This window comes from Ornithorhynchus anatinus, chromosome X1 (assembly GCF_004115215.2).
Source record: "Ornithorhynchus anatinus isolate Pmale09 chromosome X1, mOrnAna1.pri.v4, whole genome shotgun sequence".
Taxonomy (NCBI): domain Eukaryota; kingdom Metazoa; phylum Chordata; class Mammalia; order Monotremata; family Ornithorhynchidae; genus Ornithorhynchus; species Ornithorhynchus anatinus.
In genome coordinates this window covers 113,263,079-113,523,854 of record NC_041749.1, presented here as the reverse complement: position 1 = coordinate 113,523,854, position 260,776 = coordinate 113,263,079, and the positions used below count along the sequence as shown (strand labels likewise).

General features: G+C 53.1%; 7 protein-coding genes across 20 annotated transcripts; 3 read left to right on the top strand and 4 right to left on the bottom strand.

Annotated features, from left to right (window-relative positions):
• The first annotated feature begins 5,085 nt into the window (after positions 1-5,085).
• Positions 5,086-13,847, top strand: LOC114806571 (platelet glycoprotein Ib alpha chain-like). 2 transcript variants are annotated; one of them, XM_029051691.2, is made up of 4 exons: positions 5,086-5,291; positions 11,231-11,659; positions 13,104-13,246; positions 13,526-13,847. In XM_029051691.2, the coding sequence occupies exons 1-4, from the start codon at positions 5,240-5,242 to the stop codon at positions 13,571-13,573; spliced, it is 672 nt and encodes a 223-aa protein (XP_028907524.1). In that variant the 5' UTR covers positions 5,086-5,239; the 3' UTR covers positions 13,574-13,847. The 2 variants fall into 2 exon arrangements, with proteins under 2 accessions (XP_028907524.1, XP_028907525.1); XM_029051692.2 differs by having other exon boundaries at positions 5,088-5,291; positions 11,489-11,659.
• A 21,167-nt stretch (positions 13,848-35,014) lies between these two features.
• PDE4C (phosphodiesterase 4C) lies at positions 35,015-61,514 on the top strand. 6 transcript variants are annotated; one of them, XM_029050294.2, is made up of 17 exons: positions 35,015-35,436; positions 48,299-48,490; positions 48,716-48,752; positions 49,086-49,156; positions 49,347-49,396; positions 50,341-50,453; positions 54,420-54,513; positions 55,437-55,547; positions 55,944-56,116; positions 56,540-56,638; positions 56,801-56,965; positions 57,201-57,300; positions 57,689-57,843; positions 58,418-58,540; positions 58,906-59,088; positions 59,525-59,854; positions 60,473-61,514. In XM_029050294.2, the coding sequence occupies exons 1-17, from the start codon at positions 35,180-35,182 to the stop codon at positions 60,608-60,610; spliced, it is 2,391 nt and encodes a 796-aa protein (XP_028906127.1). In that variant the 5' UTR covers positions 35,015-35,179; the 3' UTR covers positions 60,611-61,514. The 6 variants fall into 6 exon arrangements, with proteins under 6 accessions (XP_028906127.1, XP_028906125.1, XP_028906126.1 ...); XM_029050292.2 differs by lacking the exon at positions 60,473-61,514 and having other exon boundaries at positions 59,525-60,362; XM_029050295.2 differs by lacking the exons at positions 35,015-35,436; positions 60,473-61,514 and adding an exon at positions 44,080-44,576 and having other exon boundaries at positions 59,525-60,361.
• A 17,948-nt stretch (positions 61,515-79,462) lies between these two features.
• Positions 79,463-85,352, top strand: RAB3A (RAB3A, member RAS oncogene family). Its single transcript, XM_001511098.5, has 5 exons — positions 79,463-79,572; positions 82,149-82,376; positions 82,651-82,769; positions 83,161-83,285; positions 83,750-85,352. The coding sequence occupies exons 2-5, from the start codon at positions 82,149-82,151 to the stop codon at positions 83,938-83,940; spliced, it is 663 nt and encodes a 220-aa protein (XP_001511148.2). The 5' UTR covers positions 79,463-79,572; the 3' UTR covers positions 83,941-85,352.
• Positions 85,353-85,519: 167 nt separating this feature from the next.
• On the bottom strand, positions 85,520-90,833 carry MPV17L2 (MPV17 mitochondrial inner membrane protein like 2). Its single transcript, XM_001511076.5, has 5 exons — positions 90,530-90,833; positions 88,344-88,514; positions 87,237-87,313; positions 87,022-87,150; positions 85,520-86,183 (listed from the first exon to the last, which is right to left on the bottom strand). Exons 1-5 carry the CDS (start codon positions 90,714-90,716, stop codon positions 86,112-86,114), a joined length of 636 nt encoding a protein of 211 aa, XP_001511126.2. The 5' UTR covers positions 90,717-90,833; the 3' UTR covers positions 85,520-86,111.
• Positions 90,834-98,381: 7,548 nt separating this feature from the next.
• On the bottom strand, positions 98,382-103,823 carry IFI30 (IFI30 lysosomal thiol reductase). Its single transcript, XM_001511054.5, has 7 exons — positions 103,653-103,823; positions 101,789-101,977; positions 101,620-101,694; positions 101,404-101,499; positions 100,505-100,657; positions 99,462-99,530; positions 98,382-98,722 (listed from the first exon to the last, which is right to left on the bottom strand). The coding sequence occupies exons 1-7, from the start codon at positions 103,785-103,787 to the stop codon at positions 98,654-98,656; spliced, it is 786 nt and encodes a 261-aa protein (XP_001511104.1). The 5' UTR covers positions 103,788-103,823; the 3' UTR covers positions 98,382-98,653.
• Positions 103,824-115,575: 11,752 nt separating this feature from the next.
• PIK3R2 (phosphoinositide-3-kinase regulatory subunit 2) lies at positions 115,576-141,093 on the bottom strand. 5 transcript variants are annotated; one of them, XM_029051528.2, is made up of 15 exons: positions 140,736-141,091; positions 123,208-123,303; positions 122,026-122,076; positions 121,461-121,592; positions 121,045-121,246; positions 120,366-120,451; positions 119,856-119,961; positions 119,324-119,422; positions 118,895-119,075; positions 118,630-118,755; positions 117,780-117,922; positions 117,314-117,490; positions 116,928-116,999; positions 116,531-116,701; positions 115,576-115,914 (listed from the first exon to the last, which is right to left on the bottom strand). In XM_029051528.2, exons 3-15 carry the CDS (start codon positions 122,060-122,062, stop codon positions 115,722-115,724), a joined length of 1,725 nt encoding a protein of 574 aa, XP_028907361.1. In that variant the 5' UTR covers positions 122,063-122,076; positions 123,208-123,303; positions 140,736-141,091; the 3' UTR covers positions 115,576-115,721. The 5 variants fall into 5 exon arrangements, with proteins under 5 accessions (XP_028907361.1, XP_028907362.1, XP_039766178.1 ...); XM_029051529.2 differs by lacking the exon at positions 140,736-141,091 and adding an exon at positions 139,835-139,868; XM_039910244.1 differs by lacking the exon at positions 140,736-141,091 and adding an exon at positions 130,103-130,438.
• A 7,050-nt stretch (positions 141,094-148,143) lies between these two features.
• On the bottom strand, positions 148,144-244,726 carry MAST3 (microtubule associated serine/threonine kinase 3). Of its 4 annotated transcripts, none has more exons than XM_029050400.2 (27): positions 244,531-244,726; positions 226,795-226,826; positions 176,104-176,192; positions 175,372-175,444; positions 173,840-173,918; positions 172,970-173,127; positions 172,178-172,253; positions 171,012-171,221; positions 169,792-169,893; positions 168,648-168,780; positions 165,483-165,550; positions 163,707-163,792; positions 162,969-163,177; positions 162,438-162,576; positions 161,744-161,876; positions 161,186-161,351; positions 159,841-159,942; positions 158,648-158,770; positions 155,551-155,660; positions 154,847-154,992; positions 153,603-153,841; positions 152,946-153,143; positions 152,275-152,501; positions 151,950-152,072; positions 151,548-151,684; positions 149,938-150,119; positions 148,144-149,590 (listed from the first exon to the last, which is right to left on the bottom strand). In XM_029050400.2, exons 1-27 carry the CDS (start codon positions 244,567-244,569, stop codon positions 148,323-148,325), a joined length of 4,647 nt encoding a protein of 1,548 aa, XP_028906233.1. In that variant the 5' UTR covers positions 244,570-244,726; the 3' UTR covers positions 148,144-148,322. The 4 variants fall into 4 exon arrangements, with proteins under 4 accessions (XP_028906233.1, XP_028906231.1, XP_028906234.1 ...); XM_029050398.2 differs by lacking the exons at positions 226,795-226,826; positions 244,531-244,726 and adding exons at positions 221,072-221,161; positions 222,614-222,693; XM_029050401.2 differs by lacking the exons at positions 226,795-226,826; positions 244,531-244,726 and adding exons at positions 221,072-221,161; positions 222,614-222,693 and having other exon boundaries at positions 150,025-150,119.
• Positions 244,727-260,776: the final 16,050 nt, after the last annotated feature.

Below are 260,776 nucleotides of genomic sequence, written 5' to 3'. Positions count from 1 at the left end.
TAAGCACTTACAGCCTGATTATTCGGCATCTACCCCAATACTCAGTACAGTGCTTGGCATATTATTCATTCAAACATATTTATTGAGCACTTACTGTGTGTAGACCACTGTACTAAGAGCTTGGAATATACAATTCGGCAACAGATAGAGACAATCCCTGCCCAACAATGGGCTCACAGTCTGAAAGGGGGATACAGACAGCAAAACAAAACAAGTAGTCAGGCATCAATACCATCAAAATAAATAAAATCATAGGAATATACACATAATTAGTAAGATAGAGTAATAAATAATATATACAAATATACACAAGGTCTGTGGGAAAGGGAAGAGGGTAGAGCAGAGTGAGGAAGTAGGGGGAATGAGGAGGGGAGGAGGGGCAGAGGGAAAGGGACGGCTCAGTCTGGGAAGGTCCCCTGGAGGAGGTGAACTCTCAATATGGCTTTGAAGAGGGGAAGAGAGTTAGTTTGGAGGATGTGAGGAGGGAGGGCATTCCAGGTCAGTGGTAGGACGTGGGCCAGGGGTCGATGGCAGGACAGGCAAGAATGAGACACAGTGAGGAGGCTAGGGGCAGAGGAGCAGAGTGTACGGGGTGGGCTATAAAAGGAGAGAAGGGAGGTGAGGTAGGAGGGGTCAAGGTGACAGAGAGCTTTGAAGCCAAGAGTGAGGGGTTTTTGCTTCACGCGCAGGTTGATAGGCAACCACTGGAGGTTTTTGAGGAGGGGAGTGATACGCCCAGAGCGGAAAGATAATCCGGGCAGCAGAGTGAAGTATAGACCGAAACGGGGAGAGACAGAACCTTTTCCCTCTGCTCCCTCCCCACCCTCTGCTCTTCCCCCTTACCCTCCCCGCAGCACTATGCTCATTTGTATATATTATTTATTACCCTATTTATTTTGTAAATGAGGTGTATATCGCCTTGATTCTATTTATCTTGATGATTTCTTGTTTTCGTTTTATTCTGTTTTGCTTTGCTGTCTGTCTCCCTGGTTTAGACTGTGAGCCTGTCACTGGGCAGGGATTGTCTCTAACTGTTGCCGAATTGTACATTCCAAGCACTTAGTACAGTGCTCTGCACATAGTAAGCGTTCAATAAATATTATTGAATGAATGAATGAATGAATGAATGAATGAATGAATGAATGAATGAGATCAGAGAGGAGGCTGATGCAATAATCCAGTTGGGATATTATGAGCAATTGTACCAGAAAGGTAGCAGTTTGGATGGAGAGGAAAAGGAGGATCTTGGTGATGTTGTGAAGGTGAGACCAGCAGATTTTGGTGATGGATTGGATGTGTGGGGTGAATGAGAGAGCAGAGTCAAGGGTGACACCAAGGTTGCCGGCCCGTGAGACGGGAAGGATGGTAGTGTCGTCCACAATGATGGGAAAGTCAGGGAGAGGACAGGGTTTGGGGGGGAAGATAAGAAGCTCAGTCTTGGACATGTTGAGTTTTAGGTGGTGGGCGGACAACCAGGTGGAGATGTCCTGAAGGCAGGAGGAGATACGAGCCTGGAGAGAAGGGGAGAGAACAGGGGAGGAGATGTAGATGTGGGTGTCATCTGCGTAGAGATGATAGTTGAAGCCGTGGGAGCAAATGAGTTCACCAAGGAAGTGAGTATAGATGGAGAACAGAAGGGAGCCAAGAACTGACCCTTGAGGAACCCCTACAGTTAGGGGATGGGAGGGGGAGGAGGAACCCGTGAAGGAGACCAAGAATGAGCGGCCAGAGAGATAAGAGGAGAACCAGGAGAGGACGGAGTCCATGAAGCCAAGGTGAGATAAGGTGTGGAGGGGAAGGGGATGGTCGACAGTGTCAAAGGCAGCTGAGAGGTCGAGGAGGATTAGGATAGAGTAGGAGCCATTGGATTTGGCGAGAAGGAGGTCATGGGTGACCTTTGAGAGGGCAGTTTTGATGGAGTGGAGGGGATGGAAGCCAGATTGGAGGGGGTCCAGGAGAGAGTTGGAGTTGAGTAATTCAAGGCAGCATTCTAGGAGTTTGGAGAGGAAGGGGAAGAGAGAGATAGAGCGATAACTGGAAGGGGCAATGGGGTCAAGAGAGGGTTTTTTTAGAATGGGGGAGACACGGGTACGTTTGAAGGCAGAAGGGAAGAAGCCGTTGGAGAGTGAGTGGTTAAAGATGGAAGTTAAGGAGGGTAGGCAGGAGCTCACATCAGTGAGCACTTAACGAATTCCACAATTATTATCATTATTATTAGATCACGACTTCAGTTGTCTCTAAGTGGAAACTTGCAAATCTACCTCTGCAGCTCCTTCTCTAACTTCTTATTTAATCTACAGTACCACATCGCCTCTTGCTTCCGGGATTTTGCCACCTGCATGTCCTGCAGGCACCAACCAGTCTAAAATGGAACTACTCATCTTTCCACCACCACCACCACCACAAACTTACTTTTCTTAATGTTTCCATCGCCATCAATAACACCACCATCCTCCCTGTCTCAGATGCTGGCAAACCTGGTGTTTTCCTTGATTCCTCACTCTCTTCCAGTGCTCAGTCAATCAATCAATGGTATTTACTGAACGCTTACTGTGTGCAGAGCATGGTACTAAGCACTTGGGTGAGTACAATGCAACAGAGTTGATAGACCTGTTCTCTACCCACAAGGAGCTTGCAGTCCAGAGGAAAAGACAGACATCAAAATAAATTATGAATATTTGTGTACCTCCTGTAGGACTGAGGGTGGGGTAAATATCAAGTGCTTTGAGGGTACAGATCCAAGTGCACAGGTGTTGGAGAAGGAAGAGAGAGTAGGGGAAATAAAGGCTTAGTTGGGGAAGGCCGCTTGCAGCCTTACTAAAACCACGGCTTTGAAGGTGGGAAGAGTGGCAGTCTGTCAAATATGAAGGGGGAGAGAGTTCCAGGCCAGAGGCAGGACGTGGGCAAGGGTCAGCTGCAAGGAAGACGAGATCAAGGTGTGATGAGTTACGTTGGTGCTGGAGGAGCAAAGGATGGAGTAGACGCCATTGGATTTTTCAAGAAGGAGGTCACTGGTGGCCTTTGAGAGGGCAGTTTCAGTGGAGTGGAGGGGACGGAAGCCAGATTGGAGGGGGTTCAGGAGAGAATCGGAGGAGAGGAATTCGAGGCAGTGAGTGTAGAAGACACGCTCCAGGATTTTGGAAAGAAAGAGTAGGAGGGAGATAGGGTGATAACTGGAGGGGGCTGTGGGGTGAAGGGAGGGCTTTTTTAGGAAGGGGGAGACGTGGGCATGTTTGAAGGCAAAGGGGAAGAAGCCACTGGGGAGTGAGTGGTTGAAGATGGTAGTTAAGGAGGGGAGGAGGGACGGGGTGAGTGTTTTGATAAGGTGTGAGGGAATGAGATCTGATGCACATGTGGAGAGGATGGCACTTGAGAGGAGGCAGGAGATCTCCTCTGAAGATACTGTTGGGAAGGATGGGAAAGTTGAAAAGGGGGCCGAGGGGGGGTGATTTTGGGGAGCTCAGGCCTGATGGTGTTAATTTCCTAATAAAGTAGGTGGCCAGATCGTTGGGGGTGAGGGATAGGGGAAGGGGAGGGACAGGGGGCCTGAGGAGGGAGTTAAATGCCCAGAACAACTGACGAGGGTGATGGGCATGGGTGTCAATAAGGGAAGAGAAATTGTTTTGCCAGGCAGAGGGAAGGGCAGAGTTAAGGCAAGAAAGGACAAACTTGAAGTGGACAAGTTCAGCCTGATGTTTAGATTTCCGCCAGCAGCATTCAGCGGCTCGAGCATAAGAGAGAAGGAGGCGGATGGTGGAGGTGATCCAGGACTGTGGGTTAGTGGTGCGAGAGTGACGAAGGGATAGACGAACGAGTGAGTTGAGTTGAGTAAAGAGGGTGGAGTTGAGAGCATCTATTTGGTTGTCACGAGTGGGTAGAATGGGTATGGAGGCTTGGTGAGGTGTGATAATAATAATAATGGTATTTGTTAAGCACTTACTATGTGCAAAGCACTGTTCTAAATGCTGGTGAAGATACAAGGTGATCAGGTTGTCCCACGTGGGGTTCACAGTCTTCATCCCCATTTTACAGATGAGGTAACTGAGGCCCAGAGAAGTTAAGTGACCTGCCCAAAGTCACACAGCTGACAAGTGGTGGAGTCGGGATTAGAACCCATGACCTCTGACTCCCAAGTCGGGGCTCTTTCCACTGAGCCACGCTGCTTCTCTGAGAGAGATGGATGGGGTCGAGAGAGCGGAGGTCTCTGGGCTAATAGTACAGATTTAGAGGGAGGAGGAGTGTGGGAGAAGAGGCAAGTGCCTCCCTGCCTCCATCCTCTCCCCCTTACAACATAGGACTTGGGTATTTATTTACACCTATCCTGAACACTTTTGTATATATGTTATCTACTTCGATTACTCTATTTGTCAATATTTTTATGCCCGTTTCTTCAGGTAGAGCATAAGCTTCGTGTGGGTAGGCAATGTGCTACTTCTCTGTTTTGAACTACCCAAGCACTGCCCTGAGATCACTTAATAAATACTATTATTATTGTGTAATGGGGCCTGGCTAAGTAGAGTTTGGGAAGCCAGAGACGAACAGCATTGTTCATTTAAAAAAAAAAAATCACCTTCACTATACCATCATCTACTGTGGGCAGAGACGCTTTGGGGCGTACAAGAAAAGAAGACTTGGTCCCCCTAGAGGAGGAGGTTTCAGCCTACTAGAGGTCTATTTCCTAATCTACAGGGAGGTCCGCTGTGCTTTGCACTTTCCGCGCTCCACTTAACTCTCCTCAGCTTCTTCACTCTGACCATGCCGCCTTGTGCATCCAGAGTTTTATGGGTGAGAGAAAAAAAATTAAAATTTCTGTATATAAATACAGAAGTCGGCTCCCATTCACTCTTTCCACCCCACCCTGGGTGGGGGAGTAGGGGGTAGGGGGACCTTGAACAATCGTCTCTAGACTGTCCCTCAGGCAGCCTGAAACCTAACATCACATCCCCCCATCCCCTAATCTAAACCCAGAGACCGCCCCCCCCCCCCCCCCCCCCCCCGGCACGACTCTCCTCATCTCCTCACTCTAAATGGGACCCCGCCCCCAGTTTTCCATCCAATCCATAAGTTCCCAAGAACTGGCACTGACGCCCTCGCTTCAGGCAGCAGGGGGCGCTGGAGAGGGAGAGCAGGTGGAAGACGTTGGGGACAGTCATTCGCCTCAGAGGAGCTCCGGAAGCAGGGGAGAAGCGTTTCCTAGACTTCAAATTGCAGGCCACTCCCGGCTACCCCATCTTGCAGCATGGCGCCACTCCCCATCCTCTTTGGTATGCTGTTTGGCATCTGGGCAGCAAGTAAGTAGGGGAATTGGGAAGGGGGTAGTTGGGGGAGGGGCGGGGAATGTCTGGAAGTGGCCCGGGGGCAGGCCTGAAATTGACTAGGCGGGAGGAGGAGGTGGAGTGTTTGATCCATCAATCGTATTTATTGAGCGCTTACTATGTGCAGAGCACTGGACTAAACGCTTGGGCGAGTCAGTCAGTCGTATTTATTTATTGCTTACTGTTTGCAGAGCACTATAGGAAGCGCTTGGGAGAGTACACTGTAACAGTAAACAGACACATCCCCTGCCCACATCGAGCTTACTGACTAGAGGGGAAGACAGACATTAATAGAAATAAATACATTACGGATATGGACATAAGTGTGGTGGGGCTGGGAGTGGGTGAATAAAGGGAGTGAGTCAGGGCGACGCAGAAGGGAGTGGGAGAAGAGGAAAGGAGGGCTTAGTCAAGGAAGGCCTCTTGGAGGAGATGTACTTAACAACAGAATTAACAGACACATTGCCTGCCCATAATGAGTTTACAAGTAGTAAGAGTAGTTATTAAGCGCTTACTGTGTGCAGAGCACTGTACTAAGCACTGGCCCCCTAGTCAGTAAGCCCCTTTTAGTCTGTAAACTCACTGTGGGCAGGGAATATGTCCATTTATTCTTATATTGTACTCTCCCAAATGCTTAATACAGTGCTCAATAAATACAATTGAAAGAACGAATGAATGAATGAAAGACTACATGGGTGGGAATTAGACACAGTCCCTACCCTTCAGGGGGCTCATAATCTAAAAGAAGGGGTCAGTCTCCTTCTTCCTCATGACCCCGTCTGCTCTCCCCAGAGCTGGCGTCTGGCCCCTCCCCCCCACACACACCAGAGTTGGTGTCCCCCAGCCTATCTTTTGAGGTAACTACCATCTTGACTGTGGGGTGGGAAGGGGTGGGCAGGAAAGGGAAGGGGAGAGGAGGGGAAGAGAGGAGAGGAGAGGGGAAAAGAAAAGGGAGTACAGCCATAGCAAGGGAAGCCCACTGTCCTGGCCTTATACTAGTCCTCTACAAAGAACAGCTCCACTCAATCAATCAATTAATGTATTTATTAAACACTTACCATGTGCAGAGCACTGTGTGGGGGGAGACAGACTTTAAAATAACTTACAGATAGCAAAGCAGCAGAGTATAAAGATATGGTTGTAAGTGCTGGGGGCTCAGGATGGGATGAGTATCAAAGTACCTGAGGAGTACAGACCCAAGTGCATAGAGGACGCAGAAGGAAAGGCAGGTAGGGTGGAAAAATGAGAGTTTAGTCAGGGAAGGCTTCTTGGAGGAGGTGTGATTTTAACAAAGTTTTGAAGATGGGGAGGCTGGGTGGTCTGTTGGATATGATGGCAGAGGAAGTTCCAGGCCAGAAGGAGGACGTGAGCTTGGGATCGACAGTGAGAGAGTTAAGATTGAGGTATTGATGCTGTTGATGCCAGTTTACTTGTTTTGATGTCTGTCTCCCCCCCGCTTCTAGACTGTAAGCCCGTTGTGGGCAGGGATTGTCTTTTTTTATTTCTGAATTGTACTTTCCAAGTGCTTAGAATAGTGCTCTGCACACAGAAATTGCCCAATAAGTACAAGTGAATGAATGAATGATGGAATGAATGAAGTAGGTTGGGAATAGAGGAATGAAATGTGCAAGTTGGGTTGTAGTTGGAGAGGAACGAAGCTAGGAAGAGGAGAGCTCTGGGCTCTGGAGAGGAGAGAGATTTCTGCCATGCCCCTGGCTTGGCCCAGGTTCTGGGGCAGGTCCACTTTAGGGATCTCGGTTCTCTCCCTAACCCCCCCCCCCCCCGCTCCTTCCCCCCTACCCCCGGTCTCAATCCTGACAGCAGCACTCTGGATGGCCTTGGCAGCTCCAGAGAACTCCATGTGCCTAAAACAAAGGGAGAGAGAAGCATGCGCCCAATAATTGTAACATCTGTGGTGGGAATGCCCAGTTGTAAGCTTTATTGACCAAGATCGCATAGATTTATCAAAAAATAGAAACATGGGTACATTCTAGGTTCATCTAGTCCCCCCTCCACTCTCCTTGTTTCCAGGCAGGCTGACATTCTGGTATTTAGAATTTATTTTAAAATAATCATCCAATAAATAGTATTTATTGAGCTCCTTATGTTGTGCAGAAAGCATTGTACTAAGCTTTGGTAGAGTACAATAGAATTAGTACACACGATCCCTGCCTCCAAGGAACTCACAATCTAGTGGGGGAGACAAACACTAAATAAATTATAGGTAGGGGGTTGAAACGTATAGAAGTGCTATGAGGGAGTGGGTGAGTAAAGAAGCAGCATGGCGTAATGGATAGAGCAAGGGCCTGGGAGTGAGAAGGTCATGGGTTCTAATACTGGATCTGTCACACATCCACTGTGTGACCTTGGGCAGGTCACTTCACTTCTCTGTGCCTCAGTTACCTCCTTGATAAAATGGTGATTGGGACTGTGAGCCCCATGTGGGACAGAGACTGTGTCCAATGCTATTTGCTTGTATCCACCCCAGCGCCTAGTACAGTGCTTGGCACATAGTAAGTGTTTAACAAATACCATTATTATTATCATTATTATTATTATCTAAATCTTTAGTGACATGGGAGTGCTGAAGTGGCATTAGGGAGGGAAATAGGAAAGGGAGATGAGAGATTAATCAGGAAAGGCCTCCGGAAGGACATGTGATTTCAGAAGGGCCTTGAAGTTGGGGAGAATAGCAGTCTGCTGGATGAGAAGAGGAATGGAGTTCCAGGCAGAAGGGAAGGCATGAGCAAAATGTCAGACTGTAGACAGCACCACCTTCCTCCCTGTCCTACAAGCCTGTAACCTTGGCATTATTCTTGACTCATCTCTCTCATTCAACCCACACATTCAATCTGTCACCAAATCCTGTGGTTCAACCTTCACAACATTGCTAAAATCCTCCCCTTCCTCTCCAGTTAAATCCACTCCTTCTTCTCCATCCAAATTGCTACCATGCTGATCTAAGCACTTATCCTATCTTGCCTTGATTACTGCATCAGCCGTCTCACTGAGCTCCCTGCCTCCTGTCTCTTCTCGCTCCAGCCCATACTTCACTCTACTGCCTGGATCATTTTTCTTAAAAAAAGTTTAACCAAAAAGGTTTAACCAACAACCTGATCACCTTGTATCTTCACCAGCATTTAGAACAGTGCTTTGCACATAGTAAGTGCTTAACAAATACCATTATTATTATTATCACACCTCACCAAGCCTCCATACCCATTCTACCCACTCGTGACAACCAAATAGATGCTCTCAACTCCACCCTCTTTACTCAACTCAACTCACTCGTTCGTCTATCCCTTCGTCACTCTCGCACCACTAACCCACAGTCCTGGATCACCTCCACCATCCGCCTCCTTCTCTCTTATGCTCAAGCCGCTGAATGCTGCTGGCGGAAATCTAAACATCAGGCCGAACTTGTCCACTTCAAGTTTGTCCTTTCTTGCCTTAACTCTGCCCTTCCCTCTGCCCGGCAAAACAATTTCTCTTCCCTTATTGACACCGATGCCCATCACCCTCGTCAGTTGTTCTGACTGGCATTTAACTCCCTCCTCAAGCCCCCTGTCCCTCCCCTTCCCCATCCCTCACCCCCAACGATCTGGCCACCTACTTTATTAGGAAGTTAACACCATCAGGCCTGAGCTCCCCAAAATCACCCCCCCTCGGCCCCCTTTTCAACTTTCCCATCCTTCCCAGCAGTATCTTCAGAGGAGATCTGCCTCCTCTCAAGTGCCATCCCCTCCACATGTGCATCAGATCTCATTACGCCCTGCCTGCCTTAAAAAAAAGCACCCTCCCTCCTCTTATCCCACAGACAATTACTCTCCCCTTATTCAAAGCCTTATTGAAGGCACATCTCCAGTAGGTCTTCCCTGACTAAGCCCACCTTTCCTCTTCTCCCACTCCCTTCTGCCTTGCCCTGACTTGCTCCCTTTATTCAACTCCCCTCCCAGCTCTACAGCACTTAGGTACATATCTGTCATTTATTTATTTATATTAATGTCTGTCTCCCCTTCTAAGCTGTATGCTCATTGTGGGCAGGGAATGTGTCTGTTTATTGTTACCCTCCCAAGTACTTAGTACAGTGCTTTGCACACACTAAGCACTCAATAAATATGATTGAATGAATGAATGAGTTTTTGCAGAGAAGTGATCTGGGCAGCAGAGTGAATAATGGACTGGAATGGGGAGAGATAAGAGGCTGGGAGGTCAGCAAGGAGGCTGAAAAAGTAATCAAGGCAGGATAGGATAAGTGACTGGATTAACGTGGTAGCAGTTTGGATGGAGAAGAAAGGGCAGATTTTAACGAGTTTGTGAAGGTCAAACCGACAGGATTTAGTGATGGATTGAATATGTGGGTTGAATGAGAGAGAGGAGTCAAGGATAGCGCCAAGGTTACGGGCTTGTGAAACAGGTGGTGCCGCCTGCAGTGATGAACCCCTGCTGTTTCCAGCACTCTTGTCCAGTGAGGCCATCCTTTGCTACGGCCTGGGAAGAGCAGAGGGGCCAGGGCCCCGAGAAATGGGGTCCAAGGGCAGAGTCTTCTTGCTAGAGCTTAAGCCTCTCCCTCCTCCCCAACCCTCGTCAAGGAAGTAGCTGAGTAGTTGCAGCTGGTATCAGAGTGTTTCTCTTCTGCCCTGTGGGGGCTAGGACAGAGCGGGAGCAGCCTTGGAAGTGTTGCATAAAAAGTAAACAGAGAACCTCGTGTCTCCAAGCAAGGCAAGGTAAAGGGAGCAACTTCGTGGAAGAGCATGGGGAGGGGAAACAGGGGTCAAGTACAGGATTTCTTTTGTAGGCAAACTCTAGGAGATTCTCCTCTCGATCAGACATAGATATCCCAGGGCCTAACAGAGGCTTGAAGAGCGAGGAACCTCGTGAGAGGGGTGATACCTAAGCAGAATCTTCTTGATCTCAATCCCCTCCCACCTCCCTCACCATTTTTTTATGGTATTTGTTATGTGCTTATTAGGTACCAGGCACTGTTCTAAGCACCGGGGTAAATACAAGGTAATCTGTTCGGACACAGTCCCTGTCCCACCTAGGGCTCACAGTCTTAATCCCCATTTTACAGATGAGGCAACTGAGGCCCAGAGAAGTGAAGTGACTTGCCCAAGGTCACACAGCAGACAAGTGGTGGAGCCGGGATTAGAACCCAGATCCTTCTGACTCCCAGGCCCGTGCCTCTATCCACTAGGCCACACTACTTCTCACAATTCACTACACTTGGTTTCTGGTTCCTCCTATATCCCCATTAGAGAAGCAGCGTGGCTCAGTGGAAAGAGCACGGGCTTTGGAGTCAGAGGTCATGGGTTCAAATCCCTGCTCGGCCACATGTCAGCTGTGTGACTTTGGGCAAGTCACTTAACTTCTCGGTGCCTCAGTTCCCTCATCTGTAAAATGGGGATTAAGACTGTGAGCCCCACGTGGGACGACCTGATTCCCCTGTGTCTACCCCAGCGCTTAGAACAGTGCTCGGCACATAGTAAGCGCTTAACAAATACCAACATTATTAACATTATTATTATTCCTCCCTCCCCAGCTACCGTCAATAATTCAACCAACCTGGCCTGGGACATTCTCTCGAGTTATCAACCACGGCCAGTGTAGGCTTCAGGCAAGCAGGGAAAAATTTCCTCTCCTCTCCCGTTCCATATGATGTCATTACTTTATACTCTGTGTGCACTGTGCCAGATATGCGGCGTAAAGTAATGATATTATTCGGGGACCCTCTTGCTCCAGAACTATTGCCTTCCGCTCCCAGGTCCTGTTAGCACAGGTTCTGCTTCGACTTGGGACGAGGGAGTCTGGGGGCTTTCAAATTTTCAACCACTGCTTCTACTCCCACTGAGGTGGCTGCTTCCTGCTTCACTCACTGAAGGAGGCCCTGACTGTGATTCCTACCTACCCCACAGCAGCCAGCTCCAAAGAGATGAACTCCAGCACCCAGTTCATCTCCACCCCTGAGATGATCACCCATGCCGAAGCCAGAACAGACATTCCCAAGACTGCCTCCCTTTCCACCACGGCCCCCAAGGAGACCCCTGAGAACGGGATCACCCCTCTTTCCACCGCGGCCCCCACAGAGACCCCTGAGGATGGGACCGCCTCTCCTTCCACTACGGCCCCCATGGAGACTTCTGAGAGCGGGACCACCTCTCTTTCCACCCCAGCTCCCACGGAGACCCCAGAGATCGGGACCGCCACGCTTTCCACCATGGCCTCCACGGAGACCCCCAAGACCGTGACTACGGCTCTTTCCACCTCTACCCATGGCACCCGGCTTGCCATCAGCACGGTGGAAACCCAGACTGTGACTTCCCTGCAACCGGGGACCACCTCAGGTGAGTGACCGATCTAGGGTTGATGGCAGGAGGACAAGCAGGAGCTCTAGGTCAGTGAGGGACCGCGCTAGGTCAAGGGAAAGCAGCTTTGGTTGGGGCAGACTCCCGAGCCTAGTAGGTTGTGGGACTACAGAAGCAGCGCGTGGCTTAGTGGAAAGAGCCTGGGCTTCGGAGTCAGAGGTCATGGGTTCGACTCCCGGCTCTGCCACTTGTCAGCTGTGTGACTGTGGGCAAGTCACTTCACTTCTCTGTGCCTCAGTTACCTCATCTGTAAAATGGGGATTAACTGTGAGCCTCACGTAGGACAACCTGATTACCCTGTATCTACCCCAGCGCTTAGAACAGTGCTCTGCACATAGTAAGCGCTTAACAAATACCAACATTATTATTATTATTATTATTATTACAGAAAAGGTGCGGCGGCGAGAGGAAGCAAGCTGCAGGGTGTCTGTGTAAACGCCAGGGGGCGCTGTTGCCCCACGAGAATCCACCGGCGGGCGCCGAGGTGTGGGAGGGATGGCCGACATTAGTGAGGGCGCCTGAAGAACTGCATAGATCCGGCAGAAGGGCGACGTTGATGGCGATAGGATCCCACTTTTGGGGGAAAAGTCACCCCTGTTTCGGTGGAGGATGCGGGAAGGGAAGCCCAAAATGACAGTGATGGCATTTATTAAGCATTTACCGTGTTCCGAACATTGTTCTAAAAGCCGTAGTAAATACAGGATCATCAGATGGGATACAGTCCCTGCCCCATACAGGGCGTCTAAAAGGGACGGGGAACGGATATTTCATTGTCAGTTTACAGGTGAGGAAACTGAGGCCCAGAGAGGTGAAGTGATTTGCCCAAGGTCACACAGCATGCACACGGCAAAACCTGGCCTAAGACCCAGGTCCCCTGACTCACAGTAGGTCAAGTTTGAGCATGTTTCCCCACCAAACCCATGACTGACTCTGCCACTGCCAGAGCGCTGAGGGGTGTAATAATAATAATAATGATGATGATGGTGGTGGTGGTATTTGTTAAGCACTTACTATGTGCCAAGCACTGTACTAAACCCTGGAGTAGATACAAGGTAATCAGGTTGTCCCATATGGGCCAGTCTTAATCCCCATTTTACAGAGGAGGTAACTGAGGCACAGAGAAGTTAAATGACTTGGCCAAAGTCACACAGCTGCTAAGTGGTGGAGCCGGGATTAGTGTAGGTGTGTGTTGGGTGAGGAGGGAGTCCGATTTGGAGGACCAGTAGGGGAAAGAGCACAAAGGGAAGAAGGTCTCAAGAGTCGGTCAGGGAGTGCTGACCTCCAGGGTCCTCACCTCTGCCCTTCCCAGCTGAAAGGAGTTTTGCCCTTAACCAGGAACGGTGTATGTATTTGAGGCGCTCAAAGGGAGACCAGAAGGCCCTAACTCTGTGTTTCTCCCTCTCCCCACACCCCGGCACCCCAGCCCCCAAGTCGCCGCAGAATTCCGGGCAGGTGGTAGTGTTTTGCCTCTTTTCATCCGTCCTGCTCATCGCATTGCTGGTAATCTCTGTGAAATACTGCCACAAGAGGGAGCCCGTGTTCAGAAAGCTGGACGAGGTGCCGATGGTGAGTAACTCCAGGGAGCTGTTTATCCACAGACTGACACCCCGAGGGCCCCAGTCTCCACTGCCCTGGTACCGTTCATCCGGATTGCAAGAAGCAGGAAGGAGGCCACCGGCAGGCACCCCGCAGACCCTCACCTTACGCTTCCCCCTCTGAGAAAAGCCCCTCTCTCCTTTCTCTCCCCCCGTACCTCTCCATCCTCTCCTCTCCCAAGCACCAGGCCAGCAGACACAAAAGGTCCCAGGGGGATTGCTGGACCCAGACCGCTCTCCTGTTTTTCAGGAAAACCTGACCGAGGAGTTACCCTTCGCTCGCTATTCCCCAGACTAATCCGGACTAGACTCCAGCAGCAGAGGGCCTAGGATCAGCAAGATCCAGCACCCACCTCTTCCTCCTCCACCTCCTCCCTGCCCCCTCCTCCTCTTCTTCCTCCTCCTCCTCCTCCTCCTCCTCCTCATCCTCCTCCTCCTTCTCCTCCTCCTCCTCCTCCTCCTCCCGGATATGTGAGAGCTTCGTAGAGCGACAGAATGGAGTGGGGCCAGACCAAGCCGGGAGCTGGGGGATGGGGGAGGGGAAGAAGAACAGGCACAAGCACGGATGTGTGTGTGTATATATTTATGTGTGCTGGGTTGGGGGGTGGGGTGGGGTTTCTCAATCAGCACTGGCCCTGGCACGGAATAAAGCAGCAGCCAACTCCTACAGACCAGTGCTCTACCTCTGTGCTGGCCGAAACCCCAGCCCAACCCTCTTCTCCCTCTCTTCCTTGCCACCCTGCACGTAGTTTGCCCCCTTCTTCCACACTGTGCCCCTTCTCTGCACCTCTACTTCCCACCGCCTCTCTGTTTAGAACTCACCGTCAAGCAGCCACTCCTAGAGCCATCCCCCCCTCCAGTCTCCTCCCACCCGCAAGGGAAAGGGGGAGTGGGTGAAGGGCGGAGCCAGGTCATGTGTCACCTCGCCCGTGACCGTGACCGGAGCCGGTCAACGACGACGACGACGACGACGAAGACGTCAGTTTCCTCAGCAGAGGCACTCTCTGGATTGGGGGGGGAAGGGCAGTGTCGAGGGTCAAAGTTCAATTCAGTTAGTGCTAACTCGACTCTGTGCTACCCTTTCCCACGCCGGGGCTGCTTCCTCCCTGTCCTGGCTCCAGGGCTGTGCCCTCCCTGCCTGGGGTGTGTGCTAGGGGTGGAGGCAGGGAAAACACTGAGTTACAGGGGTGCTCCCTTCCCCACCTCCTTCTCAGATGCGACTTTGGCAACAGCCCTGGGACAGAGGGAATAATCATAATGACAGTAATGACAATAGTAATAGCGTTTGTTGAGCGCTTGTTATGTGCCAAGTACTGTACTAAACGCTGGGGGCAAGTACAAGATAATCAGGTCGAACTCGGACCCAGCCTCAAACAGGGCTGACAGTCTGAGGAGGAGGGAGAACAGAAGTAGCATGGCCTAGTGGGAAACGCCTGGGCCTGGGAGTAGGAGGACCTGGGTTCTAATCCTGACTCTGCTGTTTACGTGCGGTATGACCTTGGGTAAGTCACTTAACTGTTCTGAGCCTCAGTTTCCTCATCTGCAAAATGGGGATTCAATACATGGTCTCCTTCCTATTTAGACTGTGAGCCCCATGTGGAATCAGATTGTCTTGTTGCCACCCCAGTACTTAGAACAGTGTATGGCACATATTAAGCGCTTAACAAATACCACAATTACTATTACAGACTTTGAATCCCCATTTCACAGATGAGGAAACTGAGGCTCAGAACAGTTAAGTGACTTACCCAGAGTCACACAGCGGGCAAGTGGCAGAGCTGGGATGAGAACCCAGGTCTTTTGACTCTCAGGCCTGGGCTCTTTCCACTAGGCTCACACTGTTTCCGGGAGTACATTTAGGTTCCGGCTAGACAGGGGCACTGAACCTGAACCTAAATTTTAATGTGTCGAGGCCCTCAACCCCAATGTCCTCTTCTCCTGGACCTCTAGCCCCACCCCCTTCCTCACCAGGGCTGCCTCTTCTTGGGCACCGTGTCCCCGGCTCTGGCCTTAAGGAGGCCTGGCTCCTTGGGGCTGAAGGCCAAGCACCCACTTGGCAGAGGAGGAGAAGAAGCGCCTTTATCAACGTTGTCAGTTAGAGGGGAGGGGGAACAGGAGAGTAGGGTTCCCAAGTTCCCCTGGTTCCCTTCTCCCTAGGCCTGGGAAGGAAACCGGAGAGTCCAAGCCAGACCTGGGTGAAACATTAACCCAGGTGTGAGACATGGGAGGTAAACAGGGGAAGGAACCGCCTTGGCACCCTAGGAACAGTCCCCCCCCCCCCGCCCCCCCCCTTGTCCCCTTTCTCCTTGGCTCTCAGTCACACACACCCATGAGGGCTTTTCTCCTCCCTCCAGTTCAGCTTCTGAAGGAAGGGGACGAACTGGGGCCAGCTAGGAAAGAGGAAACTTTTCTCCTTAGATAATCCAGGACGAACCCAGGCTACTGTTCCGTATCCTCCTTCCCTAAGGACCCAGCCTCAGGGTCCAGGGGAGACTGTCCTGCTGTCGGCTCGTGTTGGTTTGGGCTGTTAGCCCCACAGTGGGCTCAGGCCTCCACAGGAAATTGCCAAGGCAAGTGAAGTTGGGTCTCTTCTAATCCCAGGAGTTCAACTGGCTTTGCTGGAAAAACCATTTCGGAAAACCAACAGGCTCCTCGGCTGGGTGTTGGGGCTGGGGCAAGTTGGAAGCTGAATTAAAGGAGAGAGAATGAGAGGAGACAGCGGGACCGACAGAGACACACTCAGAGGGACAAACATACCCCCAGAGTCTCTCTCACACACACGCACACCCCATGACACACTCTTTCATAAACATACACACACTCTCTGATCTCTGCCAACCCCACGTCCCAAAAGAGACCAAAGCAGGGTTGGTGGCTCGACTCTGGGGATGCAGCAGACAGGAGAGGCAGTGCAGGCTCTCTGCCAGGCACACAGAGGGTTAAGGGGGAGCGGTGGGGGGGAGCCGGGTGCCTAAGCTCTCCTGCCACCGAGCCCCAAGCAGAGCATTGCAGCGTGTCCTGGACAGAGCAGCTCTCAGTACTGACCCCCTCGCCGCTGGGGCCACGCCATTCACAGCAGATTTGTAAGTAGAGCCCCGGGGATGGAAGGGGAGGAAATCTGGGGGTGGGGGTGCTCTGAGAATCAGCCTCCCTTCTCCAGGGCCCCTAGTAGCCTGAATGGAGGCGGACAGGGGGCCAGGGCAGGGAGCAGCTTTAGTGAACTGAATGGGAGAGGACTAAACGTACTTAGGGGGGTGCTGAGTAGCAGAACTGAGTCCCTCCCTCCACCCTTGCCCCTGAATTCTCCGTCTCTAATTCTCCGTCTCTCCAGGGACAGGAGCCTACTTCCTCCCACCCCTTCCTGTGCCCCCTGGCTGGAGACCCTTGGTCAACTGAGCAAGATCCGGGCATCCCTCCCTACTCCCAACTTCCCTCTCCGCTTCATATTTCACATTGGATTGTATATCGCTTCCAATCTAAACTCTGCTGGATTATTTACACAAAGGACATTCCTGGAGCCTAGGAAGGAGCAGGGTACACTAGGGTCCCAATGAGAGGCTGCTGAGGGAACAGACTCAGAGAGGCAGAGCTGTGCCCTTCTCCCTGCTTTCCCCCGCCCCCCAGTAATGGGGGTGATCGTGTCCTGAGTGGGAAGAAGCCTGGGGAGGAGGTGATGGGCTAGGGTTTGGGGGCCTGAAGGGACCACCCAACCCTACTTGGGGCTGACCACTCCTGTCCTGACCCAGCAGGTCCTGGCTTTGGAAAGACAGACCCCTCTGTTCTTGCAACCTGGGGCCAGAGTTCAGGGATCTCTCGAGTTGTCTGTCTGGAGAGATCCCTGAACCATGGGGCAGGGGAGGAGGCATGGCAGCTCACTCACTGCGTTTGAGGGGTCAGGAGTGGGGCATGAGGGACAGATCCCCCAGTGCCAGCAGTGCTTCCTGCCTAAGGTGGGGGGCATTAGAGAGAGCTTCTTGTAACACAGTCCTCCCTCTGCCTGATATCTCCCTCCCAGGTTGGGGTTGAGATGGTGGTGGTGGTGGTGTATCTTGAAAGCCGGGCTGGGCCAGGCTGGGCTGGACTTGGCCAGGCAGAAGGTGGATGGAAACCATCTGTTTCTATATGCTCAGTGGGATGGGGGTGCTACTGGAGAGAGCCAGGCAAGGCTGGAGGGGGAGGAGAGGAGGTGGGCTATGCGGGCAGGGGCTGAGCCAAGGGAGGCCCTACCACTTCCTGAGAAATTGGTCTGGCTCCGTGGAGAGGGAGGAAGGGGTCTCCGGCTCCGAAAGGTGGGTGAGCGAGGGTCGCTGCGACTCGCTCTGCCTCGTCTGCCTCACCCGTCCCTGCGTCTCGCCCTGCAGAACCGGCCCGAAGCCGGACAGTCGTGCATTATGAGGAGGAGTAGGACTGCTGTGTCTTTCCTCAGTTCAGAGGTGAGAACTGGGTGACCCCTGTTTCCCCTTTCTCCTGTCCCCTTCCTCACCCTGGGGGCCGGAGAGACCCTGGACCCCAGGAACCAGAGGACCTCATGATGGGTGGGAGGGGTGTGCGTAAGTGGAGAGGGTGGTCCTTTAAATGAAGAAACACGAGGCCCATGAGAGGCCGAACCCAGCGCCCTTGGGGGACAGGGAGGGGGCAGAAAAAGATGGTGGGGGGGGGGGAAGAGGAAGGGGGCGGGTGACCCTTGCGGGTGTTTGGCGGCTCTGTTAGTAGCAACAAGTTTTCCGTCAATACTGGGGAGCTCTGGGTCCGGGGATGGGGAGGGAGGGGGGCGGGGTCGGCCCCGAAGTACCGCACCATGTGACCGCCCGGGAGGCGGATGCTGGAGGCGCGGGATCCTGGAGCCGCGCAGCAGGGGCCCTGAGCGGTGGCGGCGGGGGGGAAGGCGCTCAGTTTTCTCCAGGTGCCCTGATCCCCCAGCTGGTCCCAGCCCCCCTCCGGAAAAGTGGTTAGTTAGTGAAATTCTGAAACCAAACAAGGAATGGAGGTGGGGTTGGGGTCAGAGCTGCTAAAAACAGGAGAAAAATAGGAGTCTGAGCGGTCCCTCCTTCCTGCCCCCCACATCTCCTCCTCCTCCTTCTCTTTCTCCTCTTCCTCCTCCTCTTTCTCCTCTTCTTTCTCCTCTTCCACCTCCTCCTCCTTCCCCCAGAGGGACTCCCGTACGTGCGCGAGCTCCGGGCCACGAAGCGCGCACCGAGAGGAAGGGACGCGCCAGTTGGCCGCGAGGGGCTGGAAATTAACTCTTTATTTACCGGGGACAGTGAGCCCACCGGGGGGCCAGAGCCAAGTCCCAGGCGAAACCGAACCAGGGGAGCCGACCGAGCCGCGGTCATGGGCGGAGGGTGCTGGGTGTTGCGGGGCGGATCGACCTGACCCTGCCGCCCCCCCGAGCCGGACAAGGCTTGGCGGCGGGGGGGAACGGCATGGCAGCTGCAGCCACTATCCGCCTGGGGAGTCGACGGGCCGAGGGCTCCACCCGGCCGGGCCCCGCTTCGCCCCAGACGGTGGGATGCCAGGGAGAGAAAGGAAAGCAGCCCCCGTCGGGGGAAGAGGGAGAGGGAGCAGGAGCTGTGCCGAGCCGGGCCGGACCGGGCCGGAGCGGGACAGGCCGAGAAGGGGCCGGACGCGCCCAGTAAACAGCTGGTCACCGCAGCCCTACCGGTCCGGGGGCCGGCGCCGCCGCCGATGTCGGGAAGGAAGGAGGCGGGGGGCTTGGGGGGGGGGGGGGAGAAGGTCTGATCCGGGCCCCGATCCGGTGTCTGCTCCGCCCCGCAGCTCTTGCTGCTCTCGAGATGAATCGCAGATCACGCCGCAGGAGAGAGGGGGGATGGGAAGGGCCGGCCCAAACCGGGACCCACACACTCGGGCCAGAGGCGGGAGCCGTCCGTCCCACCTGTACGGCCCAGGCCCTTAGGGCCCCCTCCGATCTCCGTCGTCCCCGCCTCAGAGACCCCCACCATTCTGCACGGGCCCAAAGAGTCACTTCTGGAGCCCCTCGGCTGCCGCACGGACACTAGCACGGAAAGCATTGGGCTGATCTGGGCTACCGGGGGCCCACCAGGACTGGGGGTGTGGGGGGAATCAAACCCCTTCCGGGGCCCGGAGAGGGACCCGACCGCAGCTCCTGCTGTCGCTTTCCGCGGGGACCTTCCAGGTCCGAGCCGCTGAAGCAGCTGCCTGGCATTCAGCCTTCACCCTGCTCTCCGCCCCCGCCGCCCCGGAAAGGAGCAGCCATCCCAGAGGGAGCAGAACGGTGGCGGAGCTCGGGCGTTGGTCCTGAAATAAACGCCCCGGAGGCCGGGGGAAGAGAGGTGGATTTAGCTCTCCCCTTCTCTCCTCCCAGGCCCAGCCACTGGGGAGCGTGGGGGGACCACCCTGGGCCTCCGAGACCCCTGCGGCCGGGTCCTGGGCCGCAGGCCCTCCCCCCCGCCCCCGCCTCGTCCGTTGGCCCAGCGGCATCAGGGTTCCCCCCTTTGCCCGCGGGGGAGGCTGTTTTCTCGGCTCGGGATGGATTCCCGCCCCCCGCGGTCACATTAAGGCCTCTAATGTGTGTGCTTTCCGCCCGGCCGCGTCCGGCAGTGCCGGGCAGCCTCGCCAGCTCATTAGCCGAGAGCCGCCGCTGTGCAGGGAGTTAGAGGGAGATCCCCCTCCCCCTCCCCCCAACCACCAAAATCCATTAATCTGACAGCAGCCGCGGCCCCAGCCAGGCCCCCTCCCCGCGGCCGCAATTAGAGAAGCGCTAATTAGTGTCAGGTTCTCGTCGGGCCCTGCAGCCGGGGCGAAGGCGGCTCAGGCGAAGGGAGGGGGATCCCCAAACCGAGAGGGAGCCCGGCTCGGATTGACCCGGGCGTTGAGCTCCCGGCCGGCAGCCGCGCTCTGGAAGAGCCGCGGCCCCACGAACCGATCCGTATACTTCACCTCACCCCACGGAAGGGCTGACGGACAGGGGGGCCCCGTGGGCGGCGACCCCCGCCCCCGACTCACCCGCTCGGTCACAGCAGACTGTGGCCAGCAGATGGCGCTTTGAGGATTCAAGCCGGTCCCAGGGAGAGCGGGAGAGAAGCTGGACTCCATCTGTCCATTATGTGCTCTTGGGACGCCCGGAGCACCCCTACTACGCCGGCCGAGTGGCTCTGGATGGGAGAGCGGGGCTAGGGGAGTCGGTAAATGGTAATGAGCCCCACCAGTCCTGCTCCCGAAGAGCCCAACTCAGGCCTCCCCCCCCCAAAAAAAAGGTCCCAGCCCTTAACCGGGAGTTCCCAGTCTGTCCAGCATCGTCCTGGGGAAGAGTGTGAAAAGGGGGTGGGCACGGGAATGGGTCAGGGTCGACCCCTGATCAATGTCCTTGTTTGGAAAATCTAAGGAACCCTGAGCTCTTATCTCACCGCCCAGCTAGGCCCCCTCTCCCGGGGCCCAAGGCTGGAATCGGACTGTTCGGATCCCCCTTGAGGCTCCGGGCTCATGTCCCTTAGGCTTCTGGAGCCCTGTTTCCCTTCCCCAAGGCCTTGTTCCTTTCCTGCCCGCGGCTTTTTCCCCTCACATTCCTCTTTCTCCTTCGCAGTCTCTCTGCTCCCAAGGTGGCAGACTCTTCTCTTCCCTCTCTAGACTAGGATTCAGGATGAGAGGACCTCAGACGAACCTCCCGGGGCTCTTTGGGTGTAGGGTGGGGGGAGGGGGGTTGAGGGAAAGGGATGTGTTCTGATCCGAAATCAACGTTCTAGAGAGGCTCCTAGCCGCTGCGCAGACCCTTTCCTTCATCCCTGCAGGCCCTCTACTCCGCTCTCCAGGCGAAGTCCCCGCAGCCCTCGGGCCACACTCCACCCCCGAATCTTCTCCCCCTCCCTTCCCGCCCGCTCTTCGGCCTCCCCGGGCTTCTGTCTTCACGATGTGGAATGCAATTTATTTCGAGAGGCGAGTTAATTAGCGCGGGTGATGAGAGACCCAGGAAACAGATTCCTAATCATCGGCAGCCCCGGCTCCGCCGCGGCAGCACGCCGCTCTCCCTTTCTCCCTCCCTCCTCGCCGCCCCCCCCCCCCCGCCCCCGGCCGGGGCCTCTCGAGACAGAGTAGGGCCCACGGGAGCTGCGGAGACGCCGCCCCGCTCCTACTCCCTGCCCCCAGATGCGGGGAGAGAAGGGCCCGGGCCAGGCCGAAGGATTCGGAGGCCTCTCCGCCCCCGCGTCCCCTCTCCTTAAGTCCAGATCCCGCGACTTCTTGCCTCCTTCCTTCCCTCCCCGACCCCTTTTTTTCGGGTGGCTACGGCGGGGCAATTAGTGGTGTCGGGGCGAGGTCCAGAACCTCGGACAGCTCCCCCGGAAGCTTCTGCCTTTCGGAGCCCCAGACGGGAGCCTTTACGCACGGGTCCTCGCCGGCCTAGCTGCCACAGTTCCCTACTGCTGCAGCCGAGGCTTGCTCTCTCCTTTCTCCTGGGAGCCGCAGTACCCCGACCATGTCGCAGTCAAGGGTGCCAACTCTTCGTCCAATTTGGCGTCTTCCTTTCAGTCCTACTCAAAAACTCATCCTTCTTTTCAGTCTCCGACCGAAACGCCCGGGTCTTGTCTAAAGCTTGCAGTGAGCGAGGCTGGGAGTCCAGCCCAGATCTCCCCCACAGTGTTGTCCCCACCCAGGACCAATCCTCAGGGCCCCGGGCGGCCAAGAACCTGACCGAATTTCCACCTCCAGACCCGTTTAGCGGCACAGGCCTCTTTAGTGCCCGGGCTCTGATACCTCCCGAAGTGTGTGTGTATGTGTGTGTGTGTGTGTGTGTGTGTGTGTGTGTTTGTTGGGGGTCTCGGGGACAGAGGTCTCCCACCGGGCCCTTCCCTCATTGCCCTCTCTCTGGTCTTTCTATAGAGGTCCCGGGAGTCCGGCGAGCTGGGCCCCGTGGGAATGGCACTTCCGGGCAGCAGCGCGGTCAAGAGGCGCTTCTCGGGGACCCCACAGTTGCCACCGCTAATGTGCCGTCAGGGCGAAGCCTGCCGGGCCGAGCCCGAGCCATTCCCCCGGGTCGTGTTCACCATCGAGGAGAGTGGGCCCGCCAGGGGGTACCCACCTTCCTCTGGCAGCAGGTAAGGAGAAGCCGGGGCTGAAGTGCAGCTGAGGGCTCAGACTGCTCCAGGATCTCACTGGATTTCCGATCTGCGGCCCAGAGAGTGGGTACGAGAGGCCTGCTCCCTTGAGGCCAAGGGGGCTGGAAATGGGAGGAGAGAGATCCATCTGGGCAACAAACTCTGTTGGCGCCGTTGCTTCTGGTTCACAGTAGGCCCCAGGGACGCGCCCACGAGGCGAAAAACCTCTCGGGGCGCGCCTTATCCAACAGGTCGAAGCTGGAGACCTCAGTCTCCACTCCCGGTTGTCTTAGACCAGAAGATTTGTCATTAGGAAACACAAAGGTCTGAGCCGATAAACGATCCTCAGCTGCTCCTCTCCGGGACTCGAGGGCAGGGGGGCGGGGGGCGGGGGGAGAGAGGGTCCAGGATCGGTCTCTATGGGGATGGGGCCCGGACGGGGTTGAGCTGGTGAAAGCGGATACTTGGTCTTTTTGTGTAAGAACCGGAGCAGTAGAAAGAGGAAGACGCTTTCCCTGTCTCCCTCCACCTGCCTAACCCCTGTCACATTGACGTTTCTGAAAACGAGCTGAGCTTCCTCTCCCTTCTGCTTCGGGCCCGCCTTCTCGAACCCTGAATGTCCCGACCCGAGTGCCCTTCCTCCCCTCGCATCTCCGCATCTCCCCCTCACCCGCCCCGCCACTCTCTGCCTCTCTGGGGGGTCCCCGACTTTCAAGCTCTTCTCTCTCCAAACGCCCCCTCCGGGTTCAGCCGCCTCCGTGTCCGACAGGCGAAACCCACTGACCCCCTATCGCTTTGGACGCCTGGTCCCAGAACCCCCTCTCGGTTCCTTCCCTCCCTTTCCTCGGGCTCGGGTAGGGCACCGGGTCATAACTGGGGCTGGAAAGCGGGAGTCGGGACTCCTGGAGCCCTTCCGTTCGGTGAGGATGGGGGGGGGGGGGGGTACACCGCGCTGTTCATTTTTCCGCCCTCAGTAATGAAGCGGACCGTCCACGTTGACCCAGAGCCGGGTTGGGGGTCGGGGCCAAGAGGCGTGTCTCTCTGCCGGCTGTGAGAGGCGAGGGGCGGGGGCCGAGACGGCTGCAGTTCCCGAGAGTCGGCACAGGCGAATGAGATCCGTACTCCCTTAAGTGGCCGCAGGGACTCTGTGGGCGCTATATAAGGTGGGGGACACAGGAGTCGCACGGACTCATAGGGCTGGCACCGTCCCCGGGCTCGCAGCTCTGCTCCTCTGAGTCTCCTCCACCCGCTGGCCCCTCCAGCCTCTGAGGCTACTCCGGGTCCCGGAGCTGAGCGGGAGGTAGGGAATCTGCAGCCGGCGGATTCGCTCCCTCCCCTCCCCAGCTCCGCTGGTCCCTGCCTCTCCGAGCCAAAATCCGGCTTCCCGAGCGCCACCGCCTCACCCCGCCTCACCCCACCGCCCTCCCCGCTGCGCTCCTCGGCGTAGCCTCTGCCCCTCTCGGGGGTTGCCCTCGGAGAGGACCCGGCAAAGTTTATTGGGGAAAGGAGTCTCCCGCCCCGCGCCTCCCCCAGCCGGGCGCCGCGGCGGCCCCGTGGAGCCGGAGCCAGGGGTGCCCCTCCAGGGGTGGTCAGGAGCCGGCCTTGGGACTCCCTCGAGTGTCCCCCGCCCCTGCCCCCCGATTTCGTGCTCCCTCTCGCTTCTGGTAGCCGCCAGAGCCCAAGTCCTTGTTCCGTCCCTTCCCGCCCGCCTTACGGGAGCCCCGGTCTGGGGAGGGGGCGGGTTGGGCGGGAGCGGGGGGGGGGGGGGGGGGAAGCGGCCGCCCCGTGGTTCCCGCAGACTGCTCAGCCTCCGATAAGGAGCTGAAGGGGGTTTCTCCCCCGACAGTCACCTCTCACCGAAGCCGCCTCGGCCCCCGGAACTGGGGCGGAGCCGGGACCCGCGGCGGCACGAGCGGCGGCGGCGGCGCGGCGCGGCGGCGGCTTCTTCAGCACTGTCCGGCGAATAGCTCCCCCCTTCCCCGCCCCCACCGGCCCCGCCGGAAGTCTTCCCCAGGGGTCGCGGCCCCAACTGCGCGGCTTGGTGTCTACCGACCCGGGTCGGAGCCGGAGCATGGAGGTGGTGGGCAACGGAGAGGAGGCGGCAGCGGAGGCTGCCGGGGGGGAGGCTGCCGCGGGGGAGGCGGCGGGGGCGGCCGAGGGGTGTAGAACCCTGAGCCGGGAGGGGGCCGGCGTCGCCAAGCCGCCCAAGCACCTGTGGAGGCAGCCGCGGACCCACATCCGCATCCAGCAGCGTTACCACTCCGATACCGACAAGTACATGTACCACCGCGCCCTGGAACGCAACTGCCGGCCCGGCCTCAAGAAGTCCCGCCGCTCTTGGCCCTCGTCCTTCCAGAAACGGTGAGCACAGTCTAAAGGAGCTTGCGCTCCTACAGCCCCTTCACCTGGTCATCCCACTTAGAGTCACCCCCTCGCCCCTCGCGGCCGGCCCGCACCCACCCTTCCCTCCCGCTCTCGGGCGGGGGCAGCTTTCTCGGGGATCGAGGCCAGTGGGGGAGCCTCTGTGAGAGGAAGGAGGGAAAGGGTTAAAATCCTCGCTTGCAGCCCTAGTCCACGGCTATCCGGGCCGGGGCTTCCCGGTCTGTAGGGCTGGGCCGGCCCTTCTGGGTTCGGATCTCTAACTGATGGGTTTGGGGGGCGACGGTGGAGTCCTTTGTCCTCGTCGGGGTCAGAGGGGAAAAGGGAGGAGGGTAAGGAGCGAGGGGAGGGGAGAGGAGGACGGAGAGGAGGGGAAGAGAGGGGAGGGGAGTGCGCGCTCTGAGGCTGCCGCCTGCATTTCCGAGCCAGGGACACGGCGGACTGAACAGTACTTAACGTCTGCGGGCTCGGGAGAGACAGACAGAGAGAGTGCGTGTGTGAGCATGTGTACGTGAGAGAGCGGGTGGAGGTGTAGAGGGTTGTGGGTTCCTGTGTATGTGAGTCCTCGTGTGAGAGTGTGTGGCGTCCAAGTGAGTGTATGTGTGCTTCTCCGAGGGACGGGGAGCAGTGAGAAATGGGCCTGAGTACCTCTGGGTCAATATCCGGGAATCATCTGTGTGTATCTGTGTGTCGGTATTCGGAGTGTGTGCGTATATGCATTTGTGTGTCTGTGTGTGTTTCTGTGTGTCCGCCGGTCTGAATGAGTGTGTCAGTGTATGCGTGTGTGTGTGTGTGTGTGCGCGCGCGTGTGTGTGTGTGCACGCGCGCGGGCGCGTTTCAGTGAGAGTGTGCCTGTGTCAGTGAATCTGTGTGTATCAGCGTTTGTGTGGGTGGGTACGTGCCTCGTGCTCTCGGGATATGCCACACCTGACCCTGTGGGACCTAGTCCAGACGTACTGTTCTCATCGTTAGGCTCGACTCTGGGAAGAAGCCCCTGTCCCGGGGTTCGGAAATGGGGAGGGCCAGAGAGCACGGCGGTCCTGGCCTCAGCCGGATCTCCCTTTCCTTTCCTTTCCTTCCCCCCTCCTTCTTTTCCTCCCTCTTTTCCTTCCTCCTTCCCTCCCTCCCTCTCCTTAACACCCGCCCTCCGGCCCACGAAGCTGGTGGAAAAATCCGACCTCGGGAGCGTCCACAGGCCCCTAGGCTGATAAAGCACAGTCTGTTTCCTCGGGAAGCCTAGGGCTCCCGCGTGTGCTTGGGAAAGTTCATAGAGTGAGAAGGTTGTTATGGTGGTTTCCTACAAAGCAGAAACCTGGCGGGCGGAGGCGGGGGGGGGGGGGGGGCAGAGCAAGAGACAGGGAGCCAGAGCCAGACACAGTGAGAGATCTAGAGAAGCAGTGAGTCGAAGACACACACATTCACGCGCACACACACACACACACACACACACACACACACACGGGTGTAGAGGAAGGAAGGAAGGAAGGAAGGAAGGAAGGAAGGAAGGAAGGAAGGAAGGAAGGAAGGAAGGAAGGAAGGAAGGAAGGAAGGAAGGAAGGAAGGAAGGAAGGAAGGAAGGAAGGAAGGAAGGAAGGAAATAACGTTTGTTGATTTCTCACCTGGGAGTGCCCCTCTGACTCACATTAGGAAAAACCCCACCCCTGCTTGTTTTCTAATGTTTCTGGAATGTGCCCCCACACACACACACATACACACACCGGACACCTCTCCTTCCCTTTTCGTCCCTTCTCCCTTCCTCTTCCCTTTTCCTCTCCAGGGCAGCCCAAGGCACAGAGGCTCTCTGGCTTGAGAAGGGGAAAGGAAGCGGGAGGCAGGAGGTAGCAGCGGCCCCATCTAGCATAAAGGGAGGACAGAAAGGGGCGGAGGAAGCCGAGGCCGATGCAGCCCAGGGACTTGGAGCCCGGGGCCTCCCTGAGTCGGGGGAGCGATGCGCTGTGCATCCTAAGCAGGAACGCTGCCGCTTGGAAGCCGAGACGCCGCCGCCCTCCCTTTCCCCGCCCCCAATGCGCTTGGAGAGAACCCGAGGGAGCGCCCCCCCCCCCCTCCTCCGCCTTCCCTCCAGCCCTTCTTCTCAGCAGGGGCGAGGCCGAGGGGCGACGGGGGGCGTTGGGGGGGGGGGCGCCCGGCCAGGGGCTTGCCTGTCCCCGAACCATGCCCGAGGCTGGGCCCAGGACGGGAGCCGGGCTGCAGCCGGAGGCGGGACGGCGGTGGGGCCCCTCGGCTCCCCTCCCCAGCTGTGGAGCTGCTGTTGGTGTCACGGCCGCGGGGGCGCCGGAGGGCGGGGGGCGGGGGCGAGGGCGGAGGACAGGCAGATGGTACAGCCGCGGCCGCTGCCAAAGCAACCCGGCAAGAGTGCGGCGGCGGCCAAATGTGCAGCGGAGGCGCCAAGGCCACGAGGTGGAGGGGGAGGGGGTGTCCAGAGCGGGAGGGATGGGACCCAAGCCCCCCTGCAGCTGCCCTAGGGCTGCCCTGGTGGCAGGGGACACAGCAGTCAGGGGGGTTGTGGACGAAGGCGAGGGGCCGGAGCAGACCCCTTCCTCCTAGGAGTCAGACCTTCGATTCGCTCCCCCACGTCACCTTCCCTCCTCTTCCTCCTCCTCCTCCCCGCCTCTCTCGTTCTCTCCCCCGACCCAGTCCCTTGTCGGACGACGGGTCCGATCGGGTGAGGGAGAGTAGAGTGTAGGGCTGGGCCTGGAGGGGCGGTCTTCGTGGCGAGGACCTTGTCCTTGCTGCAGTCCCAAACTCCAGCCTGTGCCCACTCCCTGGACAGAGGGGCGAGCAGCAGGGCCGGTTGAGCCAGTATCTCCCTTCTCGCTCCAGTTCGAGGGAAGGTGGAGTCAGATGCCAGAGTTTCCCCGCAATGCCGAGGGAAAGTTAGACTACCCTTGCGGGGAGAGGTGTGAACTAAGGCTTTGCAGGGAGCTGAAGCCTTCCCGGGAGCATATCTCCATCCCAATGACCCTCTTCCTTTGTTTTCCCCCTTTGCAACACTTCCTCCAGGCTCTACTGTGAAGCTAAACTTACTTTCACTTAGCGATTCCTTGTCCATAAGTGCATTTTAGCAAGGGCCTTGCCCGGGTGGCGGGATTCAGGAATTATCAGTAACTAAGGGTCCATCACATGGACCAGGTGCTGTATTTCCCTGAAGTTCAAGAAACAGATAGCTAGTCGAGGCTAGGGAATTCCTCTCCCCAGTCCCCAGCCTTCCTCTCTCTCTCATAGTCTCATCTTCATTCGGGGGCATAAAGTTACAAGGGTATGGGACAGGAAGGTCCTGGCCATAGAGAGAAAACAGCCTATACAGGCGTTAGGCCTGACCTGGAGGACAGAAAGTAAAACGGGGATAGCTGCAGGGGTTGGGGACAAAAGAGCCAGAGATAAGGGTCGAATTTCAAGGTCTTTGGAGTATGGGGGAGGGAAAACACTTGGGGAGAATCAGAGAATTAAAGACTACGTGAAAAGATGAGCGTGGGTTTCATATGCATAATAATGTTGGTATTTGTTAAGCGCTTACTATGTGTAGAACACTGTTCTAAGCGCTGGGGTAGATACAGGTCATCAGGTTGTCCCACGTGAGGATTACAGTTAATCCCCATTTTACAGATGAGGTAACTGAGGCACAGAGAAGTTAAGTGACTTGCCCACAGTCACACAGCTGAGACGTGGCAGAGCCGGGATTCGAACCCATGGCCTCTGACTCCCAAGCCCGGGCTCTTTCCACTGAGCCATGCTGCTTCCCTAATAATAATAATAATAATGTTGGTATTTGTTAAGCGCTTACTATGTGCAGAGCACTGTTCTAAGCGCTGGGGTAGACACAGGGGAAGCAGGTTGTCCCATGTGGGGCTCAGAGTCTTAATCCCCATTTTACAGTTGAGGTAACTGAGCTGACAAGTGGCAGAGCTGGGATTCGAACTCATGACCTCTGACTCCAAAGCCCATGCTCTTTCCACTGAGCCACGCTGCTTCTCTTGTTAAACACTTACTACATGCTAAGCACTGTACAAAGCACTCGGGCAGATACAAGATGATCACGTGGGACCCAGCCCCTGTCCTACATGGGGCTCATAGTCTAAGGAGGAGGAGAACAGGCATTTCATCCTTATTCTCCACATGAAGAAGCTGAGACCTAGAGAAGTTGGGTGACGTGCCCAAAGCCTCACAGCAGGCAAGTGGCAGTGTCAGGATTAGAACCCAGGCCCTCTGACTCTCCCAGGCCTGTGCTCTTTCCACTGGGCCGTGTTATTTCCCCAGGTGTGTGCCAGGGTTTCTTGGGACGTTTCTTTTACGGGAGGCAAGGTGAGGTGTCTAGGGGTTCATTTAGACTCTGAGATCGTTGCTTATTAGCAAATAAAAATGTGTGAAGATGGCATCTTAGTCAGAGATCTTTCCAGGCCCTGACAGGAGGGAAGTGGGGACCACCTCCAGCTCACTGAAGAGGTGAAGAGCAATAATCCACCTTGATATAAAAGAGCTACCTGCAGAGCCTCCAAGAGCTGGGGTTTGGAGGGTAAGAGTCTCCTGGGACTTTAGGGCCAGCAACTATCTCACGGCGAAAGTGGAGAGAGAGGATTGAGAATAGGAAAATTAGTTCTTGGCCAGCATGGGGGCAGGAGCAGAGAGATGGACACTTAAAAAAACAAAGCATTACCGTCTGGTCAGCAGCATCACTTTCCCTCATCTCCCAGCTGCTCTTTGTGCTGTCTTCTCCCCGGGTGACTAATCTTTTTTCCATTTTCCATTTTCATTAAGCAACATGGTGGTTCACTCTAGCCGAACCACCTGTGTGTGAGCGGCCAGGAGTATGTGCTTATGTGTGTGTGCGTGTGTGTGCATATGTGTGTGCGTGTGTGTGTGTGTGTGCGCACACAAGTAAAGGCTGGAGCTGAACAAAAGCAGTTGTGTTGTCACTTTCCCAGTCGTCAAGATTTATCCCTGGAGATTAATGAGTTGGGGGCGAGCACAGCTGTCTCCAGCAGAGATTGGGTCTCTAGCCTCTCCCCACCTTTATGGACAGAGCCTAGCCTGGACCTAGCTTTGCCATTCTCCACCATAGTCTAGGTTCTCGGGGGCTGCTGCGTGCTGGGGTGTAGAACCAAGGCGGAGAATTGGATCAATGATAGCCTGCATTTCCCCTTTGCTTTTCCTCATGGGATCTCTGAGAGGCGGCAGCTGGCTGCATGCAGCGGGGAGGGCACTGGACCTCAGGGCCAGGACCGACTAGGAAAACAGGGACAATTCATACGGGAGCCCTGCTTGCCTCCTGCTGTTTTCTGGCCTCCCTCTGCCTTCCCCCGCTTCCTGGCCTCTGTTTCCAGAATGAGCTGTGGCACCTAAGGGCTCAGGGCCTGGTCTCTTGAGGGAACAGGATGCCCTATCTCGAAGTCCGTCTCTCCCATTCTGACCTGCTCGGATTGAGCCTCTTCAGACCATCAGGAGCCTAAGGACTCCCACTTTGCTATTTATCTTTCCTTTTATTTTGTTTTAATTAGTGCACATTAGCGTGTCTGGCATCTGTCTCTTCAAAGATGATGCCACTTGTGGAAAACATCAGCCGGCACTCTCCTGGAACAGAGTTCAGCATATGTGGTGGTGTGTGCTGGGGGATGTGTGGACCCATGTTGTCTATGTGAGTGGATGTCTGGGCATGCAGATGCATGACACAGGTGAGGGCACATGTGTTTGTGTCTACAGGAGTGCATATGTATGTGTGCGAGTCTTTTTGCACACCGGCATGCCAGATGGTGTGGGCCTGTCGGTCTGTGAGCCGACGCGCGTGTGCACCAGGGCTGAGGCTCCCAGGTGCAAGAACTCGGACCCGCCGGATAAAGGAGTTCTCCCCCTCTAGAGCGTAAGCTCGCGGTGGGAAGGGAATGTGTGTGCTTATTGCTGTAGTGTACTCTCCCAAGCGCTTAGTACAGTGCTCTGCACACGGTAAGCGCTCAATAAATACGATTGAATGAATGAATGAGTTCCAGCAAGGGAGAAGCGGGAGTGCTCATTTTGCTGCCCAGGCCCCCCTTCCCTCCTTCCTCCTGTGCAGTTGCGGTGCATGGCTTCTCTGCCCCTCTAAAGCCATCCACTTCTGGGCTCAGCTTGGGTCCCCTAGCCAAAAAGATTTGTGGACAGAGCCTCGCCTGGACTCAGCCTCGCCATTCCCCGCCACGGTCCGGGTTCTCCGGGGCTGCTGCGTGCCGGGGAGCCAGGGCGGGAGGTTAGATGAGTGATGGCCTGCATTTCTCCTCTGTTTTTCCGCATGGGATCTCTGAGAGGCGGTGGCTGGGGTGACTGATGAGTCCCGATCCTGTTTGGATCCCGTAGGTGACGAGGGAGAGGGGACTCAGGAGTGACAGAGGGAAAGGAGGAGATGGGGGAAGGGAGGCGACAAGGGGAAGAGGAAATAAAGGGATAGAGGGGGACAGGGGAAGGGGAGAATAGAGGGGGAGGGACAGGAGAAGTGGGGCAGGAAAAGGGAAGAGAGGGGTGGGGTGAGGAGTGACCACTGAATGCTATTCTGCTTCCTCCTCTCGGTTCTGGATCCGGAGACGTTAGATGCCAACTCCTAACGTGCAGAGAAGGTTAGGTGCAGAGAAGCAGCGTGGCTTAGTGGGAAGAGCACGGGCTTGGGAGTCAGAGGTCGTGGATTCTAATCCCGCCTCGGCCACTTGTCTGCTGTCTGACTTTGGGCAAGTCACTTCCCTTCTCTGTGCCTCAGTTACCTCATCTGTAAAATGGGGATGAAGACTGTGAGCCCCATGAGGGACAACCTGATAACCTTGTATCTACCCCAGCGCTTAGAACAGTGTTTGGCACCTAGTAAGCGCTTAACAAATACCAACATTATCATTATCATTATTATTATTATTATTAACTCCTTGGGAGTGATGAGGACCATTGGACTGATGAGTTTCTAGCTATGTGCGTGAAGTCAGTGTCTCCCTGGTTGTCTGGGACTCGCTCATCGCGGGTCTCTGCAAGACCCGAGCCTCCGAAGAGGGCTAAAAAGACACCAGATTGTGTCTTTCTGATCCATTAACTCTTCCTGACAGTACCAAGCCTCTTCGCACTTGCTTTCCCCTTCACCCCGCACTCAAATGCAAAGTTGGCATCTTTAGCTGGAGGGGAACTGAGGCTGGTGCCCAGCTTTGGGCTCACGGTCACGATGTCCTTCCCATTCCCTTCCTTCCCTCTTCAAGCAGGTGTGCGTCGCCAGATGCGCAGGTGCTTCTCGGGGATCTTTGGAGACGCCTCCACATTTGGAGTGGAAACCCCAGATCCCACCAGTAGCCCTCCCCACCTCTGGCCCCGCTGCCTGGAGCCCAGCAACTCTCGGGGATTTGGGAGGAGGGTGGGGTTGCTTATCTCCGTGGTTTTGTCCCAGACCCCAGCGGTTTAAGTCTGGAGCCCGGGCAGCTTCCTCGCCGAAGAGCCGGGCGAACCGAGAGAGCCGGCCGGTCGGCCGGCCGGGGCTGCCCACGCATGGTTCTCCGCTGCCACCTAGCGGCCAGAGCGGAACGGCCGCGCCGTTCCTCGGACCACCGTTCCCCCTCACTCACCTCGATAACCGGCAAGACTTGTTCTGCCCACCCTGGGGGCTGCCGGAGGACCGGCGACCTCATCTCTCCCCAACCCTCTTGAGGCCGGAAGCTGGCTCTGCTGCGGGCCTCTTCCCCTACCTGTGAGGAGTGAGGGGGTTGTGTCTTTCTGAGGCTTTTTTTTAAAAAAAACAACACACCAAAACCCAAAAAACACCGATGTTTCCGTTTATCGCGCGGGTTTTTGTTTTTTCTTCTTCTTCAGCCGGCACGGCCAAAAATCGGAAGCCAGTTATCGTTCTTTGGATCAGGCCAATCGCGGTTTCTGGTTTGCGGTTTTAAAACCAGCTTTAGGGGTTCCGACCTGGGAGTTTTCTCTTTGGAAAAGTGACCGCAGCGGTCCCCTTCTCTTGAATCCCTGGCGACTTTGGGCTCCGTTCCCCCCGCCCCGCTTTCCGGAGCTGAGAACGAGGAGGGGGAGGAAGGAACAGCGCCGAGAGGGTCTGGGGGAAAGGGGGCAAGAGAATTGGGAGTCTCCGCCGCCGCCGCCGTCGCCACCACCCTCCCCCCTCCCTCCTCCATCCCTCTCCAGGGGCTCGGGACCGGGCCGGGCCGGGTGCTACGGGCTTGTCTCCCGGGATCGGCTCATGCTAAAATTATGCTGGGCCCTGGCCAGCGGCGGTTATTTTTACCTCCCCGCGGCGGGACCTCGACGCTTTCCCACCAGGTATCCAGTTGCAACTCTGGGGCTCCGGGGGCTGATCTCGCTGCGGTACCGCTGCGCCCCCCCCCCTTCCCTCTGGTGGACCCGGGGACCCGAGCTTGCTCGCCCTCCAGCCTCTGCTCTTTATCTCAGGGCCATATGGCTAGGAGAGAAGGTGGCGGGCGACTATTCACCCGGTCAGGGCTTACTGGGGTACGCTTTTTCCGCTTAGTTGGGCGGGTAACGTCGGTGCCTCCTGTCGGGTGTGCGAACACACTTGCGGACACACACACAGACTCACAGAAGCATCGGCAAAAACACACGGACCCTCCCTTCCCACACCCACATACACCCCTGGACATACAGACACAAAACCAAACCAACACCCAGAGGCACACTGCACACACAAACACACACACACACGCACATTCACACGCTCTCTCTCTCGAGCGCACACACACACACACACACACACACACTCACATACTCCCCTCCGGTTCTGCGCCCTGTAATTGTGGGAGCCCCGAGGTTTTCGGGGTGACTGGAAGGAGCTGCTGCCCGGCTCCGGCCCGGAGGCCCCAGCAGCCGGGATCAGTCCAGGGCCAGGAGGTCGGAGGTGGGGGGATTGGGGAAGGGGGAGGGGAGAGAGCGGGTATCGCTGAGGAAGCCCAGAGCCCGGAAACATCAGTGATGTGTGTGACAGCGAGGGGCCTGCACTGTGTCCAGGTCCCCGACTCGCTCGCGGCCCCCTGCTCTCTCGCGTCCCTGCCCCCAAACATACACACACAACACACACACACACCTCGGGGGAGCAGGGACTCGGCGCTCCGGGCTACTGCCGGCTGGACTCCAGAGTCTTTGCCGAAAACTAAGGCCGGGGGCGCGGGAGCCCGGCCGGATGTTTAGCGGATCCGGGCCCGGGGCGGGAGGGAAAGATGATCTCTCCGAGCAGAGAGCTAGCGAGGCCCGGGGCCTGGCCAATGTCACTGCGCTGCTCCGCTTGGCGGGGGATGGGAGGGGGAGGGGGAGCGGGGCCCGGTTCGGTCTGGCTCTGCTCGGGCCAGAGGCCCGGGGCTTGCCCGTGGCCTGGAGTGAATGGGAGGGGACCACTCGCTAAACTCCGGCTCTTTCCTTCGCCCTCATCCGGGGCGGGAGTCGATGAGCGGGGCTCAGGAGAGAGATACACCTGGCAGTACCCGGCGGGTACATTCCGTGCGGGTGGTCCGTCCCCCTCCTCCATCCTGCTCCCCCTCCCCTCCCCCATCTGCTCTTCTCTCCCGTCTCCCGCCCCCACGCCCGGCCCCGGCTCCGATTTCAGCTCCGCGTTAAGCCCCGTCAGCTAGGCGGGAGACGGTGGGAGGCGGGGAGGGCGAGGGGGGCATGGGTGAAGGGGCTGCAAGCCGGGGGGGGGGGGTTAAGAGACCCTCGCCCAACTCCCGCTCTCAGGCCCAAACTTTCTCAGAGAAGTTGGTGTGAAGGGGAAAGGGGATTGGGGAGGTAAGCGGCTCGGCCCGTTCGGCGGCTAATGTTGGTATTTGTTAAGCGCCTACTATGTGCCAAGCACTGTTCTAAGCGCTGGGGTAGACACCAGCTGGGGGGTTTCTCGGAGCGGGCTGGGGGAGGGGAGGGAGAGGGGAGGAGGACTGGAAGGAGGGAGGGAATGAAAGAGCGAGAGGGAGAGAAAGAGAGGGAGGGAGGAAGAAAGGGAGGGAGAGAGGGAAGGAGGAAGAAAGGGAGGGAGAGAGGGAGGAGAATAGCACTGTCTTGGAGAAGGAGAGAGTGGGAGAGAGGAGAGAAAGATGGGGGGGGGGTAGACAGGAGGAGGGAAGATGGGAGAGAGAGAGCTCGGTCCGGCCCCGTCTATAGTTTAGCAGGAGGTTAGTAAGCCCCTCAGAAAACAAGGCGGAGGCAGAGCGACCCCGCCCCAAGCACCTCCCTCTCCCCGCCCTCCTTCCCCCTTCCCACTCCCATCTCCCCTCCCCTCACCCGCCTTCCGCGCCCGCAAAGAAAAAGCCGGGCAAGCCCGTGGGGCAGCGCGGAGTGGACAGAGCGAGCGGAGTGAGAGTCTTCCTCTCCTCCACCGCCGCCTCCGCCACCGCCACCCGCCGCCCCGCAGCCACCAGCCGCCCAGCCGGAGCAGCCTCCGCTCCGGGGCCGGCCGAAGGGAGTCCCGCACCCGCCTGAGACGACGCCCCGAGATGTTGGCTGGAAAGCCCAGCCCCTCGGCTGCTTCGCCGGGCGCCTCGCCCGGCAGCTCGCCCCCTAACTCACCCCAAAATTCGCCCCACAATTCGCCCCACAATTCGCCCCGCAATTCACCCCTCAACTCGCCCCTCAACTCGCCCCTCAACTCGCCCCTCAACTCGCCCCTCAACTCGCCGGTGCTCTTCAGGAAACTGCTGGTGAACCGGAGTATCCGCTTGCAGCGCCGCTTCACCGTGGCGTACCCGCTTTGGTGAGAGGTCCCGAGAAGTGGGAAGGTGGAGGGGGACGGGGACCACGGCACCGAGAGGGGCCGAGTGGGGGTTCCAGGGCTCGGGATCTCGGGGGCGCTGTCCACTGGGGCCCAAAGGTGGGGAGCGGGGGAGTGCTCCTGGGTGTACTGAATCCCACTCCTTCCCGGCGTTGCCCTCGTCCCGTCCCGGCTGCTCAGCGGCCCCGGCCGATCCAGGGAGAGCCCAGAGCGGAACTGGGGTAGGAGGACCCGGGTGGGGTCGATGCCCTTGTAAAGTCCCCTGGGGCCCAGCCGCTGCGCCGCCCAGGCGGAGAGGGAGGGCGGAGCGGGGCAGAGAGCTCCTCGCAGCCCAGGAAAGTGTCCAGCCGGAGCGAGGCAGCCCGGGATTGCGGGGTGGGGTGGGGGACGGGGGGACGGTCCCGTGGCTCAAGCAGAAAACTGCGCTTCGTAGGAGCGGCCCCAGGGGTTCCATTCCCCCGGGGCGGGGAGAGAACGTGGGGGTCTGGGTAGCGGGACCCCGTTGGCAGCATCTCCGGGCCGGCGGGCGCGACGGGGAAACCCCGCGAAAAGATCCCGCCCGGGATCTCGGTGGCGTCGCTTACTCCGGGCTGGGCGCCTCTCCCGCCAAGCCTCTCTCGGGGCTCGCAGGCCATGCTTGTGGCGTAAACTGTCTGGAAAGCCCAGGAGCCTCGCGGCCAGAGGGGCAGGTAGGAAAACGCTGACCGCGGGGACGGAGCTTCGCCGGGGCTTTCCGTCTGGAGCCGCGTGGCTCTGCGGAGTCTCGCCTCCGACGGGATAGGGAGAACGTCATCCAGGTAGGTAGTTGCCTTCCCAGGTGAGAGACCGGCCCGGGTCTCGCAGGTGACCCGGTGCCAGGTCCCCCTCCGGCTCCTGTCCCGCAGCCCTCCCCTGGGGCGCGTGGAGAGAGGTGACTGATGACCGGCTGGCTTTCTGGTCGCTTTGATCTCCCATCCCTCCCCCCGGGGGTCCCCAGAGGGAGTTGGAATCGTTCAAATTCACTGGCAGAGCGGGGTCTTCCCAGACCCGCATCTCGCTCACTTAGGTGCAATTTACTACGGACCGCAACGGGAATTGCTCCCCGGCGGGCGGAGCGCCAGAGAGTCAGCCCCTATCCCTCGGTTTGTAGCGCCGTTCCTTAGTTGCTTGTTCACAGGTGCATCCGGCGGCCGAGGAAGCCGTACCCAAGGGTGGTTCAACTCATTGGCTTGCATAGGTTGCGGGGGGCGCGGGGGGGGGGGGGGGTTCCGTCTCAGCCCCTTTGCCGCGGGGAAAGGGCTGGGACCTGTGTTCTGAGTTAGCTGGGGGAAGGAGAAGAAGGGAGTGGTCGGCCCAGATCTGCCCTCCTTTGGGGACCTCGGGCATTGGACAGTAAATTCAGTCCCGCCAGATAAATCCCCCCTCACATCCTTCTTGAGATACCCCCGTGCCCGGGAATTTACTAGCCACTCAAAACACACCCGAAGGCATATTTCACGTTTTTTAGTAGCCTCTTCTCTTCCCTTTCCCCTACCCCCAACCCCTCCGAATTTCTCCCTAGAATGCAAGGCTCTGGGCTGACCGTTTTATTTCATCCCTGTCCCCTCAAAACTAAACCTACCCTCTCCCCGCTCCCCCCATCCCACACACACCATGGGGCTCATGAAAAGTCGGAGGGGGGGGGGGGCACAGAACATAGTGTCCGGTTCTGCCAGCTGGGGGCCGGAGGCTGTAGATGCTGGGCCGCAGCTTTGGACGAGATCCGTCTTCTCAGCTGGCAGAAATGCAGGACTTCGGCCAAGTCTAAGGTAGGGCAGTGGGGTTCTTGCCATAGGTGCACATACAGGGGGATACGGAACGTAGTCATGATGCCCAGTCTCGCTGCTGGGTGTGGTACGTCCATGCGAGTCGGGGACAATTTGAAGTGGTGGAGGACACATCCCTTCCACTGTCAGAGCCCCACTCTGGCTACCGCTGCTAGACTGGGGAGGAAGCATGTAGCCACTTTCTTCGGCACCTCCCCACCTGGGAGCTAGGGGAGGGAGTTTGTGTGGGGCGAGGGACGGAGGTGGATGCTGTGATCGGGGGGCGGGGGGGCCTTATCGGGCATATTTGCAGGTGCCCCAGGGTTAGCTCTACCCTGAAACCCGGCAGCCCCATCACCAGTGCCGTGCTTTTCCGTGCTACCCTGTGGTTGCCACATAAAGTAGCATCCGCGAACCAGAAGCCGGGGACGAGCGACTAGGAGGACCGGCCTGGGGAGGGAACTAGGTGGGGGAGTGGCAGGTAAGGTTCAAAGAGCTAAAGGATCAGAGCGATCCTATTAGGGTTCTTTTCAGCCCTTTCCGAAGCTTGCGGTCTTGACTTCACCGCCCCAAATGGAAATCCGTGGGACATTGACTCCCATCGCCCCCAGAGGGTTAATAATAATGTTGGTATTTGTTAAGCGCTTACTATGTGCCGAGCACTGTTCTAAGCGCTGGGGTAGACATAGGGGAATCAGGTTGTGCCACCTGGGGCTCACAGTCTTAATCCCCATTTTACAGATGAGGGAACTGAGGCACAGAGAAGTTAAGTGACTCGCCCACAGTCACACAGCCAAGTGGCAGAGCTGGGATTCGAACTCAGGAGCCCTGACTCCAAAGCCCATGCTCTTTCCACTGAGCCACGCTGCTTCTCCCCCTGAGAGGCCCTTCCTGTGCCTACCCCTGCCCTGGATTCCTGGATTCTCTTTCCCCCCAGGTTAGGGTCAGTTAGAAAGGAGGGGTCTTCTCTTTAAGGACCATGGGGCTGGGTGAGAGACAGCCACTCCCCTATCCTCAAGAGTGAGAGGAGACAACCTGGCTCTGGGTGAAAACAAAAGGGCTGAAACCCTGTCCGCCCGGGTTGCACTACCACCCGGGATCCGGAACGAGCCGGGCCGGGCAGGGGGCCAGGCGGCAGGGAGACCGAAAACTCCAGCTGCCACTCTCACACAGGCCCCTTTGTGTCCAAATCCCGAGGGGCAATGCCCATCAGTCGTTTCCCGGAGGCTCCTACAGTGGCTCAGGACACCTGGGGGCTGGGGACTGCCTGAGGAAGGGTCTGGGCACGAGTTCCCCACGGGTGGGCATGTGTGCTGGGGTTCCATGCCTGCAAGTGGCCTTGATTCTGTGCGAATATGCATGGATTCGCTGTGGGTGCCTCAATTCTATGGGTACACGTGCGTAGATCCCGTGGATGTCTGCATCAATTCGTGTGTGCGCGCGTGGGTGCGTGCGTGTGCAGCGTACATGGATCCAAGGACATATACTTGGATTCAGTGCATTTGGGCGGATGTGTGTGTGCAAATGGATTTGGTGTAGCACATGATTTCTGGGTGTGTATGTTTGTGTACAGACTCAATATGCGTGTGCAAAAGCTCCGCGTGAGGGTAATGGACTCTATGCGTGTCTGTGAACTCCATGGGATATACATGGCTTCAATGCGTACACGTGTACTTGTGTGTGCGTGCACGTACTCTGGACACGCACGTGTGAGACAGAGGATGGTGACTCAGGCGGACCTACAGGTCTTGACCTAAGCTTCTGTATGTCCCTGAGTCCCTCTCCCGGGGCCTCACCCGCCTCCTGGGGCCCTGGCTCTGGGTTGCTGAGTCCCCACTGGTCCCAGCCCTCCCTCCTTCCCTTCTCTCCCACCCCCGCCCTGTGTTCCCTTCTGTCCCTCTCCCGGGGACCCGGCCATCTGCTTTGGAGCTTTCGAGTGTTTGTTGTTGGAAGAAGACGCTCGGGGCAGCGAGGAGGCCACTCCCGGGATGAGGCTAGGGACCGAGCTCCCTGGGAAGCGGGACTAGGACTGCGTGGGGCGGGGGGGGGCGCGGGGACGGGGACCCCTTCCCTTTTCCCACACACCGCCCAGGGGATCCGCAGAGAGAGACCCCACAGAGAGCTCTCCTTCCTCCCTCACGTCCGTCCGCCCCCCCCCCCCCGCCCCCGCCTCCCCGATCTCCAGTTTCCCTGGGTCTGGCTGGCTTTCCCGGGCCAGTTCTCCCCTCCCTTTCAAATACAAAATAAAAATGGTGGTATTTGTTAAGCGCTTACTATGTGCAAAGCACTGTTCTAAGCGCTGGGGGATACAAGGTGATCAGGTTGTCCCACGTGGGGCTCACAGTTTTAATCCGAATCCCGGCTCTGCCGCTTGTCAGCCGTGTGACTTTGGGCAAATCACTTAAATTCTCTGTGCCTCAGTTGCCTCATCTGTAAAATGGGGATTAAGACTGTGAACCTCATGTGGGACAACCCGATTACCCTGTATACCCCAGCGCTTAGAACAGTGCTCTGCACATAGTAAGCGCTTAACAAATACCAACATTATTATTATTATTATTATTATTAATCCTCATTTTACAGATGAAGTAACTGAGGCAAGCTGGCAAGCGGTAGATCTGGGATTAGAATCCACAACCTCTGCCTCCCAAATCCAGGCTCTTTCCACTGAGCCACTTTCAGTTCGTCCACCAGCTCTCCCCGCTGAGACCCCCCCCCCCCCGCTCCGGCTCCGTGGCTTTGCTCAGCCGCCCCCCCCCCCCCGTCGCCACCCTTCTCTCCCACTCTTCCAGTGGCCGTGGTCCCTGCCCGGCCAGTTCTTCCCTCCCCTCCCCTCAGCGGGCCGGGGGCTGGCATCTCTCTCTTCCCTGTGCCGTCGAGGGAGGTATCTCCTCGCGAGCCAGCGGGACGGCCGCAGGAGTGGGGAGCGGGCGGCGCAGGCGAGCAGGCGGGGGTGGCGGGAAGAGCCAGCTCCGGGGGACAGGAAGCACCCTTCTCTTTGGACCCGCCAGCGGTCAAAACCGGCTGCGGCCTCCCCTCTCCCACAGCGGGGAACGGGAGCGGGAGCCCCGCGGGTACCGGGCCCCGCCCCTCTCCGCCCGTGCGCCCCGTCGGCCCAGCGGAAGGAGCCGCCCGGCTCGGAGACGGACAATCGGCTGATTCTCCAACTCTGGGGCCCGGTGTGACGCGGCCGTCGCTGACGTGAGCGGGGACAAGGGCCGCGCTTGTTCCTCAGAGGGCTTGGGCTGAGCGGCCCCGGGGACAGCGGGAACGAGAACAACGGGAATAGGGACGGTGCGGACGGGGAGAGCGCCGGCCGACGGATCATGCTGGCCCTCAGGCCCGGGGGCGGGCAGAGGCTGGGAGGAGGTCCCCGCCGGAGACACTCCTGCGGCTGGTAGCTCTCGTCCCGGGAGCGACCCTCTTCCTCTCCTGGGCGGGATAATAATAATAATAATAATGTTGGTATTTGTTAAGCGCTTACTATGTGCAGAGCACTGTTCTAAGCGCTGGGGGAGACACGGGGGAATCAGGTTGTCCCACATGGGGCTCACAGTCTTAATCCCCATTTTACAGATGGGGTAACTGAGGCCCAGAGAAGTGAAGTGACTTGCCCACAGTCACACAGCTGACAAGTGGCAGAGCTGGGATTCGAACTCATGATCTCTGACTCCAAAGCCCATGCTCTTTCCACTGAGCCACGAGCCAGGCCCGGCGGGTCAAGGGAGCCCTTTCCAACCGGGCTCGCCCTTAGGAAAACCGCGAACCAGGCCTGGCTCGGGGGCAGCGTGAAGGTCCGTCCAGAGCCAGAGTCAACCCCTGCGGGGCCGTCAGTCGGGTGGGGACGAGGGGACTTGACCCCGGGGCGGAGCTGGCCGGGCCGAGGGCGGGGACGGAAGCCCCTGGGTGGTCCCCAGCCGGACTCCCGGCCGCCCCGTCCGTCCTGCTCTTCATCATTTTTATTGCCGCGACGCGGACCCGGGAGCTCTGGCGCCTGTGGCCTCGGTGTTTACACTCATCTCCGCGGCCGCTGCCAAGCCAGAATGAGCAGGGGCAAGCGGGGAGAGAGGGAGCTGGGGACGGGGCGGTGGGCACTGCCCATCTGGGGCTCCTGCCCCCGAGCTTGGCAGATCTGGCTTTTCCGGCCAGAGCGCTTGGCGCTCCCGGGGTCATGCGCTTCCCCGGGAGGTCTGTGCCGCCGCGATAGGGGTCAACCCCCGTCGGGCGCCTCTCCAGGGTCGGTGTTGCACAGCGACCGCCAGGAGGCGCACGGACACTGTGCGTCCCCTCGCTCCTTCCCGCGGCCGGTGCTTTGCCGCTCTTCGAAGCCTCGGGCACACGGAGGAGCGCTCGCTCCGCCAGGCAGGGGAAACCGGGAGTCCGAGCGGGAAGGAGCGGCCCCGCGGCTTCGGCCCCGAAGTCGGGCCGGCTCCTGGGTCCCGGGGGGGGATCTTATTTCGGACCCCCCGGCCTTAGCGTAAAGGGAGGCAGTTGGGGAGTTAGAATGAGGGCAGAGCCGGGCGGAGGACTTTCCCCGACTTAGTGGGGAACAGGGGCCTTGCGGCGTGGAGTCTCAGTGACCTCCGGGAGCCGAGGTACCGGGCTTGAGAATCAAAAACTCATTTATTCATTCATTCAATAGTATTTATTGAGCCCTTACTATGTGCAGAGCACTGTACTAAGCGCTTGGAATGTACAATTCGGCGACAGACGGAGACAATCCCTGCCCAGTAACGGACTCACAGTCTAAACGGGGGAAGCCGCGACACCCAATGGAATACGGAGAGAGTCGGGAGTCTGGGAGGGGCTCCGGGGCCCGAGAGGATCTCTCCTCTTGCTGGTGATCCAGGGCCCGGGGCATCGCGGGGTTTCTGCGTAATGGAAATGGCCGGACCCTGACCCCGTGGTCCCCCGGCGGGGCGGGCAGCGGCGGAGCCGGACTCAGCCACATGCAGCTGCTCGGGGGCCTCAAACGTCCCGGAGCTAAGTTTAGAGAGAAAAGAAAATCAGCTCCCTTCTACCCCCCCCCCCCCGCCCCCCGCAACATCCCCCCTATCCCCCCCACCCTTGGCCAGTTTAATTCTCCCCTTCCCGGTTGCCTTCTTCTTTGGGTCCAGCTAACGACGCAACCCCCTCCCATCTCGTGGATGGGTGGCAGAGAGGGAGTGCGGAGGCTGTTGCCTAGGCTCGCTCAAGTGAGTGGGTCAGGGTCGGGGGGACGGACAGGCGGGGACGGGGACGGATCGTTAAGCCACAGGTGGAAAGTGACCTTGGAGTCAGGGCCGAACTCAGGCAATCTGGCTCCCCGATCCGGGAACGGGGTCGAGACTTCCCGATCCAGTGACCTTTCGGTCTCAGCTCCTGTCCCCGAGGGCTCGGAGCGACGTGGGAAGCGTGTTCCCGTGTGTGTCTCTGCCGAGACTTCCTCCCGCCGCTCTATTTGCGCTCGGACGCGGCCCGTTTGCTTTGGCTCAAATCCGGGCTTCGCCCCGAGGTCGGACAACTGACCGCTCCACCCCGCCGGACTCCCCACCGAGGAGCCAAAGGTCAGATTAGGCAGGTGCGTGTATACAGAGAACGGGGTCCCTGGGGCCCCAGGAAGGGGGACTAACTCTGCTTCCCTCCCCTCCAGGGGCCCCGTCGGGGAGAAGAGACCCTGAACTTCAGTCCCGGGTTCTCGGCGCCTCAGCGACCAATGAGAAGCCCCGCCGGCCCCGCCCCCGGGAGAAAAATTAGGTCTTTCTCGCAGGGGCTTGGGGGTGGAGAAAGGAGCAGGGGCCGAAGCCCCCAGGCCCGGCCGAGGCTCTCACCCAGACGGTCCTGGCCTCCTCACGCTCTGCCTTAGACCTCCCTCTTTTCTCTCCCCCGCCTCCCAGAGTCGGTCACTCCCGCAAAGATCGGACATCAAAGGGCATCGGTCACGCCGAGCTCTGGCCAGCCCCTCCCAGCCGGGGCGCGGTATCTAGAGAGCCGGGGGGCCCGAGGGGCAAGAGAAGCGGTGGGGTGGGGGGCGGGAGAAAGGGCGAACGGGGGAGGGAAACTAAACGAACGTCGATGCTGCTACCCGCCCCCCGTCCCCCCAAACTTCCTCAACCTTGCCGTCGGCCGCCAGACAGCGCTCCTTCCCCCTCTGTGGGCTCGGTGTACGTTTGTGTATTTATCTCTGGTACAGTATGTCTGAGTGCGGTTGTGTGTGCTCGGGTCTGCCTACGTACGTGCCGTATTCTTGAATAAGGGAGGAAAGGAAAGTCTGTGTCTGTCTATAGGTAGTGTGAGTATCTGAGTGTCTCTTTCTACAGGGTACACGCGTCTATCCCTGGGTCGTATTTGTCTACGCGGGTCTGTCGCTACGGGGTGCCCGTGAGTGTGCGTACACATCCCCGGGTGGTTTTCCACAGGGAAACCTCCGTGGAGAACCAGCAAGGGAGAGCCCCCCGATTCCTGAGCGCCAGACCCTTCCCCACTTGCACCTCTCTGCCTAGGCAAGGACAACCGGGGGTCTCCGGACTCGTCCCTCCCGGGCCCCATACTTTAACCCTTCATGATCGGGTTCAGCCTCTGCCTTTCAGATCAAGGGGACCTCCCTGGCCTACCTTCCAGTCCCTCCCCTCCCCCCGCCCCACATGGTGGGTTGGCTTCGGCCTAGAGTCGCCCCCCGTCGCCCGCCCCCCCCCATCCCGCGCCGCCACCGCCTCGGGGCTGGAAAGAGTTAAGAAGAGCCGCCCCCCCCCCCCCCCCCGTTCGCCCCCCTTTCCCGCCCGGCGCTGACATCACGGCGGGGCTGGCCGGAGGCGACAGGGGAGAGGGTGGGGGGTGGGGGGGGCGCGCGGCGAGTGTCCTGCGGCGCGCGGCTTGCGCTCCAACTTGGGCGCTGCAGCTGTTGGGGCGCCGAGCGCAGCAGCCGGAGCCTGGGTCACTGAACAGAGAGGGGCACGGGAAGGTAGAGCAGAGCTGGGGGCCGAGGGCAGAGTGGGCAGTGGGGGGAGGCGCCGGGCATGCCGCCCCCTCCCCGCGGGGCCCACGCCTTAGCCCCACTGCCCGGACCCGGCTCCGAGAGCGCAGCACGGCAGGCAGCTCCAGCCCGAGCCCCGAGCCATGTCCCCACCATACTCGGGGTCTCAGAGGAGCTGCTGCTGCTGCTGCTGCTGCTGCTGCTGCTATCGCCGCTGCTCCTGCTGCCGCCCAGGGAGGAGAAAGAGGAAGAGGAGTGAGCGGCGCGGGGGCCACCATGAGCCTGCCGGGCAGCGGCGCTCCGGCCGTGCGGCTCTGCAATGGCCACCTGCTCGGTTCGCCTTGCGCCGTCAACCGGCCCATCGACATCGTAGGGAAGCGCAGACGGTAATGACCCCCCCTCTCAGGCCCCTTCCCCCAACCCCGAGCTGGGAGGGGGGAGAGGGCGGCTCAGCCTCCTTCCCCCATTCGGCTGATAGCACTGTCAGCAAGTGGTGGGCTTCGGGAGCAGAGCGCCCCCTCCCCCGAAGGCGGTCCCAGCCCAGACTGGGACTCAGACAACTGGTGGCATGGGGGAGAGGCCTGGGGCTAATCGAGTGTGGGGGTCCAAGACCAGAGGAGCCCCCGACTAGGCCCCCCAACCCTTGCCAGGCATTGATCTCCCCCCCCCCTTACTTACTAGGGGCCCCTTTCTTTGGGCAGTGTTTCAGGTAGAAGCCTGGGAGCCCTGGGAGAAGGTTTCTCCCCGCTTGGAAAAAAGTACTCTCCCTCTTGACTGACCTGAAGTGTGAGAGCTTCTACCACTTGTTACCCCCTTGCCATATTCCCCAGCCTGGGGTTCTATATTTCCCCTAAAGGGTCAAGACTATGTGCTGCGTAGGGTGGGAGGGGGGCTGCTGTATGGCCAGGGAGCAGAGCCTTAGGGTGGGGGAGGTCCTGAGCCCAGACCTGCCCCACCCGGCTCGGACCAGCTTGCAGCTGTCTCCTGGGCTAAGATTAGCCCACATGGAGATGGTGAAGAGGGAGTCTGAGCCCTAGAGACTCTGGGAAGGGTGGGTGGGACTGGTGCAGAGAGATTTCCCCAGAGGGCTCTTTCTGAGGAGGTCAAGGTCTCCCTAAAGAGAGAGGGCCCCTCTAACAGGATTCCTGCCAGAACCATTCCTCTATCTCCCAGTTATGGTGACATGAGCCCCTTGCTTAGGGAGGGGGTGTGGTCATGCCCTTGAGTTTCAGTGGCAGAGAGGAGGGCTGAGAGCCTGAGCACTGTGTCGGCTCTCCTAGGCCTTCACCATGGTCGAGGGTCTAGGACAGTGATCATGGAGCTGGGATCTGGGTTTTCTTAGTCATACAACCCTCACACCTGCAGGAGTGGGGCCGCAAGGTTCCTGGGCTCACTCAGGGCAGTCTCGACTTGAGCAGTGGGAGTGAGTTCTAGGAGGGGCAGAAGAGGCACAGAGCCAGGTGTGGAGGCGAGGAGGTTTGGAGAGCTAACAGGAGGCCACCAGGGAGAACCAGGCCAGAGGTCCCAAGGTAGGATGCAGGGACCAGGTCTCAGAGTGATTGGAGCTGAGCTGAACCAGGCCAGGATGGGCACAGAGTTGGCAAGGCAGCTGGTTGCCGGACGTGTGCCCTGGCCATCAGCAAGGGAGGAATGGGGTGAGGTCAGTGCTGGAGACAGTCATCCAGCCAGCAAGGAAGGCACATGGAAAAACTCTGAGTATCAGAGTGGGCAGAGAAAGCCACAGGGAACCAAGCAAAAACCAAATGGGCTTGTCCATCCAACCAACTCCACTCGCCTCCCCAGTGGAGATGTCAGAGAACCAGGGACCTGGGCACCTGCTTCACACCCACTGGCCTCAAAAGAGGTGCCAGATCCCTAGAAGACTTAAGAGAGGGGTGGTATGGGCACTAAGGCCCCCTGTTTGGGGGAGAGCATGACCCAGTGACCTGCGGGGACTCTCCCAGAACCACACTCCGTGTGTTCTGGATGCCACTGGTGACTACATTTCTGCCCACCTCCACTTTCTCCCAGCTCACTTCAGCTGCTCCCCACTTCCTGCCACACACACAGAGTGTGTGTACCCAGGGATGTGGAGACACATACACACACACACACACACACACACACACACACACACACTCACACACTTTCACCTGGACACACATTCCCGCACACAGTGATCCCCATAGATTCACCAGGGATTGGTTGTGTGTGCATACACAAACACATACACACACACACACGCACACACGTCATAGCCCAGTCTCTCAGAAAACCGTTTAGCCGCAGGCCTGGCTGTGGTTTCCGGAAGGAGCAGTAACACCCCCCTTCTAGGGCCAGCACTGGAAGAGGGTGAGCGGGCATGTTGCTTCCAACCCTTGGGGAGGGGGAGACCAGGGGAGGGTGTGGGTCCTCTGCTTGGCCAGTGGCTTTTGACTGCCCAGGTCATTCAGTCGGTCTCCCACCCCTGTCTTTCTCTAGGAGAGGCGTGCCCAGCAGGATGGTGGGGTGATGGTGGGGCGGGGGGGGGAAGCCACAGGGATGTGAGCTTCCCCCCCTCCCAGGAACCTCCCCTCATTTAAATAAACCCTGAGCTGGAGTCACAGCAACCCTGCTGTTTCCTAAGAGCAAAAAGGGAGTTCCGGGGATGAATCCAGTGTTTTTTTCCAGTGGGAAAACCTCTGGAGAACCTGGAGGGATGGGGGACCAGGGAACAGAGGAAGCAGGAGGCGACCTTCGTGCCGTCCCTGCCGTGTTCTCCTACCCAGTGCCCCAACCCTGGTGAGAAAATCAACCAAAAAAAGCACCTGAGCTGTTGACTCAAGGGTACACTGTCCGTCTGTCCTAACGGGAGAGCGCTCCCAGGGAATTCTCGTGTGCCGGAGCCGCCTGCGTCTGGGCTGCGGAGATTCGCTTCATTAACCACTACAACCCTCTGGTCAAAGTAAACGCTTTGCCTCCAGGGCCCCACCCTCTGCCCCTTGCTGTATTCCCTGCACTCCCCGGGACGTGGGCGATGATGCCGGAGAAGCCGACAACTGGGCGGCCCTGCCTGGGGGCACAGAAATCCAGGGGGAGCTGGGGAGAGGGCCAAGCGGGCCAGGCTTGGGGACGGGGGAATCATTCTTCATGCACTGTACTCCTCCATCTTGTTACCCTCCTGAGCAGGATGGATGTCAGGGGCCTCTAGTGGGACTATGGGGTCTAGCGAGAATGGGCAGGGGTGGGGAAAGGAACAGGTGAGAGAGGGGTGAGACTGGGAGAGCTGGGATCCCCGATTGGTTTAGAATAGAGGGAGGGAGAGTGGGAAGAGAGGGAGGGAAGGGGACAGTGGGGCCATAGCTCTTCCAAACTGAGAGAAAAATAGTGGCACAGGGAAGGAGAGGGGGGTGAGACTCACCCCCAGGGAGTCTGCGACCAAAGTGGCAGGAGACCCCAGGCATCCTCGTTCCCGGGGGTCCCTGACGCCACCCAGCTCCTCTATGACCTGCATTTCCTCTCGACTTGTTGGGAAATTTGGAACAAAGAGTCTCCTGTGCCGCTGGCCCGTCTGCAGAGTCTCTCTCCCCAGTGAGGTCCAGCAGCCGGTGTGATGACTCACTCATTCCCACTGAGCAGGCTGGGGAGGGATGGCGGGGTGGGGAGGGTTGTGTGTGTGTATCTGTGTGTGTGCGTGCGTGTGTGTGTGTGTGTGTGTGTGTTGGGGGGAGCTGGGGGAGGAGAGGGGAGAAGAGGGGAGGATTGGGGATGGCTGGGAAGTTACGAATTTACGCAGTTCAAGACAGCCAGTTTACCATCTGTCTGGGGCAGGCCGAGAAAGATTGACGGCGTCGGGGATGTTTAGAGGAGGTTGAACGATCTTCGGAGAGGGGGAGGAAAACTCCCTGTAAGAAGAGAACAGTGGTGAATCCCTGGCAACCCTGATAAAACTCTCCTGCATCCCCCTTGCTTTTTCCACCTCTGGATGAGACAGATGAGATGAAAGAGCGAAAGAGAAGGGAGAGGGGGCTAAGAGCTGGCTTAGGTGATCGGGAGGGGAGGACACGACAGACTCAAGCCAGGGGGAAGGTCCACTCCACTCTGACTCTCTCTCTTTTCCCTTTTGCAGCTTTGACCTTGAGAATGGCCTGTCTTCAGGAAGAAGCCCCCTGGACCCCCAAGCCAGCCCAGGCTCAGGCCTCATCATCCAGGGGAACTTTCCACACAGTCAGCGGCGTGAATCCTTCTTGTACCGCTCTGACAGCGACTACGACCTGTCGCCCCAAGCCATGTCCCGGAATTCTTCAATCGCCAGTGACCTGTAAGTAACCAGGGCTCCCCAACCTATCCGGGGCTCTTTCGAGAGACAGAAAGAGAAAGGGAGAGGAAAAAAAAAATTCTCTCCCTACTTCTCTTCCTTCTTTTCCCCTCTGCCCTCTTCTTTTTTCCTTCCACCTCTCCTACCTCCTATCTCTGCTCTGCTGCCCGAGTCCTCTCGGCTACCCTCCCTCTTTGGAAAATCCCTGACAGTCTGTTTCTCTCACAGACATGGAGAAGACATGATCGTGACCCCATTTGCACAGGTGAGTGCTTTTCCCCCCGTCCTCTTCTCCCCCAGTCTTGGAGCAGGGTCCCCCCCAACCCATTGCTTCCTGGCTGCTGGGACCGGTTCTCTGGGAAGGAGCCGCTTGGCCCTGCACTCCTGCTGGCCCTAAGCCCCCACCGTCATCTCTGGCTCCCATGTCCTGACCCACGGCCAGAGCCATTGGACTCTCCAGCAGGGAGGTGAGGGTGGTCGGTTGCTAGGAAGGGAGCAGAGTGGAGTCAAAGGATTGAGGAGGGGGAATTCTGGAGCCTGAGAGGGGGAAGGTTCGACCCTGTCACCAAGGCTTAGGGAACTGCGCCTCTTCACCCAGGTGCTGGCCAGTCTGCGTACAGTGAGGAGTAACTTCGCGATGCTCACCCACCTGCAAGATCGAGTGGCCAAGTGAGTGGGGAGGGGGACGGGAGACGGGAGGGGCCGGGGGTGGGGGGTCGGGGGGGAGGAGACGAGGAAGGATAATGGCATCTGGGCAAAATGACCCTCTGGCAGCCCTGAGCTAGGAGTGCCTGACTTGGGTCCTGAATCCCGCCATCACTGCCCCCGTGGCCCTGAGCCGCCCCGTTGTATTCCTTAGGAGACCGTCCGGCAGTAACTCCCCCTCCGGCAGCAAAACACCTCTCCCAGGTAAGAGCAGGGCGAGGACTCATCTTCCCGATCCTCGGGCCGGACTCCAGGCCGGGATTCCGCACGCTCCCTTTGGCCTCCCGGCTCTCCCCACCACTGCGGGGACGGAAAGTCTCCCGCTGACGTCATCCCTTCCATTAATAAAGCTCCCGGCGCGCGGCCCCGCCCCCCGTTCGGGGCCCCTGGGACCGCCTGCACGCCAGCTGCTCTGCGCCTCGTGCGCCTCTCCCTCCTATCCCTAAACCCCACCCCCACCCCAAACGCGAGTGCACCCATGTGGGCACGGGGAAACACGGAGAGCGGTCAACTCCAGCCGGCTATGTCAGTCTTCGGAGCTGGCTCCTTGCGATGGAGCTCAGGAAGGGGAGAGGCTGACCTCTGGGAAATAAGCCTGGTGGGAATGCAACTTTTTCTGGGAGCTACCCCAACGGGAGGCACGGCCCCTTAGAGCCCAGAAGTTGTTTCCCGCTGTGCCCCTCCCCGTGTGAGGGGCTGGGGAACCGGGGGCGGGCTGGGGGGGGGGGGAACGGACGGACCGGGGTGTCTCCTCGTAACGTGTGGACCTCAGAGCCAACCTCCCCGCCCCTCCCCGCCCCCGTCCCTGGGCTCCCTCTTGCTGAGTCCTTGCAGCAGTCCTTGTTAAAGAAATTCCTACACGGTTGATTCAAGTGATGAATGCTAAATTGAATATTATGTTGTGTGTAATTTGCAATACAGATGCCCACAAAGCTCCCTCTTACCCTCTCTCTGGCCTGTCTGTGGGGCTCGAAGGTAAGGAAACAATGTGTCAGGAAGTCCCCGAGCCCCCTGTAGAAGAGGCCTGTGTGGAATTAAGGTCTGTAGGTGGAGACTCAACCACCAGTGACCTATAGGAGATTTGCTGGTGGGATTCAGATCTTACCCCCCCCCCCGCCCCCCACCCCACTACCACACTCTCCTCACAGAGGAAGCCTGCCAGAAGCTGGCGATGGAAACACTGGAGGAACTGGACTGGTGCCTGGACCAGCTGGAGACCTTGCAGACCCGGCACTCGGTCAGCGAGATGGCGTCCAACAAGGTGAGCCTGCCAGCCCCAGCTCTTCCTGGCCCCAGGGGGCCCGGGAGAGAGGAAGGAGAAGTGGTGCGGTGCTGGTCAGGGCCGTCCTGAATCGCTGGACCTGTGGGAATTCATTCATTCGTTCATTCAATCGTATTTATTGAGCGCTTTCTGTGTGCAGAGCACTGTACTAAGCGCTTGGGAGAGTACAATACAACAATAAACATATTCCCTGCCCACAAGAGCTTTGAGGCAGGAGAGGGATTTAACTCTCCAGTGCCCTGATCCGCACCACCTCCTGAGGCTGCTTTACCTGAGGAGCTCTGTAGAGAGGGAGGGCTCCTCGGGAATATGGCAAAACACCACCTCATCTAGTGCCCGGGGGTGCAGCTACTGGTTCCCCAACTTGGGTTGGACTTCTCCAATCCTATCCGAAGGCATCTGTGCTTCTCTGTGGCTTGGTGTCTGCACGCCCCCACACCCCCGGCTCCTCCCTCTCCCTCCCTCCCTCCCTCCCTCTCCACTACAATGCCACTTTCTGCAAGCTGGGGTTGGGGGACTTTACACACTTGTGCAGACCTTGCCACCAGGGCCCCGGCCACCTTTTCCTCCCTCCCCCCTTTCCTGTTTGCTCTGCAGATGTGGTCGCGGTCAGCCCGGCACAGCTGGATCTGTGCGTCATCTCCTTTTCTCTCTGTGTCTCTAAAGTAGACTTAAAACCAAAAGGAAAAAAAAAGCTCAAAGACGCCCCAAGCCTGACCTCACGGGTAACTGCTCTGGTTCCTGGTGGTGACAGCACCCTGCGTCCCACAGACCTGCAGGAGAGGAGGGGCCCAGGGAATGTTTGGGTGTGAATATGTATATTTGTGTGCGTATGTGTGTGTGTACGTATGTATATATGTACGTATGTATGTTTGTGTGCGTGCATGTGCCTAACTGATTCTGTCCAGTAGGTCTCCCCGAAATGTGTGTATTCCCGTCTCTGTCTTTGTACGTGTGGATATGCCTGACCAGGACCTCTGTCAACTGTGAAAATAACCGGGTTTGGAAAGGCTCAGGGTGGCCTTAGGGGAAAACCGCTCTGGGCTGAGGGTGTTTTGTGGGGGTGGGAGGGTCTGGGAGGGGGGCACGGCCTGGGTCGGATGACTTTTCTAAAGGACTCCTGTGGAGCCGGTGGCCATAGTTCCAGCCTCCAGGGCACCTGTTGGTCACCCTCTAGGGTAGGGCACCCTCTGCAGTACTTGGCAGAAGCCAAAAATAAAACAGTAAGAACAGCTGGGCTCAGAGCAAGGGGCTTTCCAGCTCTCTCCCAGAGCTGCCCTGGAGGATTTGGTTGCAGAGGGTGGTCAGCTTGGGAGAAAAGGAGCTGATTTTCCAGGAGGGCCAAGGGAGGGGTATGGCAATGTCATGCCTTTGCTGTGACAGGCAGCCCTTTGGAGCTGCAATGTTCTATTACCAGACCCCCCCCCACCCCCCGCCCAAACCGTGTCAGTTTCAGTTCCCTAGGACTTCACTGGGGGCTCAGGAGGCTCAGGCAGGATGACCTTAGGAGGGGCCCACCCAAGGCTACGGGTGTCTTGTGGATATGGGGGGGGGGAGGAGGAAAGGGGGGCCAGCATCTGTTGAGGGACCCACACGGAGCTGGGGGCCAAAACTCCAACCCGATCTGAGAAGGACCAGTCCCTACAGAGCAGGGGAAGGGAGGGATCCCTGAATGGGGAGCCACGCCCGACCTAGAGTCTGCCCCTTCCCAGGGCACTTACGATTTGGAGCCGGTTCCTTCCTCGAGCCCTGGGGTGGTCTTGAGGTTGGAGAGTTGCCTACGTGGAGCAGTTGAGTAGAGTGGGGTGGTCTATACGGTGTAAGGGACTTGCCATCTAGATGGGGAGGCTCGGGGCTTGGGGATCGGTGCTCAACGCTGCACTCTTTGAGGCTCGGCAGAGTGACTCCAGAGCAGGGTCTCGCCCACTGGCTCTGTGAGACCCTCCCTCGGGGCGCTTCCCTGGTCCTTGCCTCCGTTTCCCTCTCCGTGAGATGGGTAAAATAGTTTCCCTTTCCCTGACTCCGTGCCGGCCCGGGGGGCTGTGAGGCCGAGCGGACTGGTGGAAAGAGACAAGGCTCCCCGTCGGTCCTTTCCCTCCTCCCGGCCAAACGGCCACAGCCCTTCGAAGGGCCCCGTCTGCAGTGGGCTGTCCTCCGGCAGCAGTGGGTGTCAGCCCGTCCCCATTAGCGTCCAGCTCCGCATGCCAGCCGCCGGGGCTCCCTGTCTGGCCAAGCTCCACTGCAGAGAGGAGGGAACCCTCCCGCCCTCTCTCTTCGGGAAGGAGACAAAGGGATGGGGAGCGCGGAGGGCGGCCAGTCACGGCCGAGGAAGGGTTAATCGGATCGCCGCTCTTCCCCGGGGTCTTGCGGCGAGGCCGGCGCCAACCAATGACCGCTCTCGCTGCTCTCCTGCCCCTGTTGCCGAGTGCTTTCATTGGCCGGGGGGGCGCTCCCACGCGAGTCGGGAGGAGAAGGGAGGGGCGAGAAGAGGGGGGGGAGGGGTGAAGGACGTCCCCGTGTCGCACGCGGGGAGCCCCAGCTGGGTTGGCGCAGACATGCAGCAGGGACGGAGCCCCCCGGCCCGGAGCCGGCTTCGCAAGCTCCGTCCCCGAGGCGCCCTCCGGCCAATTCCTGCTTCCCGGGGGTACGGGCAGCTGCTGCCGCAGGTTCATCCCTGGATCCCTGGGAGCCCGTGAGGCTGCGGCCCGGGGGGCCGAGCTGGGCTTCCGCTCCTGCCGCGATGCCCGAAGCTCGGGCGCTGCTCTCCGGGGCCCGGGGCGGCAGCGAGGTAAGCGGCTAGCCCGGCCGGCGGGCGGCGGGCTGGGGAAGGGCTGGGTTCCCGGTGACGCAGGGGAGCGGAGAAGTGACGCGAGGAGGGTGCCGCGCCGCAGCAGGGGCGTCCGCCTTATCCTCGGGGTCGGGGGAGAGCCCTCGGGGGGCGGAGGGGATTTCCTACGGAGCTGGAGCCCGACCGACTCCTGTCCTCTTTCACCCTCGCTCTCCCCCGACTGGAGGGAGGCGTGGGGAGATGGGACGAGGAGGGATGAGAGAGAAGTCTGGGGTGGGTCGGGAGGAGAGGAGCCCCGAACTGCGCAGGGAGTCCCAGCTTAGACCCGTAGTCCCCGCTTTTCCATGCTGCCGCTCCGGCTGCTCCCCACTCTCCAGGCAGAGGAAGGGTTAAGCAAAACTCAGCTCCTCTACCCCGTGCAGCGAGGGGGACAGGCCGGAGGAGCGCCCTTCTTTGGTGAGGTCTGGAAGGGGCAAGGGAGACTCCTGGCGATCCTGCGGCTGAGCATGGGTGAGGCTTGGTGAGACCCGACTTGTCCACCCAAACGGCACTGCCCACGTGAGTGCGCCCTTCGGAGCACACTCCCGTCTATGTGCACACACCCACCTGCTCGCCAGGGGTACTTGCTTCTCCAGTACCCGGGAGAACAGGACACCAGTTTCACAGATCTCAGACCTAGGAAACGCCCTTGAAGTAGGGGCTGAGAGGAGAGTCGGGACCATTAGGGGCTTTGACAGAACTTCTTCAGGTCTCCGGGATGGCAACAGTAGCTGCTAAAGTAAAACTCGGCTGAAGTCCTACTACTTGGCCCCACGCTACGGGCACCCGGGACTCATCACTACTTTGGGAGTGGAAACAGGCTCCGAAAGAGGCGTGTGGACAGCACACTGCCGGCGGAGCTGGGAACAGAACCCAGGAGTTCTGGCACCTCAGGCTAGGAGTGCGTCCATTAGACACAGGCAGCCTGAAGAGTCCCAGGCAGTGGACGCCCTCCTCTTCTTCCCCCCACCCTCAGTTCAGGGCTGTTCCGAGCGAGCGACTTTCCCTCCCCAGTTTGGCTCCGTCAAGCCCCCTGGGGTCTCCCTGTAAGGTCCAGCAGGTGAGAGAGACCCGAGTCCCCAGTGCGGCTTTCTGAGCCTTTCACTTTTTCTGTACAGTTCAAAAGGATGCTGAACCGAGAGCTGACCCACCTGTCGGAAACCAGCCGCTCTGGAAACCAGGTGTCTGAGTACATCTCTCGTACCTTTCTAGGTGAGAGGGGGGGCCCAGGGGCCGAGACAGGGGAGAGTAGAAGAGAGGGGCGGAGGGGACAGCTGCTAGAAGAATGTCCCGTGGGTTCCCTTTGCCCCTAGAAAGCTTGGAGCAATGAGAGAGTGAGAGGGGATAGGGCTGCAGAGAGGTGGCACTCCCAATCTGCGCCCCCGCCCCCCTCCCCCCCCGCCCCGCAACCTTTTCTCTGGGACTGTGCTTCTCTGGAACTTGTCCAGCGGAGTAAGGGCTCTAAAATCTGAGCGACAGCTGCTCCAGCCTGATTCCTACTCTCGTGGAGTAGCCGGCCAACAGAGGGAGCCGGTGCCCTCAAAACTCCCCCAAATGACTAGGAGCTGCTCCTCTCCCCGAGATGATGGGTTCGTTCTCTGAAGGTCCCAACCCCTGTCCCTGGGTGCCCTCGGCTGTAGATTGAGTAGAGCAAATGGACTCCTGAGGAGGCGGCTGGGTGCTTTCCCGACCCCGTGCTCGAGGCTAGGCCCAGACAGTCTGACTGGGATGGGGGAGGAAGGGGGGCAAGGATGGGGTGGCAGGGGAGGGAGGGAGCGGGGAAGGCGGGGGGGGGGGGGTCCTCTGGTCTTTGGTTTCCCACTGCTGTCTTTTCCACCAGCTACTGGAACTGAGGGACTGGAGGAAAGGGGCAGTGGGTGGGGGGTGGGGGGAAGAATTTGGTCTTTGAAACCTCAGTTTAAGGGAAGCACCAGCATTCCTCCACACATTGTCTCTCGTCGCTATGGCAGCGGTAATATTATTAGACCCAACTTACGTCAGTTCTTGGTGTCTAAATAATATTAGAGGGGAGGTCAGTGTGGCGCGGGGCGGCAGTCCCGAGAAGGGAAAGTAGACCAGAGTTTTTCCAGCAATTTAACTCCATCGGAAACTGACAACTGAAGATACTTCTCCAGGCTGGGCAGCTCTGCAACCCATTCCTAAGTGGGTGGTGTGGAACCAGAAGGGGCAGCAGCAGGCCCAGAGTGAACCCCAAGTGACTCACAGTCCTGGGAAAAGACTCCTGGGTTGGTTTTTAGGGTTTGTGTGTTGTTTTATCCAGACACCTCCTCTCCTTCCCTCCTCCCTCTTTCCCTTAGGTCCTCCTGGTCCGCAGTGCAGGGGAGGGGCTGGGGAGTGGAGAGCCAACAGCTTGGGGGGTGGAGGGATGACTGGTGGGGGCCCCCTCAGTTCTGTGCCTGTGGGTTGTGAGGTTTAGCCCCACCCCTGGTTCTCTAGTTCACAGTCACTTGTCCCTGGCTGGGGGTGTGGGGAGCTGTGAGCCCTAGGCCTCCAATTAACTGGAAAACATGTGCCCCTCCCGCCACCCCCAGATCTGAGGGTGAGGGGCGTAGGGTGGGAGGATCCCATGAGACTGCCCACTTTCTCACCCCACCTTTCTCTCTCTGGCTGCTTCCTTGCAGACAAGCAGCATGAAGTGGAGATTCCCGCCGTGCCTAAGAAAGAGAAAGAGGAGAAGAAGAGACCCATGTCCCAGATCAGTGGGGTGCGGAAGCTGACCCACAGCTTGAGCTTCTCGGGCACCAGCATCCCCCGCTTCGGCGTCAAGACCGACCAGGAGGGGCCTCTGGCCAAGGTAAGCGTGCCACCGCCCAGCCTGCTGGGGCCCCCTCTGGGCTGGGGCGCCGGGCTTCCCAGCATCCTCGGCAGACCGCTTGCTTCCCCCCGCAGGTGGTCTTGGCCTCGAACCTTTGCCCAAGCGGTCTGCCAGACCACCTCCCAACCCTCCTTCCCAGTGCCGCTCCGCTGGGCTCCAGGAAGCTTTCCCCGATCCACCCCTCCTGCCCTGCTATTCGGAGCCCACTTCTCTCCCTCAGCTTGTTTGTGTCGTTGCTAGGTCTCTGTGCACCCTTGGGCGTGGATTGTCTGCTTGTCTGGCTTCTTCGATTAGATCGGAGGCTCACTCTCCACCCCGGACCCCATTTGCCCAGGACAGGCTCATTACGCTGGCTGACAGGATGTGGGGCTAACTCTTCCCCTGCTTTCACATCTCTCCTAGGAGTTGGCGGACACCAACAAATGGGGCCTGGATGTGTTCAGGGTGGCAGAGTTGTCTGGGAACCGGCCCCTCACAGCCATCATGTATAGCATCTTCCAGGTACGGCGGCAGGAGCGGGTGTGGCGGGGGGGGGGGGGGGGGGGGAAGAGGCGCTGCCCTGCTCTAGAAATATTCCCCGATCTGAGCCTCAGGGCAAGGATAGTGGGCAGGAGCCAAGCCCATGGTTTAGCGTGACCCTGCCCCTCTCACTCCATTCCTCAGGAACGGGAGCTGCTGAAGACCTTCCGGATCCCCGCCGACACGCTGATCACCTACCTGCTGACCCTGGAGGATCATTATCACTCAGACGTGGCTTATCACAACAATATCCATGCAGCTGACGTGGCACAGTCCACCCACGTGCTGCTGTCCACGCCGGCGCTCGAGGTGAGGGCAGGAGGTGGGAGGGAGGCCCAGGGCAGGGCAGGGGCCGCTGAGCCCCTCTCTCTGTCAGGGAGTCCTGAGGCCCCCTGACCCCTCCTGACCCCAGCTCGGGGCAGGCCTGGCCCCCACTCAGCCTTGGGCCCAGAGCAGCCGCTCCAGGACTGTCTGGCCCTCCGACTTCTTGGAGGGTGTTGCCTCCATCTGCTCCTCCCCACAAGCCTGTCACCCCTGCCCGCAGGCAGTGTTTACCGACCTGGAGATCCTGGCTGCTATCTTCGCCAGCGCTATCCACGACGTCGACCACCCCGGAGTGTCCAACCAATTTCTGATCAACACCAGTGAGTTGGGTAGTGGGGTGGGTGGGCGTCTCCCCTTGCCCCCTGGTCCTCAGGGAACCGGCCCTGCACTTTTTCTCTCAGGGGCCCGGACGGCAGTGGGTCAGAGGCAGGAATCCGGGGGCCACTGGACTGTTTCTGGGAGCAGCTCCAAGACCCCCTTGGTCCCCACTGGGGCCTCTGGGTGAATCAGGAAACGCCCGACTTCCCCAAAGGGAAAAGGTCAGCTTGTTTAGACACATTACATAGCAAGAGCTGAGCAAATAGTGTCTCTAGGAGGCGAGAAACAGGGGGACCCCTGTACCCTGCTTTATTTTCAAAAGCTTCAGGAGCTGGTTGTGCTTTCTGACACAAACTGGGCTCTCCCCCTTCTGCCCACCCCCTCTCCCAGACTCAGAGCTGGCTCTCATGTACAATGACGCCTCTGTCCTGGAAAACCACCACCTGGCCGTGGGCTTCAAACTGCTCCAGGAGGAGAACTGTGACATATTCCAGAACCTGAGCCCTAAGCAGCGGCAGTCCCTCCGGAAGATGGTCATTGACATGGTGAGGCCCCAGGAAACGGGCGGTCTTCTGTCTAGATTAGACCCCGCCCTGGGAGTCTCCGCATTCGGTCCTGGAATCTACTTCACAGGGGAGACCTTGGAGCAGCCCCCTCCTCCTACACGTCGCTCCCTCTCCGGCTCACCCTTATAGCTGGGAGCCCTGCTCAGACGGGGTCAGAGCCCGGAGGTGCCCTGGTGGCAATCTAGCAGTCCGATTCCAGGGCGACCCACCTATCCATCTCTGGTTCTTTAACTTTCCTCCCAGGGGCAGTTGCGGGGAGGGGGGAGACTGCAGATGGGCTGCAGTTCTCACACTCTGAGAACTCCTGGATCCAGGAGCTCCTGAATCTGCCGTTTTCGGGTTTCCCTTGGGGCCTTGAGTCTGGAGTTTAAGGGCGTGAAGATCTCAGCATTAATGTGCGTGGAGCGCTGTGGAAGGGAAATGATCACTCCGTCCCTAGAACTGTTTCCAGTAGAGAAAGGCAACTAGACGCAGGGCAGTCGGCAAAGTTGAGTGGCCCGTGGGCCCTCTCCTCTTCTCTCTCATCCTCCTCCTTTTTTCTCGGCCCTGGCAGGTGCTCGCCACAGACATGTCAAAGCACATGAACTTGTTGGCGGACCTGAAGACCATGGTGGAGACCAAGAAGGTGACGAGCCTGGGCGTTCTGCTGCTGGACAACTACTCGGACCGGATCCAGGTCGGTGGGGCTGAGGCTAGGAGAGTGGGGCTTAGACCCCAGCGGCGGGGCCCCGAGCCAACTCTCGGGGGTCAGCTACTGGCCGGTGTGACGTTGAGCGGGGCGGCCGCCTGGCCTCATTGGGGTTTCCCGGCCAGGGCTGGGCCAGAGCGGGGCAGGGTGGCCTCTGACTGCTTTCCCCCCCCCCCCGCCCCGTCCCCTCCACCAAGCCCCACCTCAGTTTCCCACATGGAATGATGAGACCCCAGCAACATCCCAGAATCTCCCTGGCCTCCCCTTGCCCCCGCCTCGCTCCGAGCCTGGAGCTGACTCTTCCCTCATAGCTGCTACTTACACTCCACCTCCAAACCCTTGCCCCCCTCCAGGTCCTGCAGAACATGGTACACTGCGCTGACTTGAGTAACCCCACCAAGCCTCTGGAGCTCTATCGGCAGTGGACTGACCGCATCATGGTCGAGTTTTTCCACCAGGGCGATCGGGAGCGAGAGAAGGGCATGGAGATCAGCCCCATGTGTGACAAGCACACAGCCTCCGTGGAGAAGTCGCAGGTCAGTGGAAAAGACCGGTAGGATGATGCTTGGGGAGTGGGGCTGGAGGAAGCCGGGGGCGGGGAGGAATAGCTCCCAAGAGGCCACTATGGCGGCCAACATTTGAACTCTGGAGCACCCTACAAACACTTCTAAGGGGTGCGGGGAACGTCAATCGACCTGGGTTGTCTAGGAGTGGCTGAGGACCCTTCCAACCCAAGAGGAGTTTCTGGCCAGGGAGGGGTAGCGGCGGGGGGGGGGGAGGAGGAGGGGAATGCTAGCAAGTCCTAGTCATGCTTGGGGGGAGCAGATAGGAAGCAGGGGCCCGGACCAGAGGTGCCAAAGGGACCCACAGGGAGACAGAGCCAGGGAAGACAAGACCCCGAGTTGCCTCCTCTGTCTTGTCTCCCAGCTGACCTTTCTTGATCCCGTTCCCTTCTCTCCCCTTCCCTCCCAGGTGGGCTTCATAGACTACATCGCACACCCGCTGTGGGAGACCTGGGCCGACCTGGTACACCCAGATGCCCAGGAAATCCTGGATACGCTGGAGGACAACCGGGAGTGGTACCAGAGCATGATCCCCCGCAGCCCAGACGAGGCGGCCTCGGAGCAGGGCGGGGGCAGCAGCGACAAGTTCCAGTTTGAGCTGACGCTGGAGGAGGAGGGGGAGTCGGACACGGAGCCCGAGGAGCCCGAGGAGCCCGAGGAGCCCGAGAGCCCAGCCGAGGAGGACAACAGTGGCAGCGACTCCCGGACCCTGGCCACCGACGACTCGGAGTCTGCCGAGGTGGAACCGCTGTCCCCCGAGGCTGGGGTCGGGGGTGCCGTAGGGAAGGGCGCCCCGGGGGGCCTGGTGGGGGTGCATAGCTCCAGGCCCCCCATCCTGCTGGGGAAGCAGAAGGAAGCTTTGCACTTTGTTAACAAGAGGACGCTCTCTGGGTTGGAGGCCAGCGGACCCCTACCTCAGCCGGGGAGCCTGCAGGAGGAGGAACTGGGCTTGGATCAGGAAGGCAACTTCACATTTCTCCCCCTGGGAACATAACAGGAAGTGGGGCGCACAGAGCTGCCTCAAGCTGCACCCCGGACTTGCGGCTTTAGGATCCTTCTTTTCTATAAAAGTCTTTTTAAAAAAAGAGAAAAAAAAAACCCAAAGAAAAACTCCCCAGAGGACTAAAGGACATGAGGGATCCTTTTATTTAAATCCAGAACTCAGCCCCGGGCCTTTGGGTGGAACAGGAGGGAGTCAGCTGTCAGTCCAGGCCCCAGGGCCCGTCCCCAGTGGGGGGAGGGGGGGAGGGGGGGGAGAATGGGAGGGAAGGGAGGGAGGGGATCCGGGCCCCCGTACTGGGGAGCCCAGGAGGTTGTTGGAGGGAGGAGGCATCTTCCTGGGAACGGCTCTCTCCAGCTCCGGGCCGTGGACGCGCCGTGGGGCTGGGGACCTTGCAGGAGCAGAAGAAAGAAAGAAGAAGGAGAGAAAGAAGGATGGAAAGAAGACGAGATGGACGGAAGGCAGGAAGGAAGGAATGCAAGAAAGCAAACTTGACTGGATCTTTCCGACCAGAGGCTGGAGCGGCCGAACGGAGTATTGTGGAGTATTTTTTTTTCTTCTTCAGTGTTTATTTTTTATGATGATGGTGGTTGTTATGATTTTATTCAGCACTGCTGCCCGGTGAAGGTTTGCGCATACCTCACACATTGGGTTTGCAATCTGCTGATTTTCAGTGCCCCTTGTGACCCTCTCGCCCACCCTCCGGCCATTGCCCGGTGTGGGACCCATCTGTCCGGCCCTCCAGAGAGGAGCCATTCCCAAAGCAGCTGGCATGATGGGCAGGAGAGGAGGGGCGGGAGGTGGGTGCTGCCTCCTTTGCAGTCTCCCGCCTCTGGCCTGCTCGTCCCCTCCAAAACCACAGGCCAAGGCACTCGCTCTGTTTGGGTTTTTTGGTTTGGTTTTGGGATTTGTTTTTTGAAGGAATCTTTAGAGGTTCCAACTCCATGCGCATCAGCCCTGCCAGAGGAGAAGGCTTCTACGCCCGCCCAAGCCACAGTGACTTCGGGCCATCTTCCCTCATCTCCCCCTGCCACAACAGTGAGGCCGCCTAGATCTTCTGGGTCCCTGGCCTCCCTGTCCGGATCCCCGGCGCCAAATGTGAGTCGAACCCTGACTTTGGGAGCCTGTGATGTAAGTGGCCGTTGTCCCCCTCCCTTCCCTCCCACTCCCCTCCCCCTCCCGGGGGAGGGACTCGGAGGGAGGGGCGGGGGGCCCCCTGCCATTTTTCGGGTCCCTGCGGCAGAGTCTGCAGGGGCGGACCCGTGTTTTGGCTCCAGCGATGCGTAATCCCACCTTGGCGTCTGGCAGAATCTCTGAGGCTTTCCGTTGTGAAAACCGAACCTGAGATGCGAGCTCTGTCCACTCGCTCCCCCTCCCCCGGTCCCCTCCAGGGGCCTCCCCTCTCCGCCCAGGACTCTGGCCCTGGCGATTTCTACCTTTACTGCACAGCTGCCTGCAGACCGAAAGGGAAGGGGAGCACGCGAAAATCCCATCCGTGTTTGACCCCGATGATTGTGCCGGGCCACTCCAGGGCCCAGTTAAGAGAAGCTGCGGGGGTGGGGCCTGGGAGCTTTGGGACACCCTCTAGTGACACAGGTAAAAAAAAAGTGGGTCCCACTGCCCATCCCCATCATTATGCCCACCGGGGTGCCTGTCCCCGCTCTGCCCCGAGGCCCCGGGCTGAGGTCCCATGGGCACCCACCCTCCCATTCAGCCCTGGTTGGGCTCCCCGCCTTGGAAATGAGGCTCTCCCATAGGATTCCTTGGGGAGCGGCTAAATGTTCTCCTGGCTCTTGAAAGCCAAACCGACATCCTGAAAATTAGTCCCTCCAAGACCCAAGACCCTGGGCCCAAGAAGTGAGCAGCAGCAGCTCACAGCCCAAAGTCCCCTTCTCCCCACACCCGCCCCACCGCCACCCCGGATTGTCTCTGACTTTTCGTATCGTGCGTAGGTTGGGTAAGAGATTGGAACGAATCCTTTGGAACGACTCCATGAGGAGGTGTAAATAAGCCACCCAGATAGACAGTTATCCAGCAGGCCCCGAGGGCATGCCTGGAACTATTCCCTAAAGTTGTAGAAAGTCTCTTTTAAATCCCGCCCGGTGGTTCGGCTCACCTGGAAACCGGCAGGGCCAGGAGAGCCGTTATCAGCCAGGTTCCTGCCCTGCCACCGTGCCACCGCTAGCTCACCAAAGGAAGCCCCCGTGCGCCTTTTCCACAACTGTCGGGTCTTGTTCGGCACCGCCTGGCTCGGCTTCTCTCACGCCAGCCTTGGGAGCTTGTCTCGGAGGCAAAGGCCACCCAGTGACAGCACCTCTGATTGGAAGGCTGTGATTTCCAGCGGGTCTGGCTGGGGAGGAAGTTTAAAGGGCGAGCAGCGCCTAGCCAGAGCAACCCAGTGTGTCCTCCAGGAGACAAGCGCCGCTGGACACTGGTGGGCAAGCGGGAGGGACATCCCACCGGGCCAGGTGGTACCCACCGGGACCCGGCTCCCTTTGGGTAGGGCGACGGCATATGATCTCCGGGAAGGGGACTGTGCCTACCCCCAGAGCCGCAGCCCAGCCCCGAAGTTAATGGAAAAGGTGTGAGGGAGGCCCCGGGGCTGGAGCTGGAGTGGGGGCTGCCGCCCCCACCCCCGCTGCGGCTAAAGGGAAGGCCAAACTTCTGGGGAATGTGAAGCTGGCCCCAAAAGCTCCCCATCCCTTGAGGGTGGCCCAGGGAAATGAACAGAGGCTAGGTCACCCTGAGCTTCTGGCCCCAGGAGCCTCCTGCCCTGTGCGGTGTCACGCACGGGGTGGAGGGTGTGTGCCAGCTGCCGGGGTTTCATTTATTCGGACCCAGTTTCACGTTTTATAAAAAATTTTGTAGCTCACTTTTTAATAACAACTTTCGCCTCTCCCCCCCTCCCACCCCGCCCCCCCTCCCCGCTCCCCCACCCCGTACACACACCCGGCACGCATCCCGTGGCCTACGTGGCTTTCTGTCCTGTTCGCACTGGTTTTCTGTGACCTGCACTGGAGATGCTGCATTGTGCCCTTTTGCCGGGGCCACCCCCATGCTCGGGTCTGTCCCTGGTCATTGCTGTGTCCTCGTTGGGTTTTTGACTTTATTTTTTCTGCTGTGTATCTCAGGCCCCTTCTTCCTGCTGTGTGATCTTTCTATATGAACCTGAAGTCTTGTCTCGCTCCATGAAGCTACAGGGTTTCAAATACTGAATGTGGCAGGACATACTTAGAGCCTGTTTTCTGGGGGTTGGAGCCCAGGTGTGATGGGAGGAGGCAGCTGGAAGCCGACAGGCAGAGCTGGAAGGGCCCCAGTGCATGACTTGCTGGTGCCATGTGTGTGTGTGGTGGTGGTGGTTGGGGGGGTGGGAGTGGGGGGGTGGGCGGAGGGGTGGGGAGGGCTCAGCGCAAAGAGGTGGGAGAACAGAAGGATTTTCAATTGCCATGAATTTGAGCCAGGTGGGGCAGGTGGCGAGGGTGAAACTGACCTAGAAACTTAGTCTAAAGAAAGCCGCGCCCCCCCGCCTCCCCCCCGTTTTAGCTGGGCCAGCCGCTGCCCCCTTAGCAACTGTGAAAGCACAACACTAAAAGGGTCACCCGCTCTGGGCGTGGCCGATTCTCCAACAGCCCTTGCCGTGATATGTCAATCGGCCTCGGCCTGGGTGACAGGACAGCTGGGTCTGGTTTGGAGGTTCTAGAGACCCCCGGAGGTGCTGGGGTTCTCGGTGGCCAGTGGGGTTTGGGGGGGGGGGCATACCTGTCAGGCCTCAGGGATCTAGATGGTTGGTGGAAAAAGACGTGTCCCTGCAGATTCCTGAGGCCACCGCCCCATACCCTTTCTCTGGATTGGGATGACAAACTCCAGCCCTGGCTCCTTTGCAGCCTGCCCATTTCTGGGTGGAACCCCAAATCTGAGGGACAGGGGAGGCCCCCACCTCTCAGTAACTTGCTTTCTTTCCTCCCCCGCCCCCCACCTGGCTGAGCTTAGAGGGGAGCCCAGAAAAGTGCTGCCGGCCGGCAGCCCTGCTGCATCCCTCCGGCTGAGAGGGAAGGAAGAATTTGTTGGGGGATGCTCCCTGGAGGTCTCCAGCTGTCCCAGGCGTGACTCCTGCCATCAGACTGGGCTCTTTAGCTGCCTGTTGTTGCCAGTTGCGTGTATTGTAGATTTAGCATAAAAAACAACAAAACTGAATCCAAGCAGCCTGATCGCATTTCTGTGTGTGTCTGCGTGCGCGCGCACGTTTGTGTGGATGCGGGCCCTTAATCCCCGCGATGCGTCGTCCCTAAGGTCTGAGGCCCTTGTCCTCTCTGGACTAAGCTCTCTGCAGGAGCTGGTGGGGAGGTGGGAGTGCACCAGGGGGTGCTGCTTTTCCCCTCAGTTGGCCCCTCGCCTGAGTCTGCCCACCCTGCCCAGGTGGTAGCTCAATTCTGGGTACCACCTCCACTTGCCCCAATTTTTCTGAGGAGCCCACACCCTCCTAACACCTCTCCCTCTCATTAAGACATGGCTGGCCTCAGGGCTTCTGAAGAGGAAGCCCCTTCCACACTGCCTAAATTTCCTGGCTACTCAAAGGACTGCCAGGAGATCGAGTTGGTCGATCGGTCTGTCCTCAGGCACGAGCTAAAGTCTGTGCCTCTCCGCTCTCCCAGGCTCTATGGGGTCTCAGCCATGGCCCCTATCTCAGAAAGAAATGCCCTTCCCAGGACCCGGGGGCGGGGGGGGGGAGGGAGGCGAGAGAGAAAGAGAGAGAGAAAAAGAAGAGGGAGAGGAGAGCCCAGACAACGTTGACGAATTGGTCGCCCCCTTCCTCCCCCTGCACTGATCACATGGGCCGGTGGTTTAAAAGAGCAAACAGGATTTCTTCTGAAGGGCCTTAATCTTCTCTGGATCTGAGCTCATTGCAAACCTCCCCCCTTCCAGAAGTTGCTCACGCAGCCCGGCCCCGGGTGGCAGTCAAAGGCTATGGAATCTGTCTTCAGGGAGCCTGGACACCCCCCCACCCCGCTCCACTTTCACTTGCCTTCCAATGACTTTGGAAATATTAACTCTGGTTCAGTCCTTTGCTTCCCAAAGACCCTGGTTGTACTTCACCAAAAGGAAACCATGAGGGAAAATTTGTAGACAGTCGGTACACAAACATAAACACACTCAGCATTCCAACCTCTACGCAGAAGCATACCCACCTCAAATTTTTCTCCCTTCAGCCGCCACCTACACACGAAAGACCACTGGCTTTGTTTAGCCCTGAACTGTGGGACCCTCTAATCCAAAACTTAGAAGACAGCTTCTTTCCAGACTTTCCAGTTGGTAGATGATGACCATTGCTGATCTTCCCTAGAAACCCAGCCTGAGCCCCTGGCTTCTAGTGTCCGGGAGGGGTGAGGGCCCTCTTAGGCTATAAGGGAGCACTGTGGAGAATCAGGAGAGTCAAGGTCACCCAAGTGATACTGAAGAAGCCTTTACTCTTTCCCGATGCGGGGAGAAGGAGAGTCAAGGTCACCCAAATGATACCGAAGAAGCCTTTACTCTTTCCCAATGGGGCTCACAGGCAGCTGCCAGCTGTCTCCGAATTTTATTCAAATAACTCTCCCTCCCCTTGACCCATCTCTGATTGCTCCCTGACAGCAGGGTCTGTTTGTTGCTCTCACTTTCCCAGTGATGGTCACCCAGGTCCAATTGCTGTAAACTATCCTTCAAGGTCCTTCTCTCTCTCCCGCCTGCCTAACGGGTGAGAGCACTCCTGCCCACCAGACCCCCGATTCGTTGGAATTCCGCTGGACCCATTCGCCCTAGGGGCTCAGTAGGGTTCAAACTGGCCTAGTGAATGGGTGTCTGTGAGGCTGTGAAAGGGGCTTCCGGCTCCCAGCTTCCCAGACCGAGCTTAGTGGAGAGCGGGTCCCTTTACCCGCTGTTCCTTGTCAAATCCCTCCTGTGTCACTGGTGACACCTGGGCAGGAGCTTCCCGGGACAAACAAGACCAAGGCCAGTTTCCATTCCCTAGATTACGTTGGCCCAGCGCTTTACGGGATGGTCAGAAGGGTCTGATCCTTCGTGCCTCCGTCCTGCAATCGTTTGCCCCGTTGCCAAAAAGAGCCTCGGGGACGAATGTCAGGTCAATGGTGCCACCTGCTGGCTGAAGAGTCGTCTTACCAGTAAGCAATGCTAATGGAGGGCCGATGGGACGGGTCCAGAAGGCCGATTCCCCCGCGGGACACTGAAGCAGGAAGGCTCGCCGACTTCCCCTCCCGTTGGAGTGGAAGGGCCCGGCTGGCTGATGGGGGAAGGCATTTCATTTGAACCCGGGAAACTGAGCCCTGACTCCTGGATTAAAGCAAATGCCAGCCCGGGGCCACAGCCAGGTGCTCCTGTTACTCTCGGGAGGGGGAGGTTCGTCCCACATAGGAATTACTTCTTCATCGGCCTGGCTGAACCATTTGATAGTCATTCTGACCTCCGGTTCACGAGTTTAGCGGCATGTTGAGAATTCCCACTCCTTGGTTCGTCCGGAATACTTTCCAGTAATTTCAGAGATGAATATGTGCAGCATTTATGGATAAAGTCCATCTCCTACAGATCGCAAAGGAAGGAGGGGCCCAGCCAGGACACATTTGGGGCGGTTTGGGTTGGGTCACCTGCGACACCGTGCACTGGGACCCCTTCGATCATAATCAATTTGGTAGGTCTCTGGGACGCCCCAGAGAGCGGCAATTCATAAAATCTGCGGTCAGTCCTCTCCTCGGCATTTCCCGAGCACTACCAGGGGAGAAAGGAGAAGGGGACCTGGGGGAAAGAATGGGGAAAAGGGGTTCTCATCCTCTGTTGCAGAGGTGCCAAGGAAGAGGGCCAGCTGAACGGAGGCTGCTACTGCTGCTTGGCGGGTGATGGAAGAGGACCTCAGCCAGCCCCGTGGGCTTTACCCAGCTGCCACTGCAGCTCCAGTCCGTCCCCCCCCCCCCCCCATGGCCTCGGGGCATCCCCCAGGCTGCCCGAGTGGACCCCAGGAGAAGCAGCGTGGCTCAGTGGAAAGAGCCTGGGCTTCGGAGTCAGAGGTCATGAGTTCGACTCCCGGCTCTGCCACTTGTCAGCTGTGTGACTGTGGGCAGGTCACTTACCTTCTCTGTGCCTCAGTTCCCTCATCTGTAGAATAGGGATTAAAAGTGTGTGAGCCCCACGTGGGACAACCTGATTACCCTGTATCTCCCCCAGCGCTTAGAACAGTGCTCTGCATATAGTAAGCGCTTAACAAATGCCAACATTATTATAATTATTAAGTCCTCTCCTCCCCGAAGCAGCGTGGCTCAGTGGAAAGAGCCCGGGCTTGGGAGTCAGAGGTCATGGGTTCGAATCCCGGATCTGCCACTTGTCAGCTGTGTGACTGTGGGCAAGTCACTTAACTTCTCTGGGCCTCAATTCCTTCATCTGTAAAATGGGGATTAAGACTGTGAGCCTCACGTGGGACAACCTGATTACCTTGTATCTACCCCAGCGCTTAGAACAGTGCTCTGCACATAGTAAGCGCTTAAGAAACACCAACGTTATTATTATTACTGGGTGCGGAACACTTAACTAGAGGCTTGGGAACTTACCACCGATGGCAAAAAAACGCAGTCCCTGCCCTTGAGGAACTTATAATCTAATGGAGACCAGCTGACACAAAGTGCAAATATGTAATAGCAGAGTCATGTCTAAAGTCAGGCCCAAGTTATACTGCATCTGCAAACATCTACTGGCAGCCCTACACCAGCCAACCTCCCACGATTCTTAGCTTCTGCAGGAGCGTCCAGCAAAGCCCACTGTCTCCTATAGCCTTGGATCACTCACGACACTGACCTTACTGTACTTTTAAAAAACAAACTATGCCATTTGCTCCAGCTATGTTGTGACTCTGATACTGGATGAAGGCCCAGAAAGTCACTTTGGCCAGAAAATAACTGAAATGGTAGTTGGAAGCAGGAAGCAGGGTGTGCCTTGCTCTGCTACCTTCTCAGACCCTTAGGGAAATAAGATGCTCTAGCTGAGGATACTAACCCAGAGAGCAGTACCAAAAGCACCTAAGCCCCAGGCCTCTGCAGATGCAAGGTGAGTGTTGCTGCATTGTCTATGCAAATAGACACACAGCCCCAAGGGCACGCTCCTGCTCTGTCTCCAGAAGAAGACAGCCTTGGCCTTTGGGTTATGGATGATACCCAAGAGGATGCATCGGGTTTGAGCTCATTTTGCAGCAGCCTTGTCTCTAGCCATTTAAGTGCTGTGAGCAAGTAAATTCTTTGTGATTTACAATGAAGCAACTAGTGTGGCTCCAGTGAGGTCACCAGAAAAGTCTCCTAGGAAGCTAGGAACTGTCCTGTGGCAAACAGAGAGGAAAACTACACACAAAAAAAACCCTAACCTTAAGCCCATATCAGAAGCACTGAGAAAACTGGAAGAATCCTGTTTCACGGCCACCTGGCCATCCGAGGGTCGGGGGTGGGAGGGGGAAGGGTTCTCTTTTCCCTGGCCTTCCAGATCAATCAATCAATCACTGGGATTTAGTGAGCTTTTACTGTATGCAGAGCACAGGGTACAATATAATCCCTGCCCATAAGGAATTTACAGTCTAGAGGGGTAGCACCGGCCTAGTGGATAGAACATGGGCCTGGGAGCCAGAGGCCCTGGGTTCTAACCCCGACTCCACCACTTGCCTTCCGTGTGACCTAGGTCAGGTCACTTAACTTCTCTGTGCCTCCATTTCTTCATCTGTAAAATGGAGGTTCGATACCTGTTCTCTCTCCTACTTGGACTGTGAGCTCCGTGTGGGACAGGGACTATATTTAGCCTGATTAACTTGTAACTACCCCAGTGCTTAGAACAGTGCTTGCCACATAGTGAGCACTTAACAAACACTATAAAAAATGGGGAGACAGACATTTGAAACTTGGGTGGAGGTGACATTCACCATCAGATTACATTTGGCTTCCTACTCCATCCATCTGGACCTCCCTAACGGTTTCCACACTGAATGGAGTTGTCCACGTGGACGGTAGAAGCTGGAGAAAAATCACTCTTTCAGGACTTGGGCCACCAAAGGCCTAGGGGCTCAGGCCACTGGATGGAAAACCACAGTCATTCTCGAAACATAGCCCGTGTTTCTCCACAATGTTTTTCAGCTCTGCCTAGTAGCACATCGAAGATAATCCTGAACAACTGGAGCCTGGGCACCTGTTCCTACCCAGACCCAATCCAAGCTCTTTCTATGTCGTGGCAGAGGCCCAGAACTCACGCCAGCTTACTCTGAAGGGATAAGATTTGAATGTGCTGCTCGTGCGTGACGGAGTAATCCTTCCACAGGCAGCAGCAGCCCAGTGTTTCCTCGCCACTTGATCTCCAAGGTAGATTTTAGGCTCCAGTTAAGAGTATCAGGGGCTGCTGGGTCCAAAGCTCTTTTCTAGGTGCTTGGGGAACACCAGAACATCAGAGTAGAAGACCCGATTCCTGCCCTTGAGGTGCTTGCGGTCTTCTGGTGAAGACAAACCGTTGGAAATCAGTGACTAAATAATAATTGAAAGACTATGCAGAGATCAAGAGCAAATAACAAAATGAGGAATATATAGGTACTTAAACCTCTCCCATCTCCCCCTCCCCCATCTCTCTCTCTCTTTCTCTCTCTGGTAGCACACTTGAGCCAGTCAGCAACCAAGGTTTACTTGCAGAACAAACTCATTCCGTGTGGTCAGAAATCAACTAGGGCCGGATTAAGGCTTGGGGTTGGGGAGTGGGGCTGGAGCAACTACCGTAGAGGGTTCCCTTATGGGGAAAGGGGCAGAGGGGAGAAAGGAAATGGGGAGCAGAGGGAAGGAATGGAGAAAAGCGTTCTCATTTGCTGCAGAGGTGTTGCCCCCAGCCAAGGGAGAGGGCCAGCTGAGTGGAGGCTGCTGCTGCTCTGCAGGTGATGGAAGAGGACCTCAGCCATCCCTGGGGGCTTTACCCAAATGCCACTTCAGCTCCAGCCTCCTCTCTTTGGCCTCGGGGCATCCCCCAGTCTGTCTGAGTGGGCCCCATGAGATGTGCAGCCAGCTCTCCCCCATTGGGCTCTGGGCATGGGAGCTCTGGGGCCTGGCACCTAGGAGGGGGCAAAAAGAACCCTGAAAGTTATGGGGTTGAGCCAGGGAATTGTGGCCTGCTGGCAGAGGTCATAAGATGAAAATCGACAGCACTCTGGCTTCCTTCTCTTCCCTCAAACCAAAGCTGGAGCCAGTGGCCCTGATGGGGGACCCATGGCCAGGGAGGCCCAGGTATGAGCCTTATGTATTGCTCTCAACCCTACACCGAATCTCATTAATTCCTGTTCAGTCTGTCCCTGACCCCTGTGCCTGCCTGTGAGACAGAAATTTACTTGTCAGAGAAAACCAACATTAAAAATATATTTTCCTGTGAGGCACACAGCCGCCCACGCTACTCACTCTGCTTCTTTGAGTCAAAAAGGGCAAACCTGCCTGACCTTCCTTTGCTATTCTTCCTGGAAGTTCTCCTGGATTCACTCAGAGTTACTCTTCTTCCCCTCTAGACTGTAAGCTCTTTGTGAGTTGGGATGGTGTCTACCAATTCTGTTATGTTGTACTCTCCCAAGCACAATTGATTCATCCAATCTGCTGCTTTAGGTCTGTTGTGCCAGGGCAAATGAACAATTTCTCTTAACCTGCATAACTTTGTCAGTCAATCAATGGTATTTACTCAATCAATCGTGTTTACTGAGCACTCACTCTGTGCAGAGCACTGTACTAAGCACTTGGAAGAGTACGGTATAACAGAGTTGGAAGACATCTTCCCTGATCCCAAGGAGCTGCCACTGAATGGTATTTGGCCTTCTTGTCCACAAAGATGCTCATAGGTGAACTTCACTGTCACTGATGTCTTCTTCAATTATAAATATTTAATCAGGGGTATTTGTTGAGTGCTGACTGTATGCATAACATTGTACAAAGTGCTTGACTACTACAACAGCCTCCTCGCTGACCTCCCTGTCTCCTGCCTCTCCTCCCTCTAGTTCATATTTCACTCTCTTGCCCAGACCATTTTTCTAAAAAAAAAAAAATTCAGTCCACAACTCCCCACTCCTTAAGGACCTCCAGTGGTTGCCCATCCACCTCCACATCGAGAAGAAACTCCTTATCATCAGCTTTAAGGCACTCAATCAGCTCTCCCCATCCATGCCTTGCCTCTCTGATCTCATAATAATAATAATTATGGTATTTGTCAAGCGCTTACCATAGTAAGCTTCCTATGTGCAGAGCACCGTTCTAAGCACTGGGGTTGATACAGGGTAATCAGGTTGTCTCACGTGGGGCTCACAGTCTTAATCTCCATTTTACAGATGAGGTAACTGAGGCACAGAGAAGTTAAGTGACTTGCCCAAAGTCACCCAGCTGATAAGTGGCGGAGCCGGGATTAGAACTCATGACCTCTGACTCCAAAGCCCGTGTTCTTTCCACTAAACCACGCTGCTTCTCATGCTACAATACAACCTGCACACTTCTCTCTTCTATTGCCAGCCCTCTCACTGTACCTCAATCTCATCTATCTCGCCGCCGACTTCTCACCCACATCCTGCCTCTGGCCTGGACCGCCCTCCTTCTTCATACCTGACAGAAGATCATTCTCCCCACTTTCACAGCCTTATTGAAATCACATCTCCTCCAAGGGCCTTCTCTGACTAAGACCTCATTTCTCCTACCCACCCTCCCTTTTGTGTTGCCCATGTATTTGGATCTGTACCCTTTCAGCACTTGATATTCACGCAGTTTATAATCTAGCTGTCATCTCCATGCAGTACCCTTGCCCTGTTCAAGTGGGAGAAATTCTTCATCCCCACCCAAATGGATGCAGTAAAGGATCCAATAATCTTCTGCCTTTCCTTCTCACCCATCTCTTAGTGATTTCTGAGGCTGGGACAATGCTGGTTTGGAGGCAGGAACTAGGAGCACTTTGTCAGGAACATATAATAATAATAATAATAATAATGATGATAGTACTTCCTAAGCAGTTACTATGTGCCAAGCACTGTTCTAAGTGCTGGAGTAGCTATAAGTTATCAGGTTGAACACAGTCCCTGTTCCACATGGGGCTCACAGTCTAGGAGGGAATAGGATTTAATCCCCAATTTACAGATGAGGCAACTGAAGCACAGAGAAGTTGAGTGACTTGCCCAAGGTCATACAGCAGACATGAGGCAGAGCTGGGATTAGAGTTCAACTGGAAGCAGTGTGGGAAGCAATGTGGCCTAATGGAAAGATCCTGGACCTGGAGTCAGAGGACCTGGGTTTTAATCCCGGGTCTGCCATTTGTCTGCTGTGCCACCTTGGGCAAGTCATTTAACTTCTCTGGGTCTCAGCTACCTCATCTCTAAAATGGAGATTAAGATTGTAAACCCCATGTAGGACATAGACTCTATCCAACCTGATTAGCTTGCTTCTACCCTAGCGCTTAGTACAGTGCCCGGCACATAATAAGCGCTTAACAAATACCATTGAAAAACAAACAAAAAAAACACCCAGGATCCATCCTGTGACTCCCTGGCCCCAGATCTTTCCATTAGGTCATGCTGCAGTACCATGTGCCCCTTCTTTACAATTTTCCACACCCTCACATTTGGCCTCTCAATTATATTCTCTCCTAATTCCTGTTCATCATTTATTCATCCCAATCTGTTTCAGAGGTTGAGTAATCCAGTCAATTTCCTGGCAGTTCCTGCCTGAGGAGTTAAAATCAGGGCAGGTGCCTAGCGAGAAAGCCGCAGGCCGGGCCTTAATTATCATAATGTTAATAATAATAATAATAATGGTATTTGTTAAACGCTTACTGTGTCAAACACAGTACTAAGCCCTGGGCTAGATACAAGATAATCAGGGCCCAGATGGGGCTCACAGTCTAAGTAGGAGGGAAAACAAGGATCAAATCCTCATTTTGCAGATGAGGGAACTGAGACACAGAGAAGCTAAAGGACATGTCCAAGGTCACACAGCGGACAAATGGCAGAGCGGGGATTAGAACCCAGATCCTCTGACTCCCAGGCCCAGGCTCTTTCCACTAGGTCATACTGCTTCTCAGCCTTGGGGGAAAAGGCTCTGCAGTGAGCAGCCCCTCCAATCTTTGCCTGGACTGGGCACAGCCCCTTTCCCTCTGAGATTGAAGGGAGACCAAATCCATTTCAAGACCTTCCTCTATAACCTGCTGAAGAAGAAGCATCAAACATCTCCACTCTAAGGCCTGCTCAGGTTTTGGCAGCCAGAACTCACTCTTGGATTCTGGCCAGTTTATTAATAAAAATAATAATAATCGTTCTATTTGTTAAGTGCTTACTATGTGCCAGGCACCGTACTAAGTGCTGGGGTGGACACAAGCTAATCAAGTTGGATACAGTCCCTGTCCCACATGGGGCTCACAGTCTCAATCCCATTTTACAGATGAAGTAACTGAGGCCCAGAGAAGTAAAGTGACTTCATTCATTCAATTGTATTTATTGAGTACTTACTGTGTGCAGAGCACTGTATTAAGCGCTTGGAAAGTACAATTCGGCAACAGATAGTGACAATCCCTACCCAACAACGGGCTCACAGTCTACAAGGGGGAGACAGACAACAAAACGAAACAAGTAGACCAGCATCAATGCCATCAAATTAGATAAATAGCCTAAGGTCAAACAGCAGACAAGTAGCAGATCCGGGTTTAGAACCCAGGATCTTCAGATTCCCAGGACCGTGCTCTATCCACTATGCTATGCTCAGAGGGATAGTGTGGGGAAAGAAGAATAAACGGGGCACCCGGGTGTTCAGGGGAAGTAGGAGGGAAGCCTGCAGATATATATGACTAGTCCCAAGTGGAGACAATGATGCTTGTCCCAGGAAAAGCTGGCTTCTCCATCCAATTGGGATGCATTCCTGGCCACAAGATGAACCTAAGGGGTACACTCTTAAGAGGAATGTGTACCTTCTGAAGACTTTATGCGAACACTGATATAGTTTCCTTCGTTAACCTTATATGGATGGGCCTGAGCAACACTCCCTTCAGGGCCATTGCTAATGTTAAAAGTACATTTCCTTGCAAATAAAGCCTCTTGTCCTGGCTTTTTCCATTAAGGATTCTGTAACACTACCTCCTCCCTCTTTCCCTTGTGACTGGAGGTGTTTAAAAGTATCCTTGTGACTTTGCGACTTGTCAGTTTTCCTAAACAGAATAAAGAGGGGTGGTGGAGAGGGAGAAAAAGATAGAGAGAGAGGGAAGGTGAGGGAGAGAGGAAGGGAGAGAGAGGAGGAAGGGACGAGGGAGAGGAGGGGAAAAGGGGGAGAGGGAAAAGAAGAGGGGGGAGGGGTGGAAAGGTTGAGAGAGAAAAAGAGAGGAGAGCTCAGTGGTTTGTAGCCATTATTGTTAGGACCTGGAATGAGAAAAACGGGGGAAACTTTTAGTGGGCTAGTAAAAACTTGGGCAGTCTGGTCGATTTTATGAATCTATCTGCACAGACAACAGATTTAAAGAGAGCTGACGAAGGCGAGCCTTGGAAAAAAGTGTTCCAGCCTTTCATATTCTGCAAGAGTCATGGGGTTCAGGAAAAGAGGCTAAATTACTCTCCCCGTCTCCACCCACATAAAGAAAAATGAAATAACAGCATTTTGCAATTAAATTAATTTTGTGCCAAAGCAGGAATAGTTCCATAGCTTTCAGAACAGTAATAGAGCAGTTAGGTCTGGTTATTTGGCTCTTTAGGGCAGCGGAGAGAAAGCGACGAGGATGCATTTAAAGAAAAAATGAAATGGATGAATTATTTTTTAGACTCCAGGACTCGGCAGTCTGCAATTAAAAAATTTGTCTCGAAATTACTGAGGCCTCTTTATGCCCTTCAGCCCCAAATGGTTTCCTGCCCGTAAGCCTCTCTAGATCTGAAACAGTTTAATAACCGGAGCCCTGGGGTTATTATTATTGTTATTAATAGTAATAACAACACTAATCATCATCATTTCCTGTGGGCAGGGAACATGTCTACCAACTATGTTGCATTGTACTCTCCCAATTGCTCATACAGCACTCTGCACACAGTAAGCACTCCGAAAAAAACAGTTTTTTTTTTTTTTAATGGTATTTGTGCAGTTCTAAGTGCTAGGGTAGATACGAGCTAATCAATTTGGACACAGTCCATGTCTCACATGGGGCTCACAGTCTTAATCCTCATTTCACCTTCACAATATCGCCAAGATCCACCTTTTCCTCTCCATCCAAACTGCCACTGTGCTGGTACAAGCTCTCATAATATCCCGACTGGATTACTGTGTCAGCCTCCTCTCTGGTCTCCCTTCCTCCTGTCTCTCCCCACTCCAATCTATTCCGCTGCCCGGATCATCTTCCTACAGAAACGCTCTGAGCATGTCACTCCCTTTCATTCATTCAATAGTATTCATTGAGTGCTTACTATGTGCAGAGCACTGTACTAAGCGCTTGGAATGAACAAGTCGGCAACAGATAGAGACAGTCCCTGCCGTTCGACGGGCTTACAGTCTAATCGGGGGAGACAGACAGACAAGAACACTCCCCTCCTCAAAAACCTCCAGTGGTTGCCTATCGACCTTCACACAAAACAAAAACTCCTCACTCTTGGCCTCAAAGCTCTCCATCATCTTGCCCCCTCCTACTTCACCTCCCTTCTCTCTTTCTACTGCCCACCCTGTACACTCCGCTCCTCTGCCACTCACCTCCTCACCGTCCCCCGTCCGCGCCTGTCCCACCATCGACTCGACCCCTGGCCCACGTCCTACCGCTGTCCTGTAATGCTCTCCCTCCTCACATCTGCCAAACTAACTTTCTTCCCCTCCTCAAAGCCCTACTGAGAGCTCACCTCCTCCAGGAGGCCTTCCCAGATTAAGCCCCCCTTTCCCTCTGCTCCTCCTCCCCTCTCCTTCCCCCCCTCCCGCCCTCTGCTCTTCCCCCTTCCCCTCCCCTCGGCACTGTGCATATTTGTGTATATTATTTATGACCCTATTTATTTTGTTAATGAGGTGTATATCTCCATGATTCTCTCTATCTTGATGATGTTGTTTTGTTTTGTTCTGTTTGGCTGTCTGTCTCCCCCGTTTAGAGTGTGAGCCCGTTACTGGATAGGGATTGACTCTATCTGTTGCCGAATTGTACATTCCAAGCGCTTAGTACAGCGCTCTGCACATAGTAAGCGCTCAGTAAATACTATTGAATGAATTAATTTTACTGATGAGGTAACTGAGGCACAGAGAAGGGTAGTGATTTGCCAAGGTCACACAGCAGGCAAGTGGCAGAGTCCAGAATCAATTGATTGATTGATTGATAAGTGCTGGGGTAGATATAGTACAACACAACACAGTACAATCAGATCAGATCAGACACAGTCTCTGTCCTACATGGGAGTTGTGAAAGGTAAACAGGCTTTGGAAAAAGCACTAGAGAAAATTCACATCACACCAGGGTCTTTCCAGAAGCCGGAAAGTCACTCTTTTTCTCTCTTTAACAGTCCACGAAATTATCCTGCTGTTTAAAGAAAGACGATACCTCTGTTCTCTCCCACGCTGGCAACCGCCTCTTCTTCATAATGAATAAAGTGAACACTAGCAGCTGCCTACAAGCCAGGTCCCAGAAGCGATAGCTCAGGGAAAACAGGACATTTGGGAAGTTGTTGTGCCACGGTCTGACTCATAGCCAATTTTCTCTTCACCTCGAAGCCTGCATTTTTTTTCACACCCCAGGGGAAAAACATTGCCTGGTTTGAGCAGGCAATTTTCTGTGTACCCATAGTTTCTGGATGGGTTTCCTTTCGGGAGCTTAGAGAGGGGTGGATGGGGGCATACTGTGGATCGTATGGACGGCCACGGGGTAGCTTGTAGGGAATGCTGGGGTGGGTTTAATAACAATAATAATAATAATAATGATAATCATCATCATTATCATCATCATGGTATTTGTTAAGTGCTTACTATGTGTCAGGCACTGTACTAAACGCAGGAGTGGATACAAGCAAATCGGGTTGGACACAGTCCCTGTCATTCATTCAATCGTATTTATTGAGTGCTCACTATGTGCAGAGCACTGTACTAAGCGCTTGGAGTGTACAATTCGGCAACAGAGACAATTTCTGCCCAACAACGGGCTCACAGTCTAAATGGGGGAGACAGGCAACAAAACAAAACAAGTAGTCAGGCGTCAATACCATCAAGATAAATAGAATCATAGATATATACACATCATTAACAAAATAGAGTAATAAATTATATATACAAATATGCACAAGTGCTGTGGGTTGGGGAAGGGGGAAGAGCAGAGGGAGGGAGTAGGGGGGATGGGGAGGGGAGGAGGAGCAGAGGGAAAAGGAGGGCTCAGCCTGGGAAGGTCTCCTGGAGGAGGTGAGCTTTCAGTAAGGGCTTTGAAGAGGGGAAGAGAGTTAGTTTGGCGGATGTGAGGAGGGAGGCCATTCCAGGTCATGTGGGCCAGGAGTCGACGGCGGGACAGGCGAGAACGAGGGACCTTGAGGAGGTTAGCGGCAGAGGAGCCGAGTGTACGGGGTGGGCTGTAGAAGGAGAGTAGGGAGGTGAGGTAGGAGGGGACCAGGTGATGGAGAGCTCTGAAGCCAAGAGTGAGAAGTTTTTGTTTCATGTGAAGGTCGATAGGCAACCACTGAAGGTTTTGAGGAGGGGAGTGATGTGCTACATGGGGCTCACAGTCTCAATTCCCGTTTTACAGATGAGGTAATTGAGGGACAGAAAAGTGAAGTGACTTGCCCAAGGTCACACAACAGATAAGTGCCAGAGCAGAAATAGAACCCATGACCTGCTGACTCCCAGGCCCGGGCTCTAACCACTAAGTCATGCTGCTTCTCTTAAGGGTTTAAGGCTCCGCTAGAAGAGACCAGGGACAGGAACCATTTAGAGAAGCAGCGTGGCTCAGTGGAAAGAGCCCGGGCTTAGAAGTCAGAGGTCATGGGTTCTAATCCCACCTCTGCCATTTGTCAGCTGTGTGACTTTGGGCAAGTCACTTCACTTCTCTGGGCCTCAGTTACCTCGTCTATAAAATGGGGATGAAGCCTGTGAGCCCCATGAGGGACAAGCCGATCACCTTGTATCCCCCCAGTGCTTAGAACGGTGCTTTGCACATAGTAAGTGCTTCACAAATACCAACATTATTACTATTAACCTCTTCACCATGGAAAAGCCGGTGTGCGGGGCCCGAAGAGGGCGCCTACCTGACAAACTATTAGTAATAATAATTATGGTATTTGTTAAGCGCTTACGATTGTTCTAAGCGCTGGGGTAGAGACAAGGTAATCGGGTTGTCCCACGTGAGGTGCTTAGAACAGTGCTTGGCACATATGAGAAGCAGCATGGCTCAGTGGAAAGAGCACGGGCTTTGGAGTCAGTGGTCATGGGTTCGAATCCCGGCTATGCCACTTGTCAGCTGTGTGACTGTGGGCAAGTCACTTAACTTCTCTGTGCCTCATCTGTAAAATGGGGATTAAGACTGTGAGCCCCACGTGGGACAACCTGATTCCCCTGTGTCTACCCCAGCGCTTAGAACAGTGCTCTGCACATAGTAAGCGCTTAACAAATACCAACATTATTATTATTATTACATAACTTCTCTGTGCCTCACTTCCCTCATCTGTAAAATGGGGATTAAGACTGTGAGCCCCACGTGGGACAACCTGATAACCTTGTATCTACCCCAGCGCTCGCAACAGTGCTTGGCATATAGTAAGCGCTTAACAAATACCATCATTATTATAGTAAGCGTTTAAGAAATGCCAGTATTATTCTTAACCCCCATTTTACAGATGAAGTAACTGAGGCACAGAGCGGTGAAGTGGCTTGCCAAAGGTCACACAGCAGACAAGTGGCGGGGCCAGCACTAGAACCCACGTCCCCCGCCTCCCAAGCCCGTGTTCTTTCCACTGAGCCACGCCACCGGCCCTTCGCGAGGCCGCTCGTCCCCCGCCACTTTGGCTAAGCTGTACCGTCCGACTGTTGCCCGCCCTTCACACATTGAGCTACTAGGATTGGTCTACTTTGCCCATCACTCATTCTCCCAGCCAATCGAAGAGCTCGAGGAGTCCACGCGTTTTAATTAGGGTTGTAGGCTCTCCCGTTGGAGGAATGGGATCGGTTTAAGGCTCGCCCCGCCTCGGAACCGGAACACAAGCTCCTCCCCTCTTCCTTGCGCGCACCTGGGGCGGGGGGCGGGAGGCGTGGTCGTTTTGAACACCTCCCGGTAGCCAACATATCAAACCCCGCCCCCTCCTCGCTGATCTGCATACCGGGACTCCGCCCCTTTCCTTGCGTCGGCGGCTCATCTGCATCGGAGGCCCCGCCCCTCTCTTTGCAGGACGTCACCGTGGTTCTGCAGGGGCCAGAACCGACGCCGCTGCCGCTGCATTGGTGCAAGAGGAACTGGGTGCCGCTGCGTGCAATAGCGAGGTAACCGCTGCGGTGTCTTTAGCCGGAGCGGCCTCCCCTTCCCCTGATGCCCTGTGCATCCTTCTCGGGGGCCCTTGCCCCTTTTCTCTCCCCGGGCTGCTGAGCCCCATAACCTTCATTTGACATAGCTAGGTAGAAGGGTGGGTGGGGAAAGGGGGAGGAGTACGAAGATGCTGCAACAGCAGGAAAAACATATCGATCCGGGGAGTCGGGCCCGTGCAAAGCCCCTGCGGGGCGATTTAGCGCAGCCCCATCCCTCCTTCCCTCTCTCTTACCCTCTGCTCCCCACCCCAACCCCCACCGGGGTTGCCCCTTCGGCAGAGGGGGAGGTGCATTGCTCAGCAATCCGCCTCCATTAGGGTGCATCCATCCATTCGAGGGGTGCAGTGGGCCTTCTCTGTCACTACAGACCTGGGGTTGGGGAGCAGAGGAGGCAGGCCTCTTCCTCATCCCCATCCTACGCTGCTGCACTGCATTTTCTCCATCCCGGCCTTGGATACATTGGAGAGCGAACCAGTCCCCGCCCGTCGTCTTTCCAATTTCATTACAGTGCAGCAGAGCGGGGGCCTAGGGTTATTGGGTTGGAGTCCAGAGGGCCACTACAGTCCGCAGGGCTGGGGAGAGGGTACAGAAAAGAGGGCAGAAGGGGAGGAAATCTTAGTGGATTGGAGGAAAAATGTGTGTGTGCGCGCGCGTGTGCTTGTGTGCTTGTGTGCAGTGAATGTCACATGATGGAACCTGGCTGGCAGAGCTTTTTCTCCGCTCCGCAAATAATCGTTTTTCCTCTGCTGTGTGGAAAGAAGGGAAGGGAGGTGACTGATGCTTGAAGACAGGGGAATAAACATGCGTACATCTTATCCGTGAACATCTCCTCTCACACACATATATAAGTCTGTGCACTTAGCAATAATTATGAATGTACATGTGTGCATGTATATGAATATGTGATGAATCTGTGACGCTGTTTACACATACATCCACTTATGATTCCCTCTTAGATGTTCCCCTCGATGACTCTCTGGTCAGACAATTTGGCTGAGATTCAGCAAAGACAAACCTGGGCATAGAAACTGTTCCCAGAGGGAAGGGCATGGACAGGGGAGGCCCAGCACTGACACCATCTCTTAAATAAAACAGGCAGTGGCAGGGGCCATGAATGATTGATAGAGAGGCGGGGCCTCTGTGGACTGGAGGCTGTGGTCAGTGGCTCCATCTATTTATCTCTGGCCCCTCCACCTCCCTCCTAGTCTCTGGCTAGCACATCCCCAAATCCACCCCCCCCCCCAGCCAACACACACCCCTGCAAAAGGAAGGAACATGGGACAGGAAGGGTTGCCCTGTCACCTTTCCTGGAGGTTGGGGAAGGCGGGACAGGTTCAGACCTCTTATGTCCAGGTACTGGACCACCTGGACAGCGCCTTGGGGGCCTGATCTGTCCTGAGAGCTCCAGACCTGGGGGGCCAGGGGTCGGGACTTGTTCGGGGGGAGGATATGAAGGGAGGGTTTGGGCTGGCCTGGGGTGTTACGCTGAGCCCAGTGGAGAGTATAGGGGAAAAGGGCTCTACTGGTTTTGGGAAACGCCGATCCCCAGATGTCCAGGAAGGGAGGTAAGATTGGAGAGGTCTCCAGCTCTAGTCTCATTGGAGGTTGGAGGTCTCAGAGATCCCGGGATGGGCAGGTGAGCCATTGGGGTGGAAGTTCTCTCTCCTCCCTCTCCTCCCCCAGGGGCAGGCCCTAGCCTAAGGTCACAAGTTGGGGTCTGAGTTGTATCAAGGACCTCAGCAGGAGGCTGTTCCCCTGGGGTGAGAGGTTGGGGTGGGGGTAGCTATGGGGGGTGGGGGCGGGGCTGGGGAGGGTCGGGAGTGAGAGACAGCTTGGGGTGGCGTATGGCTAAGAGAAGGGATGGGGAGGTAGAGGAGAAGGGTGCCACAGGGTGCAGTCCTCCCCCTGCTAGGAAAACGACCTGAGTTTTCTCGCCTTGGCCCCGTGATCTCAGCCTCCAGCTGCAGCAACACCGGTGTGGAAATGACAAGAGGTTTGAGGCTGATTACAGGCCTGTCCCTGGAACTGGGAATCACAGGGAAATGCTCGCAGAGGGAATCTAGTGGTCGGGAGTTGGAGCAAGGCCGCGGGGCCAACCGCCCTCCAACACAGGCTGGGGAGGTGAAAGCTGTGTTGCTCTGCTCAGCCCCTATTCTGCTACTTGGAAGAACCTGCCCTGGCTTGGCCTGGGCGCCTGCCTCTGCTACAGCATCCGAGCTGAAGAGCTAGAGATGGCCCACTGGGGTGGGGAGGGGAGGCAGGCACGACTGCGGTCGGGGCCCTGTCCTTCAGAGCCGTGCTCTGGGGCTCGCTCTGACACCAGGCCGGCCGACCCGGGGGGGGGGGGGGCCCGAGAGGTGGGTCTCCCTCAGGCTCAGGCCAGTCCTGGCCCCTGCGGATAGCTGGAGGAGCTGCTCTGCTCCGGAGTCCAAAGACCATCGTGGGCTCTGAGTGCAGGAACTGCCTCCCGCACCCTTCCTGGGGGGCCCCCCTCCCCCCATCACATCCCCCCAACCCCGCCTCTCCCCCTGCAGATGGCTTCAGCAACAGACTCCCGCTATGGGCAAAAGGAATCCTCCGACCAGAACTTTGATTATATGTTCAAGATCCTGATCATCGGCAACAGCAGCGTGGGGAAAACGTCCTTCCTGTTCCGGTACGCAGACGACTCCTTCACGCCCGCTTTTGTCAGTACCGTTGGCATCGACTTCAAGGTGAAGACCATCTACCGCAACGACAAGAGGATCAAGCTGCAGATTTGGGTGAGAATGGGCTAGGCAGGGAGCTGGGGCACACGATATGGCTGGGGCAGGAGAGGGCTCTGGGTAAAGGGCTGGGGACAGCAGGAGGCCCTAAGAAGGGGCTGGGGTCCACAGGGGACTCTAGGGAAAGGGTTTGAGGAGGCCTTTGGGAACAAGTGATGGGCCGGGGCTGGTCTCAGTTGTCCAGATAGGGGTCCCTGCCACGGGAGATGTCTTTGGGGAGGATGGACTCCCCTGGGGTGTGGACCCACTGACCGGCTGGTTCCCCGTCCAGGACACAGCAGGGCAGGAGCGGTACCGCACCATCACCACTGCCTACTACCGGGGCGCCATGGGCTTTATCCTTATGTATGACATCACCAATGAGGAGTCCTTTAACGCTGTGCAGGACTGGTGAGCAACCTCTTTCTCCCCACTCACCCAGGGCAGCTGCCCGTTGTTTGGGCTCTTGGGGACCTGGAGAGGTGATGATTCTGGCCAAGGGCCCAGGCCGGGAGAGAGAGCAGAAAGGGGCCGGATGGGAGGTGGTGGGGGTGGGCGGGAGGGGGGCGGTGGCGGCGAGGAGGGGTGATAACTTAGATTCCAGGACTTCTAGGGAACCGGGGCTGCCCATCCTTGCTGGTGGCTCAGTGGGGCTTGGGGAGTGGGCTGGGTGGGAAGAGGTGGCTGCAGACGGCTGCAGTGCTTAAGGCCATCAGCCCGGGTCTGGGCTCTGACAGCCTCCTCCCTGCCCCTCTCCATCTCGTCTCACCTGCCCCTCCGCCTAACCTGCTCTGCCCACCAGGTCAACCCAGATCAAGACATACTCATGGGACAATGCTCAGGTGCTGCTGGTGGGCAACAAGTGTGACATGGAGGACGAGCGAGTGGTCTCCTCAGAACGGGGCCGGCAGCTGGCTGAGCACCTTGGTGAGTGAGGGTGCCCAGAGGGAATGAGCGGGTGCAGTTGGGGATAGATAGGGTTCTTGCCCCGAGAGATTCTCTCCCGGTTTGGCCGGGGGGGGAATCAGGCCTGGGCCCTTGAAGGCTCCTCAAAGAGGCTCCTCTCCGGTCATGGCGGCCGGCCGGCCTGCCCGGGACTGTGCCTCCTCGTTGCCTGTGTTGAGGCCTCAGGGCCGGATCCCAGCCTGGGTCTGGGGCTCCTGGACGAGACTGGCCCTGAGGGAAGTTAGGGGAGCAACCAAACCAGGACTTGACGCAGCATATGCCCTACCCCTACAAAGGGGACAGGGAGTGTCTCCCAGCTCCGCCCGCCGCCTCCTCCGGAACGGGTGGGAGCCTCCAGTGAGGGAACTGAGGCTAGAGCAGGGGCTCCTGCCCCTTCCTGCCCCTGGCCTCGAGCCCCATACCTCCCCCTCCCGCCCTCCGGGCAGGCTTTGAGTTTTTCGAGGCCAGCGCCAAGGATAACATCAACGTGAAGCAGACCTTTGAGCGGCTCGTGGACATCATCTGTGAGAAGATGTCAGAGTCCCTGGACACGGCCGACCCGGCAGTGACTGGAGCCAAGCAGGGGCCACAGCTCACGGATCAGCAGGCCCCCCCGCACCAGGACTGTGCTTGCTAAAGGCTCAGGCTCTGCCCTCACTCTCCCCAACTCCCCCCCCCTTTGGCATCCCTAGCACCTCTTCCCCCACCCCCTGCCCTCCTGACCTGCCCACCCCTTTCCCTCTTCCCATCTCCTTTCCCTCCTCCCTGGCTTGGGCATCAGGAGCTGGGGCCTGGAGTGAGGTGAAAATGGGTTAGGCGAGCAGGCAGGAGTGGTCTAGGCTCTCCCACACCTTAGGTCTTGACCCACCTCCCCCTTCCCCTGCAGCCCTGGGTGTCCCTCGGGTTTGAGGGAGAGGCTCCATTCCTGCAATTATTTATCTATTTATTTATTTATTTATTTATTTATTTGGGGATATGCTAAAGGCACCATGCCCTGCCCGTATCTTCCCTCCCCGGCTCTGTGAAGCCCGGCGTCTGGCTCCTCTCCTTCATCCCAAGACACCAAGCCCAGTGTCGCTCCCGGTGGGAGCCAGGATATGCTGAGCCCAGCCCAGAGCCCCCCCAGCTGCCATGCAGAGTTGTCTCGCCATGGAGAGCCCCTTGAGTTTCGTTCCAATCTCCCTGCACGGGCTGGATCTTTCCCAGGTTTTGTTTATTGTATAAATAGATCCTGATTCCCTCTCTTCCCTCCCAAATCCCCACCGTCTTCCTCCTTGTACATAACCGAGACTTCCCGTGTACATAGGATTAGCGAGTGACCCTGATGTAACATGCTGTGCTGTGACTTGTGCTAATGGTTTTATTTTATCAACGTGGTGTTGACCTGCTTCTGAATATCACTTTTTAAATTGACAATTTAAAACTAACAACAACCAACAAGACAGACAAGGGTTATAACAGCAGCTCTGTAGCAAACAGCCCCTCCTACCTTCGTGCCGGGGCCGGCACCCTAGGTGATGACTTGGATTTTGAATAGCTGGAAACATTGGATGATTGGAAGTAAATTCCATGTGCAGTGGTAGGAGAACTTCTTTGGGTGTGTATACACCCAAACCCACACGCCCTTTTTGGTCCTGGGGCTTTGAGGGATTGGGTTCCTTGGCAGGAGGGGCAAATTTGCTACAAGCTCCAATGTTCCTTGTGTGTTTATATAGTAATGTGTTTAATGTGGAGAATTGTGAGTTAGTGAATAACTATATCAGTGACCACACCTGAAGTATCGCTTTTCTCTCATTTGTTTACTTTTTGGGGCATGGGGGCGGGGGTGATGACACAGGATGGGGAGGGGGATTGCCCTGTGTATTTACTTGCAGATACCTGAACAAAAAAAAGCCCTTTGAAACCTCCTCTTGTGAAGTTTTCCTGATGATCTTATGGGAGAATTATGCTGTACTGTACAAATGTCACAAGTGTCAAACGAAGAGTCCGTTTCCTAAATCACTGTATTACAGAGATGTGGTGAGAAAATAAATTAATGCTGATCATATAGAGTTGTGTGGCCCGGGCTTTGCTGAATGTAAGTAGGGATCAGGGGGACAGGGAAGGGGCCAGGTACTCTCCGGCTCTGTCCCCATCCTGCAGCCCTGCTGCCTTGCACTGTAGCCCCTGTGGCTTATTTTTTTTCTCCCTTTGGCAAATTACCATGCGCACACAGCTTTCTGGATTAGATTCTTTATTAGCATTGAAGAAAATACTGGAGAACCAGATTCTCTCACCCTCTCCCTCACCACCCCCAGAAACAAGAAAATGTAAAACAAGGAAGTAGCAGTCAGAGACTGATTTGACCAGCGGTAATCCGTAATATCCCTCCCTCCTTGCTTAAGTCTCCAGGGAGGGTAAGGCCATTGCTCTTCTGCCTCTTGCTTGCAGCAGGGGCTGGGGAGGCTTGAGAACTCCAGTTTGTGCTGGGCTCTCTCTGGCTTTCTGGCTCCTTCCAGGCACTTGGGCTCTTTTCCCTGGTCTGGCCCCCCTCAGTCCCAGTAGCTGCCACACTTGGTCCTAGATCTCGTAAGGTGCTTGGGGACCCCTAGTTAAAAAAAGCCCTAGGGAAATGAGTTGGGACTGCCGGTCCCCCAGGCAGCCCGGCTTCATGGTGAGGCTGGATAAGTTGAGAGTGAATCTTTGAATTTTCTCGGTTAGTGATTCTCTCCTCCCCACAAGAAGTCAGGGAAAGCCGATTAAACCTCAGTCCTGCCTGGGAAGATTCCCCGCCGCACCTGTGGCCCGGCCCCTCCTGGGGACCGCTCTTCAGTCTGTGCGGGCAGTCAAGGCTACACAGCCAGGTGAGGGCTCAGCCTCAGGAACTGAGGGGAGCTGGTCCTGTCAACATGAATGGGACAACGGGTCAGGCCCAGTCAGTCAGTCAATTGTATTTATTGAGTGCTTACTGGGTGTAGAGCACTGTACTAAACACTTGGGAGAGTCCAATATAACAACAGACATTCCCTGCCCACAACAAACTTACAGTCTTAGAGGGGCACTGGGGCACTGCCTTGCTGGGCAGACAACCCTTTTTCTCCACAGGTGCTCCCGGGGCCAACCCCTTCCTGGGAACCACTCCTCTGTCTGTCTCCCTCCACCCCACCTCACCTCCCTCAATCATGCAGCCATCACAAGGGCAGGGCCCAAGAACAGCACACCCACACTTGCCCTGAGCTGGGAGGGCAAGTGCTCAATGCCTTCCCTGCCCCTGCAGCTCCCGGTGTGGAAGACAGCCAGTTGGACCCTAGGTTTCTCTAACCCCACCCCCTCATTTCCACCCAGATGCTGGCTTTCCCCTGATTCTAATGTTGAGGGGGGAATCCCTGAACTTGGTGCCGCAGACGTGGTCTCCAACCTGAGCCTCAGAGAAAACTTCCCTCTTCTCCCCCACAACCTCCTCCCCCAGACAGAACCCCCTCAAGATTGGGCTGGCAGGGCCCATTCTGACTCTGTTAACAGAAAGAGGAAGCTCCGTGTGGGCAGGGAATGTGACACTTGCTTGTTTCATACTTTCCTAAGTACTCAGTACAGAGCACTGCACCCGGTGGGCGCTCAGCAAATGCAGGAAACTTTGCCTGCACAGAAGTTACCCTGCAGGCTGATGGAGGGAGGGAGAAGAGAGGGGAAAGCAGGCGGAGAAAGCCTGCAAGGTGCCACTCCAGGTGCAGAGACTCACCCGGTACTTCAGGTAGGAGAGGTAGGTGTCCCAGCCCAGCGTCATCCCATTCACATACATCACTCGGTAATGGGAAGGCACGAACAGGAAGTTCACCAGCTGTGCCGCTGGCCACACACACCAATCAGCCTTTAGGGAGAGAGCAGAAGGTAATGCCCCTTGAAAGGCACCTGAAAGTCAGGGGGAAATGGAAGGTCCAGAGGGTGCCACTTTACCTTGTAAAACTCCCAGAATTTCTCCTGCAGTTCCTGGCAGCTTTCATCCATGCTCTGCCCTTCTAAGCAGCCTAACCCTACAGCCAAAGAAGAGAGCAATAGCGAGCAGTTGGAAAGCAACAGAACTGAACCCACCTGGCTCCACCTTGAGGAGCTGTGACTCAAAGGTTCAGGATGGACTCCCTGAGCCCGGGACACCGGAGGCAGCAGGGCAAGGGCTCTACAGAGCAGCCTTCAAGTCTGGCTGTAGTGACGAGGCTTGCACAACCTCCAGCATCCAAGGAATAGGAACTCAGCTAGGTGAGATCCTGAACTGTAGTTACCCCTGTGCCCCTAGGGGGACTTGTCTCCCTCCAGGAGTCCCAAAGGCCTCCTTGCTCCCACAAAGGGTTTTAATGAGGAAGAAATGGGTTCGGACAGCCATGATCCCAGGGGAGGGCTCAGGGGAATTGAAAGAGGGCCATGGTCCTAGAGGGGGAGAGGCAAGGGAACCCCCCCCCGCCCAGGACAGGACATAGTTTTTCCACCCCGGTCATCAAGATACCAGCCACCCACACCCTCTTCCCTTCCTTGAAGCAGTCTCTGGTATCTCCATTGGGCTGAGGGCTCTGGCTTCCTGCTGAGCAGAAGTGCACCATTAGCAAAACCCAGACCTGGCCCCTGGATGGGAAGGGAAGGACTGCCTTCAGGACTACAAAGAACTTCTGGGGGTGATTCTTGAGGGTTCTCTTTTCCCTAACTGGGAGAAGGGAAGGAAAACGAAATGGACACGTTATTCTGTAACAATTAAAGCTAAGGTAGTATGCCCAAAGAAGACAGGAAATCCTTCAAGAACCTCAGATGGGGCAGGACCACTGCTAGCAGTAACTGATGCTCCTGATGGGTCAAGACCCAGCTGGAGATATTCTTTTGGGTTTTAATATTTCAACCCGGCATTGCTGAACTGAGCCAGGCAGAAAATCCAGAGACCTTCACCAGTCTCTGGGAAAGCTACAAGATGGCCGCCTTCCGTCGCTCCAAGCAATGTGCCACCCATGAGACAGGACAAACCCGGAGCCGGAAAGGAAACGCGGCTCCAGCTCCACAGTGTTGGGATGGGAACCTTACCCAGGAAGTACCATAGGCCCAGGACTGGGGATGCCACCAGCTGGTCTATGAGCACTTTCTTCAGGATGCTTTTGATGCCTTTAAATCCCATTTCTGGTAACAGTTTGTCCAGCCAGAGGTACCAGTAGTGGAGGAAGGGACCCATACTGCATCCCACAGCAAACATCCTAGCTGGGGATGAAAAGTCCTCTCGTAAGAGTCAGGGAGGTCGAGGTGGGGGGAGGGGGAGGTGCAGACAAAGACAATGCCAGTTTTTAAGCACATATCGAGGTCACTGTAGAGGGATTTTCGGCAGGTGGCCTCTGAGCCACTGAGGCCAGAACAAGAGATAATGAGTTTATACTTCAGCAGATGGGAGTTGGATTAAGACCCAGGTTTTCAAAGGGGTACAGTCATTATGGCAGACAATGGAGGCAGACAAAGGAAACGCCAGAGAGAAGCAGGTGAGACTGATTTTTCTGGACACCTGTTCCGGCTGCTATTCTTCCATGGCTCCGATAAAGTATTTCTGGTGTTTGCTGGGGGAGGGGCGGGGGCTTACTGCCGAAGGATGAGGGTACTTAGGATGAAACGCTGAAACCTTAAACAGATGACTGGCCCAGGTACTTGTTAACCAACCAAAGAAGGATGGGGAGCGACCTGCCCTGGAGGCTTTTAAGAGAAGCAGCAGCGTGGTCTAATAGAGAGAGCATGGGCCTGGGAGTCAAAATGACCTGGGCTCTAATCCCAGTGCCTGGGCTCTAATCCCAGTCCCGCCACTTGGCCGCTATGTGACCTCGGGCAAGTCACTTTTGCTTCTCTGTGCCTCAGGTACTTCATCTGTAAAATGGGGATTAATACTGTGAGTCCGATGTGGGACATGGGCTGTGTCCAACCTGATTAGCTTGTATCTACCCCAGCACTTAGTACAGTGTCTGGCACATAGTAAGTGCTTAACAAATTCCCTCCCCCCCACCCCCAAATAGGAAGAATAAACAGTTATCCTTCTGGGGTGGTTTTTGAGTGCAATTGAGCTGTAATGACCTTTCCTGCCCAGCTTGGGGTGGGTATTCACCATAGCCTAGTGGACAGAGCACAGGCCCGGGAGTCAGAAGGACCTGGCCTCTAATCCTGGCTCTGCCACTTGTCTGCTGTGTGACCTCGGGCAAATCACTTCACTTCTCTGGGCCTCTGTTCCCTCATCTGTAAAATAGGGATTAAGACCGTGAGCCCCACGGGGGACAGGGACTGTGTCCAACCTGATTTGCTTATATCTTATATCAGAGAAGTAGTGTGGCTCCGTGGAAAGAGCTGTGTGACTTTGGGCAAGTCACTTCACAGAAGCAGAGTGGCTCAGTGGAAAGAGCAAGGGCTTGGGAGTCCGAGGTCATAGGTTCGAATCCTGGCTCTGGCACTTGTCATCTGTGTGACTGTGGGCAAGTCACTTAATAATAATAATGTTGATATTGGTTAAGTGCTTACTATGTGCAGAGCACTGTTCTAAGCGCTCGGGTAGATACAAGGTAATCAGGTTGTCCCACAGGCTCACAGACTTAATACCCATTTTACAGATGAGGTAACTGAGGCACAGAGAAATGAAGTGACTTGCCCACAGTCACACAGCTGACAAGTGGCAGAGCCGAAATTCAAACCCATGACCTCTGACTCCCAAGCCCGTGCTCTTTCCACTGAACCACGCTGCTTCTTAACTTCTCTGTGCCTCAGTTACCTCATCAGTAAAATGGGGATTAAGACTGTGAGCCTCACGAGGGACAACCTGATTACCCTGTATCTACCCCTGCGCTCAGAATAGTGCTCTGCACATAGTAAGCGCTTAACCAATACCAACATTATTATTATTCTCTGGGCCTCAGTTACCTCATCTGTAAAAGGGGGATTAAAACTGTGAGCCCCACGTGGGCCAACCCGATCGCCTTGTATCCCCTCAGCGTTTCGAACAGTGCTTTGCACATAGTAAGCGCTTAACAAATACCACCATTATTATATCTACCCCTGCTGTGGGTACAGTGCCTGGCACCTAGTAAGCGCTTAAATACCACAATTATTTGCCCTTGCCCTCTCTCCCCCTGGGGTCCGTCTTCGGGCCATGGGGACCGGGCTGCTGCCACCACGGCCGCCATGTGGGGCGCGCTTTCACCGCCCCCCCCCCGGCCGGGGCCTGAGCTACGTCAGGACCGGGGCGTCACCTGTGCGGCCCAAGTCCCGCTCTTGCTTAGGCCTGTTCCGCATCTCCCACGTCTGCCGCAAAGTGTCCCCCGTCGCCATGAGCGTCCCGCTGCCCATCGTGTTGGTGACCAGCAGGAGCCGGCCTTTGAAGAAGGGCTTCCAGTAGCCCGAGAAGCCGACCAGGATCCGCCGGCCCTGGTGCAGCATCGTGCTTCGGGCCCGGGTACCCGGTTATGGCACGACTCCCCGCTGGCCGCTCTTCAGCCTGCCCCCTCACCCCGGGCCCGACCGGCTTACCAGAAACGCGCCCTGCCCCTCCCCGCCCCTCCCCAGCAGGACCATCCGGCAGAGCCACATGGCCGCCACTTCCGGCGCTGCTCCCCCCTCCAGGAAGTGAGGTGAACTGTGTGGCGTGCCGTCCCCCCCCCCCCCAGGTCGTCACGTGAGCCTCACAAATGTCCTCCTTCAGCCGGGTGACCGGCAGCCACCATGACAGTTCCCTAGGCCTTTGTTCCTAAGGTGGGGGGAGGAGAGGAATGGGCCCGCCCGGGGCTGAGCACCGCCTCTTAATCATGAATAATCGTGGTATTGGTTAAGCGCTCACTATGTGTCAAGCACTGTAATGGTAATAACTCTGGTATTTGTTAAGCGCTCAGTATGTGCCAGGCACTGTACTGAGTGCTGGGGAGGGATAGAAGCAAATCGAGTGGGACACAGTCCCTGTCCTACATGCGGCTAACAATCTTCATCCCCATTTTACAGATGAGGTAACAGAGGCACCAGAGAAGTGAAGTGCTCACCTTCTCACTGGGTCTCGATCTCACCTGCCTCACCGCCGACCCCTGGCCCACGTCCTACCTCTGGCCTGGAACGCCTTCCCTCCTCACAGCTCACTTCCCCCTTCAGAGCCCTGCTGAAGGTGCATCTCCTAGAAGAGGTCTTCCCAGACGAAGCTCCACTTTTCCTCATCTCCCACTCCCTTCCGCGTTCCTATGACTCGTTCCCTTTGCTCTTCTCCCTTCTCCCCGCCTCACAGCACTTATGTATATATCGGTAATTTTATTTATATTCATGTGTTTCTCTCCTCCCCGCCCCCAGACTGTGAGCTCATTATGGGTAAGGCTTGTCTCTATTGCTCTATCATACTTTTCCAAACGCCTAATACAGTGCTCTGCACACAGTAAGTGCTTAATAAATATGATTGAATGAATGAATGAATGAAGGGATGAATGAATGAATGAAGTGACTTGCCCAAGGCCACACAGCGACAAGTGGCGGACGCTAGAGTACATACAAGATAATCAGGTCCCTCATGGGGCTCACATTCTAAGTAGGAAGGAGCACAGGTATTGAATCCCCATTTTGCAGATGAAGGAACTGAGGAACAGTGAAGTTAAGTGATTTGCCCAAAGGCACAGCAGACCAGTGGCAGAGCCGAAATTAGAACACAGGTCATCTGATTCCCAGGTCTGTGCTCAATCAATCACTTGTATTTTCTGAGTGCTTATTGTGTGGAGAGCATTGTACTAAGCACTTGGGAGAGTACAATACAACAGTTTAACAGACACATTTCCTGCCCACAATGAGCTTACAGTCTAGAGGGGGAGATAGACATTAATATGAATTAATAAATTACAGATATGTACATAAGTGCTGTGGGGCTGAAAGGGGGAATTAATAAAGGGAACAAGTCAGGGTGATGCAGAAGGGAGTGGAAGAAAAGGAAAAGAGAGCTTAGTCAGAGAGCCCTCTTGAAGGAGATGTGCCTTCAATAAGGGCTTTGAAGGAGGGGAGAGTCATTGTCTGTCGGATATGAAGTGGGAGGGTGTTCCAGGCTAGAGGCAGGACGTGGGCGAGAGGCCACTGGTGAGATAGACGAGATTGAGGTACAGTGAGAAGATTAGCATTAGAGGAGCAAAGTGTGTGGGCTGAGTTGTAGTAGGAAAGTAGCGAGGTGAGGTAGAAGGGGGCAAGGTGATCGAGTGCTTTAAAGGCAATGGTGAGGAGTTTCTCTTTGATGCAGAGGTGGATGGGCAACCGCTGGAGGTTCTTGAGGAATGGGGAAACATGGCCTGAAAGTTTTTGAAGAAAAATGATCCAGACAGCAGAGTGAAGTATGAAGTGGGGAGAGACAGGAGGCAGGGAGATCAAGAAGGAGACTGATACAGTAATCAAGGCAGGATAGGATAAGTGATTGGATTAACGTGGTAGCAGTTTGGATGGAGAGGAAGGGGCAGATTTTAGCGATGTCGTGAAGGTGGAACCGACAGGATTTAGTGATGGATTGAATATGTGAGTTGAATGAGAGAGAGGACTCAAGGATAATGCCAAGGTTACAGGCTTTCATTCATTCATTCAATCGTATTTATTGAGTGCTTACTGTGTGCAGAGCACTGTACTAAGTGCTTGGAAACTACAATTTGGCAACAGATAGAGACAATCCCTACCCAAGAACGGGCTCACAGTCTAGAAGGGGGAGACAGACAACAAAACAAAACAAGTAGACAGGCATCAATAGCATCAAAATAGATAAATAGAATTATAGATATATACACGTCATTAATAAAATTAATAGAATAGTAAATATGTACACAAGTGCTGTGGGGTGGGGAAGGGGGTAGAGTAGAGGGAGGGAGTAGGGGCGATGGGGAGGGGAGGAGGAGCAGAGGAAAAGGGGGGCTTAGTCTGGGAAGGCCTCCTGGAGGAGGTGAGCTCACAGTAGGGCTTTGAAGGGGGGAAGAGAGCTAGTTTGGCAGATGTGAGGAGGGAGGGCATTCCAGGCCAGAGGTAGGACGAGGGCCAGGGGTCGATGGCGGGACAGGCGAGAACGAGGCACAGTGAGGAGGTTAGCGGCAGAGGAGCGGCATGTGCGGACTGGGCTGTAGAAGGAGACAAGGGAGGTGAGGTAGGAGGGGCAAGGTGATGGAGGCTTGTGAGACAGGAAGGATGATGGTGCTGTCTACAGTGATGGAAAAGTCAGGGGAAGGATGGGGTTTAGGTGGGAAGATGAGGAGTTTGTTTTTGACGTTGAATTTGAGGTGATGGCAGGACATCTGAGTAGAGATTTCTTGAAGGCAGGAGGAAATGTAAGACTGCAGAGAGGAAGAGAAATCAGGGCTAGAGATGTAGATTTAGGGATCATCTGCATAGTGATGGTAGTTGAAGCCATGTGAGCAAATGAGTTCTCCAAGAGAGTAAGTGAAGATGGAGAACAGACGGGGACCCAGAACGGAACCTCGAGGGACACCCACAGGAGGTGGGAGGGAGAGGAGGAGCCAACTAGGTCATGTCTCTTCTCAGGCTTTAATCTGTGCCTCCCCACTTGGGCGGGAACAAAGAGTCCTAACCCACCTGGGTGGTTCACGCACAATGAGCTGCACCCCTGCTTGCTAGTTTCGCCCATTGCCCCAGCAGAAACAAGACCGACAGGGACAAGAGGGTGCAAGTGGTACTGCCCAAAGCACTCCAAACTTTTGACCTTATCCAATTTTCTCAACTCATCATACCCATTTAGCCTCCATACCCAAACTACCTTCCCTTGGTGACTAAATCGATGCTTTCAACACCACCTTCCCTACTGAACTCAACTCACCATCCCTTCGTCAATCTCGAACCACTAACCCACAACCCTGGATCACCTCCACAGTCCACCTCCTTCACTCTTGTGCACCAGCCGCAGAACACTGCTGGCAGAAATCTAGATATCAGGCTGAATCGGCCCACTTCAAGTTTATCCTTGCGTGCTTTAACTCTGCCCAGCAAATTACTTCTCCATTCATTCATTCATTCATTCATTCATTCAATAATATATATTGAGTGCTTACTATGTGCAGAGCACTGTACTAAGCACTTGGAATGTACAATTTGACAACAGATAGAGACAGTCCCTGCATATATTAGGCCCTTACTCTGTGCTAAGCACTGTAGCAAGCGCTTGGGAGGACACAAGTTTTATCAGTTCGGACACAGGATATTGACACCCATGCCCATCACCCTCGCAAGTTGTTCCAGATGTTTAACTCCCTCCTCAGACCCCCTGTCCCCCTACCTCCCCCATTCCTTGCCCCCAGTGACCTAGCCACCTACTTTATTGAGAAAATTAACATTATCAGATGTGACTTCCCTAAAATCTCCCCTGCCCCTCTTCAGCCCCCTCTCCACTCCTGCCCCTTCTTCAACTCTCCCATCTTTCCCAGCAGAATCACCAGAGATCACCTGCCTTCTCTCAAAATCCACCCTCTCCACTTAAATATCTGACCCCATTCCTTCGCACCTTATCAAAACACTTGCCCTCTCTCAAAGCAGCGTGGCTCAGTGGAAAGAGCACGGGCTTGGGAGTCAGAGGTCACGGGTTCTAATCCCGGCTCTGCCGCTAGTCAGCTGTGTGACCTTGGGCAAGTCACTTAACTTCTCTGTGCCTCAGTTACCTCATCTGTCAAATGGGGATTAAAACTGTGAGCCCCACGTGGGCCAACCTGTTCACCTTGTATCCCCCAGCGCTTAGAACAGTGCTTTGCACATAGTAAGTGCTTAACAAATACCACAAATACCCTCTCCTTTTTTCCCTCCCTGACATCTTCAACTGTTTGCGCTCCAATGGCTTCTTCCCCATTGCTTTCAAACATGCTCATACATAATAATAATAATAATTGTGGTACTTGTTAAGCGCTTACTATGTGCGAAGCAGTGTTCTAAGTGCTGGAGTAGATACAAGTTAATCAGATTGGATACAGTCCCTGACCCACCTGGGGCTCACACTCTTAATCCTCGTTTTTTACAGATGAGGTAACTGAGGCATACAGAAGTTAAGTTACTTGCCCAAGGTCACACAGCAGACATGTGGTGGAGCCGGGATTCGAACTCAGGTCCTTCTGACTCCCAGGCCCGTGCTCTATCCACTAAGACACACTGCTTCTCATATCTCGTAGCCCACATCTCCGCTATCCTAAAAAAACCCTCCCTTGACCCCACAACTCCCTCCAGTTACCGCCCCATCTCAGCATGGTGTAGGGGATACAGCACGGGCCCGGGAGTCAGAAGATCATGTGACTTGGGTTCTAATGGGTTTTAATCCCAGCTCTGCTGCTTTTCTGCTGCATGACCTTGGGGAAGTCACGTCACTTCTCTGTGCCTCAGTTACCTCATCTGTAAAATGGGACACATGGAACTGGAACTGTGTCCAACCTGATTTGCTTGTATCTGCCCCAGCACTTAGTACAGTGCCTGGCACATAGTAAGTATTTAACAAATACCACAGTTATTATTATTATTATTATTCTCTCCAAACTCCTTGAGCAAGCTGTCTACATGTGCTGTCTCAAGTTCCTGTGTTCCAGTTTTCTCCTTGACCCCCTCCAATCTGGCTTCCATCCCCTTCACTCTACAGAAACTACCCTCTCAAAGGTCACCGATGATCTCCTTCTTGCCAAATTCAAAGGCCTCTACTCCATCCTAATCCTCCTCGACTTCTCAGCTGCCTTCAACACTGTCGACCATGCCCTTCTGGAAACATTATCCAACCTCAGCTTCACTGGCACTGTCCTCTCCTGGTTTTCCTCCTATCTCTCTGGTCGCTCATTCTCAGTCTCTTTCATGGGTTCCTCCTCTGCCTCCCAGCCCCCTGAGTGACCCTCCAGCTTCAGTTTTGGGTCCCCTTCTAATCTCCATCTACACACACTCCCTTGGAGAGCTCATTTGCTCCCATGGCTTCAACTACCACCTTTATGCGGGTGACACTCAAATCTATATCTCCAGCCCTGATCTCTCTCCCTCTCTGCAGACTTTCATTTCCTCCTGCCTTCAAAACATCTCTACTTGGATGTCCTCCCGTCACCTCAAATTTAACATGTCTAAAACAGAACTTTTTTCTCACCCAAATCCTGTCCTCCCTCTTACTTTCACATCACTGTAGACGGCACCACCACCCTTCCTGCACAAGCCCATAACCTTGGTGCTATTCTTGACTCATCTCTCTCATTCAACTCACATATTCAATCCATCACTAAATCCTGTCAATTCCACCTTCATGACATCGCTAAAATCCGCCCCTTCCTCTCCATCTAAACTGCTACCACGTTAATCCAAACACTTATCCTAACCCACCTTTATTACTGTATCAGTCTCCTTCCTGACCTCCTTGCCTCCTCTCTCTCCCCACTCCAGTCCAGACTTCACTCTGCTGCCTGGATCATTTTCCTAGAAAAACGTTCAGTCCATGTTTCCCCACTCCTCAAGAACCTCCAGTGGTTGTCCATCCACTTCCGCATCAAACAGAAGCTCCTCACCATTGGCTTTAAAGCAATCACCTTGCCTCCTCCTACCTCCCCTCGCTCCCCTCCTACTATAACCCAGCCTGCACACTTCGCTCCTTTAATGCTAACCTTCTCATTGTACCTCTATCTCATCTATCTCACCACTGACCTTTCACCCATGTCCTGCCTCTAGCCTGGAACACCCTCCCTTTTCATATCCGACAGACAACTACTCTCTCTGCCTGCAAAGTCTTACTGAAGGCACATCTTCTCCAAGAGGCCTTCCCTGATTAAACCCTCCTTTCCTCTTCTCCCACTCCCTTCTGTGTCACCCTGGCTTGTTCCCCTTATTCATCTCCACCCCCTCCCAGCCCCACTTATGTACATATCTGCAATTTATTTATGTCAATGCCTGTCTCCTCTAGACTGTAAACTCATTGTGGGCAGGAAATGTGTCTGTTTGTTGTTATATTGTACTCTCCAAAGTGTTTAGTACAGTGCTTTGCACACAGTAAGTGCTCAATAAATATGATTGAATGAATGGGTGTTTTAATCCTTCCTTCACGCAAGGCTTTCCTCCTGAAGCCTTCATGACTGGATCTAGGATGGTCACTGATGGTGCTCAGGAATATTGGATATTGTGATGCTCTTGGCATTACATTCGTTAGATTGGGCACACAGCGGGATGTAATGACATCATATAGTAGTAATGATAGTATTTATTAAGTCCTTATTGGGTGCTTTGCACTGTACTAAGAGCTGGGAAAAAATACAGAGGACGGAATTACAGAGAAGTAGCATGGCCTAGTGGATAGAGCATGGGTCTGGGAGTCAGAAGGACCTGGGTTCTAATCCTGGCTTTGCTACTTGCCTGCTGTGTGACCTTGGGTAAGTAAATACTTAACAAATACCATAAAAAAAATAGTCCCTGGCCCTCAGGGGGCTCAAAGTCTAGGACAGGAGCAGAGAAGAGGGGGTTGGTGACAGATACATAAGGAGTGTTGAAACAACATAACACTAACACAACAAAAAGACATTTACAATTACACCAAATGAAACAAAAATTAGTAGAGTGCTGTGACTAGAGGAACAGAATTTCAGGCTCCTTGTGGTTTAGACTCCAAGGGGAACCTGAAAATCTGCATCATTTTGTGGAAGTGTACTTAGTTTTCCTCCTGAGGGGCCCTTGACTTCCTCTGACCTTGCTACATACCCTTGGCAATCCCCTTCCAGATCACTATGAACATAAGCGTCACTTCTGAGCCACAGAGCTTGGTGGCAAGAGCCATGGTGTAGGGAGGCTGGTCACTGAAAATAAAAATGCTGGATATAAAGACATCCAGGGCCATATCCATACTAGCTGGGATAAACCGTCTGAAAATTGGGCACCCTAATTGGACCAAGACTCATCCATCATCATCACCCAAGGGACAACCGACACTCTCCCTGTGCTCTGGGGATCAGAGCTCCGTCTCCAGCTTCCCCAGCTAAAGCAGTCTATGCTGACAGGTCAGGGTGCAATCCCAACAATCTCTTCCCTCTCTCACTTCTCCCCGACCGCTCCCCACCTTCCCTTTCTCCCAGGTCCCCCTGGGGGAAAAAAGTCAGAGCCAAATGGTATCAAAATAGTATTTATTAAGTACTCTTTTTGTCAGGGTATTGCCCTGTGATTCCCAGGCCTAGCCCCCTCCCCATCTAAAAGACCACCTGGTCAGACCTGGAACTCATTGGCTGAACAGTAGGTGCACAGGAGGGAGGGAGTGAAGGCTGACAAGGGTTTTGGGTGGAGATGGCACCAGAGTGTTCAAGGCTCAGAGTCCCTCTCTGTGTTGTTTTGATCCTTGGCCAGGATCCACTATGCCTGGCCTGTGTGGTGGGGAGGGGCTGGGGGGCTCATTTCAGGCACAAATTATTCAGGTGGAGACTGGAGGAATTGGACAGGCAGGCGCTGGGTTTCTGTCCCTGTAGAGGGAAACTCTATTAGAAGATGGCTGATGACAGGGAAGTGCCACAGCCTGTTCTTTTCTTCCCTCTCCACCCCTCTTCCACCCCACCTTGTAAGGCAAAGGGTGCAGGTCTTAACTCAGGGCCTGTGGCTCTCGGGGACAGGAGGATGGTGTCTCCCATCAAGGAGGACAGACAAGGCCAACTTTCTGAGACTTCAAGACTGAGGACAGTTTGCCCAGTGCCACTCACACTCTCTCGTCTCTGCCAATCGGATTCCCGCTGGGGTACCGAATGCAACAAGCAAGGAGGTGGGCAGGGGTGCCGCACGTTGCAAGAAGCACACAGAGGTTTTTTTTATACAGGCAGGACCTGTTTATGGCCAAAGTGACCACGGCACGGTGCCAGTGTTGGGCTGTGGCACCAGAACCTAGTAGGTAGGTGTCTTGCTTCGCAGGCTGCTTGTGGTCTTCACTGACCACGTTAGCCAGTGATTTTTCAGGAGGCCTGCTGGGCCCGTCCACCTCGTGGAATGCTCGAGGGGATTCTGCGGTCAAAAACTTTCACCACCGATGGCCTGGGGGCCCGGTAGGCATTTCCTTATTTGCAGAACTGGGACTAAGGCTCAGGCTTCCTGATTCCCAGAATGGGATTCTGGATCATGGGCACGGTCACAACATTTGAACTAGGGGGAAGTGGTTCTCACACTCTGGCTTCCCCTAACATCAGGTGAGTCGTACCTCAGCAAAAAACTCACCTTATACAGCTTGCACACCAAGTTGAAGAGTCCTTCTTGCGCCTGGGCCTGCAGCTCATCTGTGTGTTGCTGCAGGTGAGGGAGAGTAGTCAGAGAGATTGGACAAAAGGAAACCAACCACAAAGACCCAGCCATGTTGTGAGCTTCCCAGCACTCCCAAATCTTGAGCCTTTCCCTTCCTTGGACAGGAAAGAGGGATTGCTAGTCAATCCTAATCACTCAATTGCTAGTCAGGAGGACTTGGGTTCTAATCCAAGTGCTTAGTACAGTGCTTTGCACACATTAAGCGCTCAATAAATATGATTGAATGAATGAATCCTGGCTCTGCCACTTGTCTGCATGTGATCTTGAGCAAGTCACTTCACTTCTCTGGGCCTCAGTTGCCTCATTTGTAAAATGGGGATTAAGACTATAAGCCCCTTGTGGAACACGGACTGTGTCCAACCTAATTAGGTTGTATCTACCCTAGCACTTAATACAGTACCTGGCACATAGTAAGCACTTAACAAATACCACAAAACAAAAACAAAAAAACCCCTGGGTTTCCCCAAAGCCTCCATGCACTTGAAGGGCTCAGCTCCTGGGATTTGACCATCTGAATGAACCTGATTAATGGTGAAAGCTGCTTTTGCCCTTGAATATTTGTTTGCTTTTAAAAAAAAACATAACCTCCTGAAAAACCCATCTTTCATTTCATTCATAGTGTTGGATACAGTGCTAAGTGCAGAAGGGAACACAATACTCGCATATCCTGATATTCTGCTGCTTCTCTTTTCTGTAACTTATTTTAATGGCTGCCTCTCCCACTAGACTGTATGTTCTTTGAGAGCAGGGATTGTGTCTACCAACTCTATCGTACTGAACTCTCCCAAGTTCTTGTTCAATGCTATGCACACAGTAAGTGCTCAGTAAATACCACTGATTGATGATGACTTGGATTTAGCAAGGAGATTCTCCCTGCTCTACAGCAAGGGTCTCTAAGGGCCCAAGAGGAACACAGAACTTTGGGATCTGGCACAGGAGAGGAGGAAGGGGCTCCTTACCCCATTAATGACAATCCAAGGCACGTATTTGTGTGGGGGCTCAAGTGCATCCGTTAGCTGGGCATTCTGGTGCATCAGCTTGTTGCCCTGGTCGCTCTTTGTACACTTCATAATGTCATCAGGTGAGGTGGTCGGAGAATAGATCTTCAAACACTATGGGAGGGGTGGGGGAGCGCGAAGATGGGCAGAGTCAATGAGGGGGAAATGGGGGCCATGCAGATTACCCAACATCCCCCTCTGCAACAGCGGAACCTGCTCTTATCTCATCTCAAACACTGCAACGGCCAACGGGGTGGAGGTGGACCTGGGGGTCTGGCGGGGGGTTGAGAGGGAATCATCTAATTGCCCAGTGGACTCAAGTCTGGCTTCCCAAATCCAAGTAGGAAAGGAATTCAGCCCAGTGAGCTGGGGTGAGGGGAGGAGTCCCTGTCCTTCCTCAGGAAGAGGGCTCCCAGACCATCCCACAGACCAGGTGGAATAATTAGTTGAGAATTTTTGCATCTCCTAAACTTCTGTGACTATAGCAATTGACTTCTTCCCCTGGGAATCCACACTCCCAGATGAGTTCAGTGGAAAAGAAGAACCAAACAGCAATCAAAAATAGAAAAGCCAAAAGTAATCTAGAGAAGAGATCAGTGTGGGTATGTGATGCACAGCAAGCGTCTTGGGAGATCAGCTCCAAAAGGTTAGCGATGGAGGGGTGTGCCGGAGGATGTATGAGGTGCCAGCACTTCCCTAAACAAGAAGAGCAACTCTGTATCAGGGCTAGGAAGAGGTCTCGTCCATGGATTTCTTTGGTTATTCCCCCAGAGGGATAAGCCCCTGAGAGCAAAAAAGGAATTGGTGGAGGAAAGGCGGTGTCCCTCACTTTCCCATTCTGGTTCCAACCAGTAACTTACAGAATCTAGTGAGTTCTTAATGCTTGAGGATGACTCCATGCAGAAGATGATGGCAAAGGCATCAGAAGGATCTTTCACAGTGTCCATCACACAGGTCTGAAACAGCAGGGTTGGGGGCGGGGAGGAGAAGGGGGAAGAGAAGAGAAGGCTGAGCCGGTGACCCAGAACCAGTCAGTCCCAGACTCCTGAGCGCCTTGACCCACTCACCAAACCTACCTCCACCATGTTGAGCAAACACTCATCCTCACCATGCTGACAAGTGAACTCCCACTTCCCGCTGACATTGGTCTCCTGTAATACAGATACCACATGAGAAGGGGAAAAGCAAAGGAACTGGGGCCCTAGGAAGACACAACCTCATTCCTGTTGACTCTGGACCACTTACCTGAGCATTTCCATAGGGTACCAGAGTGACATTCATGATTTCAAACAGCATCAGCCAGGTGGGAAAGAGTTGCAAAGTGAGGAAGTTTCGGCAGGCGGGGCACAGGCTCTCATAGAACAGGCTGACAGACACAGGCGGGGCATTCTTGGATGTGGGTGGCTGGAACAGTACAGGACATTGCTGCTCCACCTGTGGGTGATTTTCAGAAGTCAAGCCCAGGATAGGGTGTCTTCACTTTAGGTGGTGCAGGCCTGACACCCAATTACTGTGTTCAAACTGCTTTCTAACCTCCCTCCAACCCCGTCAGAAGAGAAGTGAAACGAAGGACTTAGCAAAGGTTGTTTCGCTGAGGCTGCAACCAGCAGCAGCCACTTTTGGAGGCTTGCTAAAGCCACAGCCAGGGACTTCCCAGGTCTTCCAGAGAAGGGGTGGTGGGGAACAGGGCTTCGCCTTAATCTGCTTCTACCGTGGCCAGGGCTGGCCGCCTTCCTGACAGGAAGCCTCAGTGCAGAGAAAAGATGACTCCCCGATCAGGCTCAGGGGCTCAGGAACTATGGGTCACTGAACTGTGAAGACCGAAGTTTCCGTAACAAGTCTTCCAGCCCACAGTTCCTCTCCACCAGCTCTATGCCCCTGACTTGGTGGCCTTAAATCCCTGCACCCCTACAGGACCTGGGCAGAGATGGGGGAGGATAATAATAGTGATAATGGTGGTATTTGTTTAAGCGCTTACTATGTGCCAAGCACTGTACTAGGAGCTGCGGGAGTAGATAAGAACCAGGTTGGACACAGTCCCTGTCCCACATGGGGTTCACAGTCTAAGTAGGAGGGAGAATGGGTATTGAATCCCCATTTTACAGATGAGGAAACTGAGGCACTGAGAAGTTAAGGGACTTGCCTGTGGTCACACAGCGGGCAGGTGGCAGAGCCGGAAAAAAAAATTGTATTTGTTAATAAGCGCACTATACCGAGCACTGGGGTAGATACAAGATCATGAGGTCACATGGGGCTCACAGTCTAAGGAGGAAAAACAGATAGAGAATTCCCATTTTACAGGTGAGAAAACTGAGGCCCAGAGAAGCTAAATAACTTGCCCAAGGTCACCCGGCAGGCAAGGGGCAGAGGAGGGAATAGAACCCAAGTTATCTGACTCCTAGGTCTGGGTTCCATCCAATAGGCCACACTGCTTCCCATACCCCCGTTTGCCCACCAAAGTCCCCAGGGGAGAGGCTCAATATATCCTTTTTGGCTTTGAGTGGGTGGCAGGTTGTCCCCTGTGGGAACCACGAGTGGAGCATGAGGCCTGAGCTGTAACCTTAGGAGAGGGCTGGGATGACCTCTGTGAAGATTACAAAGAGCCAGAGTGTGCTGAACACAAACAGTACAGTGACCGGGCGGGGGGCTACTATTCATACCCTGGTGGTCCTGAATCCCTCTGGAGCCCCTTGGCCCGGCCACTACTTGGGAGCCGCCCTTGGCTTGGGGACAAGGACTTGGGTTCAGAGCTGCCCATTCCCATCGCCTTCGAAGACTTCTACGAAACATGAAGCTTATGTGAAACAGAAAGTCCTTCGAACTCCCAACCCCATCCACGCGTTCCCCAGGGATCCCGACAGCTTTCTCCCGTACCACAGCCATTACGTGGGGCACTCGGCAGCCGCTGAGGGAGGTGGGCAGGGTTTCGCTCGGCTGGTTCTGGGCCCGGTTGGTGTCCCGCTTGCTCTCTGGCCAATTTCGTGGCCTTGGTCTCTCCGCTGGAGTTCCCACTGGGAGGCCACTCCGGGGGGAAAGCTGCCCTGGCTGGATCTCCCACCCCCCGCCCCCACCCCTTCCTTCTTTCTCGGGGCTGGGGGGCGGATGGTACCTTGCAGACTATGGCGATTTTCCAGGAGCTACACCAGCGGTACGGGGGGTAGGTACAGGTGTGAAGCGACTCATCGTCAGCGGCGTAACAGAGGACCGGGAGGAGCAGCAGCAGCAAAGGGGAAGCTGAGCCCATCTCGTGCCTCTAGTGGAGAAGAGCCAGAATGAGCGCCTGTCGGGACGATTTGACTTTAAACAGATCTTCGACCCGCCTCCTCCTTCCCCAGCTCCTCCCTGCCTCCTGCCCGTCTCCCTTCCTCCCCCTCCCCCTCCATCCTCCTGAACCGGCTTTTCCTCTGGGGCTCATGTGACCCGCTCTGCGAGTAGCGCAGTGTCCTGCCCACCCTCCACAGTGTGGCCCTTGACCCCAGTCTCTCGTCTTCTAGGACAAGGAAACAAAGTTCATAGTTGTGCTGCAGCCAGGAGGGCTGCAAGTAGGTACAGGCCAAGATACTCTGTTAATAATGTTGGTATTTAAGCGCTTACTATGTGCCGAGCACTGTTCTAAGCACTGGGGTTGATACAGGGTAATCAGGTTGTCCCCCATGAGGCTCACAGTCTTAATCCCCATTTTACAGAGGAGGTAACTGAGGCACAGAGAAGTTAAGTGACTTGCCCACAGTCACCCAGCTGACAGAGCCGGGATTCGAACCCATGGCCTCTGACTCCCAAGTCCGTGCTCTTTCCACTGAGCCGTGCTGTTAGGACAAAGCCCCTCTCTCCCAGGGGGTTTCTGAGGCCCAGCCATTCGGATGATCCTGGAGGGCCGGGGGCAAGTCAGATCCTTACCAATTCCCCGGGTTTTGTTGCGGGGGGGCAGAGAAAGAGCAATCCCAGTTCTCTTTCCCCACCAGAAGAAAACCGAACACCCACCACAGTACATAATCCTGGAGCCAAGACAAAGGTCTGGGGTCTGAGATCATGTGCAAACTCCAGCCTGATGGGGTGGTGACTCATCTCCTTGGACTCGCTCCCACCGCTATTACAGGCAGAGGAGCAGGATTGAGGATGGGGGTGGGGATGGGGGGGATGCACGCATGCACGGTTGCGAGTCTCGAGGAAGCCGACCGTCCTTTGTGACGGGCGGACAATGAAGATGTGAATGTCGATAGGCTTCACCGCAGCCGGTTAAGGCCGGGAAACTCAGAATAATGCACCCGATAAAGCCCCAGGCAGCCGGCCCAAAGAAACCCGGGGGAAGAGTGCCTGGAACTGTGGGAAGCAGGTTCAAGCAGGAGCAGCCGTCTGGAAACCTGAAATCTAATCTAGGCCTCATCACTTGTCTGCTGTGTGACCTTGGGCAAATCGGTCTCTTAATTTCTCTGGCCCTCAGTTTCCTTATCTGTAAAATGGGGATTCAATATAATAATGTTGGTATTTGTTAAGCGCTTACTATATGCAGAGCACTGTTCTAAGTGCTGGGGTAGACACAGGGTCATCAGGTTGTCCCACGTGGGGCTCACAGTCTTAATCCCCATTTTACAGATGAGGTAACTGAGGCACAGAGAAGTGAAGTGACTTGCCCACAGTCACACAGCTAACAAGTGGCAGAGCTGGGATTCGAACTCATGACCTCTGACTCGAAAGCCCGGGCTCTTTCCACTGAGCCACGCTGCAATATCTTTTCTCCCTCTCCTTAGACCCTGACTCCCATGTGGAACAGGACTGCGTTTGATCTGCTTATATCTACCCCAGTGTCTGCCACATAGTAAGTGCTTAACAAATACCACAATTATTAGTATTATTGAGCCTCTACTGAGTGCACTGTACCACACTAAGCACTTGGAAAGGTCTAACTGTGGTATTTGTCAAGCACTACACTAAGTGCTGCTGGGATAGATACAATATTGACAGATTAGACACAGTCGCTGCCCCACAAGGGGCTATAAATAGGGAGGGAGAACAGGTATTTTACCCCCATTTTATGGTTGAGGGAACTGAAGCACAAAGAAGTGATTTGTTCAAGGTCATAATGCAGGCAAATGGGGGGCTGGGTTAATAATAATAATAATATTGGCATTTGTTAAGCGCTTACTATGTGCAGAGCACTGTTCTAAGCACTGGGGAGATACAGGGTAATCAGGTTGTCCCACATGAGGCTCACAGTCTTAATCCCCATTTTACAGATGAGGTAACTGAGGCACAGAGAAGTTAAGTGACTTGCCCACAGTCACACAGCTGACAAGTGGCAGAGGCGGGATTCAAACCCATGCCCTCTGACTCCCAGGCCCGGGCTCTTTCCAATGAGCCATGCTGCTTCTCAATAATGTTGGTATTTGTTAAGCACTTACTATATGCAGAGCACTGTTCTAAGCGCTGGGATAGATACAGGTAATCAGGTTGTCCCACGTGAGGCTCACAGTCTTCATCCCCATTTTACAGATGAGGTAACTGAGGCAAAGAGAAGTGAAGTGACTTGCCCACAGTCAAACAGCTGATAAGTGGCAGAGCCAGGATTCAAACCCATGACCTCTGACTCCAAAGCCCGGGCTCTTTCCACTGAGCCACGAAGTCCTCTGACTCCCAGACCTGTGGTCTTTCCACTAGGCCACACATAATTATCATTATGGGATTTGTTCAGTGCTTACTATGTCTCAAGCCCTGGGGTAGATTCAATCAGATCAGACTCAGTCCCCGTCCCTGTAGTTGCAGTAGTAATTGTATTTATTAAGTGCTTACTGTGTGCAGAGCTCAGTACTAAGCACTGGGAGAGAATACAGATTTGGGAATTAGAGAGGGTTTCTGTCCCTTGGGGGGGCTCACAATCTAAATGTAGGGGGGAGGGAGAATAAATATTTCACTCAATTTTACAGATGAGGAAAGTGAAGCATAGGGAAGTTAAGTGATTTGCCTGAGGTCATACAGCAGGCAAGTGGTGGAGCCTGGGTTAGAACCCAGGTCTCCTGACTCCCAGGCCCAGGTTCTTTCCATTAGGCCACATGGCTTCTGTTTAGAAGCTTCCCAATGCCTGCAGCACCCTATTACCCAGGTGCCTACTAGGCAGAAAATAAATCTTTCTGAACCTCATCTATGACAGCTGCTGACTCAATTCAAGTCCTGGGCTCCTTCCAGGACTTTAGACAGGTATAGTGCAGTGGTGGTGGTCATAGTGGATATTTAGGAGACATGAAGGAGGCAGACTTTGGAGGTGACTTGGTGGGGTGAACAAAGCTTCTAACCACACTGGAAGTGGCCCTATTTCCAGATGAAGGATATGGAGCTGGATAGGGAATGGCAGGCTGGGGTGGGGAAATTGAAGCAAATCCTGGTAGATTGGAGGCTACCTTGTCCAAGACTTACAGATGGTCTCACGCTTCTGCTCCCTCGAGTTGCCATAGGTAGGCATAGGTAGCTCCTGGGTCCCATTTTCACAGGCCCCCTGCCCTTGTGGGGAGCTACTGGGAGCTGGGAAGCAGCCTTGATTGAGTCCAAACTTCCGGGTCAGCCCCCAAAGAGGATGGGAAGCCAGAGAGGTCACCTTCCCCCACCAAGATCCTGGGCCATTCTGCTTGTCCTGTCCCGAGGGAAGCATGACCGCTAGGCTTCAGGCTTCACTGACAGGGCTGCACCAGCCTGTCCCTCCCCTCCCTGCCATCCCCACACACAACCCCTCTCCCCAACACCATTCTCAGCTTATTGCTTCTGTGATGTCACTGCCTGGGCTGTAACACTGTGGTGTTCCAATTGCAGCCTCAGCCCTCCCCTTCCTTCAGCTCCCTCTCAGTTCTAAGTAATCCACACAAAGACCCCTGGGACCTCGACCCAGAATGGCCAGGCATATAGACCTCAAGGAGTATCTGTGTTGGGTGGTGGAGGCAGCAGTTTCTTTCTTTGTTGCATCTGTATCTCAGTTTCACCAGTATTGACAGAGGTCTACTGTGGTAGGCTCTTGGGGTGGCATAATTGGAAAACTGAGGGAGTTAGGCAGGGAAGGCTTCCCGGAGGAGGAGTTTTGGGGAATGGGTTTTGAAGACAGGCTGGGCCATGGTTTGGTGGAACTACAGATAGAGGATAGGCCAGGCAGAGAGAAAGGTGAGAGCAGTGACTTAGATGCAGGACAACTTGGGGGGGTGGGAAGGTCAGAGGTTGTTTGCGTGGGAGGAATAAAGAGCAGATAGATGAGGGAAGGAGATAGGTAAGGGGAAAACTGGGGTACCACTGGGCTGCTTCCAGCTAAACTAGGAGCCCTTTGCTGCAGAAAGCCCAGAAGTAGGGAGTGTGAGATCTAGGTTGGCACTGTCCACCAGATCCCAAACACCCACTCTGCTTTTGGGTGTGGACACTGTTATCCTCTCTAGAGCTCTCATGCCAGCCCCAGAAAGCAGAACTGCCAACTGAGAAACAACTCACTTCTCCTTTCCGGTGAATATCATGGTAAATTTTACAATGGAAAAGTTGCCTGGCCTGTGGACACTTTACACAAGTTTCTCTGCCATTCTAAACTGGGCGGCTGGCTGCAAGATTGTTGGGTGGGTGGGGTGATTGTGGTAGAGAGACATTTAACCCCTTCCCAAACTCAGTGGGATATAATCCAGGAAGGTGCACGGTGGATAGTAGAGGGCCAAAGGTGGGAATTGTGGTATTTATTATACTTTTATTTTATTTATGGTATTTACTAAGCACTTTCTGTGTCAAGTGCTGTTCTAAGAACACTGGAGTAGATACAAGCTAATCAGATCAGACACAGGCCCTGTCCCACATGGAGCTCACAGTTTAAGTGGAAGGGAGAACAGGCATTGAATCCCCATTTTACAGTTGAGGAAACTGAGGCACAGAGAAGTTAAGTGACTTGCCCAAGATCACACAGGAGGCAACTGACTCCCAGGCCTGGGCTCTTTCCACTAGGTCAAGCTGCTTTCCAGTGTGCTTTTCCCCCTCTCCTCCCTTGCTCCTCTCCAAATTTTCACCCCTATTGAAGCAGCAAGGAAAAGTAGCAGGGGACTGGGGAGTGAGGGCTTTCCCCCCAAATAGGGAACGGACAGTTTCAGTCAGGTTCAGCCCTGACAACTGGGGCCCAATAAATATTTGTGGACAACGAAGAAGAGATGATTGGGAGGACTCTTCCCAGTGGATTAAAAATAGAAAAATAAGATCCATTTTTTCTGCCTCCTTTGGAATGTTATCAGATAAAGGACAGGGAGCAGCGGTCTCGAGGCCTGGCTGCTCTCTACCGGACTGAGCACAGGGGCTGCCCCTGGAGAACAATTCTGACCAGTCCCGGGTGGTGGGGAAGGGCTAATCCTTTTAATCTCTTCAGAAAAATCCTGCAGCTAAATCTGCAGCAGGGTCGGCCCAGCGGGGAGCGACTCCAAGTTAGGCTTCTCTGGAGACGGAGTGGGTCGGGGAAAAGGGGAGGGACTGCAGACGACCGGGGAAGCAGGATTGGTTTTAAATTTGGCCCTGAATCAGAGACATAGATAGATATATGGGGAGGGGAGGAAGCAGAAATGCCCTTGCAGCCTAGAGTTGCAAACTGTTGGGGACCACTCCCCTTCACCCTCTTTCCTTCCTCTCCCAAAAAGGAATCCCATTTCCAATCTGGAAGAAAGGAGATTTAAGAGCTCCATGCTCAACTAACCAGAAGACACCCAACCCAACTGTCACCCTGAGCCCCCGGGGAAACTTCCAACAATTCGATCTATTTAAACGCTTCTGACTTCAGTTACTGCGGGGAATTGCCCTTTGAGAGAGATTGTTTTTCAACCACGCCCACTATGTCGCCCCCCCCTCCACTTCAGCTGTCAGAGTGGATTCTCGCTCCTCTCAAAAAGTTTTAACCCCATTCTTCCAGGTCACCAAGATGGTCTAGCTAACTCGCTATGAACTGTGAATCTCCTCTGTCTTCAATAGAATCGACGTGCATTTTGGAATGGGACATGAGGAAGGTTAGTTCATTTTCAATGTGTCAAAACTAAGTTTTTTTCTGACAGATTTTTCTTCTCCCCATTCTGTGGAGAGATTGACATTTCCTTGGGTAACTGGCACTCTGAGTCCGTTTTTGCTTATCTCTTGTCTGAGTGTCATCATTCTTCTCACTCCGGTATGGAGCCCGCACAAGCATTTGGACATCGTTAAGCTTGGCTGGAGTCTGATACCCTAAGTTGCTATGTGTGTCAACAGGGGCCTGAGATACTGAGGTCGTTTAGCTATTTGTGTCCTTTGCCAACAGCGGAAGAGAGTAATATTACCGAAGAAACACTGGCCCCGCAGATGTTGTTGAATGGGAATCATAAAAATAAAAGCTAAAATAACCCCCCCCAGTTTTTGAAACTGCCGATTCTTACCCGAGTTTAACAATAATCTACCCCTTGAAATATATTATATCTGTACAATTTTAATCCCCCAAATTCAAACTCTCCATACAACCTTGCGTTCATAGAGTGCTTTTATTTTTCCAAAGCGCTTTCACATCAATTATATCATTTTTCCCTCACAACATCCCTGTGAGGTAGGGAGAGGCAGGTATTATCCCCATTTTACAGATGAGGGAACTGAGGCACAGAGAGGTTAAGTGACTTGCCCAAGGCCAACACAACAGGCCAGTGGCGGAGCTGGGACTAGAACCTGGGTTTCCTTGACTCCCAGTCCTGGGCTCTTTCCACTAGACCACGCTGCCTCCATTCTGAATTAGAATTTCATAGCATCAACTTCTTTTTACCTTTAATATTTCCTTCTTTCTTAGCCTCTGCTTACTCCAATTATCCACCAGGTATCTGGCCCAGGGTACACAGCCCCCTGCTGTTAATGACAAAACTAGGGGGAAAGCTGTGGTCTGTTCCTAAACCAGATTCTCACAGCTCTCTCCCACTTCGCCATCCTCAGAGGTGTGAGGAAGGGGCACGTACAGCACCATTATTCATTGTTTTATTTCTGGTGTGAAAGTACCATACAAAAATTGTTTTTACAGTACCAGCTCTGAAACAAATACTGGGCTTACATTAGTAAACTTCAACAGAAAACAGCAAAGAAAACTACTTCTGATAACAGATAGGTGAAATGCCAGGTTAAGTGTTTATTGCATATCTCTAACCCCCCCCAATCAAAGGCTTGGTACAGGTCCTGCAGCCCTTGCTCCCTCTTTGATAAAAGGAAAAAAAAAAAGCAACAACAAAAAAAACCCAGAACAAAACCCCCAAACCAAACTAGAAACTCTTCTCTGCCAGAGTGGCCCCAAGGCCATCAGCTTAGGTGACCGGCTTCTTTACGTTATTCCTCATGCTCCCCCGGTGGTAGCACTGATGCCCACCCCCGCCAAACCTGCGACATCCAGCCACCAGCTGCCCTCACTGTGCACGTGTGTCAGCACGATATTGGTATGAGGGCCATAGGCAGTGAAGCTTTACCAGCCGTGTCACGCCTGGCCAAAAAGTTTCCCCCAACCTTCTCCTGGCCCCAGTGCTCCTCCCGTAGGTCAGAGAAACGGGTTTCCACTTCCAAAGGGTCAGCATGTGTGTGTGCGCGCACACACACACGCATTCACAGGGGCCAGGCCTGTGCAGCTCACTCTACTGGGTTGGTCAATATGTGTATGCAGCAGCTCCTAAAACATGAGACCAAGTCTCCCCTTTGCTCTCCTCCTCCCCCTCCGCTGCTCTCTGGAAGAGGAAACTCAGTCCCAGAGGGACCCTTTGGCTTAATTCCAGCCTTTCAGGGTGCAGGCCTCAGCAGGGTGTTTTACTTCCCTGAAATGGGGCAGCTGAGGGGGAAGCTGGCCAGTGTCCAAGGCCACTGGGCGAAAAGCTCCTCCCTGCACTCTGCTGACTAGGAGAGGGTTGGTGGGCCGGGGTTGCCCGGCCCAGAGCCCCAGAGGAAGGTGAGGCCGGGCCTGATTCCGGGGACTCTCTCCACTGCCCTTGTGAGTCCCAACGGTTCCCAGCAGGAGCAGTGAAGCCTCCTGGCCAGGCCCACTGGAGCACCTGTCTCCGAGGGGGTCCCGGTCAAAGAGGAAGAGAGAAGAAATTCCCAGAATGGAACACCCTGGCCAAGGGCCTTAAGAGCCGCCTCATCCTGAAGGCTGCACCACCCACAGCTCTGTCTGACTCCCCACAGCCTCCTGCCTTCTGCTTCAACTTGCCCCCCGGGGAGCAGGCCCTACTACCTTAGCTGTACGATGTTTTTACAGTATTCACTCTGGCCTAAAGCACAGGTGCTTGAGGAGATTCTAAAACTCCTAGAACCATGATTTCTCTCTCTCCACCAGATTCAGTTCTCCTGTAACGTGGAGAGAGGAGACGGGCTGGGGGGATATGTTCTCAACGAGTCCCATGTTAAGGAAAACAGGCGATATAGAATGCACACCTTCTTCTGACATCCACATATTCTATCCAGATAAGACATGCGTTGTCAGAAGAACGTTCCCCAGTGGTCCATTCAAAACGCATAGTGAAAACACGTTATGGAAGAACCGGGTCTCTGTGTGTGTATATATGGGGTTCCAAAGCTAGCGCAGGAGTATGGATTATAAAGATGTATGTTATAGGTGCAACGTTATGGTAAACTTCTGCATTTTTAACCTAAAGTTGCTGGTGAGGGGAAACCTAAGTGACTGCACATTTCCTTCCATGCTTCACAGGTCGGTGGCTCCCACGGAGGCTAAGTTGGGCTGGGGGGCGGAGGCAAGGGCAGGTTCAAGAAGCAGGTGGTCAGAAGATGTTCCCCCGATGGATCTAGCCCCAATCTGGCTCTACAGCTCCCCTCTCTTCCCTCAGCCACAGGTAGGGGCTGGGTGAGCTTGGAAACCCCTGTGCTGCTCGACAAGCACCCCCCCTTTCTCCCTGGGAGACGGACAGGATAACCTCAGTCCCAACTCAAGGGCTGGAGGGAGGGGGAGCCTGGAAAACATGAAGCAGCTCAGAAGGAGAAAGATCCTCAGAGGCTGCGGACCCTGAGCTTCAGACTGGGTCGCCAACTGGACCAAAAGGTGGTCCCTCCCTGCCCCCCACCCCCATCTCTCCCTCCTGCTCCTACACCAAGCGTTCGTGGGAATAAACCAGACACTGCTCTGGCTCAGGTGGCATCACCACCCACAAGGGTGCTTTTGCCCCGTTCTGGTTCTCTAGCTTATTCAGCTGCTGCCAGACACCCTCCCCCCACCCTTTCTATTCCCTCCCCCCAGAAGCCCCCAGGCTCTTGGGGCCTGGGGGGTGGGGTGGGGTTGGGGTGCAGTGGGGTGATAGCTTTCCCAGGAAGCTGGATCTTCCCACCATCCCCCACCCCTCCAACACAACCCCCACCCCCTCCCCCAGGCTCTTTGAGCCAGCAAATGCTCTGCCCCACCCACCCGCCCCAGTTCTTGACCGCAACCTCTCGGCCAACGGCCAAAGCAAGAGAAACCAAAAAAAGCGAGACCCAAACTCCAGAGGGCCCCAGGACCCAGGGACTCCCCGGTGGGGATGAAACTAACAGACAAGGAGGAAGCAGAGGGGACGGAAGTCCCTGCCTTCGTCTCCTCTCTGCTCCATCTCTTCAGGGTGTGTGAGGTTTTAAACATCCCCTGGAAATGCCCCGTTAGCTTTGCTCCCAGCTCGAGTGTTTGGGTAGAATTAGTGTTAATTGTTTGGGCAGAGCCGAAGTCCGGCTCTCCCCTCTGCTTTACCCCTCCAAGCACAGACCAGCCTCGGCCGAAGCCCACAGATCATTTGTGCTTGGTACTGCTGCAGCACAGAGGGCCAATCATGGGGACCCCAATGGGGACACCCACAGAAAAGGGGTGTGGAGGGGGAAGGAAGGGAGGGAGGAGGGTAAATTTGGGGCATTTGGAGCTGCCACCATATCCCCAACTCCAGACCTTCCCACAACTGGATCCTGCTACCTACCACAGGTCACTAGGTAGGCAGGCAGGTAGATGACAACAAAGCAAGGCAGCAGTAACAAAACCAGTGGGCCAGCTGGTGTACCTCAGTGGGGGCTGCCAAAGGAGGCAGCAGCCCAGGTCGCGCCACACGCCTGCCCGTTTGCCCCTCAGGGCCAGGCCTGGATTCTCTGGGCACACACTCTCCATCCCATGCCGAAATCCACGGCCCGACCCCATCCCTCCCAGCACCAGGGGATCTCCAGTTGCCCTTTGGGAGCGTTGGCCCAGGGAGCAGGCCCCTGCCTGGACCCGCTCAGCTCTCCGGGGCTTGGGGTGGGAGATGTTCCCAACGTCCACCCCACGCAAGCCGAAAGAGATGACGGTTCGGGTCTGAGACTGTTTCTTTGTTTGACACTTCCCTGGCCCCTGCCCTGGATGCCTTGCAGACCCAGGGCTGGGGACCATTCCCCTGGCCTGGGAGAACCCACAGTTTCCTGCAGCAGGCTCTCTACAGAAACTCGATGAGAGGCACAAGGGAAGAGCACTGGAGCCTTCAATGCTCAATGGAGCAAATGCTCCCATCCTGCAGGGCTGGATCCCACAGGACCCTCTTGGGCCGCAGGAGAGAACTCAGAATTCCTTCTCCTGGAACAAGCTATAACTACGAGAAAAAAAGAAAGAGATAGGAAAAAGAAAAGAAAAAAGGAAAAGAGAAAAAAAGAAAAGAAAAAAAGAAAGGAAAAGAAAAAGGAAAAGAAAAGAAAGAAAAAAGAAAAGAAGACAATCCCCCTGCTCATTTAGGGGGTCTAACCAACCCAAAGGTGGGAGGTCCTTAGAGTATTAACCATTAGATTGTGAGCACCTTTAGGGTAGTGTTCTTGCTTCTGTCATACTCTAAGCGCTTAGTACAGGGCTTCAATGGGTGCCCAATAAATACCCTTGATGGTGACAATGAGACTGATGATTCTAAGTGCTTCCTAAATGGCTCCAGCCCCTAGGTAGGGTGGGTGTGGGTAGGTACGCAGGACTAGGCAAGGTGCCTTGCCCTGCTTCCCTCCTCCCAACATCCCTCCACCTCCTGGTGGCACCAGGGGCCTGGGTAAGGCCGGTTGGGGCAGCTGCTCCTCCTGCCACCAACCCTCCCACGTTTGCTCACATACCGGAGAGAAGGCTCTGGGAAGAGTCCAGGTGACTAAGGACTCCAAAACAAATCCAACTGTTTACTCCTTGCCAAATGGGCATCATGGTCACCGGGTCTCTTCCAGGAGCCTGGGTACAGGCAGGCAGACGCCCCCATGCGACTCGGTCAAATAGCCCCAGGCTCCTCGGGGAGAGGCAGGCCTAAGGGCGGGGGGGATCTTTTTTTTTTTTTTTTTTTTTTTACACTCAGCATGTGGAAGAATGTCCTCCACGGGCATTTGAGCTTAGCCGCCAAAGGGGGCAAGAAGCAGGGGTGGGGAGTGGGGGTGGGGAGGGGGAGAAGACATAGAGGATTTTTCCTGGAGCTGGAACCGGGCCCAACCCCGGCCAGAGCCTAGACCCAGCTCACAGGATAGGTCCTGGGGACCCAGGACCATGTGCAGAGAGCCAATGAAGCGAACCAAGCAAGCAGACCAGGGTGATTAGGAGAGTGGAATGGATTCACAGATCCAGAGATATGGCTTTCTGGGAGATTGGGAGATCCGTGTGCGCGTGGGAAGCAGGGTGGGGAGGGATGGACCATGTGGAGCAGCAGCCAAAGGAGCAAAAACCTGCTTGGCAGCGGCGGCGGCAGCAGCGGCAGTGGCGGCAGCAGCAGCGGCAACAGCGGTGGCAGCTACACCCAGAGACCTTGCCCTCAGCTCCTCAGTTCTTCTTTCCCAAGAGACAACAGGGTGGCCCCTGCCTCAATGGTGTGAGCATGGTAGGTCACAAAGTCTGCAGGGCTGAGGACAGTCTGGCTAGGTGGACGGGGCCCTGGCTAGATGGACAGGACCCTGCCAAAGGGGAAGGGGAAAAGAGAAAAGGGGGAAAGAGCAGGAAAGGGAGCAAAGCGGAGAAAGGGGGCAAAGTGGAGAAAGGGGAGGAAGCAGAGAAAGGGGAGGAAGCAGAGAAAGGGGATGAAAGGAAAAAGTGGGGGTGGGGGGAAAAAAGGAGAGAGAAGAGTGGGGGGACAGAAAAGGAGGGAGAAGAGTGGGGGGATGAGGGGAGGGGTGTGAATAAGGGTGAGGGAAAGCCCCAGAGAAGCCACTTTCTCCCCTATCCTTCTGCTCTGGGACAGTAGGGGAGACCCGGAGTTCACTGGGCGGGTGGTGGGGAGAGCACGGGGTGAGCCAGTGTGACGTTCAGCGAGTCGTTGTGCTGCACCAGAGATGTGTGTTTGTAGTGCAGCACCAGATCTTTGAGTGAAGCATACAGGTTGTAGGGCTCTGCAAAGCCATAGCCGGTCACTGTCTTGTAGATGACGCAGTGCTTGATGTCGCCATCCACTCTGTGGGGGGAAATGGGGGGGAAGAGGGAGAAGAGGGGAGGGAGAGGGTCACATGAGATCCCGGTGGTCTGGCCTCCCTCCCGGGGCAGGATTACTCTGGGGAGGCAGATCAATGCCTTTATTCCCCAGAGCAGCTCCAATGACCCCCACGCCCTGGAAAGGGAGGGGGAGATATTGGGCTGCCCATTTGGGAGTAACTCAGCGACATCACAGCCTCTTAAATCACAGTATTGGAAGGGACTGTAGAAGAGCATTCAATTCAGCCCCCTGCTTTGGGCCAGAAGAATGATTAAGTCACCCAGGCCAGATGTTGAATCCTCCTGGGAGCCAGGAAGTATTTTTCCCCTTTGTCTAACCTGACTCCCTCTTGCTGCAGCTCTTTGTGCTCCATCCTCGGAGGTCATAGAGAACAACTGGTCAGAGCCTCTTTCCTAATGAACCTGTCTCTAATTCTTGAAGACTGCTAAGTGTCCCCAGTCCTCCCAACCGTCTTAGCTCAAGGCCAAAAAAAAAAGGGCAGGGAGAAAGCACTGAATCTCCTAGTCCCAGGGGATAGTAGTCCTGTGGCAGAGCCTCACTCCCACCACCCTCCTCCCCAGTGCGTCCCTGCACTCACACCACAGAGCAGGCATAGCAGCCCCTCTGGCTGCTCTCACGGATGAGAAAAGTCCCGTCTCGCTTGCCGCACAGCATCTCCTCTGCCTGCCCGCGGTTGATCTTGCCCACGTACCACGTCTGCTCCTCATGGTGGGGGAGGTCTTCCTCGTCCTCCATCATGGAGTATTGGCTACAACCGGACCAGCAGAGAGGATGGGTGAGAGGTAGATCAGGACCCAAGGGTGGGAGGGTAGAGGAGGGTTGGCACACCTCCCCGCAGCAGGACTGCAGTGAGCGGGAGGAACCAGGGCTGGGGGAGGAGGGACCGGTGGTCTGTCCTCCAGGTCTGGATGGTGGGATAGTCAGAGTCACCTCTTGCCCCTTCCTCCTATCCCCTCCCAATGAAGGATACTCACTCCTCATTCTCATTTTTGATGCCCAACCACTCATTAATCTTCTTCTGCCGGGTTCCTTTCTGGGTCAGCCACCTGCAAGGAGAGGGAAGGGATAGATATGTGGTCTCGCCTTATCCAGGGAAATACATCTGGCGGACATAAATCTCATCAGGTCTGAGCACCGCCTGGCCCAGAGGCAGGGGGATGGACTTTTAAAGGACTTTGGGTTAGTCCCTTCCAGCCAGAGGATTCAAGATGAAAGTTGACTCCTGGATGCTATTCCTAATGTGGCCACACGGGGGCAGGCTCTACCCCAACCCCCCCACCCGCCCCACCCCCACTGGAGTTGAAGGGGAGACCCCTTTGGGAGAGGCTGATCTGAGGGTTTCCCGGGCTGGGGCACCTACACCAGGTACTGGTCCCGGATCTTGCGCAACTGCATGAGATCGGGTTTGAGGCTGTTCATGCGCTTGTCGATCTCACGGTTATCAGCCGACTGGACCCGCAGGTCATGCTCCAGCTTTATCTTGCTATTGTGGATCTCTGCGATGCGGGACTTGAGCTTCTCCGAATTTATGAGGATACTGGAATGGTGGGGAGGGGGCATCGGGTCAGGGAGGAAAGCAAGTGAGGATAAAGCTTTGTGTTAGGCTCAGGCTTGGCATCAAAGGCCTTGAGATCGGACCAGTGACCCTTTGGACTGGGGGGACGGGTCCACACGCCAGACGGAAAGAGAAGATATCCTGGCGGAGGTACAGAGCCGACAGCTGTACTAAAACCCCCCCAAAGGTGGTTGCTCCCTGCAAAGGAGCAGAGACCTCCCCCGACACAATCCCAAGGTGGCTGGGGGATGAAAGCTGGGTCCCAGCTCACCGTTGGATCTCTTTCTCATTGCCCTCTCGCCGGAACTGCTCCAGGTACTCTTTGCTACATTTCTCCTGGGTCTGGCCTTGCTCTTCAAAGATCTTGATGGTTTCATTGAAAGCTTCAATAGCTGTGCGCTTCATCTGCAGCTCCTGGGCAGGTAACAGGAGGGGAAGGCTGCCTCAGGACCCCTTGGCTATTCATCCTTCCTGGCCCCTTGACCTCCAAGCTGGGGGGTCCCGAGGAAGGTAGCCCTAGCGTCTCGCCGTCACCTACGCTCCTGTACGTGGATGTCTCCCGGTAGACATATGCCATTTATGACTGCCTGTCTTCTCCCCACATTAGATTATAACCTCCTCCTCAAGGGCAGGAAACATGTCATTTTGCTTCTAGACTTCGCTCCCAAGCACTCAATATAGGGCCCTGAATGCCGAACCTGCTCTATAAACACTACTGACCTCAGCAGGGGAAACCCTACCAACACTCAGGCCTCAAACTCTAGCTCTCAGTGGTGGGCGTCTATACCTTCCTTCTCCAGTAAGTGCTCGATAAATATGTTTGATGAACTGATTCTCCCCCAGGTGTCAAGATGCCAACAGAGGCACACGCAGAGTGACACCTGGTGGTTGTTTCTGGGTCTGCAGAATAGGAGAGGGGAGGGGAAGTGGGAACGAAGGAGCAGGTGGAGAAGGGCAAGCTGGAAGGTGAGGGTGAAGGGGCAAGTATTTAATAATAATAATTGTGGTATTTGTTAAGTGCTTATTCTGTGCCAAGCACTGTGCTAAGTGCTGGGGTAGATGCAAGATAATCAGGTTGGACAGCATCCCTGTCCCACATTGGGGGCATGTGTAGGGGGTACCTGCGAGGTGCGGGTGTATTCCTCATACAGCAGGTCGTATTCACGGCTCTTGTCCTGGTACTGCTGGTGGTATACCTTCAGCTGCTCCCCGACTGCCTCCACGCTATCCTCCTTCACCACTTGGTCCTGGGGCAAGGGATGGCTATTCGTCTGCTTGCCCTCCCCTCAAGCTCCCACCTCCCTGCAGCCCTGTGCCGGGTCTCCCTCGTGCTTTCCTGCCCACCCCCGAGGCCCTACTGCCCCTACCGCAACCCAGGCCCCGGACCTGCTGGTGCTTGGACACGGGGTACAGCAGGCGGGTGTCCAGCTTGGCATTGTATTGGGCCAGAGATTCATGTCGGTAGTATGTGATCAGATCCACCACGGATCCGAAGGTCAGTGGCTCTGAGAAGCCATACTGTCCGTCCCGGTGGAAGATCTTGATGAGTTTGTTGTTGCCTCCTTTCCTGTAGCCGGACACCGAGGGTCAGAGAATCAGGCTCCTGGGTCATCTCACCCTCAGGTCCTCCACCCACTGCTCACCACCATCAGGGCGGGGGTCTTCTCCTTGAACTAGGACCCCGCCAAGAGGGTCCCTTGGGGAAAACCTCTGGCTTCCCCAGCTCTCACCCTCAGACCCAAAGAGGGCTAGGGGAGGGCCCTGTTTCCAGCCACTTGTGCAGCCCTGCCATGACCTCCCCCTCCCTTCGCTCACCTCAGGGTCAGGGTGTATTCCCCCTGGATCTTGCTGGATGCATCCCGGACCAGGAAGGTTCCATCTGGGGTGTCCCGGAGCTTCTCATTCACTTCCTCCCTGAGGGGGTGGGGAGTGAGGGATGGGAAGAGGGGAGGAAGTAAATTTCAGGGGGACTGATGAGGAACACTCCAGGATCACTACCCAGGCCCCGGCACAGGGCTCCTTGCCACCACCATAGCCGGACCTTCAGCCTCCTTGGCCTTTGGCAGCTGCCTGCCACTGGGGTGGGGCGGGAGAGAGAAGAGGGGTGTAGCAACAGTGGAATGAATGAAACACCCCAACTGGAGAGATGTGATGCTCCCCCAGGTTCCTCCAGGCTCTCCTTGTCTTTTGGCTTAAATCACTCATGCTCTACCCTGAAATCAAGCTTCCTCTAGCTTCAAGATCCTGCATTCGCCACCATCCTGGCCCCAAGACTAGGTCCCACAGCCCCTCCCAGGCTCTCCACTTGCCTAAGCAACCATGGTGACCACCCAACGGGATCAATTACCTGGAAATGTCGCCCCAGTACCATTCAGACTCCTGCAGGGTGGGGCCATTCCCAGTGGGCATATTGTTGGCTGAGGCCTTGGGTTTGGAGGGCTTTGGGGGCAGCGCTAAAAAAAAAATAGAAAAAAGCAGGCAAAGATGTTATCCGGGGAGGAGAAGCTATACCCAATGTGGTATTCTCTCCACTCCCCAAACCCACCCGCTGTCTTGTCCTAGGGTCTCACCACGTATTTGTTAAAGCACTTTGTGCTAAGCACTGGGGTAGGTAGTAGAGGATAATCATGTCAGACACAGACCCGGTCCCACCCGGGGCTGGCTGTCCAGGGGGAGGGAGAATAGGTATCAAATCCCCCATTTGACAGACGAGGAAACCAAGGCGGCCCAGAGAAGGTAAGTGAGTTGCCCAAGGTTGACTGGTGGAACCGGGAATAGAACCCAGGTCTCCTGACTCCCAGACCTGAGATCTTTGCACTAAGCCCCGCTGCTTCTCCCAAGGTTGGGGGCTCGGTACCTGGGGGTGCCGGCTCCTGCTCCTCATCCTGGTCCTGCAGCAGTGTCTCCAGCAGCAGCACGGAGAAGTCCGTGGTTGACTCAGCTCTGTGGGAGGGAGGACATGGTCAGACCCCCACCAGGCCCTTGGAACCTCTTGGCTGGGGCGGGGGGGGGGGGGCAGGGGGAGAGGTGGTGGTGGTCGGTCCCTGTATGCTCCCTTTCCCATCGCCTCAACGGGAGTCTCCTCCTCTCACAGGGTCAGGGCTTGGGCTCTCAATCAGCCACTGCCTGGACCCGGGGGAAGCGGGGGTGGCCCCGCTGGGGGCCTTTCCTGCTGGAGTCCTTTGGAGAAGCGAGCGGAGCGCTTGGGCCCCTAGCGTCCTTCTGACATGGAGCGGCTGAAGGCCGCATCCTCCAGCTGAACCTCACGCAGCGTGTAGGCCCGGGGGTGCTGTTTCTCCGCGGCCAGGCAACCCTCACTCATGGAGGGAGGGCAGGCGTGAGGCCCTAGGAAACCCACCACAGGGGGAGGGGGGGCTGGAGAGGAGGAAGAGCTCAAGGCCAAATGGGAGAGCAGTGCTCTGGGGTGATCTGGGGGTCGGAGCCAGAGCCACGTCAAGATCTACAAAGACGCAGAGCCAGGGTCCTCTGGGGCTGAGCCCCTTCCCCAGCTGGACCTTGCTCCCCCTGGGACATACCCCGAAATTGGCAGCCTCAGCAGCAAGGGCCCGAAGATCTCCCCGAGCACCCGGGGGCTGAGCCCGTTGCGGTCTGCCTGCTGAGCCACCTTCCCCAGGTGCCTGAGTAGGAAGTGCAGGGCCAGAGAGTTTTGCAGGGGGACGCCCGGGGGCTCCAGCAATGCCAGCAGCTGCTTCCGACAGGTCTCTGGCTGAGGCGCTTCTGGAAAGGGAGGCAAAGGCTCGAGGTCTGGAACTGAGGTCCCTGGGAACCCATGCCTTCTGCTCTGGCTGGGAGATAGCAGTCCCTCCATCCTCTGTGGGCCTCCTGTCCTTCTGGCTTCTCTGCCCAGGAGGCGGTGGGCTACTGACCGCTGATCGACACGTTCCCTAGACCCTTCTTGCCTGACCACTCCCCAGCCCCAGCTTCGACTTACCCTGCAGTGCATGGAGGAGGTCTCCATGAGCAGAGGGTGGGACGAGGGGCCCGGGCAGCGCCTGTAGGTAACTCTTCAGGGTCTCCGAAAGGGTGAGGACATCCCACTGCTCTATGTCCCCCAGAGTCCAATCTGAAGGAGACAGAACAGGGGGGTGAACCCTGGCCCTGGCATTCGCTCCGGTCTCTCCGGGGGCACCTTCCTCAGGAAAAGCTCCTCCACCCAGTACCTCGCTTCCCTTCCCAGACTCCCCCCGCCCCACAGCCTCAGGACCGGGGGCTGGGGGGAAGAGGGGGCTGGGCAGAAAGTGACAAGATGTGGCCTGAAGCCATGGGGGATTCTCGACATCCTCAGGGGTGCCGGGACCGGACAGTCAACTTAAAGGCGGTCTAATCCCCACCAGAGCAGAAAACAGCAGAGCAGAGCAGCTAGGGCCAGAAGGGGCCAGTGCCCTGCTCAGGCCTCCCACCCACTGCCGCTCCTGACGGGGTCAGTCCCCATCTCCCCGCCAACCCCATCCCACACACCCTCACACACCGCCCCCAACCTCCCCCTTGCTCCTTACCGGCCCTGAGCCCTGAGGCAGACGCCCTGTACAGCATCTCGCCGTCTAGCCCTGGAAGAAGAAACGCCCATCAGGATCAGGCCCGCAACGATCCCATCACATCTCAGAAAGGGAAGTAAGCTTCTACTGCTGACCGAGGACCCACTCTAGCTCGGGGTGCCTGAGGCTCTCTCTGGGGGTGGGGGGGTGACCAGGAGTTGGGAAAATGGGGCCACCCGGGGGCTCTCATGTTGGGGATTTTGCACAGCCCACCCCTCTCTGGGCTAGTAGTCATTGGCACTCAGCCCAACTGAGGGGTTCTGCCTGGTCCTTCCCTGGATCTCCACTGCCTGCTGAGGAAGAGTTCTCCAAGTTCTGGATCTCTTGGGTCTGCCTGCCTCCTCCATTTAAGCGGAAGCTTCCTCAGGGCAGGGACTGGGTATTTCACCTCCAGTGGGCTCTCCCAAGGGCCTAGCATAGTGCTCTGTGCACAGTAGCTGCTCAATAAATACGAATGAATAAATGAAACTGCTTCCCAAGGAAGGTGTCCTGGGTCTAGGTCAGACCCAACTCTGATTGAACTGCCCAAACAAGAAGCCAAGAAACAGCATAGCTTAGCAGAAAGAACATGGGCTTGAGAGCCAGGAGATCTGGACTGAGCAACCTTGGGCAAGTCACTTCACTTCTCTGTGCCTCAATTTGTAAGCCCATCAAAGGGCAGGGACTGTCTCTATCTGTTACCGATTTGTACATTCCAAGCATTTTGTACAGTGCCCTGCACATAGCAAGCACTCAATAAATACTATTGAATGAATTTCCTCATCTGTAAAAGAGGGATTCAATACCTGTTCTCCCTCCTCCTTAGACTGTGGGGACCAGGTGGGACAGGGACCGTGTCTGATTTGATTAGCTGGCATCTACCCCAGTGCTTAGTATAGTGCTTGGCAAATAACACATACCACCATTAGTATTATTATCATCTGCTCCAGAAAGCTCCTGAGGGGGTCCTTACTCCTCAAGCTGGAGCAATGTTAGGCTGCAGTTCCTGGGATGAACTATTTATTGTTTCAGTCCCGCTCAAAGCTCCCCCCTGAGTAAGGGAGGGTGGAGAGAGGGAACACGATGGGGCAGAGGTAGTTCTGTTGCTGAAGGCTCAGCACCTGCCCAGACCGAGCGGGCTCCAGGTTCCTACTTCTCTCCTACCTTTCCGTTCGATGGCCTCCACCAGCTTCAGCAGGATGGGAGGTGCCACCTCTGGGGGAGCAAACTGCTCCGACACGTCTGGAAGCAGCGTGCCTGCTGGGGAAGAGGAGAGGAGAAGATTTACGTTAGGAGCTCTGGTGTCGGCCCCTTCCCCACAGGCAGCCGCTCCAGGGCCCGGGGGCGGGAAGGTGGAGGTGAAAGGGAAAGGGACAGCCTGGAAAAGTTCCACATGGAAGCCAGCTGGGCCCCTATTCTCCACTCCCCCTCCCATATCTCCGAGGCTCCCACGCCTGTGTCCTTCAGCATTTCCTCACCCACCTGTTTGGAGTAGTGCTGGTGAGGAGAGACCAAGACACCTAGGAAACCTAGTCCTCCACTCCATCCCTACCGGCTCTTTGTCACATGTTACCAACAAAGACAGGGACTTCTGCTTTGCAGACAGGACAGTCGGGCCACAAGGAAGAGAGATGTGACTCACTGAGCCCTCTCAACCTACTTCTCTACCCAGGGCTGCCCTTAGGGGTGTGGAGTCCCCATTGGTTGGAGTTTATTGGTGGGAGCTCTGTTCTTTGATCTCCCCCACCCTACATTACCATAGACCTTGGACCCCCTCAGGGCCTCAATTTCCTCCAAATCTCCCCCACCCTACATCGACACAGACCTTAGGCAAGTCACTTAACTTCTCTGTCTCAGTTTCCTCATCTGTAAAATGGGATTCAACAGCTGTTTCCCTCCTAGACTGTGAGCCCCATGTGGGTCAGGGACAGTGTCTGACCTGATGATCCGGTATCTACCTCAGCACTCAGTACAGTGCTTGGCTCATAGTAAGTTCTTAACAAATACCTCAATTATCATCATTAGCAGTTGTGAGTTTATGGAACTCAGGAGACTATCTGCCACCATCCCAGTCTCTCTGGGAAGGGCAAGGGCCCTTAGGGCCTGGGGCTACCCAAAATGTAGAGTAGCTAGTAGGGGCAGGATGTGGGGTTATCAGCAACTTTCTTCTTTTCCTTCCCAGGCTGTGGAAATCTGGACAACAGGGGATAAGGTCAGGGAGCAAGGGGGCATTAAGGAACTCAAGCAAGTAACCACTTCTGCACGTGACATCACCCCCCCAACCCTGTAAAGCAGAAGGTGGCCTAGCCTAGTGGAGACAGCATGGGCCTGGGAGTCAGAAGGACCCAGGTTCTCTGCCATGTGTCTGATGTGTGACCTTGGGCAAGTCACTTCACTCAGTTACCTCATCTGTAAAATGGGGATTAAGTCTGTGAGCCCCATGTAGAACATGGACTGTGTCCAGCTTGTCTCTACCCCAGCGCTTAGTACAGTGCCTGGCACATAGTAAGCACTTAACAAATACCATTAAAAAAAGTAAAAAGAAAAAAAAGGAAAAAAGGTCCTACTCACTGGGAGGTACAGGGTTCCCTGGAGCCCAGAGCAACTGCTCTGTTGGGCAGACTTGAAGGGAACTATTGGCCTGCTCAGCTGAGGGAGGAAAGCGAGTGGTGGCAAAGGTTAACAAGCATTTCTTTCACTGTGGGAGTCTGTGGGGGTGGCCATAAAGGGAGCGAGGAGGAAGAGAAGGCGGGTGGAGGTGGAGAAAAGACTGGTCAGTTCTCTTTCTATGAGAAAGCTGTACCGGGGGCCACTGGCTGGGGAGCTGGGAACTCTCTGGGGGTTCCTGTGGCAAGTCAGCAGTGCCACGTGGGCTGGAGAGAAGTTTGCAATGGCTTCTGTCCAGGCAGCGGGCGAGGAACGGGTGATTTGCAATGGGCTCTGCCCCACACGTTCCCTCTGAGCCTGCAGCCTCCTTTCCTCTTCCCCGACCCACTTATGAGCCACAAACAGTGCAGTTTTCTTCCAATAATCTCTCCTTTCTCCATCTCTTTCCTAGGGCACAGGGGAGGGAAACGGAGAGATCCAGGAGGAGACTTAGCTCCTATGCCTCCCCCCTACTTCATGCTTGCTACCCAGGAAGTCCTTCTTCGACTGAGTTCAGGTGAAAGGGCACAGAGGAGGAGGGGGCTGCGGGGAGGGTGCTGGGAGAAAGAGAAGTTATAATAAGCTTCTGTTTAAAACCGTGGAGTCCAAGACTGCCCAGGCGGCTGCAAGAAAATTAGACTCAGGGGGAGACCAGAATGGAAAGCTCTGGCTTGAGATGCTTGATTTCTTTTCGATTAACTATAAAAAGAAAGAGTTAAAAAAAAAAAAAACCACCCTCAGCCTACAGGGTCTCCAGCCGCGTGCGGTGCTGTCGGGGGGCGGTGGGGGTGTTTGGCCGGGGAGTAGCAGCAGCAGGAAAGGACTAACCAGAGCCGGGTGTGATCAATCCCCCGACTCAGCCAGAGTGCCGCGTCAGCACATTCCTCCCCCGGATCGCTCGTTAAACATGGAAACCAGCTCCGCACCTCCCCCAGAACTGGCCGGCTGCAGCCCCGGTACAGGGTGGTGTGGAGCCCTTAAACTCTGGGAGTTGGGCTATCAGAAGCGGTCCCTTCAGGGTCGAGGAGCTTCCCTCCAACCGCGATAGTCTGCCCCGCGGGTCCGTCCCCGCCCCCGCCCCCCGACCGCTGCCCTCCCCCGCAGACGACCGAGGCATGCACGCGCCGGAGGCATGCATGCACGCGCCTGAGGCATGAATGCGGACACACGCACATACACAAGACCCCCCCTCCAAACAAACAACCCCCTACCCCCCGTTGGAACCAGTGCAAGCCAGTTCTCCCTGAACAGGCAGAAAGCTCTACTCTGTTCCCCAATCTCCCCCCACCGTCTGCCCGTCTGGCCCCCTTCGGTGTATCAATCAATGGTATTTATTGAGCACTGACTGTGCGCAGAGCACTGTACTAAGCACTTAGGAGACCACAACACAGAGTTGGTAGACATGTTCCCTGCCCACAACGATCCTCTCCATCCCCGGCCCTTTGAGTGGGAGGATGGAAGAAACAGCAAGGGTGATGGGAGGGGTAGGGGTATGGAGTGGAAAGAAAAAGCCAAGACTGAGGGAGCAGCCTGCCCGGCTTCTGTTCGCCTCCTTGGGTCTGCTCCCCTGGGCCCGGTGCCATAGCAGCTATCTGGGACTGTTCTCAGCAGGGCCCTGCAGGCTTGCCAAGCAGTGGTCCCCCACATTTAGCATGGGATAAAAATCCTCAGGCTGGACTGGGCTATATATAGTTGTCCTTCATATTGGAAGCAGACACCACTGACAGTGAAGTTCACCTACGAGTGCCTGTGGCTGAAAAGGCCAACAAGGGAATCCACAATCCCGGCCCCTCTCTGCAGACAGAGGGCTGAGCTTTACCAAGGGCTGGGGAAAGCGCCTAGTTAGTAACAGCCTGGTCTAGCCAGGGTCTGAGGGGTAGCAGTTGGGGGCTGAGCCTCCCTTAGGGGCAAGTGTTGACATGGAGGATGTGCACTGCTGGGACAGCCTGGGTGACCGATGACTTTAGTCCCAGAAAACCAGGAGAACATGATAATATGCTGCAACTTTCTTGGCTCTAAGTTGGTGGAGGCGAGGAGAAGGGGAGCTAGAGCCAGGTCTGAACGCACTTGGATTTTTGGGGGACCCAAGTTGGCCCACAAGATGCACCATGCCTGCATAGCTGCTGGCCTTGGGGGAGGGCTGGCTCACTCTCTGGGGTCTCTTACAGCCCTGAGTTTGAAGGGGCCATGTGACCTGGAAAGCCCTGGGCAGAAGGCCCTTTTCGGGGGTGGGGAGTGGGGTGCCTTGGTAATCAAATTTCACCCCACCTGAAGAGAGCAGGGATGAGTCTGGTAAATGGAGACCCTGGCCAGGCTCTGGCTGCCAGCTGCCTCTGAGAAACACCACCAAGGAGATTAGAAAGCTCACCCCAACGCAAGACCCTATTTGCCTCCTGAGGATTCATATTCATTACTGGCGGGATGGCAGGAATCGTAGGACTCCTGAAGAATCCAAAGGATAATTAACACCCCCCCAACACACGCGCGCACGTGTGCACGCGCACGCACGCACACATACACACTCACTCCTTCTGCTCTTGTGTGCTTAGATCACAAAGGCTCTACATTTGTGGACAAGGCAGTGGGGAAAAGTAGGCGCTGTCCCCAGTTCCCTCCTCCCAGACGACAGAGGCCCGGCGGAAGTAAACCCTAAGGTTTTGTTTAGCTCCTCCCACCACCTCCAGGGAGTAGAAAGGAGGCTTCCTCTCCTCCCCAGATGGACATCTCCTCAAGGAAGGGGAGCAGATTCTGGCACCGAGCTGGGCTCGCTGGGCTGCCGCTCCTCACACGGGAGGAGGATGGGAAAGCTCTTTGCAAACACCGAGGGCGACAGAAACCAGGAGCACCAGAAAACAGAGGAACCCAAATAAAACACATTCAATAAAGGAGAAATGAAAAGCAAACACAGGAGGCAGTGATGGGAATCAACTGGTAGTAGGTGGAATGGTAGGGGGGAATCACAGGGGGTTTGGAGGGTTTCAGAGGGGAGGAGGGGTTTGAAGTGAGCAGACCAGTTTCCCACCCCCGGCGCGCAGGGCACAGGCTGGGAGGGGGCGGAGAGGGGATAAGAGGAGGGAACCCAGCTGCTGTGGGGATTATATAACGGCTGCAGGGCTGGCAGGTCCCAGGCGTGACCCCAGTGCAAGGGCCGGGCAGACAGCACGGAGCACGGCGCACCATGTGACCCCGCTAGGAATGTGCTGCCTCAGCAGCAGGCAGCAGCCTACCCTGAGCCCCATGGCAGCTCTCAGGCCCAGTGGAGGCCAGGGCTGGCCCAGGGCAGCCCCACTCCAGACTGGACTCTTGGCCAGCATTTCCTATCAACGATGAATACTAACTGTTTAAGGCACAGAAGGTTGGAAAGGAGAAGCTGTGCAAAACGGCACCTCCAATCCCCAGCATTCTTCAGCAGTCTTCCCGCCCAAAGGCCTTTCTGCCTTAACTCCCACCCCAGCTCCTAGCCACTGGAGGTTTGGGTCCCCTGATGAGGGAAACCGAGGCAGGGGGGCAAGATGGCTTGCCTCCGGGTCCCAGTTGGGAACCAAACTCAGGAGTCTCGGCTCCAGTGGACTTGTGAGGAGAGAGGGTGTAGGCACAGCTGGGCAGCTCAGCTGGGTTGCTGGTGCAGGCCGTTCCTTCTCCCGCTCCCTCCCCCTCTCGCTCTTTGGAGCGCCTGTTCCCTGGAGTCCTCACGCTCCACAGGATCCCGCAGGGCACAGGGCAGGAAGCTGTGCTCCAAGCCCAGCACAGCAATCCGAGTTTCCGATGTGCTGGCCAAGACAAAGTTTCTGCCTTTGCTTCCTCCGTCCTCCAAGGGCCCAGGGCCATGTGGCTCCGCTCCAGTCCATGGTGCTGCCGCCACCACCGCAGCAGCCCAGGAACAGTCGCGTCTTTCAGCAAAGGGGGAGCTTCACCCCCCTCCCTTTTCCCCCCCGCCCAGAATGTCAACCTTGAACCTGGGGAGCCAGGGAAGGTGAGATTCCATCCTTGCCTGGTCCACCGTTCCATGGCCTGAAGTCTCGAAGAGTGAGTTGAGGTGGGGGAAAAGGAAAGAGGGGCTCTCCCCTGGGATGAATGATGAATTTTAGAATGCAAGTAGGCAGTAGGGAATGGGGAAAGTTGGGTGAGATGGGGCTCAAGAGCCTTATACAGCTGCTTGAGGGAGAAGTCTACCCAGGACCAATGCCTCCCCTATCAGGACAGAGCCCAGATGCCACTGCCAGCTGGGCAACAAGTGCTCCAGCTAAGGGGGCCACTTGGAAAGGGGAGAAATGCTCCCCCTGGCCCCACAAGCCATCGGCTGAGAACAGTCGCCGGGGAGGTGACCTTGAGAGGAACCCCAGCTCTGGAGAGAGCCCGGGGGTTTGGAGAGAAGGGGAAGGGAATGCCAAGTGGTGGGGAGTGTGCCCCAAGCCATCAGGCAATGTGTCCCCTCCCGCGAGAAACACTCCTGCTTGGCCGCCACCACGTTTCTCCTCTTGCCCCCCGGGACCGAGCAGCTTCGTGTCCCGACGGGTAAGAGGAGACGCGTTGGCAGAGAGTGGGGAGCCCCAAGGCATGTTCCCACAGCCGAGCAGGAGCGGACAGAGTCTGCTTTCATGGTGGGGGGGGGGGGATGAGGGGAGGGAGGGAGAGCCAGGCTGGGGAAAGGCAGCCCGCGACCCCTCCCTCTCCTCTGGGCGCCTCCCCCATTCACCTGGCCCCAAGGAGAAAGAGCTGTGGACCTGGAGGAGTCCTGGGACCTCTCCATGCAAGCTCCTACTGTGCACCCTCCGGCCCCTGGCAGGACCAGTCATCAACCTCCTTGGGATCCCTTCCCTTGGGTCCCAGAGGGGTAATTAGGCTCGGGACTGGTCGTGCTGCCTTTCATCTGGAAATTTCAAAGCCCTTGGCAACTGTCTGGAGCAGGTCCCTCTAGAATGGGGGCCACATTCCAAGGCATAACCTCCTGCTGAGGTGGCCAGGAGCAGGCCTCTGGTCCTTGCAGCCTTTTCAAGGGAACAGGCCCTTTCCATTCCACTGCTACCAGCCTCGACTGGACAGAAGGGGCACTGTCAGACAGACAGCTGTCCGGCCCCCTTGCTGTCTGGCCTGGGCATGTCTCCCTCCTCCCCACCAAAAAGCAGAAAGAATGAACTGCCCCCACCACCCCCAGTCCCTTCCCTCCCACCACTGCTCTGATCCTTGGGGTGAAAGATGGGGTGGAGATGGGGCGGGGGGAGAGAGGGAGGGGTGTGTGTGTGTTCACGCACGCGTGCACGTGCAGGCGCGTGAGTGCTCTCCGGCAGGCTTCTGGCACACGGCGAGGTTTGACTCAGGTCCAGGGCTGGGGGCCACTGGGCCGCTCCCAAAAGACCCTGCACAGCGGGGTTGGGGCTGGCCTTACCTGGCTCCAGAGATTCCTGTGGGTGGCAGGTGCCAGCCCCCGGGGTGGCGGGCAGTGGCCTTTGTCCCCAGGGTCGGTGGGAGGGAAGAGCGATCTTGACCGGCCCCACGTACTCCACGTAGGTGCCTGGGAAGCCTCCCTTCTGGTTGGTGTGCTCGTTGACCCCCGGGATCCAGCCAATCTGATAGGGGTTTTGCTCGTCCCCGTCCCGGAAGCCTAGGGCCTGCAGGGCCCCCTTGCTCACCACCAGGATGTCCCCAGGCAGCAGATCGATATCTTCCTCCCGCTCCTTGTGGTACTGGTATAGGGCCCGGTACTGGAAGCCCTCAGTGCTGGCCATCTTCTCGAGTCAATTGGGGGGCGGGGAGTTGGGGGAATGGCTGGGCCCAGGGGATCCTGCTCTGAGCAGCCGGAGGAGCCAGAGGGAGCCAAAGTGGGGGCCGGGGCGGGGGGAAAGAGTTCAGCCATGGTCTGGTTTGAGCATGGTCGGGGAACAGAGAGGGGGAGGTGGCGGGGGGACCGGACTGGGCTGGTGCCTGGATGTCGCTGGCCGAGCTCCGGGGTCTGGCCAGTGACCACACTAAGTGCGGCCACTTTTCCGCAGCCTGAAGCCCCGGCTCAGCCAAACAATTGAGCATAGAGACAGTGCAACCAACATAATCTGGCCCTTGGGGGAACAAGGGGGTGTTGGGGAAGGAACAACCTCAGCAACTGGTATCTTCAGGTGGGAAGGGCTGGGGTGGGGGGTGTCTTCCTGGGGCTGGGGGGACCCGGGGGGGGGGGGTGCAGACCTGTGAGGAGACAGCAAGGGTCAGTTAGCAGTACCGCACGTGGAGCCGGGCCTCTGCAGTCACAGAGAGACACGTTTCTCTCCCCTTCCCTCCAGGGGATTTTTTCACTTAGCTCTCGGGTCACGTTATGCTGCCCGTCCGTCGGGAGCGCACAGAGGAGTGGGCTGGAAGCCGGGCCACACTCAGTCACTGGAGCTCTTGGAATTGGCTTTTTTTTTTTTTTTTGCAAGTTTCCCCAAATGCTTCAGGTACACTGGGGCTTGGAAGCAGGAAGAGTCCTTGGAAGAGCCCCGAAGGGAGGCCCTGAACAGTCTCAGCTCCAGTCCTGCGTGAAATCCTGGGGAATCTGCACTGACGGACCAGTACGGAGGCCCCCGAACTCTGCCATTACTACCTTCCCCAGTGTCGGAGCTATTTTAAAATCACCGGGTTAAAAAGTCTATCATACATCTGTTTCAGAAGGTGGTGCGCACACAGGCACACACGCGCATGCATGCACACACACACACACACACACAGACACACACTCACTCCCTCCAGGAGGAGTCTGACATCGCTTTAATTTGGATATTTTTATCTATAACAAGATGAACAAATTATGCGGCAGCGGGCTCTGCCCCGATGCACGCTTCCATGTGAGATATTCCGCCGAGGAGGGGGAAGGGACATTTTTGACTCTGCGTGGACCAGGACAGGTTAGCCCAATAAAAATAATAACCATGGTATTTCTTAAGTGTGTACTATGTGCCAAGCACTGTTCCGAGTGCTGGGGTAGATACAAGATAATCATGTCCCACATGGGGATCACAGTCTAAGTAGGAGGGAGAACAGGTATTGAATCTCCACTTTACAGATGAGTCTCTCCTATGCAGGCAGGAGAGCAAAGGCTTATCTTTGGCGGGAGGGGAGGTGCACGTGGAGGGTTGGGGGGGTGGGGTGTCTGGAGAAGTCCCTGTCAGTGATGTCCCCCACTGTGCATCTACCCCCAAAACCCCCCGACAAGGCCTGGGTCTTTTCGGCTTCTGAATGCTTGGGTCCTCATCACAGCAGCATGCCCAAGAGTTTGGGACAACTCATCCAGTCGTGGGAGGGCACAGAACTCTCCACTCGGAGAGGGTTTTCTTAATCTCTGGTCCCCAGCTTCAAAGTCGGCCACACTCCCCGGCCCACAAGCATTGAGCCTAAGGGGACATACTGGGAAGGGGAGAGTAGGAGCAGGAAACCGGGGTGGGTGTTAATAGGAGCTTAAAAGCTTAAGAGCAGGTACCAAATGCTGGCAAATACCATGCTTGTTGCATCACAGTCTCCTTTAGCCTCTTTTCCTCCCCCTGTTGCTCTAGACAGTTTCCTCCATCTGGAGACCCCAGCCTCTCCTGTAGCAAATGGCTCCTCTGGACTTAAGACTGCTCGAAATCAAGGTCAAAGGAGACAGGGAGAAAAAGAAGGAAGGAATTCTACAGCAGAAGTGGACATCCAGCGGTCACTCCTGGCAACAGTTTTGGGATTTTTGCTGAGCTTCAGGGAAAGAAGCTGGTCTGGTTCAGAGATGCCCAAGTGGCTGTGGGAAGGAAGGGGGGGGGGCGTGTTACTTGGGACGATCCACTCCATTCCACCGCCCCCCCAACCCAGCAGACTGTGCCTCACAGCCCCAGGTCACTGGTCTTCCCCATGCCCTCCCCCCCAGGGCTGTTGGACTGGAGACAGGAGGTCTCCAAGCCATACCCACGGGGTCTGCTTTTCTGACACCTGCCCACATTTCCCAAAGTCTCCCCTCTCCATTGGGGGAGGGGGCACTCCATAGTCAAAAGGCTCTGCAAAATGCCAAAGCTGCTTCACTTTCGGGTTTGGTGCCCTAAAAATACTTGAGGGTGATAGGGCTCCTTAAATAAAAAGAGGGAAAACAGGCCCCCCCCACCGCCCCACCCAGGAGTGTAATGAGTTATCCCGAGCTTCCACAGGAAATCTGGGGCCAAGTACTCGGTAGCTTCATCCTCCTGTTCCATGGTCTCCAAGTCCAGCTATCAACTCGGACCGGCTAGGGGAGTTAAACAGGTCAATCAATGCAATAATCTGCCTCAAAGCCAAGTGAGGTGGGGGGAAACATACAGTGAGATCATAAATTTTCACCCCTAGCCAAAGCCCTATTTTTTTGGGGGGTGGGAGGGGGTATGGCACGGGGGATGTCTTGAGAAGCCATTTTGATTCCCCGGATCTCAGTTTTCACACTCCCTACCCCAGTGGGAGGGGCTGGTCGAGGGTAGCCAAGCACATTGAGATCATGTAGCATTTTGAGCTGAAGCCACCCAGAGCCAGGACACCTCACAAGCACAGCCGCACTTGGGGGAGGGAGAGTTGGGAGGAAAAACTGTTCCTCAGTCCCAGCAATCCTACTGCCTCTGGAGGGAGGGTAGCAAGGGTTGAGTCACTAAACCCCAATCCAAACTCTCCGCCACTCTTAGACTGGGAGTCCCATGTGGGACAGGGACTGTGATAGATCCGATTTACCTCGTATCAGCCCCAGCGCTTAGCACAGAGAAAGCGCTTCACGAATGCCATAATAACAATGATTTATTTTTTTAACATTAGATGGAGAGACAGGAAAACGTGGCTGTGCCCCAAACTGGGCTGGGGTCTGAAGACCCAGATACCCTGGGGTCCCTGAGGACAATTTTGACTAAAATGTGCAGAAAAATAACCACACACCCCAAATGGAGCTCGAGACAGTGGCTGGGGCCTCGCCAGATCGTGGTGGGTGGGGTGGGGGCTGCTGCTGCTGCTGCTGCCACCAACCAGGGGGCAGGGAAAGTTCACCCTGTCCTGGGACGGCAGCCCCAGTGTGAAGAGCCAGATTCCCAGAGCCGGGGTCCTCGGCTCGCCAGGAAAGAGTGACTCTTCAATCCAACCCCATGAAGGGGATTTTTTTTTCCAAAAAATAAAAGTCTTCGTACCTAGAATGCGATTCGATTTAGCTCTCCCCTCTCCGCGGCCTCTTGATCCCACAGTTCCACAGGCCCAAGGCTTCGCTGCAGCTCCGTTTGTCCTCTGAAGTCTTTCCCTTGCCTTCCTGCCCTCCCCTCCCCCTTCTCCTGCTCTCCTCTCGTTCTCTCTTCCCCCATGGCTGCTGCCAAGAAATGTTCTGCAGCTCCTCTGATTGGGATGTGTCCTGACAGAGCACAAGAGTTTGAGCAGATCAGAGATTAACCCTTCCCTGGACATAGAGCAACCAGGCCAGCACCTGAGATAGTAATCCCTCTCCCGGGGTCAAGACAGGTTTGCTCCATCATCCATTTTCTGCCCCCAGGGCAGGGCCAGCTGGGGGCCCGGGTGCTTTTGAGGAATAGCCACAAAGCTGATGCAGGTGCAGCTGGGGCCTCAACCCTGAGGCAAGGAGCCCAGGGAAAGCCACAAGGGCTTTTCTGCAATCCTCGGAGGGGAGGGCAGTCAGGAAGGAGGCACCAGAAAGTCCCCAAGAACCCAGGAGTGAGGAACTCTTGACTCTCTCCAGTGCCCCTTTCCCTCACCAAATGGCAGTCGCCAGGTCAAAAGATATCTTTCTCCAAGGACCCCTTTACCAAGAGCAGCTTTGACTGTTCCAAGAGGCCGGTTCCTTTCCACCTGCTCTTTGCCCTTACCCTCAGGGTGCAGGCCTCTCTCTCGGTCCCTGTGATGACTGTCCACAGGCCATCCCCCAGACTTCTCTGTTGGGCTCTCCTTTGGGTGAATAGATGCTTTTAAAAGAGGGGATGGAGACCCTGGGGGGGATGGGAATGAGGTATGAGGATTGTGAGGAGTAGGGCTTGCCAGCCGCTCTCCCAGATCTCCTGTGGAGCTGGAAGCCCAGTCAGAGAAATGTCAGGGGTGAGAGGAAAGCAACCACAAGTTGTTCTGTGCTGTAGGGATGCCATTTCTTCAAACCCAGACTTTGGCAGGTCAGTGTGTGGGGGAAAGAAATCCCTGGCCAGACTGGAGAAGAACCAGGCCAGAAATGACCCATCCAATGGCTACCCAATAGGGCCTGCCCAGGTGAGTGGGGGCGGCCTTGAAGGGAGGACCTGGGGGCTTTCAGTGTACCAGACCAACCTTAGATGCTACTCACTTAGGGAGTCTCTGGAGGCAATACTATTCCTCTGTCTGGCAGGAGCAAGTTAAATCTTTCAGGTTCCCCATCCCTGCCTGCAATTCCTGAGAGTCCACATTCATTGGTATCTGAGCTGCTTTGTACCAAAGGAGCTGGGGGCTGGGAACCTTGGTCTACAACCAAGCCCCAGGAAAGCCCAGGAGCTTTCCTCCAGGGCCCAAGGGGAGGAAAAATTCCCCAGGGCCATTTCCTGGAATGTGAAGGTTGGGGCTGCTCTTGGGAGTTGTGAGGGGGAACTGGCTCCCCCTGTCCCCTGCACCGGGAGTAGCGGAATGGGTGGGGGTGGGCGAGGGGCCCACAGGCATAGACTTGCTCCTTTCTGAGGAGCCCCCAGGCAGCTCAGCACTGTTTCTTTTGGTGCCGGCCACACTGCCCAACAGGTCTTCCTTTTGAAGGGCAGAAAGCAGCTTGCACTTTTCATGCCCTCCCCCCGCCCCCCCCCAAAGCATTTAGTGACGCATTCTGCTCTGGCACTATGATCAGAGCCCCTTCTGTGTCCCTGGCATTTCCTCTGGAATCACCTGTGAGCCCAGAGGCCTCCCCACCACCGATTTGCATTCTGCAGCATCAGGGCTTGTAAAAAATTCCTGCTGCCGCCCTCAAAGTCAGTAAAATGAATTTAAGTCAAAATTACACTCTGCGGTTTGGTTGCTTCGACGCAGATCTGAGCGGCTCCAGCCTGGAAAACAGTCTCTTCCAGTAGGGCAGCCGCAGCCAGCCCGCATCCTCAGCCCTGGCAGCAGCTCCCAAACCAGGTTTCCTGTCCTCCATCAAAGGAGCCATCTACCCCTCCACCGGCCCCTCTCCTGAAACCCAGCAAACCTCAAGATTCATTAACAACGGGATGGGTCTTAAGGCACAGCCTCCAGGGTGGTATTTTGGCCAATCAAACTGGGCTGCCACAGTCACCCTTGAAAAGGGTGCCCATCCTTGGGCCCCAGTCAATTTGAAGCCTTTGCCTCCTCTCCCCAGGGGAGCTCACCCCAACTCTGGAACAGTCCCCCACAAGCCCACCGACCACTCCTGGCCCCATGGGCTTGATTCAGAAAGTGATCCCCTACCTTGCTTGACTTTCAGCTCCTTGAGGGCAGAAAATGTGTCTACCATCTCTATTGTACTGTCCTCTCCCAACTGCTTAGTCCAGGGCTCTGTACACAGTAAGCGCACAATATATGCCACTGATTGACTGACCTACCTGTTGCTGCTTCTTAGAAGTCTTCTAGGGCTGTGCCTTGGCCAGGCCCTCCTAGCTCCAGACTCAAGAATGGGAAGAAAGAGATTATCCACCTGGAGTGTGGTTCGAAGCAATAAAACCCACCAAAGGCTCTTTGGGGAATTTGCCACCCCAACTGGGTGAGGCTCTCCACCCAACTACCCAGTGTTCCCCAGGTCCGGGCTCCTTGTAAAGTTCTGGCTCAGAGCAGATCCAGTGAGGATGAAATAACTGCACCGGACCTTACCAAGAGAGATTTCTGCCTCCAGGCCCTGCCTCCAGGGCACCAAAACCATATGGTAGTGGTAGAGAGTGGCAAGGGCTGGTAAAGGCTTACCAACCTGTCAATTACCCCACCAGGCAGAAAGAGATTGATTGGAGAAGGAGGTCACTTCATACCTAGGCTGCCCTGGGCTCTTAAAATTGCTCAGCCCCACCAACCTGCTCCAGGGACAAATCTGCTCCAGGGCCCTCTGGGAAGGAAAGGAGCACCTGGAGCAACATTTTGGTAGCTACTCCCTCCCCCTACACCCTTTCCTTCACGTGTGTGTGTGTGTGGGGGGAGAGACAGAGAAACAAGTGGCAGGGGAAGCAAGTCACAAGGTGACCTGGGAGAACCGAGCTTTTAAGGAAACTCAGGTCTAGTGGGTAGGGCTCCTACAGCAGTTAGTGAGGAGAGCCTGATTGAGGATCTTTCTTCCAGGAGGAAAGGAATAGGCTGGGACAAGACTGACTCGATCTCCCCTGCAATCCCTGTCTGGCCTGAAAACCCAACGCCCCAGGCAGGAAAAGGTGTCTTAAGTGCTTTGAGCTCATGAACTTAAAAGCCCAAAGAAATACCTTTGGTGGTTTTCTTTTTTCAATCATTTAAAAACTCACACACACTGCATTCTTTGGACCCAGTGGATTTATAATCCATGCCAAAATGCCCATGGATACTGATAAGCAACAAATTGACTTTTCCAAAGTATTAACCAGTCGTTAATCAGGCCAGACATAGTCCCTGTCCCACATGGGGCTCACAACCTAAGTAGGAGGGAGTAGGATTAGTAGGATTTTAACCAAAGGACCCAGGGGCTTTTCCCAGACAGGCAGCCCGCTTTCCCCTCCAAAGCCCAACTACTAGGTGGCTTGGGACAGAGCTGAGGCCAATGGTACATCTCCTCTGATGGCTTTGGCCAGGGGCACGTGGGCCACACTCCCAGGGAACAGGGGATTGGGGTAGGGAGGTGAAGGCACCCCACAGCAGACAATGATCCAAACTGTATTTACTCAGCTGCTTTCACTCCTTGGTCTGGAGCATGGCAAGGGTCCCACTGGCAGCAGCCAAAAGCAGCATTCCCGCACACCTAAATTTCTAAGAAGTTTCTGGGGTAAGCGGGGAGAAGGGTTTATCTGATTAAGAAGCACAGTCTGATGAAACTGAAGATTCAGGCAGGACCTCCCCCCCCCGCCCCCCCCCGCCCCCCCCCCCGTAAGACAGGCACCTCCAGATCCTCCCCTTTGCTTTTTTTTTTTTAAATGTTTCCTTTCCCTCCCAGCCAAACCAGCCCAGTTCCTCTGAAAGGTTCCTTTTACAAAATTTAATTTCCCCACCAGGGTGTGAGCTGTAGGTAAAAATGTAAAACCTAAACCCAAAAGAAACTAAGAGGTAGGACTGCTACCTATAGGGACTGGGCTCCCTCCTCAAAACTGGTAGCGGATGAGGGCGGCTAGCTTCAACACATCCAGGAGACCTTGGAACCGTAGAGTCCTTCCAGCTCAGCAGTCCAAACCTCTCCTTTCCTACCAGGGAGTCCAGAATGCTCTGAGTTGCCTGCTTTCCCACTGCTCCTGGGGACCCTCCTCAGGGTGAACCTCCTAAAGGGCCCTCCTCCCAGCAATCTGCTTTCGGGGTTCTGGCAAAGTTCCCAAGATTCCTCCTAGTCCTCCCCCAGGCCCTGGCAGATCACATGCTCAAAGGAAGTAAAATGAGCCAGGAAGATGGTCCAGCTGCAAAAGGGACCAAGAGGACCTCCTGGGTCAACTTGGAGCCTAACTTCATGTTTTCTCACATCTGGGTTCCGGGGAGGGCTACGCTTGGGTGGCAGCCCTATTGAATTTGGAGGGCTAAAGGAGCCTGATTTTTTTTTTTCTGAGCCATTCACCAGATCCAAGAAGCAAAATATGTCCCATCAGGCTCAAGAAAAGCAACAACTCCCTTCCACTGGCATACAGGGTTTCGGCTTTCATTTTACAAAATCATTTGAATTAAGTAAAAGGAGTGTTGGCTGGAGTGCGCAAAATGGCAAGGCTGTTAACCCCAGAACTCAGGCACACATTTGCACGCACACACGCACATACACACCCACCACTCCCTCTCCCTGGTGTACCCATTTGCCGAAAGGCGCATGGTTAAGAAATAGGCCTCAGAGAAGCTGGGGGAAGGCAGGGAGAGCTGGGAAGAGAAGAGTGGGAAATCTCCTTTCCACAGTAACTCCAGAAAACTGGGAATTTCTCTGTCCTGACACCAGACCTCAAATCAGTTTTGGAGCCTGGGGGACAACCCTATAAAGACATTTAGACAGCACGTATCCACTGTGTTTTATGGAAAGAAAAAAACCCCCAAATCACAAACTTCCCCAGTGTAGCTGGCCCATCACCACTGCTCAGGATACCCCTACAGCTGCCAAATGTCACCAGCCTGTTCAGCAACTGTCTCCATCCCCGGTGCTCATGTGAGTAAAAAAAGAACCCAGAGCCAAACTATTTTTTGACGCTTCTCCAGAGCTATTTTCCGAGGTGCCTGCCCCACGTTCCCAGAACGCTGGAGATCGAGGCGAGACTGTGCGTAACGTGGGGCTAACGTCATTGCTAATTCCGACTCGCACGCCGGCGTGGCTTGCCACCAGTCTCTTTGCCAATACTGCACCTTGTGTCTCAGCACAAAAAAAAAAGAAAAGAAAGCAGAAAACCTGAACACATCCCCATCCCCCCATTTCCAATAGTTGGCTTCCCCGTGACGCCCCGAGGATCCCGCTAAAACCCCCAGGGAATTGGCTGGTGGTCCAGAAGCAGCCAAAGCTCGCTAAAGTGATTGCCGAGTGGAGGAGGGGGCAGCGTTCTGCCCCCCTTCCTCCCACTCTCCAAGGCCACATGAGCAGAAGCTCCAGATGTCACCAGGGTACGTGGGTGGAAGAGAAGAAATGGAGCTGCCAAGGATGTTTTTTTTTTTACCCCCCTCTCGCGAAAGTACAGTGCAATAATCTCCCCTTTTCTCTAGACACACTCCGCAGTCACCCTTCTAACCAACTTTTTCCCCAAGTCTTTACTTCCTGCCTCAGACCTAGCTGCACCCTGCAGTCTTAAGGGATGCCCAGCAAAGGGGAAGAAGAGGAGAGTTTGCCAGGAACAATCCCCTGGAAAGCTACAAGCACCAGCATTGCCCAGAATGGGCAAGCGGCCAGCTATCCTGCGGTGTGTCTCTAGCAAGAAGAGCACAGATCTCCCTTCAGCTCCCTTCCCCCGTGTGGCGCTCCCCCCTCCCCCACCACCCTGCACGGACACATTCCTGACGGCCTCCCCAGCCACTTTTACATAGGGATAAGCAAGCCCCAAACCCCCTTTTTTCCTCCTACCTGTGATGAGGCCCTCTTGACCGTGAGCCCCTTGCAGGCGGGGAACGTGTTCACCAACTCTGTTACAGCGTACTCTCCCAAGCCGCTTAGTACAGTGCTCTGCTTACAGTAAGTGCTCAATAAATATCATTGATTGATTAGGCACGAGCCACGCACACCCTCGCCTCCCCTTGTAACAGGTGATAAAACCCTCCACACCCACCTCTGGCCACGCACGCCCCCCCATTCCCACCGACCAACGTCCCACTGGCTCTTCCACCGCTCTCACTGTAATTCAGCTCAAGATTGGCGCCCCCCCTTTCCTTCTCGCAAAAGAACTGTTTCAGCTATATTCCCCCCCACCCCGATTCGCACTACATAGCACGGGCCGTGCAATCCCCCTTTCTGCAACAGGACCCGGGCTCCGCACCTCAGCTCCCTTCTGCAATTAACGTTCCCCTCCCCCCCCCAAAAATAATTAAACGTGCTAAGTACCAGAGTCACCTCTTGCACTACAATATTGCTGGACACTCGGCCCCGTTTTCTCCCAAACTCCCGACCCATTTACAGTGTCGCATGGCCTCAGCTCCCCAGGCCCCATTTTGGAATATAGTATATGTTGGGGTCCCCAGCCCCCTTTTGCGATATAATGCAAAACCTCAGCCTTTTTGGCAATACAGTAGTGGCAGGGACCCCAGCCCATGTTGCAACATAGCACGGGTTCCCGTCACACCACACGGGTCAAACGACCCCCCCCCCCCCCCTCCGGCAAGTCCAGTAACATGCCCGGACTATGACCCTCTTCCTCCACGTCGTCTGCGAAGCCCCCGCCGGCTTCTCCCCACGCCGTCCTGATCCCGGGAGCCTCCCCCCCCCCACCCATAGCCTGGTTGCCGGCCACCGTACGGAGCTTCGGACTCACCTCTCCTCGGCTTCAGCCGAGCTCTTCTCGTCTAGCTGGGCTTCTGCCTCGGCTACCGCCGCTGCCGCTGCCGCCGCCGGCGCCGCCGCCGCCGCCGCCGCTTCTGCTGCTGCTGCTGCTGCTGCTGCTGCAGTTATTCGAAGCCCGCACCAGCGCTCACCCCGCGGCCAGAAGCAGCCATGATCCGGAGCAGCGGCACCCGCCCCCAGCGGAGACACTCGAGTGCGCTCGAGTCGGGTAGACGGAGGCTGAGGGACCGGAGCCTTCACGGAGATGACCGAGTGGGTCCGGAGATACCCGAGCGCTAGCCGCCCCTACCAAGAGTGAGCGGAATCTCCCGAGTGCCCTCGGCCATGTGAAGGGAGAAAAGAGGCGTGGCGGGGTGGGGGCGCTGGCGAAGATATCTGAGCCCGCCCCAGTCTCCGCCCCCACATTCCCGCCGAAAGCCGTTGGAGGCTCTTGCTAACGGCCCCAACCCTCTAAAGCAGGGGGCTCTCCAGCATTTTCCCGCCTTGGGGTGTGGGGGGGACCCAACTTCAGGCATTCATGCTTATCGGAGACACCCCGCTGCCCCAAGGCTGTCATTTTTTTTTTCCAGCCGGGCCGGGCCGGGCCAGAACCGGCTTCGCTAAAGCATATCGAGCCGGGTTCCTGTCTCTCCCAATCTGAGATGTGATTAAATGTTTGGCTTAGGCATTAGTTATGCAACTCATGGGCGTTGGACCTGAAATTGGGTTTCAATAAAACTGCAGACAGCTGTACTGCTTACATTTTTAGGGCTTCTTGAAATGCAATATGCAAATTTAGGTAAAATAACCCAAATCGGTTTTGGCTCCCGAACCCCCCCACCCCTTTCTTTTCAAAAAATATTTTTTAATAAGGCCGTTGTCTCGGTCCCCTTCGGTTTCCTCACCCTCACTGAGGGTCTCAGGCAGGCTGAAAGAATCTTAAAGTCTAGCTCCACGACGGCTTCTGCCGAAGCCTCGGCCAGGCACCCTCAACACATCAACACAGACACCTTTCATTTTTAATGCTTCTTTTGCCTTTTTATTCAACTCCAGCCCAGAAAACACTTCTATGTCTCCTCTTTAGGTTGAGGAGTGGGGGAGATTCATGCACTGCTCTTAATGACAGAATAATCTGTTTTCTGGGGAGTAAACCATTTTCAGGATTAACAGAGAAGAAACATTTAAACTGCTTTGTCTAAACTGCACAGTGGGAGAAAAAAAACTAGACTTCACTTCTCCTTCGACGGATGTTCATAATGACCAGAACGAACATTTCTAACTTTTAAGTCCACTGAGGGAAAAATATCACTTTACAATACGGCTACAAAATGGCTTAGGCATTAGCAATATACAGGAAAAAAACAACCCGAAACAAAAAAAAAACACCTGACAATTTTTAGAACACAGCAATACCATTCATTGCAATACAAACTATACACGGGAAAGTATATAAATAAGTGTAAAAGGATTGACATTTAAAGCTCAATATTTAACTGTCAGTTTCTGCAAAGTAAGTGAAAATCAAACCAAAAGAAAAAGGGCACATGCATTATCAAATGTAAACATCTACATCTACATCATATAAAAACATCAGAAATGCTGGGAAATGCAAGAGACCAGATCTTACTTCATACAAAATCCACCATCACGAGAAAGGGAGAGAGCTCAAAAACTGTCACAAAACAGAACTCTGATGACACAAACCATATTTCATTATATCATTTTTAATAGACAAAGTGTTAAGCTTGCTTCTGTTATGCTGGCAACAGTAATGGAATGTCCTTGCTAAAATAGTACTTAGTGGTGCTTTTGGGCGACTAACTTGAAACAACGCGGAGAAGCCGCAGATAGCTGAAACTGGAAATAAAAATGGTTAATACTTGCATGGGTTTGCTGCAGCCGTGATTTTCCTGACCAGCTAATTTTCCACTAAAAGCCACAATATGAAATGTTTCCTGACAGACAAATACTATCTCAGGTAATTACCTTAAAATTCTAATCTTTTTTTGTTTTAAAAGATAGTTACAGATTTTGCCCCACATCATTTTTTTCTGGATTTGTAGAGTCCAGACGATCAGCTCCGAGGGCTTTTAGAAGGACTCTCCTCCAAAAATAATCATCCCTCCTGTCCCCTCCAGATTTAGACAACTAATAATGTGCTTGCCTTTCAAAAGACACATTTACTAGATCATGAAACCATGCATATGATTAGACCCTTGTGGCTACCGTGTATATACTTTAAAAGGTAACTTCTGTTAACAAGAGGTCTGAACACTATCTACACATTTCCCTCTCTCTCCTCGAAACTTGGGTTCAGAAACACAGGAGTCCCTGAACAAAAGACGGTCTGATGGGATCCAGCAGCAATCTTGCTGGCCTCGCTCTACAATATCACCACTGTAAAAATAAGATACCTGCTCATCCTTAGAACAGTTCAGGGAACAGCCGATAACGGCATTGTGGTCCTCACGACTCAAAATGCAAAAGAGGGCTGCTCAGAACACAAGAGCTTCTTGCAATTTAGTTTCTCTATTTCTAAGATAAAAAATGAACCAGTGTCACGGCCAAAGTATACTCCTGGTGTAAACTATCTTTGGAAGTCAAACCACACCTAATTCAATTTGCCTTTTTAAAAAAGCTTCACATGGAGTTTTTTTTTTTTAAAGTGGATAAAAGGACAAATTCATAAACTGGTTTTATACTAGCAGGATTGCACACACATTCAAAGTTAAGCACCAGAAAGTCCCTGAAAGGAAACTGCTTGCACCACAGACAGCACCAAAAACCCTACACCACTAGCTACACAAAATGCCAATGTCATTTTCAGTTTTGAGGATGAATATTCTTGTCCCCAAATCCAAGACAAGGCTGGAAACAGGATCACTCGCTACTGTCCGACTGCAGATTTCGTGGTTGTTGCTGATGCTGCTCATTTGAGTTTTCTTGTTAAAAACCCCAAGCAGGACAAGCTTTCCTAATCATTTTAAGGAGCACTGCTGCACACATGATGCAAGCAGCGGGGCCCAGGAGTCCAAGGACCTGGATTCTAATCCCGGCTCTGCCATTTGCCTGTTGTGGGACCTTGGGCAAGTCACCTCACTGCTCTGTGCCTCGGCTTCATCTGTAAAATGGGGATTCGATAGCTGTTCTCCCCCACTTAGATTGTGAGCACCCTGTGGGACAGGAGCTGTCACAGATCTGCCCGTACTGTATTAACCCCAGCACTCCCTTAGGGCAAGGCACGGCACATAAGTAAGTGCTTTAACAAATACCACAATTATTATTATTAATAGTGCTGTGCCCTGTAAGTAGCCCCTAAGGGAACTATTAAGTGGGGTGATTTGGAAAGACAGCTATGCATAGGTGAAAAGTGTTCTGCAGTTTGAAATATCGGGCTAACTGAGGCCAAGGAATAACTTTAGGCCAAACAATCAGATTATAATACTACTAACTGAGATATTTGCCAAGTGCATACTATGTGCAAAATACTGTTCTAGGCACTGGGGCAGATACACTATAAGCAGATCCGAACCCATTCCCTGTCCTTGTCTCACACTCTAAGAGGGAGGGAAAACAGGCATTTTCTCCCCATTTTACAGATGAGGTAATTGAGGGCCAGAGAAGTTGAGTGATTTCCCCAAGGTCACACAGCAGGCAAGTAGCGGAGCCGGGATTAGAACCGAGGTCCTCTGATTCCTGAGCCCGTGCCCTATCCACCAGGCCACCCGTTATCTGCTAGTGCAGAAACCTGAAACTGGTCTGTGGGTTTTTCTCTCAAAAGTCTCCAACTACAACACTCCACTCTGACTCTGATCCCACTACTAAAGCGTTAACGGGGAGCGTCGAGAGTACACAAGACCCACAGCTCAAAGTGCACATTTCTATCTACTCTATTTACGCAGCAAGCATATATCAGGCGACAGACATTGTACACACACAGTCTTCCTGTCTCCAAATCAAGAAATAGAGGAAAGGCCAGGGAGGTTTGTGGGGGTGGGGGCAACACGGGGGGGGGGGGGAGAGTGGTCAGAGGGTAGAGGGTGCCTCTTGCTGGGCCCTCCGGCCTCTTCCTAGTGAGCGGAGAAAAGTTCTTTCTTTGGGCACGTAGGAGACCTACGGTGAACCCACGGTAACAAATCCACAAACTTCTGTGTTTGTTTGTTCCACTCTAACCACCAAAACATGAGACAACTAGGACCTTAAAAGATAAGAGCAAATGGCACTCTGAAAGCCAAGTCCCCGATAATCAGTGGAGACAGAGCAAATGTCCAACCCAGCCCGTTACTTGTGTCCACTTTCACTGGGGGAAATAGAGCTAAAATAGAGCTAAAATAGAGCTAAATAGAGCTAAAATTGCACAGAAAGTGTATTTGGCCAGCGGAATTATTTCAGCAATTTCATTTGCTGAACATTCCCAGTAGTCTGGTTCTGAACATATAGGGCCAAATGTCTCTGATAAGAGGACCTTTCCTTTGACAATAGACCAAAGAAGGGGCACTCTAGAGACATAATGTTCATGTCCTCCTGGAAGTAGCAATCAGACAGCTCCACAAATAACCTTGGAGACCCATGTCTTTAGAAGAGGAGGCACAATCCTACCGAGCTAAAGTAATCTCTATTTGAAAATGTCAGAAGGCTTTAGCCCACCTGTATCAGGGCTGAGTTCCCCCCAGCCCCACCCTCAATTTCGCTTCTTGCCATGACTTGGCATGGTCAATTTTTTTTATGGCATTTGTTAAGTGCTTACTATGTGCCAGGCACTGTACTAAGCACTGGGGTAGATACAAGTTAATCAGGTTGGGCAACGGGCAGAGCCCAGGAGAGACCTGAAAATGCCACTCTGGCTAAGGCAAAGAGATAGTCAAGAGGCTCCCAAATGGACCAATCAATAATTCTTCTTCTACTCAAAAAGCCTCAAAACAAGGCTTGAGAGAGAGAGACAGAGCGAGAGAGAGCACAAGCAGTCTTTTGACCAAAATCTCCCATCCCAAACTTCAGGGTAACCCAAGTCCAAAGGAGACCTTTCCCCCACCAGCCTGGCCAGGTATCACTTGTCCAGATGCAGATGGAAGGAGGACTATGTACAGTTTCCAAAGACTACTTTGAGGGGAGATTTTCAGAAGTGAACCAAATCCCACTTGGCACACAAAGCTCGCCAACCTCGGGGTGCCTTTCCTACACAGCTAAGAAGGAACCAGGCAGTCAGGCTTGCAATGAATTAACAGTCCAGAGTATGAGGTGCATTAACCCAAGCAACACCTCCCTCCCTCCCACCTCCAAAACCCCCCACGGCCAAATCATTATGAAGCAAAGTAAGCAAGAAGTGGGGATAAATGTAGAGATTAAGAGAAAACCTGTTCCTCAGGTAGAAAATTACTAACTCCCCCACCCCCAAATGTGGAGGCTAATTTGTACTGCATTATAGTAGCCCAGCCTTGACCCATAGTCCCATTGCCACAGGGATTTTTTTTATTTTTTGAGCTCAGATACTTTTCTCCAGGGCTTTTTTTTTTTCTCCCTGAATAAAGGTCCTGGAACTCATCTGATGGTTCTCACCCTGTTGGGGGGAAGGTAAGGTAAGGTAATATTTTTCAGCAACACTGGCTCCAGAGACTGGAGCTGTGGAGTCTCTGAACAGCTGGTTGGTAGTGGGTGTGGCAGGGTGACCCTCTACCAATCTTCCTCCCTCCTGCATGTATTTTAGTATCAACCTTTAACAGGCCAGTCAGTCAATCGTATTTATTGAACACTTACTGCGTGCAGAGCACTATACTAAGCGTTTGGGAGAGTACAATACTACAATAGTCACATTCCCTGCCTACAACGAGCTCACAGTCCAGAGGGAGCTTAGTCCAGAGGTCCTGGTTCTCCTGCCTGTCTACATTCAAAATAAAAAAAAAACAACCCCCCAAAAAACAAAAAAAACCAACCCAAAAAAAGAACCCCCAAAAGAAGACCCTGTTTTTAAGACAGCTTGTACCTTTCAGGCCTAATGGGATACAAAATCAGCAGTTTGTCAAGGAAATGGAAACTCCATGCACTGTAGATTGGAAAATGGGCAAGGATGAATATTTGGGATGCCAGCACTTGCAGGTGTGTCCCAGTGAAAGACCGGCTCTGAGGTAAAGCCCAGATAAATGTCAAGGGAGGGAGAAGGAAGAACAAAGTCACTTGCATCAATTCCCATTTCCACTGAGATACACTGCAGCCGGGGGTCCCTGGGGCTCTCCAAGTTGTGACTTTTACTTTTCCATCAAACTGCCAACTAATGGGGAAAAGAGGAAGGAGTAGAGGAAAAAAAAAGAGTTATTGTAATTTCCCCTTCAAACTGCTCCAGACGCTCCCAGGCCAGGGAGGGGAAACAAGCCACTTGGCCCTTGAAAAGCACATATTTTAATGTGGTTGAGATAGAGTGACTCTGTTTCTAGTAATTCTTACTGCGTATCAGGCTGGGAATATACGCGTGACTTGGGGCTGAGGAAAAGAGGAGAAATCTAGGGTACAAGTTGGGAGTTTGTCTGGATTCCTCTCCTTAGGCGGCTGTACTGCCTTGGAGCAATGGAGAGGTGGTGTTCACTTCCTCTGAGACATGCAGCTGCTCTCTCAGCCTGCAGACCAGAGCATCTATTTCCAAGTTCCAAATGCTCCCAGCTCCACTGGGGGGAAGGCAGGGTGGGCGTGGGGGCAAGGGGTGGAGTTCTGCTTTTGTCTCTAGAAAAGTCCCTCTCGACCGACCGTTGCCCAAAATTTTCCGCATGTGTGTACGCCTAAGCACGCGCGCACACACATACGCACACGGCCATGTCCCAGGAATCAACTTGCCCGTTCCAAGCCTGTTCCAAGCAGCTGTGCTCTCACTGGCCCCCTTTGTGCTTAACACTGGAAATCTAATCGGGTCCAAATTAGTGGACCGTGGAACTGTTTAAAGAACGATGCACAGTTCATCTCTGAAGTGCTTCATTCTTAGCTGAATACAAAGCGCTGTAGGAAAAGTGGAATCCAGTGCTCCTAGAAGCTCGCTTTGGCTGAGAGAATCCTTTGGGGGAGGCTGCTGCACTTAGCTTATAAAAGTAATAAATTAGTTGTAAGGATTTTCCTCTGCTCCTATTTACAAAGTCCTAGGTCCATAGGAGAAATCTCATTCCCGCACAATGGCTTCCACGTACTACAAAAATAAGAGGGCTTCTTTCCAGTTAGTAAAAAAGCTCTTTTTTTTTTCTGTCCAAGAGAGTCTTAATGTTTTCTTTCCCGCAGGCTTGGTGTTTCTTTGAAAAACCAAAGCCCTCTGCCCCCCGCCCCCACCCTCCACTCAGATGAACAAAAGACCCGCTCCTAAGATTCACTGTTTTCAGAAGGTGGCAGCGGGTTTCACGACATCCATGCTACACCGTAAGACAATGCATTAGCTCAACTTTTTATTAGAGATGGAGATGGGCATTTGGGGGGGGGGGGGGGGGGCGGAGGGGGGCGCTGAGCCGCATGAATGTTCCAGCCGAGTCCCGGTGGCGAGACGGCAGAGCTCTGACAGGTGCTCCTCCCTTGAGCAATCTTCCCCGGGGCCCCCTTTCCCCTTCCGGCATCACTCATCCTTTTTCCTCTGAGCCTGCCCGGCCGCTTCCGCTTCGCTTTTTCCGAGTGTCCGAGAGCCGGGTCTCACCCGTTCCTGGCTTCCCGCCGCCGCCGCCGCCGCCGCCGCCGCCGCCTGCACGCTGGGGAACGACTTGGCCGCCTGCAGTTCTTTGCCTGCCCCGGGCCGAGGGGCTCCTGCTGGGGAAGGATCCTGCCCTGCACAGAAGTCCCTTGTCTCCCTGCTGTCTCGCCACTGGGATGAGAGGCTCTTGTATTCTACTGCCTTTGTCCCATCTGTCTGCTCAATATAGACCTTGGCCATCAGCCGGTGGGGTGGGGAGTAAGAGCCCTGGCACTCCCACTCGGCCTGGGTGGGCTCTGGCTCATCGCTTTCGGAGCCCTGCACGGCAATCTGGGGCACGGGCGGGGGCTTCTGCTCCTGGGGGAGACGCTCTGAGGATTGACTGAGTCCCACTCGGGTGCTCAGACATGTCCTGGACTCCACCCAGGAGCCGCGACGGGCCGGCTGCCTCCACCAGCCCAGGTCGCTCTCCTGCTCTGTCTCGGCCTTCGGGCCCTCGTCGTTTCCCAGAGCCGGGAGCTCGGGCTCATCGAAGCTCACCTCCTGTACCGCTTCCTGTTTCTTGAATGAGTCTCGGCGCTCTGAGAGGTTCAGCCGCCGCATGACCACCACCTCCCGGTCCCGCTCGTGCCTCTCTCCAGCCCAGTCTCGCCCCCGGCTCGGGGTTCCCGCGTAGGCGGCCCGGCCGGGGTGCTCTCCGGGCCCGACGCTCCCGGCCCCGGGGGACGTTTGCGCCTCCGGGTCCTCGGGGTAGGCACCGGCTCCTGAGGGCATTTCCAGGGTGAGGCATTTCCGGCTACCCAGGCTCTTCTTCTCCGCCAAATACGTAGCGAGCTTCTCGGCCGACTGCACCCGTTTCAGGAGAGGAGACCTGGGGGCCTCCGCGCTCCGGGGGCGGGCCGCCTGCCGGACGATGGTGGGCGGCGACAGGGTCTTGCCCTGGAGGGCATGGAGGGTTTTGGGGTAGCCTGGCAAGGGGGAGGGGGACCTCTGGGGTGAGGGAGGCTGGGGTCCTGGGGAAGGCGTGCAGGCCAGCGGAGAGGGAGGGATGCTGCTCGTGGATTTGCGCCGGCCCACTTTGTACCGCTGACCGCTGAGCTTTGGTGCCAGCCCGTGCAGCGAGCTGGGGCGGATGTGTCCTGCAGGGGAGGTGGGGGTGCTGGAGGACGGGGAGGTACTCTGGGGAGAGGCAGCATCTGTCACCAAAACACGAGGAGAGGCTACGGGTCAGTATAATCGAAGATCCAACTCTACCGGCCTACTGCCTTCTTAGGAGGCCACATGTTCTCCGCCCTCCCCCCTTCCTTTCCAGGGAAGAGTCCTGACCCCAACTCCTGACCCCTTGAGCCACCCCCCGCCCCAACACCAAGAAGGCCAATGTTGTGAGGGGGGGAGAGGGGGCGGGGGAGAGAAGGAGTGTGGCCCTTCCCAGGGCCCAAAGAAGGCCCTGAGGGCTGAGGAGGCTATTCCACTCTCCCGCTCTAGCCCCAGGAAGAGCTGGTGCAGACTTGAGCTGGGGGAATGAAACAAAGTCGCCTCCTACCAGGTGGGAGGTCAGGAGCGGGGCTTCGACAGGGAGTGCCGGGCCCCGGAGACAGACTGTGTGTAGGGGATCCGGGAAGACTCTCACTGGAAGACAGGGAATGGTGGAGCCCGGAGGAGAAGCTGCGGCTAGCATGCAGGACAGTCGATTGCTTGGAGATCTTTTTGAAAAGGCATTTCCTCCTTTGCACAAAGGAAACACACATACAAAAAACACCAACAGTTCACAGTTAATCTCGTGGCAGGGTGTGCCAATCAATCAATCAGTCAAAGGTATCTATCCAGTGCTCGCTTGGTGCCACACTGTACCAACAACATCATCTCTCTTTTCAATCCTTCTCCTTTAACGTACGTGTGGCAGGGGGAGAAGTGGGGGTCATCTCGCAAAGCCCTGGGTTAAGTAAAATCCGGGCTGGGGTACTCGCTGGTCTCGAGGGTGGAGGCAAGCGTACAAACTGGGTGGGGGTCGTGCCTACCAACGCTTATTTGTGTTGTCCTCTCCCAGGTGCTTAGGACAGTGTTCTGCACACAGTAAGCTCTCAATAAATACCATTCATTGATTGAGTCTTCCGACACCACGGCATGCTGCACCCAAACAGGCTCACGTTGTCAGGAGAACCTGCCCTAAACCCCCCACCGATGGTCTAGCCAAAACGCAAAGTGAAAACACGCATTATGGCCAAAGCGGGGGTATTAGAACAAACGTCCAGTCTGTGCTTTCCCGCCGGCTCGAGAATTAGTTCCACAACTGGGCAATAAGTCTCAATGCCACAGGGCTCTGCGCTTGCAAAACCGGGGAAAGAGTCCAAGTTAAATTTTCAGGAATTCCAGGAAAAAGTCGCCTTGCTCAGGCATGCTGCACAGGGCCAGCTCTGCAAACGGAACTGAGGCGCGCACCCAGCAATATCAAGCAAGAACCACTGTTAGGAAGATCACTCGAGGGACTAATGCTTGAACTAACACTGCTCCTCCAATGCCGAAATCTCCATCTGGGAGCAAAAAGGCCCCAGTCCTGTTGGCGACTGACTTTCCAAAAAATCCATGGCTGGCTCTTTGCTGAAAACTGCATTCGAAAGGCCTCTCAGGTAAACTGGCCTTGATTTTTAGAAATCATGAGTTTTGTTCAAAATACAAACTGGAAAGCTGGCTGCCCACGGAGCCCTCTGCTACTTAGTAACCAAAGAACGAGCCGATTATTCTCCGAGCACGGATACACTTCACTCACTTGAGCTCTAATGCCCTTAACTAGCGTTCCATGACCTTCAGGCAATCTTTACCGATTAGCACGGAGGACGGGGCTGCCCGTCAACCTCAGACCTAGTGCCCTGGGCTCGCGTTATTAATAATCCACTCCCTGCACCATCGCCACCCGAAAAAAGAGCACAAGTCTCTTCTTTGCCTCCTCACGCCCACCATTTGAGAAGTCGGCCATCTCCTCCACCCTCCACCCAGCTTTCGGGGGCTAGAAAACAAGCCAGAGTTTGCAAACCCCAGCCTAGTGACCACCCAGAGGCCACTCTTGGATGAATCCAATTCAGCCCAAACCCGCCCAGCCACACACAGTTGTGGTACGGTTTCAGTTCCTCCTTCCTTCAATGGTTTGGTACACACCTGTCTTGACTCTCTTTTTTCCGGCTTCGCTTACTCCTTCGGGCCATTCTACCCTTGGAGCTGTTTTTCCGGGCGGGGCCGATTTTGATCGAAGTGTTTTCGAGCGCAGTGGTCCTCAGGGAAACTTTGTTGCCACTCTGCAAGACACCAAAAAGAAGCTGTTGTGCCGCATATGAGCAAGCAGAATGACCTGCTAAGAAGCCTGGCTTCTCCTACGACTTACATGGCGGGGGCGGGAAAGGTTCCATAAATCCCTTGAACGCTAGCTGGGACAGATCTCTAAACAACTCTCCCCTAAAAAGCAGCCCCAAAGAGGGCAGGGGACAGAGGGCTGTTGCACACTCCCACCCCAGAAAATCAAACCAAATCATGCCCCTCGCCAGGACACGTGACTGCAGTCACCTTAAGCAGCAGCTCCACCACATCCATGTGAACCAGTCCAAGCACCGACTCTCCATTAATGTGGGTGATGAGGTCACCAGCTCGAAGTCCAGCTTCATGAGCAGGGCTTGCTTCCTCCACGTTCTAAAGCAACCCGGGAGATGTTACCGGGGATGGGGGTTGGGGGGAGTGGAGGGGCGGGATATGATGGAGAGGGGCACCCACCTCGCCTCCCAGGTGGTGACCCCGTTACCGTCTTACCAGGTGGGGAGCAGGGAAGCTCATTGCCGGGGCCGGAAGCGTGGCCTCCCCAACTGTCCGCTGAAGAAAAGGTCATGTCACTCACCCAGACCATATGGTGTACAGTGTAGACATCGCTATCACCCATGTAGACTCGGATAGCCCGCAGGTTGAAGCCATACTTCTTGCCAGAGCTGTGGATGACTATAGGCGGCCGCAGGCTGGTGATTCCGAGTGAGGAATCCCGGCTTGGAGAGGAGTCTCGGGATGAAGGGTTAGAGGAGATGGAGTGGGGGGATATCGGGCTCATGAGGGCCCCGCCACTGCAGTCATCTGGAGGAGAAGGAAGCAAAACACTCTAGTCACGGGGGAAACCACAGCCCACACCTCATCAGAGAGTTTAGTTATTGTGTTGCTCTCGTGTCAGCTACTACTCAGTTAGGGAACCGGGTTTTCGCTCTCCAATAGTACAGGAGAGTCAGATCCTCAGAGAGAAGAATAAGCAAACCAATAGGAGTTCTTCTCCTCCTCCCTCGACACCCCCCTCCCATTCCCCCGGCCAACTTCCCCAGATCAGGCTGACCAAGTGGGGCCTGGACACGACGATCACCCTCACCTGTCAAAAGAATCTCACGAGCCCTGGGTCTGCCCTAGGCTGAAGGGGCTTCCCCCAGAAGCTAACCTGCATTCTCAGGAGAGAGGTGGGCAAATGGAAGAAAGGAGGGGCAGATGGAGTGGAAGGAATGGGAAGAGGGGAGGACAGGAAACTAGGCTTACCTGAAGTGATAATCAGTGATAATGCTGAGACCGAGGCAGATTTGGGGACTCGGCCTCCTGGAGAGATCTTCTGTTTCTCGGGTGTTTCCTTCTGCCCGAGACGTCGGCCCAAACCAGTCTCCAGTCCCCGGGGCGTACAGCTTTTGGTCCCCGTACTGTTACTCCTTAACCGGATGTGACTCAGATTGGCCATTTCAGCTAAATAGACAACAAGAAAGGGAGGGGGTCTCAGCACAAGCTAAGGACCAATTCTCACGTTGCTTGGCAATAGCAGGCCAGGCGGAAGGGTGGCAGCATTAATGTTATCATTAACAAAGGCCAGGTTTCGCCACCCACTCTCCCAGGTACAAGTGAAGTCACGGAACACTCAGTTTGTCCCCAGAGAGGAATCGGGGCGAGGGGAAAGACACACCGAGGAGCCAGGAGAAGCGATTTCTTCTCCCCCCAGCTTTCCCCGCCCAAATAGAACAGAATAGGACAGCAAGCTATGACTCATCTCGGTCCCACCTCACACCTTTGCTACATACTTGACAGCCCACGTCCCCTGATTATTCCTCAGGCCACCGGCTTCAGGGTTCTGGTGGTGCAAACAGCATCTGAAATGGTTTGCAAGATGGCTGCCGGTTTCCAGATCACTAGCTCGGTCTCTCCACTTACCTGATAAGGCTGACGATTTGGCCGTTCCTCTCACTGGTGGTCCCTCGGGCTCCCCCAGCACAAAGATGGGCTTCTCTGGCTTTGAGGGACCTTGGCTGGGACTCTCATCCTCAGAGGAGAAGGCAAACTTTGGCATCGTGTCCACGCTGTAGGTGCTGGTCAGCACGGAGGAGCTTTGACTCCGCTCAGGTTGGGAGGAAGAGTGACGTGAGGAACCAGAAGAGGTCCATGATCTCAACCTGGAAATAAAGAGTTCAAGGGTTACAGAGGGAGGAAATCTTTCTCCCTGGGAGGCTGACACTCCCATGGCTAGATGGGGACCCAGAGTGCTCACTTAGGAGAGTTTTATCCTAGAATTTCTCCCCAAATCAAAGAGTACTGAATGCACATTCTCAAACGTGGGCCCTACAGCTCCCCCAGACATTCTGAAACTTGTGGGCTGCTGCCGAGCGAGTTCTTGCAACCAATGAGCATGCTCTAAGTCAGGACTCGAAAGTTTGGGCATCTGTTCCTTGAGGCCAGGATTGCTGAGCTGAGGACTGGCCCAAGCTAACTGGTAAGTGGGCGGGGCTTTGTTTAGCTGATAATAATAATAACCATGGTATTTGTTAAGTGCTTATTATGTGTCAAGCATTGTTTTAAGCACTGGGGTAGATACAAGATAAGCAGGTGGGACACAGACTACGTCCCCCATGGGGCTCATACTCTTAAATCTCTATTTTACAGATGAGGGAACTGAAGCACCGAGGAGTTAAGTGACTTGCCCAATAAGTTCACACAGCAGAGAAGTGGCAGAGCCTGATACCATTTTCCTCATCTGTTAAAATGGGGGATGAAATACTTCGTCTCTTGCCCTCCCAAATAGTAAGAACCATGTGGGACAGGGACCATGTCTGACCTGATGATGTTGTACCTACCCTAGCACTGAGCACAGTGCCTGATGCATAGGAAGCGCTTAACAAATCCCATTATTATTATTACTATCATTAGCCAGTGGCACCCAGCATGGAAGTCCACTTTCAGTAAACCTGCCCTGTTTTATTCCAAAACCTTCCTTATTTTCGCTCCAAAGCCTCTATCCCACTGCCACCCATATGTGTGTGTGTGTGTGTGTGTGTGTGTGCGCGCGCGCACATTCTCTCTGGGAGGCTAGCCCAAGCCCAGGATGCCCCTGGTTTGTGAGAAGGCTGAAGAGAGGGCCCCCGCACTGCCCATCTCCCCGCATACCCGTTTCCCCTCCTCACCTGATTTCGGTATATGAACGGCGATTCTTCTCCTCCTCTCCAGCACCTTTATCCCACCTGTCTGTCCGGTCTTCTTTGTCTTCACTACAGCTTTTCTCAGGGTTCAGGTTGGGGTGAGCAGCCAGATACTCTGAACTGCTATACACCTTCAGAGAAAAGTAAATTGGAAAGACAGGAAGAGGCTTGAAGTACAGTGACCCAATTACTCCAATTACTGGCGAGAAACTACACGCAATTCGCTCAACAAGTTTCAATTTCCTAAGCAGCTACCAAGGAACGGCTCGGAACGATTAATAGCATTGAGCTGAGCTCTTAGCCCCACGAGGGTGAACGGCCTTAGACAGGGGCCTCAGGGAGGAAACTGCCTCACTTTCGGTGCCTAATCCACCTCTGCCACTGATTTGCTCTGTGGCTCTCTCTCTGTCACTTTCCTTTCGTGCTCAATGGCTCTGTCTTTTCACCTGCAAAATTGGATTCCTGCTAAACCACTTCATTGAGGGGATGAGATAAATAGGAGAGTTGTAACTTTGCAAACATAAGAGGAAAGGAAGTAGGACAACCAAAGGAGCAGGCTTGTTTTGTGGGGGGGGCGGGGGGCAGTCAAAGCCATTTTGAGAGACACCGTCTCGACTCTTACGTACATATGCAACCCTGCATCAAGCCCCAAAGTTATCTTTCTCTTGGCAAAAGAATGTCTCCAGTACCTTACTGAACCGGTGTGAGCAGGAGGAAAACTGTGGGATTTCTGTAGAGGACTCCTCGTCATTTGTTTCTTCGTCTTCTGAACCCAGGTGGTGGTATCTTTCCGAACGGGCTGAAAGAACGGAGCAGAGATGCACCCAGGACTCCAGAAGCCAGATATAACCCAGCCCTTATCAATCAATGGTATTTACTGAGTCCTTACTGCGTGTAGAGTCCTGTACTAAGTAAGCGCTTGGGAGAGTACAACAGAGTTAGTAGACACATACCCTGCCCACAAGGAGCTTCCAGTCTAGAGGGAGAGACAGACATTAATAGAAAGAAATCAATTACAGATATGGACATAAGTGCTGTGGGGTTGGGGGGAAAGGGGTGAATATCAAGTGCTTAAAGACTACAGAGTCAAGGGCACGGGAGATGCAGAAAGGAAAGCACCTCTATTAAGGGTCCACCCCGTACCAAGAATTGCCATAAACGCACTGACTGGCCTCTAAGAATTTCTCTTCAAAAAAGCAGTCCTGCTCCTCCTTGGTCAGCCAGGCGACCGGCCCCGCAAAAGGAGAGAGCGCGGTGCGGAGCTGCAGGGCCTTGTGTACACTCTTTGGGTACTGTCCCTAGCTCTAAGCACCCAGCATTCCTCTCCTCAGGCCCCACTGGTTGCAGGGAATGGGGAACAGCGACTGTGGGGAAATTTGCCGAGGAAGTGGCTGACTCAGCCCTCCTCTCTGGAGCCCCCATCAGCTACCCTAGCCAGAGCGGGCACCGCCATCGGACTGCCGATTAATCCGTGGGTAACAGGCAGTTGTCCCCCTGGCTCAATTCAGTTCTATGACTGCAGGGAAGGAGGCCTGGGGGAAGCTCTGGGCCCGGTAAGTCCCACATCTCCCAGAGCTCCCTGCAAGTTTGGGGCAATCCCATTCCAGTGGGTCCTGGGGCCACGGCACCCCAAGTTTCATTTTATTCTTTTTCACCTCCTCTGTCCTCCCAGCTCCCCTCCCCCCGGCCCCCACCCTGCCGGAAGGCAGCCTGACAGCTCTTCTTGGAATCCCTCGGGACGTCAGCTGCCCATCCTCTGGGGGGGCACGCCCCATTCCTCAACTTGGTGCCAAGAGGCCCTTGGAAAAGGAGGACGGTTTGCAGCCAGAAGAACCACCTCTTTATGTTTATTTCTAAACACACTGCTGGGGAAACCTTGAGGCTCAGATGTGCTGTTGGTCGTTCAGCCCCTCAAGCAGATTCAGAATGGCGCCGTTCATTTGGGCCCAGCTAACGTTTGCTAAATTGCATTTGGTGGGGGTGGGTGGGCGGATGCCCGGCCTACGGCAAAGCCCAGGGAACAGATTTTCCCATGGGACCCATTTCCCGACCAGTGGCTACTTCTGATGGACTCGAGCTCTCTCTCCACAGAATTTCACATTGTCCCGCTACCCGCCCCCGGCCCCACCCCCCCAACCAACGGACAGCTCGCTCAGCACTTCTATTACCATGTCCCTCTGCTCCCCACAAATTTGAGTTCCCTCCGCTCTCCTGCTTCATCTTTAGCCCCAGTGTCCGCAGCAACATCCCCTGGCCTCTGGCGGGCCCAAGCCACAGAAGATTCCTTCATACCAGCGCCTGGCGCGACCAACCTGAACTGCCAAGTTCCTTCCGCACCGCCTGGCAGGTAGCGGCTCAACGGCGCATCAATGAGGGTGTTGAGGAGAAGGCCCTCTCAGTCACCTCCCTCTATGAAGGGATTTCTATGAGCTAGGACAAGGGGCCCAGTGATTAACTCAGCCGCACAGAACACTACCCTCCTGGGAAATAACCGAGGGAATTTCAGCCCTTCCATTGCTGCCTGTGTTGGGATCCCGGCCAGATGTTATTCGTTTCTCTAGCAGAGGCTGCACCATCCGAAATTTCTTCCTCCCCAACACCTCGGGGTTTTTCCAACGCATCTCCATTCCTGAACCCAATGCTTCCTGCCAGTGGCTGGACGAGGTGGGGATGGACCGCTCCCTTGTCCCGGGTGCAGCAGAGGAAGGGGCTCAGAGAGGGGCCTGGAACGTCCTCTTCCCTGGCCCTCGCTCCAGGGGGAGTTGGGGGGTTGGGGGTGGGAGGAAGAGGTCCTCTGGGACCCACAGCCCTCTCCCAGGGCTCAGAGAAAGGCACCGGGGTTGAGCCACCACGTGGCGGTAGCTAGAGGTACTGCTGCTGGCTCAGTCCCAGCCCCGCACCATCCCGGACCGCCCGGCGGGACCAGAAACAGCAGCACCCGGGTAGCCGAAAGGTCCAGGACAGAGCTGGGCTGGGGTGATGGCACTGTCCCGGAACTGCTGCCACATGGGAACCTGCTTTCACTTACTTTCTCTGAGCTCTGGGGTCAGGGTGGGCTGGGCGGGGAGCTTCCCCTTCCCCGCTTCTGTGGTGCCATCAGAGGTGGCGGAGGGGCGGGGAGGGGGGGGGGAAGATGCCTAGGGCTGGGCCCCGACACCCACCACTGCCTCCCTCCACTCCCCAGAGAAGCCACGCACTTGGCCGGGGAAAGAAGAAGGAAAGGGAGCACATAGCCGTGCTTTGATTGACCAATTGATCGGGTGACTGAATTCACACAAAGTCGAGAAGCAAGTCTTCTAGACTGTGAGCTCGTTGTGGATGGGAATGTGTCTGTCTGTTGTTACATTTTACTCTCCCAAACACTTAGTACAGCGCTTGACACACAGCAAGCTCTCAATAAATACGATTGAATGAATGAATGAAGTGGGACCTAGTGGCTAGAGCATGGGCTTGGGAGTCAGAGGACCCGGGTTCTCATCCCGGCTCCCCAGTGTGTCTGCTGTGTGACCTTGGGCACTTAGCTTCTCTGGGCCTCAGTTACCTCACCAGTAAAATGGGGATTAAGACTGTGAGCGCTTTGTGGGACAGGAACTGTGTCCAACCTGATTAACTTGTATCTACCCCATTGCTTACTCCAGTGTCTGGCACACAGTAAGTGCCTAACAAGTACCATTTAAAGTACAAAAAAAAATAAGTCCCAAGTTGGAAGGTCCCACCACTGGTTTCCACCAGCGTGCGAGCCGGCTGAAAGACCTCCCTCGGCCCAAGACCAACCCTACTCCTTACTGTCAAAGTAGCTGGTGTCGTCCTCGGCCTCCAGCTGGGGAATGAATTCTGCCTTATGCCTCAGGAGCCCATTCCAGTCCAGGTTGTGAAAGAAGGAATGCTGCTTCACCTCATGGGTGCCACCTAGCGTTCAGGGCAGAGGAGAGTCAAGGAGAGTCAGTGCCCAGAGCTCCAGGGCCCCCTTTGACTCCCTCCGCCGGCTGGGTCCCCAAACCCTTCTCCAGACCTTACCCCGCAGAGCTTCCCCGTCCAGGTGGCGCCACCCCTTCCCCTGCACCCTCAGGCCCAACTCCCTCCAGCTGGGACCGGCTCCAGGTCAGATGGCTTTGCGTCTAGAGAACCCCCGACAGCACCGGGGGGGGCAGAGACCCAGTGGGGTGACCAGAGAGAGAAAAGTCTAAGGTGCCCCACACCTTATTGGGGACAAGGGGCAGGGGGGAGAAGGGAAGGAGGCTCGCCTCCTTGGCCGCATCCCTGAGGAGGTAGGAAGGATGTGGGAAGGAGCCCTGGCACATTCGGTTCCGGGCCGGGCGGAGTGGGGTGTCGCAAAGACATCGGTCAGTTTGCTGGATGCCTCAGGAGACTTAATGGGCAATGATCTCCGAGATGGGAAATGAGGAGGGGAGCGCCAGCGCTCCTGAAGACGGGGCTGAGAAGGCCCTGCCAGCGCCCAGCATCCGCAACCGAGGCGAGGCGCTGAGGGATCCAAGGGCCGTTTATTAAAACCGGCTGGGCTGTCCCAAGGATTCCAGCGGCAGGAGTCCAAGGAGCACACGGTACGGATGGGAACAGCCCAGCAGAGATGGGCCCGCAGAACGGACATATGCAGGAAAGGAAAACACGTCCCTCCCAGTGGGAAAACACGATTTCAGCTTGTGGAAAAATGATTTTTCAGGGCTGAGTTGGGCTGCGTTGTTGCGGTGCTCGGGTCCGGGGCCAGCTGTTCGTCCAGGCTTGCATAACCATCCGGGGGAAGAGTTCTAATCTGGGCCTGGAAACTCGGCGGCCCCGCTCCAGCCGCTGAGGCCTGGGCAGCCCGCCCAGATGGTGCCCATCCTGGAAAATCTGACTCGGGGCCACAAACCCAGACAATCCCCAGGACAGCAGCCCGCTCCCCGGGGCGTGGGGCTGGCCGGGTCCCGACCGCCAGGAGAGCCATTCTAGGTGCCACAGGGGCCGCACCCCGTGCCTACCAGTGCCTAAGCGGTCCAGGGGGCTCTGCCGGAGAAGCTTGGTGATCAGATCCTGAGTATCGGCGGGCAGAGCGTCATCTCCCTCGGGCCAGATCAGCTCATCTAAAAGATTTGAGAGGAAGAGGTCGGAGGGTGGCGGGGTGGGGGGACCCGGCAATCGGAGGACACGGGAGGGCAGAGAGGTGCAGCGTGCCGTGCCGGCTCTGGGGCTCACGTGCTAGCAGAGGGAGCGATTAAATGAGGCTCGTGGAGACAGGCAGTCATGAGGTCAACCCCCGGGGCTCCTAGAGTCCCCATTTTTCATGGATGAAGGATTCCCTCTCTCCACACTTCTCCCACCATCTCTTCAGTTGCTGGAAGCTCTCGCCTGCTCCTTCCCAATTTCCCTTTTTGGATCCCGGAAAGAGGAAGGTCTCGTGACAGCTGGGGCTCAGGTGGCCCAACGCTAGCGTGGGCCCGACCCAGTAAGGGGGAAAGAGGACTCGGCTGTCAGCGCTTTCGGGTGGCGTTTCCCCCAAAGCCTGCCATTTAGTCCCGGAGCGTGACAAACCGGGCTCGAGACAAGCCGACCCCGTGCTGGCTTGGCTTTCCGAGGTTCCTGCCCCAGAGAGAGGGCAGCACCGTGCAGGGTCCTCCCGAAGGCACATCCTTGTCTCGGGACCGGCGGCTGGACATGTGGGCATGGGAGTCCGGACCAACCGACCTCTTAGGTTGGCTGCTCCCTAGATCTCTCTGCCCAAAGGGAGTTGTTGAAACGAGGGTCTGAGTTTAAGGACACCGGGGCCTAGGGGAAAGAGTACAGGCCTAGGAGTCAGGAGGCCTGGGTTCTCTCTCATCCCAGCTCTGCCACTGGCCTGAGGTATGTCCCTGCGTGAGTCACATGTCTGCCCAGGGTGAGTCACATGACCACCCTGGGCTTCATTTTCCTCAGCTGGAAAATGGGGTTAAGATAAGACCGTGAGCTTCGGGTGGGAGAGGGACCGTGTCCGATCTGGTAATCTTGGCTCTACCCCAGCACTTAGCCCAAAGTAAGTGGTTCGTAAATGCCATGAAAATAATGATAGCAACAACAGCAACGATAAACCCACGCTGCTTGTCCCGGTCGCACAAATAAGGCCAGAACACAGAGCAGCCACATTCACCTCTCTGCTCTAGTATTGCACATTCATGTCCCTTGGCCGAGAATGGAGAAACAAAAGCCCCGAGGCGGCCCAAAGGAAGAGAAAAGCCAAGAGGAAGGGGTGTCATTCTCCTGGCAAGTGGAAACACCTCCAAGGCAGAGACGAGGTCCAGACTCAGCTACGGTTACGGGGTCAAAGGCGGAGGCAATCGGTGGGCCACCTACCGCTGACCACCTGTCCGAAGAGCTCCTCGGGGGTGTCCCCAAAGAATGGGACACAGCCGACAAGGAACTCGTAGAGGATGACGCCCATGGCCCACCAGTCCACTGGCTTTCCATAGCCCTGGCGGTAGATCACTTCTGGAGCAATGTACTCGGGTGTCCCACAGACCTGGATTGTAAGATGTATGAGCAAAGAAGAGCACTCAGGCACCTTCTCATTCACCAGCAGAGCACCCGGACGCTTGACCGGGCCACTCTGGTGAGAGACAACCTGCTTCCCATCGCTCTGCTCCTCCCAACGCCCCCCTCCCCCCGCCGCCCTCACCCTTGCCTGGGCCACACCTGGGGTAGGGCCTCCCTATCTTTTTGGTGCCGCGTCAGCGCAAAGACACGCAGAACACTGCCCGCCTCTCACACCGGCCCATCTGAAGCATTGTTGGGGGCAGGAAGTGGGAGGGAAAGGGCATGGGGATGAGCTCCCCGGCTTATCCCCCGGGCCTTTTAGTGGCCCCCCAGTGACACGGGGCGCCAGATGGGACCCTCCCGATTCCCGATGCTCACCTGCTTGTCGATAAATTCCCGGGCGTCCTTCTCGATGTGCCCTTCATAGAGGTTGGTGGTCATGTTCATCAGCCCGATCTTTGAGAGCCCAAAGTCAGTCAACTTGATGTGGCCCAAGGAAGTGATTAACAAACTGCAACGCAGCAAGGGGACAGGCCGTGACCACACTGTCGTTGCACGGCGAGCCGGGGGCAAAGCTAAGGCTCAAACCAGGCGCAAAGGGCACCGGGGACCCAAGCCAATGAGGGCACCTGGCACCTACCACCCGAAAGGAAGTACAAGTCAAACCCCAACTTTAGGATCCCATCTTTTACAGTGGTGGTAGGGGGAGGGGAGAAATGGACTCTCTGAGCCAACTTCCGACATAAGGGGTAGACCTCATGGACCTACAGACCCCTTCCCCACTTTCCTGCCAAAAACCAACCCAAACCAAAAAAAGCCCCAAACTTCTAAGTGGCCGCTCAGCCTCCGTTTTTGAATTGAACACACATTCACTTCTGCTCCTCACTCCTGGACTGGGCCACCCGAGGGACCCTCCTCAGCAGAACTCATCCTGTGGGAAGGGCCTGCACCGTCCTTCCCACTAGGGGTGACCTCGGTTCAGTGGCAAAGCTCAATTGCTAAAGATCCTCCCCGTCACTTTCGGGAGTCCCAATCATGGCCCAGTCACTTCCCGCCCTGACTGGGCCCTCACTTGTCGGGCTTGAGATCCCGGTGAACGATGCCATAGTTGTGCAGGTACTCCAGGGCCAGGACCGTCTCGGCAAAGTACATGCGGGCCATGTCCACGGGCAGGGGCCCCATGTTCTTCAGCAGCGTGGCGCAGTCTCCACCTGGGGAAAAGCGCGGGCCCCAGCGTGAACCCCACAGAAGAGAAGAGGCCTTCTCCAGCCCTGCCAAAGGCATCAACCCTCGGCCCTGTGACCATCTGGTCTGGGGCCTGCTCTCAGGGTAGTCTCCTCATCGCCCTCCTCCTCCTTCTCCTCTGCCCCTCCGTTCCCGCTTACGGCAGAGTGGAATGACAACCCGACTGGACACCTGAACCTGGCAAGGCAGCCAGTGAAGCAGCAAGAGATTGCCCCGGCGCTGCCTCCGTGCGAAGAGCTGACTGGGATCACTAGGTAACTTGGGAAGGGCAGAGGAGTCGGCTGCCTTCTGATGCCGTTTTTAACCTCTCCCCAGACCCCAAATCGACCCAAGGGACCCAAGCTCCCCCGGCCCTGACCTTCCACATATTCCATGACCATGCACAGGTGCCGCTTGGTCTCAAAGGAGCAGAACATGCTCACGACGAAAGGGTTCTCCGCAAAGGTCAGGATATCTCTCTCCACGAACACCTGTTGGATCTGGTTCCGGAGGATGAGGTTCTGCTTGTTGATTTTCTTTATAGCAAAGCGCTGCCGGGTGTCCTTATGCCTCACCAGGTAAACGGCCCTGGGAGAAGAGAGACGCCCCCCCCTCAGCTGACCCCAACGGGCCCCACCTCCGCCCAGGCGCCGGTGTTCAGCGGGGCAGTCCCGGGAAAGGACGGCCCACCGGGCTGGCCAACTCGAGCCCGATCACAGAGCTGACTGTACGGGGCACCACTGGGGCCTTTGTAACCAGGGACTCCCCTGGAGGGCTCGGCAGGCCGCCACCTCTCTGAGGCATCCGCTGGGCACTGGGGTCCCTGCAGATCTGGTGTTCCTGGCTCTGCAGCTGGGGGCAGTCTTGTCCCAGCGAAGCACAGAGAGCGCCAGGCATTAGCAGCCCGGGGAAAAGGAGCCTGCCTGCCCTGCTGAGCGCCTGCTCCCAACCGGCTGGCCCTGTGCAGGGGCACAACGGCCACCCTGCCCCCTGGTCAGGTGTGGCGGCACCTACCGCAGGTGGGGGCTCAGACCTGACTCGCACTCCTTGGGCGTGCCCTCTCTTGGGAGGCAGCACACGACATACTGAACCAGTACAGTGAGGTTCTCAGACTCACCCATATGCCCCATTACTGATCAGCTTGATGGTTTCAAAATCGCTCTCACAGGGTTTTCTCCGGGAGGGAGCAGCTAAAGCCCGACTCTGAGAAGACGGAGATAAATCAAAAAGGCATTTTGGCTTCTGCTTTCTGTGCAAAGCAACAAGGTGGAGGGCGGCAAAGGGGAGAGGAGCTGGCAAACAACTGGGCGGGAAATCCCACGTCTCTCTGCCTCACAGCTCTAGCCCCTCGCCGGACCACCTAACCCCCGCTGGCCCATCCAAGGAAGCTCCGGGCCTCAGAGCGGTGGCAGAGGCAAACCTCGGTGGGCAGGATCTGCCACCTGAAGACAGCCCCACCCGCCCGTTGCCCCCAAATCCCAACACGCTCCGGGGCCGAACTTCTCTGTGCTAGGCCCCTACCCTCGCCGCTCCCGGCCGGGGGCTGCGGCTGCAGCAAGCCTTTCCCCTTCTTCTAAAGTAATAGCGATCACGAGAATCGTGGCCTTTGGAAAGCGCCTACTCTTGTGTCCAGCCCTGTACGAAGCACTGGGGCAGACGCGAGGCAAGCCAATCGGATACAGTCCCCGTCCCGGTCTAAATTGGGAGAGGGAAGATAGGTAGTTAATCTCCATTTTGAGGATGAAGAAACTGAGGCACAGAGAAGTTAAGTGACCTGCTCAAGGTCACGCAGGCCAGTGGCGGAGCCGAGATGAGAACCCGGGTCCCCGACCCCTGGACCTGGGCTCTTTCCACTAGACCACCCTGCTTCTCTGCTTCTCTCTCCGCCGGGGGTCGGCGGAGAGCCCGGATGGCAGGATAGCTTTTCCCGGACAGCGGGAGTAACAGCGGGTGGGCAAACCAGGCTGTGACCCCGAAAAGGTGTACCCTTCCCTTCTTCGGCCACCTGCTGCCCTAACCAGAGCTGCCTTCTACAGAGAGAAAAGGGCTCAAGAACGAAGTGAGTTTGGCCATCTGAAGAGCTACTTCTGGCTGTGCACTCCCACTCCCCCAGATTAGAATGCCCTGTAAGGCTTCCTCTTCCAGAGACACAACGTGTGGCCTCGAGAGCTAAGGAAATCTAGCCAAGGCTGCATCGCTATGATCGTCACTATCCATCAGGGGTATTTATTGAGCGCTTTCTCTGTGCACAGCACTGTACTAAGGGCTTGGGGGAGTACAACAGAGTCGGTAGACATGTTCCCTGTCCACAGTGAGCTTAAGTCTAGAGGACTGTAGCTCAAGCACAGGGGACTGTAGCCGCTAGGGCTCCGAGGTGCTTAGAATCACTAACCCAGCCACCAAAGGCTCTGGGCACACAAGCCGGAGTTCTTAGGAAATGGCATTTGTTTTCTCCCCTGGCTGGGCTGCGTTCAGCTCCCCGCACAGACCCTCCTAGGTGGCAAATATTATTCTCTCGCCAGCAGAAAGCACCCAGATGCTTACCCTGGGTGCTCCTTTCTTACAAACACCCGATCAATGTCGGCCACAGCTGCCTTTACGTTTGGCCAAAATTTCTGCCCACGGTGTAAATCCGATCATGCCTCACACATGCTCAGAATCAATAGGAGAAATTCAATCCATCCACCCTCCCCGTCCCCACCCACCAACCACCACCACTCCCTTCAACAGTCCTCCTGGGAGAAATGCTAAACTGGAGCTGTCAACCATCTTCCACAGAACATTTCAATTTGAAACTTCCTGGGAGGAGAGTGCCTAGGATGAGGAGGAGCTAGGGGTGGCTTCCTGGGAGTAACCCAACCCAACTCGAGGCGGTTACATGGGCTTCACTCACCTCTGGGGAATCGCTGTTTTCTGGGGTGATGGTGGTGCTACTGTCAAAATGACCCAGCTGAACCATTTCTGGGGAGACAAATGCAGAGTGCATATTACCCAAGAACCTGAGCAGGTTAAACCCAACTACAGGTCGCTGCTTTCTTGGACGGTGGCTGGGCTGAAGCCGTCTGTCTCAGATTAAAATGAGTTCGGTTATAATTTACCCATCATGCCCTGTACCCGAGCCATGACAGAGCAGCTTGAAATCTGCCAGGTTGGCCCTGCCTCCGGCTTCTTCGGCTCAGTTAAGGAGCTTTGGGAATCCAGAAGCTGGGGAGAAGCATGAAGCCAATGCATCAGTTTATCTCTCAGGAGATGCTTCAGATGGAGCCCTTCATGAGTCTAGGTTGTCCCACACAAGCCAGGCTGGGCAGCAGACAGGTGGCCAGGGCTTGGAGTGGGAAGGATAGCCAGTGTCTCCGCCATATTGGGCCCCTCAGATTCCCTGGTGGAACTCCCAGGAACTCAACCTGCACTTGCACAGTCGTCATACTCCGTGCACGTGACCTAATTTGATGTTTGGGGCTCCCTGAAATGTGGTCCGCCCAGCTAAAGGGCCAGGATGCAAATGTGTGCTCACAACCCTACAGGGGCTCCCAGCCTCAGGATTTTGGTCAGTGCCATCCCACCCTCTGCACTGGACACAAGCCTTATCCTCTGGAGGCAGAGAAGCCCCTCTGCATTGTTTTTCATTAGAGACGGCAAGCTCTTGACTCCAGACCCCCACCCCCCCACCCCCCCACCAACGAGAACTTGTCAGCCTGAAGTGCCCGCTCCTACCCACCTTGCTGGCAACCTGAATCGCTGCTGAGTTGTAGTTGCCAAAGTCAGTTCTCCAGGATTCGTGTATATGTGTGGGGTGGGGGAGGGAGAGAGGGGAGGGAGAGAGAGACTTCTCTGCTTCGAGTCTCCCCAGCACCAGGGTGACAGTGCTGAGTGAGAAGTAAGAGAGGGATGGGTTCAGATCTGTCTCTCTCCTGTTGCTGCAGCTGGCTTTCTGAAAAGATGATAGTGTGTGTGTGTGTGTGTGTGCGCGCACACACACATGCCAGCCAGGGTATGTGAGTGTGTAGAAGTATGAAATAGTCTAAAGTCAGGGAGTGTCTCCTGGGGCTAGGCCATCAGTGCTGAAAGTTTCTGACGACGAGCCACCTAGGGCATCTCGTGTGGTGGACAGGCTCGGCAGGAATCCTGAAAATAGCTGGCTAACGTGGGTGGTGAAGACAGCAGCTGCTACCCGGGCCACCACCTGTTGATCTATGGTGCTATGGCCCACCATCAGCCGCTATGCTGTAGTCACCCTGGCCGTAAATGGGGTGCCTGTGCATCGCTATACGCTGCATCCCTGCCCGCTTAACTTACTCGCTGTGTCCACTGCCCCAAGCAGGAACATGATTGGCAGGGGTGAGAGACTGCAAGTGGTGCTGTAGAAAACTACTAGTGCAATCACCAATTCCTTTGCGCAAGTTCTGGGTCCTGAACTCTGTGACTGGACTGGGATCATTTGTCATTTATGCTGGGGGTGGGGGTGGGAGGGAGTGTGTGTTTGGCGGTGGGGGTGGGGTGGGGTATGTGCCCCTCTCTTTGTCCCCTTTTCTTGCTTTCCCCCCCCCTTGCAATCTAAGCCCATTGTCCCTGCTTCCCTGCCTGGCTGCCCCTCAGAAGCCCTGCCCTACAATTCTGTATCTGAGACTGAAGAGTACTCTCTATTCCTCATTTTATTTCCCTTTGTTCCACTTAATGATGCATTAGGCTGCAATAATTATACCAAGAATTTCATTAGCAATTGGCAGCCTCTTCACCGTGTGGCCCAGGTCTGTCTGAACACATAACTGCATAGGAATGAGTCCCTGGATCCGAATAAATCAAGCCAGGATGCTAGTGTGGCCCTCTTCCCGCCTAAGCACTCACCCCGACTCCTGCCTGTGCCAGGGATCCCCCAAAATAGCCCCCCGCTCAGCCCCTAGTCCCCTCAGCGATGTCCCTCTGGCAATCCTACCCCTGAACCTCGCCGACCAGCCTGTTTGGTGCCTTCCCTCATGCCCCTCCTGGAACGGCAGCACGGGAGAAGCACAAAAAACACTCGAGCAGGGGATGAGCCCTCTCCCACAGTCCCACCCACGCCCGGTTCTAAACGGAGCCTACTCCACACGATCTCATCAACAGCCGCTAGGCAGCCCTTTCGCTGTCGTGGCACGGAGGAGGAGACCTGGTGAACAGCTCCAAAGCAGCAGCTCGGGGGGCAAGAAGGAAACCGAGCGAAGCGAGGCTGTCGGGGCCCCCCCAAAACTGTTCCCTGTCGCTGTCTAGCATTTGGAGGCCTCTGGGCTCTGCAGTGACACCACCTCCAGTGAAGGAGAGCTAGCGGCAGCAGTTCTCTGTTTGCCCTGGGGAGGCTTCTCTGGTATGTAACTCCTTGGCCATTCAACCTCCAGACGTGCCAACTCCCCCTTTCCCCTCCCATCCCACGACCTTCACTGTGTCCACAGAACTAGGTCAGGTACGTGCGCGTGCACATGCCCACGTGCACACACACACACACTCTAGTTTACTTAACTTCCTGATAACAGCCCTTCGGGGGGTCCCGGGGTCTAAGCTCTTGAGGTCATCAGCTCAAGTCCAGCACGAGTGCTTTGGCTTGACCGTTTCATGCTGGGAGAAATCCATGGCTAACACCTACAGATTACAGCTGTTCAGCCGGGGCGGTCCGTCTGTATACACCAGACGAGGCCCCTATAACTGGGAAGGCTCCCCAGGCAACTAAGGCTGTTCAAAAACCACAGCTGGATGGGAAATTTGGAGACGCAGCAGGAAGCGGGAAGCTGCTTCTAAGCCCCAGACTTGGGCAGGGTAACCGACAGGTGCCCAAGTAGCAGGATTCAGAGCACTGACCCAGGAGAACCCTGGAATTGTCCCTCAGGATATACTGCCAAGAAACAAGGCACCAGGCCCTCACTGGATCAGACCAAGAGTCTCATCCAGCCCAGTGCTGTGTCTTTGATGATGAATAACTGGTGAAGAGTCTCCTGGACTGCAAATGGAGGTACAGGCCAGTATGTTCCCTCTGTGCGCAGCCAACATCACCAGATAAGCTCTTACTGCTCCCGCTCCTCGTGGGCCTTACCCTCCAAGGGGTCCTTGGCAAGACCCAGCTGACCGATGATATAGCGGGGGATGTCAGTCTTGATTCCTTGACCCACTTTGGCATGGCCTTCTGCTGCCTCTAAGAGATGGTAAAATTCTTCGGGGTCGAACTCCTGGTTTCAGGGAGGAGGGGAAAGAGGGGGAGAGAGAGAGAGAGAGAGAGAGAGAGAGAGAGAGAAGCCTTGAGCAAGGCCAAGCCCGGCCGGAGCTCTGGCATGAAGATGTGGATGTCTGGCAGAAAACCTTTGGCCTAGAGTCCCATGGACACTGGCCCCCAAAAGGCATCTTCTCTTCTAAGCAGGCCACTTTCTGGTTCTTTCCTGGATCTGGGTGGCAAGGCCATAGCTGAAGGAGTAGTGCTGAAGGGTTGGCTTCAGAAAACAAAGGCTCAACCAGACCAGTGCTAAACAACAGCGCTCTCGGAGTGACTTTCCAAGCCCAGAGGAGGGATAAGCGCCTTTGTGGACTGCAGAAACACACAAGTGCTCCAACTGCAACCCAGAGAGTTTTAGAGGATTGGCTGCCACATTTTCGTGCCCACTCCCCCAGCCTCACCGGCAGCCATTTTAATACTCAACATGGCAGGCCAGAATATCAGCAGATCTTCAATTCTCCCTTGGAGGTCCCTGAGGGTTTTAAATGGCCTTGGAGACCTGGGTTTCAGGGGAGAATGAAACATTCCAGTTCCCAGGTGCCTGGGAGGTTACCTCCTTGGGCCATGGCCGAACTGATCTCTGACTCCACTGAGCATGGGCCACACCACACTAGGTCAGACCAAGGGCCCATCCAGCTCACTGTGGTTAGTGCGACAGTGCCACAGGGGTACTTGGAGACCCCTTGTGTGATGACTGCCCCCCTTGGTGTCCGTCCTCGTGGCAAGCTAGAGAGGTGTCACCTCAAAATGTCAACTCTCCCCCTTCGGCATTCCTAACTTTCCCTCTAGAAACTCAGCTTGGGCTGCTTTTCCGCTGGGCGACCCCAAACACCCAGTGAAGAAAGAACCACCAAGCCTAGTCCAAGGGTCCACACCAGTCAGCCCCGGCAAAATCTTTGGACCCTCCCCTCCTCCCCCACAGAGGGGCGCTCCCCTTGGAGGAGATTGGAAGAGCCTGACAAAGTCTCACCAGGCATTCCAACAGGCGGGCTGGGCGGGAGATCACAATCAGCAGCTTCCTCACCAGCTGGATGATGAAAGCGACTTCCTCACTCTCTGAGCGCTCATGAGCCTGTGGAGACATCATTAGTGGAGACCATCTCCAAATGGCAGGTGACCGAAGAGGATCACAGTCTACCTCTCCCACTCCCAGCCCCCAGGAAGCCTGGGTATGTTCTTAACCCATCAGCTCTGCAGAATCAAAATGGCTAGGGAAGGACTCCAGGGGCCCAACAGTTCTGGGAGTGGAAGATTAATGAATCCTCCCGAGATTACACTTCTTTAGCAGGGGGTTCATCTGGCAACTCCACCCAGCTGCTGGGTTGTCTCTCCACTGAGGGACTCAATCACCTTGCCACCTCCTACCTCGCCTTGCTGCTTTTCTACTACAACCCAGCCTACATACTTCACTCCTTCAATGCCAACCTACTCACTGTACCTCAATCTCATCTATCTCGCCACCAACCTCTCACCCATGTCCTGCCCTTGGCCTGGAAAGCCCTCCCTCTTTATATCCGACAGATAATTACTCTCCCCACCTTCAAAGCCTCATTGAAGGCACATCTCCTCCAAAAGACCTTCCCCGACTAAGCCCTCTTTTCCTCTTTTCCCACTCCCTTTTGCGTTGCCCAGATTCGCTCCCTTTATTCATTCCTCCCTCAGCCCCACAGCACTTATGTATGTATCTGTAATTTATGTATTTATATTAACGTCTGTCTCCCCCTCTAGCCTGAGCTCGCTGAGTGGGCAGGGATTGTGTCTACCAACTTGGTTATATTGTACACTCCTAAGAGCTTAGTACAGTCCTCTGCAAACAGCATGTGCTCAATAAATATGACTGATTGATTGATTGGAAGAGAGTTCTCATTACCCAAGGGTCTCAGAAGGCTCTCAGGGTTGCTCTGACCCCTTTCTGCTCACCTCTACCATGCTCTGGGTCCAAGAGAGGCCATGGAGCTGGCCCTAGGCTATCTGGGCAGAAGGAAAATTCAAGCTTCCCCCTGGGTTCTTCCTCAGAGAACTAAAATGGGAGCTAAGGGCTCACCTCCATGTTCCCTCAGCTATTGGCAGGGGAAGGAGGGAGGGAGGGAGGGAAGGAGGACATGGGTAATTTCTAGACCAGAGACAGAGCAGATGGTTGGGGTCAGTCACCTAACCCACTGGCGTCCCAAATATACTTTCTGAACTCACATCTTGGAGCATCTTTTCTAGCTTCTCCTGCAGCTCCAGGAAGTAGCGGGAGGTGATGAGGGCTTCCTGGGACTTGCCCAGGCAGTCCCGTGCCAGCTCCACTATTTGGTGGTGAATGAAGCCCAGGACTCCATCTGCCAGGGCTAATGTGCTGCTTGGAGAGAAGTTGGTGATAATGTCCTGCAGCCGCTCTTCCATCTGTGCCGTGGCCTGGGGACGGGGGGAGAGAGCAGAGGACAGACACAGAGAAAGACACTCTTTAGGTGTTAATTATTATTATTATTATTATTATTATTATGGTATCTGCTAAGCACTTACTGCATGTCAAGGGTACTGTTCTAAGCACTGGACTAGATACAAATTAATCAGGTTGGATATAGGCCCTGTCCCACATGGGGCTCATAGTCTAAGTAGGAGGGAGAACACGAATTGAATCCCTATTTTACCGTTAAGGAAACTGAGACAAAGAGAAGTTAAGTGGACTTGCCCAAGGTCACACAGCAGACAAGTGGTAGATCTGGGATTAGAACCCAGATCCGCTGACTCCCAGACCTGTGCTCTTTCAGGTAGGCCTTGACGCTTCCCGGCTGCAGGTGTCCCCTGCAGCCAGCTCAGAGGAGGACCCAAGAGCTCTAAGCTCTCCAGTATAGGTCCTTAAAACAATTCCATTGCTCACTGTGACCCTCACAGACCCAAAGGCCAGGAATGGTTCCCTCCCACCTTCAAACCCAAGTTCCAGCCCTGTACTCCTCTTTGGGGACAGCCACCCCCTCACTCTGGCTCCCCAGAGCAAAAGGAATTGCCTGGCCAGGGAATAAATGCCAGAAACTGAAACCTTCCAAGCAGCAGTGTGGCCTGGTGGAAAGGAGCCTGCGTCTGGGAACCAGGGGACCTGGGTTCTAATCCTGGCTTGCCATTTGTCTGCAATGTGACTGTGGGCAAATCACTTCAGTCCTCTGCGCCTCAGTTTCCACATCTGTAAAATGGGGGTTCAATATCCATCTTCCTTCTACTTAGACTTTGAGCGCTATAAGGGCTGGGGATCGTGTCCAACCTGTTTATCCTGTATCTACCCCAGTGCTTAGTAAAGTGCTTGGCACCTAGTACACGCTAAACAAATACTATTATTATTATCATTTGTCCCCTCATGCGGGCCAGGCGCTTACCTTGGGAAATCGCTCTTTGTAGACATGGTTCATCATCACGATCTCATTGTCAAATGTTCCACTTGTTCGTCCAGGGCTGAGAGGAAAGAGACACCCACACCCAATGAAGCTGCGTGTCTTTGGGCAGTGGAGTAGTCAGGGGACTGCTGTTTCACCGTTGCTTGGACAATGCTGTTTCTGGCATGGTCGAGTACACATCTGCTCCCTCACCAGGGGCGCGGGGAGGAACGGGGAGGGGGAGGGCTTAAAGGGTGGAAGTTCCACCCCTTGATGGCTGTCCTGTTGCGGCGGATAGGATTTACAGGAGACCTGTTGCTGCTGTTGCCTCCCCTCCCTCCCCAGCACAGCTGGGACCACCTCGGGTCTGAGTCCCAGCCATCCCCTACGGGCTGTGGCGGTCCGGCATTCTGGCCAAACAGGACTCCAGAAAGCCCCCATGCAGGGTGGCTAGGAGACCTTGGTTTTCTCTTCTGTGCGGGGAGGGGCAGGTGCGGGGCTCTACAACACTGGCATCAACCATCTTGACTGCCAGGTCGGTGTCTCTGCTGTTTCTTCCAGCACTTAGAACAATGCTTGGCACATAGTAAATGCTTAACAAGTACCATTATTACTATTATTCTGTACCCCCAGCTCCTGCAGGCCCAGGACTTAAGTGGAGACCACTGCTGTGCATGGAGCCTGTGGTGTTGTCAAATCCCCAGAGCTGAGGAGGGAAGAGGGACAGGTAGAGCCAGGATTCCACCTGGTAAGGAGACCACAGAGGAAGGCCCCCGACCTGTCGCCCCTTCCTACCTGAGACTCCTGGAGCGAGGGCGCATACAGGGTGACCGGCGCCCATCTTCGTCGGTGACGCTCTCCGTGCTGCGGAAGTGCTTGGACAGGAAGTGCAGCTCGTCAGGGGTCGGCTGGTACGGCAGCTGGTGGAGTCGCTCCTGGGAGGATGACGATGACTGTGCGGGAGAGAGGCATGACGAGTCTGGGTGCAGCCCAACCTGATGGTGAAGGGGGCTGGGCCTTAATCCCACAGCCTGCCTGGTCACTGCACTCCCAGCCTGAGCCTTGTGTGTCTGAGGGGCTGGGGGTCTCGCCCTGCTGGGGGCTGCCGGTTTCCCCTCAGGTTTCTTGGCCTCCGAGTCTATGTTGGAGAAGCCCCGGTTGAGTCACTGGGGACAAACGCGTGGAGAACCTTCCCCCTTTCCTTGACTGTAAGATCGTTGTGGGCAGGGAACATGTCTACCAACTCTGTTATACTGTTCTCTCCCATGTGCTTACGATAGTGCTCCGCACATAGTAAGAGCTCAATAAACACAACTGATTGATTGTCATCTGTGAGCACGTAAGCTGAGGAGGTTCTCTGGAGCGATGCTGGTTCTTCCTCACTCTGGGCTGCCTGGAGAGCTGCAGGGACCTTGCAGGGTCCGACGCCCTAGGCTAAGATTCACCCCCACGTTTTCAGCAAATCCCCCAGGACACAGAGTTCTGGGATTTGTCCAGGAAAACTGATGACATTGGAAGCAGACTTCATCAAGGGACCACAAGGGAAGGGTGTCCGCAGATGCCCTCTACCCTGCCCACCGCCCCCACCCCCCCGGCTTTTTCTCTGAGCGAGCCACTGCCTCCGACTCCCTCCCCCGGGCCCTGGACCAGGGTATAGAGTTTTACCGAGACTGTGGAGCTGGGGGTGTTGGTCCCATAGCCAGAAGAGGGGAGTGACGCCAGTGACCACCGGCGGCCATCAGCCCTGGAAGGAGAGAGCATGGGGAAGGAAATGGTTCATGGGCATTAGTGAGTCCTGGCGAGTCTAACCAGCAAAGGGGCCCAGGCTCTATTGCACAGCAATGATTTTTTCTGTGTAGGAGCATCCGCTTTTGGAGGTCCTCTACCTGAGCGGTCTCTGTTCCCTGCCAACCCCATCATAAGCACAGGAATCCACTTCAAGCCAATGGGGTGCTCACACTCTAGGATGTCGCCCACCAATCCCAAACTGCTTTAAAGTAGATTAGCGTTTGGGCCTCAGTCTGCAGGCAGCGTTCTTTCAGGGATCCATGGGATGTAGCCTTTTCCATCTGGGTGGCAGAGAGATTCTGGAAGCCAGTCACCAAGCTCAATTCAGTCTCATCCCTAAGTCCTAACTGTGGGTCAGAGGAATCCACCGGGCGACACTGGTAGGTCAGCTCTGGATGTTGCATGACAAAGGCAGTCAGCTCCAGAAGAAGCCTTCTCCTTCCCACCTTCCTCTCTCACCCTTTAAAACTCCGGTGCTGAAGTCAGTTGGAGACCATCATGCACCATTTCCCCTCCCCAGGTCATCAGACATTCCCTATTTCTCTATCTCTCATACACACATATACATTCTCATACTCTCTCTCCCTCTCTCTCCCCATTCTCCTTCGTTCTCTGCCATCCTCCTGTACCTCTCACCCCAGCGGGATTTCATTCTCTGCAGAAATTACCTGTCACTCCGAGGCGCCTGGCTACAGGAGGATTGGAGATTTATCAGCCAGGAAGAGGAAAGGAAACCCGAGTGACAGGAGGAAAGAGACAAGGGTGAGAAGAAAACAAGAAAAAAAGGAAGAAAAAAAGAAAGGAAGAAAGAAGGAAAGAAAGAAAGGAAGAAAGAAAGAAGCAGGAGGAGAAGAAGGTATTTAAGAGCTGAAGCTCGACTAAGCCCTGGCAGCTTCTTCACGAAGTGTCTCGCCCAGCAGCCAGGCGCAAAGATTCCTCCTGGGAGGGGAGGGGACACTTCTGTGCCCAGGTGGGGCAGTTATGGGGTCCTGCTTTGTGCCTTTAGCTTGGAGACCACTCTGGTCTCCCCATTCCCTTCCAAGCCTCGGAGAGTGGAAGATAGAGGCAGCCCCCAAATGGCTCCTTTGCCCTAAAGAATGTAGTTTTGGGGGCCACTGAGAGATAGAGTAATGGAAGACCAAAATGCTGCAACTCTGCCCTGAGCTGCTGAAGACCCGGCCTCTCTGGCCCAGTGGCAAGTAGAAGGTTGCAGGGAAGTTGAGATAGAGCAGCCCAGGTGCCTGTGACCACCAGGCACCATCTGACTCAGATTCTCATTATTTCTCTCTAGAGGTGAAAGGCAGATCTGATCAGCTAGACCATCCACAAGGCATCCTACCCCTACCACCCACTGCTTCCATATTCCCTAATTAACAGCTAGCTCCCAGGGATAATGGGAAGAAACTTACCTGCGTGCAAAGGGAAAATTGATAGACGTGCTGGTTGAAAAATTCCGGGGGCTGTCCAAAGGGCTGCTCCCGGCTGGGGGAAAGAGGTCAGAAAAGAGATCACAGAGTGAGCCAGGAACCGGCTTGCTCAATCTTCCTTGAGTTCAACCCCAGTCCCAGTCTGATCGGATTCTGAAGGCTGTTCCCATTTCTCGCCTGCAGAACTTTCCAGGAAAATGGCTCCCAGGGGTTCCAGAGGGAAAGTCAGGAATGCAGCCATAGCCTGGATGTTCAAGAGGGCAACCAGAGTACGGCTCCTCACGGCATCCTGTTGCCATGGAGACAGACCACTGTGCAATACAGTGGTCCCATGCGTGGGCTGACCTTCTTATTCTTACCCAAGAAATGCATCCCTGTCAAACCATCCAGCCCTTCCCTGTTTCTCCCGGGGGGCATGTGGACTCAGAAGCTGGGGGTCAGGACTTCCAAATCTATTCCTAGCTGTGAGAGAGCTTGATCTGCGGTCAGCACCCTGAAGTCCTGGCCTCCCCAGCACCTGCAGAAATGCCTAAGTCCTTCACGCCAAGACTCTGTCCTCCCCTAAAGGGGAAACAAAGGGCCCAAGTGTGGCAACTGGAGGGCCCTTTTCCCAGAAGGGAAGGGCGAAGAAGCTACATCAGAGGTCCACAGATTTTCCCTGTGGCCCACTCATTCTGCCAAGCCCACTGCCCCGAGGCACTTCTGCACTCTTACCCGTTGGCACCGAGAGCGGGGACAGTGGCCGGGAGAGGGTTGGCGATGGCGTGCCTACTACCAGGCTCTTCCTGTTGCTGCTCCGACAACTAGAAATGAAGACACGAGAGGATGGGGTGGTTACGAGAAATGGGCAAGGAAGAAATACCCACAATGCCCCAAGATCAGCAAGCTCTTCCTTCAGCCATCTCAGGCCTCCACCGTGCAGCGTCTCTCACTTGCTCTGAGGCCACAGGCCCCCTAAACCAGGGCTGGAGCCAAAATTTTCCACCTTTCCTCTCGGCCTTTTGGCCAGCAAACACAGAAGGTGGTGTCCTCGGGCCAGGTTCTATGGGCCCTCCACGTCTACCCTGGCCCATGGCCCTGAGCAACACAATCAGGGGGCTGAGGAGAGGAGGAGAAAAATGCACAACCTAAGGAAGCAGCTGAATGCCAACTGTGCCAGCTCCACAAGAGGCTGCTTTGTTATCTACTTCAGTGTCCTTTCCAAAGGCCTTTCTCTGCCTGGAAAAGTGTGGGGGGGGGGGTGGGGGGGGGCGGGCGGTGGTATGTGGTGTGTGGTGTGTGTTTGTGTGCGCGTTTGCATGCGCGTAGGGGAGGCTGGGGTGGTCTTGGTTTGAAGTGAACCCTCCTGAGAGGTGGGGAGGTGAGGGAGAGGAGGGTAGGTGCAAGGGGGGTGAGCGGGAGAGAGGCCACTTTAGAAAACCCTGAGAAAAGGATGCCCTCCCTCCCACTGCACCCTTAACCCCACACCTGGGTGACAATGAATTCATTGGGATTCATTTTCCTTTCCTGCTCTGTTGCCTTGGCCTCTGAAATGGAAGAGCAGCTGTTCCCTCCCCCTCCCCCTCTCCCCACCTCATGTTGGACTAGCCATAGTTCGTTATCTGTCACTTAGTGTGAAAGAACAGATCCCTTGCAGGGACACAAAAGCTGTGCGTTGGCAGAGAAAAGTCAAGAGGAGTTTTCCCCTCCGCCCCCTCCCCTTCCCCCTCCCCACATGCACCCATGCATGCACGCACACACGCACACGCCAATCACCGGGGAATGGCTCTGGTGTAGCAAATCCGGATGCATCTTGACACCTTAACAGCTCTTCCTCACCCCCAAAATCTGCCAAACACTCCATGCAGTGCTGATCCACTTAAATCCCTCCCCATATCCCAGACCCAGAAGCTGTGTCCCTTTCTGCTTTCTAGCAGGATCGGAAAGTTTAAGTACCGAGGGCCAGCAAATGCCTTGTGGAAAAGCCTATCGTGGCCACCTGGTGAGGCAGGAAGCCCTCAGTGTCTCCTGCACAGTGCTGTCTGCCACTGCAAGGGCAGGGGAGGGGGGCTTGCATCCCTCCTGAGAAAGACACAGCCTAATCCACTGAGGTGACTGAAATGATTTCGAGAGCCCTAAGGCACAGGCTGCGTGGGAAAACCTGAATGGAGACAACACTTCGGCTTGAATGATGAAGTGGGTCACACTGAATGTCCTGGGGGTCTTCTTCAGGCAGAGCACTGTGATGAGAGTCTGCTTTCAAAACAGAAACGGAAACCCACAAATGGGCTGGAAAAGGGGAGGGTGATTTGGCCTCTTGCATAGCCTCACCCCCTCTAAGTCTGGACCCCCTAAAACCACCTTCTGCAGCACTTACTCGTACTTACCTTTCTTTATCCTCTGTAGCCTTCCCTACCAGTAATACAATTTAATGTCTGACTCCCCCGCTAGATTCTAAATTCCTTGAGGGCAGGGAGAGTGTCTAACAACTCTATTGTACTGTCCTCTGCCAAGTGCTTAATTCAGTGCTCTACACACAGCAAACACTCAATAAGTACCATTGATTGTTTTACGGCCTTATATTTTCTCCAAAAGCCCAGAGATAATGACTTCTAGATCATCAACTTAGTTTAACTTCACTTAAATCTTTATCAAGCCATCGATCGGAGAGGCTGGGAAAGGCAGTTTGGCAGTGTGGATGAGGCCGCGGCTGGAAGTCAGAAGAGCCAGATTCTAGTCCCCTTTCCACCACTTGTCTGCTGTGTGGCTTTGAGTATGTCATTTAGCCTCTCTGTGCCTCAGTTTCCTCATCTGCAAAATGGAGATTAAATCCCCCTCCCTCCAATTTATACTGTGAGCCCCATCTGGAACAGGGACTGTTGTCCAACTCATTTACCTTGTATCTACCCCAGCACTTGGAACAGTCCCTGGCACACAGTAAGCAAGTACGACCCAAAATGAATTAATGTTGAGGTGCCTCTGGTGGGGGTTGGGGTGAGGTTCACCATTCCCAAGGTAATTAGCTCAAGATAACAGCAATAAAGTGAATCGTGTGCAAAGCCCCAAGGTTGCCTCAAGACAATGCAGAGAGGAATTTCCTGGTGTCAACTGGAAATTGAGAAGCCCCGCTGCCAACTGAGGTAGAACTGAAGACCTGAGAGCTGACCTGTGATCTCACCATGGCCACCGAACATGACCAGTGGCAAAGATGACAATTTTTACATCACGAGAGACCCATTTGAATGGTCATGCCAAATGTATGTAACATACAAGCACATGCTAGGTGCGCTCTCTGGACAGTGCTCACGCAAACTGCTGGTAATAAAAAGAATAATAATGTTGGTATTTGTTAAGCGCTTACTATGTGCAGAGCACTGTTCTAAGCGCTGGGGTAGACACAGGGGAATCAGGTTGTCCCACGTGGGGCTCACAGTTAATCCCCATTTTACAGATGAGGGAACTGAGGCACGGAGAAGTGAAGTGACTCGCCCACAGTCACACAGCTGACAAGTGGCAGAGCTGGGATTCGAACCCATGACCTCTGACTCCAAAGCCCGTGCTCTTTTCCACTGAGCCACGCTGCTTCTCCAGAAGTAGCGTGGCCTAGTGTGAAAAGAGTCCGAGTCTAGGAGTCCTAGGACCTGGGTTCTAATCCCAGATCTGCCATTTACCTTCTGTGTGTGACCTTGGGCTTTCATTTCACTGCTCTGGGTCTCAGGTTCCTCATCAGTAAAATGGGATTCAATATGGGTTCTCCCTCCTACTTAGGTCGGGAGCGCCATGTGGGACAGGGACTGTGAACTACCTGATTATCTTGTATCTACTCTACCACTTAGTACGGTGCTTGGCACATAGTAAGCGCTTAACAAATTACAAAATAATGATGATGATAATAAATGTGATCCCGGGCAATAAACTTAACTCTGTTTATACAATGGATTATGTTTCTTGCTAGAGGATAAAGGGGATGTTAACCAACACTTAGATCTGCTTCAGGCTAGTACCCAAAAGCACAGGTCTACGAAGAGGAACAAGGGGAGGAGCCCCTTGGGGTCTGGCTAACAAAAAGATACCTGCTCTCCCTCTTTTACTTTGTGATCCCCAATAAGACAGAGACTGTCTGAAGTGATTATCTTCTATCTTTCCCACCATTTAGCACACAGTAAGTACCAAATAAAAGCCGTGGGGTGGGGGGCGAGAAATCAACAGTTTAACCACCAGTAGAGGAACCCTTAATAAGGACAAGGGACAGTTTTGCTTCTGACTCACCCTGTGCTAGGGCTAGAGATCAGGGTTAATCCAAGCAGCACTGACATCCCACAGCGCCCCCCCCCCCCCCGTCCCCGTCCCCGTCCGTCCCCCCCCCCCCGCTTCTCCCAACAAGCCAGCTTGGTTTTTACATCCTTCTGTTGGCTTGTCTCCCGACTGCAAATGAATCCACTCCCTTAGCAGAGCCAAACAAGTCATTTCAAGAGTCCAGAAGTGATTTATTGGCCTAGGACAGGCTCCAGTGAAAGGGAAGGGGGAGGGCACCCCAGGTTTGCTCCGCCATTTTACTTCCACGTGGAACACCACACAGATTGAGCTCTAGACCTTTTGGCTGCACCCACCCTGCCTCTGTCAGCACAGCGATGCAGATGTACAAGGGAGGAGAGCTGAAAATACTAACCCTCCCCTCACCGCCCCCCCGCCACACCCCCCCCCCTCCGGCCCCCGTCTCCCCCTGAAGAAAAGGCAAGAGGCCCTCAGTCTTTCCTCATGTCTCTCCCTGGTCCTTCTCTCAGCTCATCCAGATGTGCTCACTTGTTTAATTCTCCACAATATACAGTTCCTGCTTCTACGAATACGACAGGGGCTTTCTACCCCTCAAATCATTTCCCTAAAAATGAGGGTGAAATCCCCAAAATGTAATGTTTTTTAAAGGTACGGTTTTTAACACATTCACTGCTCAGATGTACTTAAGTCACTTTACAAATTCACCCTAATTTTGGCACGGCTGACAAGTTGCTTTAGCACATTTATTAGCCCTGGCATTTACTGAATGACTCACTGTGTTAAGTATGGAGAGCGATACAATACAATCAGATCCATTATACTGTACGCTCCTTGAGGGCAAGGAACACGTCTACTAGTACAGTGCTCTGCACAGAGTAAGTGTTCAGTCAATACCATTGATTGATTGAGCCCAAACAGAGTAGGAGTAGCAGATATCCTCTCCCCACTTTACAGAGGAGGAAACTAAGGTACAGAGAGGTTAAATGAGTTGTCCATGGTCACACAGCAATCAATCATATTTACAGAGTGCTTATGATCAGTGCACCATAATAATAATGTTGGTATTTGTTAAGCGCTTACTATGTGTCAAGCACTGTTCTAAGCACTGGAGTGGATACAAGGTAATGAGGTTGTCCCACATGGGGTTCACAGTCTTGGGAAGCAGCGTGACTCAGTGGAAAGAGCCCGGGCTTGGGAGTCAGAGGTCATGGATTTGAATCCTGGCTCTGCCACTTGTCAGCTGTGTGACTGTGGGCAAGTCACTTCACTTCTTTGTGCCTCAGTTATCTCATCTGTAAAATGGGGATTGTCTGTGAGCCTGTGGGACAACCTGATTACCCTGTATCTCCCCCAGCGCTTAGAACAGTGCTCTGCACATAGTAAGTGCTTAACAAATGCCAACAGTATTATTATTACTATTATTATTAATCCCCATTTTACAGTTGAGGTAACTGAGGCACAGAGAAGTTAAGTGACTTGCCCATGGTCACACAGGTGACAAGTGGCGGAGTCGCGATTAGAACTCATGACCTCTGACTCCCAAGCCCGGGCTCTTTCCACTAAGCCACGGTTTGGGAAAGCACAATAGAATTAGTAGACATGATTCCTGCCCTCGAGGACCTTACGATCTAGTGGGAGAGACAGACGCTGAAATAAACAACAAATAGAAAGTATCCGAGTTAAAGATGCACTTAAAAGCTCTTAGACTGTGAGCCACTCTCCTCTCCCCTGTGCCCCCCCCCCCACCGCGGGACAGGGGACCATGCTAATTCTCACATATGTATTCTCTCCTGGAACTTAATAAAGTGCTCTAAATACAGTAAGTGTTTAATAAATAATAATAATGATGGTATTCGTTAAGCGCTTACTATGTGCCAAACACTATGGAGATGTGTGAATATCCAAGGTCCTAGGTGGTGGTAAAGTGGCAATAGAGAAGCAGCATGTCCTAGTGGATACAGCACAGGCCTGGTAGTCAGAAGGACCTGGGTTCTAACTTCAGTTCTCCCACTTGTGTGTGTGGTTTTTTTATGGTACTTAAGTGCTTTTTATGCTTCAAACACTGTTCTAAGCACTGGGATGGGTACAAGTCAGTTAGGTCGGACACAGTCCCTGTCCCGCATGAGGCTCACAGTTGGAGGGAGAACAGGCATCGAATCCCCATTTTACAGTTGAGGAAACTGAGGCACAGAGAAATTAAGTGACTTTCCCAAGGTCACACAGCAAGTAATTGGCAGAGCAATGGTAAGCAGGGATTAGAACCCAGGCGGTCTGACTCCCAAGCCCATGCTCTTTCAACTAGGCCACACTGCTTCTCTACTTGTCTGATGTGTGACCTTGGGCAAGTCACTTAACTTCTCTGTGCCCCAGTTACTTCATCTGTAAAATGGGGATTAAGACTGTGAACCCCATGTGGGACATGGATTTTGTCCAACCTGATTACCTTGCATCTACCCCAGCGCTTAGAACAGTGCCTGGCACATAGTACGTGCTCAACACATACCATTAAAAAACATTTAGGGAGGATATAAAGTGGGGAGATGAGAGATTAATCAGTGAAGAAGGAGATGTGGTTTCATAAGAGCCTTGAAGAAGGGGAGAGCAGCGGTCTGCTGGATGTGAAGAGGGGAGTTCCAGGTGACGGGAGAGACAAGAACAAGGCCCAGCAAGGCCCAGAGAGGCAGCATGGCCTAGTGAGAAACAGCACAGGCCTGGGAGTCAGAGGACTTTGGTTCTAATCCTGCCTCTGCCAATTGCTATGTGATCTTGGGCAAGTTGCCTAACTTCTCTGTGCCTCAGTTTCCTCAACTGAAAAATGGGGATTCAATACCCATTCTCCTCCCTACTTAGATTGTGAGCCCCATGTGGGACAGGGACCGTGTCCAACCTGATTAACTTGTGTCCATCCCAGTGCTTAGAACAGTGCTTGACATATAGTCAACTCTCAACTAAAATAATAATAATAAGTAGGTTAGCATGAGGAATGAAGTGTGCAAGCTAGGGTGTAATGGAAGAGGAGGGAAGATAAGTAGGAGGGAGGGAGCTGATTGAGTGTCTTAAAGCCAATTGTCAGGAGTTTCTGCTTGATGCAGGGAAAAATAGGCAACCACTGGAGGCTTTTCAGGAATGGGGAAATGTGTGCAGAACAATGCTTAGGGAAAATGATCTGGGTTGCAGAGTGACTTATGGACTGGAAAGGGAGAGACTGGAGGTAGGGAAGTCAGCGAGGAGGTTAATACAGTAGTCCAGCTGGGATATGACAAGTATCTGGATCAGCCTTGCAGCAGCCAGGATAAAAAGGACCAAGGGGATCATGAAAATGCTGTGGGCAAAATGACAGCATTTGGTGACAGACTGAATATGGGGATTTAAAGGACAGGGAGGAGTGAAGGATGCTGCCAATGATTGCAGGCCTGAAAGAGAGGGAGGATGGCGATATTGTCAAGCTGTGATGGGAAATTAGGTGAGAGGATTTGGGAGGGAAGTTGAGGAGTTTGGACATGTTAAGCTTGACGAGTCAGTAATGACATACATGTAGAGAAGTCCTGGAAGCAAGAGGAACTGCAAGATTGCAGAGAAGGTGAGAGGTCGAGGCTTATGAGGTAGATTTGGGAGTCATCTGTACAGCGGTAGTAGTGATTCCCAGTCCCATGTCTTTTCCAATAGGCATCCATTTAAGTGATGAATTATGAATATCTCCACTGTCGTCAACAGAATCGCCATGCCTTTTGGAATGGGATATCGGGAAGGTTGACCCATTTTCAATGTGCCAGACCTAAGTATTTTTTTTTCTGGCAGATTTTCCTTCTCCCCACTCTGTAGAGAGTCTGGCATTTCCTTGGGTAAATGGCGTTCTGGGTCCATTTTTGCTTATCTCTTGTCTGAGTGTCATCATTCTTCTCATTTCAGCATGAAGCCCAAAACATTAAGTTTAAGCAATGGCTAAAGGGTGCCAATGTGGGGCTGGGACACTGAGCAAGGATTTGGTTACTGGCATAATTTGCCAACGTTGGAAAAGAGTAATACTACTGAAGAAACATTAGCCACACAGATGTTGTTGCAGAGAATAATAAAAGTAGGAGAAAATAAAGTGCAATACTTTGGAAATTTAAACCCCACTTGTACCCAAATGTAAAAAATAAACCCTGATCATTACTCTCTAAGCCCTGAAAAATCCCCACCCTGTCATACATAAGTGGAAAAAGACGGGACATGTGTGTATCAACAGTCTGCCGCAAGGTTACCCTGAAGTCTCAAGATATTTTTCTACTTTTTTTAAAAAAAGGACTCAAAAATCACAGCTTGCGTAAAGGCCAAAATATAAGATTAGAGCATTAATAGGGTTGTTATTGCAGCACGACCTAGTGGAAACAGCACAGGCCTGGAAATCAGAGGACTTGGGTTCTAATCCTGGTTCTGCCAAATGCTTGCTCTGTGACCTCAGGCAACTCACTTAACTTCTCTCTGCCTCAGTTCTCCTGTTCCCATGCCTACTTGGACTGTGAGCTCCATGCGGGCCAGGGACTATGTCCAACCTAAGCACTCAATCACCTTGCCCCCTCTTACCTCACCTTGCTACTCTCCTACTACAACTCAGCCCGCACACTTTGGTCCTCAATCTCGTCTATCTCATCACTGACCTTTCGCCCTTGGTCTGCCTCTGGCCTGGAATGGCCTCTGTCTTCATATCTGACAATGACTTGCCCCACCTTCAAAGCCTTATTTAAGGCACATCTCCTCCAAGAGGCCTTCCCTGACTAAGCCTTCCTTTCCTCTACTCCCACTCCCTTCTGTGTCACTCTAACTTGCTCCCTTCGTTCATCCCCTCTCCCAGCCCCAAAGCACTTATGTACATACCTGTAATTAACATCTATGTCCCCCTCTAGATGCAAACTCGTTGTGTGCAGGGAATGTTTCTGTTATGTTTGTTATACTGTACTCTCCCAAGCACTTAGTACAGTGCTCTGCACATAGTAGGCATTCAATAAATATGATTGACCCCAGTGCTTAGAACAGTGTTTGACACATAATAATAATAATAATAATAATAATGATTATGGTACTTGTTAAGCACTTACCATGTGCCAAGCACTGTTCTAAGTGTTGGGCTAGACCCAAGTTAATCAGGCTGGACACAGTCTCTGTCCCATATGGGGTGCATACTCTTAATCCCCATTTTACAGATGGGGTAATCAAGGGCCAGAGAAGTTAAGGGACTTGGCCAAGGTCACACAAAAAAGAAGTGGCAGAGCCGGGACTAGAACCCAGGTCCTTCTGACTCCCAGCTCGTGCTCTATCCTCTAAGCCACAAGTAAGCACTTAACACATACAATAAAAAATAATAGCAGTGGTTATAGTAGTAAAGGTAGTAACAATATAGTGATAATAACAATCGTGGTATTTGTTAAGCACTTACTATGTGTCAGGCACCGTTCTAATCGCCAGGGAAGATATAAAATAATCAAATAATCAGTAGTAATAGTGGCAGCAGCATTAATGAGCGCCCACTTGGTTAACTTTCCTCTCTACCTGTTCTCACCTCTCTTGACCAGATCTGTGGGTCCCAGGCCTCGCTTGGTCCCCCAGAGCCCCCCCACCCCAGGCTTCCAGGCCACACAAGCTCCTGTTCCCCTCATCTCTTTGATCCCACCTTCTCTCTGCTGTCGCACTGCTCAGCACATGCAGAGTCAGAAGCAAATTAGTACTCCAGAGTGTAGAATGGCACCTGACTGCAGAATGGCTGCACAGCATGTTGGGGGAGGGAAAGAAGGAGGTGAGGCGGCAGGAAAGGAAAGAGGAAGATTGGAGTGTTTGGGGGGTGAACTTGGGGGTGGGGCAGTGACGGTTCCCTGCAAAAGGTCTCTGGAAGTAAAGAGCACTGATGGAAGGGAGAAACTACTGGGAGCTTGGATCGGGAGACCCTCGGGGGCCAGGGACTTTGACTAATTTTCATCAGGGTCTCTTTTTCCCCAGCTCTAAGTAGAGAACTTTGTACAGAGTAAGCGCTCCATACTTACATACATGCTATCACTACTTCACCTTGAGAACAGGGAGGTGGTGGAGGGCAGTTGTTTTTGTGGGAGTCTTGAACAGGGAGTTCAGCTCACTGTCATCATCATCAGCATCATGGAACAGTTACTAAATGGCCCTGCTGTAATAGGCATAATGGTGCCACCTTTCTCAGGTCCAGAAAAATGACTTTTCCTCAGGTGGCCCTAAGGATCGGTTCGGCTCGACCCAGTCTTTCCCAGAAGGAGCCCAGCATGGACTGGATCTTCTGGTTCTGGCCCGTCCTGAACCCCAGAACCCCAGGGTCCCACTGGCCCAGAATGGGGCCTGGGCCGCGCTTCCAGGAACATGGCCACACACACACTCACAGTGGAGTTTCCTCTCACCTGCAGGCCGGTCCGATGGTCCCAAAAGGAGGGAGGAATCGAGAAAACACCAGGAGGTGTCACCCATGTGGTGAACAGAGCAGGTCTGGTTCTTACACTACTTTCCTCTTTCACCGTTCCTGTCCTCAAATTCACTGCTTTCTGGACCCCATATCAACAACACTACCACAACCACCACCCAGAAATTAGCATCGTAAATCCAGCTGGACAGCAGACTTCACGTACGGGGTGATTATTTCCTAGCAGTTAGACGCATAAGCCCGAAGAGCACTGGCTCAGACAGTTGACTCATTGTATGTTGCTTCTCTTCTTCCTGGACGGCAAACACACAAAACCCCGCCCCGCCTGACACCCAAATTAAACCCGCGTTTGTGGGTTTCAAAGGTGAAAACAAAGTTTTGACTTGGATACTTCCGGTTTCTGACTACTCTGCCTCTCACAGCTCCAAGGTGGCCCGGTCCCCAGCAACCAGCTCAGCAGCCTTGTTTGGAATGAGCCCTGGGCTCCAGGGTTGGGGGTGAGGGGGGAAAGCGAGGGGAGGAAAGGCCTCCCCTCTCCCATTCTGCCTGTATCTGCTCACCAGACTGGCAGGTCTGAGGATGTAGCCTTTGTTGTTTGGTTGTGCTTGACGGTTTGAGGGGATGAAACAGAATGGAAAATACAAGTCGACAAAAATCAAAACTCATTTGTCTACGGATGTGACGAGACCTGATTATCATCACCCGGCATCTCGGCAACCACTTGGCAGAGTGTTTTTACCATAAAGGACCAGGAAGTTGCAAACCGGCAGCCATGAACCAAAGGCCTCAGGGGAGTAGTCAGTCTGTGCGGGTGTTGGCAATGCATGTGAGGGGGAGCCTGACCTGCGGAAGGAGTATCCAGCCCCCCGGGCTTGGCTGACCCCTTTCTTCAACCACGCCTGTGGGCCTGGGCAGGGGTCAGGTCTCTAATAGCAGAGAGAAGTGATTCTGCTTCATCCAGAGTGATGGAGAGCAGAGAGAAATGAAAATCGGCAGACAACAAATCGAGCCCCAATTAAGCCCTCTTTTCCCCGACTCCCATTCCCTCCTGCATTGTCTATGCACTTGGATCTGTACGCTTCCCCGCTAAACCCTAATTTCCCATATTCCCTCTCCCTTGCACTTGGATTTGTACCCTTTAGTCACCCCACCCTCAGTCCCACAGCGTTTATGTACACATCCATAATTTACTTAAATGTTCGTCTCTCCCTCTAGACTATAAACTCTTTGTGAGCAGGGAACATGTCCACCAACTCTGTTCATTCATTCATTTATTCACTCATTCAGCATGGCACAGTGGATAGAGCACGTGCCTGGGAATCAGAAGGTCATGGGTTCTAATCCTGTCTCTGCCACTTGCCTGCTATGTGACTGGGGACACGTCAGTTTACTTTTCTGTGCCTCAGTTACCTCATCTGCAAAATGGGGATTGAGACTGTGAGTCCCACATGGGACAGGGACTCTGTGCAACCCAATTTGCTTGTAACCACCCCAGTGCTTACTACAGTGTCTGGCATATAGTAAGCGCTTAACAAATACCATTATTCATTCATCCATTCTATCATATTTATTGAGCGCTTACTGTCTACTGTAAGCTACCAGTGCTAAATACACTGTTCTGCACACAGTAAGCGCTCAATAAATATGATTGATCGATAATCCTTTAAGCACTTGATGTTCACCCTACCCCCAATCTCACAGCACTTCTGGACATTGTACTCTCCCTCGCCCAAGCACTTATTACAGTGTTTTAGAGAGAAGCAGCATGGCTTAGTGGAAAGAGTACAGTCTTGGGAGTCAGATGTTGTGGGTTCGAATCCTGGATCCACCACTTCTCAGCTGTGTGACTTTGGGCAAGCCACTTAACTTCTCTGTACCTGTTACCTCATCTGTAAAATGGGGATTAAGACTGTGAGCCCCACGTGGGACAACCTGATTACCTGGTCTCTACCCCAGCGCTTAGAACAGTGCTTGGCATATAGTAAGCGCTTAACAAATACCATAATAATAATAACAATAATAATAATGTTGGTATTTGTTAAGCGCTTACTATGTGCAGAGCACTGTTCTAAGCACTGGGGTAGACACAAGGGAATCAGGTTATCCCACGTGGGGCTCACAGTCTTAATCCCCATTTTACAGATGAGGTAACTGAGGCACAGAGAAGTTAAGTGACTTGCCCACAGTCACACAGTAGGCACTCAATAAATACCACTGATTGATTGGTTGTTTCCACCTCTTCTTCATTGACTCTTTCAGCCAAGCAGCTAAAGAGGTGTTGAAAGGATGTATTTGAATTGCACCTTCTCCCTCCGTCTGTTCTTGCCCCACTCCCCCTTAATGGAGGAAACAGGGAGGAAAATGTATGTGTGTGGGGGGGGTGTAGTGAGATGAGAAGGGGGGGTGGGGGAAAGAGAACAGGCAAGGAAGGCTGAGGACAATCCACATATGGGATAGCTCCTTGGACACAGCAGTGGTATTCCACCCTGAAAGGAGGACACCCCACTCCTGGGTGGTGGGGAGGTCAGAAGGAAAGGGGAGAGCCACCAGGGCAAGCCGCTCCCCTGGGGCCAGGTGGCCTGGCCAAGTTCAAGACCTGGGGGAGGTGACCTTGCCAGGCCCTTGCGGACACTGTGGCTGGGACCTAGGCCCACCTGGAGCAGAACCTCATTCATTTATTTGTATTTATTGAGTGCTTACTGTATGCAAAGCACTATACTAAGAGCTTGGAAGAGTACAATATAACAAACAATATAGAACCTGGAGGCTTTCCCCTACGAGTTCAAATCCAAACACTACAAGCCCCCAACCTCAGCATTATCCTTGACTCTTCTCTTTTTCGACCCTCATATTCACTCGGTCAGTCACCATATCCTGCTTGTTCTACCTTCCTCTCCATTCAAACCGCTGGTCCAAGCACTTTTCATATTCTTTCTTGATAATAATAATAATAATTATGGTATTTGTTAAGCGCTTACTATGCGCCGAGCACTGTTTTAAGCACTGGGGTAGATACAGGTTTATCAGGTTGTCCCACGTGGGGCTCACAGTCTTAATCCCCAATTTACAGCTGAGGCACAGAGAAGGAAAGTGGCTTGCCCAAAGTCACACAGCAGATAGGTGGTGAAGGCGGGATTAGAACCCACATCCTCTGACTCCCAAAGCCATGCTCTTTCCATTGAGCCACGACTACTGCAGCAGCTGCCTTGCTTGACCTCCCTGCCTCCAGCCTCTCCCCTCACCATTCCATAATTCAACTTGTTGCACTGATCATTTTTCTATTAAAAAAGTTCTCCGCCTCTCTCCCCACTCCTTAAAAACTTCCAATGGTTGCCCATCCGTCTCCACGTCAAACATGAACTCTTCACCAACAATTTCGAGACACTCAATCTGCACTCTCCCTGCTACCTCCCTCTTGGTCTCTTCCCACTCCAGTCCAAACTTCACTCATTACGGGGATCATTTTTCTAAAAAAATGTTCAGTCCCCGTCTCCTTCCTCTTCAAGAATCTCTAGTGGTTGCCTATCTACCTCTGCATTAGCAGAAATTTTTCACCATTAACTTAAAAGCACTCAATCCACTCTCTCCCTCCTCCCTATCCTTGCTCTCTCCCATTCCAACCCAGTTTGCACATTTTGCTCCTTTAACACCAACCTACTCAGTATGCCTCAATATCATCTCTCGCGTGTCAACCTCTTATCCACGATCTCCCTCCTACCTGGAATTCCCTCCCCCTTCACTTCCAACAGGCCGCTAATAATAATAATGGTATTTTGTTAAGCGTTTACTATGGGCCAAACACTGTTCTAAGCGCTGAGGTGGATACAAGTTTATCAGGTTGTCCCACATGGGGCTCACAGTCTTAATCCCCATTTTACAGATGAGGTATCTGAGGCACAGAGAAGTGAAGTGACTTACCCGAGGACACAGAACAGACAAGTAGCAGAGTCGGAATTAGAACCCAGGACCTTCTGATTCCCGGGCCTGTGCTCTATCCACTACACCATGGTGCTTCTCCTCAATGCAGCCCTACTCTCCCCATCTTCGAAGTCCTATTAAAATTACATCTCCTCCCGGAGGGCTTCCCTGACTAATGTCTCTTCTCTCCAACCTTAATAATAATAATACAAATAATAATTGTGGCATTTGTTAAGTGCTTACTATGTTCTATGCACTGTACCAAGCGCTGGGATGGATACAAGCAAATCAGGTTGGACACAGTCCCTGTTCCATATGGGGCTCACAGTTTTCACTCCCCATTTTACAGATGAGGTACCTGAGGCACAGAGAAGTGAAGTGACTTGCCCGAGGTCACACAAGAGGCAAGTGGCAGAGCTGGGACTAGAACCCATGACCTTTTGACTTCCAGGCTCGTGCTCTTACCACTATGCCAGCCTTCTATGTCACCCATTCCCCTGAGTCCCTACCCCCATAAGCTCTTATAATAAGAATTATGGTATTTGTAAAGTGCTTACTATGTGCCAGAAACTGTTCTAAGCACTGGTTCCTCACCCCACCCCTCCGAACCCCCACAGCAATTATGTCTTTAGGGTTACAGTCGGTTGTTTCCCCTGCTTGTAATTTGCTTTAATGTCTGTGTGTCTCCCCCCACCCCCCCCCCCCCACTAGATTATAAACTCCTTGAGGGCAGGAAATCATGTCTACTTACTCTACTGTATTCTCCCAAGTGTTCAGCACAGTGCTGTGCACAGAGTAAGTGCTCAATCAATTCCACCGATTGACTGCTTGACTGATCAGTAGAGACTTCTGGCAGACTCCCCTAAGCCTGGCTCAAAAGCCAGGGTGAGCTTCCCAGCACTCTGGATGGAGGAGGAGGAAACTATCACCCCTGAAAGGTCAGGGGCACACTGGCTTCTGAAATTGAACTATGTCAAGCCAAGCACTCTTTCTTGCTCATGCCCTCAGACAGTCGAGCAGCCACGGGAATCACCCACCCAGAAGACCATAATCTCTTGCACGAAAAAAAGCTTCTCTCACCTGAGGATGAATGACAGCAACCACCCTCACCCCCCACCCAGCCTTCTCCCTGCACCCCCTCAGTTCTACAGTGCCTTGGTCGACACTACACATGCCATTCTTTCTGACATGGCGTTGTCCTGCATCCAGCTGTGTGTTTTTAGAAGAACGTCCCCTAATTCCCCAACTGATTCTGGCCAAAATGTGTGCTAAAGAGGCAGGTGATGGAAGAACTGGGTATAAACTCTCACTCTCCTGTCAACCTGGTCACACTAACAGGCAGTTGGCTTGATTGAGGTGGGGGCAAATCCCCTACGGGGTACCTGAATCTCCACAGAAAGAAAGAGAGCAGGCCCGTGAGTCGGAAGACCTAGATCCTAATCCCGACTTTGTCACTTGCCTGCTATGTCACCTTGGGCAAGTCACTTCACTTCTCTGTGCCTCAGTTACCTCATCTGTAAAATGGGGATAAATACCTGTTTTCTTTCTCCTTTAGACTGTGAGCCCCATGTGGGATGGGGACTGTGTCCAATCTGCTTATCTTTTATCTGCTCCAGCGTTGAACATATATCACCATTATTATTATTAGGGCTTGTGGGGAGGAGGGAGGAGAAGAAGCAGAAGGAGGAGAGTGTGGGGGGTGGGGGGGATGGGGAGAGAGAGAGAATGAATGGGGGGAGGGAGAGAAAAAAGCTTCTCTGCTTCCAAACCCTCTACTTCCCAGGCTCTGGGACGAGCCTTTCCTTCCCAGAAGAGTCAAGTTGACCCCAGGAGCCAGAGTCAACCCACGCTCCCAGATCCCTCGACCAAACACCAAGGCACAAGCCACCCTGGTTGACTCTGCTCCTTCCTGTGTGTCCCCAGTGCGGTCTCCTGGGGCAGAAGCCAATAGCTGGCCAACAGTGATTCATCCGACCTTCCCCCTCTTACTCACACTGAGGGCAAGGCGGCGGCGACGTCAAGCAGCAATACATGCTCCCACCGCCACTACCACCAGCCATTATCCCCAGTGCAGTGACTGTAACAGGCTGTGGGACCTGGTGGAAAAAGCACAGGACTGGGAGGCAAGGAGATCCAGGTTCTAGTTCTGGCTTCATCACTTGCCTGCTTTGTAACCTTGGGAAAGTCACTCCACTTCTCTGGGCCTCAGTTTCCTCATCTGGAAAATAAGGCTAAAATACCTGTTCTCTCCGCCCCTGAGACTGTGAGCTCCATGCGGGACAGGGACTTTGTTTCTTTAGACAATCGTATATCTTCGCCAGTGCTTTGTACATTGGTTAGCCCCTAGTAAGTGTTTAATAAATACCATTATTATTATTGTCATTATCACTACTGTGACTAATGAAGGATGCTGTGTTTACACTCAGTTGAGTTGAGAAAGCCCAGAATGGCTCCGCAATACAGGAATGGACTCTGCCACCACTTCACCAGCCTCGCCCTCCCAGAAGTGGAAGGTGTAGCTTCAAAGAGAAACAGAAGGAGCAGCTTCCAGTACTGCACAGGCCTATAGAGCCCTCACCTCTGGAGTCCAGCTAGTCCTTCTTCCCCGGGGACTGTCGTAAGCCCATCAATGGGCAGGGATTGTCTCTATCTGTTGCTGAATTGTACATTCCAAGTGCTTAGTACAGTGCTCTGCACATAGTAAGCACTCAATAAATACTATTGAATGAATGAATGAACTGAAATCACCTCCTCTTCGTTTCCTCCCGTCACCCCACAAGGCCCGGCCTTTTGGGGACCTTCTGCCAACCCAGAGTGTCTCTGAGTCGCAAGTGCCCCATATTCTGTCAGGAAGGAGAATTCGGGCTAGTCTCAGTTTCATTCCTCTTTTGCTCCCGTTGGGCCCAGCCACCTGGCCAGGATGAAAAAGCAAGAGGAAGGAGTCCCTGCTCCTTCAGCATCCCTCCTCCCCGCACAATGGAGGGGGGAGGGGGGAGACTGAGCTCAACTTGGGGAGGTCAACCTCCTGACTCCCACCCCCCACCCCAATGGTCTGGCCAATCCCAGGGTGAGGGAGCTCGTCTCCAGGGACAGAGGCACCTTGGTTGGCCCGAGCCTGGGAGATCTGTAGCCAGGACGAGGGCTCCCGTTCTTATGTTTCCACGTAAACTTGGGACCGGTCCCGGACTCCTGGGGTGCAGTAGGCCTTTCCCCTGTTCTAAGGCCATATGGGGACCCGGTCCAGGCCAACCTAGAGGGTCAATAGAGAGGGCACCATTCTGGATGCCTGGGGAGAGACCAAAAGAGAATCTCCCAGTTGTGCTGCTGATTGGGGGCGAGTCCCTCCCCCAAACCCCCCACCCCAACACACACACACATACACCCTCGGCGACTGAGTGCCTACCCTGTGCTGGGCACCCTACTATACGCCAAAGGAAAATTCAACATTAGGATTTGGTCCCCTAAGCTTGGAGACAGCAGTGAAGCTTGCTTCCTGGTGATTGGCCAGTGTCGGCATCCTAGCCCGGCCTTCCCACAGTTCCATCGAGGGGGAGACGATGTCCGGATGAATATTCAGAGGCCCAACACTCCGGTTGGGCACCTTCTGAGATCTCCCCTGCTTAGCCAGCTGCTGTCCAATTTCTAGAACTTCAGCCCGCCTGATTTTGGAGGGCCGCTCGGCCCCCACCCCTCTCGTGCAATCTATCTGCTCCAGAGGCCTCTTTCTCCCCCTCCCAGCCCCCGCGCTCACCCCCGCACCTCTTAGAGCGCTGTAGCAGGGCCCCTTTGGCCAGGTGGCTCCGGTAACCAGGCAGCACCGCTGTCCAGTAGCTGGGGTCCGACATGCTTCTAGCCTTTGTCCAGGATTCCAATGGGGAGCTGCCCTGGCCCCGGAACACGCAGGGGCTGGATCAAAGCGCCGCGGAAGCGTGGGCCCGCTGGATGGGCGGCCGCTGCCGCCGCCGCCGCGCCCCCCCCGGGAGCTCCGGGCCCCGGCTCGCTCCCATCCTCCGGGGCTCGGGCAGCTCGCACCGGGCCCGGAGACCGGCGCGCGCTTATCCCGGGGCTGCGCGTGGGCCCCGCGCGGGCGCCGAGCCTTCCAGGGCCCCCGGGGCCTGCGAGGCGGGGCCGGCCGCTAGGGGGGGGCGGTGGGGTGGGGGGTTGAGGGGGGTGGATGCGGAAGATGGGACTGTCCTCGACCCACGTGCAAGGGGCGGGGCCGGCGCCGACCCCACCTCCCGCCCGGCTCTCTGGAGGGGAGGAGGCGACAGCCCCATCCCCGGGTGTCCCCCGCTGGCCCGGGAGGGGACGTCGGGCGCCGCGGCCCTGCTCCGCTGCTCGGGGAAGCTACAACGGGACCCGGAGGCGACGCGCCCAACGGGCCTCGGGCCGGCAGCCGTTCCTGGGGCTCAGGGCCCGGGCAGGGAGCGTCGGCCCCGGGAACTGGTTTCCATGGCTACCGGCGGGGACGGGAGCCTCCGGGTTTCGGGGGCGGGCTGATGCTCTGCGCCTGGGTGTGGCCTTTCTAAATGCAGTAGCGAGCCGGCTCCCTACCTTCCCTTCTCGCCCGGTGGTCGGAGAAGCGGCAGGTCAGGTCGGGGGCCCAGGAGAGCAGGCTTCCTGTGGCTCCTAGGTCTCCATTTTTTAAGGGTATCCGGCAAGCGCTCGCTGTGTGTCAAACCCCGTTCTAAGCGCCGGCACAGCTCCAAGTTAATTAGGTCGGACGCGGTCCCTGGCCAGCGTGGGACCCACAGTCCGAGTAGGGAGAAAATATATCGGATCTCCATTTTACGGTTGAGGAGACCGAGGCGCAGAGAAGTTAAAGTCAAGTCCATGGTCACGCAGCAAGAAAGTGACAGGGGCGGGATTAGAACCCAGGGCCTCGGACTCACAGGCCACTAGGCCGCTTCTCCTAAGATGTCAAAGAGATCTCCGTGAGGGAGAATATCATCTTCCCCAGAAGAAGGGCAAGGGGTCAGCGGGATAAACTCTGTCTGGGGTTAGTGCCTGGTCCAGAGGGTGGCTCTGGCTAAGCTGGTAACTCACTACAGGGCCACAGCATCAATCATCATCATCAACGATGGTATTTATTAACTTTCAATGAATTTAACTTCTGCTCTGTGCCGGGCACTGTTCTAAGCGCTGGGGCAGATACAAGTTAATCGGGTTGGACGCAGCCCCTGCCCTGCGTAGGGCTCACACTCTGAATCCCCATTTTTACAGATGAGATAACTGAGGCCCAGAGAATAATAATAATAATAATGATGGTATTTGTTAAGCACTTACTATGTGCAAAGCACTGAAATAATGATGGTGTTTAAGTGCTTACTATGTGCAAAGCACTGTTCTAAGCGCTGGGGTGGATACAAGGTGATCAGGTTGTCCCACGTGGGGCTCACAGTCGTAACCCTCATTTTCCAGATGAGGGTACTGAGGCACAGAGAAGTTAAGTGACTTGCCCAAAGGGCTCACAGTCTTAACCCCCAATTTCCGGATGAGGGAACTGAGGCACAGAGAAGTTAAGTGACTTGCCTAAAGGTCACACAGCTGACAAGTGGCAGAGTTGGGATTAGAACCCATGACCTCTGACTCCTAAACCTGTGCTCTTTCCACGGAGGTCACTTGCCCAAGGTCCCCAAGCAGACAAGTGGCAGCGCCGGAATTAGAACCCAGGTCCTTCTGACTCCCAGGCCCGTGCTCTAGCCGTTAGACCGCACTGCTTCTTCATCCAGCATTTACTATGTGTAGAGCACTGTTCTACGCGCCTGGGAGAGTAATAATAATGTTGGCATTTATTAAGCGTTTACTATGTGCAGAGCACTGTTCTAAGCGCTGGGGTAGATACAGGGTAATCAGATTGTCCCACGTGAGGCTCACAGTCTTCATCCCCATTTTACAGAGGAGGAAACTGAGGCACAGATAAGTTGTGACTTGCCCACAGTCACACAGCTGACAAGTGACAGACCCAGGATTCGAACCCATGACCTCAGACGCCCAAGCCCATGCTCTTTCCACTCAGCCATGCTGCTTCCCTGTACAACAGAGAGTACAACAGAGTTGGTAGAGACATTCCCTGCCCACAATGAGCTTACAGTCTAGAGGGGGAGAAGGACACTGATATCAATAAATAATTTATAGCTGTGTACGTAAGTGCTGTGGGGCTGAGGGTGGGACAAATATCAAAGGCCCAAAGGCATATCAATCTGCACAAGAGTCCAGTGATCTTCCCCCTCCGTTCCCCCTCATCCAGGGTCACAGGCTGCCGCCAGCAGCACATAGCTAGGAAAGAGCACAGAGCCTCTTCAGGGGGTTTTTGTTGGCCCGGTTTGGGGCCCACAGAGATGTGCCTCCAGGAAAAACGGCCCCAGTGCCGGCCAGGCTGTTTTCCCTCAGACGAGTGATGAAGTTTTTCCACATTTGCCTTTTCCAGAAGTCCACACCCGAGGAACCAAATCCATCTCTCCGCACATGCACCCAGTTTTAAGTGGAGCCAAGCAAAGCTGCTCTCTGAATACTGGCTCCTTTCATGCCTAACCGCCTGCTACCATTAAGACTTCCAGGTTTCTGCACATGTCAATCAGGCCAACTCCCTCCCTCATTCATTTAGCCATATTGGGGAAACTGCTGCTGCAAGGGATGGTAAAGGGTTCTTTGCCCAGTGTTCACCCCTTCTCTGCCAGGAAATTGGAGATTAAGAAACTCTTCCCCGGGGCCTTGTTTCCTCCAGGTTCTGCAGATACTGGAGGGGTGGGGGAAATCTCCCCTGCCTCACTTTCTTCCTTTCAGTATCAGTCAGGCCTGACCTTGGGTGGTTAGAAAGGCCGCACCAGTCACTGTGGTGGGGGTGTGAGCCCACTGTTAGACTGTGCGCCCGTTGTTGGGCAGGGATTGTCTCTACCTGTTGTCGAATTGTACATTCCAAGCGCTCAGAATAGTGCTCTGCACACAGTAAGTACTCAATAAATATGACCGGTTGAATGAATGAATGAATGGGAAGGTAGGAGGGAATGGCCCCGGCCCAGATCAGCATAACCAGAATGCTTCTAGATTGTTCTGAGCTGCAGCTGCTGTCTCTCTGTGCAGCTCACCATGCCGGCCTAGGCTGCACAGTACAGACTAAAGAGCAACATATCAACAAGAGCCCGTGAGAAGCCGCACATCATAACCAAGCCCTTCCTTCCTGCCCTCCCAGCCCCCAACCCACCCCAGTGAGGGAGGGCCTTCAAGGGGAAATGAGAGTTCTTCTGTAGTTTAACTTCACCGCTGCCATGGGGAAAGCCACTAATGGCTCAGAACTGAGTGTGGAGTGCAAGTGAAAAAGGAGTGCAGTGGTGAAGGTATAACAAGGACAAAATGGTAGGAAAGGGGAAATTTCAATTTGATATGTTCTAGTTCCAGTGGTTACCCATCTCCCTCTGCAACAAGCAGATACTAATTCAGGTATTTGTTAAGTGTTTACTGTGTGCCAGGCACTGTACTAAGTGCTAGGGTGGATACGAGCAAATCGGGTTAGATACAGTCCCTGTCCCACATGGGGCCCACAGTCTTAATCCCCATTTACAGAGGAAACTGAGACACAGAGAAGTCAAGTGACTTGCCCATGGTCACACAGCAGACAAGTGGCAGAGCCGGGATTAGAACCTACGACCTTCCGACTCCCAGGCCCGTGCCCTATCCACCACACCAGAACCTCCAACCATTTGCTCCAAGGCTCTCTACCAGATCTTGTCCTTATTTATTGGCTCTCCTTGTCTGCTACCTTCTGCTTGCTCCTCCCAAACCCACCTCCTGTCTGTACTCTATTGGGATTCCCTTCCCCCAAAGATCTTCCAGACTTCAACCTTCCCCACTCTCCAAGCCCTCCTAAAATCCCACCTCCCCCGACAAGCTTTCCTGGACTAGTTTTCAGCACCCCAATTAATAATAATAATAGTCATGGCAGTTATAAAGTGCTTACTATGTAGCAAGACCATACTAAACACTAGGGGTAGGTAGAAAGATCATCGGGTTGGACGGAGTCCCTGTCCTACATGGGGCTCACAGTCTAAGTAGGAGGAAGAACAGGTTTTGAGTCCCCAGTTAACAGATGAGGAAACCGAGGCACACAGGTCACCAGCAAGCCAGTGGCGGAGCCAGGATTAGAACCCAGGTCCTCTGACTCTCGGGCCTGTGCGCTTTCCCTTGACCACCCTGCTTCTCAATTCTTAGCAACTTTTCAGCTGCCTCTTGCACTTATGCATTTATTTGTGCCCACTTAGAGAAGCAGCATGGCTCAGTGGAAAGAGCACGGGCTTTGGAGTCAGAGGTCATGAGTTCGAATCCCAGCTCTGCCACTTGTCAGCTGTGTGACTGTGGGCAAGTCACTTAACTTCTCTGGGCCTCAGTTACCTCATCTGTAAAATGGGGATTAAGACTGTGAGCCCCACATGGGACAACCTGATTCCCATGTCTACTCCAGCGCTTAGAACAGTGCTCTGCACATAGTAAGCGCTTAACAAATACCAACATTATTATTATTATTGTGTATATCTGCATATTTGACTGACTATTCTGTTTTATTACATTTATACCATTCATTGAAAGTGAAGTGGGAAGCGGGAAAGTGGGAAGCAGCATGGCTCGGTGGAAAGAGCACGGGCTTGGGAGTCAGAGGTCATGAGTTCAAATCCCAGCTCTGCCACTTGTCAAGCTGTGTGACTGTGGGCAAGTCACTTTAACTTCTCTGCGCCTCAGTTACCTCATCTGTAAAATGGGGATGAAGACTGTGAGCCTCACGTGGCACAACCTGATTACCCTGTATCTACCCCAGCGCTTAGAACAGTGCTCTGCACATAGTAAGTGCTTAACAAATACCAACATTATTATTATTAAAGTGACCACAGCATACTGCCCAAGTACCATAGCTCCACAGACCCAGAAGTGGTTGCTGGGTGCCCTGGTAGCTCCTGCAGTCTTTACTGCCCATGCCAGCCAGATATTTTTCTGGATTCCTACTGAGCCTGTCTACCACATGAGATGTTCTAGGTGATTATTTGGTCAAACCTTCGCCACGGACGGCACAGCCCCAGCAGGCATTTCCTTGCTTCTGGCTGGCTGTTTCACCCTCACTGCCATGAGGTGGGGGTCAGAGACTGGGACACACACAAAAAGAAAAAAGAGATGCAATCCCTATTTGCAAGGAAATTACAATCTAATATTAGAGACAGTGGACATAGATTGATGAAAATACCTGGCCCGGCCACCTTACCACTCGTGTATGTGTTTATTACCACTGGCTTTCTGTGATAGTAGGTGCTTCATAAATACTATTACTACTTGAAGGCAGGAATTGTGTTTCGTTTCAACTGCATTTCCTAGCTGTCCTGTACACAATAGGTAGTCAAAACTTGAGGTTGATGACGAGAATAGTAATAGTAGTGGAAATGATATTTATTAAGTCTCTGAGTGCCCTTGGGAAAGTACAAAGAAAGCACAAGTCACACCCCCTACTCACAAGGAACTTACACTAACGGGCGAGACGGGTATAAAAATGTTACAAGCAGCAGAATCAGAATATACTGAAACATACAAATGAATATATATATATATATACATTCAAGTGCCAAGGATGAGTGGAAATTTATATAGAATATACTTCTATATGAATGCTAGAGGTGTCTACTGGGTTAATAGGATTCCAAGTGTTGGGAATGAGTAGGGCGAGGCAAGTTGGAGGAGCGGAGGAGGTGGGATTCTTGGAATCTGAAGGTAGGGAGGGCGAGGGAGGGAGGGCCAGACTGTGTAAGTGTATGAAGTGGATGAAATGAGAGCTGAATACAGTTAGGAGATGGGCTTCAGGGAAGCAAAGAGCGGGACCACGAGAATAGTGTGTGAAGAGAACTGGTATGGAGAAGTACTAGTATTAAGCACCTTTGTACAAAGCATTATACTAAATGCTGGGGAAAAAATATGCTGGTGAAAAATCAGACAGTTCCTGGCCCCCAAAGGACTCACAGTCTAAGAAATGGCGAGAGTTGGTGGAAAGCCTGAAGCCAATGGTAAGGAGTTTCTTTTTGAGGCAGGAGAGGGGTAGCCCATGGAGGTTTTTGAGGAATGGAGAGATGTGTGCTAAGTGCTGTTCCAGGAAAATGTTCTAGGCAGCAGTGTGGAGTTTGGACTGAAGGTCGGCGGGGCGGGGGGGTGGCGGGGGAGAGAGAAACAGGGGACGTGGCTGAAGGCAGGGAAGCCAGGGAGGAGACTGCTTACAGTAGTCTGTCTAACCATGGCTTCAACTACCATCTCTTTGCAGAGGACTCTCCAGCTCCCCACCTCTTCAGCTCTGATGTAGTAATAGTATTTATTAAACCCTTACTATGTGCAGAACACTGTATTAAGCACTGGGAAGGAGTACACGGGTGGGAATTAGACATGGACCCTGTCCAAGGGCTCACAATCTAGGACCTCTCTCTTCCTCTGCAATTTCACATTTCCTCTTGCCTTTAGGATATCTCTGTTGGGATGTCCCACTGACACCTCAAACTCAACATTTCTAAACAGAACTCCTCATCTTCCTGCCCAAACTGTGTCTTCCCACTAACTTTCCCATCACCGTAGTCAACGCCACCATCCTCCAAGCAATTGTATTTATTGAGCACTTATTGTGTGCACAGCACTGTACTAAGCGCTTGCGAGAGTACAATATAACAATTTAACAGGGTTGGTAGACACATTCCCTGCCCACAATGAGCTTATAGTCTAGAGGGGGAGACAGACATTAACGTAAATAAAGCATTTACAGATATATACCTAAGTGTTGTGGGATTAGGGGAGGTGAATAAATGGAGCAAATCAAGCAGAAGGGAGTGGGAGAAGAGGAAATGAGGGCTTAGTCAGGGTAAGCCTCTTGGAGGAGATGTGCCTTCAATAAGGCTTTGAAGGTGGGAAGAGTCAACGTCTGTCAGATGTGAGGAGGGAGGGCATTCTGGGGCTGAGGTGGGATGCGGACAAGTGGTCCACGGCAGGAAAGATGAGATCAAGGTACAGTGAGTAGGTTGGCATTCGAGGAGCCAAGTAGGCAAGGAGTAGGAGAGCAGCAAGGTGAGGTAGGAGAAAGAAGATGATTGAGTGCTTTAAAGCTGATGGTAAGAAGTTTCTGTTTGATGCAGAGGTGGATGGGCAACCACTGGAGGTTCTTGAGGAGTGGGGAAACATGGACTGTTTCACAAGCCTGTAAATCATGGCATTATCCTCGACTCAACTCTCTCATTCAATCCACATATTCGACCCGACTACTAAACTGTACAATATAACAGTTGGTAGACACATTCCCTGCCCACAGTGAGTTTAGAGTCGAGAGGGGGAGACAGACAGCTTAGTCAGGGAGGGTCTCATGGAGGAGATGTGCCCTCAACAGGGCTTTGAAGATGGGGAGAATGATCGTCTGTTGGATATGAAGAGGGAAGACGTTCCAGGCCAGAGACAGGACGTTGGGGAGAGGTTGGCGGCCAGATAGACAAGATTGACGTATAGTCAGTAGGTTGGTGTTAGAGAGTGAAGTGTGTAGGCTGGATGGTAATAGGAATTCAGGGAGTAGGGTAGGAAGGGGCAAGTTGATTGAGTGCTCTCAAGCCTATGGTAAGGAGTTTCTGTTTGATGCGGAGGTGGGTGGGCAACACTGGCGGTTCTTGAGGAGTGGGGAAACATGGACTTAATGGTTTTGTAGGAAAATGATCCGGGCAGCAGAATGAAGTACAGACTGAAGTGGGGAGAGACAAGAGGCAGGGAGGTCAGCAAGGACCTTTCCTCTCCATCCAAACTGCTACTATGCTGATCCAAGCACTTATATTCTACCTTGATTCCTGCATCCTCAAGACTGTAAGCTCTTTGTGGGCAGGGAATGTCTCTCCAAACTCTGTTATACTGTTCTCTCCCAAGCTCTTAGTAGAGTGCTCTGCACACAGCAAGCTCTCAATCAATACAATTGAATGATTGATTCATCAGCCTTCTTGCTGACCGCCCTGCTTCCTGTCTCTCCTCTCTCCAGTCCATACTTCACTCTGCTGCCCAGATTATTTTTCTGAAAAACTGTTCAGTCCATATATCCCCACTCCTCAAAAACCTCCAATGGTTGCCCATCCATCTCCGCATCAAACAGAAATTCCTTACCATGGGCTTTAAGGCACTCGATCAGTTTCCACTTTAACTTGCTAATCTCCCACTGCAACCTAAACCTAACGCTTTGCTCCTCGAATGCCAACCTGTTCACCATACCTCAATCTCACATGTCTCACTGACGACCCCTTGCTCATGTCCTCCCTCTGGCCTAGAACTCCCTCCCCCTTCGTATTTGACAATCCATCTCAATCCTCGTCTTCAAAACCTTACTAAAATCACATCTCCTCCAAGAGGTCTTTCTTGACTAGCCCTTCATTTCCCCACCCTATTCATCCTCCCTTCTGCGTCCTCAATGCACTTGGGTCTGTACCCCCTAAGCTCTTTGATAGCCCACCCCAGATCACTTATGTACATATTCTTATACTCTGCCATTTCCCCACTCTGTAATTCATTTTAATATAATAACAATAATAATAATAATTGTGGTATTTGTTACGTGCTTACTATGTGCCAGGCACTGTACTAAGTGCTGGGGTGGATACAAGCAGATTGGGTTGGACACAGTCCCTGTCCCACATGGAGCCAGTCTTAATCCCCATTTTACAGCTGAGGGAATTGAGGCACAGAGAAGTGAAGTGACTTGCCCATGGTCACTCAGCAGACAAGTGGCAGAGCCGGAATTAGAACCTAGGTCCTTTTGACTTCCAGGCCCGTGCTCTATCCACTAGGCCATGCTGCTTCTCTAATTATCTTAATCTCCTTTTAATATCTGTCTCCCTCACTAGACTGTAATTTCCTTGAGGGCAGGGACCGTGTCAACTATTATACTGTACTCTCCCAAGTGCTTAGTCCAGTGTCCTGCACTCGGTAAGGGCTCAATAAATATCACTGATTAACTGATGATATGACGAGTACTCAAACCAGGGTGGTGGCTGTTTGGATGGAGAGGAAGCAGTGGACCCAGGAGATGTTTGGGAGGAAGAATTGACAGGATGGATATAAATAATAGGCGTTAATACATACTAAAGCCAGAAAAATACATAAATGCTGAGATGGCTGATGGGATGACATGACCTGGAAAGTAGGAGCCCATCCCCAGGACACATGGTGTCCCACCCCTGGCTAGAGTTCATCTGGGAGGGAAAGAGCAGAGAATAGGGAGGGGGAAGGGGAAGAGAGTGGAAAAGGAGAAAGAAGGAGGGAAGAGGGCAAAGAGGGGAGAGATACACAAGACCAGAAGTAATACTATTCCTAATTATGGTTCTTGTTAAGCACTGACTATATGCCAAGCACTGTCCTAAGTACTAGGGTAGATACAAGTTAAGCAGGTTGGACACAGTCCCTGTCCCACATGGGGCTCAGAGTCTTAATCCCCATTCATTCATTCATTCATTCAATTGTATTTATTGAGCACTTACAGTGTGCAGAGCACTGTATTAAGCGCTTGGGAAAGTACAACAATAAACAATGACATTCCCTGCCCACAACGAGCTTACAGTCTACAGCAGGGGAGACAGACATCAATACAAATAAATAAAATTGCAGATATGTACAAAAGTACTGAGGGGCTGGGAGGGGGGGAAGAACAAAGGGAGCAAGTCAGGGCAATGCAGAAGGGAGTGGGAGATGAGGAAAAGTGAGGCCATTTTACAGATGAGGTAACTGAGGCCCAGAGAAGTGAAGTGACTTGTCCGAGCCGGCATGTGGCAGAGCCGGGATTAGAACCCAGCTCCTTCTGATTCCCCAGGCCCGTGAATTCAGACCATCCACCGCAGCATTCTATAACCATCAAAGGGAACAGGAGGCTTGAAGGAGCCACACGATGGTGCTTTCCTCATCTGCGGATGTACCACTTAGCCACATGAGCAAGCTGTTTTCTGAGTTCCTACTGAGCCTGTTGACTAGGTGAGATGCCCTCAGTGGTTGTTCAGTCAGAAGGCTTCATTGCTGAGCAAGCAAGCATTTCTCTACCTCTGTTTCACCCTCTGCCGTGGTGAGGTGTGGGTTGGGCCTGGGGACATAATCATTGGCGGGAAGGACCCTCAGCAGCTACTCAGCACCAGGTAGGGTACAGCGTCGGCTCTATGACCCAGTGGGTTTTGTATGTAGAACTCTTGCAGGCACTTTTCAGTCTTGCACCTCCGGCCACCCGATTGCTTATTGTACCTACTGCCCAGGTAGGAGCACGACTGGCGTGGATGACAGCATGCAGAAGTGGTACTGTGCAAGCTACCAGCATTAATAATAATTAATAATAATATGGAATTTGTTAAGCACTTACTATGTGCCAAGCACTGTTCGAAGCACTGGGGTAGATACGAGTTGATCGGGTCGGACACAGTCCCTGCCCCACGTGGGGCTCACACTCTTAATCCCCATTTTACAGATGAGTAACTGCGGCACGGAAGAGTCACGTGATTTACCCAAGGTCACACAGCCGACACATGGAGGACCTGGGATCAGGACCCAGGTTCTAGCGCTAACAACATCAATTCCTTTGCCCAGGTTCTAAGTCTCCGAGTCTTCATGATCGGAACAAGGATCATCTGTTGCTTGTGAGGGAAGGCTCCATCGCTATTTAACATTCCTTAAATTTTCCTCTAGTATCCCACAATGTGAATTCTATCCCAACCCATTTTGAAACTGCTGATTTTTTTCCGCCTACACATCTGTCTAAGGTACTAGGGGGAAAATGGAAAAGAGTTATATGCTTTGACATTAAAAGAACATGGACGCTGCAAATGTAATTTCTGAATTGTTGACTTAAGATACTTTTTATGATGACTGCAACCCTGCCCACCTCTCTTGATTAGACCATTAGCCTTCTCCTTTCTGATTGGCCTAGAATATTGTGTGGACTAGTTCTCTAATCAGAAACAGCTTTTGCACCTACTTTTTAAAAATTAACTAAAAAAAAAAACCAAATGAAGTGGGATTAGCCAACAATGTAATTGGCTACTACAAATTCTCCTGGCAGAATCTCTCCTGTTCAGGGAGGTTAGAAGATTCCTAGAACGGCTTCCCTCCCCGTCCCTCCCATCCCCTCTCCCCCCTTTCATAACCATCTTCCTCATTCAAAATACACCTTAAATTTCACTTCCCCAGCACATGTCCATCCAACATTCAGCATTTATACTTATGCTTTAGCACTTGGGCGTATTAGTGACTTTGATAAATACAAGTAAATTTATCTACTTTTCCTTTCATACTCCTGCTTTTAGCAGCCTTAGAGATTTGGGGATGTTTTATGTCTGTTGGTCTTCCCCATTAGATCATAATGATAGAGACCACATCTCTTGCTGAACTGACTCTTCTAAGTGATTTGTACAATGCTCTCCACAGAGTAGGTGCTCAATAAATACTATGGAATAAATGAAGTCAATCCAGGTTAACATGGAGGGGGACAATGATGCTGACCCCCTCCTCCCGACAGGGGAGCTCAGCCCTCTCACCCAGATTCCCCAACACAAGCCAGAATGAGCATCACAACAAAAAAAAACTGTAGGTGTTTATCCACTCTGCCTCATTTCAGTTCCGTGACTTACCCAAGATCACACAACGGACGTGGAGGTGGGACTAGAACCCAGGTCCTTCTGACCCTCAGGCCCATGCTCTATCCACTAGGCCATACTGCTGCCTTGCCATCTAAGTCCTTCCCCCCTGCCCCCGCCCCCTCCCCCCAAGCACTTAGTTCAGTGCTCTGCACAGAGTAAGCGCTCAATAAATACCATTGATGGATTGATTCGGTGCAGGCTGTAGAGGACGGGGTAGCGGCTGAGTCTATGATAAGTTCTGTCAGCTCCTAGCAAACTGTGGAAGCTGAAAATGACTCTACAGATAATTTATTCTTTGTATTTCCTGCTCTAAGACCAAGATCCGGCCCTTCTCCAGAAATGGAGTTGAGATCAGAATAGTTCTTCCCACTATTTCCCTCCCCCTCCAATCCAAGGAATTATCTTTCTGAACTTGGGTCTCAGTGTACATCTCTTATCTAGTTCAGGAGGTGAGGAAAGGGAGTGAGGTTTTATTGCCCACACTGAGGTGCTGTAACCATGCACAGATCCAATTATCCCCAGGGCTGAGAAAAGGAAACTCAATCACCCTCTCCAATATTTAGAATCTGGGTTCTAATCTCGGCTCTACCACGGGTCTGCTGTGTGACCCTGGGCAAATGACAGTTACCTCATCTGTAAAATAATAACAGCGTGGCTCAATGGAAAGAGCACAGGCTTGGGAGTCAGAGGTCATGGGTTCTAATCCCGGCTCCGCCACTTGTCAGCTGTGTGACCTTGGGCAAGTCACTTAACTTCTCTGTGCCTCATCTGTAAAATGGGGATGAAGACTGTGAGCCCCATGTGGGACAACCTGATCACCTTGTATCCCCCAGCACTTAGAAGAGTGCTTTGCACATAGTAAGTGCTTAACAAATACCATCATCATTATTATTAACAATTAATAATAATGATGTTGGTATTAAGTGTTTACTATGTGCTAGCCACTGTACTAAGCACTGGAGTGGATACAAGCATATTGGGTTGGACACAGTCCCTGTTCCACATGGGGCTCACAGTCTCAATCCCCATTTTACTCATGAAGTAACTGAGGCACAGAGAAGTGAAGTGACTTGCCCAAGGTCACACAGCAGACAAGTGGCGGAGCCAGGATTAGAACCCATGATCTTCTGAAGAACTCATGAGCCCCATGTGTCCAGCCTGATTAGCTTATATAATAATAATAATGATAATAATCATGGTATTTGTTAAGCCGCTTACTATGTGCCAAGCACTGTTCTAAATGCTGGGGTAAAGATACAAGGTTATCAGGTTGTCCCATGTGGGGCTCGCACTTTTAATCCCCATTTTACAGATGAGGTAACTGAGGCACAGAAGTTAAGTGACTTGCCCAAGGTCACACAGCCGACAAGTTGCGGAGCCAGGATTAGAACCCACGTCCTCTGACTCCCAAGCCTGTGCTCCTTCCACTAAGCCATGCTGCTTCTCTACCCCAGCACTTAGAACAGTGCTCGACACACTTAACAAGTATCACTATTTAATTAATCATATTCTGCCCTCAATCAATGGTATTTATTTTAATGTCTGTCTCCCTCTTTAGACTGTAAGCTCTGTGGGCAGGGAGTGCACACAGTTAGCGCTCCATAAATATTGATTGAGAGCTAACAGTTTGCAGAGCACTCTACTGAGCACTTGGGAGAGTACAATATAATAAGAGTTGGTAGACACGTTCCCTGCCCACAGAGAGCTTACACGCTAGTTGTACTGCCAGGAAAATATCACGACGATAGGGCATATCATGCAAAGCAGCTTGGCCTAGTGGAAAGAGCACAGGCCTGGGAGCCAGATAACTTGGGTTCTCACCAGGGCTCTGCCACTTGACCGCTGTGTGACCTTGGACAAGTCAACTTCACTGCGCTGTACCTCAGTTTCCTCATCTGTAAAATGGTGTGTGTGTGTGGGGGGGTGTTTCTAGGTCTAACTATTATGAAGAAGCAGCATGGCATGGTGGATAGAGAATGGGCCTGGGAGTCAGAAGGTCAGGGGTTCTAATCCTAGATCTGCCATTTGCTGTGTGACCTTGGGCAAATCACTTCACTTCTCTGGGCCTCAGTTACATCATCTGTAAAATGGGAAGTGAGACTGTGAGCTCCACTTGGGACAGGGACTGTGTCCAAACCAATTTACCTGTATCCACCCCTGTACTTAGTATAGTGCCTGGCACATAGCACTTAAATACCATAATAATAATTGCCATTATTATTATGGTATTTGCTAAGCATTTACCATATGTCAAGCACTGTTCTAACACTAGGGGAGATACAACTTAATCAGGATGGACACTGTCCCTGTCCCATATAGGGCTCACAGTCTACATGAAAAGCAGGTGGCCTAGTGGAAAGAGCATGGGCCTGGGAGACAGAGGACCTGGGTTCTAATTCCAGCTCCGCCACTTGTCTGATATATGACCTTGGGCAAGTCACTTCACTTTTCTGTGCCACAGTTCCCTCATCTGCAAAATGGGGAGTCAATACCTGCCCAAGGTCACCCAGCAGGCAAGTGGGGGAGCCGGGATTAGGACCCATGATCTTCTGACTCCCAGGCCCGAGCTCGAGCCATTATGCCATGCTGCTTCTCATGCTGCTGCTTCTTGAATCTACCCCAGAGTGCTTGGTACATATTAAGTGCTTAACAAATTACATAATTTAAAATTTATTTACACCAATGTGAAGGCTCAGTAAGACAAACGTATTTAATTGACCGCTTACTGTGTGCAGAGCGCTTGGGAGAGTACAATATAACAAGCTCCAGGCCCTGACAGTTGAAACTCGGGTTTATTTTGTGGGAAGCCAAATTTGACTTCAGAACTCCATGAGATAACCAGAACCCAGAGTAGTTCCAGATCTGGTCAGATACTCTCTGCTCTTAACAATCAGTGGTATTTATTGAGCGCTTATTGTGTGCAGAGCACTTTACTAAGCGTTTGGGAAAGTACACTACAATAGAATTGGTAGACGGGATCTCCGTCTCACAAGGCATTTACAGGCTACAGGGAGAGGGAGACATTAAAAGAAATTCCAGCTGGGGAAACAATAGAGAATAAGGATATGTACGTAAGTACAAGCAGTGTGTCTTAGTGGATAGAACATGGACCTGGGTTCTTATCCTGGCTTTGCCACATGTCTGCTGTGTAACCTTAGGCAAGTCACTTCACTTCTCTGGACCTCAGTTCCCTCATCTGTAAAATGGGGATTGAGACTGTGAGCCCCATGTGGGACAGGGACTGTGTCCAATGTGATTTGCTTGTATTCACCCCAGTGTTTGGCACATAGTAAGTGTTTAAGTACCATAATAATTATTATTATAATAGGTGCTGTGGGGGTGGGGTATCTACCCCAGCGCTTAGTATAGTATTTGACACATAGTAAGCGCTTAATAAATGCCACTATTTCATTATTATTATTGTTCCACTGTTGAATATGACTTTGAGGACTGAGCAGCAAAGCACTGAATTGAGCCAGAGGCTAGGAGCAACGGATCCAAAATATTTATTAAGCACTGTATTAAGTGCTTGGGAGAGCACAGTGGAATTAGTAAACACGATCCCACCTGTATATTCTCTGCTGGTGCTTAGTATAGCGTTCTGCACCTAGTAAGTACTTAATAAATACTATTATTAGTTCTCAGCTGCCACTTGTCAGCTGTGTGACTTTAGGCAAGTCACTTCTCAGTGCCTCAGTTACCTCATCTGTAAAATGGGGATTAAGACTGTGAGCCCCACATGGGACAAGCTGATAACCTTGTATCTACCCCAGTGCTTAGAACAGTGCTTGGCACACAGTAAGCGCCTAACAAATGCCATAATTATTATTACCATCTAGCCAGGGGAGCAGATTCTTAAGCCCATTCCGTAGGAGGAACTAATGGAATATATGCACTAGGCATATAGGGGCTACAGGGCAGATATTATTATTATGGTATTTGTTTAGTGCTGAGGTAGATACTAGTTAATCAGATTGGACACAGTCCAGATGTGAAGGAAGACTTCTAGAAGCAACAAGGTCCACTGTCCACTGTCATCTCCCCCCATGTGGATTCTTAGAGAGAACAGCGTTTTTCACAGATTTTCCAAATCCGCATCTCACACTCAGTGATGGACCGAAAGATAAACCCGGAACTACCTTCCCTCTCCCTCTCCCTTTCTCTCTCCCTTGCTCTGGCTAACAACAGAGCTGCCTTTTCTCCACTAAGCCTCATTATGACTGATCCTATGTTAGCCCCCCATCCCTCCATTCTGTCTCCTTCCTGTTCTCTGTGCTTAATTTGTAATGGTAGAGGTACTGGAGTTCAAGAGGGCAACATTCCAGAGGCGAACCATGAAACAACAAGCCCAGAGATGCCGGGGAATGAATGGTCAAACGCAAAGATGTGGGGCCTGAGACCCTTGCGGATCCTGACCCAATTAGCGCCTATTCTCTTCACCTTGGGAAGGGATTCTTTCAGGGATTTTGGTAAAGAAGTCTGAGCACCGTTACCACCCAAAGACATAAACCTTCAAGATGATGTTTGAGAGACTTGAAAGCATCTAGCAAGGGCACTTCTGCCTCCTTTTGAGAGCCGGAAGCTAGAAAATGACAATCCTATGGTTGTTTCCCAGCTTGCGGGTAACATGAGCTTGGCCCCTCGACTATTACCTACCGCCTTTATGCGCCTTTAACTCCCAGATCTCCTTTGTTAGCCCCAACCTCTCTCCTCTGTAATCTCGCATTTCTTCCTGTCTCCAGGATGCCACCACATGGTTTATGCCAGAAGCACCTCAAGCTTCGCTTGGCTGAAACTGAACTCATCTTTCCTTCCAAATCCTTTCCATTTTCCCAATAGAGTTCACAGAAACACAATCCTTTATCTCTCAAGCCCTAAACCTCAAGCATTATCCATACCTCCCTCTCTTTTAACCCCCATATTCAATCTGTTGCCAAATCCCATCAGTTCTTCTTCCACAAACTTTCCAGGGTCCTCCTCCTTCCTCTCCACCCAAACCACCACTCTATTGGACCGGGCGCTTGCCTTATTCCAGCTCCACTTTGTCCATCTTCCTGCCTCTGCCCCATCTTTACTCAGCTGCCTGGATCATTTTTCTATAGAGTTATTCTGCACACATCCTAATAATAATAATAATAATGTTGGGATTTGTTAAGCACTGCTAATAACCCTTCAAGGGTTACCCACTCCTCTCTGCATCAAGCTGAAACTCCTGACCACCTGCCTTAAGGCTCTCAAGTCAGCGCTCTCAACCCTACTTATCTATTCTCTTCCCCCACCACATCCTAACCCACACCTCAGTTCCCCTAAGTCAACCTACTCACCTCCTCTCTCTCCCTGAACCTCTGGCTCACTTCCTCCCCCTTCAATTCAACAGATCATATATGAAGCCCTTCAAAAATCACATCTTGGGGAAGCCTTCTCCAATTTCTTTCTATCTCCCTTGTTTACATCCCTTCTTCTGTCTGTTTTGCACCACCTAAGCACTGAATTAATTGTATTTATTGAGAACTTATTGTGTGCAGAGCACTGTACTAAGCACTTGGGAAAGTACAACCTAACAGAATTGGTAGACACATTCCCTGCCCAGAAGGAACTTACAGTCTAGAGGGGGAGACAGACATTAATATAAATAAATTTTGGCTATGTATGTAGAGAAGCAGCCTGGCCTAGTGGCTACAGCACGGGCCTGAGAGTCAGAATGACTTGGGTTCTAATCCTAACTCCACCACTTGTCTGCTGTGTGAGCTCAGGCAAGTCACTTCATTTCTCTGTGCCTCAGTTGCCTCATCTGTAAAATGGGGCTTAAATAATAATAAGTAATGATGGTATTTAGGCGCTTACTATGTGTGAAGCACTGTTCTAAGTGCTGGTGGGGAGATAGAAGGTGATCAGGTTGTCCCACATAGGGCTCACAGTCTTAATCCCCATTTTACAGATGAGGTAACTGAGGCACAGAGAAATTAATTGACTTGCCCAAAGCCACACAGCTGACAAGTAGTGGATCCAGGATTAGAACCCATGACCTCTGACTCCCAAGCCTGTGCTCTTTCCACTCTGAGCCCCACATCAGGCAATCTGATTACCTTGTATCTACCCCAGCGCTTAGAACAGTGCTTGGCACATATAAGCGCTTAACAAATACCATCATCATCATTATTATTATCTTGTATCTACCCCAGTGCGTAGAACAGTGCGTGGCTTACAGGAATCGCTTAACCAATACCACTATTATCGTTATTATTATTATGTGAGACAGGGACTGTGTCCAACCTGATTAGCTTGTATCTGACCCCATTGCTTAGACAGTGCTTGGCACATGGTAAGTACTGAACAAATACCATTAAAAAAAAGTGCTGTGGGGCTGAGGGTGGGGTGAATAAAGAGCACAAATGCAAGGGCAAGGCAGAAGGGAGAGGGCGTAGGGAAAATGAGAGCTTAGTTGGGGAAGGCCTCTGGGAAATGTGCTTTTTTATTAAAGCTTTGAAGGTGGGGAGAGAGGTACCACTTCAGTACATATCTTCCATACCCTATTATCAAGCACAGTGCTCTGCACACTGTAAGCACTCAATAAATACTAGTGATTGATTACTTAAAGCAGTAACTTCAGCATATATCCATTTTTCCCTTCTTCCTCCTCTCTATAATTTTTTCTCGTGTCCGACTCCCCGACTAGATTGTAAACTCCTTGAGGGAGGGATGATGTCCATTAATTCTAGCACAGAGTATAGTGCGCTACCCATATTAGGTGCTCGATAAATACCACTGATTGATTAATAGAATTCTACAGCCCTGAATACCATCGGGCCTCTTGGCAGCAAGGAGACTTTCTGTTCCACTCACTGGCTTTGCTGGTGTTTTTAAGGGGGTAAAGGCAGCCATTAAAACAGAAGTCTCCCAGTCCACTTGAAAGAGACACTCCAGTTCCAAGAGGCTGCTGCAGTGGGAAGTGAAGCCGATGGAACAGGCAGAGAGGAGGGGAACCTGAAAGCAGCAGATTTCAAAACTCGTTCCCACAGGGGAAGTTACATTCTCAAGCAGATTGCAGCCATCCCTTCTGAGGGGAATTCTGAAATACCAGTGTGGTTCTAATCGGGAGGCCCCTTCACAGTTTGCAAAATAAACATCTGTAATTGAATTGACTGGGTGGCCTCTTGTCTCAGCTGCAGGAGACAGAATAACAAGGTTTGTACTTACGGGAGCCAATTTCCGTAAATATCCCAAACATCTTCAACATCCTCATCATTATCGTTTAACATTTCTTCCCCAGGCCTTCCCGAATGGGGATACAATACCTGGTTTTTTGTTTTGTTTTTGTTTTCTAATGGTATTTATTTAAGCGCTTACTGTGTGCCAGGCACTCTTCTAAGCACTGGAGAAGATACTCCTTCAAATGTATTTACTGAGTACTTACTGTGTGCAGAGCACTGTACTAAGCAATTGGGAGAGTACAATATAGCAATAAACAGACACGTTCCCTGCCCACAGGGAGTTCACATTCTACAGGTCTGTAAGGTAATCAGGTTGGGCACAGTCCATGGCCCACATTTTAAATCCCCCTTTTACAGATGAGGTAACTGAGGTACAGAGAAGTGAAGTGACTCGTCCTTGGTAACACAGCTGAAATGTGGCGGAACCGGCATTAGAACCCAGGTCCTCTGACTCCCGACCATGCTGGCCTCCATCCACTAGACAACACTGCTTCTCTGTTTTCCCTCCTACGGAGACCGTGAGCTTCATGTGGGACAGGGACTGTTACTTATCGGATTAACTTGTTTCCACCCCAATGCTTGGCACATAACCCAACAAATACGACCATTATTATTAATAACAAAAATAATAATGAGAAGGTGGAGAAGGTATTATGAAGCAGCGTGGCTCAGTGGAAAGAGCCTGGGCTTCGGAGTCAGAGGTCATGAGTTCGACTCCCAGCTCTGCCACTTGTCAGCTGTGTGACTGTGGGCAAGTCACTTAACTTCTCTGTGCCCCAGTTACCTCATCTGTAAAATGGGGATTAACTGTGAGCCTCAAGTAGGACGACCTGATTACCCTGTATCTCCCCCAGCGCTTAGAACAGTGCTCTGCACATAGTAAGCGCTTAACAAATACCAACATTATTATTATTATTATTATGAACTGCCTCAGAGTCACCAGTGTTTTCAAAGGCTTGAGCAAAGTCCCAAATAAAGCAGCATACATTAGTTACTCCGCACATTTATACATTATCAGTTGGTGGGTACTGGGAGCCCAAAGGTGCAAAACACTCAGCAGAGAAGTTCAGTGGAGGGGCAAATCGAACTGAAAGCTGTGGTGAACTACTGGAAAAATTTTTTCCCAAAGGCTCCCAGATTCACATACCAACAGGTTTAAAATCATGAGCACATTGGCAGAGATTCCCCTTTTCTGGGGTGAAAGCACTCTTCTTAGAAAAAGTGGAAATCTGACCCTCGTTATCTCTTGTTTATCACTTGCTTCCTCCAAACCCTGTGTGAATGGGACAAGTGTTATCTCAGATCCTGTCCCAGAATTCCCCTCATCCCCTGATCTCTTGCCGGCAGGAAGTCACCACTGTCCATGACCTCTGTCTGGTCTATTAGCAACTCATTTGCACTGCTTAAATCATGGATCCCTCCCACACACTCCCATCGGAAGAACCCTTCTGGGAGTTATTTATTTATTTATTTATTTATTTATTTATTTATTTATTTATTTATTTTTTAAGCCAAGGTTCTCTCTTTCTCCAAAGGATACCTGATGAAGACCACTTCCAACCAGGGGCCAATTATAGCACTGCTCGCACTTTTAGGCTGTGACCTAGTCCTGATAATAAGAAAACAGCACAGTAGTACACCTTAAAACATATCTGTTCTGTTACTGTCCTAGGCGGGGTTTCCTCGGCAGGGCATGCTTAAAGAGTGAAGAGAGGAAGCAGACTCCATGCCAGGAAACGTAAAAGGAGCCCCGGTGGATGCAAATGCACTTAATCACCGATCTGAAATTGCCTTCTATTGTTCTCAAAGCTTCTGGCCACAGGGGTAGCTCAGAGGTTTACAATGAAAAGGCTGATTGGAGGAGACAAGCTCTCATTCTTATGGGAGGGATTCACATGTTCTATCCTGGTGACCAGGCCCCCAAGCCTCGGATTAAATCCAATAACTTCTGTCTGACAGGGGCCTCTGCTCTCAGCCTCAGGAAGACAGAGTGAGACCAGCATTATTATCCTGCAAGGGATATTCAGAACTCACTTGCCCCCAAGCACTAGGCCTGGCTGGGCCTCACCCTCCATCTTCAAACAGAGCCTCATTTATTTTAGGGTTGTCATATTGAGGATATTTCAAAATTCTAATCGCTGGATACAGGCACCTTGGACCCACTCTCCCACCTCCTTTTCCAAGATCCCCACACCCATATTGACTTCTCTGCACCCCCACCCCTATACACACACACACTCAACCTTTCTCCTTTTTCTACTTTCCCTCCCCCTATGCCTGTAGGAACACACACACACACCCCCGATAGACACAGTAGATTTGCTGTGTTCAATGTGCCACAAAATCTAATTAGCTAAAGAACAAGAAATCGATGGGCTCCCTAGTCAGAGTTAATATTCTAGGGATGAGAAACATGTGCTGTTCTGGTGATGACACTGACCTGGATATTGCCCAGCTGACAGGTTAGTGCCAAATGCAAGTGGCATCAGGAATCCAAAGATGGTAAATCACCTCCTCCTCCTCCTCCTCCTCCCCGTTAGGTGCCCACGATGCCTGAGCCATGTGTTTGATTTTATGTAACATATTAACATCTCAGATGTTACATAACAGCAAGCTCAGCGGTTTACCTCTCCCTGGGTGTGGGAGGATTAGGGCAAAGAGCCCGAGTGGACTGGGGCTGGGGCAGAGTTTACCCCTGGGTTCGATAGGCCTAAAGTCCTAGTCTAGTGGCTACTCCCTCCCGTGGACAATAGCCTGTCCCGTATCTTCAGACCTCCTCAGGTTCCCCATTTGTTATCTTACCATCCTCTTTTTAACCATCCTTGGGAAGATCTGCCTGCTCTCCTTACTGATCGCCTTCCCCAGTAAACAGCAGTAGCAGCCCCCTCCCAAACTCCATTCATAACAGGACTTCAGACTAGCCCCGAGAGAAGTCTAGATTGGCCTTTGGAGGGGAGACATTCAGCTAAATCACAGAGCCCCACACTCTCTCCTCTCCCCCACCCCCGGGGGACTAATATTAGGGTGAATGCAGTTTGCTCTGGCTGTGCCACACTGAGGCCCCCCGCCTTTCAGCATGGGTTGCTTTAGGAATGTTCTTCAGCTCCGATGATACCACAGATGAAATATGCACTGCCAAAATGCCATCCCCGAGGGAACCCACTTCCTCTGGGGACTGTGTTTTCATTTTTCCTGATTTAGTGACTCTGACGTGATGGAATTTCAGGCTCTAAACACGTCACGGAATTTAAGAAATCAAAAATATATATTATATATATATTTATATATGTATAAATCAAACAAAGCACACAAGACCCATAATTTAACCTGGAGGTTGACACTGTCACTGCTGCGTTCATGAGCCAGGGGTCTGACCTTGGGTTTTCTGCCAATGAGTCAGACAGACAAAGTCTAAATATCCAGCCTAACCCAGTGGTGTATTTGTCCTACCCCGCGTGAGAGGCAAAACATCTTCATTTGGCTTTGCTGTTGCTGCTCTCTCCAACTTCACTGAGTCAGTCTTTTGGCAGGGAGGAGCAGAATTTGCAGGGGAATAGGAGGAAATCGACCATCACCCCCAATCTGAGGGGCAGCACCCTTCTCTCAGCTCAAGCTCACTCAGGGGGCTCCCTGGCTGTTGGTCCCCTGCTCTCTTCAGGGCACAAAAGGGACAGAGGACGATCATAAGAGGCACAGACAACTAGGACATCAGCCTCTTGAACACAAGCACTCTCCCCACCTCTAGCCTACGTACACGTGCTCGTATTAGCACAAATGTACACGGACCCAAATGCAGGAAGTGGGCACACATTCACAGGCATGTGCCCACATACTGTTCTGTATTGTTCAAGGACAAACGATTCACTCCAGGGGCAAGGATTGCTCTTCAGTGCTTAGTTTCCTTCCCGAGATGCCATTTCAGGTGGAATGTTATCATGTAAGGGAGGTGTAAGGAAAGCAGCTTGATCTAGTGGAAAGAGCCTGGGTCTGGGAATCAGAGGACCGAGGTTCTAAGCCTGCTTCTGCCACTTGCTTGCTGTGTGACCTCGGGCAAGTCACTTCACTTTGCTGGGCCTCAGTTACATCATCTGTAAAATGGGTCTTCAATATCTGTTCTCCCTCCTACTTTGGCTAGGCGCCCCATATGTGACAGGGACTGTGCCCAACTTCATTAACTTGTATCTACCTACCCCAGTGCTTAGAACAGTGCTTGACACATACTAAGCATTTAATGTTGGTATTTGTTAAGCGCTTACTATGTGCCGAGCACTGTTCTAAGCGCTGGGGTAGACATAGGGGAATCAGGTTGTCCCACGTGGGGCTCACAGTCTTAATCCCCATTTTACAGATGAGGGAACTGAGGCACGGAGAAGTTAAGTGACTTGCCCACAGTCACACAGCCGACAAGTGGCAGAGCTGGGATTCGAACTCATGAGCCCTGACTCCAAAGCCCGTGCTCTTTCCACTGCGCCACGCTGCTTCTCCAATCAATGGTATTTATTGAACACTTACTGGGTGCCGAGCACTATAATAATGATTAATAATAATGGGGGTAGGGGGAAGATAGGTTTCAATGAGCTAGTAAGTCGTATAGCCACTATTTTGGATCTTTTCAGCCCTGACTGAAAACCTTTAGGTCAGATGAGAGACTGGGATGAGCTCAGTAGTCTGTGGGGGCAATCGCCCCTGAGCAGTGGCCAACTGTGCTCTCAGGGAGAGGTTGTAAGAAAGGGTTCTAGCCAGAGGTATGAGTTCCTGAGTTGCCCTCTTTACTCCAGAGTAGGAAAAGACCAGGTAAGAAAGAGGGGGGACTGGGGGTGGGGGAAGAAAAAAAAAAGAAAACTCCAAACAAAGAGAATTCTAATAAGAAAGGATCTGGAGAAGTTATGGGCAGGGAATGTGTCTACTAACTCTCTTGTATTATACTCTCTCAAGCGCTTAGTACACTGTTCTGCACAAAATAAACTCTCAATAAACACGATTGATTATCTAATTCAATCCCCCTCTCTCCAGAGAATTCTTCCTTATGTCTAATCCAACCTTCTAATGCTGCACTTTAAATCCATTTTCTCATTTGGTCCTCTGTGGACATGGACTGGGGAGCGCCCTCCTCTATAGTCTTGAAAACAGTTACTTCATATTTTTGGATAAAATATGCTGCAGATTGATCTCTACAGAACACCAGTTCCTTATGGACCCAGGCTCTGATACACTCTGGAAGGCCAGAAGGACTTTGTGGTTGATTTAAACTTGCAGTTAGACTTTTGGAACCTGACCGGAAAGTCAGCTCTCCAACCCTGACCCTGTACACGGGGAAGCAGCGTGGCCTAGTGGAAAGACCCCGGGCCTGGGAATCAGCAGACCTAGATTCTAATCTGAACTCTGCCACATGTCTGCTGCGTGATCCTGAGCAAACAACTACTCTGTGGCTCAGTTTCCTCACCTGTATAAAGGGGATTCGATACCTGCTTCCTCTGTCCTACTTAAGACTATGCGCTCCATGTGGGACAGGGACTGTGTCCAACCTGATTATCTTGTATTTACCCCAGTGCTTCACACAGTACTCGGGATTGGCACATAGTAAGCTTTTAATACATACAACTATTATTATTATTATTATGAATATCCACTGGGGGAAGGTGATTTTGCATTTAAAAGCAGAGAGCATGGATAGCTGGAAGGGTATTTCAAAGTCGTTACTATTCTTACTAGCTTGCTGTCTTCTTTTTAGGCCTGGTTCTCTGGGCTAGACAGGTGAGTAGGTGGATAAGTAGGTCTATTTTCCTCCAAGATATTTCACTTTGACTGTGGTTCCGTTCTTCCAGGCTGCATTGGTGTTGCTGTTCCCTTGCCTCTTTTAAGAAGGTTGTAGGGAGAGCAGGTTAAAGGCCATGGTCAGGAGAGGTTTGGCCTTTTCTGAGGATTTACCTATTCATGCTATAATTCTTGGCCCTGGCAGAAATAATCACAAACTGGCTGCTGTTCAAGAGGGTTAGGTACAAACCATATCCCCTAAGGGTCTTCAGGGAGGGGCTCAGACTTCCGTCCTTCTCAGTATTGGGGGCAAAGTGGAGATTGGGTTAGCAAGGTCCCAGCCTGTGGGACCTTGAGGGAACAGCCAGGTCCAAGAAGATGCCTTAGACTCTCGTTGAAAGGATCAGAAACTACTCCTCCCTAGGGGGCACAGTCAGAGGTGACTTCAGCCCTTTCTATAACCCCCCTCCCAAACCCAGCCCCAACCTCTCAGCTAGACAGACCATCCTCTTGCACTGACCTGCAATTGCAACTGTTCATATTCACTTGCTCTTCTACTTTTGGGCTAGAGGATGCTGTTGACAATCCACAGCATTCTAGGACTTGTAGTAGAGATGCCCAGAATGCTGAGGGATTTTAAACCACACCCTGCCACCCTCCTCCCCACTCTTGTGGTAAATGAAAAGGAATGGGTAAATGTACAATATTGGGATGATGTTCTGTTGCCTTGGCTGTCCAAACAAAAATAATATGGTCTGTCTCCCTTTAGCCCCTATGTACCCCTATGTGAAATTATGTGTTTTGGACAGTTGAAGCCTTGGGTTATCTTTTGAAAGGCTTCCATGCTGACATCTGTGCTTTGTGTGGGGGTCCATACCATACCCTGGGAACCCTCTGAGGACTGGAACTGCCTGGCTTTTCTTCTGTCACCCCCTTAATAATAATAATAATAATAATGTTGGTATTTGTTAAGCGCTTACTATGTGCAGAGCACTGTTCTAAGCGCTGGGGTAGACACAGGGGAATCAGGTTGTCCCACGTGGGGCTCACAGTCTTAATCCCCATTTTACAGATGAGGGAACTGAGGCACAGAGAAGTTAAGTGACTTGCCCACAGTCACACAGCTGACAAGTGGCAGAGCTGGGATTCGAACTCATGAGCCCTGACTCCAAAGCCCGTGCTCTTTCCACTGCGCCACGCTGCTTCTCGTGACTTGCACTAGTCCAGGGTTCTAACCACAGTGGATAGGTAGTAGGGACTGTTGACAGCCTACAGGCTGCAGGAAGATCTCTGAAGGTGAGTTCTGTATCGCTGCCAGAAAGGCACAGAGCATGACTGTGGGGGCAGTCATCAGGGGCTGACCTTCCTTGGGAAGGGTGGGTTTACAGGGCCAAGAGACAAGTTTATCAGGTAGTCACTCTTTGGGGGACATCCGGGAGGGGGCCAGGGGCTCATCTCCTCCCTTCCCCTACCCACGTAAATAAGTCCTGGCTCCAGGGAAACAGGTTCAGGCAGACGATGCCCAACCTAAGTAGATGCCCAGAGGGTGGGGAGTTAGCACAGTCCACCAGCCATCTGCTTTGGGCCGACCAGCCTCCTTGTGCTTGTAAGTGCTGCCACCTGCTGGCCAGAATGAGAAATACCCTCTCCACGTGGCGAGGAAAGGCGAGCAGCCCCTTCTCGGGTGGTCGCTTTGACCGGCGGGGTGGCCGTATCCTACGGCCAAGACGCCGTTAGGACTAGTCTGCCACGACAGCTGCTATGTCCCTGAGCTATGGAACTGCCTCAAGCGATGCCCTGCCAGCTCCAACGAACAGAAGGGGCTGCTCCTCCCCATTTGTACACTGGGAAGCAGGCTCTTGGGGATCCAGCGAGAGAAACTCCCTGTCTCACCCACCCCTTCCCAACCCCCTTATTCCAGTTCCTGATTATTCCAAAGCAGTGGAAGGTGGCCTTGTTTGGTCCCTTCTCTTCCAAGCCCGCCTCGTGTAGCAAACAGCATGAAGGGAGCTCTGTTCTAAATGTGTGTTTGGGGGGAGGGTAATCGCCTGATTTTCAGCAAAGGTACCCCACCCCTTTCTGACAGGGGTGAAGGAGGGAGTACTCTAGAGCACCCTAATGTTCCTTCCCCTAGGCGATTCAGCGAGAGATTCCCCACACCCCGCTACCCTCCAGCAAAGGGCAAGTACCATGGCCTCTGAACCTGTCACTAACATGCAGTGCCACTGCCTCAGGTCTGAATAGCCTCAGTCAGCAGCATTGCTCATGACCAGCCTGGAGAACCTGGAATAATTATCAGATGCAATCATCTACTTTCGGTGGAGGCTGCAGGGCTCTGCCTTCTGAGACCTTGGCTCTTGCACCAATTCGGGGAGAGCACCTTCCCACCAATCCCACTCAAGGGCCAGGAAGCAGGTGGCCCTCGATCGCCACTGACTCCTGATTCTGAGGCTGTGGGCAATTAGTCAAGCGCAGAGTCTTACCTCCAGGGGTGCAGGGTTAGTAACGGACTGCAGGGACTGCACGGGCTGCAGGGGCTGAGGAGGGTCGGACTCTGGCTACTTGGAGACAAACTGCAAAGCAAGATGTAACCAAAGCCACGTGAATCCCACTAGCCCCTGTTGCCCAGTTTCCCTCAGCCCTGGAGAGAATGGGGGTGAGCTTGGGCCAGTGGAAGGGTCAAGGGGTTAGAAACAGTTGGCACTTGAAAGGAGTCTAAAGGCTCTTTGGGAGAAAACATGCAAATAGGAACATGTAGCCAGACACTGAATCCATGCTGATTAGTGAGGGTAAAGCCATCTTCCCCTAGAAGCCCAGGGCAGAGCTCATGGGTAGAAAAAACCAGAGCAACTGGTTAGAAGGGGCCTTGGGCCCTCTCCTTCAACTTGGCTTCAAGCCCCAAAATGACTGTATTGCAAAATGACCTCTCCCCCCCTAATCTACTCCACCCCCAGGAGAGGTCTCCTGATGGGGCAATGTGTTCACTCCGTGTGGAGATCTGTGCAAGGATCCAGCCTAGGGGAGGTGGCAGAGCACTCTGACCTCCCTCCTCTCAAACCAGGTCACTGGGGAGATGAGTTTGTGGGCCTCAACCCTGATACACATGGGGAACGTGCAACCGGTAATTCAGGAGCCCTGGGAGGTGTGAGAGCTAGACACTCTAGTTTAGGTGTCAGGGTGGGGGACCCCAGGGCTGTGAAAGCTCCAGGGAAAAAGCGCAGGAGCTGAATGTGGCTTGAGGGAGCGAGGGCGGTTGGGAGAGGAAAGAGATGGCCTCATCCCTCTCTCTGACCCCACTCTCCCCAAACTTTTCCATTATAACTACGGTAATTGTACGTTTCAGGGAAATTGTTTGAAAGGCAATCAAAGCGTCTGCTGAGAGCCACTGGAGCCTGGGAGGTCCGGGGACGCGTGGGGGCGCAGACTTGAAAAGAACAAACTGGACTTCTTTCGTTCCATTAGGCGGTTGCCACTAGATGCGGGGGGGGGGGGGGGGGCGCGAGGGGGCAAACCGACGGGGCAGAGGCTTCAGGAAATACGCAACAGGTCCAAGCCGTTTGAACGGCGGTTTGGGACACAAAATGGGGGATGGGCCCAGAACAGCGCCCCGATGGCCGTCCCGCCCCCCTCGGCTCCCCGATTTCTCTGTGCCCCAAAACTCGTCCTCTCGTAGACCCGCTAGGTTGGGGGCTCCCTCCCCTCGACGGGGAGACCCCCAATGTCGCCGGGCCTTCCCCACCTCCCTCTCCTGTCACCCCCGGGTCCGGCTCATCCTTGCCCCTCCGAGACCATCGCTCTCCCCCAAACCCGGCCGGCGCGGAGACACCGACACCTGGCCTCCGCCTCCTCCTCCCTTCACCTGTTCCCAGCCTCGGAACGGCCTCACCCCGCCCTCGGCTCCTCTCCTAGGGACCCCGGTCCCCGCCCCGCCGGCCCGTCCCAGTTCCCGTCCCCCCCTCTCCTCCCTCCCCCCGCCCCCGCTCCAACTCTCCTCCTTCCCCACTCCCCGCCCGCGGGGTACTCACTCCAAGGTCAGGGACGGGATTTTCAGTTTGTCTCGCCGGGACTTCATGGCTGCGGGCGGCCGCCTCCCCGCCACCCCCACCAACTGCCCCTCTGCCTACGCTACCCGCCCCCCCAACCCCCTCCTCCCTCCTCCCCCCACCCGCGCGCGGCTGGCGCGCGCTCGGCCCGGCGCGAGGACAGCTAGGCGCCGCGCGCACAGCCGGCGCCCGCGCAGCCGGCCGGGGAGCGGGAGCGGGGAGGAACACCACACATCCACGCTCAGGCCGCCTGCCTGCCTACCCGCCCGTCCCTCCCCTCGCCACTGTCACCCGCCCCCGCCTCCCCCTCAGTACGGGGCCGGTCCCCGGCGACGAGCGCTGGCCCCGAGCCCCAGCCCGCAGATGCGCCCGCCCCCCGCGGCAACAGCAGCCACCGTCGACCGGAGGAAGGAAATAGAAAATGGGGAACTGGGGCCTGGGGTGCCACCAAGGGGAGGCGAGGGGTGCAAAGGGACCGGTGGCTCTCCCCGGTGGGACCCGTAGCCCGGGGGGATTCCCCACCCTCGGGAGAGGGGGTCTCCAGGTGGGACCCATGACCTGGGGGATTCCCCAGGCTCGGGGGGCCTCGGGCCAGGTACGTCACACCTGCGCTCCACGAACGCTGCCGGGGAGAGCCCCAGGGGGCACCACGCAGCTCCGAGGGGCGCCCCCCACCTCGGGATGGGGGAAAGCGGCAGAAAACCCCGAGACTCCCAATGGGGGGGGGGGGCGGGCGGGGATGCACGTAGGGCCCTCCCGGCACGATTCCTCAGGCCGCACACCCCCACCCCCTCCTCCCAGCCAGGTGAGCTGTGAGTAATAAAGAAAATAACAAGGTCCTGCGCTGCGTAGGCGGCAGGTGCCAGGAGATGCAAAGACGCGAGGTCCCTCCTGCACCTGGGAAAGAAGCGGGCATCATTCCCCCCTTCTCCCTCTCTGCTACAGGCCTAGTCACGATCTCCTCTGGCCCCAGAGACTGGCTGCCATCGTGGGACGGGGCTGCCCGTCTTCTCACCAGTGAGCCAGAACTCTTAGACAGAGGCTGCAGAATCAATTGCTTCGTGCCCCAAAGAGGCTCACTTGATAGACGTGGGTCTAGGTGGTTCTGACCATTTTACAGGTTGTGACACTGTGGCACAGAGCATCCAGATGTAAAATGTACCCAGCTGGTGGAGCCAGAATCAGAACGATGCCTTCCTGGAGTTTCTACTCTGAATGGCCCAGGTTCAGAGAGGTGCCTTCTGGAGTAGGAAAGGACATGGTGGCCTTCGATTTCCCCCAACCCCCGGCTCCAGATAGAAGGCGAATGCACGAAGTGTGGCTATGGGCCATGCTTTCTTCAGCACCCAGCCTTCCCCACCGGACCCAGTTCAGCTTGTTCTCTCAGCTGGGCCGGTTCCTCTGCAGCCGCCTCCTCCCTCCCCCAGAGTATCTTTCCTTTTGGCAGAGTGCTAGGGAGTGGGAGCTGTGTAGCTGAGCTGTTTGCTGCCAACTCGGCCTCAGGGAGGGGCCCATATGGTGTGCCTCTTCTCGGGGGTGAGCAGGGACCCTGGGGGGGGGGGGCACCCTGACAGCACTCCCTTCCCCTTCTTAACCTCCCCTGATAGGGCATTGGTTCAAAAATGGCTCCAAAGGTAGAGTAGCTGGACTGGGGTTCAGCAGTGCCACTGGAAATGGAGGTGGGGAGCAGTAACGGTCTGACCCTTTGGTAACTACATTGGCATAAACCTAGCACAGGACTGTTGCTCCTACCCAAGTCACAGACCCACAGTGAGATCTGTAGCTCTCCAGTCCCCTGGTACAGATCGGATAGATGCAGGACAGTTCTGAGGTCAAAGAGCAGATTTCCTCCCTACCACCTCTTTCATATCTGGGCTCAGTCACACTCTCCTTAGTTAGTCCCTACTTTCTTTAAGACACACCCAGCGAAGTCTATCCAAGTGGAGCCTTCACCTCCTGTAACCCACTCCCGCTGATGGGAAGTTACCAGGTGTATTTGCCTTAGGCTAGATATTTCTGTAGGAGTTTACCTGCTGTGTTCCCAGGTAAGAAGCACCTGGTGGGCAAGGGAAGAAGCACGGGTTTCCCTGCCTCCAGCCTCTCCCCACTTTTATCTGCATTACAGGCTGCTGCCCAGATTATCTTCTTGAAGTGTCTCATCTCCTCTCTAATGGCTTCCCACTCCTCTCCGCAACAAGCAAAAACCCCTCACAATTGGTTTCAAGGCTCTCCACCTACTCTCCCCCTTTTACATATCAGCTCTCTTCAACCTGCTACTCCCCAGCTTGCTCTCTTTGTTCCTGCAAGATAACCTTCCAACATAACCTCTTTCTCCACTTTCCAGCCTCCATCCCCTTGCTTATGCTGTTCCCCTGGCCTGGAAATTCCTCCTCTCCAATGGCATCTTAATCTGAAAGATAATAATAATTATGGTATTTGCTACGCACTTACTATGTGTCAAGCATTGTTCTAAGCTCTGGGGGAGACACAAGTTAATTAGGTCAGACACAGTTCCTGCCCCAGGGAGACTCACAGTCTAAGTAGGAGAGAGAACAAGGACTGAATCTCCATTTCACAGATGAGGAAACAGAGGCACAGGGAAGTGAAGTGACTTGCCCAAGTCATCTGGCAGGCATATGGTGGAATCAGGATTAGAACCCAAACCCTCTGATGCCCAGGCCCATGCTCTTTCCACCAGGCTATACCGCTCCTAACATATTGATTGATCAGTTGATTCCAGAGCACTGAACTAAACCCTTGGGAAAGTTCAATACAACTGAGTTGGTAAACACTGCCCACAAGGAGATTACAGTCCACAGGGAGGAACATTAAAATAAATTACAGAGTGATGAAATAGAGTATAAGAATGTTTACATAAATGCTGTGGGGATGGGTGAGTATCAAGGTGTTGATGGGGTACACAGCCAAGTGCATAGTAGACAAGAAGGGGAGGGCAGATAGGGGAAATGAGGGCTTAGTCGGGGTAGGCTTCTTGGAGGAGAGGTAATTATTGGAGGGTTTTGAAAGTGGGGAGGTGGTGGATGAGAGAAAATCCCAGTAGTTCTCCAGACAGTCAGTTCCTAGTAAACTATATCACAGATATATTCAGGAATCCCCCAATGGAAGCCTCAGATCAGCTACAAGCCTGGCCGGGGTTCAAGCCCCTCGAGGATCTCTATTAGAACGCTTCCTCACGCTTTCGAACTGAGGGTCCCTAAGCCACTCAATATTTTCCTAGCTCCCCTCCTTGCAATAAAACTGGGTCATGCTATTAAACCAACTATTCTTTCAATATGCCAGATTTTGATTGAATATTCTTGCTATAGATTCAGAGTCATTTCTGGAAATACATAGAAATAAACCATCGTTTGATTGTTGCCAAACCCTATCAAAAACAAATTTCAAAAGAATCAAAAAACAATTTTCTGAATTGCTTCACCTAGGAAATCAACATAAATTCTCATCCTTTTTTATTCACCTTCATGAGACTCTTAGGATTGAGATTGACTGATGCCCTTTAGTCAAAACTAGATTTCTTCAGTGGTCTATATTCTTTCCCTCTTACAGCAGGGGTCCTTACGGGACTGTATCCATTTAAAGACAAAACAAGCAAACCTTAAAAGTAATTCTCCAGATTCCCAGCTGGAGTTAAAATGAAAGGGTAGTCTTATAAATATTGACAAGTGGCTTAAAAGTGTCCTGAATGAGCCAAAAGAAAGTGACCCAAAAGATCTGGCAGAGCCAGGTGAAGGTAAAGCCACTTTTTTTTTTTAAAAAAAGCACTTACTATGTGCCAGACATTGTGCTAAGCACTGGGGTTGATACAAGCCAGTCAGACTGGACACAGCCTATGTCCCATGTGGGCCTCAGTCTTAATTATGAGGCAACGGAGGCACAGAGAAGTGACTTGTCCAAGGTCACAGAGCAGACAAGTGGAGGAGCCGGAATTAGAACCCAGGTCCTCTGACTCCCAGGCCTGTGCTCTTTCCACTAGGCCATGCTGCTTCACTTTGAAAAGAAGACCTGTTCATAATCAACATTCATCCCTCTACATTCATTCATAGTAGGAACCAATACTTCACAATCCAGAGAACAGATTTCCTCATCAAGGCCAGGGTCTCTGACATTGAGAAAAACAACTAGGTCCAGATGCTGGTACTTACGCCCTTCCTCGCCGGGGCAAACTCAGTTCCTTCTGCAAAGAGAAAAAGAAAGCTGTCAGAGTTGTAGTTGCTGGGTGGCCACTCGCAACCTGGCGGACCCCCTCCAATGGCCAAGGGAGATTTTTTCGAGAGATGACAGAGACCCTAGGCTAAGGAATCGCCTCTGACCAGGTCACCCAGAGGCAGGGATGGGCATTTACTACTGAGAAGCAGCACGGTCTAGTGGACAGACCAATGTGCCTGGAAGTCGGAAGGGCCTGGGTTCTGATCCCAGCTCCTCAACTTGTCTGCTGTGGGACCCTGGGCTAGCCACTTCATTTCTCTGGGCCTCAGTTACCTCTGTAAAATAGGGATTAAGACCGTGAGCACCATGTGGGATATGGACTGTGTTTAATCCAATTAGCTTAAATCTACCCCAGCGTTTAGTACAGTGCCATTTCAAAAGAAGGGAGATGCCAGTCTCCACTCGGTTTCAATAGAGGTCTCCCGCTTATCCTGAGGTCAGATTGCCTGCACCAGAAGAGTTTTGTTCATCTCTCTAGCCAGCTTCAATACTTGTGCCAGAGCTGTTTATTCACTAGCAGAGTGGGGAGTGAAGGTTGGGAGAACGGAGGTTAACCTGGGGAGCACCCCTGGGTTTGATGGCCAATATGGGCTCCCAGCATCACTCCTGGAAGGAGAGTCGACCGTCGACCGGACAAAGCAACATGTGGGAATGTGGGGCAGAGAGAGCACCTGAGGCCATTGGTATCTCAGTGCTAGCTGGGGAGCAGTCCTCTGATATATCCTCTTATTACTGAGGTGGCAGAGGGTAGCCATTTTGTGGGGGCCCGGCCCCATCTGCCTCTAGCTCCCTATGGCTACACGGCCTCTCCCATTTTTCAAGTGGCAATCACTGGGGTAGAGTGATACCGGTGGGATCGGAAACCTTAGTCTCCCCACGTCCAGGCCACAGCTACCAGCTGAGTGATCATGGCAGCTCTCTGCCACACCCTCACTATGCCATGGGTTATAAGTATGTGAATGGAGTGACAAAATGAAATCTGAGATCCCCTGGCACCTAGGGGGATCCTGGTATTTACAGGAGTCAGCCTCCCCCGGCCCCGTTCCCCCACACACATTCACCCACACACTGCCCCCGACATGCTCTTCTCCCATTTCCAGCAAGGAGATCCCGCCCGCCATTAGCATTTCAGTCTCTTCATTACTTCCACGGCTTTACTGATGAGTCAATTAGATTTCATTTCTTTTGTGTAACACAGAATAAGACACTGCTAGGGCCCTATGGATAATGAGGGATTGGTTTTTTTTGGGGGGTGGAGGGGGGGAAGAGAAGAGGGGGCAGGGAGAGAGAGAAGTATTCTTGCCTATGGAAAGGGTGGTTTATTTTTTAAGCAGGGATCACTTAATGAGTCGAGAAATGCTCCTCTCGGCCCACATCAAAGCTTTTCTGGCAATACCCAGGAAGACGTTTACCATGGAAACTGGTGATGTCAGAGATTTCCAGCAACTCTGAGGAATACAAAAGATCCAGTTTCCCTTTTAAATACAGCAAAGGGAGGCATTTTCGGCAGACTTCCCCTCTTTCCCCTCCAGAGGAGGTGTAGATGTTCGTCACAGCCTCACTGTCAGAGCCCTGGGGCTCCAGCTCCCCATCTTCCATTAGGACCCCAAGGGCTTCTGGCTGCAGTAGAAGTGGCAGGGCAGGACTCCACCGACCAAGGGGAGCAGAGGCATCTGTCTGTTTAGATCATAACGATGTAAGATGGGCTGCTCCACTCTGCCCCTCCCACCGGCAGTGCTCTCAGACTTCGACCTATTGAGCCCAAGGAGCCGGAGAGATGGTGGGTCTAAATAGCACTTTGCATTTGTTCAGACTTCTTGAATCATTGAATCTGATTCTCCTATAATGAATGTGCGGGAATTGCATGGGAAAGGGATATTATAGACACACTCAACTCACCACTACCACATTGTAGTTTACCCTACACAACCCCAGGATCCTGAACTTACCCTATGTGAAAAACCAAGCTCCTTCAATCGCTTGTCTACAGTCCCTCCCTGAAGGATTCATTCAATCGAATTTACTGAGTAGGGCTTGGGAGAGTACAATGCAACAATAAACAGACACATTCCCTGCCCATCCCTGAGGACACAGGGGACTGCCATTTCACCTGCCTCAGCTCCCAGAAGTCAGTCAGTACTTCCAGGGCCATAGTAAGTAGAACTAGAAGTGTGGAGCCCCCATGTTCAGTTTCCCTGGCTCAGGCCTCTCCCCGTTCTCCTCCCCTCTTCCCCCCAACAGCGCCTTCCTTGTTGCCTTCTACTCCGCCCACTGTACTGACATGCTCCAGGTTACAACCGGAAGCAGTTTGGCCTGATGGATACAGCACCGGCCGGGGAGTCAGAAGGACCAGGGTCGCAGCATGGCGGAGCGGATAGAGCACAGGCCTAGGAGTCAGAAGGTCATGGGTTCTAATCCTGGCTCTGTCACTTGTCTGCTGAGCGACCTTAGGAAACTCACTTGACTTCTCTGTGCCTCACTTAACTCATCTGTAAAATGGGGATTGAGACTGTGAGCCCCACATGGGACAGAGACTGTGTCCAACCTGATTTGCTTGAATCCACCCCAGTGCTTAGTACAGTGCCTGGCACATAGTAAGCGCTTATCAAACACCAAAATTATTATTATTAATTCCAGCCCCACCACTTGTCTGCTGTGTGATCTTGGGCATGTTGCTTAACTCCTCTGTGCTTCAGTTACCTTTTCGGTAAAATGGGGATTAAGACTGTGAGCCCCATGTGGGACATCGACTGTGTCCAACTTGATGAGTTTCTATTTTCCCCAGGGCTTAGTATAGTGCCTAGCACATAGTAAGCACTTAAATAACATAAAAAAGAAAAAGAAAAAATCCATTCCACAAAGTAACCACCCTGGGGTTGCCACCTGTATGGCTTGCCACCTTAGACCTTGCCTAGGCCCAGGGGCCAGTCCCAGCTCTACAGGTAATCAATCAATGAATAGTATTTATTGAAGACTTCCTGTGCGCAGAGCACTCTAATAAGAGTTTGGGAGAGCATAATACAACAGAGTTGGTAGACGCTTTCCCTGCCCACAGTGAGTTTATAGTCTAGAGAGGGAGACTTGAAAATAAATTACAGATACATATATAAGTGCTGTGGGGCTGAGGGTGGGGGTGAATACCAGTTGAATAAAGGGTACAAATCCAAGTGCAAAGACAACAAGGAAGAAGGAGTAGGGGAAAGTAAATAAGTAAATCCTTCCCACCCTCTCCCCAAATGGGCTGAGATTAAGCAATCAACAACGAGCCTTTCCCCCCTCCACCAGGCACTTCGTGTCTGATTTCCAAGGTATTTAAGAGGCTCCTGAGCAGATAACCAAAGAAGTTGTTGAGCTGAGGAGCCCAATCAATTTAGAAATGGATGATGCAGATGTCCACGAGTTAATTGCATCTCATTCCAATTAATATAACCAAAGAAGTTGTTGAGCTGGGGAGGCCAATCAATTTAGAAATGGATGATGCAGATGTCCACGAGTTAATTGCATCTCATTCCGATGAATCATTGCCCAAAGAGGACCTCATCGATCTTTGACAATCCAATGCATCATTGCAAGACACCAAAACAGATGCAGAAGTTATGGATTCCCTACCACCCGCTAAAATCTTGGGATTAAAAAGGTTTGTATCAGAAAGTGGATGAATTTATCATTGAAGAAGGCTACTCCTTACTCTAATGAAGAGAGGAGTTCAAAGGTGTTCTGTAGCAGCCAAAGTCTTTCCAAAGTGGATGTCATTACCACAGTCAGCAGAACAAGTTTCTACCTCTAGAAACTACTTTACTTTGCTGCTCTCCTACTTCAACCCACCACGCACACTGTGCTTCTCTAATGCCAATTTACCCACTGTACCTCCATCTCGTCGATCTCGCTACTGACCTCTCGCCCACATCCTGCCTCTGGACTGGAACGCCCTTCCTCCTCCTGGCAGGCAATTACTCTCTCCCCCTTCAAAGTCTTACTGAAGGCACATCTCCTCCAAGAGGCCTTCCCTGACTAAGCCCTCTTTTCCCCTTCTGCATCTCCCTTGAACTTAGATTTGCTCTATTTATTCACCCCTTCTCAGCCCCACAGCACTATGTACATATCTATAATTTATTTATATTCATGTCTATCTCCCCTGCTAGACTGTAAACTCACTGTGGGCAGGGAACATGTCTACCAACTCCATTATAATGCCTTCCCTCGTGCTCCTAGTACGTTGCTCTGCACACAGTAAGCACTCAATAAATACGATTGATTGAGTCTTTTGCAAAGATTCATAATCGCATTAAAACCCCTCATTTACTTAATATTGTGATGTTATACATTCAATTACCTGAATAGAAAGATTAAACAACAGTTTAGTGACTTTTTCATTACAGTATCAGTCAATCTTATTGAGCACTTACTGTGTGCAGAGCCCAGCACTGAACGCTTGGGAGAGTACAATATAACAGTTGGTAGACACGTTCTCTGCCTATAACGAGTATATAAGCGCATAAAGGAATTTTATGTTAGTTTTTCCTGAGGTTCTGGAACAGATCCTAATATATGAAATGGAAGTCTATGGAAAAACATACCCCACATTGCAACCATTCATGCAAGCACATTTTCAAGGAACTTAACTTGGTGCCTGCTTGCACTGTTGAACCCACTGAGTGTTTTTCTGTCGTTCTCCCTCAAGCGTGGTCTAGTGGAAAGAGCCCAGGCCTGGGAGTCAGAGGATCTGGGTTCTAATCTCAGCTCTGACGCTTGTCTGCTGTGTGACCTTGGGCAAATCACTTCACTTCTTTGGCCCTCAGTTACCTCATCTGTAAAATGGGGATTAAGACTGTGAGCCCCGTGAGGGACAGGGACAGTGTCCAACATGATTAGCTTGTATCTACTCTGCCGCTTAATACAGTGCCTAATACAGTAAAAGCTTAACAGATACCATAAAAAAAAAAAGAGAGAGAGAGCACGATCCAGAGTGGGTAACAGGGAATGGGACCACAGGAACCTAGCACTTTTCTCCCCCTTCACACCGTACTTTCTGGGTAAACTATGAGGAGTCCCCAAGCTTCTGAAAATGGAAATTACCTATCCCTAGTTGCAAAGTGCTGGCCGACCTGCTAGGTAGAAAGGAGCCTCCAGGGGTCATTGTTCCAATATGGACCCATGGGGTCACGGTGCTGAAAGGGACTTTGAGAGAGGCTTTCACCTAAAGCAGCTCTATCTAGGTATTCTTTTCTTTAAAATCTCCAAGGGAAAGCCCCCGATCTTCCTTGGGAATGTTGTTCCGGTGTCCTCAATCCCTCGAGTTACAAGTCCCTCTTGCTGTAACCTGGAACCCATTTCTTCATGCTCTTCGGTAATAGAAATGGAACTCACCACCAGTCAGGTCACAGACCAGGGTGGCCCCACATATTGGCTTTAGGAGCCATAGAAGAGCAGTTTTGGGACTCCAAGTCGCACAAGGCAGAAATGATGGGGTGAAGTGGGGGCTAGCAATTGCTGGTGCTCTTCTCCACTGCCCCCCACACCTCCCCACCAAATGACTCCTCCCTCCAAACTCTCTCTTTCTTACATATCTGCTCTCCTCACCCTCCACACTCCAGCTCACACTCTTGGCTTCTTTTGAGCTCACCTTCTTATCATGCCTCACTCTCAATCCTCCCATCTCTGAACCTTTGCTCACGCCCTTCCTGCTGCCTAGAACTCCCTCCCCATCTTCAAAGCCCGCTTGAAAATCCACCTACTCCTGGAGGTATTCCCTGATGAATTTCCACCACCCCTGGATCTGTCACCCCCAAACACAATCCTTAGCACTTATAAATGAGGAAATTGAGACAAAGAGCAGCTAAGTAACTCCCCCAAAGTCATGCAGCTCCCAAGTCCCCTGATTCCCATTCCCATGCTCTTTCCACTAGACCACACCGCTTCTCCACTTGTGCATATATCAACTTGCAGTTATTTACCACTTACCAGTTACCAGTTTTTTACTCTTTTTTTTTTACACTCTTGCGATTACCAATTGTATCTATAGCATTCCTCCTGCTTTCACTGTCTGGGTATGACTCATCATGCCTGTCTCCCCCATTAGAACTGTAGGCTCCTAAGAGCACTGGTAAGGCTCCCAGGTCTCTGGATAGGGTAGGTGCTCAATAATTATTTATTTTGAAACATACCATTTTACACACTTAATAATGGAGGATGAGGGAAGGACTATCTCTGGGGAAGTGGGGGAGGTGTGAACCAGGATGAGAAGACAGTTGGGTGGAGAGCTCCAATTCTCTGGGAGCCACACACTGCTTTCAAAAGAGCCAAGATTATTTAAGTCCCAGTTTGGTCCCCCATAGCTTTTTATATACTTGAAAACTTAGTAGCTCCTAAGCATCAGATAAACAGTCAGGCCACCTTCCCATTTGATAGTTGTAAGTTTCCCCCATCTCCCACCAAAAAGAAAACTGCTGCATTACAGATCAATCCACCTATCATATTTTTTGAGCGCTTACTGTGTGCAGAGCACTGTGCTAAGCGCTTGGGAGAATATGATATAATAATATAACTGAGTTGGTAGACTCTGCCCACAAGGAGGTTAAAGTCTAGTGGGGGAGACCGACATTAATATAAACTATGGATATGTACATAAGTGCTGTGGGGCTGAGGGAGGGGGTGAATAAAGGGAGCAAATCAGGGTGACACGGAAGGGAGTGGGAGAATCAATCATACAACTTGTTCAAGTGAAGATGTACTATTTAGTTGTTTCACCCCGTTGAGTTGACAGTTGAGTGGCTAGTCCATCTTTTGACCTCCAACCTTTTGACCCCATCCAATTTTCTCAACTCATCATGCCCCGTGTAGCCTCCATACCCAAACTACCTTCCCTTGACAACCAAATCAGTGCTCTCAACACTACTCTCTCTACTGAACTCAACTCACTCTCTCCCCTATCCCTTCGTCGATCTGGTACCACTAACCCACAGCCCCGGATCACCTCCACAGTCCGCCTCCTTTGCTCTTGTGCATGAACTGCAGAGCACTGCTGGCAGAAATCTAGATATCAGGCCGACTTCATCCATTTCAAGTTTATCTTTGTGTGCTTTAACTTTACCCAGCAAAATTATTTCTCCATCTTTATTGACACCCATGCCCACTGCCCTCTTCGGTTAAGCCAGATGTTTCACTCCCTCCTCAAACTCTCTGTTCCCCCACTTCCCCCATCCCTTGCCCCTAATGACCTGGCCACCTACTTTATTCGGAAAATTGACATTATCTGGTGTGATCTCCCTAAAATCTCCCCTGCCCCTTCTTCAACTCTCCGATCTTTCCCAAAATAATCTCTAGAGGAAATCTCCTGTCTTCTCTCAAAATTCACCCCCTCCACCTGCACATCTGACCCCATTCTTTCAACATCTTATCAAAACACTTGCCCCCTCTTTCTTTGCTGACTGCCATCTTCAACTGTTTGCTCTCCAATGGCTTCTTCCTCACTGTTTTCAAACATGCCCATGTCTCCCCATCCTAAAAGTCCCTCCCTTGATTCCATGGCTCCCTCCAGTTATCACCCCCTCTCCCTCATACCATTCCTCTCCAAACTCCTTGAGCTAGTTGTCTACAGCTGCTGACTCAAGTTCCTCTCCTCCAATTTTCTCTTTGTACCCCCCCCCCCCCCGCCAATCTGGCTTTCATCCCCTTCATTCCACAGAAACCACCCTCTCAAAGGTCACGAATGACCTCCTCCTTGCCAAATCCAACGGCCTCTAATCCATCCTATTTCTCCTCGACCTCTCAGCTGTCTTTGACACTGTCGACCACCCCCTTTCCTGAAAACATTATCCAACCTCGGCTTCACTGACACTGTCCTCTCCTGGTTCTCCTATCTCTCTGGCCACTCATTCTCAGTCTCTTTCGTGGGCTCCCCCTCTGCCTCCACCCCCTAACTGTGGGGGTTCCTCAAGGGTCAGTTTTGGGTCCCTTTCTATTCTCCATCTACACCCACTCCCTTGGAGAACTCATTCGTTTCCATGGCTTCAACTATCACTTTGATGCGGATGATACCCAAAACTACATCTCTAACCCTGATCCCTCCCTCTCTGCAATCTCTCATTTCTTCCAGCCTTCAAGACTTCTCTACTTTCGATGTCCTCCCCTCACCTCAAAATTAATATGTCTAAAACAGAACTTCTTATCTTCCCACCCAAACCCTGTCCTCCCCATGACTTTCTCATCACTGTACACGGCACCACTAACCTTCTTGTCTCAGTAGCCTGTAACCTTGGCATTATCTTTGACTCCTCTCTCTCATTCAACTCACATATTCAATCCATCACTAAATCCTGTCGGTTTAACCTTTACAACATCGCTAAAATCCGCCCTTTTCTCTCCATCCAAACTGCTACCACGTTCATCCAATAACTTATCCTATCCTGTCTTGATTACTGTATCAGCCTCCTTGCTGACCTCCCAGCTTCCTGTCTCTTGCCACTCCAGTCCATACTTCACTCTGCTGTCCAGATCATTTTTCTACAAAAGCGTTCAGACCATGTTTCCCCTCTCCTCAAGAACCTCCAATGGTTGCCCATTCATCTCCGCATCAAACAGAAACTCCTCACCATTGGCTTTAGAGCATTCAATCACCTTGCCCCCTTCTACCTCATCTCGCTACTTTCTTACTACAACCAACCCCACATACTTTGCTCCTCTAATGCTAACCTTCTCACTGTACCTCGATCTCGTCTACCTTGCTGCTGACCTCTTGCCCATGTCCTGCCTCTGGCCTGGAACACCCTCCCTCCTCATATCCTACAGAGAATTACTCCCCCTCACTTCAAAGCCTCATTGAAGCCACACCTCCTCCAAGAGGCCTTGCCTAATTAAGCCTTCCTTCCCTCTTCTCCCATTCCCTTCTGTGTAACACTGACTTGCTCTGTTCATTCACCCACATCCCAGCCCCACTGCATTTATGTACATATCTGTAATTTTATTTATTGGTATTGATGACTGTTTATTTGTGTTGATGTCTGTCTCCCCCCTCTAGACTGTGAGCTCCTTACAGGCAGGGATTGTCACTGTTTATTGTTGTATTATACTTACTCAAGTGCTTAGTACAGTGCTCTGCATACAGTAAGCACTTAATAAATACAATTGAATCAATGAATTAATGAATTTGATCTGTGGCTGGGCTCAAACCACTATTTTTCTTGGAGACTATGAACCCATGAGGGATAGAGACTGTATGTGACCTGATGATCTTGTATCTACCCAGGTACTTAATACAGTGCTGGTCACATAGTAAGCATTTGACAAATATAATAATAATAATAATAATAATAAAAAAGAACTCTCTTAAGGATTTTGGCACTCAAATGAAAGAGACAGATCCAAAAGCTTGGCATTATCCTTGACTCCTCTCTCTTTCAACCTCCATATTCAGTCACTAAACCTTGTCTGTTCTTTCTTCCGATTACCTCCATAATCTGCCCCTTTCTCCCCATCCAAACTGTCATCATGCGGGTCCAAACAATCATTATATCCTGACTCGACTACTGCACTATCCTCCTCATAGACCTCAGTTACCTCATCTGTAAAATGGGGATTAACTGTGAGCCTCTCGTGGGACAACCTGATTATCCTGTATCTACCCCAGCGCTTAGAACAGTGCTCTGCACATAGTAAGCACTTAACAAATACCAACATTATTATTATTATTAGACCTCCCAGCCTCCAGCCTCTCCCTTCTCCAGTCTACACTTCACTCTGCTGCCCAGATTATTCTTCTAAAACATTCTCCTACGCACGTCTCCCCACTCCTCAAAACCCTCCAATGGTTACCCTTTCCTCTCCACATCAAGCAGAAACTCCTGGCTTTAAGGCATTCAACAAGCTTCCTCCCTCCTACTTACCCACTCTCTTTTCTCACTTCTCCCCAACTCACCAGCTCCGTGCTCAAGTTAACCTACTCACTGTTCTGCCTCAAATGTCTTGCTCACATTTTCCCACTTGCCAGTAAACTCCCTCCCACTCACATCTGGCACACCAGAGCTTGCTCCATCCTCAAGGCCCTTTTGAAATCTTATCTCCTCCAGGAGGACTTCCCGGAATAATCTCTCATCTCTCCACCTTATTTCCCCCATACTGCCACTTCAGCACTTCCACTCGGGTACTCACCACCCCCAACCCATTGCATTTATGTATACATTCATTCCATTGTATTTATTAAGTGCTATATTTAAATTCTGTTACTTCCCTCTTACTTGTAGTTGATTTTAATGTCTGTCTCCCCCACTAGACTGTATGTTCTTCAAAGGTTCTTCAAAGGTATGTTCTTCTCTACTAACGCCACTGTTCACTCATCCAGTCAGTTGTTCAATCATATTTATTGAGCGCTTACTGTGCGCCAACATAAGCACTTGGGAAAGTACAATACAACAATAAACGTGACATTCCCTGCCCACAATGAGCTTACAGTTCTCTTCCAACTGCTTAATACAGTGCTCTTAGTACAGAGTAAATATTCAATAAATACTACTGATTAAAGGGGAAATCAAAATAAGCTGAGGGCCTGGGTTCCTATTCTGTGGCAGAGCTGGAAATTGAACCAGGCACTCAATCAGTGGTATGTGAGTGCTTACTTGTGTGCAGAGTACTAAGTAAGAGTACTATGTACTCTTGGGAGAGTATAATACAACAGAGTTGGTAGACACGTTCCCTGCCGACAAGGAGCTGACAATCTAGTGAGTTCTACTTTGCAGGAGTTCTCTCAAGTATGGAATCTCCCTCCAAATATGGCATAGGAAGATTCAAAAAGTTCAATGCGAAACTAGGTACACTCAAAATAAATAAGACAATTTCCAAGAACTGCTGTACTCTGGTGATTTTGATGAGGATGCAGCTTTCTCTGATTTGGGGTGGTTTGATGGGATTTTTTTTTTTTTTTTAACATATCTGCTCTGACTCTCTGGCAAACAAAACTGGAAGTGACAAGAGTAATTCTATCTTCTACATGGTTTGGGTCAAGAAAGGAAGAATAGATCTGCCATGACTCTCCTACTTTTATCCATTCCTGTTACACCAAACTGTAACGTTTATTTTTCAAAACAGGAGAAATCAATCCTCCAACCAGCCCCTTTTCTGATGACATCATTACTGTGACAATGAATAACTGATGTTGACTTCATTTTGATCTATGACAGTTGTCAATGCAGCAGAACATCTGCAGGCTGTTAGGCTTGCTTGCTCACTGTACAGTCTGTTACTGACCTCTTGCATTTGATTGGTTTAGAGAGCATCTCCATTGTGTGGGTGAGCCAATAAATGATCGGCTTGTCCTTTATGATGTGCTTTTTTTTTTAACAAAGCAGATGTACTTTTATGAATAAACTGGTTCTGACCGGATAAAGCTTTAATGCTTTTAACTGAGAACGTTCAGGTTCAGGCTAATACTCGGCCAGCTAGTAATCGGACTGGGGAGAAGAGACATCTACTACTGTCAATAATGTCACGGGCCATCAGGAAAGAGTTGCCAGAATGGTCCCTGGAATTTATCATACAGAAAATAGTGTAGATGTAATTGGAGTGTCTCTCCATAGCTTTGAAAAGTTAATATTTGGATTGTCCCAAGGCTGCTTGACCTAAAAGGAGGCATGGATTAGAAATTTGATATTTATTCTAAAATAATAATCTGTGTGTCAAGCACTGTATTGAGCACTGGAGTAGATACAATACAGATTGGACACAGTCCCTATTCCACCCAAGGCCCACAGTCTAAAGGGGAAGGAGAACAGGTATTTCATCACCATTCATCACCATTGCCCTCTAGACTATAAGCTCACGGTGAACAGGGAATATGTCTATCAACTCTTATATCATAAAAAATGATAAATAATAATGATGGTATTTGTTAAGTGCTTACTATGTGCCAAGCACTGTTCTATGCACTGGGGTAGATACAAGGTAATCAAGTTGTCCCATGTGGGGCTCACAGTCTTAGTCCTCATTTTACAGATGAGGTAACTGAGGCACAGAGAAGTTAAGTGACTTGCCCAAAGTCACACAGCTGACAGGTGGCAGAGCCGAGATTAGAATCCACGACCTATGATTCCCAAGCCCATGCTCTTTCCATTAAGCCATGCTGCTTCTCACCCAAGCACTTACTACAGTGTTCTGCACACAGTAAGTGCTCAGTAAATATGATTGATTGATTAGACTGTGAGGCCCATGCAGGACAGGGACTGTGTCCAACTCTTTAAACTTGTATCTACCCCAGAACTTAGAACAGTCCTTGACACATAGTAAGCGCTTAACAAATACCATACAATAAACATTTTACATATGAGGAAACTGAGGCCCAGAGAAGTGGAGTGACTTGCCCAAGGTCACATAGCAGACAACTGGTGGAGTTGGAATTAGAACCCACGTCCTCTGACACACACACACACCTGTGCTCTTTCCACTAGGCCACCACACTGCTAGCCACGCTGCTAGCCATGGCAGTTCTTTCTAGTGTATTAAGGCTCTGGTTTTGATCTACGGAAGGAATTTCCATTGTCATTCAACCTAAAGCCGGATGCCTGCAGGATGGAGGTCTCAGGAAACCATCACTTTACAACTCAGAGACTTGTCTGCTGAACTGCACCCCTGTCAAGTCACATCCTGCAGATGCATTTGAGCTTGCTCACAAATGAATGCATGAATCCAATCACAGGCGTGCAGACCCATCCACCCACACATTCGCTGACACCCCAGTCCATCTGCCCCCCTCTTAATCCCCACAGATAGGAATTCACCCCACTCTCCCTGTTGATGGGTTAACATCCACACACATAAAATTGCCGGGCAGGGTGTGATAACAGAGCTTTTCTCCCCCCGGTTAGGTTGGGTGTATTGCTGGGGGTGGGGTGGGGGGAGGACTCTCCAGACCCCCTCCCCACATGTAGGGTTCACTGAATAAAGCAACTAACCAGATCAGTCAGGGGCTCAGTGATCTACACTGATTCAGTGGCAAATAACTCTGCTCCTAGCTGTTGTCCCAAGAACAGCAAGGAAATTTCCCTCATGCCCTTTGGTGCTAATTCATTTGTCTTCTAAGACAGCAGACTCTGGTGTGGTTAACTCAATCAGAACTGAATGAAGGGCTTTACCCCTGGGGCCTGGCTGACCACAAATAGCCAAATTGAAAGAATCTGAACAGAATCCGCCCTAGAGCTTTGAGGGAGGAAGGGGAGGGGGTTGCATCTGTGCCCCTCACCTCAGAGTTGCCAAGCATGAAATGAATATGTCCAGCGAGGAAGGCATGGCCATCCCTCTTGAACAGATTGGCAAACTAAAAGCCCTGAGAAGTGAAATGGTTTGTAGCAAGTTAAATAGCAAGATAAAAAAAAGTGAAACTGAGAAAGGAACCAAGAAGCCAGTGCTAGAGCATTCTGTTGAGGCAATGCTGAAGCTGGACAGGACTTCAAGAAGTCACTTTTTTTCTGGTTTGTTTTCTATGGTATTTGTTAAGCACTTACTATGTGCCAGGTACTATACTAAATGGTGGGGTAGATACAAGCTAATAAAATTGGATACAGTTTCTGTCCCATATGGGGCTCACAGTCTTAATCCCCATTTCACAGATAAGGTAACCGATGGCCAGACAAGTGAAGTGACTTGCCCAAAGTCACACAGCAGAGAAGTGGTGGAGCCGGAATTAGAACCCAGGTCCTTCTGACTCCCAGGCCTGCTCTATCCACTAGGCCATGCTGTTCCTCAATTGGCATGGGCATCAGTTGGCATCAGGTTGTGATAAAGCTCCATCAGAAATCTCCCAAGAAACCCTCCACTTGCCTTTATTATTATTATGATATACATTGAACGATTGCTCTGTGTCAAGCACTGTTCTAAGCACTAGTGTAGATACAAGTCAATCAGGTCAGATACAGTCCCAAATGGGGCTCACAGTCTATGTAGGAGGGGAACAGGTATTGAATCCCCATTTTAAAGATGAGGAAACTGAAGCATAGAGACGTTAAATGGCTTTCCCAAGGTCACCCACCAGGCTGGGATTTGAACCCAGATCCTCTGACTCCCAGGTCCGTGTTCTTTCCACTAGGCCCGCTGCATCTCAGTTCTTCCTTTTCTTGAGGGAACAGTAGTAATAGCATTTACTGAGTGCCCACTGAGGGCAGTGTATTGTACTAACCAAAGAGGTGACACGTTCCCTGCCCACAAGGAACTTATACTCCGAGCAAGGGGAATCAGATATGAAACGATTTAGAAATAGGGTCATCAAAGAAAATAAAGGACTGTACAATGAAACGAACATGTATACACGAGTGCCGAGGATGTATATATACATAAGTGCTAGACATGGCCAATGGACAGATATGACTTGGGGTGCTGGGAATTAATTGGGGAAAGCTTGTCGAGGAGGTGGGATTTCAGGTGGGCTTTGACTCTCTTATGTTTCAGTGAATTAGGCCTCAACATTTCAACGATATCAAGCCGGAAGGCTGACCAGAAAGCTAAAGAAGAAGAGAGACACGGGAGTCCCTCGCTCTGAAGCTAGATTCTCTCTGCATGTTATTATGTCCAAGGGTCTGTAGACTTCTTCCTCAATGCCTCTTAAAGTGGAGGTTGGGAGGGGTGGGGAGGTCTCTAGAAAGAGTTTCTAGTTCTCCTCCCCACCTTGGCATCCCTTATGGCTAATCCTTGACTTGAGGATATGGAGATGTGGTCCTAATAGGAAATTGTGGTATTTGTTGAGAGCTTATTCTGTGTCAATCACTGGAGTATATACATGATAATCAGGTCAAACACAGTCCCTGTCCTACATGGGGCTCATAGTCTAAGGAGGAGGGGAGAAATCCCCTCTTTTCAGATGAGGAAACTGAGGTACAGAGAAGCTAAGTGACTTGCCCACAGTCACACAGCAGGCAGGTATTAGAATCCAGGTCCTTGGTCTTTCCACTAGTCCATGTTTCTTCTGGCCCTGCCCAGTGAGATGTGAATACTACATTGTAACAAAGAAAAGTTTCAAAATCTCTGAGGAATGAAAAGCCTAAGTTATGGGGGACTAACATTTAATAATAATAATAATAATAATGATAGTTATGGTATTTGTTTACTGCTATGTGCCAGGCACTGTACTAAGCGCTGGGTGGGAGTACAAGCAAATCGTGTTGGACACAGTCCCTTGTCTCACATGGGGCTCACAGTCTCAATCCCCATTTTACAGATGACGTAACGGAGGCACAGAGAAGTTAAGTGGCCTGCCCAAGGTCACACAGAAGACAAGTGGCGAACTGGGACTAGAACCCATGACCTTCTGACCCAGGCCATGTCCTCAGCCTTCTGGCCAGTGCCCACAGACCGGTTTAGATTGTGACACCAATTGGCAGAATCTGCACCCCATTCTTTCTTTAGGGTAGGTTTGGACTACCCCAAAGGCCTCTGGCTGGTGGCCTTTGAGATAATAATAATAATAATGGTATTTATTAAGCACTATGTGCCAGGCACTGTACTAAGCACTTTGCACCTCCCCTTGGCAGGGATTGGGAGTGGAAAAGAGAATAAGGGAGGGGAGAGAGGAATAGCCCCACTAGAGATCTGCCCGTTCACACTTTTACCCATAGGGTCCATGTGGCAAAATTGTGGGTGGGGTCAGATAATCAGTGACAGGAATGGGTTGGGTGCAGGTAAATTCCACTGCATCGAATGGATGAAAAGGTAGCCACCCCAGCAATCGGGATGCCTTGGGTAAGTGTGGCTGGGACTCAACCATTGTCTGTCTTGTTTCCCTCCTCCCAACCCCATCCTAAACCATTTTGCTCCAAGGGGAGGATGGTAGGATGGCTGCAGATGTGCCAGGATAAGGAACAGGTCAGGTGGGATTGGGGCCTAGATATATAGGTAGCTGCCCTGCTGGGTGAGTCCCTTCCTCAGTACACCCAGCCCAAACTTCACCAGCCCTAGCCCTTGGTACCTCTATTCTGTCAGATCTGTAGGTACCCAAAGCTATGTTACAGGTTAGCCCAAATGAGTAGATTTTTGCCAGGGAGGGGTAGGGTGGGTACAGGTGAGTCTCTGGGTAGCACTTCTGGACTGTCTAGAAGTGAGGTCAGAATTAACCTGAGGCCCCCTCTCCTGGAAGTTCCAACCCAGTGATATGCCATCTTGGAAATTTATCTCTAGACTGGAAGCTCACTGTGGGCAGGGAACAGATCTACCAACTCTGTTCTATCGTACTCTCCCAAGTGCTTAGTACAGTACTCTGCACACAGTAAGAGCGCAGTAAATACCACTGATCGATCGGGTCTGACCCTGCTCCTCAGGAGGGCCTAGCCTCTTACCAGGGCTCATTGAAGGCGGCAGTCCTATGAGTACTAAAGACAGGAGCACAGTGTTAAATTTGGAGCTCAACCCACAGCCACAGATCTGGAAACAAATGCATAGAGATAGGTTCCAGATAGGGTGTGTGTGTGGGGGGAAAAAAACAGAAGGCCCAATCTATTTACCTCCTACCATCCCTGTAGTGTAATGTTGCAAAAACATCCCAGAATAAATTTTACTCGTCCCCTGCAAACCCAACACTCCAGCCTCTCCCCGGAATGTGGGAGTGGAGAGGAACAGGAAGAAAAAAGGGAGCTGAAGTCACAGTAGGCTCTTTGAGGGGGAGAGGGGGTAGAAGGGAGTAGGAGAAAACTGAGGCTGAGCTGGAATACTAGGTGGGGCCCTTCACCACACCCACATACACACCCACCCCATGAGGAGGTCAAGGGACTCAGGGCAGCCTAGCCACCCTCTGAGCTCTCGGTTGGAGACAGCAGCAGAATACTGCAGGTGACTTCTTGGGATGGCTCTTTGGTCCAATTCCTGGGCCGAAGAGTAGCCATTCCTAGGAATCGGGCCAAAGAGCCATCCCGGAGCTGAGGATGTTTCCAAGTGAAGTCACCAACTCTGGTTTTGTCCCGAATCCAGGCCCTTCCAATTCCCCTTAAACTCTGCGCACCTACCTCGGCGGGGATCAGCCACGGCTCCCTGGCTACTGCTGTGAAGACTGTCTGAGGCCTGCCTCGTCTCCTGTTCTACTGAAGTTAGGGGACTCGGACAAAAGGGGAGCACCCTAAATCCTGAATCTTCGTCTCAGTCTACGAGGAGACTTTCTCACCTAAGGGCCCCGAAGGGTTCCTCAGATGGGAGGGGCGCCCCCACGACCAGCACAGCTCGCAGGTGTCAGAGAGGAGATCTGTGCTGGATAAAGTTACGTTTTCCTATGGCAAACCCCAACGATCCCTGCCCAGATGGCAGGGAGACAAGCGAGGTAGCTACCCTCAAGTCCAGAGGGTCACAAAGTCCTGGGTTCCTGGGCAGGTCGAGAATGAATATGATTTAGCAGAGCCAGGTGTCCCCTGTCCCTTAACCTCTTCTCCTCCCCACCCACCCTACCCCATGCATGTTCTAGGGGACCAGCTGATCCCTGCTGGAGTCTGGGAGCAACAGACTGAGTTGCATAATTACCCCAGAACATGATGTGTTTTGAGCTCTCTATCTGGCGTCAGGTTGGGGACCCTCACGGGCAGAAGGTGCCCGGTCCCATGGATCCAGTGGGGCTGGCCCAGCGTGCAGAGGCAAGGGGGCGCAGCAACTGCCAGCCTTTGTGCCTACCAGAATGCCCGGGCATTTTGAGAAGTTCCCAAGATTAAAGCGGGCCTCACCTGCAGCCCCCGACGTCTCAGAATACTGGACTCATCCATCGTTCTTCTCTGCTTTTCCTCTCCCGGCTCTTTACCAGGTCTCCATGCCGTTCTAATAGTCTCTGCTGGGGCCAGCGGCAGAGTAAGTCTGGGTTTCCGCTCCTCTCTGCTGGATTGGGCGGTGGGAAGTCAGCTGATCGTCTTCAGACCTTAATGAACAGACAGAGCCCGCAGTCAGAGCCCCATATCCTGTCATCAGCGGCTGGCCGCGTTGCTGGGGAACACAAAGGCGATTGCTGAGGGGGGGAGGAGAGGGGAGAGGTAGGGGAAGAGAGGGGAAAGATGGGGGGAGGAGGGGGAGGTGTGAGAAAGAGTGGGGGGATGGATGACGGGGTAATGTATGGGGAGGGGGGATGTATGAGGAGGGGGGAGGTGTGGGGAAGAGGAAGGGAGAGGTGGGGGGAGGAGGAGAACCATGAGGAGAGGAGAGAGGGAGAGGGGTGGATAGGAGGGGGAAGAGGTGTGTGTGGGGGGGAAAGCTGTGGGGAGGAAGGGGAGAGGAGGAGAAGTGTGGAGAGGGGGAGACGTCTGTGTGTGTGTCTGAGGGAGGATGGGGGGATGGTGGGGGGGGTGGCATAGTTGCTGACTGAACTTTAGGAAGTTACTGCTAAACCGGAAACACTTCCCCTCCCCCTCCCCCTTTTCCTCACCCCAGGAGAAACCTCAGAAACCTCCAAGTACCGTGGCTCGGGGCTGTATTCCCCAATTTTAGCAGACCTGAAGGAGAGTATCAGTCTTCCGGGAGGGGGTAGGGGAGAAGAGTGCTGCTTTAGCTAAATGTCTCTCTTGGAAAAAAAAATTCATTGCTTGCTATTTCTGGCCCCTCATCCTCAGGTACCAGCTGGAGGCCCCACTGCTGACTGCTTCTCACTCTTATCAGTGGTAGTGAAAGGCCAAGAAACAGGAAACACATTCCAGATCCTCTCAGACTCCTGGGGAAACTAACGTGGAGGGGCTGACCCTATTGGCCTGAAGCAGAGGAGGGCAGGCTGGGAGGATGCATGAAAGTGGGAACTGCTTTTACGTGAACTGCCCAGTTGCCTCCAAAGTCTTGACCTGTACTTATGGAACATCTCCTGCAAAAATTATGGTATTCGTTAAGTACTTACTCTGTGCTAGACACAGTACTAAGTGCCTGACACTGTACTAGGCACCGGAGTGTTAGGGGCTTGGTAGTAGAGAGGGGCATACACTAAAAGTAGAAGATATGGGCCCTGCCCATTAAGAGCTTACAACATGACTCAGCATTACCCAGGGTGCTAAGTACAAGAGAGCTGAGGCGGGGAGTCTCTTGCCTTCTCTGGTGGCCTCAAGCCAACCTATAGTAAGAGATGCCTGTGGTCAGATCTAGCGCTATGGCTTTGTTCGTCATAATCAGAGCCGGCTTCAGATGGTAAGGGAAGTAAGCCGTCGCTTCAGGGTGGCATATGGCCTCCAAAAGATGGTGGCACAATTGCCTTCTTAAAGATGGCTGCCATTTGGCTTCTCTCAAAGATTGCAATGCTGCCATCCTCAAAGGTGGTGGTGGGCTGGGGGAAGAGATGTGTTAATGAGCTTATGTTAAGTATCCGAGCCTAGCTACCTGGGTCACTTGGTCAGCCAGTGGGGTTGATAGCAGTAGTAATAGAATTGATTAAGTGCTTATCGTCTGCAGAGCACTGTATTAAGTGCTGGAAAAGACTACACCCTGTCCCTTGGGGAGCTCACAATCTGAAAATAAGAAGGGGAAGTCACATAAGACAGAGACAAAACGAGAGATGAAGCAAAAACACCAAGACATTGCCTAGTGAAAAGGCCTGAGAGTCAGTGGACCTGAGTTCTAATACCCCCTCCACCCTTTACCTGTTCTGGGACCTTAATTTAATTATGGTACTTGTTAAGTGCATACTATGTTCCAAGCACTGGACTAACTCCTCTGTTCCTCAGTTTCCTCACTTTAAAATGGGAATTAAATACTGGTTCTCCCTCTCACTTAGACTGTGAGCTTAGTGTGGGACAGAAATTGGGTCCAACCTGATTATCTTGTATCTACTCCAGGGCTTAGTACAGTGCTTGGCACATATCAACTGCTTAACAGAGACCACTTTATAAATTACAAATACCACTATTATTATTATGAAAGACAAAACCCAAAGATCTGTAGGGTACTGGGACTAGAGCAGAATTTCAGGCTCCTCACAGTTCACAGTCCACTGTCACAACCATGGCCAAGGTGACCACTGCAGCAGCAACCGCCTCAGTCTTCCCGAGGTTTTGAGGAGGCGGCACCAGGGTGTGTCCGCTTTTTTCCAATCCCGTTGGGGTGGTACAAAATGGGCTGGGATGGAGACTCCTCAGGAAAATGGAGTAGAGCCTGAGTGGTCCAGTAGAGGAGGACACCAAGGACCCGGGCTGTAGGATGTACTGCACACTGTAAGCATTCAAAAAATACGATTGACTGACTGGATTTGGGTGGCCCTCTGGTGCCACTAGCTTTGCCCTCATAATTTTTTGGGCAGGGTAAGCATGTGTAGTTAGTTTTCTCACCCTCTAGGAACAGGAAAAGGATCAATCAACCAACAAATCATTCAATCAGTGATATTTATTGAGTGCATACTGTGTACAGAGCACTGTGCTAAGCGCTTGGGAGAGTACAATTCGATAGAGGTGGTAAACATGATCCCTACCCTCAAGGAGCTTATAGGTGGAGGCAAGATGGCGACTGTATCTCTTGCCTCCTGCAAGGAGGAGGAGGAAGATGAAGATGCCATGGCAGAGTTTCTGGTCTGAGAGCGAGCAGGGGTTCTCCCGTCCCCACCCCAGGACCCCCCGCCATGGAGTGGAGCCCATCTTGGCCTCACTTCATCTGGTGGCCGGGGCTGAGGGTTGGGGGAACGGTGCTCCAGAGCTGTCGCAGTTCCCGCCCCGTGGACTGCAAGGGAGCTGCCACTGTCAGATCTCCTGGAGGTGGTGATGCAACAGTGAGGACAGCGGCTGAGAAATGCTCTTCCACGAAATATTGCGTGGGAACACACTGTGACGCAACAGTATCCCATGGAATGCGGGTGGGTGGCCGATTTGTCCTGGCTTCAGGGCAGCTGGGTGCCTGAAGCAGGCCCTTACTGTAACGGTGCCCGGGGGGCTACTGGGGGAACCTAAGAACCAAAGGACAAAGCTATTCCCAGCTTCGAGCAGTTTAAATTGGGCCCTGCACTGTTATTAGGACCCAGACTCCTCCAGGTGCTCAATCATCCCTAATCTGTCTCTTTGGGCCGTGGGAGGCAGAAATTGTTCCCTGCGATCACATCTATCTTCCAACATTGTGTCACTTTGCCGATCTGACATTGCTTTGTCCCTTGCCCTTATCCAAAAAGGCTTTTGCCCAGAGCTGGGATGCAGCTCTGTCAGAGCTTCCTGTGTGTGAGAGAAGGAACAGTACAGTGATTGAAGAGAACTTTCCGGACATTCAGGGCCACAACAGCCTCTCGGGAGGCTCCGTCTGTTCTTGTTCCAGATTAAACAAACCCCAGAAACTCTGCAGTCTTGAGGTCCAAGCGACTTCCTGCTGAAAAGCATCCAGGGTCCAGGTCTGGATATCTTATGCTGCATCGACCAGAAAGAATATTAATTATTTAAAATGTACCTAACCAGGCGTGACACAGGGGTAGGCCCTATGCCTAATTCAAAGACACCATTCCTTCCTCCCTTGAGGAGATGATAATCTAACAGATAAAAACAGACCAGACAAGCAATCCAGGTTTTTTGCTCACTTAACAGAAGCGAAACATTTCCCCAAAGTTTGGTTTGTGATCTGCAAAGATGCTTTTCATCCTGGACAAATTGAGGCAGGATGGGTGAAAGATTTAACCTTTTGGGCTTGGGTGGTTCTAATGACTGAGGACCTGCTGGGCATAGGGAGACTGAGAGAGAGTGTGGATTGTTCAATGCAAGTCATCACCACTATTGCAGAAAACATACCTCTCCCCAAAGCTCACCCCAATGACAAAGGGTCAGAAAAGGTCCAGCCCCAGTTGGAACAGAGACTGTGTCCAACCTGATTGACTTATATATCACCCAGCGCTTAGAACAGGGGTTGACACATAGTAAGTGCTTAATAAACACCATAATCATCACTATTGTATTTTCATGGGCTCAGTTTGCAAGGGGGCGAGGGATTCTCTCTGAAAAACTCACACTCCTGGGTACCATCTCACTGTCAACAGTATAGTCTTCTAATCAAAGGACAACTTTCATTCAATCATATTTATTGACAGCTTACTGTGTGCAGAGCATTGTACTAAGCACTTGGGAGAGTACAATACAACAGTAAACAGACACATACCGAATATAGACAGAGGACCCACCCAGCATGTCCCCTGCTCTCCAGGGGTGCGAGTCATTTGTTAAGTGCTAAGTATGTGCCAGGCAGTTTAGTACGCTGGAGTAGATACAAGCTTAATGAGGTAGAAAACAGTTCATGTTCCACAGACCTGATCCCCATTTTCCAGATGAGGTAACTGAAGCCCAGAGAAGTGAAGTGACTTGCCCAAGGTCACACAGTAGATACATGGTGGAGCCGGCATTAGAACCCAGGTCCTTCTGACTCTCAGGTCCGTGCTCTATCCACTAAGCCATGCTGCTTCTCACTAAGCCTTGCTGCTTGGGAGAGTACAATACAACAGAGTTGGTAGATCTGATCCCTGTCCACCAGTACCTTCAGCCTAGGGGGGGCCTAAAGAAAATGAGGAGGGGGGGGTCTATGGGAACTCTCCCCTAGTATTAATCCCGGCTCCACCACTTGTCTGCTGTGTGACCTTGGGCAAGTCACTTCACTTCTCTGGGCCTCACTGACCTCATCTGTAAAATGGGGATTAAAACTGTGAGCCCCATCTGGGACAGGGGACTGTTTCCAACCGGATTTGCTTGACTTCGTCCCAGCACTTAGTACAGTGCCTGGCACATAGTAAGCACTTAACAAATGCCACTATTATTATTATTATTATACCTCTTCATAAGCATGTGGGAGGATGGGAGTGGCCCACACATAAAAATGGATGGAACAGCATTCGGGGATTGTGGGTTTGCTGGGTCACTCCCATGGCTTTGCAAGTCTCATTCTGCTTATTTCCCCCTAAAAGCCCAGCCCTCTTTTTACCACACACTCAAAATGAATCAACACATTGGATGGAACTCACTGTTGTAAGGGACTCTGATCTTAAAAACATGCATCTAAGACCTACAGTTAATCAATCAATCAATCAAACAATCAATCATATGCATTGAGTGCTTTGTGCAGAGCCCTGTATTAAGCGCTTAGGAGAATACAATATAACAGAGTTGGTAGGCATGTTCCCTGCCCACGAGTCACTTACAGTCAGTCTAGAGGGGGAGACAGACATTAAAATAAATAAATGACTTATGGTTATGTACATAAGTGCTTTGGGGATGAGGGTGGGGTGAATGTCAGGTGCTTAAAGGGTACAGATGCAAACACATCTCAAGCATGCTGCTCAACACCCCCGCTCATGTTTTAAACCTCTATAATTTCAATAATTAATACTAATTAAGGTATTTATTAAGCACTTACTGTGTGCTATAACCTGAGGTAAAAATGAGATTAAGATTGTCAGAGCAGATGCAGTCCCTGTCATAGAGGGCTCGCAATCTAACCGATTCCCATTTTACAAGTGAGGAAACTGAGACTCAGAGATGTTAAGTGACTTACCCAAGGTCACACTGCAGCCCACTGGCAGAGTTGGGATTAAAAAATGGGTCTCCTGACTCCCAGTCCCATTCTCTTGCCACTAGGCCACTCTGCCTCACTGTTATTTATGGTTTTGTTCATGTGGAGGTTTGAAGATGGCAGGAGTCCTCAATCAATCAATCATATTTATTGAGTGCTTACTAAGAGCACTGTACTAAGCGTTTGGGAGAGTACAACAGAGTTGGTAGATCTGTTCCTTGCTCACAAGGAGTTTAGCATCCTCATCTGGGAAGTTGTCTTACAAAATGGATTTTAAATGGTTCCCTTCCTCTTTTTCTCTCCATTCGCCACTCTCACCCTCTCATCCACCCTCTTGTTTGGTCACCTGGACACTCTGAGTATGCCCATATTCCCCTTTTTTCTTTTTCCTTCTTTCTGTTCTTTATTATAGTGTTTGTTCCTCTGCTAGATTGTAAGCTCCTTGAGGGTAGGGATTGTCCTCTCCCAAGAGTTTAGCACAGTGCTGTGCACACAGCAGGCCCTCACTAAATATTAGGATTGATAGTATTGATGAAATGCGTACTCTGTGCCAGGCGGTGTACTAAGCTCTGGGGTAGATACAAGGTAATCAGGTTGGACACAATCCCTGTCCCACATAGGACTCATAATCATACTCCTCATTTTACAGATGAGGTAAATGAGGCACAGAGAAGTGAAATAACTTGCCCAAGGAAACATATCAGACAAGTGGCAGAGCCGGCATTAGATCCGAGGTCCTTGACTCCCAGGCCTGGCCTTTTTGTCCATTAGGCCACTTTGCTTCTTCTTAGTGATAGGATTTTATCTCTAAATGGATTTCTCTAAATAGGAAGCATCTAGAGGAGACACTATAACATGATTCTGGGTGCACAGCGCGTTTTTAGATTATAGAATGTCTTGAGAGCACCTCCGCTTGAAGAAACTTGTAACCGAAGTCTCTGGGTTTGGCCCTGGCCACTGCTGGTTGGCTAGGGGATAGGCGTTAGGTATCCCAGACCCAATCTCACCTGCACCTTCCTTTGCCCTTGGAGAGCCCCTGGCCAGAGGATCATTGTTACATGTGCCACGATGACTCAGTGAACAGCCCCTCTGTGCCACCCGGCTCTGTTCTCTTTGTTATCTTTTGTAGTCATGTGGGTGCTGCCAGTCTCTCCGTGACACTGGACTCTTGTGACTGGAGCTCTGTGTTCAAACAGAGCAGTCCTCACAGAGGCTGTGGTACAGCGAGTGGGTCCATTGTTCTTTCCCCGGAATCCCACCCTCCCAGATCTCTTCTTCCTCTCCAGAGAACAAACCCTGTGGTGGGGAGGGACGGAAGCTGCCTGTGTGTTTTTGTCTTTAAGGGTCAACGGATAGCAATCAATCAATCCAACATTTTTACTGAGTGCCTCTCCCTTCTGTTGGGAGCTTTGCAATCAATCAGTTGTATTTCAATCTATCAGTGGTAATTATTATTAATAATAATAACAACTGTGGTATTTGTTAAGCCCTTACTATGTACCAGGCACTGTACTAAGTGCTGGGTGGGAATACAAGCAAATCAGGTTGGATGCAACCCCTGTCCCACATGGGGCTTGTGGTCTTAATCCCCATTTTACAGATGAGGTAATGGAGGTACAGAGAAGTGAAGTGACTTGCCCGAGGTCACGCAGCATGTGCTTACTTTGTGCAGAGCACTGTACTAAGCGGTTGGTGGAGTACACTATAACAGATTTGGTAGACATGGTCCCAGCCCGCAAACAGCTTACACTGTAGAGGGGGAGACAGACAGACAGATGGGGGAGACAGACCTTCTCACCGTGCCTCGATCTCACCTGCCCACCATTGACTCCTAACCCACGTCCTACCTTTGACCTGGGATGCCCTCCCTCCTCAAATCCGCCAATAACTCTTCCCCCTCTTCAAAACCCTACTGAAGGCTCACTTCCTCTAAGAGGCCTTCCTAGACTAAGCCCCCTTTTTCCTCAGCTCCCCTTCGGTTCAACTCACTCCCTTTTGCTCTTCCCGTCTCCCCGCCCCACAGCACTTATGTATATATGTATATATCTATAATTCTATTTATTTATATTGATGCCTGTTAACTTGCTTTGATGTGTATATATCTATAGTTCTATTTATTTATATTGATGCCAGTTAACTTGTTTTGATGTGTATATATCTATAATTCAATTTATTTATATTGATACCTGTTTTACTAGTTTTGATGTCTGTCTTCCCCACTTGTAGACTGTAAGCCCGATGTGGGCAGGGATTGTCTCTATTGCTGAACTGTACTTTCCAAGCACTTAGCATGCAGTAAGTGTTCAATAAATATGATTGAATGAATGAATGAATAATATAAATAAATAAATTAGGGATCTAGACAGAAGTGCCATGGGAATGCGGGAGGGGTGCAAATCCAAGTGCAAAGGTTAGGCCTCACCCCGAGCAACCCGTTTATCTTTCCTCTCTCCCCTCCAGGAGCTACTGACTGTGGGTCACAAAGCCCATCCTCCCACAGATTCATTTGCTTCAGGTTTTCTTCCCAGGGGATTGTGACATGCCAAGGAAATGTGGCCCCTGAAGCTCTGTTGGCCTTGACGGGGCAGGATACAGCCTGTCACCCAGGAAGCCAAATGAGTGCGACCAGGGGCATTGGCGGCTGTGGAAGATCTAAGGAGCCTGTGGATCTGGAGGGGGCTGCCAGCCGGGGATGTGAGCACTAAAGCTTTGGCCCTGGTGGCTCTGGATTCCCGCTGCCCCTGGCTCCGTGTTACCACTGATTTTTGATTCCCAAGTTGTTCTCATTGTTCTGGGCAGAATGGAACCAAATCAGTGGCGGGCCCGCCCTCAATGGCAGCCCTTAAACAAGTCACTAATCCTGCCAAGCTCTTGCCGTGGAGGGTCCTTGCGGCCTGATGAAATCCCTAGGAAAGGAGGATCTCTGCTCTGACCTGTTGTAGCCTGGAGCAGAGATGGCCGGAATTGTGGGCTTTCAACTTGAACCTTTATCTATTTGGCCTTTTCACTTAAGTTTTGGGACTTCAAAAGCAGAACATGGAAATTGAGAAAATGAAATTAGTGCTTCATTTGAAACTGAGTCCACATTTTTTTTTCTTGTTCCTAGGTCTTGAGAGCATGCCCTGTGGGAGGGTGGATGGATAGAGCTCCAAGAGGCTGATCAGGCATTCCCGCTTTCTGTCAAGGAGGAAATGGTCCCAGGAGAGAGGGAGGGAAAGGGAGAGAGAGAGAGAGAGAGAGCGCGAGAGAGCATGCACGAGCAAGCTAGACAGACAGACACACACAGACATACACGCACACACACAGACGGAGACTCACTCCAACCTTTGCTCTGGGTGGAAGGTTCTAGCCTATTATTGACAGGGAAAATCGGAAGGAAAATTCCAGGAAAAAATACCCCTGGGGCCAGGACTGCCACAGAGCTCTGAAGCAGGTTCAGAAATGGCTCCACAAGAGAAGAGAGAAGGAAATTTCCATGAGGGGAGACTTGTTTCTGAACCAAACAGCAGAAGAAAGATAAGGGGGAAAAAATGGAGTTTTCTCTAGAGGCAGATTGAAGGAGTTAGGCAGATTAGCTGAAAAACAGACCAATAACACAAGCTGCTCCAAATGGGCTCAAAGTGGATGGATTTAATCAACTGGTGTAAACAGATATTACCCCATCCGGTGGGCTATTGTGGTTACTGCTGCTTAGCCTCGACATTTCCATATCTCCCCCATCTCCCTTTACACTCTAACTAGAGCTGGAGCAGTGAAGAAAAAAAAAAGATAACAAAGTATCACCCTCGTATCCAGGCTGCCTGCCCAGCCAGACCTGGTACATTCACAGTGGCATCGAGACCCAGGGAAGGGGGAGATGGAGGAGAATCCCTCTGCAGGATTTCCGGGGGCCATCCAAGCTGGGTTTAAGAGGTGCCCAGAACATGGGTGCTACTGAGCAGCGGTGCTCCAGCTTCCACCTGGGTTCTTTACTGATATATGGTCCGGGAGCCTGTTACCCTGAGTTGGTGAAGTGGGGTTTGTATGTGTGTGTGTGTGTGTGTGTGCGAGCGCACATGCTCATGTGTGGCCCCCCATTTCTCCCTCAGAGCCCCAGTGCAGGCCTGTTTGGATTATCTTGTGGACATTTGGAGGCAATGCAATGCAATCAGATGAGGGGGAGAACCAGGACCACCCCAAGGGACAGGCATCCCCAATTCTGTCAGCGTTCCTGTCAGGCTGCCGAACTGTCAAAGAGATATTTTTCTCTCCCACCCCCAACCCCATATTGAGCAGCTGGTGCCTGGGAACCTTGGTTCAGCATGGCTGGGTCTCCCAGGCTCAGACTGCCAGAGCAACAACATCCCACCCAGCTGAGCCTCATTCCCACTGAGACCTGGGTGCAAATTCTTTCAAAACTGCTCAGACAGCTCTGGGCCCCCTCCAGTAGTCAGTGTATCCCACCTGGGCCAAGCCCAACTATTGATTTTTCCAAGCGGAGCTAGCTCAACCTGACACAGCAAGGGCCCCAAGGCTTGGCAAGTAAGAAGCGGAGGCTTGTGGGTAGGGGGCCAAGGTATGGGGAGTGAAGAAACAGAAACAAGAGGAATTTAAGGCTGAGGGGTGGGATTGGGGCTGGGGGGCAACTTTTCACTTTGAGTGTGGGGGTGAACTTGAGGTCAGAGCATTGAGGGGGTGGGGTGATGCAGGTGAAGGCTTGCACTGGGTGCGGGGGGGAACGGACAGACGACGACAATGGGTGTCAGGCCTCTGGAGGAGCCACAGTGCCTGTTGAAACCCTGGGAGGCTGCGCAGTATCTATTCCACTTTCCTTCCCTTCCCTTCCCAGAGTTGCCTTGAATCATGGGGGAGGCTCCCCCGGGCCACCCGGGCAGACCGGGGGGTGAGGTGGGTGGGCGATGTCTCCATGAGCCTCTGGAATCGGGAGCAAGAGGAGCCTCTAACTCCACCCCAGAGCCCAGTGAGAGGAGGGCAGAGAAACCCCTTATGGCGATGGCAGCAAAGGAGGAGGAGAGGTGCCACGAAAAGGGAGAGAGAAATCACCTCAGGCACAGGGGTAGGGTGGCCTCTAACAGTACTCACGAATACCAAGCACCCCTTGGCTGACATCCCCGCTGCCTCCATTCCATGTCCCCAAGACAGAACAAGGCTGACAGAGTAGCTGAAAACCAGGTTGTCCGGTATAAAATCAGGTGACTGGTCACCCTACGTAGGGTCTGGGGAAGGGGTTGTGGCATCCCTGCAATGGTGAAAAATCAAACCATCCTCTTCCCCTTTCTCCTCATCTGTGTTAATCCCATTGGGGTGATGGCCCCCCTCACCCTCATGGAGTTGATGTTGTTGTTTCCAGGCGTTTTTTGATAGCAAGTGATCCCTCTGTTGTGAGGAAGCCCTGCCCCCTCCAGGGAGATGGTTGCACTGCTGGGAGCCTTCATCCTGTGAAGCCACCCAATTGCGACATCGTGAAAAATACCATTTTTAAATGTCTAGAAGCAGCGGCAGCCTGGCCTCCCGGAAGGATTGTTCCTCATATGGACATTTCTTTCTTCTTCTCGATGATGTGATCCTGGCAACATGTTTGTGGTTGAGCACAGTGGAATTTTTGAATTCTTCTATGTGTTTGCCTACGCTCTTTGATCGCAAAGCTCCTGGAGGGCAGGGGCAGGGCCTTCTACATTCTTTGTAGTTTGCCCAGTGCCTATCACCCTAATTCGGTTTGGAGCTGGGCACTAGGGTTGTGGGGGAGGAGAGGGACGGGGGAGAGCTGGGAGAAGGAGGGAGACACTTAATTGCAAACCCTGTTGCTTGAGTAACTTGAATCCATAGCTCAGACACTTTGGAAATAGATCTGCAATCCAGCAAGGAGATTATAAACTTGCCTTTGGGCGGCGGGGGCGGTCCTAAGAGTACTGCAAATAGGAGTTCTTACTCTGGGTCCTCTGCTACAGGGGAGGGTTGCAGGGGGCCCCCCAGTGTGCTTTAACATGGCGGTGGCAGATGAGATACTACACACACACACACGCACCAGTCAGAGTGTGCTCCCGTATTGTGAAGGTCTAATTACATTCTCTTAAAAAACCCACTGTGGGGAATGAGGCCCTAAGCCCCTTGGAAATGAAGTAGTTGGCCTTTTACAGTGACACGCTGGTGCAAAATTGCCGCAATGCCTCCTGGGAGGTGAGGCTTTTCAAAGCAATACATTGTAATTATACAGCCGCTAGAGGCTATCAATATGTAACCTGTGGGCTGCCACCGTCCTTGAAGTTTATGGTAAACAGATTGCACCTGCATAAAAATGTGACAGTTTCTGGGCCCCACACTACCTTACTCTTGTCCATAGTCGTCGTTCGTGACACCAGCTGGCGCTGCGGAGGACTCTCGACAAAGGTTCTCGTAGGGAAGATGAACCCCAAGATCAACGTGGTTTTCGAGGCCAACAGTATCCCTATCAATAGTATGGATTGAGGCTGACAGCCGGCGGAGCTCTCTGTTCTAGGCACTCGAGGAAGCATACCAAAGAAGGAAGAAACAATCCCTGCCCTAGAGTAGCTTGCAGTCTAATGGAGGAGACATAGCGGCATGAACTGATGACTGGTTAGAGTGGAGAGAGCATCAATATCAATCATAAACCCGAGCGAATAATTAGATGCATAGATCAGACCTGAAACGGATGATGGGGGTGACATGATTGGGGAGGCGTAGGGCTACCGCTGACGTCACGTATGTTACACCAGGCTCGCAGCGTAATTTCATTCAATCGTATTTATTGAGCGGTTACTGTGTGCAGAACACTGTACTAAGCGCTTGGAAAGTACAATTCAGCAACAAATAGAGACAATCCCTGCCCACAATGGGCTCACAGTCTAGAAGTAATGGGATGATGTCACAGATTCCCTTTGGAGGAAGAATATGGGACTGGCCAACCCAATTTGCTTGTATCTACTCCAGCGCTTAGAACAGTCTGGCACATAGTAAGCACTTAGCAAATACCATAATTATTGAGAAGAAGCATGGCCTAGTGGAAAAGAGCCTGGGCTTCAGAGTCAGAGGTCATGAGTTCGACTCCCGGCTCTGCCACTTGTCAGCTGTGTGACTGTGGGCAAGTCACTTAACTTCTCTGTGCCTCAGTTACCTCATCTGCAAAATGGGGATTAACTGTGAGCCTCACATGGGACAACCTGATTACCCTGTATCTACCCCAGCGCTTAGAACAGTGCTCGGCACATAATAAGCGCTTAACAAATACCAACATTATTATTAGTGGATAGAAGCATGGACCCGGGAGTCAGAAGGTCATGGGTTCTAATAGCGGCTCTGCCATATGTCTGCCGGGTGACATTGGGCCAGTCATTTCACTTTCTCTGTGCCTCAGTTACTTCATCTGTAAAATGGGGATTAAGAGTGTGAGACCCATGTGGGACAGGGACTGTGTCTAACCTGATTAACGGGTACCTACCCCAGTGCTTAGAGCAGTGCTAGAAACATAGTAAGTGCTTAACAAGTACCTTTTTTTTTTTTTGACTGTAAGCTCCTGGTGGGCAGGGGATGTGTCTACCAACTCTATTGTCTTGTACTTGTACAGTGTTCTGCGCACAGTAAGTGCTCAGTAAATGCCATTGAATGATTGAGATCTTACTATGTGCAAAACATTGGACAAAGCACTTGTGAGAGGACGATAGAGTAAGCAGATGTGATCTCTGTCCTCAAGGAACTGACAATCTAGCAGTGGAGATGGACACTAAATTCAATTTCAGGTAGAAGGAATAATAATGTTGGTATTTGTTAAGCACTTACTATGTGCCAAGCACTGTTCTAAGCGCTGGAGTAGATACAAGGTAATCAAGCTGTGCCATGTAGGGCTCACAGTCTTAATCCCCATTTTACAGATGAGGTAACTGAGGCCCAGAGAAGGTAAGTGACTCGCCCAAAGTCACACAGCTGATAAGTGGCAGAAGCGGGATTAGAACCCATGACCTTTGACTCCCAAGCCTGTGCTCTTACCACTAAGCCACGCTGCTTCTCAGCAACCGAGTATAAAGAAATGCTGTTGTGAGGGGAGGGCTGAGTATTTAAATGCATAGAGGGGAGGACTCAAGTGCATAGGTAACACAATATGGTGGGAAATAAGGTGAGAAATTAGTCAGGGAAAGCTTCCTGGAGGAGATGTGATTTTCATAGGGTTTGGAAGATGGGGAGAGCAGTGGTCTGAACCCCCTACTTCAGTCAATCAGTGTATTTATTGAGGAGTCCTTACTGTGTGCAGAGCACTGCGCTAGACACTTGGGAAAATACAATACAATACAATAGAGTTGATAGACACGATCCCTGCCCACAAGGAGCGTGCAGTCTTCAGGAGCTTGCTCCACAGCCTTTGTGTTTCCCTCCCAGTTCATTCATTCATTCTTTCAATTGTATTTAGTGAGTGCTTACTGTGTGCAGAGCACTGTACTGAGCGCTTGGGAGAGTACAATGCAACAATGAACAGAAACGTTCCCTGCCCACAACGAGTTTAGAGTCTAGAACAATGAAATGTGAATGAAGTTCAGTATGAAGTGTGGTGCAGCATCTGAGCTGTGGAACTCGGTGGCAGGAGCTGTGGTGGAGGGCGGTGTCCGTCCATCCCCCCAACACCCCCAGCCCCCCAAAAGGGCAGTGGACAGGCCAGCAAAAAACCAGATTGTCTGTTGTCTGTATGACTAGCCACCCTAGGAAAGACGGGGCATAAATGTCACTTTTATACTCTTCTTAGCACTTAGTACAGTACCAATGCCCAGTATGTTTCCCATTACAGACAGTACAGTCCTCTTCTAGACTGTAAGCTCGTTGTGGGCAGGGATCCCTTCCACTCCCTTCTGTCTTTCTGCGTCGCCCTGACCTGCTCTCTTTATTCATCTCCCCTCCTGGCCCCCCAGAACTATGTGCACAGCCAGAATTTATTTATGTTAATGTCTGCCTCCCCCTCTAGATTGTAAACTCATTGTGGACAGGGAACGTGCCTGTTATACTGTTGTATTTTACTCTCCCAAGCACTCAGTACAGTGCTCTGCACACAGAAAGTACTCAGTAAATACCACTGATTGATCACCTCTACCAATTCTATTGTACTGTACTTTTCCAAGTGCGTAGTACAGTACTTTGCACAGAGTAAGTGCTCAGTAAATACCGTTGATTGATTAATTCCCAAGAACTAAATAAAAACCATTGAGGGCAAAAAAAATGCTGACTGGAGGAGGTGCCTTTTGAGGAAAAGGAGGGATATGGTTCTAGCAAAGCTGAGTGGAAAGGGGTGAGCTCTCAGGCCTCTGGCTCTAGGCCTGAGACAGAGAATGGGTGAGAAATTCAAAGTCTCTCCAGATTTTCAGGAGAGGGTTCGTCGAGATGACGCCATTTCAGGTACTTAATGGCTACTGGTCATTGTGACCTTGGGCAAGTCACTTGACATCCCCAGGCCTCAGTTCCCTCATCTGTAAAATGGGGATTGAGACAGTGAGCCCCATGTGGCACAGGTGCTGTGCCCCACCCGATTTACTTGTAACCACCCCAGAACTTAGTACGGTTCCTGGCACATAGTAAGCGCTTAACAAATGCCATAATGATTAATTATCATGATTACGGATGATGGGCAGAGAAGCCATAACTCCCTGCCGGGTTTTCCCTTTCTCCGACTGGCTACATCTAGGAGGTCTGAGCTGAGTGGAGACAGCCCTCTTGTGGTACTGACTGGTAATTACCGTTCAGTTCCAAAGCAGTCAGAAATGCCGCCCTAGAAAATTCCCGAAGCACCTTAGCTACACGGCAAATGCAATTCTTTTATTTTTGCCAGAGGTCCCATATTACGTGGAAAGACAACGAATTTATTTTTTTGGGGGGGGGGGCGGTTCTGTCCCTCTACCCCAAAAGCCTTTGGAAAGACCCATTAGAGCCCAACTTTTAGCTGGGGTGGTGGGAGGGGAGGCTAATAGCAGCAACAGCAGCTGCAGCAGCAAAGTGGAGAAGTTCTGGGAGAGGCTTAATTCTAGATCTCTTTCTCCTAAAGTGACCAGATGGCCTGAATTTGGCACCAAGCCTCTTCCTCCATTCCAGTACCTCAGCAGCTTTCACTGACCCTTTTTGTTTATTCCCTCCTTCTTCTTTCTCTCTTTCTGTCCCTCTCTGCACTTCCATTCATGTCAATCCATCAGTGGTATTTCTGGAGCGTTTAGTGTGTACAGAGCACTGTACTAAATGCTTGAAAGAGCAGCATGGTGTAGTGAATAGAACACAGGCTTGGGAGTTAGAAGGATGTGTGTTCTAATCCCGGCTCTGCCACTTGTCTGCCATGTGACCTTGGACAAGTCACTTCACTTCTCTGGCCTCAGTTACCTCGTATGTAAAATGGGGGTTGAGACTGTGAGCCCATATGGGACAGGGACTGTGTCCAAACCAACTTTCTTGTATCCACCCCAGCGCTTAGTACAGTGCCTGGCTCACAGTAAGCGCTAAACA

Coding starts and splice junctions, on each gene's coding strand:
- LOC114806571 (XM_029051691.2), top strand. CDS start 5,240: ATGGCGCCACTCCCCATCCTCTTTGGTATGCTGTTTGGCATCTGGGCA. Junction 5,292..11,230: donor GTTTGGCATCTGGGCAGCAA/GTAAGTAGGGGA, acceptor CCTACCCCACAG/CAGCCAGCTCCAAAGAGATG. Junction 13,247..13,525: donor AGCTGGACGAGGTGCCGATG/GTGAGTAACTCC, acceptor CCTGTTTTTCAG/GAAAACCTGACCGAGGAGTT.
- PDE4C (XM_029050292.2), top strand. CDS start 35,180: ATGTTGGCTGGAAAGCCCAGCCCCTCGGCTGCTTCGCCGGGCGCCTCG. Junction 54,514..55,436: donor CATCTCTCGTACCTTTCTAG/GTGAGAGGGGGG, acceptor ATACTTCTCCAG/GCTGGGCAGCTCTGCAACCC. Junction 56,117..56,539: donor AGGAGGGGCCTCTGGCCAAG/GTAAGCGTGCCA, acceptor CATCTCTCCTAG/GAGTTGGCGGACACCAACAA.
- RAB3A (XM_001511098.5), top strand. CDS start 82,149: ATGGCTTCAGCAACAGACTCCCGCTATGGGCAAAAGGAATCCTCCGAC. Junction 82,377..82,650: donor GGATCAAGCTGCAGATTTGG/GTGAGAATGGGC, acceptor TTCCCCGTCCAG/GACACAGCAGGGCAGGAGCG. Junction 83,286..83,749: donor GCAGCTGGCTGAGCACCTTG/GTGAGTGAGGGT, acceptor CCCTCCGGGCAG/GCTTTGAGTTTTTCGAGGCC.
- MPV17L2 (XM_001511076.5), bottom strand. CDS start 90,716: ATGCTGCACCAGGGCCGGCGGATCCTGGTCGGCTTCTCGGGCTACTGG. Junction 88,515..90,529: donor GCGGGACTTGGGCCGCACAG/GTGACGCCCCGG, acceptor TTTCATCCCCAG/CTAGGATGTTTGCTGTGGGA. Junction 87,151..87,236: donor AATTCTGGGAGTTTTACAAG/GTAAAGTGGCAC, acceptor CTCTCCCTAAAG/GCTGATTGGTGTGTGTGGCC.
- IFI30 (XM_001511054.5), bottom strand. CDS start 103,787: ATGGGCTCAGCTTCCCCTTTGCTGCTGCTGCTCCTCCCGGTCCTCTGT. Junction 101,695..101,788: donor TACCCTATGGAAATGCTCAG/GTAAGTGGTCCA, acceptor TCTGTATTACAG/GAGACCAATGTCAGCGGGAA. Junction 99,531..100,504: donor CTTGGATTGTCATTAATGGG/GTAAGGAGCCCC, acceptor CCTCACCTGCAG/CAACACACAGATGAGCTGCA.
- PIK3R2 (XM_039910244.1), bottom strand. CDS start 130,415: ATGGCCAGCACTGAGGGCTTCCAGTACCGGGCCCTATACCAGTACCAC. Junction 122,077..123,207: donor GGAGGCCATCGAACGGAAAG/GTAGGAGAGAAG, acceptor TTCTTCTTCCAG/GGCTAGACGGCGAGATGCTG. Junction 119,962..120,365: donor GCAGGAGCCGGCACCCCCAG/GTACCGAGCCCC, acceptor TTTTTTTTTTAG/CGCTGCCCCCAAAGCCCTCC.
- MAST3 (XM_029050398.2), bottom strand. CDS start 222,660: ATGAAGTCCCGGCGAGACAAACTGAAAATCCCGTCCCTGACCTTGGA. Junction 154,993..155,550: donor GCTCACACCGGTTCAGTAAG/GTACTGGAGACA, acceptor TTTTCTCTGAAG/GTGTATAGCAGTTCAGAGTA. Junction 151,685..151,949: donor TGGTGGAGCTGCTGCTTAAG/GTGACTGCAGTC, acceptor GGTGTCTTGCAG/AGTGGCAACAAAGTTTCCCT.